This window comes from Pseudophryne corroboree, chromosome 10 (genome assembly GCF_028390025.1).
Source record: "Pseudophryne corroboree isolate aPseCor3 chromosome 10, aPseCor3.hap2, whole genome shotgun sequence".
NCBI classification, from domain to species: Eukaryota; Metazoa; Chordata; class Amphibia; order Anura; family Myobatrachidae; genus Pseudophryne; species Pseudophryne corroboree.
In genome coordinates, this window is record NC_086453.1 from 109,083,034 (window position 1) to 109,371,391 (window position 288,358).

At 46.2% G+C, this 288,358-nt stretch overlaps 1 protein-coding gene across 3 annotated transcripts; it reads left to right on the forward strand.

Moving 5' to 3' along the window:
• The first annotated feature begins 563 nt into the window (after positions 1-563).
• On the forward strand, positions 564-199,755 carry RASIP1 (Ras interacting protein 1). Of its 3 annotated transcripts, none has more exons than XM_063942723.1 (12): positions 564-1,113; positions 5,908-6,059; positions 13,143-13,741; positions 50,279-50,658; positions 50,863-51,501; positions 91,318-91,355; positions 139,504-139,655; positions 156,905-157,020; positions 162,282-162,522; positions 168,306-168,478; positions 170,881-171,028; positions 199,141-199,755. In XM_063942723.1, the coding sequence occupies exons 2-12, from the start codon at positions 5,926-5,928 to the stop codon at positions 199,335-199,337; spliced, it is 2,817 nt and encodes a 938-aa protein (XP_063798793.1). In that variant the 5' UTR covers positions 564-1,113; positions 5,908-5,925; the 3' UTR covers positions 199,338-199,755. The 3 variants fall into 3 exon arrangements, with proteins under 3 accessions (XP_063798793.1, XP_063798792.1, XP_063798794.1); XM_063942722.1 differs by having other exon boundaries at positions 566-1,113; positions 199,138-199,755; XM_063942724.1 differs by having other exon boundaries at positions 566-1,113; positions 13,143-13,732; positions 199,138-199,755.
• Positions 199,756-288,358: the final 88,603 nt, after the last annotated feature.

Consider the following 288,358-nt stretch of genomic DNA (forward strand, 5'->3'; position numbering starts at 1 on the left):
GGCTGTGCCTCCGTAGCTTTTTGGGAGGAAGTTATAGAATACTGTCCATCCACTCTGATTGTGAATTACACACCAATCAGAGTGGCCAAGCAGCATTCTGTACCTGCCTCCCAGTCTTCAGCCAGTGAATGGCTGTCAGCATGCTGACTGGTGGATGGTTGGAGCTATCCACCAATCAGAGTGCTGACAGACACTCTCTGTATGGAAGCACGTGGAGTGACAGTGCGGGACCGCAGGAGGGGTAGTTATGATTTTTATTTATTTATTCCTGTGAATGGGTGAGTAGGGGCCCTGGGTGGGTAGGGGCCCCAGTGCATTGCTTTGTCCAGGACCTACAATGCTGTTAAGAAAGCCCTGATTCAGCCTTTCCTAGTTTCTATATTGATCAACTGGTAAGCTGTGAAAATGAATAAATTGTTGCATTTGCTGCTGGTGATAATGTGCCGCTTAGCTTATAAGAATGTAGAGAAGTAATAGAGCAGGGTTGATTGAGAGTTACATGTGTATACTACAGTAAATCTCATATGCATGAAACTTTTTTCCTGATTGTCCATCGCTTTCCAGCATTGGCTTAATGTTTTCCCTGTTCCCTTGCCTAACTCGTTGAATATTGTGAGATGTGAGTTATATTCATCTTATCTGACCCCAGGAAGAGGGAGGGCTTGATATTTGTTAAAACAAAGGAAACTGGATGTCAGACAGACAGCTTTTCCAGGATTTGAACAGTAGGGAAGAGAAACTCTTATTTGAAGGTCTTGGGAACCTAGAGATTTCACTGCAACTACAAATAAAATGATCTATAACTAACTTCAGGCTAAAATCACATCTGCTTATTTCATGTACAGCAACAATTTGTTTTCCCTGCAGCTTATTTTTTATTAAGCTACCTGGACACTTGTTTTTATCTTCTTAGCTGCCAAAATGCATACCTGAGCAGTATCGTACGCCACACTTGTTTATTCTGGTACATGAGGATGTTGGTTCTGAATCTGACGTCTGCATTCTGGATCCAGGAGTAAGATGAGTAACGGGTGCTGAGGTGACATTCAGAATTGAAGAGGGAAATTCCTGCAGCAGCGCAGTCAGACAGCACATTCCCTGCACTCACACAAGGTAATATTTTTGCTGATTATAATCTTACTTCCTTTTCATTTCTTTTTTGTGTCAACAATCTTGTTCAGAAATATCCATACAAATGTAAATAGGGCTCATACAGGGGATCCGGTCTTTAGGTCGACACTATCTAGGTCGACCACTATTGGTCGACAGTAACTAGGTCGACAGGGTCTCTAGGTTGACATGTTCTAGGTCGACAGGTCGACATGAGTTTTTCATGATTTTTCCTTTTTTTTAACCTTTTCATACTTAACGATCCATGTGGACTACAATCAGGAATGGTAATCTGTGCCGAGCGCAGTGGTATCAGAGCGAGTCACCTTGCCCGAAGCAGGGCGAGCGAACACAGTGCACTAATTGGGGTTCCCGCTCACTCTACGAAGAAAATTACACAAAAAAACATTAAAAACTCATGTCGACCTTTTGACCTGTCAACCTAGACCATGTCGACCTAGAGACCCTATCGACCTAGTTACTGTCAATCAATAGTGGTCGACCTAGTTACTATCTACCTTCCATACCACACCCCTCATTCAGAGTGAGTTGTACATCGATTAGCGTAAATCGCTCTGTGCATGTCCAGAAATATGCTATGCAGAATGGTGTGATTCTGGCAGTTACGCCGGTCTCCGCATGGAAAGGTGGGATGCGGTTTTCTAATGTAGGCCTATTACAGTACAGACATATTCATGTAAGTCCAAACAGGTGTAGACCAGGAAACATATATGGGGCCAGATATACAAAGCCTTGCAGAATGGTAAAGTGGAGAGAGATAAACTACCAACCAATCAGCCCCTGTCAGTTTTTCAAACACAGCCTGTAGCATGACAGTTATGAGCTGATTGGTTGGTACTTTATCCCTTTCCACTTTATCACTATCCAAGGTTTAGTGCGTCCCCGTGTTTATTATTAGTATTAGAAGTTTTTAGCAGTATTATTAGTTTTAGAAGTATTAAAAGTAGTAGAGAAGTATTAGTTAAGCTGCTGTGCCAGACTGATAGTGGCAGCTATAATACTGGTGCCAGCCAGATAGTAGCAGCTAGACTACTGGTGCCAGCCTGATAGTAGCAGCAACACTACTGGTACCAGCCAGATAGTAGCAGCAACACTACTGGTGCCAGCCTGATAGTAGCAGCAACACTACTGGTGCCAGCCTGATAGTAGCAGCAACACTACTGGTGCCAGCCTGATAGTAGCAGCAACACTACTGGTGCCAGCCTGATAGTAGCAGCAACACTACTGGTGCCAGCCTGATAGTAGCAGCAACACTACTGGTGCCAGCCTGATAGTAGCAGCAACACTACTGGTGCCAGCCTGATAGTAGCAGCAACACTACTGGTGCCAGCCAGATAGTAGCAGCAACACTACTGGTGCCAGCCTGATAGTAGCAGCAACACTACTGGTGCCATCCTGATAGTGGCAGCTATGCTACTGGTGTCGGACAGATAGCAGCAGCAACACTACTGGTGCCAGACTGATAGTGGCAGCTATGCTACTGGTGTCGGACAGATAGCAGCAGCAACACTACTGGTGCCAGACTGATAGTGGCAGCTATGCTACTGGTGCCAGCCTGATAATGGCAGCCATACTACTAGTGCTAGCCTGATAGTGGCAGCTATACGACCGGTACCAGCCAGATAATGGCAGCTATACTACCGGTACCAGCCAGATAGTGGCAGCTATACTACTGGTGCCAGCCAGATAATGGCAGCTATACTACCGGTACCAGCCAGATAGTGGCAGCTATACTACTGGTGCCAGCCAGATAATGGCAGCTATACTACTGGTGCCAGCCAGATAGTGGCAGCTATACTACTGGTGCCAGCCAGATAATGGCAGCTATACTACCGGTACCAACCAGATAATGGCAGCTATACTACTGGTGCCAGCCAGATAGTGGCAGCTATACTACTGGTGCCAGCCAGATAATGGCAGCTATACTACTGGTGCCAGCCAGATAGTGGCAGCTATACTACTGGTGCCAGCCAGATAGTGGCAGCTTCTGTATACATGCAGTTTTGCCTATTTAAGAATAAAAATTGCACCTGTGTTTGGCAGCGGAGTTGTGGCTAACTCAGCACCAGCCTCATCATGTATTATATGCCGCTATGTTGGGTTATATTTTATCATTAACTTGTAAAAGTATATTTTAATTATGTTTTCTATAGGGTAACCTGCCTTACTGTAGATGTTGTATTGCCCTGTGCAATGAAAATTGGGCTGCATATCTTTTTACATCATATAGCAAAGATCTGTGCTCCAGCTGTGCATCACAGGTCTATCTATACCTATTATAGCATGCTGTATATGTACAGTGTATAGGGCTTGTATATTTCCTAAGCTGGTACATGCATAGAAGACCGTTTTTTCGCAGTAGATTAAACCCACCACTTTATCTGGTTAATGTAGGAAATTAAATACATTTCCAAATAATGGCCTTCATTTACAGTAAGAACATGTACTTAGCTCTGTGATTTTATTCAATCAACCCACCTAGGCACTGTTATACAGTAGGTGCTATTATTATACATTCTGCACTGGGTCTGTGAAGGTTCTACTTCCGCAAGTAATTCTTGCTTCTCCTACTCTTTTAGCTACCTGATGGTCTATGTTTTGTTCTCCAATTCAGAAATAATAATAATAATAAAGATAATAAAGACGTTTGTATTCTTCAGTAGATAAAACAGTGTATGTGCAGTATTAGTATACTGTTTTTTAGGATGGTTCATGCAAATATTTTCATTTCTGCTTGGAATTGCCTATCATTAGCTGTGCTGCATAGCCTGTGTATCCTCCCAAATGTACCTATTCTTACATTTTATTAAAAAAACAAAAACAGATTTTAATAACTTGGAACTTATGTCATATTTTTTTAATTTGCTGTTGCTGCCAGTGCAGCTGTTTTCTGAAAACATTTTCTGCTTGAGCCTGGCATGTTGGGGCTGCACACCTTGGGGATTACCACAAATACAGTATTTCCGCTTTAGTTTGTCCATTTCTATTTCAATGTATTGCTAGAAAAGCACATCAGCATACATAAAATTCCAGTAAAGTGACACTATGAATTGGGCAGGTTTGGGCAATGGGGGTCATTCCGAGTTGATCGCTAGCTGAAAATGTTCGCTGTGCAGCAATGATGCAAAAAAACTGCACTTCTGCGCATGTGTATGCGGCACAATGCGCACGCGCGACGTACTTTCACAACGGCCGATGTAGTTTTACACAAGGTCTAGCGAAGCTTTTCAGTCGCACTGCTGAACGCAGAGTGATTGACAGGAAGTGGGCGTTACTGGGTGTCAACTGACCGTTTTCAGGGAGTGTTTGAAAAAACGCAGGCGTGCCAGGAAAAATGCAGGCATGGCTGGCCGAACGCAAGGCGTGTTTGTGACGTCAAACCAGGAACTGAACAGTCTGAAGTCATCGCAAGTGCTGAGTAGGTCTGAAGCTACTCTGAAACTGCACAAAAAATGTTTGTAGTCGCTCTGCGCTCCTTTCGTTCGCACTTTTGCTATGCTAAAATACACTCCCAGTGGGAGGCGGCACAGCGTTTGCACGGCTGCTAAAAACTGCTAGCGAGCGAACAACTCGGAATGGCCCCCAATGTCATAAATAGTCACGCTGACATTGCAGCCACAAATTATTAAGTATTAAGCTCAGTGGTTTGTAGGGAAATCATAGTTTTTCTCTATCAACCGTGAAATCCAGACCTACAGCATTTGTAAAATAAAGTCACATTCAATCTAATCACTATATGAACTAAGCAGTAGGCAGCTGCCTAATGGAAGAACCTGCCCTGACTTACTTTTTGTGTCCTATACAGTGCTAATAGGTAATTAATTTACTTTACGTACTGAAGACATGGCTGTAAACTGTGCATCTGTACTTTTGCATATTACTTTTGCATTAGGAACAAATCTGGAATAATTCGGATATGATGGCAATCTGGAGTTTCTGTATTTAACTCAAACAGATGTAATATGACTTTTTATTGCACTTAAAGCCATGCTGATATACAGAATTTTCAATTCAAAGTGTAAAAATGTCTGTGTATGTATCTACTTATTTTATATTGCCATGTTGTGCTTAAGGGGTCTAGTTACTAAGCCTTGGATGGAGAAAAAATGGACGGAGATAAAGTGCAGACCAATCAGCTCCTGTCATGTCACAGGCTGGGTTTGAAAAATGACAGGAGCTGGTTGGCTGGTACTTTGGGGCAGATGTATTACCTGGAGAAGGCATAAGGAAGTGATAAACCAGTGATATGTGCAAGGTGATAAAGGAACCAGCCAATCAGCTCCAATATGTAAATTAACAGTTAGGATCTGATTGGCTGCTGCCTTTATCACCATGCACATATCACTGGTTTATCACTTCCTTATGCCTTCTCCAGGTTAATACATCTGCCTCTTTATGTCTGTCCACTTTACCTCCACCTAAGGCCTAGTAAATAGACCCCTAAATCTTTTACTAAATTTAATTTGTGGGGAAGGGGGGGTGAGTCTCTGCAAAGATAGGCGGCCATGATTTTCGGCTTTGTGCACCCTCGAGATTTACAGTGTCCAAACATCTCTGATTTTCCTATATTGCTCTATGGCGTGCAAGGAAAAACTGGTGCTGTTGGTGTCCGTGGCGGTGCCAGCGTTTTGAATGTCCTTATGGCACTGGGAATTGAATTCAAACTTTAAAACATTGAAATATGTAACTTGGAAGCAGAATATAATCAGTAAATTTTTAAGATCTGTATTACTTTCATTCACATTCATTGAAAATGTTATTGTTTCTTCTCTGCAGTTCTGAAACGGTTATACAATGTTCCACGAAGAGAAAAAGGAAGGAAGTCCCAGATTCGGGAAGCTGCACTTTCCTGTGGGCCTCTGGATTAATTCTCCAAAGAAGCACTTTGCCAAGTTAGGCAGACGCTGGCCCAGTGTTGGCTCCATCAAGTAAGCTTTCACCTCACTTCCTTGTCAATCTGTTTGATACGTGTTACATTGTAAGACATCCGTGCAGACTAACAGTTCCTGTCAGTGGCAAAGTGTGGTTAAGGTTTATGCAAATTAATTAGTAAATCAGGAGAGCCACAGATTTTATGTATACATTTAGTTTTTCTTCAACAAGCACACAAATAATTATATTTTATTGTTTTCAAAGTTACGCAAGAGGTAAATTCATTTCTCTATGTGGATTATTTGCTAAAATTCGCTTTTCCGAAATAATGATGCAAATGCCTGAAACAAGTCCACCTATGAATCAAGTTTTCCAACTTTGTGAAAAATTGGCACAAATCTTAAAAATTACTGGTGAAAATTTTAGACTTGTCAAAATTCAATTAGATTTCACTGATTCAATGACCTCAAACATGTCAGCCGTATGATTACTAACTGACCACCTATTCGAGTTTGCATTTCATGTTTGCCCATAGCAATTTGCAAGCAATGCTTGCTTTCAAGGTTCACCCTCTGTATTCAAGGTTTGAGTTTTGAAATATGCTGACCATGTTAAAATTAGTATTTTTAAATATTTTAATTTTAAACATTTTTAAAATAATTTATTTAAAATTGCATTTAAAAAAAAAAAATTGTGGGCATTTCAGTCTAAGCATTTCCTGTTCAAGATTTGCCATACTCCATGGTCGTTCCAGCTTGAACATGGTTGAACCCATTTGACTTTCTTAAATTAAAATGGATTTTTTTTTTTAATTGATCAAAAAGTCAAGATATTCCAGCAGTTTATTTTTATAGTTGCACCGATTTGACAAACTGGTTAGAAAAATGATACACAGCCAGTTTTAGCATCTCTATTAATAATTGTAGAAGAGCTAAATATATGAAATGTCGGTTTATTAGATTGATCTAGTAAATTTTCAAGAAATGTTTAACTGTTTTGTGAAATTCAAGCTAGGCTCAAAATAAGTGAGATATAGAAAAAAAAACAAAAAAACACTTGTTTTCAAGCTGTACAAGCTTTATGGATAGGCACATTCATTGTAATAGTGTTTCCATTGGTAAGCTTGGTACCTCACTGAAATGAATGTATGTGTTGAAATTAATGTTAATGATAACAGTGATATTTGGACACCATGCTGTAGGAATCACATCTATTGCAAAATTAAAATATAGGATCACTTGATATATACCTGACACCTCCAGGATGTTAGCATTTTCCTTATAGCTCATATGGCTGGTAATGAAAATTCATAGGTGAGCTTTTACTGTAACTTTCATTTCAACCTGTCAATTAATTTCAATGAAGATTTCTACATGCTAATGATTTCACTGAAATGGATGGGAATGTTGAAATCAATTGGAAAAGCTCCAAGACATTTGCTTTTGAATTAACTTTTTAAAATCAGTAGAAATCATTAAAATTTGCTTCTTTAGAGTTTGGACAAATCCTGTTTCTACCCACTTCTATTGGTTTCAATTGATTAAAAAATGTTTTATAAAAATTGCCAAATAGTAGGTCCCTTATTAGTTTGCTGATTGGTGTAGAGACGTCTCATCAACAGATGTTCAGACTCTATCTGGCCAACATGTTTACCATGCATCACTAATTCTAAAATATGATACAGCATTATAAAAAGGTGCTCCAGAATGTGTGTGTATGTGTGTGTGTATATATATATATATATATATATATATACCCATGCTTCGCACCTTAGTCTAATAATCAGTGTCCGTCTCTCTTTTTTTTTTTTTTCTGTCACAGGGACAAAGATCCAACTTTTGGGTACATAATAATACAGTAAAATGTTCCTTTACAAAAAGACGAAGATTGAGTCGTCAATCATCTCACTGATCCTCTGTAGTAAATAAGGACCACGATAATCTAGTTTAAACAACATACCTACTGACACTTTTTATTGCTTGTTGTAACCCACTAATAAAAACACACATCACATGCATTTATGTTCCTCATACATTTATACTAACTTTTTTTTTTTTGCTAAAGTTAAAAGATTATTGTGGGCATTCTTGATGGGCTTACCCATGGGGGTATGGGTCGTTGGGTTGACTCAACTTAGGTCGACAATCATTGGGTCGACCACGATAGGTTGACATGCGTTAGGTCGACATGGTAACTAGGTCAACATGGTTGTTAGGTCGACCTGTACTAGGTCTCGGCACAGGTTACCATTACAATCGTAGTACACGTGGATCATCACGTATGGAAAAATCCCCCCCCCCCCCCCCAAAAAAAATGTGAAAACTCATGTTGACCTAGTTACCCTGTCGACCTAACGCATGTCAACCTATCGTGGTCGACCCAATGATTGTCGACCTAAGTTGGGTCGGCCTAACGACCGTATCTCACCCAGGGTAACCACAGAAAATTAAAGTGACAATCTTTCTTAAAAAAAGTAGGGATATTCGGTTCTGTTTTCCAAAAATCCAAATCCACCCAAGTTTTGTGGATACGAACCGAGCCAAAACCCGGTCCAGATCTCTTGAGGAGATCTTAACTGAGTTCCAGTTCAAATCTTCCTGTGGTTTGGAATTCAGAATTTAAATCCGAATTTCTGATTTTGGATTGCAAAAAAATTGCAATTTGTAATCTATTTTTATCAGTGATTATCGATTTTCTTTTATCAATGTTTAGCAGAGCCAAAAACCGAATCCGAACCAAAACACTTGAGGGTGATTTTGCCAAAACCATAACACAATGATTTAGAACCAAAACACAGTGGTCTGCGCACATCTCTAGAAAAAATGAATGCAAAGACAATACACCTAAAAATACAGTAAAACCAATCATTTCTAGTGTCGTTTGCATGCGATAAAAACATGTGAAATGCATTGGAAATCGGCAGTTAGTTTGAGCCTATGCCCCATAATGTAAATAAATATAGTGCTTTGAGTTTACAATAAATGTGATTGCATAGGCATATAGAAAATGAAACAGATTTTAAGTCAGCCTTCATCTTCAGTGTATTAAGGATTATTAGCAATACCTTTCATGAGTGTACATGTGTGTAATATCATTCCTTAGATTGTGGCTAGGATTAGGAATCCCCCTACCCCCCCCCCCCCCTTCCCCCCCTACCAGCTCCCCCCCCCTTCCCCCCGGCTTCCTTCCTGTAGCCAGTCATATGACAGATAATGAAATGAAAGAATGGAATAAGAGGAAGTTATAGGGGTGGGGTATTGAGTTTGCGCTGTATCATTTCCGTAAGGCCTTGAAGTTGGGAACACAGGAGAAGGCTGGAGAGGGCGTCTGGCTGACATAGTGTGGTGAAATCACTATTCTACAGCAACACCGTCAAAAAGTGCAAAGGTTCAATATAAATAGAGAAGTCAGCTGTAGCATCTGAGTTTATTTGGCTTCCTTCTCACATACTTCTTATCCCAAAAGATTCATTAAAAGTTAGGCCTGATAAGGTAGGGGTTAACTTCCCAACTCAGTAAGTAAAATATAGGATATTTGCAGAATTAGTCAGTTCTATGATTTGGCCAAACCTAGACTTTTATGTGCAGCTTCAGGGTCAGAGTGTGTCCACGCTGATAGGAGGGCGTCCTTGTTTCCCTGGCTATGAAATAGCGTTTCAGCTGAAACATCTTTTGTCAGCTGGTCAGCTATAAACACAGCTATGTGCATGTAGACTGTGATAGGAAATTTACCACCAGCGAGCTAGACTATACCAGGTGTAGCAACAGGAACATTCCAAAGGACACACAATCTTCTCCCACAGAATCTCCTCAAACAAATGGCTGGGTGCAAACCAGCAGCATAATTCTGGAGGTCTACAGAAACACACAATGCAGACTATGCAGACTATGCGGGGAAATATTTCTGAGGCGTTTTAATTAGAGCGTATATAACGCCTCAAATTCCAAGGAAGGTGAGATTGTGGGTCCTTTGATATTTGTCAAATGTGTTCATTTGTTTGCCTCTGTAAAATGAGTCATAGAATAATAATAATTAGAGGTGAGCGGTAATTCTACTACAACAAACAATACTGATAAGAAAAGGTGGAGGTTAAAGCACTTACGTTGTAACCGTTATGTACAGAAAAATTGGATTCTTAAGGCCCCCCACACGGAATGATATAGCTGACGATCCGACACATTGGAGCGATAAAACAGCGATATGGTTCAGTGTGTGGGCATGATATAGTTCATTGCGCACTCCCGTGGGTGGTCCGTCGCTTCGCCTGATCTTACTGCATGTTCAAATGATCCGCAATGTGGCAGATTATCCCATGCTGTGCTATGCGCGGGGGAGGGGGACATAGCGGGCGGTCGTGCACCGGATCACCCCGTGTGTGGGGACCAACCGATATATCAGCCATCGGACCCTCAGTCGCATCGTTGGTATATATCGAACCGTGTGTGCCCAGCTTCAACCTAATAAGCACAATTAATTAAAATTATTCATTTTAAAAATTATATACACATAGAATAGACTTTACTGTACTTTCTGGCACACAGCTCTAACTTGTATATAAAAATGTCACAGACTACAGCTATTAGTCTTCATTAGATAATGTGGGATATCAATCAATGTAAATTGGTGAGCCAGGGTGAATAATGTCAGACAGAGCAGCCCAGGGCTGCAGACTGCACCGGGTGTCACAAACTGAGGGGTGACACTAAAATCCCGGGTGCTGCACTGTTACATTTTCATGCACCGCCAGGCTCCCTGTCACTGAGGAGGAGCTGGCAGTGTGGGGAGAGTCCCTGTGGGCAGCCCTGCAGCCCCGAGAGTGCTGGGTACACCCCCAGAGTGATGAAAATATGGGCTGTACATTATGGCACGCGGCTTTCAGTGAGGTCACACCCCTTTTTAAGTTTGATTGGCACACTGGGTAACACCGACCCCAATAACACCACTGATGTCAGAATAATTAGCAAAATATAGACTGCTCCATATAATGCACTGTAGGAAGTTTAAATGCCTTTTCTGTATGTCTTTATGTTGTCAGTTGAACCATAGGGGATAATTCACTTAGTAGTGGCAATGTGGTGTTGGCATTCCTCCTGTTTCTCCGCCACCTTGCAGCCATCAACATGGCAGGTTTTCCTTTCACCCAGAGGTGCGCTGGAAATTCTGCAATATTTCTGTACCGTAATGCTCAGAGATGAGCGCCTTCTGGACATCGCGAATGCTCAGCCCTGGGAATTGAATACGGAGCTTACTGTTAAAACTTGTTGAAAATATATGAGCTGACAATCTGAGGCAAATAAAGATCATAAAGTATAGTAGACATAATTGTAACGCTAAGCAACCAAGCAGATGCCTTTATGAAATATTTATTTATTTCAGATATTTTGGGAATGTGTATTTACACAGTGCACTAGTGCAAGAGTTGCAGGTGTTCTAAAGGGATAACGGGTGCTCACATTTGATGTTTACATTGTCACAATGTGAATTATCGGGATGTAGTTGCTTTACCAACGCCGGAATCCCGACCGCTTCAATGCTGGCAGCAGGAATGCCGGCAAACAGGGGCTATTCCCGCTCGTGGCTCTGTTGTGCTCGCCCCCTGGCATTCTGGCGGTTGGAATCCCCATGGTCGGGATACTGACCTCCAGGATCCCAACCGCCGGCATTACAGCCCCAACCGAATTATCATATTGCAGTCACAGAGTCATATTTAACAAGGCACTTGCTATAGAAATCACGTGTCAGCTATACAGTGGATCTGCTTTGTTATACTTTATTGTTCTATCCAGCGGGCTCCCCTTTATACAGTCCTCACATAACTTTAAGTATGTTCTCTTTCTACACCCACACAACCTATTGACCCCAGGTAAACATTGCTGTGTAACTGGATCTTGTAGTTCACCAAGAACCAAAGAATCTGTCATATGTGCTCCTAGCCATCTTCATGCCTCAAACTCCTATTTCCCTACAGATTGTAGGCTTGCGAGCAGGGCCCTATGTCTGTTATTACGCTGTCTCTTCTTATTACTTATTTTTAATCCCAGTTGTAAAGTGCAATGGAATATACAGGCTCTATATAATTAACTGTTAATAATAATAAAGTGAACTCGTATTTAAACAGATGTGTCCTCATACATCTTTGCTGCAGTCGCACCAAACAGACCCTCTTGGCGCACCAAGTCCCGTGAGACTCTGCTAGCATCTTTTTTGTGCCTTTTTGCCTATGATGCATCTTAGTCATGACTAGGATATGTCAGGAGACTTTGCTGATTAATTTGATATGCAACACTTATATCTGCGTGTGACTGAGTCTCTAAGTGGGATATGTACTAAGCAGTGAAAAGAGTGCCAGTGGAGAATTTGCCCATGGCAACCAATCAGCTGCTCTGTATAATTTTATAGCATGCAAATTATGAAGGTTACCTCAATGCTGATTGGTTGCCATGAGCTCACTTCTCAACTCTTTTCACTGCTTAGTACATCTCCCCCTAAATCTGTGTATGAAGTGCTACGATGCAGCAGCCACGTTGTGCTGTATATATAGACTCAGTCAACCACAGTGTTTCATATTAAACTACAGTAATTAGCCCATTCCCCTGGTGCGTCCTAGTCACATTGTGTTATGACTAAGATGCATTTTCTGCAAAAAAGATGCACCAACCCTAGCAGAGCTGCAGAGGTCCTGGCAGCTCACTACCGCCAGGCATCTTGCGCTGCATGGTGTACCATACTTGCATACTCTCCCGGAAGCTGCTGGAGGCTCCCGTTTTTTTGGGTAGACCCCGCACCCCCGTAAGAGTAGGAAGGTCTCCCGCATCCTGCTCGCACCCTAGTGATGCGGGCAGGATAGAGAGATACTCTCCCATATTCGTGGCCCTGCCCCCTCCCGTGGACCTGTGAATCGCAACGGTTTACTATGTGGGGTGGGGCTTGATGATGTCACAGTCCACCCCCGCCCCTGAAGTCTCCTGCAGCATCTCCTCTCCGGGCTTCTCCCGGTGAGGAGAAATTTAGAGTGGGCAAGTATGGGTGTACTGAGGCCAAATGTATGAGCATACATCTCTGTATAGAGCCTTCTTTAAACACTTTTATCTTGGCTTAACTTTCTTCTTAAACTCCTCTTCTCCTCTTGTAATTGTCAGGTCCACCTCTTCAGACACAGCCAGTCGCAGCAATGAGACCGTGGAGCTCCGTCAACCAACAAAGAACAAAAACAATCGTCACAAACGTCTATCTAACATTTTCCACCGTAGTACAATTCTTATGACTGGTAGCATTAGTGCTGGCAGTGCCGCAGGTCGCTGGGCTAGTGAGAAGAAATTGTCAGAGATCATTGATGCCGTGCCAGAGGACTTGGTGGAGCTGTCCAGCCAGAAGAATTTGCCTGGCATTCTCAAAATATTCGGAGATGACATTTCTTCTGGCACCAACTACAAGAGTGTTCTAGCTACACCGCGGTCCACAGCGCGGGAGCTGGTGAAAGAGGCACTGGAAAGGTATGCAGTGGCTGATCCGGACACAGAAGCCTTCGTTCTTTGTGATGTGGTGGGGCGTTTTGTTGGACATGAGGGAGAATGGAAGATGGAATATCTGCGCATAGTAGGGGACCATGAACGTCCCCTTGTCTTACAGGAAATGTGGAAACCTAAGGCTGGATTCTCTCGACGGTTTGAAATCAGGAGAAAGCAAGAGGTTGAGAAGATGACTACAGCGGAAGATAGCGAGACTGCAGGTGGGCATGGTGTGTAAACAAAGGTCTTCTTAATATTTTTTTGTAGTATTTATGTTTTATCTAATTGTTTTACTTTATCAAGTTAAATAAAACTAATTAGTCCCACACACTGGCAGTTCCACCGCCGAGCTGCCCGACGGTGGATACGGCGGGGAGGCAGTGACGGGGGGAGTGAAGTTGCATCTATTAGGTTGTTTTGCTAACTGAATAAGGATATGTTATATTTTCTGGAGACATTTTATTTGTTAAAAGTCATAATCTATTTATTGTCTTTAATAAGTACTGTAAGGAATAAAAACTGGGAGAGAGGGATAGGGAGCATGCCAGCAAAAAATGGGGGGAGCAGTCCGTGATCACGGCACTTCCAGCAAGTCCATGCCCCCCTACCAGCGAGGCCATGCCTCCTAATTTCAGTTGTGTGTCTGTGTCCCTTCTCCCAACATTTGAAGTTGGGAGGTATATAACTGCCATTTAGGGGTCTACTTACTAAGCCTTGGATGGAGATAAAGTAGACAGAGATAAAGTACCATTCAATTGGTTCCTAATTGCCATGCCACAGGTTGTGTTTGAAAAATGACAGTAGCCGTTTGGCTGGTACTTTATCTCCGTCCACTTTATATCCACCAAAGGCTTAGTAAATAGACCCCTTAGTGGTAGTTAGTTGCTGATACTTTGAGGTCTATTCAAGCAGTGAAAACAGTGGAAAAACAGACCAGCGCAGAAGCTGCCCATGGCAACCAATCAGCATCTCCCTTACATTTTATAGACTGTACTTGATTAAGGCTTCCTTCAAAGCAACTTCTCCACTGGTCCTTTTCTCCACTCTTTTCACTGCTTCATGAATAGACCCCTTTATCTCTCTCCACTTTATCTCTCTCCAAGGTTTAGTAAATAGACCCCTTTATTTGGTAATGGAGATGGAGAGGCAGAAGAGAGAACATTATGACAAATCAACCAATGTGTTTCATATACATTATGCAGAGTGTGTTCGGGAGTAAAGGCTTGTATAGTGTAAGGCATGCTTGCCTACTTCTGAAAAAGCATGTCAGGGAGATTGTGACAGTAACACCTATCAATGCGGACGTGCACTGCTACATCTGAGAGGCGCGTCATGAAAATGACTGACATCCAAATGTAAATGAGCTCCAAAGTTATACTTGTTGAAAAAAAGACACTGATATTTTGCAGGATTTGTTTTGTATTGTGTTTTACAAGAGGTTCCAAATACTGTAAGTGGCCATGAGAAACGTTATTTGAAATGTATGTAGACATAGGAATCATTGTGCTTTATAATTATAACCAATGCAGGGAAGTGGCACTGATGAGCCCATCTGAATGTATGTATCTCTGAATTATTCCCCCCCCCCCCAAGAATATAACAACTGCATAATGGGGATAAGGTGCAATCAGGGAGATTGATGGACTATTCAGGGAGTCAGGGATATTGCTACTATTTCAGGGAGTCTCCTGCAGAATGAGGGAGGGTAGGCAACTATGGTGTAAGGTGATACGTTTATAGTACTAGATAACATTATAATGAGGAAATTAAAGAGCCCAGTTCTCTCTGTAAATGTCGCTCCAGATTTAGCTTCCTGAAAAACTGTATTTTTATCTATGCTACTAATAGAGGAGGGGTACAGCTAGATAAGGATGTGAGAATAAATACACTTGAAAGTATTCAGATAAGTAAGGTATACTGGGGGTAATTCAGAGTTGATCGCAGCAGCAAATTTGTTAGGAGTTGGGCAAAACCATGGGGGGGGGGGGGGTGCAGATATAATATGTGCAGAGAGTTAAATTTGGATGGGTTATTTTGTTTCTGTGCAGGGTAAATACCTGCTGCTTTATTTTTACACTGCAATTTAGATTTCAGTTTGAACTCACCCCACCCAAATATAACTCTTACTGCACATGTTATATCTGAACCCCCCCCTGCAGTGCACATGTGGCCAAATTCAGATTTGATTGCAGCAGCAAATTTGAAAGCAGTTGGGCAAAACCATGTGTACTGCAGGTGGGGCAGATACAGGGCCGTAACTAGGGGGAGCCTAAGGGGGCATGCGCCTCGGGTGCAGGATTTGAGGGGGCGCCAAGGAGTTAGAGGAGCAGGTTTTTTGTTTTTTTTTAAAACCGGCAGTGCTGTGCTGCTCCAGTGAGACAGCAGACAGCTCCCAGGGCAATGTATCTGACCCACCTGTCTGCCCGCAGCTGGCTCCGACGCTGTGCGAGTAAACTCCAGTACCTGGGAACTCTCCCATGTTGGCTACTGTCTTAAACTCTCTTCTTTGCCATGCAGTGCTGTGACTAGCATACAAGCTATAGAAGCACACTGCTCCCAGTTAGCAGTATCAACTTCCGCTTTGCCTCCCAGATGGGGGGATTTGGTGTAGTTTATAGGGGGGTGATGCAGTGATGTAGTGTACCATATAGGGTATGTAGTGTAGTCATGTATTGTAGTATATTGGGACATGTAGTGCACTGATGTGGTGTAGCATATAAGGGGATGTAGTGTAGTGATGTAGAGTAGCATATAGGGTATGTAGTACAATGCATAGGGGCATTTAGTGTAGTGATGTAGTTCAGCGTGTAGGGGATGTAGTATAGTGATGCAGTGCAGTGGATAGGGGAATGTAGTGCAATGATGAAGTGTTATAATATAGGGGGTCATTCCGAGTTGATCGCTCGTTGCCGATTTTCGCAACGGAGCGATTAAGGTGAAAATGCGCATGTGCATGGTACGCAGTGCGCATGCACTAAGTATTTTAGCACAAAACTTAGTAGATTTACTCACGTCCGAACGAAGAATTTTCATCGTTGAAGTGATTGGAGTGTGATTGACAGGAAGTGGGTGTTTCTGGGCGGAAACTGACCGTTTTCTGGGAGTGTGCGGAAAAACGCAGGCGTGCCAGCATAAAACGCGGGAGTGTCTGGAGAAACGGGGGAGTGGCTGGCCGAACGCAGGGCGTGTTTGTGACGTCAAACCAGGAACGAAACGGGCTGAGCTGATCGCAGTGTTAGGAGTAAGTCTCGAGCTACTCAGAAACTGATAAGAATTTTCTATTCGCAATTCTGCTAATCTTTTGTTCGCACTTCTGCTAAGCTAAGATACACTCCCAGAGGGCGGCAGCTTAGCGTGTGCAATGCTGCTAAAATCTGCTAGCGAGCGAACAACTCGGAATGACCCCCATAGGCCCTCATTCCGAGTTGATCGCTCGCTGATGTTTTTCGCAGCGCAGCGATCAAGTGAAAAAGCAGCAAATCTGCGCATGGTACGCAGCTGCGCTAAGTACTTTCACGCAAAACTTTGTAGTTTTCCCCAAGCTCGAGCGACGTTTTTCAGTCGCTCGAGTGTTCGTAGTATGATTGACAGGAAGTGGGTGTTTCTGGCGGCAACTCGGCGTTTTCAGGGAGTGTGCTAAAAACGCAGGCGTGCCAGGCAAAAACGCAGGAGTGGCTGGAGAATGGAGGAGTGGCTGGCCGAACACAGGGCTGTTTGTGACGTCAAACCAGGAACTAAACAGACTGCAGTAATCGCAAGATAGGAGTAGGTCTGGAGCTACTCAAGAAACGGCATGACATTTTTCCTGTGCAGTTCTGCTATCCTTTCGTTCGCACTTCTGCTAAGCTAAGATACACTCCCAGAGGGCGGCGGCCTAGCGTGTGCACTGCTGCTAAAAGCAGCTAGCGAGCGATCAACTCGGAATGAGGGCCATAGTGCAATGTATGGGGGGACACAGAGGAGCATGTAATTGAACACGGGGCATGTGGGCACTCTGGCATAGGGCATTTGAGGCACATAGGGGAATATTGTCCAGTAATATCCCCTTTTTTCAAAATTTTTGATAATCTAACTATTTTAGTCTGATAGGGTTTGTTTGTTTGTCTTTGTTTTGTGTGATGATTTAATTATTATTATTATTTTTTGGGTGGGGGGGTGCCAAATTACTGCCTTGCCCCAGGTGACGAAAATCCTAGTTTCGGCCCTGGGCAGATATAACATTTGCAGAGAGAGTTATGGGCCCCATACACTACAACAATGGGGGAAATTTACTAAGCTCCCGATTTGACCGAGATGCCGTTTTTTCATCAAAGTGTCATCTCGGTAATTTACTAAGCAATAATCACGGCAGTGATGAGGGCCATTCGTAATTTTTGGCAAGTCCAAGAAAAAAATTACGAATGAATACACCATCGGTCAAAACGCGGCTGTTTAAGTATGAATCTCGGTCATTACTAAGAAGTGCAAAGCAAAAATAAAACAAACACTGCCGTGAAAAATTACAACTCGTAAAAAAGTGCTAAAAAAACAGACCTTTTTTTTTATCGTGATTGGATAGGCATGCACGGATCCATGAGATCCGTGCATGTATATCAGTGGGAAGGGGTGGGAAAGTGCTTATTTTTTCAAAAAAAATTGCGTGGGGTCCCCCTCCTAAGCATAACCAGCCTCGGGCTCTTTGAGCCGATCCTGGTTGCAGAAATATGGTGAAAAAATTGACAGGGTTCCCCCATATTTAAGCAACCAGCATCGGGCTCTGCGCCTGGTCCTGGTTCCGTATTTTTAAAAACCAGCACCGGGCTCCACTAGCTGGACAGATAATGCCACAGCCGGGGGTCACTTTGATATAGTGCCCTGCGGCCGTGGCATCAAAAATCCAACTAGTCACCCCTGGCCGGGGTACCCTGGGGGAGTGGGGACCCCTTCAATCAAGGGGTCCCCCCCCCCAGCCACCCAAGGGCCAGGGGTGAAGCCCGAGGCTGTCCCCCCCCATCCAATGGGCTGCGGATGGGGAGGCTGATAGCCTTTTGTGATAATGAAAAGATATTGTTTTTAGTAGCAGTACTACAAGTCCCAGCAAGCCTCCCCCGCATGCTGGTACTTGGAGAACCACAAGTACCAGCATGCGGCGGAAAAACGGGCCCGCTGGTACCTGTAGTACTACTACTAAAAAAATACCCAAAAAAACACAAGACACACACACCGTGAAAGTATAATTTTATTACATACATACATACATACATACATACATACATACATACTTACCTTATGTTCCCACGCAGGTCGGTCCTCTTCTCCAGTAGAATCCAAGGGGTACCTGTTGAAGAAATTATACTCACGAGATCCAGGGGTCCAGGGTCCTCGGGGAATCCAGGTGTAATCCACGTACTTGAAAAAAATAACAAAACGGACACCCGAGCCACGCACTAAAAGGGGACCCATGTTTGCACATGGATCCCCTTTTCCCGACTGCCAGAAACCCACTCTGACTGATGTCTAAGTGGGTTTCTTCAGCCAATCAGGGAGTGCCACGTTGTAGCACTCTCCTGATCGGCTGTGTGCTCCTGTACTGAGTGACAGGCGGCACACGGCAGTGTTACAATGTAGCGCCTATGCGCTCCATTGTAACCAATGCTGGGAACTTTCTGCTCAGCGGTGACGTCACTTTAGGTCAACCGCAGGGCAGAAAGTTCCCAGCATTGGTTACAATGGAGCGCATAGGCGCTACATTGTAACACTGCCGTGTGCCGCCTGTCACTCAGTACAGGAGCACACAGCCGATCAGGAGAGTGCTACAACGTGGCACTCCCTGATTGGCTGAGGAAACCCACTTAGACAGAAGTCAGAGTGGGTTTTCTGGCAGTCGGGAAAAGGGGATCCATGTGCAAACTAGTGATGAGCGCCTGAAATTTTTCGGGTTTTGTGTTTTGGTTTTGGGTTCGGTTCCGCGGCCGTGTTTTGGGTTCGACCGCGTTTTGGCAAAACCTCACCGAATTTTTTTTGTCGGATTCGGGTGTGTTTTGGATTCGGGTGTTTTTTTCAAAAAACCCTAAAAAACAGCTTAAATCATAGAATTTGGGGGTCATTTTGATCCCATATTATTATTAACCTCAAAAACCATAATTTCCACTCATTTTCAGTCTATTCTGAATACCTCACACCTCACAATATTATTTTTAGTCCTAAAATTTGCACCGAGGTCGCTGGATGACTAAGCTAAGCGACCCTAGTGGCCGACACAAACACCTGGCCCATCTAGGAGTGGCACTGCAGTGTCACGCAGGATGTCCCTTCCAAAAAACCCTCCCCAAACAGCACATGACGCAAAGAAAAAAAGAGGCGCAATGAGGTAGCTGTGTGAGTAAGATTAGCGACCCTAGTGGCCGACACAAACACCGGGCCCATTTAGGAGTGGCACTGCAGTGTCACGCAGGATGTCCCTTCCAAAAAACCCTCCCCAAACAGCACATGACGCAAAGAAAAAAAGAGGCGCAATGAGGTAGCTGTGTGAGTAAGATTAGCGACCGTAGTGGCCGACACAAACACCGGGCCCATCTAGGAGTGGCACTGCAGTGTCACGTAGGATGTCCCTTCCAAAAAACCCTCCCCAAACAGCACATGACGCAAAGAAAAAAAGAGGCGCAATGAGGTAGCTGTGTGAGTAAGATTAGCGACCGTAGTGGCCGACACAAACACCGGGCCCATTTAGGAGTGGCACTGCAGTGTCACGCAGGATGTCCCTTCCAAAAAACCCTCCCCAAACAGCACATGACGCAAAGAAAAAAAGAGGCGCAATGAGGTAGCTGTGTGAGTAAGATTAGCGACCCTAGTGGCCGACACAAACACCGGGCCCATCTAGGAGTGGCACTGCAGTGTCACGCAGGATGTCCCTTCCAAAAAACCCTCCCCAAACAGCACATGACGCAAAGAAAAAAAGAGGCGCAATGAGGTAGCTGTGTGAGTAAGATTAGCGACCGTAGTGGCCGACACAAACACCGGGCCCATTTAGGAGTGGCACTGCAGTGTCACGCAGGATGTCCCTTCCAAAAAACCCTCCCCAAACAGCACATGACGCAAAGAAAAAAAGAGGCGCAATGAGGTAGCTGTGTGAGTAAGATAAGCGACCCTAGTGGCCGACACAAACACCGGGCCCATTTAGGAGTGGCACTGCAGTGTCACGCAGGATGTCCCTTCCAAAAAACCCTCCCCAAACAGCACATGACGCAAAGAAAAATAAAAGAAAAAAGAGGTGCAAGATGGAATTGTCCTTGGGCCCTCCCACCCACCCTTATGTTGTATAAACAAAACAGGACATGCACACTTTAACCAACCCATCATTTCAGTGACAGGGTCTGCCACACGACTGTGACTGATATGACGGGTTGGTTTGGACCCCCCCCAAAAAAAGAAGCAATTAATCTCTCCTTGCACAAACTGGCTCTACAGAGGCAAGATGTCCACCTCATCATCATCCTCCGATATATCACCGTGTACATCCCCCTCCTCACAGATTATCAATTCGTCCCCACTGGAATCCACCATCTCAGCTCCCTGTGTACTTTGTGGAGGCAATTGCTGCTGGTCAATGTCTCCGCGGAGGAATTGATTATAATTCATTTTAATGAACATCATCTTCTCCACATTTTCTGGATGTAACCTCGTACGCCGATTGCTGACAAGGTGAGCGGCGGCACTAAACACTCTTTCGGAGTACACACTTGTGGGAGGGCAACTTAGGTAGAATAAAGCCAGTTTGTGCAAGGGCCTCCAAATTGCCTCTTTTTCCTGCCAGTATAAGTATGGACTGTGTGACGTGCCTACTTGGATGCGGTCACTCATATAATCCTCCACCATTCTTTCAATGGGGAGAGAATCATATGCAGTGACAGTAGACGACATGTCCGTAATGGTTGTCAGGTCCTTCAGTCCGGACCAGATGTCAGCATCAGCAGTCGCTCCAGACTGCCCTGCATCACCGCCAGCGGGTGGGCTCGGAATTCTGAGCCTTTTCCTCGCACCCCCAGTTGCGGGAGAATGTGAAGGAGGAGATGTTGACAGGTCGCGTTCCGCTTGACTTGACAATTTTCTCACCAGCAGGTCTTTCAACCCCAGCAGACTTGTGTCTGCCGGAAAGAGAGATCCAAGGTAGGCTTTAAATCTAGGATCGAGCATGGTGGCCAAAATGTAGTGCTCTGATTTCAACAGATTGACCACCCGTGAATCCTTGTTAAGCGAATTAAGGGCTCCATCCACAAGTCCCACATGCCTAGCGGAATCGCTCCGTGTTAGCTCCTCCTTCAATGTCTCCAGCTTCTTCTGCAAAAGCCTGATGAGGGGAATGACCTGACTCAGGCTGGCAGTGTCTGAACTGACTTCACGTGTGGCAAGTTCAAAGGGCAGCAGAACCTTGCACAACGTTGAAATCATTCTCCACTGCGCTTGAGACAGGTGCATTCCACCTCCTATATCGTGCTCAATTGTATAGGCTTGAATGGCCTTTTGCTGCTCCTCCAACCTCTGAAGCATATAGAGGGTTGAATTCCACCTCGTTACCACTTCTTGCTTCAGATGATGGCAGGGCAGGTTCAGTAGTTTTTGGTGGTGCTCCAGTCTTCTGTACGTGGTGCCTGTACGCCGAAAGTGTCCCGCAATTCTTCTGGCCACCGACAGCATCTCTTGCACGCCCCTGTCGTTTTTTAAATAATTCTGCACCACCAAATTCAAGGTATGTGCAAAACATGGGACGTGCTGGAATTTGCCCATATTTAATGCACACACAATATTGCTGGCGTTGTCCGATGCCACAAATCCACAGGAGAGTCCAATTGGGGTAAGCCATTCCGCGATGATCTTCCTCAGTTGCCGTAAGAGGTTTTCAGCTGTGTGCGTATTCTGGAAAGCGGTGATACAAAGCGTAGCCTGCCTAGGAAAGAGTTGGCGTTTGCGAGATGCTGCTACTGGTGCCGCCGCTGCTGTTCTTGCGGCGGGAGTCCATACATCTACCCAGTGGGCTGTCACAGTCATATAGTCCTGACCCTGCCCTGCTCCACTTGTCCACATGTCCGTGGTTAAGTGGACATTGGGTACAGCTGCATTTTTTAGGACACTGGTGACTCTTTTTCTGAGGTCTGTGTACATTTTCGGTATCGCCTGCCTAGAGAAATGGAACCTAGATGGTATTTGGTACCGGGGACACAGTACCTCCAACAAGTCTCTAGTTGGCTCTGCAGTAATGATGGATACCGGAACCACGTTTCTCACCACCCAGGATGCCAAGGCCTCAGTTATCCGCTTTGCAGTAGGATGACTGCTGTGATATTTCATCTTCCTCGCAAAGGACTGTTGGACAGTCAATTGCTTGGTGGAAGTAGTAAAAGTGGTCTTACGACTTCCCCTCTGGGATGACCATCGACTCCCAGCAGCAACAACAGCAGCGCCAGCAGCAGTAGGCGTTACACGCAAGGATGCATCGGAGGAATCCCAGGCAGGAGAGGAATCATCAGAATTGCCAGTGACATGGCCTGCAGGACTATTGGCATTCCTGGGGAAGGAGGAAATTGACACTGAGGGAGTTGGTGGGGTGGTTTGCGTGAGCTTGGTTACAAGAGGAAGGGATTTACTGGTCAGTGGACTGCTTCCGCTGTCACCCAAAGTTTTTGAACTTGTCACTGACTTATTATGAATGCGCTGCAGGTGACGTATAAGGGAGGATGTTCTGAGGTGGTTAACGTCCTTACCCCTACTTATTACAGCTTGACAAAGGGAACACACGGCTTGACACCTGTTGTCCGCATTTCTGTTGAAATACCTCCACACCGAAGAGCTGATTTTTTTTGTATTTTCACCAGGCATGTCAACGGCCATATTCCTCCCACGGACAACAGGTGTCTCCCCGGGTGCCTGACTTAAACAAACCACCTCACCATCAGAATCCTCCTGGTCAATTTCCTCCCCAGCGCCAGCAACACCCATATCCTCCTCATCCTGGTGTACTTCAACACTGACATCTTCAATCTGACTATCAGGAACTGGACTGCGGGTGCTCCTTCCAGCACTTGCAGGGGGCGTGCAAATGGTGGAAGGCGCATGCTCTTCACGTCCAGTGTTGGGAAGGTCAGGCATCGCAACCGACACAATTGGACTCTCCTTGTGGATTTGGGATTTCGAAGAACGCACAGTTCTTTGCGGTGCTACTGCTTTTGCCAGCTTGAGTCTTTTCATTTTTCTAGCGAGAGGCTGAGTGCCTCCATCCTCATGTGAAGCTGAACCACTAGCCATGAACATAGGCCAGGGCCTCAGCCGTTCCTTGCCACTCCGTGTGGTAAATGGCATATTGGCAAGTTTACGCTTCTCCTCCGACAATTTTATTTTAGGTTTTGGAGTCCTTTTTTTACTGATATTTGGTGTTTTGGATTTGACATGCTCTGTACTATGACATTGGGCATCGGCCTTGGCAGACGACGTTGCTGGCATTTCATCGTCTCGGCCATGACTAGTGGCAGCAGCTTCAGCACGAGGTGGAAGTGGATCTTGATCTTTCCCTAATTTTGGAACCTCAACATTTTTGTTCTCCATATTTTAATAGGCACAACTAAAAGGCACCTCAGGTAAACAATGGAGATGGATGGATACTAGTATACAATTATGGACGGACTGCCGAGTGCCGACACAGAGGTAGCTACAGCCGTGGACTACCGTACTGTACTGTGTCTGCTGCTAATATAGACTGGTTGATAAAGAGATGTAGTAGTATGTATGTATAAAGAAGAAAGAAAAAAAAACCACGGGTAGGTGGTATACAATTATGGACGGACTGCCGAGTGCCGACACAGAGGTAGCCACAGCCGTGAACTACCGTACTGTACTGTCTGCTGCTAATATAGACTGGTTGATAAAGAGATGTCGTAGTATGTATGTATGAAGAAGAAAGAAAAAAAAACCACGGTTAGGTGGTATACAATTATGGACGGACTGCCGAGTGCCGACACAGAGGTAGCCACAGCCGTGAACTACCGTACTGTACTGTGTCTGCTGCTAATATAGACTGGTTGATAAAGAGATGTAGTAGTATGTATGTATAAAGAAGAAAGAAAAAAAAACCTCGGGTAGGTGGTATACAATTATGGACGGACTGCCGAGTGCCGACACAGAGGTAGCTACAGCCGTGAACTACCGTACTGTACTGTGTCTGCTGCTAATATAGACTGGTTGATAAAGAGATGTAGTAGTATGTATGTATAAAGAAGAAAGAAAAAAAAACCACGGGTAGGTGGTATACAATTATGGATGGACTGCCGAGTGCCGACACAGAGGTAGCTACAGCCGTGAACTACCGTACTGTGTCTGCTGCGACTGGATGATAAATAATGATATAAAAAATATATATATATCACTACTGCAGCCGGACAGGTATATATTATATAATGACGGACCTGCTGGACACTGTCTGTCAGCAGAATGAGTTTTTTATAGAATAAAAAAAAAAACACCACACAAGTGAAGTCACACGACGAGTGTTTAACTTTTTCAGGCAATCACAATATAGTATACTACTAACTATACTGGTGGTCAGTGTGGTCAGGTCACTGGTCAGTCACACTGGCAGTGGCACTCCTGCAGCAAAAGTGTGCACTGTTTAATTTTAATATAATATGTACTCCTGGCTCCTGCTATAACTGGCACTGCAGTGCTCCCCAGTCTCCCCCACAATTATAAGCTGTGTGAGCTGAGCACAGTCAGATATATAATATATACATAGATGATGCAGCACACTGGGCTGAGCAGTGCACACAGATATGGTATGTGACTGTCTTGTACTCCTGGCTCCTGCTATAACCTATAACTGGCACTGCAGTGCTCCCCAGTCTCCCCCACAATTATAAGCTGTGTGAGCTGAGCACAGTCAGATATATAATATATACATAGATGATGCAGGCATGCAGCACACTGGGCTGAGCAGTGCACACAGATATGGTATGTGACTGAGTCACTGTGTGTACCGTTTTTTTCAGGCAGAGAACGGATATATTAAATAAAACAACTGCACTGCTGGTGGTCACTGTGGTCAGTCACTAAACTCTGCACTCTCTTCTACAGTATCAGCCTCAGGTCAATCTCTCTCTCTCTCTCCTAATCTAAATGGAGAGGACGCCAGCCACGTCCTCTCCCTATCAATCTCAATGCACGTGTGAAAATGGCGGCGACGCGCGGCTCCTTATATAGAATCCGAGTCTCGCGAGAATCCGACAGCGTCATGATGACGTTCGGGCGCGCTCGGGTTAACCGAGCAAGGCGGGAGGATCCGAGTCTGCTCGGACCCGTGAAAAAAACCATGAAGTTCGGGCGGGTTCGGATTCAGAGAAACCGAACCCGCTCATCTCTAGTGCAAACATGGGTCCCCTTTTAGTTCGTGGCTCGGGTCAGCGTTTTGTTATTTTTTTCAAGTACGTGGATTACACCTGGATTCCCCGAGGACCCTGGACCCCTGGATCTCGTGAGTATAATTTCTTCAACAGGTACCCCTTGGATTCTACTGGAGAAGAGGACCGACCTGCGTGGGAACATAAGGTAAGTATGTATGTATGTGTGTATGTATGTAATAAAATTATACTTTCACGGTGTGTGTGTCTTGTGTTTTTTGGGGTATTTTTTTAGTAGTAGTACTACAGGTACCAGCGGGCCCGTTTTTCCGCCGCATGCTGGTACTTGTGGTTCTCCAAGTACCAGCATGCGGGGGAGGCTTGCTGGGACTTGTAGTACTGCTACTAAAAACAATATCTGTTCTTTTACAACAAAGGCTATCAGCCCCCCCATCCGCAGCCCATTGGATGGGGGGGGGACAGCCTCGGGCTTCACCCCTGGCCCTTGGGTGGCTGGGGGGGGGGACCCCTTGATTGAAGGGGTCCCCACTCCCCCAGGGTACCCCGGCCAGGGGTGACTAGTTGGATTTTTGATGCCACGGCCGCAGGGCACTAGATAAAAGTGACCCCCGGCTGTGGCATTATCTGTCCAGCTAGTGGAGCCCGGTGCTGGTTTTAAAAATACGGGGGACCCCTACTCTTTTTGTCCCCCGTATTTTTGGAACCAGGACCAGGCGCAGAGCCCGATGCTGGTTGCTTAAATATGGGGGAACCCCTGTCATTTTTTTTCCCATATTTCGGCAACCAGGATCGGCTCAAAGAGCCCGAGGCTGGTTATGCTTAGGAGGGGGGACCCCACGCAATTTTTTTTTAAATATTTGACAGTGTTTAATTTAAAAAAAACAAAAAAAATGAACCCCAGCACGGATCACACAGATCCGGCCGAGATTCATTGTAAAAAAGTCGGCAGTGTTTTGCTAATCACTGCCGTAAAAATAGAAAAAAAACCACGAATGACATCGACATCGGAACAAAAGAAAAACCCGAATACGACAGCTTAGTAAATTAGTCGTAATCAATTCAAAAAGTTGCAGTTTTACACTTTCGATGTCATTCGTGATTGAACTTTGACCTGAAACGGGACAATACGAATCTTAGTAAATTTACCCCAATATGTCTGAGGCTGAAGTCAGAGGCGATTTCCCTTGAACTCTCCCTGGAGCTTCCCAGGAGTGGTTCCATAGGATTTGGTACATTTTGTATGCGATCCCAGCCATGCCTGCGGGAACCGACATATCACGAGTGCAGCACTAACGATCTAGGGGAGCCGATCCGACCCACACGGGAACGTGCATCAGATCGGAAACACCTCCAAAATGCCACCTCCAAAATGCCCGATTTCACCCGATATATCGGCCCGAATGCTCGAAATTGGTTGAAATCGGGCATTATCGTTCTAGTGTATGAGGCCCTTTAGATTTGGGTGGGTTATTTTGTTTCTGTGCAGGGTAAATACTGGCTGCTTTATTTTTACACTGGAATTTATATTCCAGTTTGAACACATCCCACCCAAATCTAACTCTCTCTGCACATGTTATATCTGCCCCCCCCCCCCCCCTCCTGCAGTGCACATGATTTTGCCCAACTGCTAACAAATTTGCTGCTGCGATCAACTCTGAATTAGGCCCCCTGGTCCACTGGGAGCTGTTTAAACATGCAGGTTGCTGTATATGGGGAGACGAAAAGTATAAAGAAATAATACACAGCTGGATATGTACAGAGATGGACGCAATACACATCACCACTTCACCTTTGTCCGTAGCAGCGTTGTGTAAATGCTAATGTTGCAGGATGGGTCTGTAGGAAAATGATGCCTTCTGCCAGCATCTGTGATCTGAGTTCTGCATCAGAAGACACAGCATCAGATCACCATCGAGACCATCGGGTGTAACGTTGGCAGAATCGATCATGATTTGAGTAAGCTGAAGCTTACTCAGAATGACCGCCGAAACCGCTCAGTTGGGGCAAAGAAATCTGCTTAGGAAGACCTCGGCGCGCCCAAAAAACAGGCACTCGCTTTCTCGCTTTCGGGAATGCTGGCCAACTACGCCCACCCGCGCCCCCATCGGGTTTGCCTTCATCTCTTAATCTGGCCCTGTTGTGTCCACCGACTAGGGTACAGTCATTGGGGAAGGGTCAGGCCGGCGCTGTTCTTATGATAAACATATTTTAAGGCTTTACCAAGCTTTAACGACTCATGCTGGGAACAAGTTCTAAGATATTCGTGAGAACACTGGAAAATCAATGTTCCTGGCAGTTAAAAGCAAAGTAATGATAAATACATTAAAACGGTAAAAGTGGTAATTAATATACAGAGTGCAGTACACTCACCTGTGGCCCTTTACACTTACAATTAAATCTTCTTTTGAGGGAGTAATTCTGATTTTAAAGCGCCTGATTCGTAATTCTGTGTGCCCTGTATAATTACAGTAACTTAATTGTGTTGGATGGCTCCAATTACCAGGAATTCATTAAATTAATGTATTCCTGGTCTGCTTCAGCATTTTATGATGTTATTCTAGTATTACTACATGGTGCAAATGAGGGAGGTGGGTGGGTTTAAGCATCAAAATTGCATGTATTTATTTACATGGTGTATTTGTGAGCTTCAATTCTTATTGAGGCATTGTGCTGGATTAATGTCTGACACTTGGATAATGATACTATATTATACTTTGTGTCACGGCTGTAGTTATTTGTGAATCTGGACTAGGACTGGACACTGGGTCTGGTCTTGAGAGTTGAGGACAGAACTGAACAGGCTTATTGTAAGATCTTCTCATGCAGACGTGGCAGTTGGCAGAGAGAAGTTGGAGTGAGAGGTGACCAGCTATATGGGTACTGGAACACTGATGGGCAGACCAACCAGTGCAATAGATAGCTGGGGTGTCACCGGTAACAGATAGTCACTGAGAAGTTGAATGTTCAGGTACTGGAATTCAGGATGCTGGGCAGAACCAGCAAGGCAGGTTTTCAGGATGCTGGATGAGTTGAACCACCAAGGCAGGTTTCCAGAATGCTGGGCGGAACCAGCGAGGCAGGTTTTCAGGATGCTGGATGAGTTGAACCAGCAAGGCAGGTTTTCAGAATGCTGGGCGGAACCAGCGAGGCAGGTTTTCAGGATGTGGGATGAGTTGAACCAGCAAGGCATGTTTTCAGAATGCTGGGCGGAACCAGTGAGGCAGGTTTTCAGGATGCTGGATGAGTTGAAACAGCAAGACAGGTTTCCAGAATGCTGGGCGGAACTATCAAGGCAGGTTTTCAGGATGCTGGATGAGTTGAACCAGCAAAGCAGGTTCTTAGAATGCTGGGCGGAACCAGCAAGGCAGATTTTCAGAAAGCTGGATGGGCTGAACCAGCAAGGCAGGTTTTCAGGATGCTGGATGGGCTGAACAATCAAGGCATGTTTTCAGGATACTGGACGGAACCAGCAAGGCAGGTTTTCAGGATGCTGGACGGAACCAGCAAGTCACTAATGCCGCAATGATATGCAGGACAGTCCCTCGAGAACACTGGGATGGCACACCAGTAAACCTGGATATGCTGTGGTGTTATTGCAGTAGTGGCCCTTTAAGATCACCCAGGAAGTCAGGTAGTGCTAGAGATGGATACTGCACTTTGTCAATACCAGAAGGAGATTCTGGAGCTCACAACAGGCTGAGAGACAACAAAGCACTGACGGCTTGCCAGTGCTGGGACTTGGAACTTATACCCCTTGCTCACTGCTGACTGGATGAGGAATTCACATGATGAAGAAGTGATTCCGGATTGGTCCTTGGAAGACCAGCTGACCAGGAACTGTCATGGCGCTGTCCTTGGAGATCACTGGTGGGAACACTGGTGTGGCGTGGCCGTGTAGAATCGCCACAGCCGCCGGTCCTGCAGACGCTGACATGGAGACCTCAGCGCAGTGGCTGACTGTGCAGGGCGCCAGGAGACAGCACAGATGACGGGCAGCGCACAGGCTTGCAGGAGAGGTAAGACAGAGCACGGCTAGGGAGTGCTGAAAGCCTCAGTTTTGTGACACTTTGTTTATGTAAATGGGGGTTAGCAGTCCTGGCCCTCATTTAGCATTAGGAGAAAATTCAGTTACAGAGGCCTCAGTTGCTCTGTGGATGGCTCTTACAATCAGAGGTTAAAGTGAGCTGGAACGGGGTGGAACTGCGTTCCATCAGTCCCATTTGGAGACGGACAGTTTCGCCTCCTCCGGCTCACCTAACCCAGGGAGATGCCCGGCGCCCGCTTAGATTGTATTACCAGCGGGCCCGCGGCTCCTTCCCCTCAGCAGCAGCCGAAAGCAGGAGCTCACTCCTGAGCTCCGGTTTCTGGCTCTGGCAGTGTGCAGCTGTGCACTATGGGAGAGAAGTTATGACATCTCTCCCATAGTTCCGAGGAGTTGGCGGCCAGGTGGAGGGCAGTGGTCCGTAAACAGGAACGAGGCTGTTTTGGGTTTTTGTGTGTGTGTAAATAGCGCTACTAGAGGGGGGAAAACCAACTGGGGGTATATCTACTGGGGCATAATTATAGGGGGTATAACTACAGCGGGCATATCTACTGGGGGTATAACTACAGTGGGCATGTCTACTGGGGGCATAAATACTGGGGGTATAACTACAGCGGGCATATCTACTGGGGGCATAACTACAGGGGGCATATCTACTGGGGACATAACTACTGGGAGCACTACTAATGAGGGCATTGCATAGGGGGCACTTAATAAGGGGCATCACTCCTGGGGACATAAGGGGCACTGTATAAGGGGCACCAATACTATGGGCTCTACATAAGGGGCACTACAACTGTGGGCACTACCACTACAGTGAGCATTGCATAAGGGGCACTACTACTGAGAACACTGTATAAGGGGCACTACTGCTGTGGGCATTATGTGTATTTGGGGTGCTACTACTGTGGGTTTTGTGTATAAGAGGCACTAATGTGTGTCATAACATGAATAACATGACACTACTATGTGGTGTAATGTGAATAAGATTGTGCTACTGTGCAGCGTAATTTAACTTGGGGATACTATTGGGTGACCACGCCCCTTTCTTTTTGAGACCATGCTCTTTTTTGCAGCGCGTGCAATCCCTTTATTGCAGAAGAGTGGGGTGTGTGTGTGTGTGTGGGGGGGGGGGGGGGGGGGTGAGTTCCACCACCTCTCTGGGACCACTTTAAGCACTGCTTACAGTTATTAGCACTGCACATATGCTCCATCGATGAGCATACACCGCTGTGAACAACTACAGTACCATCTCAGTCACATCTCCACATGCAGCCAAAGGGCATAACTCGGTGGCAATGGGGCGTTTATACGTAGGCTGAGTTGAGTGAGGGTGTGTCCTGGGTGACTTGTGGGCTATGTAGAGTTATACATACTAGAAGATCTGTATGGTTTTGGATGGATCCTCTTGTATCAGGTATAGGGCTGGTGCCAGCGTGTGCTGATAGTGATGACGTAGCAGGTGGATAGGAGCGATGCATACAGGTGAATTGAATCATTTATTTCCATGCTCTTAATATGAGTGCAATTGTGGAAGACTTGTGTGCAACCCTGGGGTGCAATCAGTAGCGGCACTTGCCACGGGCAAGCAGGCTTTTTGCCCGGGGCGCCGCTACCCTGTGGGCGCCGCCATGGCAAGAGCCGCTACAAATCCTCCCTCCCTCGCTCCCCACTCCCCGTCCCTGGCTGCAGCGAGCGCCGTGTGCGCCCGCTGCAGCCGGCGTCCCTGACTGACACTAGAGGTCAAAATTGACCCCTAGTGTCAGTGCGGCGCTGCTATAGAGAGGAGCCGGCGCCCGGAGACAGCAGCATCAGCGGTCCGGAAGCAGGAGCGAGGCTGGTAAGTATAGTTTTTTTTCTTTTAGGGTTTGAAAGCGTCACTACTACTGGGGGCACTACTACAGGGGGCACATATAGGGGGCACAGCTACAAGGGGCACAGCTACTGGGGTCAGATCTACAGGGGGCACATACTGGGGGCACTGCTACAGGGGGAACAGCTACTGGGGGCAAATTACCTGGGGGCACAACTACTGCCGGCACAGCTACTGGGGGCACAAGTACAGGGGGCACAACTACTGGTTGCACAGCTACAGGGGGCAAATCAACTGGGGGGCACAACTACTTGGGGCAAATCTGGGGGCACAGCTACTGGGGGCATAACTGTGGCCACGACCCTCCCCTATGAAGCCACGCCCCTATTTTTAGCAAACTAACTGTTTTGCCGCGGGGGCGCCAGTGGAAACGTTCAACTTTCGCACTGGGCGCCGCAAGGTGTAGAACCGGCCCTGAGTACAAGTGCATGTTGGAAAATCAGACGTATTTATGCTAGGAAATTTTATTATACTGCAGTTAAGAGTTGAGCTAAGATACAGGTTGAGTATCCCATATCCAAATATTCCGAAATACGGACTTTTTTGAGTGAGAGTGAGATAGTGAAACCTTTGTTTTTTGATGACTCAATGTACACAAACTTTGTTTAATACACAAAGTTATAAAAAATATTGTACTAAATGAACTTCAAGCTGTGTTTATAAGGTGTATATGAAACATAAATGAATTGTGTGAATGTACACACACTTTGTTTAATGTACAAAGTTATAAAAAATATTGTCTAAAATGACCTTCAGGCTGTGTGTATAAGGTGTATATGAAACATAAATGCATTCTGTGCTTAGACTTGGGTCCCATCGCCATGATATCTCAGTATGGTATGCAATTATTCCAAAATACTGAAAAATCCGATATCCAAAATACCTCTGGTCCCAAGCATTTTGGATAAGGGAGACTCAACCTGTAATATATTTAGATCTGTGTGCTCTGACTGCAATGCAATATGCCCTTGTCACCTGCTAGCTTTATTCTAAACTTTATTTGCTGTCCTCTATGTTCTGAATATTTCAAAAAGTTATAAAAATCAATCACAATAATAAAACTTGAGATTTTTGGGTTTGTTTTTTTGCAAACTAGTGCTAGAACAAATCTGATAATACAGTTAGATAACATTTATAGCCTGACGCAGGTAAAAAAAAAAAAAGCCAGGGCTGCAGTAATTGTAGCTGCTGTGTTATCGCTCTACCAGTCAGTGGCATAGCTAGAACTTTGGGGAATACACTGTGGAAACATTTTCAGGGGCTCTAATTTTTCTAGGTAAGGACACGCTCCCTTCCCCCTCACTTACCTTGTCTTATTGCCGCCCGCATCCACTCCTCCTGATGCATGCTGTTTTGCACTTCACATCCTGCCCAGAGAGAAAGGAAAGACAATGGGTCCACTGTACAATGGGTACAGATGGGTCCACATTTATCTTGACTTCTTTGCTGTGCCTAGGCACGCCATGGTTTATTAACATAAGCCTTTCATCTATTATTCTCAGCTGCAATACAATACAGAGAACAATACATCAGGTGATTAAGGGGATCATTCCAAGTTGATCGCATGTAGCAACTAGACGCTGCCTATAGGGGAGTGTATTTTAGCATAGCAGGGGTGTGATCGCTTGTGCAGCCCTGCTATGCTAAAAAAGTTTCCAGCAAACAAGACCAGGGTCAGACTTGCTTACCCTGTGCGACGGATCCAGCGACGAAGGTCCCGGAATTGACGTTAGACATCCGCCCTCCAAACGCCTGGACACGCCTGCGTTCGCCTCACCACACCTGGAAAACGGTCAGTTGACGCCCCGGAACGCCTCCCACCTGTCAGTCTTCTTGCGATCGCCGCTGCAATCACTTTGTACTCTGGCGGCGTCGCTGCTCGCCGGGCAACGATGCGCGTGTGCAATGCGTCCACCGCATATGCGCAGTTCCGACCTGTTCTCACCGCTGCAACAAACTGCAGCGTTCAAGCGGGTCGGAATGACCCCCTAAGTCATTACAGCAGGGGATTAAGTCTGACTGACCTGGCTCAATTAATCCAATTAAAGGCCAAGATAAACATGGATCCATCTGTAGTCCCAGTTTTGGAGTCTCAGAGTTCTAGCTAATACCCCTTTCACACATGTGGCAAAAATCCGTGTTTTTCCTGTGAACGCGCATCGGCCCGGGTTTTAGCTAAGTGTGAATAGAAACAAATCAGGTTGAGTCCCAGGTCCAGGGGTTTTCCCGAGAGCGCCCCGGGTCACCGGTATGTGAACGCATTTAGACCTGGGTTTTAATAAAAGTGTCTGATTGGCTGTTGGTGCAGTTTTCAACCATCTCATTACTGTAAGCCTTCAAAAAAAAGTCCCTTTTTAATGAGACACCAAATTCCAGGGCAGACCCAGGTTCAGTGTGAGCGCATCCAACCCGCGAATTTCCCAGGTGTTTAGTGTAGCATGAATGGAGGTCTCAGACTGAGACTTGGGTCGATACACATATCTGTGTATTTCTGGGGTCTTATGTGCGAAAGGGTTATTACATACACAGGACTCTGAGGCTTCATTTTCCTTTGTCAGCATTCAAATTCTACTCCTTTTACACTGCCCAAATAACCTGGGTGATTGCCGTGTCGACTCAGGATCCCCCTCAGTGTAAAAGGGTCCCTGAGGAAATCCCCAACCCGTATAGTGAGCAGGGTTGGACCCATGTAAAGTGAGCAGGACTGGACCCGTGTAACGGGGCAGTGTAAACGGGCAACACGGGTCGTACAACCCGTGTCCCATTTATAGCATGGAGAGATCAGATCTCCAAGCACCGGGAAAAGAGTTCCATTGCACATGGGAGCAGTGTGAACAGCGGGAACCCAGGAATAGCTGCGAGGTCAGGGGGATGGAGTCAGCGAGGGTGCCGGATAGAAAGCGGGGAAGCACTGAGCTTCCCTGCAGTTACCGCACCACAGTTCAGGTTACGCCATCCTGAGATGGCGAACCTGAACTCCATGGAGAAACTGAAAGCTGAACTTTCCATTCCTTCATGAATTGCAATTCAAGTGCGGAGCGGGGTTGCCGCTGAAGTCAGGGACTTCTCCACGGTAACCCACTCTTTGAATTGCAGTAACACAAAACAGGGCTTTTCTCTGCTTTATGAATAGACCCATATGCACACACAGGTTGGGTTTCCGAATACCTGGAAACCCCCCCCCCTGCCCGGTGATTTTTTTAAGACGCTCCTCAGGCTGTCTATAACGCTGCAGCAGCAGCAGCCTCCTTTTATTTAAACTGAGAGGCTGGCTGAATGAACAGTAGGGGGAGCTGGAAAGCGCAACTCCTCTAAGGCAGTCACCATCACCATGTGGCTTTGAGACAGAGAGAGCTGGCTGCTGGCCGGGTGAGCCTCTGACTGCAGCAACCATCAGGTGTGTGTCTTGCATGTCGTGGAGGGGGGGTCAGGGGAAGGGGGTTTCCGGGTGTCTTTGATAAATGACGCCCGCAAACCCTCAGCACTCACTCTCTCATTCTGTAGGTGTGTGTCTGAATTGCATGGGGGGGAGGGGCTTTTAATAATGATGGTAGCTTGTTTACTTTACTTGCTGTGAGAAATTATGCTGGTTATGTTTTATTTCAATTATTTTTTTTAATGTGAAAGAGGTGTGTGATTGCGCTATATATATATATACATATATATAGTGATACCAAGTGAAAACCCTATATTGTGCTGTACCTTAATCTTCACCACTAAGAAATACCTTCTATCAGAAAAGGTATTAAAGATAGATAGGAAATATATAGAAGATTCTCGTGGGAGCTGATTCGCCTTAAACGTCAATATATAGTATTAAAAGGTTTTTATTCACATAAAATGAACAATAAAACTTATGACATTGTTGTATTCGTCAATTGACACAATGAAAAAATATATACATCAATCTTATGTACAAATGTTGTTTTAGGTTGGTCAGAGGAATTACAATCTGGTGATTTCCGCTTGGATATTAGGGAGGATGTATCTCCAACCCGGTGATTCTGATGTAGATTCTATTAAACCTATACGAAGAAACCCAGCGCGTTTCGTCCGCTAGGACTTCATCAGGGGTTAAAATCTAGGTAGTTTCAGAAGGAGATATATAAGTTTTATAATATTCATAACACTATGGAACAAAGGGTTATCACCAAAAATTTATAAACATACATGCCAAATTTTCTTTAACAGAAAGGATTACCACTGGTTGTAATTCTCAATATCACATCCAATAGAACATTCGGTATTCAACAAATATGGTATCTGAAATGTCATTATCAGATTTTGATATCAGTTTGTAAGCTATACCAACATACATCATTTGAGAAAGGGGGAAGTTCCAATCTTGTAGCCTTTAATTGCATGCAATAAGTATCATGTTCTGCTTGGACAATCTCTAATACATATTACAGGTTGAGTATCCCATATCCATATATTCCAAAATACGGAATATTCCGAAATACGGACTTTTTTGAGTCAGAGTGAGATAGTGAAACCTTTGTTTTCTGATGGCTCAATGTACACAAACTTTGTTTAATACACACAGTTATTAAAAATATTGTATTAAATGACCTTCAGGCTGTGTGTATAAGGTGTATATGAAACATAAATGAATTGTGTGAATGTAGACACACTTTGTTCAATGCACAAAGTTATAAAAAATATTGGCTAAAATGACCTTCAGGCTGTGTGTATAAGGTGTATATGTAACATAAATGCATTCTGTGCTTAGATTTAGGTCCCATCACCATGATATCTCATTATGGTATGCAATTATTCCAAAATACGGAAAAATCCCATATCCAAAGTACCTCTGGTCCCAAGCATTTTGGATAAGGGAGACTCAACCTGTATTATGTCAAACACATAGAGGTTAATATTTCAAGGAAGGGGAAGAGGAGAGAGAGAAACATAATAAAAATATATAATAAAACTAAATAAATGGTGTGATTATTATAAGATGACCCCAGTATTATCATATATGTTTATTATGTTTCTCTCTCTCCTCTTCCCCTTCCTTGAAATATTAACCTCTATGTATTTGACATAATAATATGTATTAAAGATTGTCCAAGCAGAACATGATACTTATTGCATGTAATTTTTTTCGTGCTGTAAAGGCTAAAAGATTGGAACTTCCCCCTTTCTCTAATGATGTATGTTGGTATAGCTTACAAACTGATATAACAATCTGATAATGACATTTCAGATACCATATATGTTGAATACCAAATGTTCTATTGGATGTGATATTGAGAATTACAACCAGTGGTAATCCTTTCTGTTAAAGAAAATTTGGCATGTATGTTTATCAATTTTTGGTGATAACCCTTTGTTCCATAGTGTTATGAATATTATAAAACTTATATATCTCCTTCTGAAACTACCTAGATTTTAACCCCTGATGAAGTCCTAGCGGACGAAACGCGTTGGGTTTCTTCGTATTGGTTTAATAGAACCTACATCAGAATCATTGGGTTGGAGATACATCCTCCCTAATATCCAAGCGGAAATCACCAGATTGCAATTCCTCTGACCAACCTAAAACAACATTTGTACATAAGATTGATGTATATATTTTTTAATTGTGTAAATTGACGAATACAACAATGTCATAAGTTTTATTGTTCATTTTATGTGAATAAAAACCTTTTAATACTATATATTGACATTTAAGGCGAATCAGCTCCCACGAGAATCTTCTATATATTTTATATATATATATATATATATATATATATATATATATATATATATATATATATATAAAAACGCTATACATATAAAACGCACGGTGTTTTGAAAATATTTAAAAATGCTACGTTCAATCAACTTTAGATATCCCAAATTTTTTATGTACTTAACAAAGATATACATTATTACCACACAAATAATCAGCATGGTACTCTGTTTCGAAGTGGAGAAAAAAAAATCATGAAGTTGACGTTCAATTACTGTTGTATCGCCTACATAATTAACACAAGAAACTGTGAAATTTAAAAACTTAAACATAACTTGAGTCCATAACTTAAGTTTAGTCAACAATCACATTATCTTTCCCTTGTTTGGAACCTGCTGTAACGGTCTGTAATTTTCCTTAAAGTGTCAGCAGACGGTGCCTTCCAGTCCTTCCTTGGATATTGGGCACTTCCGTTACACAGGGGACGGGAGTAAAAGGAAACAGAACACTGAAGTCCGGGAGAACACATTTGTTGATTAGTTTTGTTTCATGAAGTGTACCATAACATTTTGTTCCTCCTCATTGCATTGAATAATGGGGGTAATTTCAAGTTAATCGTAGCAGGAATTTTGTTAACAGTTGGGCAAAACCATGTGCACTGCAGGGGAGGCAGATATAACATGTGCAGAAAGAGTTAGATTTGGGTGGGTTATTTTGTTTCTGTGCAGGGTAAATACTGGCTGCTTTATTTTTACACTGCAAATTAGATTGCAGATTGAACACACCACACCCAAAACTAACTGTCTGCACAGTTATGGCTACATGGTCATGGGTATCACTTATAACACACAGCCTCACACAGTTTAAAGTGTCACACAATAATTTTGCCTAAAAAAAACAGATGTAGTGACGCTAATCGTTGCATCGCGGCAAGTGTGTCCGCAAATGCACGCCAATGGAAGCCTATAGAGCGAATGCCGGCTGTGATCAGTCGCAGCACAGCGCATTCACACTATGCCGCGATGCGCATGCCGTGTGCACGCGTCGCAGCATAGATGAGCGTGGCTCTATCTGTACACCGCGAATGGATGAAGTGTTGCTTGGGAAGTGTCCCGGTGGAATCCTTGAATTGCATCCTGACGCACACATTAATAATTTTCTGCAAAATCTAGTAACACATAGCTTCTGTTTCTGGTCGAATGGTTTCCTTCAACTGCGTAGGTATTCAGCCTGCAACTTTGCTGTATACAGATGGGCTGCTGCGTCATCAACAGCACTACAAATAACTTCACGGAACTGTTCCACCGTACTAGTGATTGTAACCAATTTACTGTGGACTCACTGCTTATAAACGATTGTGTCCTCATCATCCATGTCACTATCATGAAAATGTTTCTCAACTATTTTCTGAAGTGCTTCCGGACCTGGACATTTATCATTTCGATGAAGCTTACAAGTTTTTGAGACTGAAGAACAAAAGAGAATTTCAGTTGGGTCTATGTAGTCCATCTTTAGTGGTAGAGCAGCAACCAGTGATTTGTTAAGTTTTGGTGAGTTTCGCAAACACACACAGAATGCATACCTCTTGCAGCAACGCTAACTAACACACCACGTAGGTCGTAAGGAACAAACCTTAGACAATCCAACTTGAATGTCTGGAAAACGGTATTTGAAAGCAAGATAAAGCTCTTTCAAGTTTACTAGGAGGAGCCTTTTCTGTTTGTGAATCCTTTTTCCTCCTGGAACTTTTACAGAAACAAACTTTCTTTCCAGGGCACATCCGAGAATGTTCATCATCTTCATAAAACTGCTCTACCTGATGAACGATTTGTACAGGAAGGTCTTTCCCTCTATATTTTGTAGGTTCTGCCAGTATGCCATGGGTTTCTTTAAGTGTTCTTGATTGTTTTACCATGTATTCTGTGACATTAAATAAGTTAGGAACTCAAGCTATGTTTAAGTTTTAAAATGTCATGGTTTCTTGTGTTAATTATGCATGCGATACAGCAGTAATTGAACGTCAACTACATGATTTTTTTTTCTCCACTATGAAACAGAGTACCATGCTGATTTTTTTGTGTGGTAATAATGTATACCTTTGTTAAGCACATACATTTTTTGGGGGGATATCTAGTGTTGATTGAATCTAGCGTTTTTAAGTCTTTTTGAAAAATGTGCGTTTTTACCGTAACTCAAAACGTAAAGCAGATAAAGTGATTTGGTTTGGATTTTTGGATTCTGGAGGAAGAGTTACCTTAGGGGTGCATATTTCATGGTGATTCCTTAATAAACACCTGTCATACTTCAAATAAACTGGATAAAGAAGCCATGATTAGTACATAATTTAATAAATTGAAAAATCAATATTTAGTCAACGAATTGTCAGACAGTCGAGATATGTGTTAGAAAAACTGTTTTTGGGGTGATTTGATGTGGAATGACCCTGTGTGTGTGTATGTATGTATATATATATATATATATATATATATATATATATAGATGTAGATACAGGCAGCACTCAGAAGACTTCATATAACTCCTTTTATTATAGGTGAACCATAACTATATATATATATATATATATATATATACAGGTTGAGTATCCCATATCCAAATATTCCGAAATACGGAATATTCCGAAATACTGACTTTTTTTAGTGAGAGTGAGACAGTGAAACCTTTGTTTTATGATGGCTCAATGTATACAAACTTTGTTTAATACACAAAGTTATTAAAAATATTGTATTAAATGACCTTCAGGCTGTGTGTATAAGGGCCCTCATTCCGAGTTGATCGGTCGCAAGGCGAATTTAGCAGAGTTACACACGCTAAGCCGCCGCCTACTGGGAGTGAATCTTAGCTTCTTAAAATTGCGACCGATGTATTCGCAATAATGCGATTACTAACTACTTAGCAGTTTCAGAGTAGCTCCAGACTTACTCTGCCTGTGCGATCATTTCAGTGCTTGTCGTTCCTGGTTGACGTCACAAACACACCCAGCGTTCGGCCAGGCACTCCCACCGTTTCTCCGGCCACTCCTGCGTTTTTCCGGAAACGGTAGCGTTTTCAGCCACACGCCCCTGAAACGCCGTGTTTCCGCCCAGTAACACCCATTTCCTGTCAATCACATTACGATCGCCGGAGCGAAGAAAAAGCCGTGAGTAAAAATACTTTCTTCATAGTAAAGTTACTTGGCGCAGTCGCAGTGCGAACATTGCGCATGCGTACTAAGCGGATTTTCACTGCGATGCGATGAAAAATACCGAGCGAACAACTCGGAATGAGGGCCAAGGTGTATTTGAAACATACATGAATTGTGTGAATGTAGACACACTTTGTTTAATGCACAAAGTTACAAAAAATATTGGCTACAATGACCTTCAGGCTGTGTGTATAAGGTGTATATGTAACATAAATGTATTCTGTGCTTAGATTTATGTCCCAACACCATGATATCTCACTATGGTATGCAATTATTCCAAAATACGGAAAAATCCCATATCCAAAATACCTCTGGTCCCAAGCATTTTGGATAAGGGATACTCAACCTGTATATATATATATATATATATATATATAAAACAGTCTTACGGCAGCACTCCCAATCTCAGATCGCAGCTGTCCGGTGCCCTCCTCGTCCCGTATGGCAGCGGGATAACAATACAGTGCAAACGGCGGCACTCCGGTCATACAATAAATGCAAATGCAGGTGTAGTATATATACTACACCTGCATTTGCATTTATTGTATGACCGGAGTGCCGCCGTTTGCACTGTATATATATATATATATATATTAAAAGGAGTTATATGAAGTCTTCTGAGTGCCGCCTCTATCTACATCTATCTTTGGACTTTCGTTCCCTAGGAGGGCACCGGAGTAATTGCTGTTTGAGTCACGTGAGTGCCGGGTGCTTCAAAAGTATATATATATATATATATATATATATATACTATATATAAATATATATAATATATATATATAAATATATATATAAGATGTGCACCGGAAATTTTTCGGGTTTTGTATTCAGTTCCGCGCCCGTGTTTTGGATTCGGACGCGTTTTGGCAAAACCTCCCTGAAAATTCTTTGTCGGATTCGGGTGTGTTTTGGATTCGGGTGTTTTTTAAAAAAAAAAACTCAAAAACAGCTTAAATCATAGAATTTGGGGGTAATTTTGATCCCATAGTATTATTAACCTCAATAACCATAATTTCCACTCATTTCCAGTCTATTCTGAACACCTCACACCTCACAATATTATTTTTAGTCCTCAAATTTGCACCAAGGTCGCTGGATGACTAAGCTAAGCGACCCAAGTGGGCGGCACAAACACCTAGCCCATCTAGGAGTGGCACTGCAGTGTCAGACAGGATGGCACTTAAAAAAATCAGCCCCAAACATCACATGATGCAAAGATAAAACAAAAAAAAGAGGTACAAGATGGAATTGTCCTTGGGCCCACCCTTATGTTGTATAAACAGGACATGCACACTTTAACAAATCCATCATTTCAGCGACAGGGTCTGCCACACGACTGTGGCTGAAATGACTGGTTGGTTTGGGCCCCCACCAAAAAGAAGTAATCAATCTCTCCTTGCACAAACTGGCTCTACAGAGGCAAGATGTCCACCTCCTCCTCATCGTACGCGGATCGCTGACAAGGTGACCGGCTGCACTAAACACTCTTTTGGAGTACACAGTGGAAGGGGGGCAACTAAGGTAAAATAAATCCAGTTTGTGCAAGGGCCTCCAAATTGCCTCTTTTTCCTGTCCGTATACGTACGGACTGTCTGACGTGCCTACTTGGATGCTGTCACTCATATAATAATCCACCATTCTTTCAATTGTGACAGAATCATATGCAGTGACAGTAGACGACATGTCAGTAATCGTTGGCAGGTCCTTCAGTCCGGACCAGATGTCAGCACTCGCTCCAGACTGCCCAGCATCACCGCCAGTGGGTGGGCTCGGAATTCTTAGCCTTTTCCACGCAGCCCCAGTTGCGGGAGAATGTGAAGGAGGAGCTGTTGATGGGTCATGTTCCGCTTGACTTGACAAGTGTCTCACCAGCAGATCTTTGAACTTCTGCAGACTTGTGTCTGCCAGAAAGAGAGCTACAACGTAGGCTTTAAACCTAGGATCGAGCATGGTGGCCAAAATGTAGTGCTCTGATTTCAACAGATTGACCACCCGTGAATCTGGTTAAGCGAATAAAGGGCTCCATCCACAAGTCCCACATGCCTAGCAGAATCGTTCCGTTTTAGCTCCTCCTTCAATCTCTTCAGCTGCTTCTTCAAAAGCCTGATGAGGTGAATGACCTGACTCAGGCTGGCAGTGTCTGAACTGACTTCACGTGTGGCAAGTTCAAAGGGTTGCAGAACCTTGCACAACGTTGAAATCATTCTCCACTGCGCTTGAGTCCCCCCCTCCTTTGCCTATATCGTAGGTAGATGTATAGGCTTGAATGGCCTTTTGCTGCTCCTCCATCCTCTGAAGCATATAGAGGGTTGAATTCCACCTCGTTACCACCTCTTGCTTCAGATGATGGCGGGGCAGGTTCAGGAGTGTTTGCTGGTGCTCCAGTCTTCGGCACGCGGTGGCTGAATGCCGAAAGTGGCCTGCAATTCTTCGGGCCACCGACAGTATCTCTTGCACGCCCCTGTTGTTTTTTAAATAATTCTGCACCACCAAATTCAATGTATGTGCAAAACATGGGACGTGCTGGAATTTGCCCACATGTAATGCACGCATAATATTGGTGGCGTCGTCCGATGTCACAAATCCCCAGGAGAGTCCAATTGGGGTAAGCCATTCTGCGATGATGTTCCTCAGTTTCCGTAAGAGGTTGTCAGCTGTGTGCCTCTTATGGAAAGTGGTGATACAAAGCGTAGCCTGCCTAGGAACGAGTTGGCGTTTGCGAGATGCTGCTACTGGTGCCGCCGCTGCTGTTCTTGCTGTGGGAGGCAATACATCTACCCAGTGGGCTGTCACAGTCATATAGTCCTGAGTCTGCCCTGCTCCACTTGTCCACATGTCCGTGGTTAAGTGAACATTGGGTACAACTGCATTTTTTAGGACACTGGTGAGTCTTTTTCTGACGTCTGTGTACATTCTCGGTGTCGCCTGCCTAGAGAAGTGGAACCTAGATGGTATTTGGTACCGGGGACACACTACCTCAAGAAATTCTCTAATTCCCTGTGAATTAACGGTGGATACCGGACACACGTTTAACACCAACACAGCTGCCAAGGCCTGAGTTATCCGCTTTGCAGCAGGATGACTGCTGTGATATTTCATCTTTCTCGCAAAGGACTGTTGGACAGTCAATTGCTTACTGGAAGTAGTACAAGTGGTCTTCCGACTTCCCTCTCTGGGATGACAATCGACTCCCAGCAGCAACAATAGCAGCGCCAGCAGCAGTAGGCGTTACACTCAAGGATCCATCGGAGGAATCCCAGTTAGGAGAGGACTCGTCAGACTTGCCAGTGACATGGCCTGCAGGACTATTGGCGTTCCTGTCTAAAGAGGAAATTGACACTGAGGGAGTTGGTGGTGTGGTTTGCAGGAGCTTGGGTACAAGAGGAAGGGATTTAGTTGTCAGTGGACTACTTCCGCTGTCACCCAAAGTTTTTGAACTTGTCAATGACTTCTGATGAATGCGCTCCAGGTGACGTATAAGGGAGGATGTTGCTAGGTGGTTAACGTCCTTACCCCTACTTATTACAGCTTGACAAAGGCAACACACGGCTTGACACCTGTTGACTATCAGGAACTGGACTGTGGGTGCTCCTTCCAGCACTTGCAGGGGGCGTGCAAATGGTGGAAGGCGCCACCTCTTCCCGTCCAGTGTTGGGAAGGTCAGGCATCGCAACCGACACAATTGGACTCTCCTTGGAGATTTGTGATTTAGAAGAACGCACAGTTCTTTGCTGTGCTTTTGCCAGCTTAAGTCTTATCATTTTTCTAGCGGGAGGATGAGTGCTTCCATCATCATGTGAAGCTGAACCACTAGTCATGAGGAACATAGGAGAGGGCCTTAGCCGTTCCTTGCCACTCCGTGTCGTAAATGGCATATTGGCAAGTTTACGCTTCTCCTCAGACGATTTTAATTTAGATTTTTGGGTCATTTTACTGAACTTTAGTTGTTTGGATTTTACATGCTCTCTACTATGACATTGGGCATCGGCCTTGGCAGACAACGTTGATGGCATTTCATCGTCTCGGCCATGACTAGTGGCAGCAGCTTCAGCACGAGGTGGAAGTGGATCTTGATCTTTCCCTATTTTACCCTCCACATTATTGTTCTCCATTTTTTAATGTGTGGAATTATATGCCAGTAATATATCAATAGCAATGGCCTACTGTACTGTCTGTACTACTACTGCTGGTCACCAAAATGCTGCACTGTCATTCTATATACTGCTCACAACAATGCAGCACAGATAGGGATACTTGAAGTGATACAGAGCTGCAAGATTCAGCAATGGCCTACTGTACTGTACTACTGTATATGTATACTGCTGGTCACCACAATGCTGCACTGTCTTACTATATACTGCTCACAACAACAATGCAGCACAGATATGGATAGTATACTTGACACAGAGCTGCAAGATACAGCAATGGCCTACTGTACTGTACTATGGGGGTAGTTCCAAGTTGATCACAGCAGGTAATTTTTTAGCAGTTGGGCAAAACCATGTGCACTGCACTGGAGGCAGATTTAACATGTGCAGAGAGAGTTAGATTTGGGTGGGGTGTGTTCAATCTGCAATCTAAATTGCAGTGTAAAAATAAAGCAGCCAGTATTTACCCTGCACAGAAACAAAATAACCCACCCAAATCTAACTCTCTCTGCAAATGTTATATCTACCCCCCCTGCAGTGCACATGGTTTTGCCCAACTGCTAAAAAAATTCCTGCTGCGATCAACTTGGAATTACCCCCTATATGTATACCGCTGGTCACCAAAATGCTGCACTGTCCTACTATATACTGCTCACAATAATGCAGCACAGAGATAGTATACTTGACACAGAGCTGCAAGATACAGCAATGGCCTACTGTACTGTACTATATGTATACTGCTGGTCACCAAAATGCTGCACTGTCCTACTATATACTGCTCAAAATAATGCAGCACAGAGATAGTATATTTGACACAGAGCTGCAAGATACAGCAATGGCCTACTGTACTGTACTACTATAATTATATACTGGTGGTCCCCACAATGCAGCACACTGAGCACAGATATTTGCAGCACACTGAGCACAGATATTTGCAGCACACTGAGCACAGATACGGAGCTTTTCAGGGAGAGAACGCAGCCACGTCCTCTCCGTTCAATCTCCAATGCACGAGTGAAAATGGCGGTGACGCGCGGCTCTTTATATAGAATATGAATCTCACGAGAATCCGACAGCGGGATGATGACGTTCCGGTTAACCGAGCAAGGCGGGAAGATCCGAGGCTGAAGCTTGGGGGGTTCGGCTCTCGACGAACCGAACCCACTCATCTCTAATATATAAATATAATATATAAATAATAATTATATATAATATATAATTAATATATAAATTAATATTAATATATATTCTAATATATATATATATATATATATATACACACACAAACACACACACACACACACACACACAGAGCAATGTTGGCACTCCTCTGCATGAATGTATATATATATATATATATATATATATATAGAAACTGGGGTAGACCTAATGAAAGCGCTAAGTATGGAGCTCAACCTCAAGGCGTACTCCCTGTTAGATGGAGTACAAAAGTGCAGATAAAACAAAAGGGGGTGTCTACAAGGGAGCATAATCAAGGTATTATCTTCCAGGATTTGACCACAGTTCACTTAAAAAACTTCAATTTATTTGTATAAAAGTGTTAGACAGGGAATCACATTGAATAACAAATAGCTGACATATTTAAAATACAGACATCAGATATAAAACAATATAATGCGGACAGTTTGTTAATCCGAAGATGCTCTCTTAATTAATACATATCCGATGCTCTCATATCCGAACCAAAACCCAACGCGTTTCGTCCAACTGGACTTCATCAGGGGCTCATTATCTATATAATAAATGAATCAATGATATAACAATGTATATAATAACCAGATCCAGCCATACTGGTCAAAAAAATGATAAAACATCAATACATACATACACATGCATATACATACCAACAAGGTCGGAAGAACATAAAAGAATGGATGACCTATATATGATCGAATTTATCCCTCAAAAAAAAAACTGAAAAAATCACAAGATATATAATATTACTGAACCCCATTGGGTATATTTTGTTAAAACATTTCAGAAATAAAATGATGAGGTAAAGGGGATATGAGTCCGTTGAATATGTTTAAACATTAGCAATGAATTATTATATTATATTATTCAATGTAGTCTATAATAATCCATACATAGACTATGAACTGGTATACATAACACTATATTAAATATAAACAGATCTTAATGGGGAAATTCCGGATGGAGGGGGTTTATATATAAACACCCCCCCCCCCCCACCCAGAAAAATCCTGCATTTGCCCCTGTGGCCCCTTACTGAGCTGAGACCCAAAGCATATGGGCCCCATAGCAATGGCACCCCCTTCACCCACTACAGCTGCACCATGCCCATAGTACTTAGAGAATGACTTATCTGAATAGAGAGCTCAGTAGCATCAGCACCTCATGCCACTCATACCTACACCCCCTTCCCTGCTCCCATACTTACCCTGGCGGCTCGAAGGTGCGACTTTTTTGCACCATGGTGGAATAGATCCGCAACTGGTGGGCATCTCAAAGGGCATCTCAGTAGATGGTTCATTGGCTGTGGCATTAGCATGATCTGTCCACTCTGAATCAGGTCCTGTCCAAATAAAGTATTTTAAGAACTATTCCTCAGAGCCTGCAGCTTGTAAGGAGATTCTCAGCTGTCATGCAGCAGGTTATTAGAGAAATCAATAAAGGCAACAGCTGTAGTGGAACCTGGTCCATGTCATCATATAGTGTAATGTTAGAAGGTGGTATAGCATGTAGTCACAGTGCCTGGAGCAAGTGTATGCTATAGCGCCCCCCTCTCGGTACTGAGGGATATAGGGAGAGGGCCATGACCAGTATTTCATTACAAGGTGCATTTTTTTTCTTTTTTTAAAGAAGTTACTTTTATTGATCCAAGTCACTGACTGAGGGTGACTATTCATTTTAAAAGCTGATTAGTGGAAACGATCAAGCCCAATATAGGATTTTGCTCCATATTTCTTATGGGCCCTACACACTGCGTGATTTTAGTGAAAGATATGAACGATCTCGTTCATTAATGAATGAGATACCGTTCATATCTTTCAGTGTGTGCGGCCCCACGCTCGTTCATCGCTGGAGCCTCGTCGCCTGTGCATGCATGCCAATATGGACGATCTCGTCCATATTTGCCTGCACTTCTATGGAGCCAGACGACGGGGGGAGTGAAGAAACGGCACTCCCCCCATCATTGCCCCCCCGCCGCCGGGTCGGCCGTACCCGCCGTCGGGCAGCTCGGCGGCGGATCGGTATGTGTGTAGGGCCCATAAGACTCACCGTTAACTTGTGTAGGGGCCTATTTAGTAAAGCGTGTCTTAAAATTGCCGCTGTTTGCAAATATAATTTTGTTGTAATTGAAAGAAATGATCTGCATGCAAGGAGCCAGACTGAGCTCATTCCAAAGTTAGTCCCAGAGTCCCACTTCCAGCCGACCACATGACGTTTGCTGCTTTAAAAAAATGTACCAGTTTGGCCAGAGTCTCGGAGCTCCGGCCGTCTTGCAACCCATTATATCCGGACCTAGGTCTTAGTACAAGGCCTGTGGTTTTAAATACCTATTAAATACTCGAGTGGACAGACTTGTTGAGTCCCACAGACAGGCAATAGTGTATCAAATTATGGATAATCTGAATCAGGGACCAACAAACCATACGCCTCACATTACATTGCATGGCTACAAAAGCAGAATACCTGTCCATACGCCATTGCTATCTGCAGCAAACAGTGCGAACGCCTCCAGTTTGCTCAGGAACACAGGAATTGGCCAGGAAATTATTGGAAATAGGCCATATGGTCAGGATGCACCATGCAGACGGTAGGTGGAGGATAGTGATACAACAGCACAAAAGCATGGATCCTTCTTGCATCGCAATGACTCTTCAAGCTGGTGGAGGCAATATTATGGACCGGGGCATGCTTTCATGGGAGTGTCTGGGCCCTTTGATTTGCAGGTACAGTTAGTAGAATAATTACCTAGAATAATTGAAGCCATACTAAAAGAGGACCCAACAATGAGTTTACCCTGTGGCAAATCTCGGTTTGGGTGTGTGTGTGTGTGTGTGTGTGTGTGTGTGTGTGTGTGTGTATATATATATCGTATCATCGCCTTAGAGGCCAGCAAGAGTGCACATAATACTGTACGCCTGAAAAGGGATGTATAATTTGCACCAATTATAGGGGCAGTTGCAAGTACATTCGGAAGAGGATGGCTTTTAGTAAACCAGGCACATTGGCTGTGATGCAGAGGTGTGTGCAGGGCTGTAACCAGGCTTGTGCAAGGACTTTGCAGGCAGCACCTTGCAGCCCCACGGTCCTTACTTCTGGATAGCAGGGTGCCAGGTATGTCAGCGATACAGGGGTCAGTATCACTGCTGCAGTGTTTCCCAAGCATCTCTTGGATGCTCCAGGCACCCTACTGTTTGTACAGCCGCTCCTCAGGATGCTTCGAGCACTACTGCACTTACAGGTGCTGGCAGCTCTGCCCCCTCTGCATGATGTCATGAAGTCATGCACTAGGGTGAGGCCTGCACAGGGCGGCATAGAGCCCTGTTACGCCGCTGGATGTGTGCGTCTGGAAAGTTCAGCATATCTATGAAAATACGCTATTTTTCTGAGCATGTTTTCTTTGAGTACTGTACGCCCGCTTTATTTCAAATTTTGCATTGTCCTCAAAGTGTTGACTAGTCACCATTATTATTGTCTCCTAGGTACATGCATCGTTCTAGTTATTAGGTTTAATAGGTATTTATTTGTCTCTACTTTTGCCTTTATCATACTAAACCACTATAGTGTATTATGCTATATACCACAGAGTAAATACAGGTATGACAATTGTTAGGCTCTCGGCAGCAGCCACTCTTCCAACTTTCAGTTCTCGTTATTAAGCAACCGTTAGGCAAAGTTGTTAAGTGTTATTGTCCATTTCATTAGGATGACATATAAATGTGGCTTTAAAGGACAGAAGGAAGTTAGAAGGAAAAGTCAAGTACTAGGTAACTTAAGGGAATGTACTGTATGTACAGGCCAATATTATACAGATGTACGCTGACCTCTTCATTCATGGTTTCCAGTTCCAGAGATTAGCTCCACATATATATGGGAAAACTACAAGGGGTATATTTACTAAAGGATGATTTTCATCGATTTTAAATAGATAGATAAAAACTGATCTAAATCGATATGATTTGCAGGTGCTATATAACACACATTCACTAACAGATTATTTTTTTATATTACTTTTTAAAAGTTAGTACCTGTGCGTTTTAACCCCCATAACACAGCATTGATTTAGATCAATTTTCAGCGATTTAAGATTGATGAAAATCGACCTAGTAAATATAGCCCCAAAACTTCAATGACACTTAAATATAAATGATTGTTTATTTCTGATAGTTATTCGTGTGCATTTAAATGTTACTAGCAACCTGAAAATTGTTTTATATCATCCATGTATAGGTATCAATGCACAAGCTCGTAGACTACAAAAGAGTCGCTCTCGTGCAGCGTCTGGGGGAAATGCCCCCTTACGGGAGAGGGAAGACAGCACCTCTCTTCGTCGGAGTATAAGCGATATCAACCTGAACAGCAAGAAGCGGAGAGAGAGGAAAAGCATAAAGAGCATGGTGGCCAATGACACAGATCCAGGTCAAGATGGAGATCAAAGTAGAAAAGATGGCGGCATGCAGAACTCGGCAGAACATAACAGCAGTGTTGACTGTGCAGATGATCCAACTGATCAGGTTGACTTAGACTTTGAACGTCTCTCTCAGTGCTTAATTCAGCCACCCTCAGAGCATCCGTACTTCCTTCTTCTACAAGGCTACAACAAAGATGTGGTAAGAACCCATTTTTACTGTATAGATGTAATGATTGTTCAACTATTACTAGATAATTGGACAATAGTTTCACCCACAACTACTTTCCTGTTAAAATTAATTTCTTAAAATTATTTCCACTATGAAATGTTTATTAAACTAAAACAAAAATTTAATTCTTTAAATAAATGTTTAATAATTTAATATTTGTTCTTTGTGGAGCAGGATTTTGTTATATATGTGATGACTCGCAAGAAGCATCTGTTTGGAAGGGCAGAGAAATCTTCAAGAGACAAAGGACCCTACGTTGACACTTTTCTATCAGCTCCAGACATTCTCCCACGCCACTGTTGTGTATGGCGCTTGGATTCCTCTACTCAAAAGAACATAGTCCGTGTAAGACCTTATCGGGGGGCTCTTGTAACCCACAATGGGGGAGTGCTCCAAAGAGAAGCTGAACTCCACACTGGGGATTTGTTGGGGCTTGGAGATCACTTTCTCTTCATGTTCAAGGACCCTAGAGTAGCCCAGACACGACCCGCTTGGCTTCCACAGTCTTGGTCCTCGTCTGGGTTGAGCGGGGCTTTTTCATGCCAGATGTGTGGTAGGTCTCTTCAGGAGCGACAAGAGGCTGTTCAAGCCTACATAGAGAGCAAAGATTTAATACTGCAATACCGCTCTCATGAAGAGGATGCTGTGCTGAAAGAGATTATCGAGAAAAATGGTAACCCGAACACTGACTTTAAGCTGGCCCCTGCTTACCTTTTTAGTCTCTGCATCGAACATTCAACACGAGCTCTTGATCCTGGACACTTTCCTAAGCTAGTTATGAAGATTGCCACCATGATAAAGGAAGTCGTTTGGGTAATGCTATTCATTCTATTTTTATTTTTTATTTTTTTATTATTCTTACTAGTTTCTTACTATATCATGTGTTTAATGGTTTTCTTACTGTTATCATATGGATCATACAATGATGCTGTTTCTCTATATTTTCCATAGCAATTCTGGCCCTTATTGTGGGTTGGGCTCGCGTGACTGGCGTTTCGGATTCCCCCGGTCACCATACTGGGATCCCACGCTTTAGATTATCATGGGGGGGAGAATGAGCGCAACAAAGTCACTTGCGGGCTCGCTGCACTCAGTACGCAGAAAGGCTTGGTGGCTCACTGCACTCGCCACAGGTTCTATTCCCACTCTATGGGTGTCGTGGACACCCACGAGTGGGAATAGTCCCTGTTAGTCGTCATGCCGACTGTCGGGATCCCGGCATCGGTATAGTGACCAACATCCCCTTATTACATAAAATGCTTAAGTAGATATACTACATATAATGCATAATAACTAAACTCATTATTAATAAACCATAATAACCCACTTGCAAAGGTATAAAAAATATCAAATACTTTTATATCAAGAAAAATTGCACACACGATATAAAGTGTATTATTAATGTCTGATCTTCAATAATAATCATTACCAATAATATAAAGTAGTGTAATTATACATGATATACAGTATTGCATCACATACAATATAGTATGTCTGTTTCATGGGGATGTAGTTACTGTCCCGGCGGTCGGGATCCCGCCAGTCAGAATACCAACACTGGGATCCCGACCGCCGAGAAAGTCAACAGCTGAACCACTCGTGGGTGTCCATGACACACATAGACTGGTAGTAGAACCTGTGGCGAGTACAGCGAGCCACTAAGCCCGAGAGTGACGAGCGCAGCGAGCCTGTAAGGGGCTTTCTAGTGCTTGCCCCGCTGCTGGCATTCTGGCGGCCGGGGTCAGTATTCTCACCTCCGGGATCCTGACCGCCGGGATTCCATACCCAACCCGTTTCATGCATACTGCATTTTTGTAAATACCTACATATCAGAGCGTGATGTGAGACGAGAGAAAGATACACAGAAACATTGGTGTATCTATAACTGGTGCAGGGTGTGCAGTGCACACAAGCCCTCGGGTTTAGGAGGGCCCACACCGTACACCCTGCATCCATATCATTATATTTACCCCTCCGCAGTCCCGCAGCAGGCGACCCTGCAGACAGTCACCAGGAAAATGGAGCAGCCGCCATATTCCAGGTGATTTGTGCATGCGCAGTAGATATGTCCCCGGGAATAAGGTGCGGACGCCATGTTCCCGGAGACTTGCGCATGCGGCGTAGACTCTAGCACAAAAGTCAGAATCTACAATAGCGCTGCGGCCACTGCCAGAGAGGAGTTTAGGCTAGAGTCCGTTGTCAGCCTCAATACAAATCAATATCTATACAGGCAGAATGAATCCACAGATATTAACTACACACATCATTACTGCTTCAATACAAGTTTTCTTAGGAAAGTGGATATGGTAGCATAAGGGTCTGCACACTGGTTTGTATAGGCCACACAGTGACTGCATCCCTAATGTTGAAAACCTCAACTTAGGGGTATAATTACTAAAGTGTGGGTTTTCAGAAGTGGAGATGTTGCCCATAGCAACCAGTTAGATTCTAGCTTTTATCTTCTAGAAGATAAGTAGGATCTGATTGATTTCTATGGGCAACATCTCCATTCTGGAAACCTGCACTTTAGTAAATATACCCCTTAGTCTGAATCAGCATTTTCCCCTTTTCCGATCTACACCCAGGGCTGCAAGTACCAGTACAAAATTGCCAGCCGGTACACAATATCGCCGGTCCGACCGCCATACTTGCAGCCGCTGCTCTGCTGTGTATGAGGGTAGGGGAGCGCCGCACGCACCTCTCCTGCCCCTCAGTGTTCAGTCCGGTTTCCAGCGGCGTGCATCTCTAATGAGGCGCTGGTTCGTTAGCCAATCAGAGCTTGCGGACTGGCAGCTGTGGCTCCTAATTGGGTGCTAAACCACAATCTTTGATTGGCTCTTGAAGCGGAGCCTGATTGGAGATACATGCCGCCGCCGGAGACCGGACTGAGCACTGAGGGGCAGGAGAGGTGCGCTCTCTTCCTCTCACACACAGCAGCCAGCGGCAGCAGCGCAGTGAGCAGCACTGGGGAGGGGGGGGGGGGGGTACCTGGCACTGTGGGGGCATATGTGTACCAGGCACTGTGGGGGCATATGTGTAACTGTCTCTGTAGGGACATATCTAGCACTGTGGGGGCATATGTGTACCTGGCACTGTGGGGGCATATGTGTACCTGGCACTGTGGGGGCATATGTGTACCAGGCACTGTGGGGGCATATGTGAATCTTTTTTCAAAGATATGTACCTCCTATTGCGCTGATTTAAGGTGGTTATAAGCAGCCTCCAATACTCAAAAAGAAGAAACACCAATCCCCTCTAAATTACATTAGAAAAAAAGAAGGCTGAGTAGAGGAATTGGCGCTAGTATCCACCGAATGTTTGCTGGTAAACTTTAAACAGGAAGTAGTACTATTTTCTGGTACCCCAAAATTTGTTTATTAAAGTGCATATGCAAAAAACACTTAGTATAAAACAAACATTTAAAATACACATTAAAATGATAAAAACAAATCCTTAAAGTGTCGGTGCTGGTTACAGTCTTTCTAGGTATCTCACCAAATTTGTGGGGTGCGGTGGGCAAAGCTTAATTTAAAGCAGAAGATGTGGGTCCCGGGCTAAAAGCACGGCACCACCGCAGATGGCATACGAACTCCCAAGGTGAGTCTTTCAGACACCACTCCACTTCTATATTCACAGCAAGTCCGTGCAACGCGTTTCGGTCTGAGTGGACCTTCCTCACGAACGGATGCTGTGTTCTGTCACTGTAAGGATATTTATACCTATATTCCGGATATTGAATTCCTCCATTTCCTCCGAAAACGGTGGCCGGAAGTGACATTTGCGTTTCACCTCCGACTTCCGTTTGCGTTCCATTAGCTCCGGGTGGAAATGACGTATAGCCCGGACGGAAGTGATATTCGCGCATCATCTCCCGCAAATCGGGAATACATTTTACATTCCCTCCAGAAACAAGAAACAATACAATTCCAAGGGGCTTCATCGTCAATTTCAAAAAGAAGAGGTTATATAAAATTTCTTCATGGAAGTAGATTTTTCTTCTTATAGGGTCACGACAGACTTATTTAAAAATCTTCCAAATAAAAGCATTCCTTCTTTTATAGTGACTTTTGTATTCATTCTCATCAAGAACAAGTATTCAGCTCCCACTCCGAAAAAACCTATTGCCGTACTTAGTATTCCCGCAAAGTCATACCCTATAACGGAGGGAGAGATTTTCCTTGTTCTATCCTGCAATATGGTCCTTGTAGTACATGAAAAAAAGGGAAAAGATAGAGAATTATAGCAAGTAGAAATCTTAAAACAACCTTAATCTAAAAACCATTTTAATTCGAAATCTACATTATGGCCCATGGGTTTAAGTGTATTTCATTCAAATATCCATCTCATTTCCCCTTGTGCCAACATTTTATCTATATTTTTATTCCTCCAATTTGATTTGACTTGTTGAATACCCAAGAAGCATTTTATGTGTTCTACTCCTGTTACATGTTTATTGCAAAAATGCTCGGAAAGCGGATGTGTTATAAATCCCTTCTTTATATTATAGATACATTTTTTCGAATGGCAAGTGCTGAAATTATTAATTTTATATTTTTTACCATTTACTTCAAATTCGGTTATTTTCTTTGCAATGTTGGTTTTAGTGATGGCTTTGCACATTGCACATGCCCCACAACGGTGGAACCCTTTCGTGCAGTTCCTCACTATGGTATTTTCAGCAAGGCTGCTTCTTACTAATTCGTCCTTCAGAGATTTCGCTTTCTTATAAAGGGGAGGGGGGGGGTCATTTAATAAATAAGATCGACTATATTAAGGAAATAGAGAGACAATTAAAAGATCAGGAAACATATAAAAAATTAAAAGGAGATCCAATCGAAAGAAAGCAAAATCTCTGAAGGACGAATTAGTAAGAAGCAGCCTTGTTGAAAATACCATAGTGAGGAACTGCACGAAAGGGTTCCACCGTTGTGGGACATGTGCAATGTGCAAAGCCACCACTAAAACCAACATTGCAAAGAAAATAACCGAATTTGAAGTAAATGGTAAAAAATATAAAATTAATAATTTCATCACTTGCCATTCGAAAAATGTATTATATATGGTGGAGTGTAAATGTGGCCAAATTTATGTAGGAAAGACCTCACGAGCATTAAAGACTTGGGCAGCGGAACATGTCTATAATATAAAGAAGGGACTTATGACACATCCGCTTTCCGAGCATTTTTGCAATAAACATGGAAAAGGAGTAGAACACATAAAACGCTTCTTGGGTATTCAACAAGTCAAATCAAATTGGAGGAATAAAAATATAGAGAAAATGTTGGCACAAGGGGAAATGAGATGGATATTTGAATGAAATACACTTAAACCCATGGGCCATAATGTAGATTTCGAATTAAAATGGTTTTTAGATTAAGGTTGTTTTAAGATTTCTACTTGCTATAATTCTCTATCTTTTCCCTTTTTTCATGTAATACAAGGACCATATTGCAGGATAGAACAAGGAAAATCTCTCCCTCTGTTATAGGGTATGACTTTGCGGGAATACTAAGTACGGCAATAGGTTTTTTCGGAGTGGGAGCTAAATACTTGTTCTTGATGAGGATGAATACAAAAGTCACTATAAAAGAAGGAAAGCTTTTATTTGGAAGATTTTGAAATAAGTCTGTCGTGACCCTATAAGAAGAAAAATCTACTTCCATGAAGAAATTTTATATAACCTCTTCTTTTTGAAATTGACGATGAAGCCCCTTGGAATTGTATTGTTTCTTGTTTCTGGAAGGAATGTAAAATATATTCCCGATTTGCGGGAGATGATGCGCGAATATCACTTCCGCCCGGGCTATACGTCCTTTCCGCCCGGAGCTAATGGGATGCAAACGGAAATCGGATGTGAAAAGCAAATGTCACTTCCGGCCACCGTTTTTGGAGGAAATGGAGGAATTCAATATCCGGAATATAGGTATAAATATCCTTACAGTGACAGAACACAGCATCCGTTCGTGAGGAAGGTCCACTCAGACCGAAACGCGTTGCACGGACTTGCTGTGAATATAGAAGTGGAGTGGTGTCTGAAAGACTCACCTTGGGAGTTCGTATGCCATCTGCGGTGGTGCCGTACCAGCAAACATTCGGTGGATACTAGCGCCTATTCCTCTACTCGGCATATGTGTATCTGGGACTGTGGGGGCATATGTGTATCTGGCACTGTGGGGGCATATGTGTATCTGGCACTATGGGAGCATATGTGTAACTGGCACTGTAGGGGCATATCTGGCACTGTGGGGGCATATGTGTATCTGGCATATGTGTATCTGGCCAGCAGCTCTCACAGCACTGTTCATGCCCCCATAATGATGAAAATGGGGGTGTGGCTTGCAATAGCGACACCTGCCACGAGGCCACACCCCTTTTTGTTAGGACACGCCCCCTAAAAATAAGGCGCGCGGTGAGGTCCCTCCGCAGATATCAAAGTTGGAAGGTATGAAGCAGCAGTTTGTGAAGTGGAAAATACCGTTTTCACTCGCTGTGCTATAGTGGCATCGCGCTCTTTTATTTAAGAAGAGCCTATGCCATGGCGAATGAATGCGGTATTTGCCGTGTCAGCGCTGATGTTTACCTTACATCAGTGCTGACGAGTGAACTGTGTCCCCAGACTGGCCTCCTACCGCGCATGCACCGGTTTATGGTTATTCCCAGCACATGCGCGGTAGTGATTTCCGGACATTTTGGTTATCCGGTCTCTATAGCAACCCGGCAGGCATGATGCCTGCCGGGATTGCTAGGGGGGGGGGGGGATGAGCCGGAGCGCAGGACGGACACCGCTGCAGCGGTGTCCATAACATCTGCCCGGAGCAGACAAAGGCATTTTAGGTAAGCGGGCGCTATTTCAGAAATAGCACTCGTTTTTAAATAGACTTTACTGTGCAGCAGTATAGGGAAAATGAAAGGCTAATAGCGCTGCTAGTTAGCAGCGCTATTAGCCTTGTTAAATCGAAATTGGACCCATTTTCCACCTAAAACGAGTTTCCAGCAAGGACAGTCGTCGATAAATGGGGGCCAAAGTAAGCTTCAAATAGTTAGAATTCTCTACCTTTCTATGCAAGGGCAGATAGCTCAGTGAATAGAGTGACTGCAATGCCACAGGCAATGGGTTTGAATCCCGGGTATGTCAGCATCTTGAAATGTAATAAAGGACAGTGTGACTGAATAACAAAGGAATCTCAAGATGAGTACATGAATGTTGTATAGGTCTTAGTGACAGAAGGGGTCAGGGTAGGATATAGCGGCGATCAGGAGATGCTGGGCTTCAAAAAGGGGGGAAGCTGCAAGTGAAAGTAATTAAAACAGATAACTGTCAAGTACCACCAACAGCGCCCCCTACCCTGCATTGCTATGTGCTGTGCACCTTCCGCACACACCTAGTTATGGCCCTGAACACCAGTTCACCTATTACATAACTATAGGCATCAGTTCACCGAACATATCTATAAACACCAGTTAACCACATGTATTTTAAAATAAGAATTTACTCACCGGTAATTCTATTTCTCGTAGTCCGTAGTGGATGCTGGGGACTCCGTAAGGACCATGGGGAATAGACGGGCTCCGCAGGAGACTGGGCACTCTATAGAAAGATTTAGGACTATCTGGTGTGCACTGACTCCTCCCCCTATGACCCTCCTCCAAGCCTCAGTTAGGAACTGTGCCCGGAAGAGCTGACACAATAAGGAAGGATTTTGAATCCCTGGTAAGACTCATACCAGCCACACCAATCACACCGTATAACTCGTGATAGGAACCCCGGTTAACAGTATGATAACAACGGAGCCTCTGAACAGATGGCTCGCAATAACAACCCGATTTGTGTAACAATAACTATTTACAAGTATTGCAGACAATCCGCACTTGGGGTGGGCGCCCAGCATCCACTACGGACTACGAGAAATAGAATTACCGGTGAGTAAATTCTTATTTTCTCTGACGTCCTAGTGGATGCTGGGGACTCCGTAAGGACCATGGGGATTATACCAAAGCTCCCAAACGGGCGGGAGAGTGCGGACGACTCTGCAACACCGAATGAGAGAACTCCAGGTCCTCCTCAGCCAGGGTATCAAATTTGTAGAATTTTGCAAACGTGTTTGCCCCTGACCAAGTAGCAGCTCGGCAAAGTTGTAAAGCCGAGACCCCTCGGGCAGCCGCCCAAGATGAGCCCACCTTCCTTGTGGAATGGGCTTTTACAGATTTAGGCTGCGGTAGTCCCACCGCAGAATGCGCCAGCTGAATAGTGCTACAAATCCAGCGCGCAATAGACTGGTTAGAAGCAGGAGCACCCAGCTTGGTGGGTGCATACAGGATAAACAGCGAGTCAGTCTTTCTGACTCCAGCCGTCCTGGAAATATAAATTTTTAGGGCCCTGACTACGTCCAGCAACTTGAAATCCTCCAAGTCCCTAGTAGCCGCAGGCACCACAATAGGTTGGTTCAAGTGAAAAGCTGAGACCACCTTTGGGAGAAACTGAGGACGAGTCCTCAATTCTGCCCTATACATATGGAAAATCAGATCAGGGCTTTTACAAGACAAAGCCGCCAATTCTGAAACCCGCCTGGCCGACGCCAGGGCCAACAGCATGACCACTTTCCACGTGAGATATTTTAAATCCACAGTCTTAAGTGGTTCGAACCAATGTGATTTCAGGAATGCCAAAACCACATTGAGATCCCAAGGTGCCACTGGGGGCACAAAAGGAGGCTGAATATGCAGTACTACTTTGACAAAAGTCTGAACTTCAGGCAGTGAAGCCAGTTCTTTTTAGAAGAAAATCGACAGAGCCGAAATCTGGACCTTTATGGACCCCAATTTGAGGCCCAACGTCACCCCTGCTTGCAGGAAGTGCAGGAATCGACCCAGTTGAAATTCCTCCGTCGGGGCCTTCATGGCCTCACACCAAGCAACATATTTTCGCCAAATGCGGTGATAATGTCTTGCGGTGACATCCTTCCTGGCTTTGATCAGGGTAGGGATGACTTCCTCCGGAATACCCTTTTCCTTCAGGATCCGGTGTTCAACCGCCATGCCGTCAAACGCAGCCGCGGTAAGTCTTGGAACAGACAGGGTCCCTGCTGCAGCAGGTCTTGTCTGAGCGGCAGAGGCCAAGGGTCCTCTGTAAGCATCTCTTGAAGTTCCGGGTACCAAGCTCTTCTTGGCCAATCCGGAACCACGAGTATGGTTTTCACTCCTCGCCTTCTTATTATTCTCAGTACCTTGGGTATGAGAGGTAGAGGAGGAAACACATAAACCGACTGGTACACCCATGGTGTCACTAGAGCGTCCACCGCTATCGCCTGAGGGTCTCTTGACCGGGCGCAATATCTTTTCAACTTCTTGTTGAGGCGGGACGCCATCATGTCTACCTGTGGTTTTTCCCACCGGTTGACCAGCATTTGGAAGACTTCTGGATGAAGTCCCCATTCTCCCGGGTGGAGGTCGTGCCTGCTGAGGAAGTCTGCTTCCCAGTTGTCCACTCCCGGAATGAACACTGCCGTCAGTGCTAACACATGATTCTCTGCCCATCTGAGAATCCTTGTGGCTTCTGCCATCGCCATCCTGCTTCTCGTGCCGCCCTGTCTGTTTACATGGGCGACCGCCATGATGTTGTCCGACTGGATCAGTACCGGCTGGTTTTGAAGCAGGGGTCATGCCTGGCTTAGGGCATTGTAAATGGCCCTTAGCTCCAGGATATTTATGTGAAGAGAAATCTCCTGATTTGACCACAGTCCTTGGAAATTTCTTCCCTTTGTGACTGCCCCCCAGCCCCGAAGGCTGGCATCCGTGGTCACCAGGACCCAGTCCTGTATTCCGAATCTGCGGCCCTCTAGTAGATGAGCCCTCTGCAGCAACCACAGCAGCGACACCCTAGTTCTGGCCGATAGGGTTATCCGCTGTTGCATCTGGAGATGGGACCCGGACCATTTGTCCAACAGGTCCCACTGGAACGTCCTTGCGTGGAACCTTCCGAATGGAATTGCTTCGTACGAAGCTACCATTTTTCCCAGGACTCGTGTGCATTGATGTACCGACACTTTTCCTGGTTTTAGGATGTCTCTGACCAGAGATGACAATTCCTCGGCTTTTTCCAGTGGAAGAAACACTCATTTCTGGTCTGTGTCCAGAATCATTCCCAGGAACAGAAGACGTGTCGTCGGGACCAGCTGTGACTTTGGAATGTTTAGAATCCAGCCGTGCTGTTGTAGCACTTCCTGAGAAAGTGCCACCCCCACTATCAACTGTTCTTTGGACCTCGCCTTTATCAGGAGATCGTCCAAGTACGGGATAATTAAAACTCCCTTCTTGCGAAGGAGTATCATCATTTCGGCCATTACCTTGGTAAAGACCCTCGGTGCCGTGGATAACCCAAACGGCAGTGTCTGGAACTGATAGTGACAGTCCTGTACCACAAATCTGAGGTACTCCTGGTGCGGAGGGTAAATGGGGACATGCAGGTACGCATCCTTGATGTCCAGGGATACCATGTAATCCCCCTCCTCCAGGCTCGCAATAACCGCCCTGAGCGATTCCATCTTGAACTTGAACCTTTTGATATAAGTGTTCAAGGCTTCTAAATTTAAGATGGGTCTCACCGAACCGTCCGGTTTCGGTACCACAAACATTGTGGAGTAGTAACCCTTTCCTTGCTGAAGGAGGGGTACCTTGACAATCACTTTCTGTGAATACAGTTTTTGAATAGCCACCAACACTGCCTCCCTGGCAGAGGGAGTTGCCGGCAAGGCAGATTTTAGGAAACGGCGGGGGGGAGACGTCTCGAATTCCAGCCTGTACCCCTGAGATACTACTTGAAGGACCCAGGGATCCACTTGTGAGAGAGCCCACTGTGTGCTGAAAAACCTGAGACGTGCCCCCACTGTTCCCGATTCTGCCTGAGCAGCCCCAGCGTCATGCTGTGGACTTACCGGACGCAGGGGAGGACTTCTGCTCCTGGGAACTAGCTGTGTGCTGCAGCTTTTTCCCCCTTCCTCTGCCCCTCGGCAGAAAGGATGAGCCTCTAGCCCGCTTGTTTTTCTGGGGCCGAAAGGACTGTACCTGATAATACGGTGCTTTCTTTTGCTGTGGGGTAGCCTGTGGCAAAAAAGTCGATTTCCCAGCAGTAGCTGTGGAATCGAGGTCTGAAAGACCTTCCCCAAAAAGTTCCACCCCTTTATAGGGTAAAACTTCCATGTGCCGTTTGGAGTCGGCATCACCTGACCATTGTCTAGTCCATAACCCCCGTCTGGCGGCAATGGACATAGCGCTTATTTTTGATGCCAGCCGGCAAATATCCCTCTGTGCATCACGCATGTATAAGACCGCGTCTTTTATATGGTCAATCGTTAGCAAAATATTGTCCCTATCCATGGTATCAATGTTTTCCGACAGGGAGTCTGACCACGCAGCAGCAGCACTGCACATCCAAGCTGATGCAATAGCGGGTCTCAATATAATGCCAGTGTGTGTGTGTATATAGCTTTTAGGGTACTTTCCTGCTTTCTATCAGCAGGTTCTTTTAGGGCGGCCGTATCCGGAGACGGTAGTGCCACCTTCTTTGATAAGCGTGTCAGCGCTTTATCTACCCTAGGGGGTGTTTCCCAGCGTGACCTATCCTCTGGCGGGAAAGGGTACGCAGCCATTAACCGTTTAGAAATGATCAATTTCTTATCTGGGGAAGTCCACGCTTCCTCACACACCTCATTTAATTCGTCAGATGCAGGAAAAACTACTGGTAGTTTTTTCTCACCAAACATAATACCCTTTTTTTGTGGTACCTGGGGTATCATCAGAAATGTGTAATACATTTTTCATAGCCTCAATCATATAACGGGTGGATCTATTGGAGGGTACACTCGTCTCATCATCGTCGACACTGGAGTCGGTATCCGTGTCGACATCTGTATCTGTCATCTGAGGTAGCGGGCGTTTTATAGCCCCTGATGACATTTGAGACGCTTGGACAGGCACAAGCTGAGTAGCCGGCTGTCCTATGTCGTCAAACCTTTTATGTAAGGAGCTGACACTGTCACGTAATTCCTTCCATAAATCCATCCACACTGGTGTCGACCCCGCAGGGGGTGACATCACATTCACAGGCATTTGCTCCGCCTCCACATCATTATCCTCATCATACATGTCGACACAGCAGTACCGACACACAGCAGACACACAGGGAATGCTCTTACAGAGGACAGGACCCCACAAAGCCCTTTGGGGAGACAGAGGGAGAGTATGCCAGCACACACCAGGGCGCTATATAACACAGGGATATCACTATAGCTGCCTATAATATATATATATACTGCGCCTAAATTGTGCCCCCCCCCCCCCCCCCCCCCTCTTTTTTACCCTTTCTGTAGTGCAGGACTGCAGGGGAGAGCCAGGGAGCTTCCTTCCAGCGGAGCTGTGAGGGAAAAATGGCGCCAGTGTGCTGAGGGAGTTGGCTCCGCCCCTTTTTCGGCTGGCTTTCTCCCGCTATTTTATCGTTTCTGGCAGGGGTTAATATACACCTATATAGCCTCTGGGGCTATATATGGTGTTAGTTTTGCCAGCCAAGGTGTTACTATTGCTGCTCAGGGCGCCCCCCCCAGCGCCCTGCACCCATCAGTGACCGCAGTGTGTGGTGTGCATGAGGAGCAATGGCGCACAGCTGCAGTGCTGTGCGCTACCTTGGAGAAGACAGAAGTCTTCAGCCGCCGATTTTCCGGACCACCTTCTTGTTTCTGGCTCTGTAAGGGGGACGGCGGCGCGGCTCCGGGACCGGACGACGAGGTCGGGTCCTGTGTTCGATCCCTCTGGAGCTAATGGTGTCCAGTAGCCTAAGAAGCCCAAGCTACCACCACTTAGGTAGGTTCGCTTCTTCTCCCCTTAGTCCCTCGTTGCAGTGAGCCTGTTGCCAGCAGGTGTCACTGAAAATAAAAAACCTAAACTATACTCTCTTCTAGGAGCTCAGGAGAGCCCCTAGTGTGCATCCAGCTCAGCCGGGCACAGAAATCTAACTGAGGCTTGGAGGAGGGTCATAGGGGGAGGAGCCAGTGCACACCAGATAGTCCTAAATCTTTCTATAGAGTGCCCAGTCTCCTGCGGAGCCCGTCTATTCCCCATGGTCCTTACGGAGTCCCCAGCATCCACTAGGACGTCAGAGAAATAAGGTTTCTCATTGCCATTTACAGTATATGGAACCTCTTGTAAAACACAATACACAAACAAATCACTTCAAAATGCAGATCTTAATAACTTTGGGGCTCATTTATATTTATTTATTGCCAGTTATTTATATAGCACACACATATTCCGCAGTGCTTTACAGAGAATATTTGCCCATTGGAGTTTACAATCTATAATCCCTATCACATGTACACACACATTCACACTAGGGTTAATATTGTTGGGAGCCAATTAACCTACCAGTATATTTTTGGATTGTGGGAGGAAACCGGAGTACCCGGAGGAAACCCACGCAAGTACGGGGAGAATATACAAACTCCGCACAGTTAGGGTCATGGTGGGAATCGAACCCATGACCTCAGTGCTGTGAGGCAGTAATGCTAACCATTACACCATCCATACTGCCCAATTTATATTTGGATATAAGTCATTTTCATGACACGCCTCTCAGATGTAGCAGTACACATCCGCGCTGATAGGTGTTACTTTTACAGTCTCCATGAAATGCTTTTTCAAAAGTAGGCAAGTATGAGTTATCAAACACGTAATATAGATGTCAGTTCAATTAACATACTGTATCTATAAGCATCAGTTCACATAACACATAGCTATACATTACATAACTATAGTCTATAAAGGGTGCAGAGGGTGCAGTGCACTCAACACTTACCTACCACGTGCTGGCAAGTGGGTCCTCCCTCTTACGTGGTGCTATCTTACCAGTGATATCTTCGGGAAGTGGGTGCCAGAGCCTTTGTTATCTTGTGCACATGTGCCATCTTCCCAAATATCCTGCATAGGACGGGGATCCACTTTCTGGAGATGGTAGGATGTGGTCCAGCAGAGGGGCCCAATGCTCACAGGGGGAGACACTGCACATGGGCCTCCTTTTGTGTTCTTAAGCTTCTGGCACATAACATTATTACACTTCACCAAATCACATCACAGAACTAAATATGTAACTAGTCTATAGCTAACACACAGTCTGTACTGTGAGACTCATGTTCCACAGCCGGACTTGTGTATGACCCCTTTAAGAGTAGAGACTCATGTTCCACAGCCGGACTTGTGTATGACCCCTTTAAGAGTAGAGCAGAGAGAAAGAAAGAACAGTAGCTTATCCCTAGAGGTGTACTGAGCTTTCTTTGAGTACTAGGTGTTTGAGGTTGAATGGCTGACCTTGTTTGTAGCGCTATCGCTGTGGGAGGAGAACTTGGACAGGATGTGGTCATTGTGTGTTTGTCTGAATCCTTGTTTAACAAAAGCCTCACTCCATGACCAGTAATGCAAATTGATATGTTAATTAACCACTTGCCTGGCATGGTCGCATCAGATGCGATCACACCAGGCAGTGTTTTATCTGACCTGGTCGCACAGGATGCGACCAGTCAGATAAACAGTGTTAGCAGCGGCAGGGAAGAGAAACTTCCCTCCGCTGCTGCTGTCAGACAATGGAAGCCGCTGGGAAAGTGTAAAACAACCCCCCCTTACCCAAGCCACCCCCAGACCCCCCCTGTGTACCTGCCAGCTGTCTTGGGGATAAAATGTAACATCGCGATGGTCGCAATTTTTTTTTAAACTAAAATCATTTTGGACAAGGCTAAATTCAAGTTCTTCACCTAATTCAGTCATAAAAAAAAAAGCGACAATTTCGGAGCTTTTTTGGGGAAAAAATCGTCGGTTAAGTGGTTAAGTTTGGCCGCTTGATTTGAAAAGCCATTCATATTGTGGTCCTGTTTCAGAGTCGCACACAGGACCTTATTCAGCTTCAGTTGCAGTTTTGCGATTGCATGCTTGGGACCGCCGAGCATGCACATGTCCAGCAGCGTTACGATTGCATTTAAATTGTGATTACAGTGCATCGCTGAATTGTGGATGCCCCCAGCTTGGATGCGAAGGCAGGCAAAGAGCAGCCATTTTTCGGGTCGCATCGGCCGCATATGACGTCACGTGTCCGCCCTGAACTCGCCCCCATTTCTGACTACATGCTACTGCAATGCCGCATCACCACTTTGAACCGCCCTGCGAATGCCTCTGCCTGTCAATCAGGCAGAGGCATTCGCATCAATGCGATGCGATCGCATTGTCCCAGCCGCGCAGGCACAGAAAGGGACCTGCGCGTGCACACTGGCCTCGGGGACGCGAGAATGCGGTCGTGGACCTGAATAAGACCCACAATTATTATTAATATTATTATCCTTTATTTATATGGTGCCACAATCCGCATTGACAGAGTTGAGCGATTACTTGCAATTGCACATGCGTTAAAATTTAAGAAAATCCTGCGGCACATTCATAATGCACAGTGTACAGTACACACAAAAGAGCTGCTGCAGTCGGGACAGACAGTGGATGTATCATGGGAGTGTTGCATGTGTGTCATTGAAAGGGTTTGCATTCCCAGACACTCGGCCGCTTACATAGGAGGCCATACTCGATGGAGAAACTGCACCTGCTATAGGGCTGGTGTAAGTTTCAATGGTGTGACCGGTATTGCAGCGTGCACAGATGGGGGTCCCAGTCTTTGGTCGCACAGATGGGAAGGAGTTTATAGGCCATTTGCATGATCTTGCAGACAGGCGTCCGCTAATACACCCTGCTTTTGTGTGTGACTCAGAATCAGACCCTCTGTGTGGCTGTTTGAATTTTAAATAGCAAATGTTTTAATTTTTAGCAGTGTAGCTTGTGAAATTAACTATTTCAGAACTGACTGTGTATTAAGATACATAATAAGAAATGGCATGCATAAATAGCATGCAAAAAAAATAAATAATAATTTTCCCACTGTGAAAATTAGATTAGATTTTAGTGTCTTTCGTTTGATGCTCTTAATTTGTAATATATATATAAAATAAATATCTAGTAGTAACTGCAACTATCTGAATCTAGCAGCAAATTATGACACAGCACTAGTTTTAAAGCATTGGCTGTTTAGGTCAGAGTGATATAAAGATGTTTCTAGGATCAGAAATGACTGGACCTGTAGTGCTCATGTACATATGCATTAATCCATAGTTGCCTACCCTCCCGCATCCTGCAGACAACTCCTGTTTCAGTGTGTAACCTCTAGGGAGGCCAATCCCGGGCCATTTTTTTCAATCCCGGGTATCGGGATTGAAAAATGGTCAATCCCGGGATTCCCGGGATACCCGGGATTGGCTTTCAACTGTTTCCGGCCATCCCCCACGCCCCTCCCCGCCTGCCCTGCAGATATTAAAAAAAGTACAAACCTGCACAGCTGGGTAGGAGGAGGCAGCGGGTGAGTGCAGGGGAGCCGGTGGTTGAGTGCAGGGAAGCCGGGAGGAGGCGGCGGGTAAGTGCAGGAGGAGCCGGCGGGTAAGTGTAGGGGGAGGCGGGAGGAGGCAGCGGGTGAATATCGTCGTACCTCCTGCTCTGCGGCTGCTGACAGCGCAGCATGACCTCACAGGCCCAGGTCACGTTACGCAGGGGGAGCCGAGAGAAGGGAGCCGGGCAGCGTCTGAGCGTCCTGAGGACGCTCAACGCTGATCCCTCAATCCCCGGGATTGGAGCTTCCAATCCCGGGATTGAATCCCAGCCGTTTTTGGGCCTAAATCCCGGGATCCCGCCGATCCCGATCCCGGGATTGGCCTCTTTAGTAACCTCCTGCTGCCCTGGATTGGAAATCAAAGTACTGTAACTGGTATTCTTTGCTACAGCTCTACTCAGCCTTCTAGGTGGCCACTAAGGAATTTTTGGGCAAGGATTCTGATTTGTTACAGTCACTATTACGGTTGTTGATACTCAGCAGCCTCTGCTGATGATTTTCATTAGCTGCTTGTTGGCCCCCAGGCAGGAGAGAACACTCCTTGCTGACACCTTGACAAAGATCCCTAGAGGATCGAAACGCGTAGGTGGGGGTACCTGTGCTACGGTGAGGACGCTATCTGGTGAGGAGAGAATTCCGGGATCGAAATAAACGGGGCCCCGTTTTGTTTCAAAGTTATCATCTTGTCCTCGGGCTATCTCCAAACCGGGTATGCTCCTTACAGTTTTTTAAAAGTTGTTTTAATAAAGTGTTTTTTAAGTGAAAGGATTGGTTCACTTACTTATCTTTTCCTGAGGACTGAGGTCTAAAAGATGAATGTGGATCAATAAGGAAAAGGATAAAGACCCACCTACCATGCATTATTACAAGTTTTAGCCTGTGAGTGTTTTGGTGGCAGGGGGTGTCCCCTGGTCCCTATATTTGGTGTTGGATCCACGTGATTGTTTGCCCTATGTGCCTGAACACAAGTTTCCATTCTGTGAGTTTTAATTTGAAGGGGCTTCCCCTGAATCTATATGGTGACGGTTTTCCTGCTAACTTTATGAGAAGCCTGTATTTCAACCTTTGATTGTGAGTGATTTGGTGCAGGGGTATGTGACCCCTAAATATATCACCATTATTGAAGTGTCAACTCACCACTGTATATAAGTGCAATCGTACCCAACAGTACTACACAAGGATTCTCTTTGTTTTCTTTGTTCCCCTCATGCTCTACATTATCCTAAGAACCAAGCGGAACACCTCCAGAATTCCACCCATCAGGGGAGTACACTCATTTCTCTCATTTTGTTATTGTATTTTCTTGGGCGCATTAGTCAGCCAGAGATAATCTGTGTTTGTATATATTATTTGGGATCCAGGGTGTGATCCTCTATCTCAGGGCTGATTGGAGCTGCCCAATTGTGCGCACAAGGATTGTATCATTTTGTCTTTTGTTTGACCCTTGTATAATGTCTGTCATTTAATTTTTATTTATAATCTTCAAACACACAAAAGGACAATACAAAAAAGAATTTTAAAATCCATTTTTATTTCTTATCGTATGTGGTAAACCAACGGCATTTAGGCAAAATATACGTTCAAAAGTAGTTGAAAAATATATATAAAAAACATACATATTCTCAGTCTACCCAGCAAGAAATACATGCTTAGGGATAAATTCACACAGGGTCAAATTGCATTTGGAATTTATCACATAGTGAGAAGAAAAGAACTATCTCAGCGAACAGTTGCTAACAAATTGCAGGCAGCAATGTTTGTATCAATACTTGCAAAATTTGCAAAAATATATTGTTACTAATTATATATAGAAATATCTTGCAACAAGTATTTAAGCGTAGATACGCCCATATGGTGAGCTAGAAACACACTTTGGGTGGAACGTGACACGCTCCCTCAATGGTGCAGCATGGCACACTTTACTACTGACTAATCTCTCTTAACCACTTTCCTGACACCGTCACATGTGATGTGACTGTAGCCTGGAGTACGTTACCTGGCCAGGTTGCATCACATGCGATGCGCTGCCCGACCTTGTCCCAGTCCTGTAGATTACGAGATCCGTTCAGCACTTATGATCTCCTCTGAATCCTTGGATCCCCCGGAGTGTTGTGGCAGTCTCTGACCACCGACATCACTTCCGGAATTGCGCCCCAGAATGCCATGCGGACGGCATTCTGGTGCGCATGCTCGGAGGAAGCCCATTGCGGGGAGGGGCACTTAGTTCCTCTCTCAGCACAATTCAGCTGATCTCTACTTGTGCAGAGATCAGCCGCAGCAGGGGGACTGATCATAAGTCCCCCCTGCCCCATAGGGATGTACGCCTATCAGGGCCGGCGACAGGGGGGGTCAAAGGGGACACCTGTACCGGGCCGCAAGACTAAGAGGGGCCCCAGGGATACACCCCTTAGTGGCCGGCAGTGATGTTAGTCATCTTGTCCAGATAGGGCAGCGACCTGTAGAGAGTGACAGGAGCCTCTCACACACAGTGACTGTGTGGCACGAGTGTGCACCCGCTCTTCCGGGTCCAGCTCAGTAATGGGACATGGCAGCTCCCCTGCCCAGGATTCCCGTGCCCTGTGCCGGCCTCTTCTGGAGGGGTGTGGGGTCTGCATGGTACCTGCTGTGCAGTGTTCGGGTCTAGGTACTGGGGAGTGCAGCGCAGGTGAGTCTTTCCTCATGTTAAGAGTGGTTTATATATAATCTGAGGGGGCCCCAGAGACAACACTGTACCGGGCCCCAAGATTTCTGTTGCCAGCCCTGATGCCTATGGGGGTTGGGTGGAATCGACATCCAATGAGAGTGGTGAGGGGGAATATCAAGCAAAAAAGATAATGATGCTAGAGGGGATGATATGCTTAATACAGAGCAAGATTAAGATAATATGAGGCCATAGGCAACATACTGTTTCTGGCCCCCTACAGTACATAAATTAGGAAAGCACTCTACACACTATATAATAAACTCAAAATACGAACATCAAATTAGATACTGGGTGCAAGTGATTCTGTATCTTTTTTATGAAACAGAGAGGAAAGATGAGACTATGGGAGTGTATTTTAGCTTAGCAGAAGTGCGAACGGTTCTATCACAGAGCGGCTACAAATTCATTTTGTGCAGTTTCAGAGTAGCTCAAAACCTATTCAGCGCTTGCGATCACTTCAGACCATTTTGTTCCGGATTTGACGTCACAAACACGCCCTGCGTTCGGCCAGCCACGCCTGCGTTTTTCCGAACACTCCCTGAAAACGGTCAGTTGCCACCCAGAAATGCCCACTTCATGTCAATCACTCTGCGGCAGCCAGTGCGACTGAAATGCATCGCTAGACCCTGTGTGAAACTACAGTTGTTGTACTCGTACGTCGCGCGTGCGCATTGCGCCGCATACGCATGCGCAGAACTGCCATTTTTTTGCATGATCGCTGCACAGCGAACAAATGCAGCTATGATCAACTCGGAATGACCCCCATAAAGTCCAGTGCATTACACCCTTTTAACATTTTTTTTCCTTTTAAACTGCTCTGTTGAGAAATTGTTGTTACTGTATATGAAAACTCAATTACCGTATATACTCGAGTATAAGCTGACTTTTTCAGAACCTTTTTTTGTGCTGAAAAAACCCCCTCGGCTTATACCCGAGTCAGTGGAAGGAGGGACACGGAGGGCACAGCGCGCGGCTCTCCTGTGTCCCTCCTGCGTCTCCGTCTCCGGCGGCGTGTGTGTGTTAAATGAACTGCCCGTTCGTGAGCTCTGATTGGCTCTCGAACCGGCACTTCATTTAGTACACACACACCGCCGGAGACGGAGACGCAGGAGGGACACAGGAGAGCCGCGCGCTGTGCCCTCCGTGTCCCTCCTTCAGAAGACAACGCGGGAGCGATGGAGGGTAAGTACCCTTCCTGGCACTGTGGGGCATATCTGGCAGCATGAGGGCACATCTGGCACAGTGGGGCATATCTGGCAGCATGAGGGCACATCTGGCACAGTGGGGCATATCTGGCATATCTGGCAGCATGAAGGCACATCTGGCACTGTGGGGCATATCTGGCAGTATGAGGGCACATCTGGCACTGGGGCATATCTGGCATGGCAGCATGAAGGCACATCTGACACTGTGGGGCATATCTGGCAGTATGAGGGCACATCTGGCACTGGGGCATATCTGGCATATCTGGCAGCATGAGGGCACATCTGGCACAGTGGGGCATATCTGGCAGCATGAGGGCACATCTGGCACTGTGGGGCATATCTGGCAGCATGACGGCACATCTGGCACTGTGGGGCATATCTGGCAGCATGACGGCACATCTGGCACTGGAGCATATCTGGCATATCTGGCAGCATGAGGGCATATCTGGCATATCTGGCACTGTGGGGCATATCTGGCAGCATAAGGGCACATCTGGCACTGGGGCATATCTGGCATATCTGGCAGCATGAGGGCATATCTGGCACTGTGGGGCATATCTGGCAGCATGAGGGCACATCTGGCACTGTGGGGCATATCTGGCAGCATGAGGGCACATCTGGCACTGGGGCATATCTGGCATATCTGGCAGCATGAGGGCATATCTGGCACTGTGGGGCATATCTGGCAGCATGAGGGCATATCTGGCACTGTGGGGCATATCTGGCAGCATGAGGGCACATCTGGCATATTTGGCAGCATGAGGGCATATCTGGCACTGTGGGGCATATCTGGCAGCATGAGGGCATATCTGGCACTGTGGGGCATATCTGGCAGCATGAGGGCATATCTGGCACTGTGGGGCATATCTGGCACTGAGGGCTGTGTACGGCTAGAGCTGCATTTCCCACCCTAGGCTTATACTCGAGTCAATGAGTTTTCCCAGGTTTTTGTGGTAAAATTAGATGCCTCGGCTTATATTCAGGTCGACTTATACTCGAGTATATACGGTACTTAGTAGCAATGCCTTACCTTATAATTTAAGACCCACTAAAATCTTGGTATTTTGGAAAATTTGAATTTGTGTAGCTGTCCCGTGCATCACGGAGAATCGCCCATATATAGAGACATACACAGAAAGGGTCACATACAGAGACACATACAGGGAGGGTCCCATAAACAGGCACACACATAGGGCCTAGGGGGTCATTCCGACCTGATCACACGCTAGCTATTTTTTGCAGTGCTGCGATCAAGTCAAAACTCGGCAAAACTGCGCATGCATATGCACCGCAATGCGCAGGCGCGTCGTACGGTTACAAAGCGGATCGGTGCTGGACGAAGAATCCATTTGCACAGCCGATCGCAAGAAGATTGACAGGAAGAAGGCGTTTATGGGTGCCAACTGACCGTTTTCAGGGAGTGGTCGGAAAACGCAGGTGTGTCCAAGCGTTTGCAGGGCAGGTGTCTGACGTCAATTCCGGGACCGGACAGGCTGAAGTGATCGCAGCGGCTGAGTAAGTGCTGAGCTACTCTGAAACTGCACAAAACTTTTTTGTAGTGCTCGGCTGCACATGCGATCGCACGCTTCCAAAGCAAACATACACTCCCCTATAGGCGGCGACTATCTGTTTGCAGCGCTGCAAAAAATAGCTAGCAAGCGATCAACTCAGAATGACCCCCCTAATTCAGACCTGATCGCAGCAGCAAAATCTTTCTCAAATGGGCTAAACCATGTGCAGTGCAGGTGGAGCAGATATAACATGTGCAGAGAGAGTTAGATTTGGGTGGGTTATTTTGTTTCTGTGCATGGTAAATACTGGCTGCTTTATTTTTGCACTGCAATTTAGATTTCAGTTTGAACACACCCCACCCATATCTAACTCTTTCTGCACATGTTATATCTGCCCCACCTGCAGTGCACATGGTTTTGCCCATTAGAGAAAAAGTTTGCTGCTGCGATCAGGTCTGAATTAGGCCCATATACAGGAATGGTCACATATTCAGTAGATACATACACATGAAAGGCTCACGTACAGAGACACACACACACAGGGAGGGTCACATATAGAGGCACACACATATACATGGAGACTCACATATAGAATCTGTGAGTTATCTGGACTCGGAACAGAACCCAAGGTCTGTATATGGCTGGAGGCCGTATGTTGAAAAACTAGGAGGCTTCACAAGGTTTCTCTTACGTCCTAGAAGATACTGGGGTCCACATTAGTACCATGGGGTATAGGCGGGTCCATTAGGAGCCTTGGGCACTTTAAGAAATCAATAGTGTGTGCTGGCTCCTCCCTCTATGCCCCTCCTACCAGACCCAGTTTAGAAAATGTGCCAGGAGGAGCCGATCACGCTTAGGGAAGCTCCTGAAGAGTTTTCTGCATTTATTTTCTGTTTGTTGGTTTCAGACAGGGCTGGTTGGCACCAGCCTGTCTGCTTCGTGGGACTTAGGGGGACGGGACGGCCCAATCTCCTATAGGGTTAATGGTCCCGTTCCCCGCTGGCAGGACACTGAGCTCCTGAGGGTTCTATTCGCAAGCCCCACCACAGCGAGCGTACAGTCCCGCAGCACGCCGCCACCCCAATCAGAGCCAGAAGTAAGAAGAGTGGTGAGTAGGTGGCTGGCGTCCTGGTTAGCGGGTCGCTGGCTGTAATGGCGGCATCAGGGTATGGAGCGCAGCACTGACATGCAGGCTGGGTCTCCAGGCTCAGTACAACAAGCTGTGTGTGTGTTTCCGCTATGAGGGGCGAGCTGAGCATTTTAACATTACCCTACACTGACAAACAGCTTACAGGGGTTCTAACCCGCTGTTAAGCTTCTTGGACACCTCAGCCAGTATAATAAAACCGGGAAAACCGCGCGCCATTACGGGGGTGGAGCTTCACTATGAGCGGATCCAGCAGCTCACCAGCGTCATTTTCCTTCTGCAGCTCACACTGACAGGACTTGCAGGGAAGCGTAGCTCCTCCACAAAGACGTTTCCTCAGCGGTACCAGGGGGTCATAGTAATGGGGGTGGGGGTGGGGTTTGAGCGGTGTTAGAATACTAAGCCCTATTGAGGAACTTAGTTTGCGACCCAGCTGAGCTTGGCTTTAGCATAAAGGGCACAATGTGGATGGCTCCATCTTCTCTGTGTCTCCCTGCGGGCTCTGTGTGGGTTAACTGTGCTTCTTTCACCTTTACTGTGTGTGAGTGTGTGTGTCCCTTCACAATACCATGTCAAGGGAGTGAGTTTCCTGCACAGCAGTGTTTGTCTTCCCCAGGGGATTCACTACAGTGTCCCCAGGATAGTATACATTCTCAGGCTAGTGGGTCTGAACCCGCATGGTTGGATTCCCTTAAAGGGATGATCCCATAATGAGAAAGAGATGCAATACTTAAGACAGTCTGTGGAGGACCTGATGACTAGAGATTGAGTTCCCATACCAGCGTCTCAGACCCCTGCCAATTGTCCACAAAAGCATACACTGGCCCAGATCCTGCAGGCTGACACTGATGATGATGTATCAGACACGGAGGAGGGTGAAGTGGACTCGTGTGGAGGGGATGCAGCCCTGACACAAGGAATACAGGCCCTCATAGAAGCTATTAGAGAAGTCCTGCACATTACTGACAAGGTGGCGGAGGTGGATGAGGAATCTTTTTTTAATGTAAAAAATAAATCCTCTGCTACTTTCCCTGCTTCAAAGGAGTTAAATTCTCTTTTTGAAGAAACTTGGGTTAATCCGGAAAAGAAGTTTCAGATCCCCAAAAGGTTACTCACATCCTTCAGAAGAAGGTATGGGGCCACAGTTAAGTTGCAAGGACATTCATAAAAATCTGGTAGATGAAAGTATATTTACAGAGGAGAAGGTCATAGCAGAACTTTCAAAACTAAAAGTGGATAAATCAATGGGGCCAGATGGGATACACCCAAGGATACTCAAAGAGCTAAAAGATGTGCTGGTTACACCTTTAACAGAATTATTTAACCAGTCTCTAAGTACAGGTGCCATTCCAGAGGACTGGAAAAGAGCAAATGTAGTTCCACTGCACAAGAGTGGAAGCAGGGAAGAAGCAGGCAACTACAGACCAGTAAGCCTTACATCAGTAGTGGGGAAAGTAATGGAAAAACTATTAAAAGAAAGAGTTATGGAATATCTTAAATCAAACAACTTACAGGATCAAAAACAGCATGGATTTACTGGTGGGAGATCATGCCAAACAAATCTTATTGACTTTTTTGACTCTGTGACGAAAATAGTAGATCAAGGGGGAGCTGTAGATGTAGCATATCTAGACTTTAGTAAGGCATTTGACACTGTCCCACATCGCAGACTGTTAAATAAACTTGAAAGCGTGGGGGTGGACTATAAAACAGTTAAATGGATAAGAAACTGGTTGCAGGATAGGAAACAGACAGTTGTAGTTAATGGAGTGCAATCTATGGAGGGAAATTTTACCAGTGGAGTACCCCAGGGATCTGTACTTGGTCCAGTTCTCTTTAATATCTTTGTTGGTGACATTGCAAATGGTATTGAAGGAAAGGTATGCCTTTTTGCAGATGATACAAAGATATGCAACAGAGTAGACACACCGGGAGGGGTAAAACAAATGATTGATGACCTAGGTAGGCTTGAGAAATGGTCAAGAACGTGGCAACTACAGTTTAATGCTAAAAAAATGCAAAATCATGCACTTGGGTCTCAAAAACCCAAAGGCTAAATATAGTATCAAGGGTACTATAATGGAAACCTCAGTAGTTTCCATTATAGTACTCTTGATACTATATTTAGCCTTTGGGTTTTTGAGGAAAGGGATTTAGGAGTCACTATTTCAAGTGACTTGAAGGCAGGAAAGCAATGCAACAAAGCAATGAGAAAGGCAAGTCAGGTGCTTGGTTGCATAGGGAGAGGAATCAGTAGCAGGAAAAAAGAAGTGATAATGCCACTGTATAGGTCATTGGTACGGCCCCATCTGGAATACTGTGTCCAGTTCTGGAGACCATATCTCCAGAAGGATATAAATACATTAGAGAGTGTACAAAGAAGGGCAACTACAATGGTGCATGGCCTACATCACAAAACTTACCCGGAAAGGCTAAAAGATCTTAACATGTATAGTTTGGAGGAGAGAAGGGAAAGGGGGGGCATGATAGAAACTTTCAAATATATCAAGGGTCTTAACAAAGTTCAGGAGGGAAACATTCTTCAAAGGAAGAGAAGTATTAAAACTCGAGGACATACACTGAGACTGGAGGGGGGGAGGTTCAGGGGAAATTTAAGGAAAAATTACTTCACAGAAAGGTTAGTGGATAAGTGGAATAGCCTCCCATCAGAGGTGGTAGAGGCTAAGACTGTAGAGCAATTTAAACATGCTTGGGATAGGCATATGAATATCCTTACAAAGAATTAAGATTCAAAAAGGGTTGAGATTGCCTAAAAGATAAAAAAAAAAAAAGGGGCATACTAGATGGGCCAAGTGGTTCTTATCTGCCGTCAAATTCTATGTTTCTGTGTTTCCTTCCCATTTCCTCAGGAGGATAGGAAAAAGTGGGAAAATACACGATTGTTGACGCATCGGTATCTAGGTTGTCACGTAAGATAGTCTTACCTGTCCCTGGGGCAGCCTCCTTAAAGGACACGGCTGACCGCAAAATTGAGACCACTCTCAAATCCCTGTACACAGCTGCTGGGGTGGCCCAGAGACCCACTATTGCTTGTGTATGGTCAGGTAAACTAATTGACGGGTTAGATTCCTTATCCAGGGGGGAGATAACTTTGCTCCTACAACATATAAAGGACTCTGCTAATTTTATGGTGGAGGCCATAAAGGAAATTGGTTTGCTTAATGCACGCACCACTGCCATGGCAGTGTCAGCACGCAGGGGCTTGTGGCTATGCCAGTGGACTGCGGATGCGGATTCCAGGAAAGGCATGGAAAGACTACCACTCACAGGTGAAGCCCTTTTTGGAGATACATGGATATCCAAGGCTACGGTGGGTAAGTCTACATACCTTCCAGCACCCCCAGCTAGGAAAACCTACTCTACTTCAACTCTGCAGTCCTTTCAGACAGCGAAATTTAAAAGTAAATCTAAAGGTTCGTCTACAGCCTTGAAAGGCAATAGAGGTAAACCCAGAAAAACTGCAACTGCAATTTCACAGGAACAGACCTCCAGTTCTGCTTCCTCAAAGCCTTCAGCAAGATGGTGGACCACACTGTCTGGAAGACAGGCAGGTGGGAGCCCGATTAAGATATTTCAGTCACATATGGGCAACATCATGCCTGGATCCCTGGGTCAAAGATCTTATTGCCCAGGGCTACAGACTGGAGTTTCAGGAACTCCCACCTCACAGATTCTTCAAATCAGGCTTACCAGCTTCTCCAGAAGCAAGCATGACTTTACAGGCAGCAATTCAAAAACTGGTACAGACTCAGATCATTGTTCCAGTTCCACTTCAACCACAAAACAAGGGTTATTATTCCAACCTGTTTGTGGTTCCGAAACCAGACAGTTAGGTAAGGCCCATTTTAAACCTCAAGTCACTGAACCCGTACTTATGGGTTTTCAAATTCAAGATGGAGTCTCTGAGAGCAGTTCTCAGATCTGGAGGAGGGGGAATTCCTGGTGTCTCTGGATATCAAAGATGCGTACCTTCATATTCCAATGTGGCCGCCTCATCAGGCTTATCTAAGATTTGCATTACAGGGCTGTCACTACTAGTTCCAGGCCCTGCCATTTGGCCTCCCCACGGCACTGAGGGTGTTCACCAAGGTAATGGCAGAGATGATGTTCTCCTCCACAAGCAAGGAGTGAACATAATACTGTACCTGGACGACTTGCTGATAAAAGCACCATCCAGAGAGAGGTTGTTAGACAACATTGCCCTCTCAACATGACTACTCCAGGATCACTGGTGGATTCTGAACCTGCCAAATCTCACCTGGAACCAACACGGAGGCATCCGTTCCTGGGGATGATACTGGATACGGAGGCACAGAAGGTATTCCTTCCATTGGAAAAGGCATTGGTAATTCAGTCGATGGTGCGGGACATTCTAAGACTGACCCGGATATCGGTGCATCTATGCATTCACCTCCTGGGGAAGATGGTAGCCTCTTACGAGACACTGTAGTATGGAAGGTTTCACGCTAGGCCCTTCCAGCTGGATCTGTTGGACAAATGGTCCGAATTGCATCTTCACATGCACAGAGGATACATCTGAGGATTTCTCTTCTGTGGTGGCTTCAGACTTTTCACCTGACCGAGGGCCGAAGGTTCCGGATTCAAAATTGGATTCTGCTAACCACAGACTCAAGCCTCAGATGTTGGGGAGCAGTCACCCAAGGGGAACAGTTCCAAGGAAAATGGTCAAGTCAGGAAACCATTCTTCCGATCAACATTCTGGAACTAAGGGCCATATACAATGCCCTTCTACAGGCATCACATCTTCTTCAGGATAACGCCATTCAGGTTCAGTCGGACAATGGCCCTCATTCCGAGTTGATCGCTCGCTGCCGTTTTTCGCAGCATAGCGATCAGGCTAAAAATCATCTGTTCTGCGCATGCGTATTGGCCGCAGGGCGCACGCGCGAAGTAATTTCACAAAAAACTATGCAATTTTACACAGGTCCGAGTGACGCTTTTCAGTCGCTCTGCTGATCGGTGAGTGATTGACAGGAAGTGGGTGTTTCTGGGCGGAAACTGACCGTTTTCCGGGAGTGTGCTAAAAGAAACGCAGGCGTGTCAGGCTAAAATGAAGGAGTGGCTGTGGAAACGGGGGAGTGGCTGGCCGAACGCAGGGCGTGTTTGTGACGTCAAACCAGGAACTAAATGGACTGAGGTGATCGCAATCTAGGAGTAGGTCTGGAGCTACTCTGAAACTGCAGGAAAAGATTTTCGAGCAATTCGGCTAATCTTTCGTTCGCACTTCTACTAAGCTAAGATACACTCCCAGAGGGCGGTGGCTTTGCGTTTGCACTGCTGCTAAAAGCAGCTAGCGAGCGAACAACTCAGAATGAGGGCCAATGTGATGGCGGTAACATAGATAAACCAACGGGGCAGAACGAAGAGCAGTGCAGCAATGTCAGAGGTAACAAGGATTCTCCTCTGGCCAGAACGGGACGCTGTGGCGTTGTTGACAGTCTTCATTCCGGGCGGTGGACAACTATGATAATGCCGATTTATTACCTTATAAAATTCAATATATATGGGTAAGAGACTCAGTACGCAATTGGCGTATGGGGTACCGTAAGGGTACGCACTTAGCGTAGCAGACGCTTAGCCTTGGTCGAGACGCACATGCGGCACGCTCGCTCACAGCTTAAAGCTTGGTGTCGAGCACGCTATAGGCGGCCGACTACCGTAATGCTACGCAAACAGCGTAGCAGACGCTCTTGACCACGAGGGGAACACGAGTGGCGCAGACGCTCACGGGATGACACTCAGTAAACCTTGTATGCAACACACTGAAAGATTGAGTTTGCACTGTAAACCTTACTACTGAAATACTGTAGCGATATAACGCTGCTTAACCTTGCTAATATAAAAGCTGCTTGAGCGATCGGGACGCTCCGATTACCCTCAGCAATGTAATAAACACACAATACCTTGCTAAGGTTCCAACACCTTTACTAACAATATTTAGCTAAGTAAAAAAGGGGAAAACAGTTAACAGTTCATACACTACAGGCTAACATAAATATCTAACAGAATAACTACACGTGAATATACAATAGCGGCACAATCGCTAACACAAATACATAGACTAAGAGTGAACGGCTAACATTACATGGGTAACAAAGTGGCCACAGAGAAACATACCATACGGGGAACACTCGCTAGCGCAACCGGATCCAGTCCTCCAATTATCAGAGATAAATGTTGATGAGAGAGAGTACTGGCCGGTCTGGGGACAATGACTCTTATATACACAATATACAGTGCACTACAAAGGGTCCTACAATCTTATTGTTCATTGGACACAGGAATGTCTCTCCGCATTAAAACAAAAGGTCATAGGTTGGTTTGAACAGGTGGGCTGTGACTATATCGAACTGCTCAGGTGGGAGGGAATCTCAGGATTCCCGCCGCATGGATAATGAACCGCAAATATAGTAAATGTCCAGAAACTACTAATAGACATAACTATACGCAGGAGCGATTAATCTTTACCTAACCAGCACCGGATTGTTTCTAATAAAATGTTCTTTAGTTAGGTACCAAACACCACTGCTCAAACCCTGTGTGACCCTTCGTATCATGCAAAGAGGAATCCCTCTGTCCAGCGACCAGTTACAATAAACAAACTTAGTTATTAAGGGGAACATTATCTATAAAACATACTATTTGGATTTATTATGTAACGATTGAGTCGCCCGCTAGACGCACACAAACTCTACCGTAAATGCACATACCACGCGCTCAAGCGCATGGCCGTGGAGGCGCCGTCACGCAACTGCGAATATGTGCACGCACGGGAGAGAATGTGCACGTGCAGCGGGCAAGCGCATGGGGTGAATATATGGCAACGTGTAGCATGATATTTTTCCGACTTTGACAACTGGGAAGCAGACTTCCTCAGCAGACACGACCTCCACCCAGAGGAGTGGGGCCTCCACCAGGAGGTGTTCGGGTGCTTGACACGTCGGTGGGGAATTCCACAGATCGACATGATGGCCTCTCGTCTCAACAAGAAGCTCAAGCGGTATTGTTCTAGGTCGAGAGACCCACAAGCAGTGGCGGTGGACGCTCTGGTGACTCCATGGGACTACCAGGTGGTGTACGTGTTTCCACCACTTCCATTGATCCCAAGAATTCTCAAAAGAATAAAAAGGGAAAAGGTTCAAGCTATTCTTATTGCTCCGGACTGGCCAAGAAGGGCCTGGCACTCGGATCTACAGGAGATGCTCCTAGAGGACCCGTGTCCTCTCCCTCTTCGCGAGGATCTTCTACAACAGGGGCTGTTCGTCTATCATGACTTACCGTGGCTACGTTTGATGGCATGGAGGATGAGCGTCAATTTCTAGCCCGGAAAGGGATCCCGGACAGGGTTATTCCAACCCTGATCCAAGCCAGAAAGGGAGTAACGTCTAAACATTACCACCGTATTTGGAAAAAATAAGTCTGTTGGTGTGAGAATAGGAAATTTCCTGCGGTGGAATTTCAACTGGGACGTTTTCTCCTTTTTCTGCAGTCAGGAGTGGATGTGGGCCTATGTTTGGGCTCCTTAATAGTCAAGATTTCGGCCTTATCCATTTTCTTCCAGAAACAATTGGCTTCTCTCCCGGAGGTTCAGACATTTTTGAAGGGTGTTCTGCACATCCAACCGCCCTTTGTGCCTCCTACGGCACCTTGGGATCTCAACGTGGTGTTGCAGTTCCTGCAATCGGAATGGTTTGAGCCGTTACAGGATGTTGACGTCAAGTTTCTTACGTGGAAGGCTGTCACACTGTTGGCCTTGGCTTCAGCAAGGCGTGTGTCAGAGCTGGGGCGTTGTCTCACAAAAGCCCCTATTTGATTTTTCATGAAGATAGAACTGAACTCAGAACTCGTCAGCAATTTCTTCCAAAGGTGGGGTCTGCATTTCATATCAACCAACCTATTGTGGTTCCGGTGGTTACCGACACCGCTGCTACTTCAAAGTCCTTGGATGTTGTGAAGATCTATTTGAAGCGGACAGCTCGTCACAGAAAATAAGACTCGTTGTTTGTTCTCTATGATCCCAATAAAATTGGGTGTTCTGCTTCAAAGCATTCTATTAGTCACTGGATCAAGCTTACTATCCAGCATGCTTATTCCACTGCAGGTTTGGCGGTTCCAAGATCTGTACAGGCCCACTCTACTAGGTTGGTGGGTTCTTCCTGGGCGGCTGCCCGGGGTGTATCGGCTGAGCAGCTACTTGGTCAGGTTCGAACACGTTTGCTAAGTTCTACAAGTTCGGTACTTTGGCCTCTGAGGACCTATTTGGTAAATCTGTTCTGCAAGAACCTCAGCACTCTCCCAACCAATTTGGGAGCTTTGGTACATCCTCATGGTAATAATGTGGACCCCAGTATCCTCTAGGACGTAAGAGAAAACAGGATTTTAATTACCTACCAGTAAATCCTTTTCTCGTAGTCCGTAGAGGATACTGGGCGCCCGCCCGGTGCTTCGTGTTTCCTGTACTGTTACTTGGTTCAGTATTGTTGTTGGTTCAGCTGTTGCTGTTCCTGTTCAAGTTTGGTTAGCATGGCTTTCCTCTTGTTGTGTGTGCTGGTTCGAATCTCACCACTGTCCTTTTAATTCCTTCTCTCAAAGTATGTCCGTCTCCTCAGGCACAGTTTCTAGACTGGGTCTGGTATGAGGGGCATAGAGGGAGGAGCCAGCGCACACTATTGATTTCTTAAAGTGCCCAAGGCTCCTAATGGACCCGTCTATACCCCATGGTACTAAAGTAATTAAAATTCTATTTTCTCCTCATAGATTTGTTATTTGTACTGGCAGAAGATAGAGATCTGAGAGGGCACAATTAACAGTCACTGATTGCTAGCAAGGACTGATACTCTGTATATTGGTTGCACAGTAGCATGTAGTATACAGGAATTTGCATAGAGTGCCAAAAGAGTGGGCATTGCTGGATACAGGAGGCTGCAGGGAGCAGATATCAGCAGTAATTGGTGCTGGGTGAATCACAGAAACACACTGGAGACTGTAGAACGTGCCCAATAGCATACTTGCCTACTCTCCCGGAATGGCCGGGAGGCTCCCGAAAATCGTGTGACCCTCCCAGCCCCCCGGAAGAGCAGGCAAGTCTCCCGATTCGCGGGGTCCCCCTGCCCGTCCGCCCACTTAGTGTGTAAAGTGGGCGGTCCGGGCAGTTGATGACGCGATTCTTGCTGAATCGCGTCATCATAGCCACGCCCGCTGCAGTGTAATGCCGGTGATAGCGGCATTACAGTGCGGGGGCGTGGCTTAAAGGCAGTGTCATCGTGACTCCTCCCCCGCTCCGCCTCCGGCCCACCCCTTCATCCACGTCACAGCCTCCCCTGCCCGCCCTCTGAGACGACCTGGCTGCTCTCTCCCGCAGAGAGCAGCCAGAATGTAGGTAAGTATGGCCCAATAGTAGTACTGGTAGGATACAGCAGAAATTGTCCTTGCAATGAATATTTGCCAGGGAGAGACTTAGGGCCTAATTTAGGGATCAGTACTAAATGCCGCCGGCCGGAATCCCGGCGGTCAAAATACCGACGCCGGAATCCCGACAGGGGTGGCGAGCGGAACGCAGCCCCTTGCGGGCTCGCTTCGCTCGCCACGCTGCGGGCACGGTGCCTCGCTACACTCGGCACACTATTATATTCTCCCTCTATGGGTGTCGTGGACACCCACGGAGGAAGAATATGTCGGGATTGTGGCTGTCGGGATTGTGGCGGTCGGGATTCCGGCGTCGGTATTTCGACCGCCGGGATTCCGGCTGGCGGCATCTTTACCGCATCCCCTAATTCAGACCTGATCGCGGCAGAAAATTTGTTAGCAAATATGCAAAACCATGTGCACTCAGGGCCGGATCTACACCTTTGGCGCCCCCCCGACAGGCAAAACAGGGTTAGTGCGCATCAAAAAAATAGGGGCATGGCATCATATGAAATGGGCATGGCCACAAAATAGTACCGATTCACATTACACCGCACAGCAGTGTCCGTCAGTCACATTACACCGCACAGCAGTGTCCGTCAGTCACATTAAACCACACAGTAGTGTCCGTCAGTCACATTACACCACCAGGTGTGTCCCCAATAGTTGTGCCCCCTGTAGATGTGCCACCTGTAGATGTGCCACCTGTAGATTTGCCCCCTGTGGATTTGCCCCAGGAGATGTGCCCCCTGTAGATTTGCCTCCTGTAGATTTGTCTCCTAGTAGCACCACCTATACACACACCCAGTAGTACACACAACCCCCCCACCCAAAAAGACACAATACTCACCAGCCTCGCTCCTGCTTCCCGACCGCTGCAACCATCCGTCTCTGGCCGCATGCTCCTCGGATCTATGGGAGAGACGTCATGACGTCTTTCCCATAGCGCCATACAGACACTAGAGGTCAATTAGGACATCTAGCGCCTGACAACGATGCCGGCTGCAGCCGGCGCCCACACAGCCCACGACGCCTGCTACAGCCGGGGGCTGCGATATGTGGGGTGCAGTTGGGCGGTGGGCACCTGCGGGGCGGCCGCGCCCACAGGCCGCAGTGCCCCGGGCAGAGGCCCAGCTTGCCTGCACCTAGAATTGCTCCTGTGTACACTGCGGGGGGGAGGGGGGGGGGGCAGCTGTAACATGTGCAGAGAGAATTAGATTTGGGTGGGTTTATATTGTTTCTGTGCAGGGTAAATACTGGCTGCTTTATATTTACACTACAATTTAGAATTCAGTTTGAACACACCCCACCCAAATCTAACTCTCTCACATTTTATATCTTCCCCACCTGCAGTGCACATGGTTTTGCCCATTTGCTAACAAATTTGTTGCTGCGATCTGGTCTGAATTAGGCCCATATACAGGGCACCCTGGCTGCAGACTGATTACTGCAGTCATGTGTAGAGAATCAGGTCTGCGATTGGTAGAGCACCAGTCAGCTGATCTCAGACAAGATGGCAGCACCCATGTCCCGACAGCACCAACACCATGTGAGGGAATCAAACAGATTTTGGTATTGGCATTACTTCCTGACAGCCTAAGAGAGAGATGTACTGCCTTACAGCGACAGCGCTAGGTACAGTACAGTGACGGGGATTTCCAGTCTGGCATGTACTAACACATACCTCCCAACATGACCCTCTCCAGGAGGGACAGAATGCTCTGCTCCTGGACTTCCCTCTTAATTTATGATTGTCATCACCTGTGCGGAAACACCTTTCTTCTCCATTAACCTGTTTAACACAGGTGCCGGCAATCATACATTAAGAGAAAAGTCCAGGAGCAGATCATTTTGTCCCTCCTGGAGAGGATCATGTTGCGAGGTATGCTAACACGTACACAGAGATGGTCATATTGAGACACACACACAAGGAGGATCACATATAGGGGTCTCTTCATGAAGTAGTGAAAGAGTGGTGAAGTGGGCCAGTAGAGAAGTTGCCCATGGCACAGGCCTCACCTTTACCTCTTCATTAATATGGTTCTCCTGAAATCGTTAGAGCCCCACTCCCCACAGGACTGGGCTTAGGCAAACATAATTGTTTTAAATATAGTGAGAACCAACAGATTGTAACCAGTGGAATACCTTTATGATGTATAACCTGGAATTTAGCTGACCCATATCCAGGTAAATCCCTGCTTATTTCAATAAACTGGAAATTATAATATGTTGTAAAGACAAGTGCTGCTCTCCTTTTTGTTCGGCTCAGATTACCAATATGGTTCTTTTAATAGCCACTGTTGAACTTTATAATAGAGGCAACTTTTATATAATTCTCATGCCTCATACACTATGTAGACAAAAGTGATTGGACACTGACAGCAAATAGATCAATGAGATTTTATTGGCATTAGTACTTTGTAGGTCCACCACGTGCAGTGATTACTACAGGCACCCTTCTTGGCAAACTGGCCACAAGTTCTTGGACAACAGCAGGCGTTATGTTTTGCCATTTTGCCTTAAGTACAGTGACCAACTGCGACACTGAATAAGGTACAGTTGGTCTAAAATGCACCCGCCGCTCCAAATTGTCCCAGAGGTTCTCAGTGGGGTTAAGATTTGGACTCTGAATTAGCCAGTCCATCTGGAATACCAAATTTTCTGTATACCACTTCAGCGTTGCCCTGGAAACATGACATTGCACAGCCTACGATGATCCCCTTTTCAAACTCAGCTCCTTCTGGAAAACCATTTCATTAGCAAATGATCTAATCAGTGCCCCTTAACACCTTCAGTGGCATACCTGGAAAATTTCCGGTGCCAGCTGAACTGCGCAGACTGGTAACCCTGGAAATTTTCCAGGGCATGCCACTGCTCCTCCTCCTTTCACTCCGCTCGGCCGGTGGACTTTGAAGAATGACGCGATCGCTAGAGCCCGCCAGCAAATGCTACCCGGGGGATGGCCATCGCTGGGTTATCCATCGAGGGTCACCATTGATGGATAACCTCGATGGTGTGAAACCATCTGGAATGGATCCATCGATGGTTTTACCCATTGATGGTCATACCTGCTTTATAGTACAAATGCGAACCAGGGGGCATGGCTTAGTGAGTGTTAGGGGGCGGAGCTAAGCTCAGTGCCCTGACACTTTGAGAAGAATAAATAAATTCGGTAGCACTGAACCATCGATGGTGGGAAACCATCTGGTTCTCCCCCATCGATGGTAAAAGTATTCAACATCGGTCATAGACCATGGATGATTTTGAATCATCGATGGTCATCCCTAGGTACCCCTAGGCAACAAGCATTCCCCGTGGCAACAAGCATGGATCCGAGCATAAAACCCCTGACAAAAAGCATGACGCAGTGCAAGAAACACATGGCAACGCGCAGGTAAAAAAATTAAAAAACCTGCCCTGGGAAGTGTGACCAATTCCAAAAAGTCACCACTGAAGGGGTCAATCCCGTTTTATACTTTCACGAACATGTGTCTGCTACAGGAACACACCATTTTGCTTATGCGGGGGGTGTCCCAATCGCTTCTGTCTACATAGTGTACTTGGGGAGTTATTCAGAATTATTAGATTACCATAAAAGTTAGCAATTGGGCAAAACCATGTTGCACTGCAGGTGGGGCAGATGTAACATGTGCAGAGAGAATTAGTTTTGGGTGGGTTACATTGTTTCTGTTCATACAGTAGTAAATACTGGCCCAGGCCCAAATGTATTAAGCCTTAAAAAGAGATAAAGTGGAGATGGATAAATGACCAGCCTCACCTTCCTAACTGCCATGTCACAGGCTGCGTTTGAAAAATGACAGCTAGGAGCTGATTGGCTGGTCATTTATCACTCTTTATCCATCTCCACTTTATCTCTTGTTGAGGCTTAATACATTTGGGCCCCTACACTGCAATTTAGATTTCATTTTGAACACACCTCACCCAATCTAACTCTCTCTGCACATGTTACATATGCCCCACCTGCAATGCAAAATGGTTTTGTCCAATTGCTAACTTTTTTGGTTTGCTAACAACTCTGAATAACCCCTTTTATTCAGCAGCCACTGATGGTTGTGCAAATTGTAGTGTACAATATCTGAGTCATATCATAGCTCTTAGGCAGTATTACATACCCTCCAACTGTACCTTTTTTATGGTCTGTATCGATTTTTGGCTCTCCAAACTTCCATAGAAAGTACAGGAAAAGGGGCGTGACCACACACCCCTTTACCCATGACCACGCCCCCTTTTCTAATTAGTACTGATTTTTATGTGTCAAATGTTGCAGGGTATGGTATTACTTTTGCTGTTGCTGATGAGAAGTTGAGATGTAAAAAACACAGCTGAGTTTTCTAGCCCGAAAGGCAGCCCATATCATAGCAGTCTCAGGCAGAGCTTTGCCAAGCAGAGATCAAACGATGACTTGTTTTTGGCAGGTTTTCCATGCTTATGCATTTCTCTGCATTGTCCAGCAGTGTCCAGCACGATTAACAAATGTGTGCAGTAATTACCCCTCCAACTAAACTACCGCACAGTCCTATTCTTGAAACTTCTAGAGTTAAGGACATACAGTAGTGCCTAATTCAGACCTGATCGCTGTTGTGCATTTTCGCACAGCAGCCGATCAGGTCTGAACTGTGCATGCGCCAGATAGCCAATGGCCATCTCAGCCCAGCGATCGCCTCTGCCTGATTGACAGGCAGAGGTGGTCACTGGGTTGGAGGGTGCGGGCCGGCGGCGTTTGGCCGCCGTTTTGGGGGCATGGTCCGAGCAACGAAGGCGTGCCCGGACCGTGCGGGAAGGGGGGGGGCGGGCTTCGGCGACTGCATGACATCACACGCAGCCGCTGCGACCCGGACAGCAACGGGTAGCTTCCTGCCAACGCGCAGAAGCTACGCAGGTAGGGAGCTACTCAAGTACAAAAGCATCTCCGCCGTGCGATGCTTTTGTAGTTGTGCAGGGGGATAGGGCCAGATATGCGGGGCGGACTAGCCCAATGCTGGGCATCCCCCTGCATGTCTGAGTAACTGATCGTAGCCATGCACGGCTACGATCAGGTCTGAATTAGGCCCATACTCTACCTTGACTAGTGCTGTAATGGACACTTCCAGTGTGTAAGGGAGAATTCTTAGTCATCTCAGAACATTGAAACTTGAAAGGCTCTGCAGCCAGCTGACTAGACAAGTCACAGTAGTTGACGGGATCACATACATGGGAAATACTGTATGTCCATTATAGGGCTGAGGGGGTGAATATCTCCTGGTCAACGTGAATAATTGAGAAAATAATTCACATTCTTAATTATTATAGATGGGATTTCTGTGTGCACAAGAAAGTCAGTCTCTCTCTTTCTATATATATATATATATATATATATATATATAACATGTCAGGGTTGCGGGGGTCATGATGCAGTGTAATATGTCATCACACACCCCACCGATCAATGCTGTAACATGCGGCACCATGCAACAAAGAACAGGAGCCCAATTCACCGCAAATCTTGTCATCAAACCCACTTCATTCCTTTAGAGTCCATTAGATTCAGCGTTATTGTGCATTAAAGGGGATGCTCTCCCAACAGTTCTAGAAGTGTTTGTGTTCGCATTCTGGCAGCTGTCTTAATATCTGATTAGTTAAATGTCAGTTCTAATAACCCGGAGACCTGACATTGGAGCTGCTGTGTCCTGGTTTTCCAAGAACAGTCCTGTTAGTTTAAGCTGAGATCTCTTTTCCAGATTTCAGAGGCTTGCTATACCTTGATAAACATGATTCCTACTAGGCTTTTCCAACTATTTTACTGCATTATGCATAGCTCCCAACATTTACATTCTTCTAAGCTGGACCTTTCTGCGCAGCGAAGTTGCACCCGCTCGAAAAGGGGGTGTAGCCTTGAGAAAAGGGGCGTGATTTAGCGGAAATGCCGCGACCACCTGCCACGTGCGCACAGTGTCTATTCACCGCGTCTATTCACATACGCATAGCGTCTATTCACCGCTGCTCTGCTATGCAGGGCAGCGTGTACAGGAGCCTCCCAAATGCCCCCCCCCCCTGCACCGCAGGACACTGCGGCCCACGGGTGGGACAGCGGGACAGTCCCAAAAAACGGGACTGTCCTACGAAAATCAGGACAGTTGGGAGGTATGCATGTCACCTGGCTTACATATATCTCACTTTCATGGTTACGCACATCAGGAGAACGTGTATTCCAAGTGAGTACTAAACACTGTCTTTGTATGTGTAACTGATGGCAAATGTTTTATTAACATACATGCTTTAATTAATCTAATCTAATTATCTTGGGGTTTATTTTTTCATTAACAAACTGAATAACCCCTTGCGCTATTTAATTAGAGGCAACATGACATGAATACACTCAATAAATAATTATAAGATAATTTTAATATCTAAAAAATCAATCATGTATAGGTTACATAGACATAATCATAAAAAATTGAGTTAATTAGTATGCGCATACAAGTAAAAAAAGCTGAATGTTAAACCTACTAATTGAGCATAAGAGGTGGATCATATAGCTACTAGTGACCACATAGGGCTAATTCAATAATCATAAGTTGACAATGTCCTTAATTTTTGTTCTCAGAATATGACAGTCCCATTAGATGTGCTCATAAATATTTCATGATTGATTATCATGTGGTGTGATAAAAATAAATATGGAGCTTTAGTTTAGGTATATACCAATATATGAGTTTAACCAATTGCTCATAAGGATGAATAGTTCTTTACATGTGGAAAAGATATCCAGAATATATGGAGGAAATTTGTATATCACCCGGGGCTTGGTGCACAGAAAGCACCTGTAGAAGAAATCTCCCGTCTTCCACAGTCCGTAAGTGGCGTCCTCCGTCTCCCACTGTGTCTGGCTCTCATACACACACCTTGGATCGCTTGGAGAGAGAGAGGGGTTGGTCCGGCTTCCGGAGCTCTGCGCACCGCAGGCGCTGATCAGTTGATTTTGCTCCCGTCTTCAAGCCGCCGCATATAGCGTCCTCCCGTCTCCCACTTGTCAATCTCGAGCAGTGCTGCACATCAATGTGGACCTATAAGCAATGTCCACTGGGTCACCTAGGGCACCTTCTCTGACGCGTTTTGCTTCTAATTGAAGCTTCCTCATAGAGTAAAAACTTTATGACAATAGAGCCCTTTTTAAATGACAGCCTCATACTCGATTGGTGTAATCATCCACCTAGAAATGTAACACCTGTCTAAGATCCACCTCCTGATCCACCTCCTTGCTCATTAGAAAGTTCACATTAACCTTTCATATGCCCGCCTGTCTAGACACACATCTTACTAAAATAAAGACGTAGTGGTAATATCTATAAATACATGAATAAATATAATATATCTACGAATGATGAAACGTCCTGTTTTTATCCAGTAATTCGTCGTAAACCATAATAATGGTAATTGCAAAACAAATATATGTAAAAATATGGTATAATCCTTTCACATCACATTAGGGTATAAAACATCCGGGAATCGAACTAATTACTCTAGCTATGGTAAACTGATACTCTACCTCAAGGCTATTTGTATTCCTGATAGACTACAATGTTTTTTAATCGAGATGGTAATAAAAAAATAATGAATATGATAAATAAATGAGAGAACCCATATATTTTTACTTTGTTCAAAAACAGTACACATCCATTATACAATCAAGGACAATCTATATGGCATAAACACTCAAAGTGCACATGCATATACATACATACACACCTAATTATATACACACATACATACCCGCGCACAATAAAGATATGTCCATCTACATAGTCCCTCTGTACATTAGATATCATTGGGTATCACCAGGACAAGATCCTGTGACCTCAAATCTAAGAGAGCATTCCTATACCTCTACTCTATACGTTCGTATCTAAGAAACGAACCCAAGATGTATTTGAGTCTATTAGGGACTAGTCTCTCTATTTATACAGTTTTTTAAAAAGTGACTCCCAGAACGGAAATCTTTCAACAGATATATATGAGCTTGTTGGTACCCTCCTACACGTGAAACCAGGGAATGGCCTTTTTCATTGTAAGATAAATTTCATTGCCTATACTTTAATATGTGTGTTTCTCACAAAATAAGTAAAATAAAATAATAATTTTCTCCTTTTTCTGTACAGGAGAAGATTAAAGACATTGGAGACAAACAACCGGAAAAGTGAGTGGTGACCATTTCCTGACGTGTATAGATTTCTTGCGGCTGACTTCAGCTAATATTTCATAATTAAGTTAAATTTCAATGATACAATTGTGTCTATTCACAGTCGGCTATGTTGTAATAAACTTGTATTCACATAATTGTAGGGGTATCTAGTGTTCATTATAGCACCCTGCACCTGTCACAACCCGTGCAGTACCTCGTTGCTCTCTGCTCTGGTGCTTCTAGCACACTATGGTCTGTGTGAGATACAGACCAGACTGTGCTAAAAGCACCAGAGCAGTGAGTAACACCACAAGCAGGAAAGAGGTACTGATACAGACCAGAGTGTGCTAGAAGCACCAGAGTAGAGATCGACACCCCAGGCAGGAAAATGGTACTGCGCGGGTTATGACAGGTGCTGTGTGCTAATATGAACACTATGGGGTATATTTACTAAAAGTCAATGTAGGGCGATGTTAATCGATTTTTGGTCAGTGTTGGGTCAATTTTTTTGATTGATTTTGTATTCCGGGGTCTAAATTCCACATTTACAAACACATCATTTTTGCATTTTTTTTAAACGCTATCAAAAATCATCTGTTGGTAATTGTGTGAATTAGATTCTTAAACACAAAATTGATCAAAAATTGTCCAAACATCAACCTAGCACCGACCAAAATTGACTTTAAGTAAATATACCTCTACGTATCTATAATGGGTACAGGATGTGCAGTGCACATAGGCTCCTGGGTCCTTGCACCTGTACATAATACATTATACTAACTTCTCTGGTGTCAGCTCCACAGATATCTCTGGAAAAAAAAACAGCCATGTATTTTTATTTCATTTGCATTTGGCCAAGTTATTCCACCTTAAAACCTAATTTTGGCAAACATCTGAAGATTATGATAGGAATTGTGCTTAATCAAAACAGGGAAACTACAGAATTATATCTGGTTTAAAATATATTCCCATAAAGATTATGTTAATTATGCATACAGACCAAATACAATTTTGACCCTTCTCTTTTGCAGTGCTTGTTTCGAACGTGATATTTGCTTGTAGTACTGTGTCCAATTAAGGGTGGGATCAGTGATGCAAGTATGCGGGTACGCTCGGGTACGGAGTACCCTTAAGAATATGACAGCGGGTACTTAGTACCACCTGCCACACACTTTACACCCGTGACCGCCATTACCACAATTATAATGCACACAAAGTAACAAGACCATGGTGCTTGTCAGCATGACAGAGCCTCCCAGTTTGTCAGGGTTACTGGGAACGCAAAGGTGATGTCATGACGCCACAACACACTTCCTCCTCTGGCGGCTGTGGCTGGCGTGAAGAGAGGAGCCTGATTGCACTTTCCTGCAGCGTCTCTTGCTGGGTGCATTAATTTCTAATATAATGTGGACACTACTATATATGTCTGTTATTGTGGGGTATTAATACATATTTCTATTGTAATGTGGACACTACTATATATTTCTATTATTCCAGGGGCACTACTATGCTATATATTCCTGTTATAATGGAGGCATTATTATATATTGTTATTACATTGGGGGCATTACTATATATATTTATTATACTGGGGGTAGTACTATATATTTCTAGCCTTGCCTCCAGAGTGCAGAGAAAAGAGGCTTTGTAGTGTCGCCACACCACTAGTGTCATGTAGCCACTCCCACTTGCAGCGTGTGGCCACACACCCTCACAACACATGACCACTCCCACTTTCGGCACTCCGTACCACTAAGAAAATATTTCTACTTGCACCACTGGGTGGGATAGTAATACATTGTTGGGCCTATAGCAGCACTCGGGGAGGGTCACACTCCACTGTAGATTCCTATGCCACTGGTCTGTTCAGCAATAACCTGAGTGGGAGACTTCTGAGCATAAGCAGTATGAGGAATGCACCCAGTGCACATACGTATGCTGCCAAGAAGAGGCTTTTTCTCTGATATCATGACGGGAGTGAGCAGAGATGGACCAGAGCTGTCTAACAGCCCTAGCATTGTATCTTGCGTGCACAAATGGGGTCATGGTGACAGCTCATGGGGGTGTGCTGCAAGTCATGGGGGCCTGGCGGCCAAGCAGAGCAGGACAAGGACATCCGCTTTTCGTACAAAAAGTGTCTAATGGAGAGCAGTAACATAGAAAGTGCCATTATCATACCTCCCAACTGTCCCGATTTTGGCGGTCTGTCCCACCCGCGCACAGTGTCCCGCGGTGGGGGGGCAGTTGGGAGATCCCCCCTGTCACTCGCTGCTCTGAGCAGAGCAGCGGTGAATAGATGTTGTGTGCATGCGCACAGTGTCTATTCCCCGACAGAAAGGGACAGGGGGCATGGCCAGCAGCTCAGTGAGCACTGTTCATGCCCCCATACTGACGGAAACTGGGGGCGTGGCCTGTGAGTGTGGCGCTTGCAGCGAAGCCACCCTTACCAACTAGGCCACACACCCATCCGATAAGCCACACCCCCTAATTTCAGGCGTGCATCAAAGATTAAATAGTGGAGAATAAATCAATCACAGTCTTACGCCCTTTACTGGGCAATATGCGGCGGGGGAGTCTGGGTCTATGCCTGTACCAAACTTTGCACACCCTATTATCATGCACGATATGGACATATCAACATATCCAGTCTAATGTTGACAGCAGATTCACTCCTTTATTTCACTTTTGTTTCAGCTACTCTCTGCACTATTAAGAGTGACCTAATTTTTTGGGATATATTAAGAGCCACACATTGTCTGGTAGTGATTATCAGGGTAGCACTTATCTACGTGCATGATAATAGGGTGTGCAAAGTTTGGTACAGGCATAGACCTAGACTACCCCGCTGTGTATTGCCCAGTGAAGGGCGTAAGATGTGATTGATTTATTCTCCACCGTTTTACCGTCCACTGCTCACATTGACTGATTTTACATTTTTTTAGTTTTTTCCTTAGGAGATTTTATTTTAAGGTAACATAGAAAAAGTTACGTTTTAACTGTACTCAGTTACATACGTTATACTATTTTGTCTAAGAGTGCGCCAAAAAAAAGAGTCTTCTTTCTTTTTTCTTGTGACATATATACACAGTATAGAACTAAGGGGGTCATTCCGCGTTGATTGCACGTAGCAACTTTTTCCTGCTTGTGCGATCAACTTGGCGCCGCCTATGGGGGAGTGTATTTTAGCATAGCAGGGCTGTGATCGCTTGTGCAACCCTGCTATGCTTCAAATGTTTCCTGCAAAACAAGACCAGCCTGCAAAACAAGACTTACCCCATGCGACGGATCTAGCGATGAAGGTCCCGGCTGTGACGTCAGACATCCGCCCCTCCAAACGCCTGGACACGCCTGCGTTCGCCTTACCACGCCCGGAAAACGGCGAGTAGACGCCCCGATCCTCCTTCCCGCTGTCAATCTTCTTGCGATCGGGCCTGCGATTGCTTTCCTCGGTCCTGGCGTCGTTGCCTGGCGACTGCCGTCGCTGGGCAACGACGCGTGTGCGCCTTGCGGGCGCCGTGCAGCCGCAGTCCCGACCCGTTCGCACCGCAGCGAAGAACCGCTGCGTGTGAACAGGTCAGAATGATCCCCCCAAGCTGCCCTTATCTTTGTGCAGTCACTAAGCTTATGGGTTATCGCCTTCTCAGTAACCGTATAGGAGCGATGTGCTGTTAGGGCCCTGTAGCTGCAGAATGAGAGAAGCAGCAGCGGCAACGCAGTAATATAGGCAGTTACCATTATGACATCACAGCATACACAGTTACCATTATGACATCACAGCATGCACAGTTACCATTATGACATCACAGCATGGCCTCACACACCCCACCAGGCTGGCCAGGACTAGTTATTTCCAGTTGAGATCCTTGTTGTCTTTTGCATGACAGACCAAGTGGGATGTGATTTTTAAAACTATTACATTCACATCAGAATATTATGTATTATGTTATATGGCAGGGATTTCTTAATCTTTGGCCATGTGAGGTTTTGAAGAAACGCAATTTTCATCACAGTTACTTTTTTTTTTAATGTTACAATGAATCCATAATCACCACAATGAAGGATAAAACACTAGTTTATGATACTGAGCTTCCCCAGAAGTATTGGGATGCTTTTACTTAAACATAATATTAGCCATAAAACTCAATACTACGTTTTCTCCCTTTCCCGTTAGAAACTACAGAGCAACTATGTAAAGCGTTGTCCAATTATTGTCAATTAGAACTTATCCTTGGAAGGCAGAAACCACAAGAGCACATTACTTAGCTAAAATCGATTAGTTCATGTTAATGTGACTGCAGTAAATAAGGGAAGATTTATCAAAGCTTGGAGAGAGATACAGTACCAACCAAATATCTCTTAACTGTCATTTTGCAAACACAGCCTGTACTTTATCTCTCTCCAAGCTTTGATAAATCTCCCCCATGGAGTAAAACACCCTGGCAAGGGTCTCTGTGTTGATATGGGCCTGGGAATATTTGTGGGATTCAGTATTCAAATATATGTACACAGTGGGGGTCATTCCGACCCGTTCACACGCAGCGGTTCTTCGCTGCGGTGCGAATGGGTCGGAACTGCGGCTGCGCGGCACCCCGCATTGCACATGCGCGTCATTGCCCAGCGACGGCAGTCACCAGGCAACGACGCCAGGTCCGAGGAGAAAGCAATCACAGGCCCGATCGCAAGAAGATTGCCAGCGGGAAGGAGGATCGGGGTGTCTACTCACCGTTTCCCGGGTGTGGTAAGGCGAGCGCTGGCGTGTCCAGGCATTTGGAGGGCGGATGTCTGACGTCACAGCCGGGATCTTCATCGCTGGATCCGTCGCATGGGGTAATTAGGTGCAGGGCTGGTCTTGTTTTGCAGAATACTTTTTTAGCATAGCAGGGCTGCACAAGTGATCGCAGCCCTGCTATGCTAAAATACACTCTCCCATAGACGGCATCAAGTTGATCGCATGAGCAGCAAAAACTTGCTACGTGCGATCAACTCGGAATGACCACCAGTTTCGGACTGGGGCATTAAGGGCCCACCAGGGAATACAGTTATAGATGTCTAAGCTTTTGGAGTGTGGCCAGCCACCATATGGACTTGGCCAACCATTAAGAGGACATGTAAAGAACTTGGCCCTTTTATCTATAGAAGGGGACAGGGTTGTGTCAGGAGTCAGGACCAACCATTTTGATTGGCAGGAGTGCTAATCTTGGTGTAGTTTCCCTAAAAACAAACCATGCATTAAAGTTCATCAATGATCCTGCTCCACCAAATTACTAACTTCTAGATGAGGGTCTGGGGCCCCCAGGCAGTGGGGGCCACCAGGGATTTCCCCTGTACACCACCCCTAGTGGCTGTATGCCATGATTCACGGGTCAGTGGTGAGGGGGCAGGGCCAATATGACATGAATCTAATAGAATCACATCATATTGGTTCCACCCCCTCCCCACCAACCTGCAAATCGCTGCATTCTGCCATGGGATTGGGGCCTAATGATAAAAAGTGCCCCAGACCCCCAACAATGACTTCCTGCAGCATCCTTTTCCCTCAGGGCAGGCTCCAGAAGTCAGTGTAAGTGTGTGTATATGTTCTGTGTAATACATTAACATGGATTATATGAATACTTTTAATAAACTATTCCTATTGCATTTGGTGGCCGATAAGATCAAATGGGTGAAACTGGGTGCTTCAAGTGAGGATTATTTCTCTTACGTCCTAGAGGATGCTGGGGGCACATTAGTACCATGGGGTATAGACGGGTCCACTAGGAGCATTGGGTACTTTAAGAAATCAATAGGGTGCACTGGCTCCTCCCTCTTTGCCCCTCCTACCAGACTTGGTTAAGAAAATGTGCCCGGAGGAGCCGGTCACTCTTAGGGAAGCTCCTGAAGAGTTTTCTGCATTTATTTTCTGTTTGTTGTTTTCAGGCAGGTCTGATTTTCACCAGACTGCCTGCTTCGTGGGACTTAGAGGGGAGACCGGCCCAACTTCCTAAAGAGTTAATGGTCCCGTTTCTCTGCTGACAGGACACTGAGCTCCTGAGGGAGTCATTCTCAAGCACCACCACAGCGAGCGTACCCTCTCGCAGCATGCCGCCACCCCTAACAGAGCCAGAAGATAGATGACTGGTGAGTACAGCACCGGCGTCCCGGTTAACGGGTCGTCAGCGGGAATGGTGGCACAAGGGTAGGAGCGCAGGCTGCTCTCCAAGGGGCTCAGAGGACATACACAGATGTGTGTCCCACTGTGAGGGGCGCGCTGAGCCACCAATGCATACCCACACTGGCTATCATACCTAAGAAGGGTTTTAACCCTCTGTTAGGCTTAAAAATTACCTCAGGCCAGTATAAAAAAGTGGGAAGCCGAGCGCCATTACGGGGGCGGGGCTTTACTATGAGCGGATCCAGCAGCTCACCAGCGCCATTTTCCCTCTGCAGATTACACTGACAGGAATCACAGGGATGCGCAGCTCCTCCACAAAGACTCCACGTCTCCTCAGTGGTATCAGGGGGTCCTAGAAGGGGGGGGAGTGTTGTAGTATACTAAGCCCTATTAAGGGACTTAGGGGGACATTTACTAAGCAGTGATAAGAGCGGAGAAGTGAGCCAGTGGAGAAATTGCCCCATCAAGAGAGATGAACTGGATAAGTAGATATCCAAGGCTACAGCGGGTAAGTCTACGTACCTTCCTTCCGCAGCACCCTCAGCTAGGAAGACCTGTTGTGCTCCAACTCTGCAGTCCTTTCACACAGCGAAATTCAAAGGCAAATCCAAAGGTTCTTCTACAGCCTTCAAAGGTAATAGAGGTAAACCCAGAAAACCAGCAGCTGCAGGTTCTCAGGAACAGACCTCCGGGTCTGCTTCCTCAAAGCCTTCAGCATGACAGTGGTCCACACTGCCTGGAAGACAGGCAGGTGGGAGCTCGGTTACATTATTTCAGTCACATTTGGGCAACATCTTGCCAGGATCCCTGGGTCACCGACCTTATCACCCAGGGATACAGACTGGAGTTTCAGGGACTCCCACTTCACAGATTCTTCAAATAAGGCTTACCAGCTTCTCCGAAAGCAAATATGACTTTACAGGCAGCAATTCAAAAACTGGTACAAACTCAGGTCATTGTTCCAGTTCCATCTCAGCTACAGAACAAAGTTTATTATTCCAACCTGTTTGTGGTACCGAAACTGGACGGGCCGGTAAGAACCATTTTAAACCTCAAGTCACTGAATCCGTATTTACGGGTGTTCAAGTTCAAGATGGAGTCTCTGGGAGCGGTGATCTCAGGTCTGGAAGAGGGGGAATTCCTGGTGTCTCTGGACATCAAGGATGCGTACCTTCATATTCCGATTTGGCCGCCTCATCAGGCTTATCTACGGGTTGCACTACAGGACTGTCACTACCAGTTTCAGGCCCTGCCATTTGGCCTCTCCACGGCACCAAGGATGTTCACCAAGGTAATGGCAGAGATGATGTTTATCCTCCGCAAACAGGGAGTGAACATAATTACGTACCTGGACGACCTGCTGATAAAAGCGCCTTCCAGGGAGAGGTTGATGGACAGCATTGCCCTCTCAACCCGACTACTTCAGGATCATGGATAGATTCTGAACCTACCAAAATCCCACCTGGAACCAACACGGAGGCTTCTGTTCCTGGGGATGATACTGGATACGGAGGAATAGAAGGTATTCCTTCCGATGGAAAAGGCATTGGTAATCCAGTCGATGGTGCAGGATGTTCTAAAACCAGCCCCGATATCGGTGCATCAATGCATTCGCCTTCTGGGGAAGATGGTCGCCTCTTACGAGGCTCTGCAGTACGGTAGTTTTCATACGAGGCCCTTCCAGCTGGATCTGCTGGCCAAATGGTCCGGATCGCATCTTCACATGCACCAGAGGATACGTCTGTCGCCAAAAGCCAGGATTTCTCTTCTGTGGTGGCTTCAGACGTCTCACCTGACTGAGGGTCGAAGGTTCGGGATTCAAAATTGGATTCTGCTAACCACAGATGCAAGCCTCAGAGGTTGGAGAGCAGTCACCTAGGGGGAACAGTTCCAAGGAAAATAGTCAAGGCAGGAAACCATTCTTCCGATCAACATGGAACAATGCCCTTCTACAGGCATCACAACTTCTTCAAGACCATGCTATTCAAGTTCAGTCGGACAATGTGACGGCAGTATCGTACATAAACCGACAAGGCGGAGCGATGAGCAGAGCAGCAATGTCAGAGGTAACAAGAATTCTCCTCTGGGCAGTGGCGCTGTCGGCAATCTTCATTCCCGGAGTAGACCACTGGGAAGCAGACTTCCTCAGCACACACGACCTCCACCCGGGAGAGCGGGGACTTCACCTGCAGGTGTTTGAGTTCTTAACACATCGGTGGGGAATTCCACAAATGGACATAATGGCCTCTTGTCTCAACAAAAAGCTAAAGCAGCATTGTTCCAGGTCGAGTGACCCGCAAGCAGTGGCGGTGGACGCTCTGGTGACTCCATGGGTCTACCAGATGGTTTATGTGTTTCCACCTCTTCCTCTGATCCCAAGAATTCTCAAAAGAATAAAAAGGGTAAAGGTTCAAGCAATTCTCATTGCTCCAGATTGGCCAAGTATGGCCTGGTACACGGATCTACTGGAGATGCTCCTCGAGGACCCGTGGCCTCTACCTCTTCGAGAGGATCTTCTACAATAGGGGCCAAGACTTACCACGGGTACGTTTGACGGTATGGAAGTTGTGCTTAAAATTTTAGCCTGGAAAGGCATTCCAGACAAGGTTATTCCAACCCTGATCCAAGCCAGGAAAGGGGTAACATCTAAACATTACCACCGTATTTGGAAAAAATATGTCTCGTGGTGTGAAAACAGGAAATTTCCTGCAGTGGAATTTCAACTGGGAAGTTTTCTCCTTTTACTACAGTCGGGTGTAGATGTGGGCCTACGTTTGAGCTCCTTGAAGGTCCAGATTTCGGCCTTATACATTTTCTTCCAGAAACAATTGGCTTCCCTCCCTGAGGTTCAGACGTTCTTGCAGGGGGTTCTGCACATCCAACCGCCCTTTGTGCCTCCCACGGCACCTTGGGATCTTAACGTGGTGTTGCAGTTCCTATAATCGGAATTGTTTGAGCCTTTACAGGAGGTTGACGTAAAGTTTCTTACGTGGAAGACTGTTACACTGTTGGCCTTAGCTTCTGCAAGGCGTGTGTCGGAACTGGGGGCGTTGTCTCACAAAAGCCCCTATTTGATTTTTCATGATGATAGAGCAGAACTCAGAACTCGTCAGCAATTTCTTCCTAAGGTGGTGTCTGCGTTTCATATCAACCAACCTATTGTGATTCTGGTGCTTACTTACACCTCTGCTACTTCAAAGTCTTTGGATGTTGTAAAGGCTTTGAAAATCTATGTGAAGCGGACAGCTTGTCACTGGAAATCTGACTCGCTGTTTGTTCTCTATGATGCCAAGAAAATTGGGTGTCCTTCTTCAAAGCAGTCTATTGCTCGCTGGATCAGGCTTACTATCCGGCATGCATATTCATCAGCAGGATTGCCGGTTCCTAAAGTACGAGCCCACTAGGTCGGTGGGTTCTTCCTGGGCGGCTGCCCGGGGTGTCTCGGCTTTACAGCTCTGCCGAGCAGCTACTTGGTCAGGTTTGAACATGTTTGCTAAGTTCTACAAGTTCGATACTTTGGCCTCTGAGGACCTTCAGTTTGGTAAATCAGTTCTTCAGGAACCTCGGCACTCTCCCACCCTGTTTGGGAGCTTTGGTACATCCCCGTGGTACAAATGTGGACCCCAGTATCCTCTAGGACGTAAGAGGAAAATAGGATTTGAATTACCTACCGGTAAATCCTTTTCTCGTAGTCCGTAGAGGATACTGGGCGCTCGCCCAGTGCTTCGTTTTTCCTGCACTGTTACTTTGTTAAGTAATGTTGTTGGTTCAGCTGTTGTTGTTCCTGTTCAAGTTTGGTTAACATGGCTTTCCTCTTGTTTGTGTGTGCTGGTTCGAATCTCACCACTGTTCTGTTGCATCCTTCCTCAAGATATGTCCGTCTCCTCGGGCACAGTTTCTAGACTGGGTCTGGTAGGAGGGGCATAGAGGGAGGAGCCAGTGCACACTATTGATTTCTTAAAGTGCCCAAGGCTCCTAGTGGACCCGTCTACACCTCATGGTACTAATGTGGACCCCAGTATCCTCTACAGACTACGAGAAAAGGATTTACCGGTAGGTAGTTAAAATCCTATTTATTATTAGTACCAGTTATACATGTAGCGCACACATATTCCGCAGCGCTTTACAGAGAAACTTTAATCAGTCCCTACCTCAGTAGAGCTTACAATCTATATTCGCATTAACATATACATGCACACACATTCACACTATGGTTCATTTTGTTTGGAGCCAATTAACCTATCAGTATAATTTTGGATATGGGAGGAAATAGGATTTTAATTACCTACCGGTAAATCCTTTTCTCGTAGTCCGTAGAGGATACTGGGGTTCCATTTAGTACCATGGGGTATAGACGGGTCCACTAAGAGCCATGGGCACTTTAAGAATTTAATAGTGTGGGCTGGCTCCTCCCTCTGTGCCCCTCCAATCAGACTCAGTCTAGGAAATTGTGCCTGACGAGACGGTTATACTTTGAGAGAAGGAAATAAAAGGATAGTGGTGAGATTCCGAACCAGCACACACAGAGGAAAGCTATGCTAACCCAACTTTAAACAGGAACAGCAACAGCTGAACAAAACAACAATACTTAACCAAGTAACAGTGCAGGAAGAACGATACACCGGGCGGGCGCCCAGTTTTCTCTATGGACTTCGAGAAAAGGATTTACCGGTAGGTAATTAAAATCCTATTTTCTCATACGTCCTAGAGGATACTAGGGATCCATTTAGTACCATGGGGATGTAACAAAGCTCCCAAACCGGGTGGGAGAGTTCTGAGGTTCCTGCAGAACTGATTGACCAAACTGAAGGTCCTCAGAGGCCAAAGTATCGAACTTGCAGAACTTCACAAACGTGTTCAAACCTGACCAAGTAGCTGCTCAGCAGAGCTGTAAAGCCGAGACACCCGGGCAGCTGCCCAAGAAGAACCCACCGATCTAGTAGAGTGGGCCTGTACAAATTTTGGACCCGGCAAGACTGCCGTGGAATAAGCATGCTGAATAGTAAGCCTGATCCAGCGTGCAATGGACTGCTTAGAAGCAGGACACCCAATTTTATTGGGATCATAAAGAACAAACAGCAAGTCGGATTTTCTGTGAAGGGCTGTTCTGTTTACATACACCTTCAAAGCCCTCACAACATCCAAAGACTTTGAAGTAGCAGAGGTGTCGGTGACAACCGGACCACAATAGGTTGGATGATGTGAAACACAGACACCACCTTAGGAAGAAATTGCTGACGAGTTCTGAGTTCAGCTCTGTCCTCATGGAAAATGAGGTAGGGGCTCTGGTGAGACAACACCCCCAGCTTCAACACACGTCTTGCTGAAACCAAGGCCAACAGTGTGATGGTCTTCCACGTAAGATATTTTACATCTACCTCCTGTAACGGTTCAAACCAGTCCGATTGGAGGAACTGCAACAACAAATTGAGATCCCAAGGTGCCGTGGGAGGCATAAACGGAGGTTGGATGAGCAGAACAACTTTCAAGAACATCTGGCCCTCAGAGAGAGAAGCCAATTGTATCTGAAAGAAAATGGATAAGGCCGAAATTTGGACTTTTATAGAGCCCAGACGGAGGCCTACATCCTCACCTGACTGCAGAAAAAGCAGGAAACATCCCAAATGAAATTCCACCGCAGAATATTTCTGCTCTTACACCAAGAGACGTACTTTTTCCAAGTACTGTAATAATGTTTAGACGTTACCCCCTTCCTGGCTTAGATCATAGTCGGGATAACTGAGTCAGGGATCCCTTTCCTGGCTGGAATCAGCCATTCAACTTCCACGCCGTCAAACGTAGCTGTGGTAAGTCTTGATAGATGAATGGGCCCTGTTGCAGAAGATCCTCATGAAGAGGCAGAGGCCACGGATCTTCAAGGAGCATCTCCAGAAGTTCCGCGTACCAGGCCCTTCTTGGCCAGTCTGGAGCAATGAGTATTGCTTGAACCTTTTCCCTTTTTATTCTTTTTAGAATCCTTGGGATCAGAGGAAGTGGAGGAAACACATACACCATCTGATAGACCCATAGAGTCGTCAGAGCATCTACCACCACTGCCTGTGGGTCTCTCGACCCGGAACAATACTGCTTTAGCTTCTTGTTGAGACGAGAGGCCATCATGTCGATTTGTGAATATCCCCACCGATGTGTCAAGCACCTGAACACTTCCGAGTGAAGGCCCCACTCCCCTGCTGCAGGTCGTGTCTGCTGAGGAAGTCCGCTTTCCAGTTGTCTACTCCAGGAATGAAGACCGCTGACAACGCCACAGCGTTTTTTTCTGCCCAGAGGAGAATTCTTGACACCTCTGACATTGCTGCCCTGATTTTTTGTTCCACCGTGTCGGTTTATGTACGTTACTGCCGTCACATTGTCCGACTGGATCTGAATTCCTTGAAACTGCACCCCCTGGGTGACTGCTCCCCAACCTCTGAGGCTTGCGTCTGTGGTTAACAGAATCCAATTTTGAATTCCGAACCTCTAACCCTCAACGAGTCTGTAGCCACCACAGAAGGGAGATCCTGGCTTTTGGCAACAGACGGATCCTCAGGTGTATGTGAAGATGTGATCCGGACCATTTGTCCAACAAATCGAGCTGGAAGGGTCTTGCATGAAACCTTCTGTATTGAAGCGCCTCGTAAGAGGCCACCATTTTCCCCAGAAGACGAATGCATAGATGCACCGATATCCGACTGGATCACCAATGCCTTTTCCAATGAAGAAACACCTTCTGCGTCTCCGTGTCCAGTATCATTCCCAGGAATGGAAGCCTCTGAGTTGGCTCTAGGTGAGATTTTGGAAGGTTCAGAATCCACCCGTGATCTTGGAGAAGTCTGGTTGAGAGACCAATGCTGTCCAGCGCCTTTATCAGAAGATCGTCCAGGTACGGAATTATGTTCACTCCCTGTTTGCGTAGTAGAAACATCATCTCTGCCATCACTTTGGTGAACACCCTCGGTGCCGTGGAGTGATCAAATGGCAGGGCCTGGAACTGGTAGTGACGGTCCTGTAGTGCAAACCATAGATAAGCCTGATGATGCGGCCAGATCGGAATGTGAAGGTAAGCATCCTTGATGTCCAGAGACACTAGGAATTCTCCCTCCTCCAGACCAGAGATCACCGCTCTCAGAGACTCCATCTTGAACTTGAACACTCTTAAGTACGGGTTCAAGGACTTGAGGTTCAGAATCGGCCTTACCGAACCATCCGGTTTCGGAACTACAAACAAGTTGGAATAGTACATCTTGTTTTGCAGATGAGGTGGAACTGGAACAATGACTTGAGTCTGTATCAGTTTTCGGATGGTGTGCTGTACAGTTATACTTGCGTCTTGTGAAACTGGTAAGCTTGATTTGAAGAATCTGTGAGGTGGGAGCTCTTGGAACTCCAGTCTGTAGCACTGGGAAATAAGATCCATGGCCCTGGGATCCCGGTACGAACTTGACCAGATGGGAATGAAGAATTTTAGTCGGGCTCCCACCTGACAGTCTCCCAGGCATCGCGGTCCACCGTCATGCTGAAGGCTTCGAGAAAGCAGAGCCTGAGCTCTGTTCCTGAGCACCTGCAGTTGCTGGTTTGTGTGGTTTACCTCTTGCGCCTCTGGAGGCTGTAGAAGAACTTTTGGACTTGCCCTTAAACTTGGCCGTCCGAAAGGACTGTAAATTTGAAGCTGAATAAGCTTTCCTGGCTGGGGGAGCTGCAGAAGGAAGATACGTTGACTTACCCACAGTAGCTGTGGAGATCCATTTGTCTAGTTCGTCTCCAAATAAGGCCTCTCCTATGAATGGTAGACCTTCCACGCTTTTCCTGGAGTCCGCATCAGCAGTCCACTGGCGTAGCCACAAGCCCCTGCGTGCTGACACTGCCATAGCGGTGGTGCGTGCATTAAGCAAGCCTATCTCTTTTATGGCTTCCACCATAAAGTTTGCAGAGTACTGTATATGCTGCAGGAGTAAAAAAACATCCCCCCTAGGTAAGGAATCTAACCCCTCAATTAGGTTACCTGACCATTTAGCAATGTTTTTTCATGATCCACGCACATGCAATAGTGGGTCTCTGGGCCACCCCAGCAGCTGTGTACAAAGATTTGAATGTAGTCTCATTTTTACGATCAGCCGTGTATTTTAGGGAGACTGCACCAGGGACAGGCAATAAAAATTTTCATGACAGCCTAGAGACTGAGGCTGTGGATTTTCCCATTTATTCCTATACTCCAGAGGAAAGGGAAAAGATGAGAGCAACCTTTTAGGGATTTGAAATTTCTTATCAGGATTTACCCACGGTTCTTCAAACAGGGTATTCAATTGCTTTAACACAGGAAAAGTGACACATTAAAAGATTCCTCACACTCCTCTGCCACCTTATCTGGAATCTGCAGAACATCTCTGATAGCCTCTATAAGAGCCTCTATTCCCCGTGACAGAGCTGCACCCCCCCCACCCCCCACCCCCCTCCAAATCCACCTCACCCTCCTCCATGTCTGACCCATCAGAGTCAGACTGCAGGATATGGGCCAGAGATCGTTTTTGTGGACAAATGGGAGGGGATTGAGACGCTGGTTTGGGGACTGAGTCCAGAGCCGGCCTTAGCTATAGGCAGGCTAGGCATTTGCCTAGGGCATCCAAGCATGTCCCTGCAGTATCTCATGCTGAGAGGGACAGTCCACAAACTAACTGTTACTTTCCAAATGTATTCAATCAGTACTTGTATACACTGCTGTTTACTAGAGATGAGCGGGTTCGGTTTCTCTGAAACCGAACCCGCACGAACTTCATGTTTTTTTTACGGGTCCGAGCAGACTCGGATCCTCCCGCCTTGCTCGGTTAACCCGAGCGCGCCCGAACGTCATCATGACGCTGTCGGATTCTCGCGAGACTCGGATTCTATATAAGGAGCCGCGCGTCGCCGCCATTTTCACACGTGCATTGAGATTGATAGGGAGAGGACGTGGCTGGCGTCCTCTCCATTAGAAATTAGATTAGAAGAGAGAGAGAGATTGTGCAGAGTCAGACAGAGTTTACCACAGTGACCAGTGCAGTTGTTGTTAGTTAACTTTTATTTATTTTAATATAATATATCCGTTCTCTGCTATATCCGTTCTCTGCCTGAAAAAAAACGATACACAGCAGCAGCCAGTCACACAGTGTGACTCAGTCTGTGTGCACTCAGCTCAGCCCAGTGTGCTGCACATCAATGTATAAAAGGCAAAGCTTATAATAATTGTGGGGGAGACTGGGGAGCACTGCAGGTTGTTATAGCAGGAGCCCCCAGGAGTACATAATATTATATTAATTTAAAATTAAACAGTGCACACTTTTGCTGCAGGAGTGCCACTGCCAGTGTGACTAGTGGTGACCAGTGCCTGACCACCAGTATAGTAGTATATTGTTGTATGTATTGTATACTATCTCTTTATCAACCAGTCTATATTAGCAGCAGACACAGTACAGTGCGGTAGTTCACGGCTGTGGCTACCTCTGTGTCGGCAGTCGGAACTCGGCAGGCAGTCCGTCCATCCATAATTGTATTACAATATATACCACCTAACCGTGGTATTTTTTTTTCTTTCTTTATACCGTCGTCATAGTGTCATACTAGTTGTTACGAGTATACTACTATCTCTTTATCAACCAGTGTACAGTGCGGTAGTTCACGGCTGTGGCTACCTCTGTGTCGGCAGTCGGCAGGCAGTCCGTCCATCCATAATTGTATTATTATTATAATATATACCACCTAACCGTGGTTTTTTTTTTCATTCTTTATACCGTCATAGTGTCATACTAGTTGTTACGAGTATACTACTATCTCTTTATCAACCAGTGTACAGTGCGGTAGTTCACGGCTGTGGCTACCTCTGTGTCGGCAGTCGGCAGGCAGTCCGTCCATCCATAATTGTATTATTATTATAATATATACCACCTAACCGTGGTTTTTTTTTCATTCTTTATACCGTCGTCATAGTGTCATACTAGTTGTTACGAGTATACTACTATCTCTTTATCAACCAGTGTACAGTGCGGTAGTTCACGGCTGTGGCTACCTCTGTGTCGGCAGTCGGCAGGCAGTCCGTCCATCCATAATTGTATTATTATTATAATATATACCACCTAACCGTGGTTTTTTTTTCATTCTTTATACCGTCGTCATAGTGTCATACTAGTTGTTACGAGTATACTACTATCTCTTTATCAACCAGTGTACAGTGCGGTAGTTCACGGCTGTGGCTACCTCTGTGTCGGCAGTCGGCAGGCAGTCCGTCCATCCATAATTGTATTATTATTATAATATATACCACCTAACTGTGGTATTTTTTTTTCTTTCTTTATACCGTCGTCATAGTGTCATACTAGTTGTTACGAGTATACTACTATCTCTTTATCAACCAGTGTACAGTGCGGTAGTTCACGGCTGTGGCTACCTCTGTGTCGGCAGTCGGCAGGCAGTCCGTCCATCCATAATTGTATTATTATTATAATATATACCACCTAACCGTGGTATTTTTTTTTCTTTCTTTATACCGTCGTCATAGTGTCATACTAGTTGTTACGAGTATACTACTATCTCTTTATCAACCAGTGTACAGTGCGGTAGTTCACGGCTGTGGCTACCTCTGTGTCGGCAGTCGGCAGGCAGTCCGTCCATCCATAATTGTATTATTATTATAATATATACCACCTAACCGTGGTTTTTTTTTCATTCTTTATACCGTCGTCATAGTGTCATACTAGTTGTTACGAGTATACTACTATCTCTTTATCAACCAGTGTACAGTGCGGTAGTTCACGGCTGTGGCTACCTCTGTGTCGGCAGTCGGCAGGCAGTCCGTCCATCCATAATTGTATTATTATTATAATATATACCACCTAACTGGTATTTTTTTTTCTTTCTTTATACCGTCGTCATAGTGTCATACTAGTTGTTACGAGTATACTACTATCTCTTTATCAACCAGTGTACAGTGCGGTAGTTCACGGCTGTGGCTACCTCTGTGTCGGCAGTCGGCAGGCAGTCCGTCCATCCATAATTGTATTATTATTATAATATATACCACCTAACCGTGGTTTTTTTTTCATTCTTTATACCGTCGTCATAGTGTCATACTAGTTGTTACGAGTATACTACTATCTCTTTATCAACCAGTGTACAGTGCGGTAGTTCACGGCTGTGGCTACCTCTGTGTCGGCAGTCGGCAGGCAGTCCGTCCATCCATAATTGTATTATTATTATAATATATACCACCTAACCGTGGTTTTTTTTTCATTCTTTATACCGTCGTCATAGTGTCATACTAGTTGTTACGAGTATACTACTATCTCTTTATCAACCAGTGTACAGTGCGGTAGTTCACGGCTGTGGCTACCTCTGTGTCGGCAGTCGGCAGGCAGTCCGTCCATCCATAATTGTATTATTATTATAATATATACCACCTAACCGTGGTTTTTTTTTCATTCTTTATACCGTCATAGTGTCATACTAGTTGTTACGAGTATACTACTATCTCTTTATCAACCAGTGTACAGTGCGGTAGTTCACGGCTGTGGCTACCTCTGTGTCGGCACTCGGCAGGCAGTCCGTCCATCCATAATTGTATTATTATTATAATATATACCACCTAACCGTGGTTTTTTTTTCATTCTTTATACCGTCGTCATAGTGTCATACTAGTTGTTACGAGTATACTACTATCTCTTTATCAACCAGTGTACAGTGCGGTAGTTCACGGCTGTGGCTACCTCTGTGTCGGCAGTCGGCAGGCAGTCCGTCCATCCATAATTGTATTATTATTATAATATATACCACCTAACCGTGGTTTTTTTATACCACCTAACCGTGGCAGTCCGTCCATAATTGTATACTAGTATCCAATCCATCCATCTCCATTGTTTACCTGAGGTGCCTTTTAGTTCTGCCTATAAAATATGGAGAACAAAAAAGTTGAGGTTCCAAAATTAGGGAAAGATCAAGATCCACTTCCACCTCGTGCTGAAGCTGCTGCCACTAGTCATGGCCGAGACGATGAAATGCCAGCAACGTCGTCTGCCAAGGCCGATGCCCAATGTCATAGTACAGAGCATGTCAAATCCAAAACACCAAATATCAGAAAAAAAAGGACTCCAAAACCTAAAATAAAATTGTCGGAGGAGAAGCGTAAACTTGCCAATATGCCATTTACCACACGGAGTGGCAAGGAACGGCTGAGGCCCTGGCCTATGTTCATGGCTAGTGGTTCAGCTTCACATGAGGATGGAAGCACTCAGCCTCTCGCTAGAAAACTGAAAAGACTCAAGCTGGCAAAAGCACCGCAAAGAACTGTGCGTTCTTTGAAATCCCAAATCCACAAGGAGAGTCCAATTGTGTCGTTTGCGATGCCTGACCTTCCCAACACTGGACGTGAAGAGCATGCGCCTTCCACTATTTGCATGCCCCCTGCAAGTGCTGGAAGGAGCACCCGCAGTCCAGTTCCTGATAGTCAGATTGAAGATGTCAGTGTTGAAGTACACCAGGATGAGGAGGATATGGGTGTTGCTGGCGCTGGGGAGGAAATTGACCAGGAGGATTCTGATGGTGAGGTGGTTTGTTTAAGTCAGGCACCCGGGGAGACACCTGTTGTCCGTGGGAGGAATATGGCCGTTGACATGCCAGGTGAAAATACCAAAAAAATCAGCTCTTCGGTGTGGAGGTATTTCACCAGAAATGCGGACAACAGGTGTCAAGCCGTGTGTTCCCTTTGTCAAGCTGTAATAAGTAGGGGTAAGGACGTTAACCACCTCGGAACATCCTCCCTTATACGTCACCTGCAGCGCATTCATAATAAGTCAGTGACAAGTTCAAAAACTTTGGGTGACAGCGGAAGCAGTCCACTGACCAGTAAATCCCTTCCTCTTGTAACCAAGCTCACGCAAACCACCCCACCAACTCCCTCAGTGTCAATTTCCTCCTTCCCCAGGAATGCCAATAGTCCTGCAGGCCATGTCACTGGCAAGTCTGACGAGTCCTCTCCTGCCTGTGATTCCTCCGATGCATCCTTGCGTGTAACGCCTACTGCTGCTGGCGCTGCTGTTGTTGCCGCTGGGAGTCGATGGTCATCCCAGAGGGGAAGTCGTAAGCCCACTTGTACTACTTCCAGTAAGCAATTGACTGTTCAACAGTCCTTTGCGAGGAAGATGAAATATCACAGCAGTCATCCTACTGCAAAGCGGATAACTGAGTCCTTGACAACTATGTTGGTGTTAGACGTGCGTCCGGTATCCGCCGTTAGTTCACAGGGAACTAGACAATTTATTGAGGCAGTGTGCCCCCGTTACCAAATACCATCTAGGTTCCACTTCTCTAGGCAGGCGATACCGAGAATGTACACGGACGTCAGAAAAAGACTCACCAGTGTCCTAAAAAATGCAGTTGTACCCAATGTCCACTTAACCACGGACATGTGGACAAGTGGAGCAGGGCAGGGTCAGGACTATATGACTGTGACAGCCCACTGGGTAGATGTATGGACTCCCGCCGCAAGAACAGCAGCGGCGGCACCAGTAGCAGCATCTCGCAAACGCCAACTCTTTCCTAGGCAGGCTACGCTTTGTATCACCGCTTTCCAGAATACGCACACAGCTGAAAACCTCTTACGGCAACTGAGGAAGATCATCGCGGAATGGCTTACCCCAATTGGACTCTCCTGTGGATTTGTGGCATCGGACAACGCCAGCAATATTGTGTGTGCATTAAATATGGGCAAATTCCAGCACGTCCCATGTTTTGCACATACCTTGAATTTGGTGGTGCAGAATTTTTTAAAAAACGACAGGGGCGTGCAAGAGATGCTGTCGGTGGCCAGAAAAATTGCGGGACACTTTCGGCGTACAGGCACCACGTACAGAAGACTGGAGCACCACCAAAAACTACTGAACCTGCCCTGCCATCATCTGAAGCAAGAAGTGGTAACGAGGTGGAATTCAACCCTCTATATGCTTCAGAGGTTGGAGGAGCAGCAAAAGGCCATTCAAGCCTATACAATTGAGCACGATATAGGAGATGGAATGCACCTGTCTCAAGTGCAGTGGAGAATGATTTCAACGTTGTGCAAGGTTCTGATGCCCTTTGAACTTGCCACACGTGAAGTCAGTTCAGACACTGCCAGCCTGAGTCAGGTCATTCCCCTCATCAGGCTTTTGCAGAAGAAGCTGGAGGCATTGAAGAAGGAGCTAACACGGAGCGATTCCGCTAGGCATGTGGGACTTGTGGATGCAGCCCTTAATTCGCTTAACAAGGATTCACGGGTGGTCAATCTGTTGAAATCAGAGCACTACATTTTGGCCACCGTGCTCGATCCTAGATTTAAAGCCTACCTTGGATCTCTCTTTCCGGCAGACACAGGTCTGCTGGGGTTGAAAGACCTGCTGGTGACAAAATTGTCAAGTCAAGCGGAACGCGACCTGTCAACATCTCCTCCTTCACATTCTCCCGCAACTGGGGGTGCGAGGAAAAGGCTCAGAATTCCGAGCCCACCCGCTGGCGGTGATGCAGGGCAGTCTGGAGCGACTGCTGATGCTGACATCTGGTCCGGACTGAAGGACCTGACAACGATTACGGACATGTCGTCTACTGTCACTGCATATGATTCTCTCAACATTGATAGAATGGTGGAGGATTATATGAGTGACCGCATCCAAGTAGGCACGTCACACAGTCCGTACTTATACTGGCAGGAAAAAGAGGCAATTTGGAGGCCCTTGCACAAACTGGCTTTATTCTACCTAAGTTGCCCTCCCACAAGTGTGTACTCCGAAAGAGTGTTTAGTGCCGCCGCTCACCTTGTCAGCAATCGGCGTACGAGGTTACATCCAGAAAATGTGGAGAAGATGATGTTCATTAAAATGAATTATAATCAATTCCTCCGCGGAGACATTGACCAGCAGCAATTGCCTCCACAAAGTACACAGGGAGCTGAGATGGTGGATTCCAGTGGGGACGAATTGATAATCTGTGAGGAGGGGGATGTACACGGTGATATATCGGAGGGTGAAGATGAGGTGGACATCTTGCCTCTGTAGAGCCAGTTTGTGCAAGGAGAGATTAATTGCTTCTTTTTTGGGGGGGGTCCAAACCAACCCGTCATATCAGTCACAGTCGTGTGGCAGACCCTGTCACTGAAATGATGGGTTGGTTAAAGTGTGCATGTTCTGTTTTGTTTATACAACATAAGGGTGGGTGGGAGGGCCCAAGGATAATTCCATCTTGCACCTCTTTTTTCTTTTCTTTTTCTTTGCATCATGTGCTGATTGGGGAGGGTTTTTTGGAAGGGACATCCTGCGTGACACTGCAGTGCCACTCCTAGATGGGCCCGGTGTTTGTGTCGGCCACTAGGGTCGCTTATCTTTCTCACACAGTCAGCTACCTCATTGCGCCTCTTTTTTTCTTTGCGTCATGTGCTGTTTGGGGAGGGTTTTTTGGAAGGGACATCCTGCGTGACACTGCAGTGCCACTCCTAGATGGGCCCGGTGTTTGTGTCGGCCACTAGGGTCGCTTATCTTACTCACACAGCGACCTCGGTGCAAATTTTAGGACTAAAAATAATATTGTGAGGTGTGATGTGTTCAGAATAGGCTGAAAATGAGTGTAAATTATGTTTTTTGAGGTTAATAATACTTTGGGATCAAAATTACCCCCAAATTCTATGATTTAAGCTGTTTTTTAGGGTTTTTTGAAAAAAACACCCGAATCCAAAACACACCCGAATCCGACAAAAAAAATTCGGTGAGGTTTTGCCAAAACGCGGTCGAACCCAAAACACGGCCGCGGAACCGAACCCAAAACCAAAACACAAAACCCGAAAAATTTCAGGCGCTCATCTCTACTGTTTACATTTGTCAAAAAAATGCACACTGTGCCTTAAACTTCCTCTGACATGCTTGAATGCCCCTGACTTGTGAGACCTCAGACAGACAGCAGAAGCCCAGTAAATGCAATTCCTGGACCTGTGACATTTTTACTGACTATATAAGGTTATTACTGGATGGCTTCTTATGATAACACATGTGTATTTTGGAAGACTTCTTCACAGAAACCTGACATCACCTATACTGCTTGTGCACATGGGGGAGGGGGACCCTGTTATCCTGTGTCCCTTATCCCTGTGCAATTCCCAGGTGTCTGCAGGGACATAACAGGGCAGTGTTCTCCCCACACTTTATTTCCTAGTCAGTCCATACCGTAAAATTCCCCTGCCATCTAGCACTGTAACGTGGTCAGTAAGTTGCGTTGTGCTATTTCTATACGAAACATCAGTGCAGCGTGACTTTTGGACACATCAGACTGGAGGGCAGAGCATTTAGCTCCCACAGTATAAAGTAAAGTGCATGCAGTTAACGGGAGTAACAGACACCAGCAAACACACTGAATAGTGAAGAGAATGGACAGTTTCTACATGTTTGATACTGATCTTTTTGTATAACCAGCAAGTGTGGCAGTATCTGTGGCAGTATATGTGTATTATGGGCATTACTAATGTGGGGCATATGTGTAAGGTGCATTACTGTGTGGCATTATGTGTATTATGGGCATTACTAATGTGGGGCATATGTGTAAGGTTCCTTTACTGTGTGGAATTATATGTATTATGGTCATTACTATGTGGCATTGTGCAGAGTTGAACTGGCCCACAGGGTAACCCCCCGGTGGGCCCCACTACCTGAGCGTTGCAGGTACAGATGCAGAACTAGCGGCGGAGCTAGGGGGCACCAGACAAAATTTTGCCTAGGGCATCAAATTGGCTAGGGCCGGCTCTGACTGAGTCTCTGTTCATAAACTCATCCACAGTTTGTCTTAAGTATTGCGTCTCTTTCTCATTGCAGGACAATTTAGTAGAAATATTGGAGATCATTCCCTTAAGAGAATTAACCCACTCTGGTTCAGCCCCGCTATTCTGGGAAGGTGCACTGCCCTGAGTACCCAGTAGTGAGCCCCCTGCTGAGGAAATACACTCACTCTTTGCCTGACATAATGTAAATGTGACAGCACACACACACAGGAAAAGGTTAAGCAAAATTAACACTCAAAGAGTTCTTCAGGGAGACACAGAGTAATTTCAAGCCAGCCCCCACCACGCCCTCATCGCTAATGCCTAGCTAAGCCGGGTCACAGACTAAGTACCCTGATAGGGGACTTAGTACACTAATAATCGCTCTCCCCCTGCTATGACCCCCTGGTACTGCTGAGGTAAACTGGAGTCACTCCAGAGGAGCTGCATGTCCCTGTCAGTCAGCGTCTGTGTTCACTGCAGAGGTAAAATAGCGCTGGTGAGCTGCTGGATCCACTCATAGTGAAGGCCCCTCAATGGCACGTGGTCTTCCCGCTTTTTTTATACTGGCTGAGGTAATCTGGTGCTTAAAATGGAGAGAAAACCATTTTAAGACTGTGTTTGCCAGTGTGTACAGTGTACAGTGTACTGAGATACAGCTGTGTACTGTGTCTGGAGATGCATTCCGCCCCGGTTAGAAGCCGTACGTCTCCGTACCCTCATGAAGCCATAATGGCCGGCACCCTGCTAATCAAGGATCTTCACTCACCATTCTTCATTCTACTGGCTGTTAGGGGTGACGGCGTGCTGCAGGAATGTACGCTCGCCATGGTGGGGCTTGCGAATAGTTCCCTCAGGAGCTCAGTGTCCTGTCAGCGGGGAACGGGTCCATTAACCCTTCAAGAGGTTGGGCCGTTCATCCCTCCTAAGTCCCACGAAGCAGGCAGGCTGGTGCCATCCATTCCTTCCTGAAAATAACAAACAGAAAAATAAATGCAGAAACCTCTTCATAAGCATGACCGGCTCCTCCGGGAACATTTTCTAAACTGAGTCTGGTAGGAGGGGCATAGAGGGAGGAGCCAGTATCCTCTAGGACAGGCCTGGCCAACCTGTGGCTCTCCAGCTGTTGTAAAACTACAAGTCCCATCATGCTTTGCCACAGTTTTGCTATTAGGGAATGCTAAAACTGTGGCAAGGCATGCTGGGATGTGTAGTTTCACAACATCTGGAGAGCCACAGGTTGGCCAGGCCTGCTCTAGGACATAAGAGAAAACCAGAGTATCCGGATGAAACAGAGAAAAAGACTCTTCCAGGAGCACTCTTAGTTTTAAATCAAATCTTACAAGCATCCCAGCCGCCGGAAATTCATACTGAACCCGATAATTACATGCAATTATAGTATTAAATAATAATATTCTGATAAAAAGGATATTGTACTATAAAATATAACTTTTAATATTTAACCTAAAAGTATTTATCAAGTTAAAAGGGGGGAAAAACAGTTGTCTATTAATCCCCCAAACAACCTCTACCGCACAGGTATGGTGTCAAACTGCAGGTATAAATTTTACCTGTTGACAAGGTGAGAATATTCAAGAGAATGCAATCATTTATAGACTCTCAAAATTAGTATTGTTACCCTAATCATTGCATGAGGGAGTCTAAATTCCACTGAGAAGCGGATCTCGGGCCTAATTCAGACCCGATCGCTGCAAGGGCAGTGATCGCAACCTAAAAGCCCTTTGACCAGTGCTTCCACGCGCCCAGTGAGATGCAAAAGCATCTCACTGGTGCGATCGCCTCTGCCTGATTGCCAGGCGGGGTAGGCGGGGGCTTGTCAATGGCATTAGAACGCCGTTGGGGGGGGGGGCGCGGTCCAGATAACGCAGGCGTGTCCGGACCATTGCTGGGGCGGGCCACAGCGGCCACGTGCCATCACACGCAGCCCATGCAACCCAACACATGGCATGTAGCTGCCAGCCATCACAGCTAGGGAGCTACTTGCCGGGTGTGAAAGCATCACTGCCGTGCAATGCCTTCGCACCTGTGCGGGGGGAGGTAGGGCCTGACATGCGGGGCGAACTATCTCTGTGCTGGGCGTCCTCCCACATGTCAGAATGTCAGAGAAACTGATCCTAGATGTGCTAATTTTAACACATCTACAATCAGGTCTGAATCACCCCCCTCAAGCCCTGTAAATTCTGCCTATAGCTATGGTGGGTACACACGAAACGATTACAGCCATGATGTGAGCGTTCCCGATCAAAGGGAACGATACATCGTGCACATCGTTTCGTGTGTATGAACAATACTGATGGTGATGCGCGTACCTGCTGGTTGCTAGCGACAGCCCCAGATCTTTTGAACATGCAAAAAGATCTGGGGCTGTCGTTAGCGATACCATGCTTCCAAATGCAGCATGGCCTCTGCCCTCCCGCCGCCGTTCGTCGCTGCCAATGCCCCCCGCCGGGCACGGTGTGTGTCGTTCAGTGTCACATCATGCCGTGTGTACCCACCTTATTTTATTTCAACCAAGTGTGAGATCTCAGTAGAGTGTGTACTACTCTTTGTAGTCTTAGTTGATGAGGATGTACTGGTGCATGTCTTCTGTGTGGTGTCAGTTGGGTTTTGAAATGCTTTACTGCAGAACTTTAAGGATAGTGGCTTACATGCGGGAAGCAAGTTTTCCAGTTTTATGCTATCTTTTATAAGGGGGCCAGGTGATAACACGTCCACCATAATAACTCAGATAATGCTGAGTCAAGAAAACAGGTTATTATTGATGAGGGCATTTCTTTAACGTCCTAGTGGATACTGGGGAATGTACTTTAGTACCGTGTGGTATAGATTGGGTCCATTGGAGCCTGACACTTTAAGGATTAATTATGGTATACTAGCTCCTCCCCTCTATGCCCCTCCTAGCAAAGTCAGTTTAGAAAATGTGCCCAAGGAGCCGGGTGCATGTCTCTGGAGCTCCAGAGCTTTTCTTCAGGTTGGAATCATTTAAACCAATGATTGCTAATATTAATACTGAGTTAGCTACAGCTAAGCATGAAAGACAGACCCTAAAACAGTCTATGGATGATTTCCTAGTCAAGGCTGCTGACCACAGACAGACTCCTCAGCCCTCTCTGGTGGTCACTCATAAACGCAGGCTTCCAGAGGAACTCCAGTCTGACTCTGAGACTGACTTACTGGAGTTGGATGAGGCAGAGCTGGAGGTAGACAAGCATAATTCTCTATGCCCTGGAGTTTAGGCTCTGATTTATGCCATTAGGGAGGTTCTCAACATACCAGATAAGGAGGCAGAGCCAGAAGAGGAATTATATTTTAATGTAAAGCCAAAATCCTCTGTCACCTTTCCTGTTTCAAAGGAGCTAAACTCCCTGTCTAAAGAGGCATGGGTGAACCCTGACAGGAACTTCATTACCCCAAAAATGGTTACTGAATTCCTTTCCCTTTCCTGCAGAGGACAGAAAAGTTTGGGGAAATCCTCTGTCAGTGGATACTTCAGTGTCCAGGCTGTCACATAAGATTGTACTGCCTGTACCTGGGGCTATACCCCTCACAGACCCAGCCGACCGTAAAATTGAGACTACTCTCAAATCAATTTATACTGCAGTGGGCGTAGCTCAATGGTCCACTATTGCTTGCTGCTGGATTTCTAGGGCCATGGTAAAATGGCCTGAAAATATAGTAAGTGGGTTGGACTCCCTGCCCAGGAGGAGATCATTACCCTACTGCAAAATATCAAGGATGCGGCTAACTTTATGAGTGAAGCCATTAAGGAATTATGCCTAATCAATGGCCGTACTACGGCTAAGGCGGTCTCAGCCCATAGGGCCTTGTGTCTGCGAGAATGGTCAGCGGATGCTGATTCTAAAAAAGGTGTAGAAAATCTTCCTCTTACAGGGGATGCCCTGTTTGGGGAGGAGCTGACCAAGTGTATCTCTCAGGCAATGGCGGGTAAATCTACCTATCTGCCATCTGCTGCACCTCCTGCTAGATGTCCCTACCCTGGGCCCTCTTTGGAGTCCTTTCGTGCGGCAAGATTCAGAGGCAGAGCCAGAGGTGCCTCCAATGCTACTAGAGGATCTCGTGGTAAGTCCTGTAAGCCAGCGGCTGCTGGATCTTTTGGACCAGGCCTCCGGATCCTCATCCACAAAGCCCTCTGTGTGATGGTTGGCCCCAGCAGCAAGCCGACTTCCAGGTAGGTGCTCGACTTCAGCAGTTTGCCCAGGTCTGGACACTGTCCTGCCAGGATCCTTGGGTGAGGGACCTAATATCCCAAGGATACTGGTTGGAGTTTCAAGAACTACCTCCTCCCAGATTCTTCAAGTTAAGATTACCAGCTTCACCCGTGGCAAGCGTTACCTTGCAAGATGCCGTTAAAAAAAAACTACTACAAACAGAGGTTGTTGTCCCAGTACCTGCTACATTACACATACAGGGGTTTTACTCCACTCTGTTTGTTGTTCCGAAACCAGACATTTCGGTTCGACCCATCTTGAACCTCAAATCTCTGAACCCATACTTACGTGTGTTCAAATTCAAGATGGAATCACTACGTGCGGTGGTTCACGGTTTGGAGGAGGAGGAATTCCTAGTATCCCTGGATGTCAAGGATGCTTACCTGCATATTCCCATATGGCCTCCTCATCAAGTCGGTTCGCTCTCCTGGACAGCCACTTCCAGTTTCAGTCTTTACCTTTCGGACTCTCCACAGCTCCGAGGGTATTCACAAAAGTCATGGCGGAGATGATGCTCCAATTGTGCAGAATGGGAGTCAACATTGTCCCCTACTTGGACGATCTCCTGATAAAGGCGATGTCCAGGGAACGTCTGCTGCACAGCATCGACCTGACTACTCACCTTACAAGTCAAGGGTGGATCCTAAATTTCCATAAATCTCACCTGGAACCCTCACAAAGATTTCAGTTCCTGGGAATGATACTGGACACAGTGTCTCAGAAGGTGTTCCTTCCATTAGACAAGGCCTTGACTATACAGGCTATGGTCCGCTCGGTGCTCAGGCCCCGCAAGGTTTCTTAAGGCTCAACAACCCAGGGAAACGCGTTTTAGTGTCCATCACCTGTTGGACACTAAATGGACACCACACACCCTCCAGCTGAAAGCTCCTAAAATATTTCCACAGTTCGAGGACACCCCTAGGACACTTCCATCTTGGGACATTTTGCCTTGTGCTCACTTATTGGGGACTGCATCTCGTCGGGCAACGCCAACCATTCATGTGCCTACAGCAGGAATCTGGAGAAGGTCCTAAGTCAATGTGGTGAATATCACATGGAGTCAGATATGCAATGTACTGTAATTTATGATACCTGCTCAAAATCTTTTTTAAACTATTATATACTAATTAAAAATATTTTTATTATATATTAACCATCTAGCATTGTCTAATAACCCATTTTTATACATTATCAGCGCTGGTTATTTCTATACTATATACCACGTACCTAGTGTACACATAGGGGCCTCACAACCCCCTTTTCTTTCCAGCTGCTTCACAAGACAGCGCACACACATTTTTTCCATTTGTAAGTGTTCTTGGTTGGGTCTGCTGTTGCTGTCCCTGTTCCATGTTGGATTAACGTTGCTATCCTTTGTTGTTGTTAGCGCTGCTTTCCTCTGTTCTGGTTAGCTCTGCTACCCGTTAATGTTGTGTGTTGGTTCGTTACCTCACCGCTATGTTATGTATATATCCTTCTCTCACAGTATGTCTGTCTCCTCTGGCACAGTTTCCTAGACTGAGTCTGCTAGGAGGGGCATAGAGGGGAGGAGCCAGCACACACTAATTAATTCTTAAAGTGCCAGGCTCCAATGTACCCGATCTATACCCCACAGTACTAAAGTACATTCCCCAGTATCCACTACGGACTACGAGAAAAGGAATTACCAGTAGGTATTAAATTCCTATTTTTTAAGAACCCAGTGGGAGTAGGAAACAAGTGTCAAGGGTCTCACTGTTCAGGACTCCATTGTATGACACGGATCTTTATATTAGACAAGTGGTTCCAGGAGTAGTCGCTATGACATTGAGCGGTAAATAACAAAATCTTCTGTAATTGCAGGGTTGGGCATTCAGGTGATAATTAAAGACATAGGTAAAGCAGTGTCCTAGGGGTCTAGAAGCCCAAGCACAATAGCATACTGTACCTCCCAACTCTTTCAAGTTAACAAACTCGGAACGTGGCCTTTGTAAAAAAAAAAAAAGGGTTGTGGCTTCGCGGGAATGCTGCATTTTTGTCAGTTAGGGGGCCTGCCCAGCGCTCTGTGAGTTGCTGGCACGTCCCCAGTCCCTCTGCCTCCTTTAATAGACGCTGTTCAGGGAGCCTCTCAACCCCCCACGTGACACTGCAGCCCGTGGGTGGGAAAGTGTAACAGTGCCCAAATAACGGGACTGTCCCATGAAAATTGGGACAGTTGGGAGGTATGCAGTAGGACCCTGATAACAAAGTGGAAAGCCAATCCCTGTAAAAGAAAGCATACTATGTGGACTATCATTTTTATGTCAATTTACATGTTTCATACATTATAGTATGTGATAAATATATATGTACAATTCTACTTTTGCGACATTTTCTTTTAAAAACTCTTGTCTATAGGACTTTTATTACTTTTGTATATACAGTAGTGGCAGCTAAGCATTTTTATCTAATCACAATTACAGTATATTCATTGCAAACTTATTATTTTGCAAATGCTAGGGGTACAAATAACACAAGTGGGCCGCAACAAGGTTCCAATGGAGAAAATAGTTTAGATCCACTGTCTTAAACCAAATGGATCACTATTATTTATAAATGTATTCAAAAACGAACCACTTCCTATAACAATAGTGATGGGATGGGTTGGACAAAGAGACCATTCTTCAGACAGAGAATATTCTCCCCACATCCAGCTTAATCCCATAAAAGCTACTGAAAGCTTCAGTGGTACCAAAACTTAGCTGTTAGTGGGACACGCAGATGCTCCGAAACTTCTGTCTGCCCATTAAAAATTATAGCGCGTCAATAGGAGGGTTATATCATATTTAGGTTTTACCCTTAAACATATGGTCTAGAAAAGCAGTTACATAGCATTTTTTATTTACTTCTGTTTTGATATGTATTGAATACATTATTGATTTGATTTGCTTTGTTAGGTTTATAATTGTGTTTTATATCGTTGTATAAATGTGTCATTTAACTTCAATAAGTAGCACATTTGGAAAATCTGATTGCTTCCTATGTTTTACAATGTTGTCTAAGATTTTGACCATAGACAGAATGTGGCACTAAAAGATGCATCATCTGTACTCGTAGTTCTATATTATAGGGAATCCCCCCTGTGATGTGGCTGTTACTTGATACATTTACAGAAGTATGCTCTTACCAAAAGACAAGTACTGTGCATTTTTCAACGCAATTTGATACAATACTGTAATACTCAGCAACCTATGTACCTATGTCCACAATGAATGCAGGAATCCCAGTTAGAACCTAGACCAGAAAATGTGAGGTTTGTTCTTTATTTATATATATAGCCTGATGTTTCCCCTTGTCCTGAATATGCATTATGTTTCAATGTTTTATTCATTGTACTTTAAACAAATTTTTAGCTGCTTAGCCCATCCTGTTTATCATTCCCCTAGTGTGTGTAAAGTTCACACCATTTTTGATCCCAAACTTTATTTATTTTTGGTTGTATTGACCTTCCTCATATTTCATTTGATCATCCATTCTGCAAAACATTTAGTACATAGTTTAAACCTTTGATATTTTTTTTTTTATATGCATTGTTCTGTACTGATTCACTGAATTAGCTTTATTCCCTCTTTGTGCGCCGGCTGGTTGGTAAAATTACTTGTAGTTTCCACTTTCTCATTGTACTTACTGCTAGGCCTAAAGCCACAACACATTTTTAGCATGAAATCAGCAATGACTATCCATACAGTATATACATTTTACATACTTTCCCTTACATACACTGTACTTTATATTCAGATATCATTTTCAAATGGGCCCATAATACAGTGTCACCCAAAGGTTTAATGATAAACATAGTATTAATTTGCATTCCATGATTAACATGGGATTTCCATTGCACTTCTTCTTCTACTCCTAAACTTCTTCTTCTACACTTCTTCTACGCTGCATCTTCTTCTTCTTCTTCTTCTTCCTCCTCCTCTACATTCTTCTTCTTTTACACTTGTTCTTGTCGTTCTTATTGTACTCTTCTTCTTCTTCTTCTCCTTCTTCTTCTTCCTCTTCTTCTTTCAGACTTTCAGTGATTGACAGACTAGTGCTGTTTGTGAGTGCAGAGGGGGCAGTGACAGCCTCCATTTCTCAAAATGGCAGCGTTGACCTTGTGGTAGTGTGTGTGCATAGGAACATTGCCTGGGCTGGCACTCATGAAGGCCAATCTGTCTCTAACTTTTGAAGAAAGCCAGACAATGGGCAACCTTGCTGCAGAGGCTCAGCTTGTACTGGACATTACAACAGATGCCCAGTGGAGGTCAGATACCTCTGCTGGGTCCAGTGAGTCTGTACCAGAGAGTTACCTTCAAATTGCTATCAGGTATATGAATGATGTAAACCCAGCAATAGCTGTGCAGCTGCTACAGCATGCCGAGCATAGGGTAGATTGGGAAGCTGAAGCTGCAGAGTACCAGGCCAAACGCGAGTACCAGCTGTAGCTGGCCAGGCTCTGTGGCCTGAATGCAGTCTGTGACCCGGGTAGGAGAAATGCCCTGGCATTAGTGGCCAACTCTGAATAGGGTCCTAAGAGAGGCCTGTATTTATCTCCTACATCCATAAACATTGATTGCAATGCCGATGCCAGAATCCCATCTGCCGGCATCCCTATCATAAAAATGCCAGGGCCGCTTAGGGTTAGGCTACAGGGTAGGGGGAGCTTAGCGGGTTAGGCAACACTGCGGAGGGTTAGGGTTAGGCTGCGGGGGTAGGAGGGTTAGGTTTAGGCAGTAGGGAGGGGGTCAGAGATAGGCTGTGGAGTAGGGATAGGCACCACCATGGAGAGTTAGCTCTAGGCTGCGGGGGGTAAGAGGGTTAGGTTTAGGCAGCGGGGATTGGGTTAGAGTTATGCTGGGGGGAAGGCTAGGGTTAGGCTGCAGGGAGGGAGGGTTAGGGTTAGGCACCCCCAGGGAGGGTTAGGGTTAGGCTGCAGGGGTGGGAGAGTGAGGTTTAGGGAGAGAGGAAGGTGTTAGAGTTAGGCTGGGGGTTAGGCACCACTGCGGAGAGTTGGGGTTAGGCTGTGGGGGGTAGGGGGCTTAGGTTTAGGCAGTGGGGAGGGGGTTAGAGTTAGGCTGGGGGGTTAGAGTTAGGCACCATTGCAGAGGGTTGGGGTTAGGCTGTGGGGGTAGGGGGCTTAGGTTTAGGCAGCGGGGAGGTGGTTAGAGTTAGGTTGGGGGTTAGGTTTAGGCACCCCCAAGGAGGGTTAGGGTTAGGCTGCGGGGGTAGGAGGCTTAGGTTTAGGCACCGTGGAAGGGGTTAGAGTTAGGCTGGGGAGAAGGCTAGGAATAGGCTGCAAGGAGGGAGGGCTAGGGTTAGGCTGCATGGTGGAAGAGTTAGATTTAGGCTTCAGGGAGGGGGGTAGGTTTAAGCAACACCAGAGAGGGTTAGGGTCAGGCTTTGGGGAGGCAAGGTTAGGGAGGTAGGAGGTTAGGTATACTTACCTATTAGGTCTCAGGATCCTGCATGTCAGAATGCCGGTGTCTGTATTATGAGCGCCAGCATCTCATGCACCAGGCTCCCCTGGAAACAGCGACTGTGGCCAGCACTAGCAAATATGTAACATACATTAGCATATCTTTATTTGGCAGGTAAATTAACAGGTAGAGTAGCAGGAAACGAGAGCAAGACAAGGGCATCTGCTCTTTGTACAAAAAGTGTCTAATGGAGAGCAGTAACATAGAGAGTGCCATTATTTCTCTACACTGAGTACAGACAGAATTCAAGCCCCTCACCCCACACACACTCCCCATTAATCTTAGCAAGCCTCTATATAATTTGAGCACACTGATAGAGCTTTAAGAGTATAACCAAAGCATAACTAACCCAGATAAGATACCCTCAAGGCAGGTCCAGAGACAGGGGGTACAAAGAGGACACTTTTACTGGGCACCAAGATTCCAAGTGGCCCTGGACCTTCAGGAATCTCAAGAGACCAGTTTGTGTGTCCCTCCTACCTGTACAATGCTGCATTTAACAGGTCACAGACAGACACAGAGGGGGCCAGCCAGCCGATACAAGGGGGGGGGGGGCACAATACGGTTTGTTTTGGGTCAATGCAACATGTGTGACATCATGACGTCGCACCTCTAGACAGCAGAAGAGCCGAGCTGCAGTGAAAATGGAGCAGTAGTATCAGCATGCAGCAGGAGGTAAGTGTGGGTTGGGTTGCGAAGACACAGTTCAGGTGGGGGTTTGGGATCTTGGAAATAAAGTGACATGGGGGGATGGGAAGCACAGGGTGATGTGCTGGAGAGAATAATATCCAAAAACTGTGACCATTTGTAAGAATTAAGTATGCCTAAATATTTACATAAATAAATAAATAAAAATCCCTGTATTGGCATTAAATAGTTTATTCATTTGCCAATAGTCATCAGATGGATCATCATTTCCTGGATGGCACCAGGAGGCAGAGTGACAGGCGGTAGCAGCTGGATGGTAGTGTGAGTGACAGGTGATAGTCTTGAAAAGTGATAAATTACACAGTGCTAAAGTACTGATTTGCTGGTACTTTATCATCGTGCAATTTATCACTTTCCTACTGCTTTCAGGCACACGCCAGGCCGCTCCCTGGTTGGTAGTTGTGCAGCACTGAACAGCCGCCGTCACTCACTGCTGCAGCCTTATTGGTTGGCAGAATGGGGGAACAGACAAGATGATGTCTGACAATGGTATCCCTCAGCTCCGCATTGTGCTTCTGTAGTATGGCATTCATCTCTCTCATGACGTTGTTCTTAGCCTTAGTGAGTTAGGCATTTACCATTATGACATCACAACATAGGCAGTTACCATTGTGAGAACACAGCATGGCCTCACACACCAGGGCCGGCCCAAGCCTAAATTTTTTGGTAAGCGAATATAGATTTTGGCGCCCCCCCATGGTTGATGGAAAATATTATACACACAAAAGCTTAAAGCGCATTAAGCGAAATATGGGTGAAATCAACTGCCTACCATAAAGTTAAAACTTAAAGGGCAAAACCATTAAATAAGTGTTTTCTAATTAATCTAACTTTTAAAAATTGGGGTCCTACCTGTCCTTTTCTGGGTCCCATTGGAATGAAGGTTTTTATTAATCTTACTAATTGTTCAAATATAAAAACAGAGACTTGATTTGGACACTACAAAAGTGTTGCGAGGGGGAGGAGGGGGGGTGACAGTGCTGCTGGGCTGTGTAGTATACAGAACACCCTGCACCGGAGCTGTAACTAGACATTTTGGTGCCCTTTGGCAGAAAGTAAATTGGTGCTCCCCCTCCATATTCGAGTACAAGGACAGTGCGCGCCGACACAAAAAATTTAGGGGCGTGGCTTCATGGGAAACGAGCATGGCCACATAATAGTACCAATTCACATTACACCACACAGGTAGAGCACGTTACACACACTGCACCAGGTAGAGCACGCTATACACATTGCACCAGGTAGAGCACGTTACACACATTGCACCAGGTAGAGCACGCTATACACATTGCACCAGGTAGAGCACGTTATACACATTGCACCAGGTAGAGCACGTTACACACATTGCGCCAGGTAGAGCACGCTATACACATATTGCACCAGGTAGAGCACGTTACACACATTGCACCAGGTAGAGCACGTTACACATATTGCGCCAGTTAGAACACCCTATACACATTGCACCAGGTAGAGCACGTTATACACAATGCACCAGTTAGAGCGCGTTATACACAATGCACCAGGTAGAACACATTATACACATTGCACCAGGTAGAGCACGTTATACACAATGCACCAGGTAGTGCACGTTATACACATTGCGCCAGTTAGAGCACGTTACACACATTGCGCCAGTTAGAGCACGTTACACACATTGCACCAGGTAGAGCACGTTATACACAATGCGCCAGTTAGAGCGCGTTATACACAATGCACCAGGTAGAACATGTTATACACATTGCACCAGGTAGAGCACGTTAAACACATTGCACCAGGTAGAGCACGTTACACACATTGCGCCAGGTAGAGCACGTTACACACATTGCGCCAGGTAGAGCACGTTACACACATTGCGCCAGGTAGAGCACGTTACACACATTGCGCCAGGTAGAGCACGTTACACACATTGCGCCAGGTAGAGCACGTTACACACATTGCACCCGGTAGAGCACATTATACACATTGCACCCGGTAGAGCACGTTACACACATTGCACCAGGTAGAGCACGTTACACACATTGCACCAGGTAGAGCACGTTACACACATTGCGCCAGGTAGAGCACGTTACACACATTGCGCCAGGTAGAGCACGTTACACACATTGCGCCAGGTAGAGCACGTTACACACATTGCGCCAGGTAGAGCACGTTACACACATTGCACCAGGTAGAGCACGTTACACACATTGCGCCAGGTAGAGCACGTTACACACATTGCGCCAGGTAGAGCACGTTACACACATTGCGCCAGGTAGAGCACGTTACACACATTGCGCCCGGTAGAGCACATTATACACATTGCACCCGGTAGAGCACGTTAAACACATTGCACCAGGTAGAGCACGTTAAACACATTGCACCAGGTAGAGCACGTTACACACATTGCGCCAGGTAGAGCACGTTACACACATTGCGCCAGGTAGAGCACGTTACACACATTGCGCCAGGTAGAGCACGTTACACACATTGCTCCAGGTAGAGCACGTTACACACATTGCGCCAGGTAGAGCACGTTACACACATTGCGCCAGGTAGAGCACGTTACACACATTGCGCCAGGTAGAGCACGTTACACACATTGCGCCAGGTAGAGCACGTTACACACATTGCGCCAGGTAGAGCACGTTACACACATTGCGCCCGGTAGAGCACGTTATACACATTGCACCCGGTAGAGCACGTTAAACACATTGCACCCGGTAGAGCACGTTAAACACATTGCACCCGGTAGAGCACGTTACACACATTGCGCCAGGTAGAGCACGTTACACACATTGCGCCAGGTAGAGCACGTTACACACATTGCGCCAGGTAGAGCACGTTACACACATTGCGCCAGGTAGAGCACGTTACACACATTGCGCCAGGTAGAGCACGTTACACACATTGCACCAGGTAGAGCACGTTACACACATTGCACCAGGTAGAGCACGTTACACACACTGCGCCAGGTAGAGCACGTTACACACATTGCGCCAGGTAGAGCACGTTACACACATTGCGCCAGGTAGAGCACGTTACACACATTGCGCCCGGTAGAGCACATTATACACATTGCGCCCGGTAGAGCACGTTAAACACATTGCACCAGGTAGAGCACGTTAAACACATTGCACCAGGTAGAGCACGTTACACACATTGCGCCAGGTAGAGCACGTTACACACATTGCACCAGGTAGAGCACGTTATACACATTGCACCAGGTAGAGCACGTTATACACAATGCACCAGGTAGAGCACGTTACACACATTGCACCAGGTAGAGCACGTTATACACATTGCACAAGGTAGAGCATGTTACACACATTGCACCAGGTAGAGCACGTTATACACATTGCACCCGGTAGAGCGCGTTATACACATTGCACCAGGTGACCATTTAGACACATTGTAGCCACCATCTCGGACCCCCAGTTGTCGTCCCAAGACACGGTGATCGCGGGTGTCAGTGGAGGGGGTGTCTACAGTGATTGTCTGTGTTAGCGGGGGAGGGTGGTGTCCACAGTGATTGCGAAGGAAGGGGGTGCCCATAGTCATCGCATGTGTAAATGAAGGAGGTGATCGCGGGTGTCAGCAAGGGAAGGGGGTGCCCACAGTCATCTCGGGTGTCATTGGGGGTGCCGAGGGGAGGAGTGATGACTGACATGTACTGCAGCAGCTCTGGTCCTCTTCCTGCTCTGGTGCTGCAGTGATGGCCACTGAGCCCAGTGTGACAGATATAGGAGCCCGCTCAAAACCCCCCACCCAGCACATATAAAGCAAACAGCTTTCCCCTCTCCCCCCGCACAACAGTCACCGGCGCTCACTCCCCCCTTCCCCGCAGCAGATAATTAGCACCAGCTCTCCCCTCTCCCCCCGCACACACACACAGTTACCGGCGCTCACTACCCCCTTCCCCGCAGCACATAATTAGCACCAGCTCTCCCCTCTCCCCCCGCACAGCGCACACGCACCACACAGTTACCGGCGCTCACTCAAAGCCGCAGCGTGCCAGACTGGCGGTCAATGAGAGCCGAGGGAGACACCGTCCGCAGGGAAGGCTATGATTCGCTGGAGACTACAGGAGGTGACTGGCTGGGGAAGCAGCCAGTCACCTCCTGTGTACAGCGGATTGGCTAGGGCACTGACAGCTCTAGTCTAGAATGAGCTGGCGGTTTACAGCAGGCAGCATGGGCTGGGAGCGTGGTCTACGTTGCCGGCGCCCTCCACAGTGCGGCGCCTTACTCTTACGCGTAATGGGCGGGCCGGCCCTGCATACACACACATGAATATATATCTATTTAATATATATTTATTAAATATATATATTCACTTGCATATATAAAATATATATATATATATATATATATATATATATATAGACAGACTATTCTATATTTATTACAGAGGGAGCAGAGAACTGCAGTCTTCTGCACATGTGTGCTGTTGCAATTTTTTCAGTGGGCAGGGGGCTCAAAACTTGCAGATGGCCCCCTCATTAATTATAATTCTACAGTGGCATTATAATAATGAAGGGGCCATCTGCAAGTTTTGAGCCCCCTGCCCACTGAAAAAAATTGCAACAGGCAACAGCACACGTGTGCAGAAGACTGCAGTGCTCTGCTCCCTCTGTAATAAATATAGAATAGTCTGTCTATATATAATATATTATATAAATATGCCACTGAATATATTTATTATATATTAATATTTAATAGGGCCGGCCCTGCACTGAGCCTGTCAGCCCAGGAATCAGCCAGGAAAGGATAACAGGTCTCTGCATTGCAAGTCTGCACGAGACTGACTTCAGTCTCTACCTCCTCAGTCAGCCGGGCAGCGGCAGCCAGCAGTGCGGCCTGTGCGCGGGAGGAACCCGCTGAAGATGTCTCCGGCGGCGGACGCGGTCAGTCAACTGTGGGAAGCAGGCAGCAGCACGCTCGCGCTCCACTATCATGACAGGCGCGGCGGCTGGCGGCGGCGGGCGTCCTGCCCAAGCGCATGTTGTAATGTGCGGCGTGACGTCATGACGTCCCTCCGCTCATTACAGATATGCACACAGGGACTTAGGGGTCTATTCATGCAGCAGAGAAAAGCCCTGTTTTGCAGTAAACAGGGCTTTTCTCTGCTTACCGCAATTCACAGAGCGGGTTACCGTGGAGAAGTCCCTGATTTCCCCAGCGGCACCCCCGCTCTGTGACTGAATCGCATCACCATACGTTTGTATGGTGACTGCAATTCATGTAGGAACGGAAAGCCCAGCTTTCCGTTACCCTTCGCAAAACCCCATCGCCATCTCAGACAGGCGATGGGGAGGCTTGTACAGGAGAAGAGCAGTGAAGACGTCCATCTCCTGCCTTCTCCCCGCCCCCTTCCGTGACAAGAGCCAATCAGAGGAGCCCAGGTCATATGCATTTGCATATGCCGGGTCACCTCCTCCTTGCTGCCCTTGCCCACTGCTGGAGGTCTCGTTTCCCCGGCGCATGCGCAGATGACACCTGGAGGCAGGGGGGACACTGCGCATGTGCAGAAGATCCCAGCCGCGGTATGAAGAGAGAAGACTGGGAAAGCTGGGATCGTGGAACAGCCGGATACCGCATCGCATCGGGGAACTGGTAAGTATTAATGAATTGCGTTAAAAATCTGAAAAAAAACCCTGAAATAAGAATGCGATGTGTAGTGATAAGTTAAACATAAACATTGCATTCTTACATGAATAGACCCCTTAGGGAGGAGGAGCCGCGTTCGCCGAGGAGGCAGCCGCAGCAGCATAGACACAGTGAGTAATACTGTGCTGTGCTGAGCGCTGCTAGCACTGCAGATTGAGTGAGCGCCCTCTATGTGCGGCGCCTTACTCGTCTGCGTAATTAGCGTAATTATAGGGCCGGCCCTGTCACACACCCTACCAGACAGGCCAGGAATGGCTATTTCTGTGTGAGACTCCTATTTTCTTTTGCATGACAGACCAAGGGGAAATGTGATTTCACTCCTTATTTAAAACTATCACATTCACATCACATGTCTGCTGTGGGAGTCTGGACTTCTGCGTGGCATAGCCGCGCCCAAGAGGGTGTGTTGCTTCAGGGAAAGTGGGCGTGGCTTTGTGTGGATTCCGTGATCACAAGCCTTGCCTCCCAATTTAGTCACTGACGGGGCATGCCCAGTGCTCTATGAGCTGCTGGCATGCCCCCAGTCCCTCTGTCTCCGTCTCTCTGCTCTGCTAGTCAGAGCAGCGACTGACAGGAGCCTCCCACAGCCCCCCCCCCCCCCCCTATCCCACCGCTGGACACTGTGGCCTGCGGGTGGACAGCGGGACAGTCCAAAAAAAATGGACTGTCCCGCGAAAACGGGACAGTTTGGAGGTATGACATCAGAATATCATGTATTACTGAATTTTGTTTGGCTTTATCCAGGTGAAGGGGGTAACACCCCGAAACGTTGATTTAAGCGTTACTGCTGTTTGCACCTGAAACAAGTCTCAGAGCGCCACTTCTTCTGCTTGCCATTTTGTATGCAGGGATTTCCAATTAATCTCTGGCTATGTGAGGCTTTGCGGAAATGCAATTTTCACCATAATTATCTTGATTTTTTAATGTTACAGTGTATCCATAATCACCCCAAATTAAAGATAAAATACTAGTTTATGAAACTGACCTCCCTCAGATGTATTGAGATAATTTTAATTAAACAGCATATTGGCCATAGATATAACGCAATACTAAATTTTTCCCTGTCCCGTTAGAAATTACAGAGCAACTATGTAAAGTGTTGTCTAACTGTCAAGTAGAACTTATCCTGGAAGGCAGAAAACACTGGAGCACATTACACAGCTAAAAATCTATTAGTTCCTCCCAGGTACACAGTTACTTTTTCTGCTTTACTCTCAAATCAAAATCAGGCCCACTGTCCTGTCATCAAAGTCATATGTTATAGTAGTCATGCCGCAGTATAGAACTAAGCTGCCCTTATCTTTGTGCAGTCACTAAGCTTATGGGTTATCGCCTTCTCAGTAACCGTATAGGAGCGATGTGCTGTTAGGGCCCTGTAGCTGCAGAATGAGAGAAGCAGCAGCGGCAACACAATGATATAGGCAAATACCATTATGACATCACAGCATACACAGTTACCATTATGACATCACAGCATGCACAGTTACCATTATGACATCACTGCATGGCCTCACACACCCCACCAGACTGGCAGGACTGGTTATTTCCTTTTGAGATCCCTGTTGTCTTTTGCATGACAGACCAAGGAGGGAAGTGATTTCACTCCTTATTTAAAGCTATTACTTACACATCAGAATATGATGTATTATGTTTTATGGCAGGGATTTCCTATTAATCTTTGGCCATGTGAGGTTTTGTAGAAACACAATTTTCACCACAGTTATGTTTTTTTTATAATGTTACAGTGTATCCATAATGGGTATAGTATGGTATGCCGGCGGCCAGGCTCCCGGCGACCATCATACCGGCGCCGGGAGCCCGACCGACGGCATACCGACAGCGTGGTAAGCGCAAATGAGCCCCTTGCGGGCTCGCTGCGCTCACCACACTGTGGGCACGGTGGCACGCTATTTATTCTCCCTCCAGGGGGGTCGTGGACCCCGACGAGGGAGATAATCTGTCAGTATGCTGGCTGTCGGGATTCCGGCGCCGGTATACTGTGCGCTGGGATCCCGACAGTCGGCAACCTGAAGACCACCCTCCATAATCACCCCAATGAAGGACAAAACACTAGTTTATGATACTGACTTCCCCCAGAAGTATTGTAATACTTTTATTTAAACATAATATTAGCCATAAAACTCAATACGTACTACGTTTTCTCTCTTTCCCGATAGAAACTACAGAGCAATTATGTAAAGCGTTGTCCAATTATTGTCAAGTAGAACTTAAGCTTGATTACTTCATGTTAATGTGACTGCAGTAGATAAGGGAAGATTTATCAAAGCTTGGAGAGAGATACAGTACCAACCAAATAGCTCCTGTCATTTTGCAAACACAGCCTGTACTTTATCTCTATCCACGCTTTGATAAATCTCCCCCCATGGAGTAAAACATCCTGGCAAGGGTCTCTTTGTTGGTATGGGCCTGGGAATATTCAGTATTCAAATAGTATATGTACACAGTGTCGGGCTGGGGTATTAAGGGCCCACCAGGGAATGCAGTGGTAGATGCCCAAGCGTTTGGCGTGTGGCCAGCCACCATATGGACTTGGCCAACCATTAAGAGGACATGCAAAGAACTGTATCTATAGGAGGGGACAAGGGTGTGTCAGGAGTGGACCAACCATTTTGATTGGCAGGAGTGCTAATCTTGGTGTAGTTTCCATAAAAACAAACCATACATTTAAATTCATCAATGACCCTGCTCCACCAAATTACTAACCTCTAGATGAGGGTCTGGGGCCCACCAGGGATTTCCCCTGTACACCGCCTTTCGTGGCTGTACGCTGTGATTCATGGGTCAGTGATGAGGGGGCAGGGCCAATATGCATGAATCTAATAGAATCACATCATATTGGCTCCACCCCCTCCCCACCAACCTGCAAATCGCTGTATTCTGCCATGTGGGTGGGGCCTAATGATAAAAAGTGCCCCATACCCCCAGCAATGACTTCCTGCGGCATCCTTTTCCCTCAGGCAGGCTCCATAAGTCAGTGTGTGTGTATATGTTCTATGTAATACATTAACATGGAACATATGAATACTCTTATTAAACTATTGCATTTGGTTGCCACAAAGATTAAATGGGTGAAACTGGGTGCTTCAAGTAAGGATTATTATTATTATTATTATCAGTTATTTATGCAGCACACACATATTCCGCAGCGCTTTACAGAGAATATTTAGCTATTCACATCAGTCTCTACCTCAGTGGAGCTTACAATCTATATTCCCTTCCACGTATACACGCACACACATTCACACTATGGTTCATTTTGTTTGGAGCCAATTAACCTATCAGTTTAATTTTGGATGTGGGAGGAATCCAGAGTATCCGGAGGAAACAGAGAAAAAGACTCTTAGTTTTAAATCAAATTTTACAAGTAGTTATCAAATTAAAAGGGGAAAAAAAAACAGGTGTCTATTAATCCCCAAAACAACCTGTACCACACAGGTATGGTGTTAAACTGCAGGTATAAATTTTACCTGTTGACAAGGTGAGAATATTCAAGAGAATGCAATCATTTATAGACTCTCAACATTAGTATTGTTATCCTAATCATTGCATGGGGGAGTCTAAATTCCACTGAGAAGCGGATCTCAAGCCCTTTAAATTCTGCCTATAGTTAGTCTATTTCAACCAAGAGTGAGATCTCAATAGAGTGTGTCCTACCCAGCGGCATATCTAGAGAGGAAGGTATCCGTGTGCAGTCTCTGTGTGTGGGCCCCCTCCTCTCCCATAGTCGGCAGCGCTGCTGTTAGCTCCCTGAACACTGAGACTATGGCATGTGCAGGACTCCGAAAAAATTGCGCGGCAGCCATTTTTTCGGAGACAGACCTGTGCATTTGCTGTAGACTCTAGCACTGTGCCAGAGTCTCAGTGTTCAAAGCGCTAACAGCAGCGGTGCCAGCTATGGGAGAGCTGGGGGCTCAGACACAGACACCTGTGGACGCCAGAAAGGTAAGTATAGAAGAAATGGGTGCAGTGTGTGCGGTGTGGGCCCCTCTCTGGACCCAGGGGCTCGTGTGCACTGCACACACTGCACCCATTATAGATACGCCACTGGTAATAGTAATAATTTGAGAACAGTAGGATCTGCTTCAGTGTTAGGCAGAGATATACTTAACGGCCCAAAGGTGTTTTGGACCACTTCTGGGTTGTTGATGAGAGTCCATTAAATAAAGTCATAAGTAGAGAAGATACAAATTAGACAATGTACTTGTGTAGAAATAGGCATGCTAACATATATACTCCAAATAAAATAAAGATGGAGTTACAGTATTAGACTGAATTTACTAGGTATTATGATAAAGAAACAACTGTATCTCCAAGGTAAACAAAGGAGCAGATCTGTATCTGTGCAAATATATCTTTCATTCCATACAGTCATGAATATTGTGCTTGAATGCAAATCTATGCGTGTGTGCAGGGACGGATTCACAATGGGGCAGGTGGAGCTGCAGCTCCAGGACCCCATTGAAAATAGGCCCACAGCCCACCACAGTGAAAGGGACGCTATCCGCCAGCATTACAATGAGTCACAGTGACTCATTGGGCGAGATTCAAATGTTATCGCCCCTATCTCACGTCAAAAGTGATGGGAGAGCGCAGGGGGCGATATCCAATTCTCCCAACAAAGCCTGAAAAGTGATAAATATCACTGTGATAAAGTACCAGCCAATTGGCTCCTAACTGTCATTTTTCAAACACAGCCTGTGACATGACAGTTAGGAGCCGATTGGCTGGTGCTTTATCACAGTGATATTTATCACTTTTCAGGCTTAGTACGTGGAATATTCCTTGGTTAGTCAATTTATTTATTTATTTATTAGCAGTTTCTTATATAGCGCAGCATATTCCATTGCGCTTTACAATTAGAACAACAGTTAAGGAACAAAACTGGGCAAAGACAGACATAAAGGTAGGAAGGCCCTGCTTGCAAGCTTACAATCTATAGGGAAATAGGCATTGATAAACAAGGATAGATGCTACCTGTTACATAATGGTTCCCCAGATTGCTAGGTTCTTAGTGGGTTGTATGATATGATCACCCAGCAATGTTGGAAGACAAAATGTGAGGTTATGGGGACTGTGCAGAGGGAATGTAACTGGATAGGGAAGCATTGAAGGTTATGTGTGTGGGTCAGGAATTTGGTAGGCTTGTCTGAAGAGATGGGTTTTCAGGGAACGTTTAAAGGTTTGGAGACTAGTGGAGAGTCTTATTGTGCATGGGAGGGCATTCCACAGAGTGGGTGAAGCCCGGGTAAAGTCCTGTAATTTTGAGTGGGAACAGGTAATACATCTGGATGAGAGACGCAGATCTTGTGCAGAGCGGAGGGGTCTGGTAGGGAGATATTTTGAGATGAGTGAGGAGATGTATGATGGTGCAGTTTGGTTAATAGCCTTGTATGTAAGTAAAAGTATTTTATATTTGACATGGTAGAATACCGGTTACCAATGGAGGGACTGACAGAGCGGATCAGCAGACGAAGAACGTCTGGCGAGGAAGATTAGCCTAGCAGCTGCATTTAAAATGGATTGAAGTGGTGAGAGCCAATGGATTGAAGTGGTGAGACCAGTAAGGAGAGAGACTATTACAATAATCAATTCGGGAGATCATGAGTGCATGGATCAGAGTTTTTGCAGTGTCTTGTGTAAGATAAGGGCGTATTTTGGATATGTTTTAAGGTGCATGTAACATGATTTAGAGACAGATTGAATGTGTGGAAGAAACGACAGTTCAGAGTCAAGGATGACACCTAGGCAGTGAGCTTGTGGGGTAGGGTGGATAGTTGCATTGTCAACAGTTATGGCAATATCAGGTTGGTAACTACCCTTAGCTGGTGGGAAAATAATTAATTCTGTTTTGGAAATGTTGAGTTTGAGGTGGCGATATGACATCCAAGATGAAATGGCAGACAGGCATCCAGTGACACGAGCCAATACAGATGGTGATAAATCTGGGGAGGATAGGTACAGTAGATTTGAGTATCATCAGCGTACAAATGATACTGAAATCCGAATGAGCTGATTAGTTTACCAAGAGAGGAGGTATAGATTGAGAAAAGCAGAGGACCTAAGACTGAGCCTTGCGGTATTCCAACTGATAGAGGTAGAGAAGAGGAGGTAGAATCAGAGAAGTAAACACTGAACGATCGATTAGATAGGTAGGATGAGAACCAAGTAAGGGCTGTGTCCTGAAGACCTAGGGACTCTAGTGTTTGTATGAGAAGAGAGTGGTCAACAGTGTCAAAAGCAGCAGAGAGATCTAGAAGAATAAGTAGTGTGTAATGGCCTTTTGATCTAGCAGTGACCAGATCATTCACTACTTTGGTCAGTGCCGTTTCCGTGGAGTGTTGGGCACGAAAGTGGGTCCAGTAAGTTGTGGGAGTTAAGAAAGTGTGTAAGGCGAGTGTAGGCAAGTCTCTCAAGTAGCTTGGAGGGACTGGGTAGCTGAGAAATGGGACGGTAGTTAGAGAGGGTGTTTGGGTCAGAATTGTGTTTTTTCAGAATGGGAGTAATCACTGCATGTTTAAACAGAGATGGAAAGATGCCAGTAGAGTCAATGGCCACAAACCATCTTTGCATACAAAAGTATAACTTTTTACCTGAATGTTTAGTTAGGTGTATTAAACGGATACTGTAGTTATTGTTATGGATGAGTACCTGGAACTCAGGGGAGTATGCGACAACTGGGAAGTTTCAGTACTCACAGGTAAAGCTGCAGCTAGAATTGATGTCTGCAGCAACTCATGCTCTACCCCTGACTCCGTTACCCTTCTTAGTGGTCGGATGGTGCCTGCGGTGCTAGTGTTCTTCTGCCCACGGCAGCCTCGTTTGAATGGGCGAATTAGGTCCGCCCATACTCTGATGCCCCCTGTCTTATTAAGTGACAAGGCACCACCCGAGACTGCGAGTAAGTAAGGGGAACCTACTGTAACTAACCCTGCAACACCAATGCATGAGTGATAATGAGAACAATGGTCTTAGATGTTATAAGCAAATAAACAGTGAGAGCAACAATGCTCAGGTATGTTAAAGATATAAATATAAACAAAGAACTGTTTGCGTGGATACTCCACGAAAACCCGAACACCGGCTGGCATGATCTGGTCAAGAATCAATCAGTCAAAGTCTCCAGGTCACAGCACAACTCAGGCAGGATCTCCAACGAGCTGACAGGTTCACACAGAAGTAAAAACTATCACCAGTGTCTTTGCAGTGACCAGGAAGACAATATAAATGCTCCTGCACCAATCACAGAAGAAACTCCGTAATTGCAGTCCTGCTGCACGTTCTTGTACATCTGGATACTTAGTTACCCAGCAACGGGGAACGCCGTTTGCATCCGGCGTCCCCGTTGCTAGGGACCCAACGGGTCTGGACAGGGACCAGAAAACCTTGCGCCCGGCGTCCGCCTGTTGCTAGGCACCGCGCGGGGGTCAGTGGGAGGTGCAGTATCCCGGCTCCACGGCAACGGCCGGGACACGCATCTCTCGGCGCTAAAAGTTATCCTATAGTTCCAGTGGGATCAGTTTTGTATCAACCAGGTGCTTTCAATGCGATTAACTTCTGTGCATTTATAATCTCACTAGTACCCATGTAATAAATATATTCAATCATATATATGCATGCTTGCCCACTCTGCTGGTACTGCCGGGAGGCTCACGAACATTGGGTGGCGTTCCTGGCACCCAAAAGAATGGGCAAGTCTCCCAGAGCCAGCCTGCCACCCAGCCGCCCACTTACAGAGGACTCACGGCTTATGATGTAATTAACACTCATTTGCATCATCGCAGCCACGCCCCCACTGTACAGTGCCGGTAATCTTAGCATTGTATAGCAGGGGCATGGCCATTATGATGTGATCTAGGCCACCAGGCTTCCCATCTGCCTCCTATACAGCGTCACAACCCCCACCACCCTCTATGCCTCTGCCCCTCCACACCGCCCCCTGCTGTGCCGACTTGGTTGCCCTGGCAGCCAGAAAGTCGGCAACTACTGTATGTATAAATGTCACACATATGCAGTAACATAGGGGGATAGTTATCAAAGCTACCAATAAAAAATAACAACCAATCAGCACATAACTGTCATTTTAAAGGCTGTGTTTGAAAAATGATAGTTAGAAGTTGATTGGTTGGTACTTTATATCTCTTCACTTTATCTCTCTCCAAGATAAATCTCTCCCATAGCTTTAATGTCCCCTCACACCTAAGCTTCATTTACCATACCTCCCAACTATCCCGTTTCCAGCGGTACAGTGTACAAATAGCAGGACTGTCCCGCTGTCGGGTCGCAGTGTCCCACGGGTGGGAAGAGGGGGGGGGGGGAAGGGGCAGTTGGGGAGGCTTCGAGCACCTGCTGCTCTGCTATGCAAAGCAACTAGTGATTGCTGAATACATGCTGTGCGCACGCACACGGCATTTATTCAATGCTTGGAGGTGAGCAGTGGCATGCCCCCACAATGAAGAAAAATGGGTCGGTGCCGCAAGACCATGCCCACCCAGTGGGGCCACACCCCTCTCATCCTAGGTCACACCCCCTTTTCAGGTCCTGATTGGCATGTTTAAAAAATTGGGAGGTATGGATTTACTATAGAATTGAGTTAGAAGTTAAATGGAAATATTTAGTCCAGAAGGGGGTGATATTAATATAGAAGTAGGATGGATGTCGCAGTAGCTTCTTTGCACTTTTTACTGTGATCATTTTCATGTGCACTACAATCCGGCAAAGGTGAGAGCTCGTCTGTTGTATGGGACAAGTTATTCTCAAGGCAAAATATGAAAATGACACATTTGTGCAAAAACAAAACAGCGCATCTGAATGTCTTGAAATAAGTATGTATCCAATTGTACCTTGATGCAGATAAGAATTCCAAACCGCACGTTTGGATGATAAGTGTTAGCAGATTTTATAATGAGCAACTTTTACCTGTTAAATTAAATGTGTCCTTCAGTGACCTGATATAAGAACAAAAGTCAACGTTTTCATGTTGCCAATGTTGTTATAAGTGTAAAGGCTTTTACAGTCTGTCGTATCTCCTGTCCTGAAAATGTTTTGTTGTTGGTAGACTTTGCATTTATTAATTAATTAGTCAAAATACTTCATAAAAACATTTCTCTTGATTATTCTAGTCAGCAGGACAAAAATTTTCCGAGCACACTAGGGATTGAAGAGGTGGCTTCTGACCTCCGACCTTTAATGTTGTGGATGGCAAACTCGATGGAGCTTCTCAACTTTGTCCAGCAAAAAATCCTAGATATGGAAAAGGAATGGGAGTCAGAAGGTAAGGCCAAAATAATTACTATTACATGCAATGCATTTTCTGTATAGCTGGAAGTAAACCCATTTTTGGGGCAGGTTAAGGGTCCCACACATCTGGCAAGTATTGGGACAATTCGCTGTTTTGCCGTTGATTGGGTTGGGGGATTAGGGAAATCCGAACGTTTTGGAAATTCCTTTATTTACAGTCCCTGATGATCATGGGTTAAGGTAGAGAAAATCCATCTGTATTTGCTCATGCACTACGTGCATGGAAATGAATGCATGTTTTCATCAGTATGATAAATTACTGTACCTCAAAATTGCAGTGACCTGCCAGCCTTCCCCACTGTGTCTCTTAATGGGGCCCGGCCCTTGTCTCTGATGTTCTTTCACTGGACATCAATGACAATCCCTAGACAAATTCCTGGTGCAATCAAGGGGCAACTGCAGCCTCTCTAGACAACTCACTGCAATTGCTGCTCATCCTTATCTGGCTCTCCAGGCATCTCACTGCAAGTATTGCTCCTCCTTACTTGGCTCCATTGACCCTCCAGTCTACTCTGATCCTCCCAGCTCTCATCCTCTTCTGACTTGTCTTGCGCTCTCCTCTCATGCAGCCTGGCTCTCTGCCTTGGCAGGCGCTCCTAAAGGGTCTCCAAAAAATATTTGAATGTGACACAATACCCAAAAGGCAGTCTCTTGACTATCAACCAGCCCCCCGCCTCCTCCCTCCTCCCCCCCTCCCCACACCACCACCTTGGGGCTTGGACCTCTGGTCACAGTTTGTAAACTCTCCTCCTTCCACCTTCCTTAATGTCATACAGGTTTTTTTTCAAAACTCCAGTACCGTTAGCTTGTGTTGATCTTGGCACTTGTGAAATGCCATCAAAAAATACTCTAGTCCAACTCACTTCCTACTAATTTCATATTGGTAAAAATATTTATAACCTCAAATTTCCCCTTGTAAAAAGTTTATCCTATTGTATAATCAACTTCTCCCCCCCCCCCCCCCCCCCCACACACACACACAATGATTTGTAATTAGATTGGACAAGCTATATGTTGATCATTTACCCGTACATACAGAAATTCTTATCAATCTAATATAAGAAAATGGCATGCTGGGTGCAGTGGTGTGCCAGCAGCTGATGTAGACTACAGGCATAGGTGTAAGAAAAGTAGGTGAAGGGGGTGCAGCTGCTACGGGGCCCAGGCCATCTGCAGGGCCCGGCCCTCCCCCTGCACAGACACTGACCTCGCCTCCTCCTGTGCCCTGTAACTTCTCTTTTGGCAGTGTGCTGCTGCTGCATACACACTGTCAGCGTCCGGGGTCTTACTGGTACGCTGGGGCCGCGGGGCTTGCTTCTCTGGCGGCGTGCGGGCAGTGGCGGAGGAGGACTGCCGCGCCGGGTCTGTGCACAGCGGGAGGCGACGGTGGGGGGTCCGCTCGTGGCGGCGGGACGCCGCTGCAGCGGATCTCTCTCGTCCTAGCGGTTGCTAGGAGACCAGGGGCAGGGAGCTGAGTGCTGATGCAGGAAGGTCTGCCTCACTGGGCGCCGCCATGTTGGAGACCAAAGTTGGAGCATATTGCAGGCTTCCTGTTTCTTCCAGCCAATCCAGGGAAAGTTCTACCTATAAAAGGGGGCTGGTTTAGGACAGGGACGCCAGTGCTTCACGTTACAACTCTGTTGTAGGTGCTTTAGCCTGTGCTCCCAGGATCCTTGGCGTGTTCTGGTTACTCCTAATTCTGCTAAGCCGTTTTCTCAGTTGCTGCTGCAGCCCTGCCGTTCCTAGCCTAGTGCCGCCGGTGGAAGCGCTCCTGGAAAACCCGGTCCAGTAAGAGCCTTAGGGCACGGACGGTCCCGGGCTTTCCGCCTCGTTCTTCAGCCATGTCTTCAAAGCCACCATCCACAGTCTCCAGTTTATCATCTACAACTTGTCTTTCAAGCCACAGTCCGCAGTTCTTCATCCTCAGCCGCGTCTTCAAAGCCACCATCCACAGTCTCCAGTTTATCATCTGCAACTTCGTCTTTCAAGCCACAATCAGCAGTTCTTTATCTTCAGCCACGTCTTTAAAACTCCATCCACAGTCTACATTTCACTACCCACAGCCTCGTCTTCCAAGTCACAGTCCGCAGTTTTTGTCTTCAAACCTCGTTTCTTAGTCATCGTTCACAAGTCACAGTTCTTTCCCTTCAGTCTCATTCTCAGGAACTATTACTCATTGACTCATAGTCCCGCCTACGTTTCCTATTTGATCCCTGTCCCATGAGAAGGAACTATATTCAGCCCCCATGCCTTCTTCATCCGCAGACAACTACTTCCCTGGGCAAGACCAAGCTACCGGATCCCCAAATCCAGCCGAGCGTGACACACACCTGCTGTCGTTGTTAGCGCTAGCTCTGTCTCTACGTTCACGCTGCTGCTGGCAGGAGGCGTGGCATTGTTTAGCCTGGATCCTCCCAGCATCAGTGGGGACGGAGTCACGGAGCTGGCCAGTACACTGACAGCAGATGTGCGGCAGTGCACTGCTAGAGGAGAGGTCACGGGCAGGGGAGGAAAGTAAGCTGTGAGGAGGGGGGATGTGATGAGGTGGGGGGTGATAGGGATAGAGTTGTGGTGCGAGGGGAGTGGGGGGCCCTAAAAAGTTTCCTATGGGGTCTCACTAAGAATAGCTACGCCCCTGACTACAGAAGCGTTTAGCTGTCAATCCTGGATTGTGTAAGTTGGAAGTGGCACTAGTAATGCCAGTGTGTCACGTGTGAGGTATTTCAGTAGAGTGACATAAAGAGTGGGCACTGGGCAAGGGGGCATTAAACAGCAATGGTGTGCCAGACACAGTACTAGCCTAGCCTGAGAATGGTGAGAAACAGGGATTGGAGAACAAACCCAAACAGAGAGCTAGACAAGTTTATAATAAATGATGGAGGGGATTCAGTTGGTTGTAAGGTAACATAGGACAAATGGAGGGACAACAATACGAAAGATCAGAAAAGCTATAAACAAAGGAGGAAAGTAAAAGGAAAAAAGACAGGAGAGAGGAAACTGGAGAGAGATTGCAGGACAGTGTAAGTACAAACCTGACACTGTGAAGGAATCAATGGCATGGAGACGGCTGAAAAGGAAAATAAACTAGAAGCTCTACAGGGAAGTTACAGGAAAATAAACTACCCGCTCTGATAGGTTATAAACTCTGCCGATTGTGAAAATATCTGAATTATAAAGCATAGAGGATTGCTGGGAAAGAGAACAGTGACATATTATATATATATACCTGGAAGTGTGCAAACAATGAGTTCAGTTAGAGGTGAACGCATACAGTATGTGCCTCTAGTATAAGGTACACTCAGGAAAATGCTTTTGTCCATGTGTAGAGTCTGGCAATGCGAACATCTAAGAGAGTAATACAGCGGATGTATGTGTTAGATAGAACTCACAGTACTCAGTAATGTGAATAGGCCCCAACAAGTGATATTGGGGGTCATTCTGAGTTGATCGCTCGCTAGCTAGTTTTAGCAGCCGTGCAAACGCTATGCCGCCGCCCACTGGGGAGTGTATTTTAGCTTAGCAGAAGTACGAACGCTTGTGCAGCCGAGCTCTGCAAAAAGAGTTTGTGCAGTTTCTGAGTAGGTTCTGAACCTACTCAGCAATTGTGATCACTTCAGCCTATTCGTGTCCAGATTTGACGTCATACACCGGCCCAGCAAACGCCCAGCCGCGCCTGCGTTTTTTCAGACACGCCTGTGTTTTTGCAAACACTCCCTAAAAACGGTCAGTTTACACCCAGAAACGCCCCCTTCCTGTCAATCTTCTTGCGGCCGCCAGTGCGAATGAAAACGTCACTAGAACCTGTGCACAACCATAACGGGCTTTGTACCTGTACGTCGCGCGTGCGCATTGCGGAGCATTCACAGAAATGCAGATTTTTAGCCTGAGCGCTGCGCTGCGAACAACGGCAGCTAGCGATCAACTCAGAATGACCCCCATAGTATAGCCACAGCTATACTGATCGAATGAGCTGGACCAGAGCCGGCCCTGTGTTCTTCCGCTGCTCTCTATCTGCGCTCAGGAGAGTGTGGCCCCTTTGGCACATCACTGTGCAGGTGTAAAAGAGACCCCACAGTGCCTGCACCTCCCTCATTTTCTTTTGTTTGCCCTGGTGCCCACAAATAACTCTCTATGGGTTATTTGTGGGCACCAGGGCAAACAAAACCTAGTCCTGAGGCCGCTTCTCCGTCCCCCTGCCTCATGCCTTGAACATCTCTGCTTTGCTTGCATACTACCATCAGGCTACCTCCTGCTTGCTTGCACCTCATGTCATCTGTCTGCCGACCCTTCCCACTAGATTGTTAGCTCTTCAGAGCAGGGCCCTCTTTCCTCTTGTTATCTAAGCCCTCTTCTCGACACATTTCACTCGCAGCTCTCCCCTACTCAGTGACCATCTTTACCGCTTTTTCTCCTCCTGGTAAAGGCTCATTTCTATCTATGGCTGCCAGCTCCTAGTAGTACGATGATCACTCCCTCACTACTTACATCCTAGCTGTATTATGGGGGTAATTTCAAGTTGATCGCAGCAGGAAAATTTTTAGCAGTTGGGCAAAACCATGTGCACTGCAGGGGGGGCAGATATAACATGTGCAGAGAGAGTTAGATTTGGGTGGGTTATTTTGTTCCTGTGCAGGGTAAATACTGGCTGCTTTATTTTTACACTGCAATTTAGATTGCAGATTGAACACACCACACCCAAATCTAACTCTCTCTGCACGTTATATCTGCCCCCCCTGCAGTGCACATGGTTTTGCACAATTGCTAACAAACTTGCTGCTGCGATCAACTCAGAATTACCCCCTATGTCTTGTGAATGTGTGGTGCTCCTTGTTACCTGTACTCTATTTTTGTTATTTATTTACTGTAATGCTAAGTTTTGTCTCCCTGTACTGTCCTTTGTATGGCGCTGCGAAACACTTGTGGCGCCTTATAAATAGAGATGAGCGGGTTCGGTTCCTCGGAATCCGAACCCGCCCGAACTTCATGTTTTTTTTCACGGGTCCGAGCGACTCGGATCTTCCCGCCTTGCTCGGTTAACCCGAGCGCGCCCGAACGTCATCATGACGCTGTCGGATTCTCGCGAGACTCGGATTCTATATAAGGAGCCGCGCGTCGCCGCCATTTTCACACGTGCATTGAGATTGATAGGGAGAGGACGTGGCTGGCGTCCTCTCCATTTAGATTAGAAGAGAGAGAGTGAGATTGATTTGAGACAGAGACACTTGATTTACTGGAGCTTAGGAGTACTGTAGAGAGTGCAGAGTTTAGTAGTGACTGACCACAGTGACCACCAGACAGTGCAGTTTTATTTAATATAATCCGTTCTCTGCCTGAAAAAAACGATACACAGTGACTCAGTCACATACCATATCTGTGTGCACTGCTCAGCCCAGTGTGCTGCATCATCTATGTATATATCTGACTGTGCTCACACAGCTTATAATTGTGAGGGAGACTGGGGAGCAGTGCCAGTTATAGGTTATAGCAGGAGCCAGGAGTACATATTATTAAAATTAAACAGTGCACACTTTTGCTGCAGGAGTGCCACTGCCAGTGTGACTGACCAGTGACCTGACCACACTGACCACCAGTATAGTTAGTAGTATACTATATTGTGATTGCCTGAAAAAGTTAAACACTCGTCGTGTGACTTGTGTGGTGTTTTTTTTTTTATTCTATAAAAAACTCATTCTGCTGACAGATAGTGTCCAGCAGATCCGTCATTATATAATATATACCTGTCCGGCTGCAGTAGTGATATATATATATGTTTTATATCATTATTTATCATCCAGTCGCAGCAGACACAGTACGGTAGTTCACGGCTGTAGCTACCTCTGTGTCGGCACTCGGCAGTCCATCCATAATTGTATACCACCTACCCGTGGTTTTTTTTTCTTTCTTCTTTATACATACATACTACATCTCTTTATCAACCAGTCTATATTAGCAGCAGACACAGTACAGTACGGTAGTCCACGGCTGTAGCTACCTCTGTGTCGGCACTCGGCAGTCCGTCCATAATTGTATACCACCTACCCGTGGTTTTTTTTTCTTTCTTCTTTATACATACATACTACATCTCTTTATCAACCAGTCTATATTAGCAGCAGACACAGTACAGTAGTCCACGGCTGTAGCTACCTCTGTGTCGGCACTCGGCAGTCCATCCATAATTGTATACCACCTACCCGTGTTTTTTTTTTCTTTCTTCTTTATACATACATACTACATCTCTTTATCAACCAGTCTATATTAGCAGCAGACACAGTACAGTACGGTAGTCCACGGCTGTAGCTACCTCTGTGTCGGCACTCGGCAGTCCGTCCATAATTGTATACCACCTACCCGTGTTTTTTCTTTCTTTCTTCTTTATACATACATACTACATCTCTTTATCAACCAGTCTATATTAGCAGCAGACACAGTACAGTAGTCCACGGCTGTAGCTACCTCTGTGTCGGCACTCGGCAGTCCATCCATAATTGTATACCACCTACCCGTGGTTTTTTTTTCTTTCTTCTTTATACATACATACTACATCTCTTTATCAACCAGTCTATATTAGCAGCAGACACAGTACAGTACGGTAGTCCACGGCTGTAGCTACCTCTGTGTCGGCACTCGGCAGTCCGTCCATAATTGTATACCACCTACCCGTGGTTTTTTTTTCTTTCTTCTTTATACATACATACTACATCTCTTTATCAACCAGTCTATATTAGCAGCAGACACAGTACAGTAGTCCACGGCTGTAGCTACCTCTGTGTCGGCACTCGGCAGTCCATCCATAATTGTAAACCACCTACCCGTGTTTTTTTTTTTTCTTTCTTCTTTATACATACTACATCTCATTATCAACCAGTCTATATTAGCAGCAGACACAGTACGGTAGTCCACGGCTGTAGCTACCTCTGTGTCGGCACTCGGCAGTCCGTCCATAATTGTATACCACCTACCCGTGTTTTTTTTTCTTTCTTCTTTATACATACTACATCTCATTATCAACCAGTCTATATTAGCAGCAGACACAGTACGGTAGTCCACGGCTGTAGCTACCTCTGTGTCGGCACTCGGCAGTCCATCCATAATTGTATACCACCTACCCGTGGTTTTTTTTTCTTTCTTCTTTATACATACTACATCTCATTATCATCCAGTCTATATTAGCAGCAGACACAGTACAGTACGGTAGTCCACGGCTGTAGCTACCTCTGTGTCGGCACTCGGCAGTCCGTCCATAATTGTATACCACCTACCCGTGGTTTTTTTTTCTTTCTTCTTTATACATACTACATCTCATTATCAACCAGTCTATATTAGCAGCAGACACAGTACGGTAGTCCACGGCTGTAGCTACCTCTGTGTCGGCACTCGGCAGACCATCCATAACTGTGTACCACCTACCCGTGGTTTTTTTTTCTTTCTTCTTTATACATACATACTACATCTCTTTATCAACCAGTCTATATTAGCAGCAGACACAGTACAGTAGTCCACGGCTGTAGCTACCTCTGTATCGGCACTCGGCAGTCCATCCATAATTGTATACCACCTACCCGTGGTTTTTTTTTCTTTCTTCTTTATACATACATACTACATCTCATTATCATCCAGTCTATATTAGCAGCAGACACAGTACAGTACAATAGTCCACGGCTGTAGCTACCTCTGTGTCGGCACTCGGCAGTCCATCCATAATTGTATACTAGTATCCATCCATCTCCATTGTTTACCTGAGGTGCCTTTTAGTTGTGCCTATTAAAATATGGAGAACAAAAATGTTGAGGTTCCAAAATTAGGGAAAGATCAAGATCCACTTCCACCTCGTGCTGAAGCTGCTGCCACTAGTCATGGCCGAGACGATGAAATGCCAGCAACGTCGTCTGCCAAGGCCGATGCCCAATGTCATAGTACAGAGCATGTCAAATCCAAAACACCAAATATCAGTAAAAAAAGGACTCCAAAACCTAAAATAAAATTGTCGGAGGAGAAGCGTAAACTTGCCAATATGCCATTTACCACACGGAGTGGCAAGGAACGGCTGAGGCCCTGGCCTATGTTCATGGCTAGTGGTTCAGCTTCACATGAGGATGGAAGCACTCAGCCTCTCGCTAGAAAACTGAAAAGACTCAAGCTGGCAAAAGCACCGCAAAGAACTGTGCGTTCTTCGAAATACCAAATCCACAAGGAGAGTCCAATTGTGTCGGTTGCGATGCCTGACCTTCCCAACACTGGACGTGAAGAGCATGCGCCTTCCACCATTTGCACGCCCCCTGCAAGTGCTGGAAGGAGCACCCGCAGTCCAGTTCCTGATAGTCAGATTGAAGATGTCAGTGTTGAAGTACACCAGGATGAGGAGGATATGGGTGTTGCTGGCGCTGGGGAGGAAATTGACCAGGAGGATTCTGATGGTGAGGTGGTTTGTTTAAGTCAGGCACCCGGGGAGACACCTGTTGTCCGTGGGAGGAATATGGCCGTTGACATGCCTGGTGAAAATACCAAAAAAATCAGCTCTTCGGTGTGGAAGTATTTCACCAGAAATGCGGACAACATTTGTCAAGCCGTGTGTTCCCTTTGTCAAGCTGTAATAAGTAGGGGTAAGGACGTAAACCACCTTGGAACATCCTCCCTTATACGTCACCTGCAGCGCATTCATAATAAGTCAGTGACAAGTTCAAAAACTTTGGGCGACAGCGGAAGCAGTCCACTGACCAGTAAATCCCTTCCTCTTGTAACCAAGCTCACGCAAACCACCCCACCAACTCCCTCAGTGTCAATTTCCTCCTTCCCCAGGAATGCCAATAGTCCTGCAGGCCATGTCACTGGCAATTCTGACGAGTCCTCTCCTGCCTGGGATTCCTCCGATGCATCCTTGCGTGTAACGCCTACTGCTGCTGGCGCTGCTGTTGTTGCTGCTGGGAGTCGATGGTCATCCCAGAGGGGAAGTCGTAAGCCCACTTGTACTACTTCCAGTAAGCAATTGACTGTCCAACAGTCCTTTGCGAGGAAGATGAAATATCACAGCAGTCATCCTGCTGCAAAGCGGATAACTGAGGCCTTGACAACTATGTTGGTGTTAGACGTGCGTCCGGTATCCGCCGTTAGTTCACAGGGAACTAGACAATTTATTGAGGCAGTGTGCCCCCGTTACCAAATACCATCTAGGTTCCACTTCTGTAGGCAGGCGATACCGAGAATGTACACGGACGTCAGAAAAAGACTCACCAGTGTCCTAAAAAATGCAGTTGTACCCAATGTCCACTTAACCACGGACATGTGGACAAGTGGAGCAGGGCAGGGTCAGGACTATATGACTGTGACAGCCCACTGGGTAGATGTATGGACTCCCGCCGCAAGAACAGCAGCGGCGGCACCAGTAGCAGCATCTCGCAAACGCCAACTCTTTCCTAGGCAGGCTACGCTTTGTATCACCACTTTCCAGAATACGCACACAGCTAAAAACCTCTTACGGCAACTGAGGAAGATCATCGCAGAATGGCTTACCCCAATTGGACTCTCCTGTGGATTTGTGGCATCGGACAACGCCAGCAATATTGTGTGTGCATTAAATATGGGCAAATTCCAGCACGTCCCATGTTTTGCACATACCTTGAATTTGGTGGTGCAGAATTTTTAAAAAAACGACAGGGGCGTGCAAGAGATGCTGTCGGTGGCCAGAAGAATTGCGGGACACTTTCGGCGTACAAGCACCACGTACAGAAGACTGGAGCACCACCAAAAACTACTGAACCTGCCCTGCCATCATCTGAAGCAAGAAGTGGTAACGAGGTGGAATTCAACCCTCTATATGCTTCAGAGGTTGGAGGAGCAGCAAAAGGCCATTCAAGCCTATACAATTGAGCACGATATAGGAGGTGGAATGCACCTGTCTCAAGTGCAGTGGAGAATGATTTCAACGTTGTGCAAGGTTCTGATGCCCTTTGAACTTGCCACACGTGAAGTCAGTTCAGACACTGCCAGCCTGAGTCAGGTCATTCCCCTCATCAGGCTTTTGCAGAAGAAGCTGGAGACATTGAAGGAGGAGCTAACACGGAGCGATTCCGCTAGGCATGTGGGACTTGTGGATGGAGCCCTTAATTCGCTTAACAAGGATTCACGGGTGGTCAATCTGTTGAAATCAGAGCACTACATTTTGGCCACCGTGCTCGATCCTAGATTTAAAACCTACCTTGGATCTCTCTTTCCGGCAGACACAAGTCTGCTGGGGTTGAAAGACCTGCTGGTGAGAAAATTGTCAAGTCAAGCGTAACGCGACCTGTCAACATCTCCTCCTTCACATTCTCCCGAAACTGGGGGTGCGAGGAAAAGGCTCAGAATTCCGAGCCCACCCGCTGGCGGTGATGCAGGGCAGTCTGGAGCGACTGCTGATGCTGACATCTGGTCCGGACTGAAGGACCTGACAACGATTACGGACATGTCGTCTACTGTCACTGCATATGATTCTCTCAACATTGAAAGAATGGTGGAGGATTATATGAGTGACCGCATCCAAGTAGGCACGTCACACAGTCCGTACTTATACTGGCAGGAAAAAGAGGCAATTTGGAGGCCCTTGCACAAACTGGCTTTATTCTACCTAAGTTGCCCTCCCACAAGTGTGTACTCCGAAAGAGTGTTTAGTGCCGCCGCTCACCTTGTCAGCAATCGGCGTACGAGGTTACATCCAGAAAATGTGGAGAAGATGATGTTCATTAAAATGAATTATAATCAATTCCTCCGCGGAGACATTGACCAGCAGCAATTGCCTCCACAAAATACACAGGGAGCTGAGATGGTGGATTCCAGTGGGGACGAATTGATAATCTGTGAGGAGGGGGATGTACACGGTGATATATCGGAGGATGATGATGAGGTGGACATCTTGCCTCTGTAGAGCCAGTTTGTGCAAGGAGAGATTAATTGCTTCTTTTTTGGGGGGGGTCCAAACCAACCCGTCATATCAGTCACAGTCGTGTGGCAGACCCTGTCACTGAAATGATGGGTTGGTTAAAGTGTGCATGTCCTGTTTATACAACATAAGGGTGGGTGGGAGGGCCCAAGGACAATTCCATCTTGCACCTCTTTTTTCTTTTATTTTTCTTTGCGTCATGTGCTGTTTGGGGAGGGTTTTTTGGAAGGGCCATCCTGCGTGACACTGCAGTGCCACTCCTAGATGGGCCCGGTGTTTGTGTCGGCCACTAGGGTCGCTTATCTTACTCACACAGTCAGCTACCTCATTGCGCCTCTTTTTTTCTTTGCATCATGTGCTGTTTGGGGAGGGTTTTTTGGAAGGGCCATCCTGCGTGACACTCCTAGATGGGCCCGGTGTTTGTGTCGGCCACTAGGGTCGCTTATCTTACTCACACAGTCAGCTACCTCATTGCGCCTCTTTTTTTCTTTGCGTCATGTGCTGTTTGGGGAGGGTTTTTTGGAAGGGCCATCCTGCGTGACACTGCAGTGCCACTCCTAGATGGGCCCGGTGTTTGTGTCGGCCACTAGGGTCGCTTATCTTACTCACACAGTCAGCTACCTCATTGCGCCTCTTTTTTTCTTTGCGTCATGTGCTGTTTGGGGAGGGTTTTTTGGAAGGGCCATCCTGCGTGACACTGCAGTGCCACTCCTAGATGGGCCCGGTGTTTGTGTCGGCCACTAGGGTCGCTTATCTTACTCACACAGTCAGCTACCTCATTGCGCCTCTTTTTTTCTTTGCGTCATGTGCTGTTTGGGGAGGGTTTTTTGGAAGGGACATCCTGCGTGACACTGCAGTGCCACTCCTAGATGGGCCCGGTGTTTGTGTCGGCCACTAGGGTCGCTTATCTTACTCACACAGCTACCTCATTGCGCCTCTTTTTTTCTTTGCGTCATGTGCTGTTTGGGGAGGGTTTTTTGGAAGGGACATCCTGCGTGACACTGCAGTGCCACTCCTAGATGGGCCCGGTGTTTGTGTCGGCCACTAGGGTCGCTTATCTTACTCACACAGCGACCTCGGTGCAAATTTTAGGACTAAAAATAATATTGTGAGGTGTGAGGTATTCAGAATAGACTGAAAATGAGTGTAAATTATGGTTTTTGAGGTTAATAATACTTTGGGATCAAAATGACCCCCAAATTCTATGATTTAAGCTGTTTTTTAGGGTTTTTTGAAAAAAACACCCGAATCCAAAACACACCCGAATCCGACAAAAAAAATTCGGTGAGGTTTTGCCAAAACGCGGTCGAACCCAAAACACGGCCGCGGAACCGAACCCAAAACCAAAACACAAAACCCGAAAAATTTCCGGCGCTCATCTCTACTTATAAATAAAATGGAGTAATAATAATAACAAGGGGCAGATTTATCAACAATTATTTTTTACTACAATAAGGTGACAAAGTGTGTTTTTGAACGCTTAAGAGATTATTTTAGTTTAACTTAAATCTATTAAAGGTCTTTTGGAGTAGTTTTTGTGAAAAACTACCCCAAAACCTTTAATTCACATTTTTTCAGTAACCAGTGTAGGTACTATATCTTCTGGGACCTCGTCATTAGTAACCGCTGGCTTTCCTCTTATGGTTCACAAACAGGGTGCCACGAGGATCTCTCCACTACTCTATGCTAATGACAGAAGTGTAATATGGATGCAGAATCAGTTGTATAGATGCACAGGCCACCACTTCCACCCCATTATGTGCCCACACAAGCGATACAGCGTTCAGTCAGCTTACAGTGAATCATGCAGTAAAAGTGACCATGCTCACCTAATGCAGCTGACCTGTTTCAACACTTGTCAGATCTTTGCCTTGGCACCCCTTACTGGGCATACTTGGCACCCCAGTACGTCCATGAGTACACTTGGCACCTCCACTCCCTTCCTGGGCACATCTGGAAAACCCCCTTCCTGGGTACACTTGGCATCCCCCACCCCCTTACTTAGCACATTTGGCACTATACTCCCTCCCAGGGCACCTTTAGAACCTTCTTTCTCTCCCTTTGCCCCCCCCCCCCCCCCTCCTATACTGGGCAGACCAAATACCACTGACCCCCTTGTTGAGTTCCTCTTACTGTCTGTCAGTCAGCCGGAAAGCCGCCATCAGATAGAGGACACATCCTCTTATGGGGTCCCGCTGCCACCTGCCAGCCATGCAGCACAGATGCCCTGGAGTATGGCTGTGTCCTGGAGTATGACTGTGTCCTTTTCAGTCACCACTACTGACTACACTTAAAATTTACACATCCGCCGCTGTCTTTGGATCCACCCCCAGCTAGAGCGAGAGCAGCCATCCAGGTGCCCCAAACCTCTGCCGGTGCTAGACTTGGACTGAACCTATGCATTCCAAATGCCCTAGGCATTTGCTTAGGTTGCCTATGCCGAGGGCCGACTGTGCACTAAGCGATATATTGGCCATTGTGGTGGCCATAGCAAGCCTAGACATCTGAGGCCTCAGATGAGTTATATTTACTTGCGTATTCCTCAAGCCCCCCTCCATGGTCCTGCAAATACATATCACTGTAAGCGACAGTAACATAAATATAGACAATACAATTTTTCGGTATTAGAGAATTACAATAAAGCTTGAAAACATTTTTGTAGCTATAGTTTTCTATGTCATCTTTGTTAATAAAAAAAAATCTAAGTAGTTTATGGGGCGTATGCAATTAGCTCAGTTTTTTCTCCTAGGTGAAAAAAACTGTGCTTTTTCGCTATTTTTAGGGCGAATGTAGATTTGCCCTATGCAATATTTTCGCCTAGGCAAAACATGTGAGAGGGGTGGAAATCACGTGGATCAGTGAATCCACGTGTTTTCTGTCAAAAATGCGGGCCATTTTCGCAGATTTTGAGGCATTTTTCGCCAATTCCTTTTCACTTAATAAAAGAAGGTAAAAAGGCCTTTGCGAAAATGCCTTCAAAACTTCCGAAAACGGCCCTAAATGAATACGAGTGGAGAAAATTCATTAGCTCCGAAATGTAATCGGAACTAATTGCATACGCCCCTATATGTTTTCTTTATGCAGATTTTGTAAATAAACTCTTTTCACTGATCCTCTCCATGTGTATTTTCTGAGATAAGAGAGAATTTGGAACTGTTCATTGTCTCTAAGGACATGAAAGAGCTGTGTGGCATTTCAGGAAGCTGTAAAATCAGACACTTTGAAATGTAGTCATCTTCCTTGTCCGTTTCCCTATACAAGCTAAAGGTGGATGTGGGGCGGGAGGATGTCTTAGAAGACAAAAGCTTTTACTGATCATGTATAATTAGGGACAATCAAAAAAGGGTCAACAAGTTCAAGTTTTCTCTAGAAATCACCCATTAAACAATAATGACTTTAGATGTTTTAGCATAATTTTGAATTGCAGCTCAGCTCTTTCAACAACTGTTGGCCAAAAGCATCAGAGGACAACCCGAATCCAGCTACTTCACAGCTGAGGGAAGAGCATCTGCATTTGCTATTATTCAGCATAAAGCGTCATGTGCGGCAGGAGGGTTTGAGGATGGATGGTTGAAGTGGAAATTAAAACTTCCCTTCCCGTGGAGCCTACAGACTACACATGCAGTTTATCATGCCAGTATGTTCTTTTGCCTCTGCAGTTTATTTTGCTGGCAGTAAACAAAGCCAAAGGGAGTGAAATAGATGTGTCTGGTATGGGGGCTTCTGTGTAGCTATCATCATTAGTTCTGCCATTAGAATAGGTAGCTGATATTCCAAGCAGAAGGACAAATTATGGCTTCCAGGAGTGCGCTGTCCTTGTCCGTTTTGCCTCATGTGATGCTGACTCTTGTGAGAGTCAATAAATGTTCTAAAGAGGTGATGGTGACTTTACCCATGGCAACAAATCAGATTCTAACTAAGAGTTTTCTGGTACATTCTATAAAATGATAGCTAGAATCAAATTGGTTGCTGTGGTCAAAATATTAACTTAATCTCTATAGAAAATGTAATACATCTCCCCCTGAAAGTGAGTGGGATGCTCTGGGGTATATACTGGGGTATATATTGACAAAGCTGCTTATAACCAGAGGGTTTGACTGATAGTTTTGACATGTCAATAGAGATAAATGCTTACCCACGCTTATTCAGCATTCATCCCTATTCCCAGTCAAAGCTGGTCGCGCTGCCAGATCCTGGGCCCTATGCAATGTAGTTGACATACACCCACATGCGACGGTACTGTACATGTGCAAAACCCCGGCTTCTATGGACTGCATTGACTGCAGCCCATAGAAGCCGGCTAGGCTTGCTGCAGTTCTGCACATAGGTATAATCCACTCCTATTGCTAATGACCACTCACTTTAAAGTACCGTGACATAGTAAGTATACCGCCTTGTCTCATTCCAGTGCCTTCCCCGCTTCTGTACCCAATCTGCCCAAGTCACTCCTGTGCAGGCACTGTTCTCTTTTCTCTGCTTTCACCGTTGTCTGGAGTAGGAGATGACATTTTTTTGGGGGTCCCCTTTTTCTGTTAATTTGCACGTTCTTCATATCTCTTATTTTTCATTAGGAAATATTTTTAGAAAAATTTATCAAACTTTAATAGAAAGAGAAGGCTTAAATAGATGCTCAGTAACTCTGCTGTAAGACAAAAGAAGACAAATAGTGAGGAAGCATCAGATTGCTAACCACTACTCAGACAAAATGGAAATAACTAAAAATAATCTAGACACCACAGTTTTTGGTTCAAAAAATAAATGATAAAAAAAGTATATCAATTAATAAAATGATTCATTGTTGTTTATTCATTCAATAATTAATCAGAGAAGAAGCCATGTACTACAATAGGAAAATGTTGAAAACATGTCATACACTTAGTGAATATACAGTGCATCCGGAAAGTATTCACAGCGCTTCACATTTTCCACATTTTGTTATGTTACAGCCTTTTTCCAAAATGGAATAAATTAATTTTTTCCCTCGAAATTCTACACACAATACCCAATAATGACAACGTGAAAACGTTTTTGGGAGGTTTTTGCAAATTTATTAAAAATAAGAAACTAAGAAATCACATGTACAAAAGTATTCACAGCCTTTGCTCAATACTTTGTTGATGCACCTTTGGCAGCGCCAGCAATTACAGCTTCAAGTCTTTTTGAATATGATGCCACAAGCTTGGCACACCTATCTTCGGGCAGTTTCGCCCATTCCTTTTTGCAACACCTCTCAAGCTCCATCATGTTGGATGCATCGGTTCACAGCCATTTTCAGATCACTCCAGAGATGTTCAATCGGATTCAAGTCTGGGCTCTGGCTGGGCCACTCAAAGACAGGGATTCCCTCCGGCCCACGTCCGCCTCTCTGAGTTGGCAAAGTTCGTACCACGTCCTTCTCCCTTTCAGCCTCGTCCACTAGGGCACCCAAGCATTCCGACCCTTCCTGGGTCTTTCTCAAGGTAAGCTCTGGTTGTGAATGCCTTTGATCTCTCCAGACATGGTTTATAAATCTCTCCCCTTAACCCTATTGGTCCCGGCACAGCTGGTCTCTATACAGCAAACTTCCTAATAGTCCATGACGCTCGTGTACCAGGAACTCCCTCATCTATGTCATCAAGTACCGGCCTCCAGTGAGTATCTCTCTCATTCATCTGGGCCGCCCTCAAGAGTGACGAACCCATCTGTCCTTTAGTGAGCAAGCCGCTCATTTGGCCGGGATTCCGATCACGTGACTTTGGCGTCATCCGTCAGTCTGGTCACGTGATGTAAACAGAGCACGTAGTAGGGGTCTCCTTCATTGTCATGGTTATCCCTTTTCAACTACCTTGTATCGATCACATGATGTTCACACCTACTGTAGCGTCATCCGTTTCTCAGGTTCACAGGTTTTTGTTGTCTATTTGTAGACCTTTATTTGAATACCGATGCTCACATAGTGACGACCTATTAGGAGGTTTTGGTGCTTCATAAATTTGGCTACCTCATATTGCCATCAATCAGTAATTTGTCAAGCCATAGTCGTAGATGGTTTTCAACACAGTATATTGAAGACTAGTTTCTAAAGATAAAACAATACAAGTTAAAAACGAGAACACATCAATAATAAAGGATAAAACTCGGGTTACAAAAAACAAAAACCATTTTGGCTACAATTGGTGCTTCGTTGCACTCGCCCATCCCCGCCGGCCATCCATCAACCAGGATCCTGGCGTCGGTATGGTGACCGGTGATCTCCCAACTGAGTTGATGGGACGTGTATTTTAATGTGAATACAATTTGTGGAAATTCTAAAATGCATTCTTTTTTTTCAGGGACCTCACAAGATGCTTTGCTTTCGAGTGACCTGGAGGCATGTGAGGAGTCCATGGCTCTCCTGGATGAGGTCATTATGTACACCTTCCAGCAGTGTGTTTATTACCTAACCAAGGTAAGGGGGCTGCTTTCCTCCATGTATCAGCTGTCCCTGTTCTGAGACTCCAACCTGCTGTTACATACTGTAGTTGTGAACTGTGTTTGATCTCCGGGGGAAGTACCAAGCCTTTAAGATGTGTCCATTGAAATGTTTTATAAGGATTTTTTTTCCTGGTTGTATTACTTATCTACTGGAAAGTTTTACTTCCTGAAAACGGGGTCACAGAAAAATGAAAGGAATTAAATAAACAGAGCAATATTGTTGATGGAAAGTGTTTGATAACTGTATAACTGTATATATAAACTTATCAACAGTCTGACGGCACTCCTAGAGACCACTCCAACCGCTCAGGTGCTCCACGATGTAGTATAAATATCCACTCCAAAAGATGCAGGCACTCGGAGACTGAATAAATGCACAAATAATCCTGTATAATCTTGTATTGTCCTGAGTACGGAGCTGAGGCTCCGAAAACGTTTGCATCTTTTGGAGTGGATATATATATATACTTCTGCTTTGCACTGTATCACTGTGTGTGTCCTGAAGACGGGGTCCCGAACTCCGAAACGTTGATAAAAGCAGTGAGCACCCGCTGGTTTCACCGCATTACTGTCTCCTGAGTGCCGCCCAAAAATATATCTCAGGTGCGCTAATACATTCACCACTTAACTGGCATGGTCAGATTTCATGCGACTGCGCCGTCCCACCCTGTCCCCCCGTTTTCAATGAGGAGATCCGTTCTGCAGATGTGCATAATATAATGTTTAAATATTTAGAAAAATACTTTTTAAACTTTATTAACTAAAATAAATTTTAAAAAACAATGGCCCTCATTCCGAGTCGTTCGCTCGGTATTTTTCATCGCATCGCAGTGAAATTCCGCTTAGTGCGCATGCGCAATATTCGCACTGCGACTGCGCCAAGTATCTTTGCTATGAAGAAAGTATTTTTACTCACGGCTTTCTCATCGCTCCGGCGAACGTAATGTGATTGACAGGAAATGGGTGTTACTGGGCGGAAACACGGCGTTTTATGGGCGTGTGGCTGAAAACGCTACCGTTTCCGGAAAAAACGCAGGAGTGGCCGGAGAAACGGGGGAGTGGTTGGGCGAACGCTGGGTGTGTTTGTGACGTCAAACCAGGAACGACAAGCACTGAACTGATCGCACAGGCAGAGTAAGTCTGGAGCTACTCTAAAACTGCTAAGTAGTTTGTGCTCGCAATATTGCGAATACATCGGTCGCAATTTTAAGATGCTAAGATACACTCCCAGTAGGCGGCGGCTTAGCGTGTGTAACTCTGCTAAATTCGCCTTGCGACCGATCAACTCGGAATGAGGGCCAATGTTATTAACAGTTTTGAAGGGAAAAATCGTCAGTTAAGTGGTTTTTAATAGGTAGTATACCTTTTTGCACATGGTCACTCAGTGTTACACAATATAAAAAAATATTCAGGAAACTGATATCAAATTAGATACCTAAAAGTTTTATTCCTGGTATAAAAACAGAGTTTGCTAAAACATCATTTTATAAAACATGATACATATAGTTGATATTAGTTCACATAGATAGTTACAATTCGACCTGTCCAATTTCGAAGGATACGATGTTAGGTTATCACCTTACTTTTACGGGTGTGAGCTCTTTAGGTGAAACTCCTTTTTAAAAGGTACAGGTGATTAGAAAAACAATCCAAGAACAATCCTACGCGTTTCATCCACATGTGACTTCATCAGAGGTATGGTTCAAAATAATCGGTTAAATACACTCTCAACGAGGATTAGTTATCTTTGAAACAGTCAAATCCACAAGTGAGCTTTAATAAGCCGAATTGGTCATCATGGGGTAATAACCATATAAAAGTGTCGTAAGGGGTCTAAATGGTAATAGCAGGACCGACCTAATTACTGTTTTTCTCCGTCTGTTCAGCAGCAATCTTGGATCATTTTTGTAATCGCCTGTACCTTTTAAAAAGGATCTTCACCGAAAGAGCTCACACCCGTAAGGGTGAGGTGATAACCTAACATCGCATCCTTCGAAATTTGACAGGCCGAATTGTGTTATATGTGAAAATATGTTTTTAGCAACCTCTGTTTTTATACCAGGAATAAAACTTTCAGGTATCTAATTTGATATCAGTTTCCTAAATATTTTATTATATTGTGTAATATTGAGTGACCATTTGCAAAAAGGTATACTACCTATTAAGAATGTATTAGCGCACCAGAGTTATATTTTTTTGTTTATTATCTATTTGGTCTCCACTAGCAGGGGACTACCTAAAAAGGTGCAGCTTGGTTTTGACGTTAGTGCGGCCAAAAGGGAATCTCTTTTTATCTATCTATCTATCTATCTATCTATCTATCTATCTATCTATCTATCTATATACACAGAAAGACAGCATAAAGGGGCACTCACCAGAATTTTGCACGTAAAAAGCATTGAATATTTTATTTATACTTATCAAAGTGATTTCACAAGGAGAATTCTTTCAACGTTTCGATCCATCAGGATCATCGTCAGGAAAATACAGCATAAGCAGCATGTACAAAAAATTGCATCCGTTCATGTACACCAGTATCTAATGGTCAATGCCTAACGGGCCAACTAAAGTACCCCCAGCACATTCAAATCAACCAATCCCAGTGGTCATGCAATCAGTGAAGCTAAATGATTCATTAGACTATTCCAGCTTACAGAGGGGAGGTACAATGTAACCGTGCTTTATCATCTGAGTGCAACTATTAGGGTTAAAGGACCAAAAAACCCCTGTATATATGGTACTTACCAGAAGCAGAGCTGGTGGTGCATTAAGGACTAATATCCTAAACAAATGTGCTGGCGTGCGTTCCAAATGTGTCCAGAGTGAGCACATTTGATTTCCTGCACAAATCGCGGGCATGAAATAAATCTATTTCATGACACCCGCTTTGTGGGGTATTTGAGGTTATGTAGTTCTAAAAAATAGATTTATATGGGTTCCTTTTTGTTATAGATTTTAATATTATATATAAGTAAGGTTTAGTGGTGTTTGTCATGCACGATTTGGTATACACATACTTTTGTGGAAACATTATGTAAACTTCCTCTAACGGGTCTCCCATTGATCTCAGCACAATCAACTTTACATGCAGTCATGATATCTTTAGTTTCTAAATGAGGCTAATAAACACCCAATAAGATTTAAACTCTATCTTTTTATATACTTTTACCAGCCATTTGGATATGGCTATGGAATATTAGATAGATAATATAATTGGTGTTCACTTTGTTTATAACAATCTTGATAAATAAAAATATGAGCCCAATTCGAGTGTTGCCATGACTACAAGTATTCTGTGGACATTCAGCGTCCAGCTGCGCTTTTTAGCCGCTTCCGGAAGTGACGCGGACGTAACAGGAAGTGCAGTGCGTTCCACACGAATTCAATGGAACGCACGGCGGTGCTTCCTGAGTGCTATGTGGGCGGGCGTGGCCGCGATGAGCCGTGCGGCTGACACTGCCCGCGATTTGTGCAGGAAATCAAATGTGCTCACTCTGGACACATTTGGAACGCACGCCAGCACATTTGTTTAGGATATTAGTCCTTAATGCACCACCAGCTCTGCTTCTGGTAAGTACCATATATACAGGGGTTTTTTGGTCCTTTAACCCTAATAGTTGCACTCAGATGATAAAGCACGGTTACATTGTACTTCCCCTCTGTAAGCTGGAATAGTCTAATGAATCATTTAGCTTCACTGATTGCATGACCACTGGGATTGGTTGATTTGAATGTGCTGGGGGTACTTTAGGAGGCCCGTTAGGCATTGACCATTAGATACTGGTGTACATGAACGGATGCAATTTTTTGTACATGCTGCTTATGCTGTATTTTCCTGACGATGATCCTGATGGATCGAAACGTTGAAAGAATTCTCCTTGTGAAATCACTTTGATAAGTATAAATAAAATATTCAATGCTTTTTACGTGCAAAATTCTGGTGAGTGCCCCTTTATGCTGTCTTTCTATACGTTGACGTCTGGACTAACACTCTGGACCTCTTGGGAGTCACCCCAGTGGATGTTATACTCCTCTGTGCGAGTGCGACCACATTTGGAATTGTATCTCTATAAACATATATATATATATATATATATATATATATATATATCATACTTACCTACCTTTAATTTATCCTCTCCGGGAGAAGCCCAGAGAGGGGACGCTGCAGGGAACTTTGCGATTCACGTCATTTTAGCCCCCCACCACCACCACACGGACCCACGAATACCAGTGAGTATCTCTTCATCCTGCACGCTTCACTAGGGTGCGGGAGATCTGCCTGCTCTTCCGGGGGTGCGGGGGGCTGCCCCAAAAATTGGGAGCCTCCCGCAACTTCCGGGAGAATAGAGAATAGGCAAGTATGATATATATATATATATATATATATACTGTATGTATGTATGTATGTATATATATATATATATATATATATATATATAGGAAAATTGGATAGGCACTCACCCACGCTGTACAATTTGCTCCGATGCCATCCGGACAGATAGATGTATAACCAGGCTAGTCTAACAAGCAACGGCACTCAGGGGATGGCTTTATCCCAAAACCTGCAAATTTATTGCATCACAAGAGCCAACGTTTCGGGGCACAACCGCCCCTTTGTTAAGGTGATGCAATAAATTTGTGCCTTTACACTTGTTTTTGGATAAGGCCGTCTCCTGAGTGCCGCTGCTTGTTAGACTAGCTTGGTTATATAGATGAGAAAGGACATACTTTCCATTCCTGCATCAGGTATTCAACTTTACGATAGTCTGCAAAGGTTCCTATTATGAAAGTGACTTTAGAATTTGAAATACTCAGAACATGAAAAGGAAATCCTCATAGAGGGAATATATCTTTATTTTGACCAATTAATTGCCTGTGAAAACGAATATCTGGAAGACGGTCATACTGATTAGATGGAACTTTGTATTGTTGTAGTGAAGAGCAGCTGAAATGCTCAGATGCATATGTACCATTTATGAATGTTAATCCCAGACAGGGTTTTAAAAATGTCTGTACCCATGGATGGCGCTGGGACCTCCATACGTGGACTTATTCAATAGATAGGTGGACATCTTTTTCACTTTTATGATTTGCATTGACTGTTACATATAACTAACGACCATGACTATTTACTATACAGAAAGTGTGTCCGTGTGTTTGAAAATAAAGTGATCGTTTGTTTATACTATACTATTATAAAATGTTTTTTTGCCCCTTTCGTTTCTTCCATAGACTTTGTATGCAGCTTTGCCATCTCTGCTAGACAGTAATCCATTCACAGATCCTAGCAATCTGTCAGATGTAGGTGAGCTAAGCAACATGCCGGAAGGCACTCGTGGCACGCTTTCCATTTACCAGGCTACTCTGGACCTGACCCGGGAATGTGAACTGCACCCAGATCTCGTGTCTCAGACGTTTGGCTACCTCTTTTTTTTCTCCAACGCTTCACTCTTCAATACTCTTATGGAAAAAGGTAAGGTTGTGTTACTAATGGGCTTTAGTGGGAAGACTACTGCTGATCTTCTTGAATAAATAGATTATTACATGGGCCCACATCGCACACCCTGCACCCAGATAGTATACTTACCTCCCCGGACTCCCGCTTCAGAGATAAATCACATAGTATATGCGCTGCTGTCCTTTAACCAGAGATTTGCACATCTGCAAATCAGAAATCACCAGGAACATGGCAGTAGGCACAGTACAGGAGGAGGGGGTTCACACGGAAGCTGCACATGACCCCTCCTCTCTTACTCAGCCTCTGTCTGTATGTTTACAGAGGCTTCCCTCAATTTAGCAAGCTATGAGATGGTGTTACCCTATACCCGTTTATGGGAGAATTGCAAAGCTGAAGAGTACTGGCATATCTTTAATGTGTGCAGTGTGTGGGGTGCGCATGGACCCCTGGGGGCCAGGGGAGCCCACACCACACACCCTACACCCATTTTTTCAATACTTACCATCCAGTGTCCCGTAGCAGTGCAGAAACCACTTGGAAAATGGTGCCGCAACCACTTTCCCGCCATTTTGTGCATACACAATTGGAAATTGTTTCCACAGCAGCCATTTTCCTGGAGACCTGCGCATGTGCACTAGACTCTGGGACAGTGCTTGGGTCTTCTAGTGCCCCTAGTGCCCAGAGTCTATTGCTCTACTGGATAGAGTGGAAGAGGCCCAGGTGGAGACTGCACACAGGCCTCCTTCTCTCTTGATGCGCCCCTGCTGGAGGCTCCAGCCACACTGCCCCCTGTCACTCTTGCTTTCTGCCCCCCATTCATTCCAGCCCCCTTGATGGTAGGGAATAGTTAAATGGCAGTGCCGCATTTATTATGGCAGTCAATGGTCCGTGTACACCCTTTCCATGGGGGTAGGGAAAGGTTGTGCAGTGCATATACTATAGATTGTAAGCTTGCGAGCAGGGCCTTCCTACCTCTATGTCTGTCTGTTTTTACCCAGTTTTGTTCTATTACTGTTGTTCTAATTGTAAAGCGCAACGGAATATGCTGCGCTATATAAGAAACTGTTAATAAATAAATAAATAATATATGCTCCTCCAGCCTCCACAGCCTCCGTGCTGCTGTGTGGCTGCAGCATGACTTTCTCTCATTCACGCTGATGCTGCATGTAGCATCGGAGATCACCCATAGGCTGTGGGCGCTCTCAGCTCTACCTCACACAGTCACCGTCGGGTGACGGCGGCACTGCAGAACTGCTGCACCGCACCAGACTTAAAAACGGGACACAGTGAGTCCCATTCAAATACGGGACAATCCTGTATAATACATGATGGAAGGCAACCCTATGTACAGCTAACCTGTGTGCAGGACATTGCTGTGAGTGTTGATTTGTTCATTTTAGCTAGAATGAAGCTTTATTCATTTTAAAATGTCAAAAAAAATAAACCCATGCCAATCCCGCTATTATCCAATGCTGAATTTCATCTTATTTGTTTGTATTTGTTTCTGTGAAATTTCTGTACATGATCTAAAAATGGGTCAGACAAGCACTTTTCCATCATACTGCTTAGAAGCATCACTGACTAATCCTCTCACTCATCTTTTCTGATGGAGGAGGGGCTGGTCCTTTGCTGCGTCCATGGGCCAGCAGTTCCTCTCATTGTCCTGGCAGGTTATCTGCAGGAAGTGGTGTGCTTCCTCCTCGCCTGGCTCTCAGGGCTGCTGGGAGCACTTTTTTCCTTCGCAGCAGGAAGCAAAAGGTCGCTTGGCCTGAAAAGAGAGGATGACGTGCTTTTCTTTTTCCATAACACCATCAGCGCTTAACCCTTTTCTTGGTCCAGGAAGACGTTACTACCATAGAATGGACCAATTAGTGATTGCGATTAAAAATTCTAACTATCAGGACTGTGGGGTGCAGGGTCACCATTACCAGTCAGCCTGAATGTATCAGACATGCCAACATTCTGACTTAAACAACTGGGAGACAATGTTGAAAGATGTATAAAATAGTGGGTGTGGCTTACCTGTTTTGTGGCTATGGTTTATCATTTTTGTGGCTAATACACAATACAGACCAGTCTAATATGGGCACATTATAAATACACATTCTTGGTGGCTAGTTTACAACAGACTTTACATTTTTTATATATAATGTGCCATACCTTCCCTCAGAATAGCATACAGTGCACCCTGCCATCCTGTGCTGGTGAAACATGCAGACTTTGGGGGTCTTAACTCTAGGTACCAGACTTGCATTTGCCACATCACTGTACTCTGCACATCTCCTATACCTCAGCAGCATCCCCGCTCTCTACAGCATGTAATGCTAACAAACTGTCCTGCTGCATGGGCGTGGCCATCTTGGATTTCCCCATTTGACTCTGTAGTCCAATCCCTGCAGAGGCGGAACTACCGGCAGTGCACTGCACTGGGGCCCGCCTCTGTCCAGGGGCCCAAGCATGTAATGAGTCAAACTGACTCATTACATGCCGCTGTGCGCTGCAGGCAACCGCTGCCCGCAGCGCACAGCCGCCCGGAGATAGGAGCTGAGCAGCGGTACAGACGGGGGAAGGAGGAGGGAGCCGGAGGACGGAGCCGCAGCAGCGCTTTGTTACTGGTGGAGGCGCTGCTGCTGCTGCTCCTCTGCTTCCCTATAGGCTGTCTTCCGAGAACAGCCTATAGGGAAGCAGAGGGGCAGCAGCGCCTCCACCAGTAACAAAGCGCTGCTGCGGCTCCGTCCTCCGGCTCCCTCCTCGTCATTCTCTACTGCCCGGGAATCGTCGTCTGACGCAGCTGCACCGAGGAGCCTGAGGGTAAGTATAATTCTTCTTTCTTTCTTTCTTTCTTTCTTTCTTTCTTTCTTTCTTTCTTTCTTTCTTTCTTTCTTTCTTTCTTTCTTTCTTTCTTTTTCTTTCCTTCTTTCTTTCTTGTGCCTGCCTGCCGCAATGTGTAAAAAGGGGGGACTACCTGCCGCACTGTGTAAAAAGGGGGGACTGCCTGCCGCAATGTGTAAAAAGGGGGGACTACCTGCCGCAATGTGTAAAAAGGGGGGACTGCCTGCCGCAATGTGTAAAAAGGGGGGACTACCTGCCGCAATGTGTAAAAAGGGGGGACTGCCTGCCGCAATGTGTAAAAAGGGGGGACTACCTGCCGCACTGTGTAAAAAGGGGGGACTGCCTGCCGCAATGTGTAAAAAGGGGGGACTACCTGCCGCAATGTGTAAAAAGGGGGGACTGCCTGCCGCAATGTGTAAAAAGGGGGGACTACCTGCCGCAATGTGTAAAAAGGGGGACTGCCTGCCGCAATGTGTAAAAAGGGGGGACTGCCTGCCGCACTGTGTAAAAAGGGGGGACTGCCTGCCGCAATGTGTAAAAAGGGGGGACTACCTGCCGCAATGTGTAAAAAGGGGGGACTGCCTGCCACTATGTGTAAAAAGGGGAATCTGCCTGCCGTAATGTGTAAAAATGGGGACGCTGTCTGCCGTAATGTGTAACAAGGGCACGCTGTCTGCCGTAATGTGTAAAAAGGGCACGCTGTCTGCCGTAATGTGTAACAAGGGCACGCGGTCTGCCGTTATGTGTAAAAAGGGGTAATCTGCCTGACGCTATGTGTAAAAATGGGGAATCTGCCTGCCGTAATGTGTAAAAAAGGGGGGCTGCCTGACGCTATGTGTAAAAATGGGGAATCTGCCTGCTGCTATGTGTAAAAAGGAGGAATCTGCCTGCCGTAATGTGTAAAAATGGGGACGCTGTCTGCCGTAATGTGTAACAAGGGCACGCTGTCTGCCGTAATGTGTAACAAGGGCACGCTGTCTACCGTAATGTGTAAAAAGGGCACGCTGTCTGCCGTAATGTGTAACAAGGGCACGCGGTCTGCCGTTATGTGTAAAAAGGGCACGCTGTCTGCCGTTATGTGTAAAAAGGGCACGCTGTCTGCTGTAATGTGTAAAAAGGAATCTGTTCGCTGTAAGGTGTAAAAGGGTCTCTACCTGGTGTAGTGGTGCTACTGTGCGGCGTAATTTGAATAATGGAGACTACTGTGTTGGTATTATTTTGTGGCCACACCCCTTCCCCACGAAGCCACGCCACTATGTATTTTTGCGCGCGCCTACGGCGCGCACTGCCCCCGGGGTGGACTTGGATGGGGGGGGGGCCCAAAGCATTTTGTCGCACCTGGGCCCACCGCTTGCTTGTTCCGCCACTGAATCCCTGTACTGCAGCCATACTTATATGAGTCTGGCAGCCTATGGACTTCCACTGTGGCCTATTTAAACCTGCTCCTAAGTACAGCACATTGCCAGAGCAATGCCTTCCTTATGGGATAGTTCCTATTATTTATTGCTGTACTGTTTGGACTCCTACAGCTGCCACCTATTGCCAGTGCTCTGCACAGTGACCATCTGCACATCTGCCTCCTCCTGCAGTTTCCTGCTCAGTCTCAGCAAGCATCGGTTCATCTGCTAGTCTGACCTGTGCTCTGCTTAGCAGTCTTCTGCATTTTTTTCTTTCTAACCTGCACACACTGGCTACCATATACTGCGGCTATCTCTACAAGTGTCTCCTGCACCTAGTTCCTCATTTGGACTTCTGTTCAGTCCCTCTAGCTTTCCCCCATAGAATAGTAATGTGGCTGGTTTCTTCTTCTTAGTATATATCCTGTGTCTCAAGGGTCTGGATCCAGGGCTGTGTGGGCGCAGTTTCCAGTTTCATATGGCTAGTTCAGTCGGGGTACAAGGTATCCAGTTCCAGGCTTGTGTGTTAGAATTTGGGTACCAGAAAGATACAACCCCTGTGGTTGGTGTCGCTGAGTTCCCCATCCCTGACACTAGTTCTGAGTTCTAAGTTTCTCGATTCCAGGATCAGCACTATACAGTTCTGAGTCTCTACAGTGGTTTTGGCCTGAGTTCCATAGAGTGGCTCCTTCTGTCTTTTTGGGTAGGGGGCTGCCACTACCCATGATAGAGAGGAGAGAGACGACCCTCTGCCTGAGCTAAAGGTTTGGCAGACATCAGCTTGAGTGCGCATATTTGCATCTGCATACAAAATGCTTTGCTACAATGGTTCCCTGGAAAACACTGTAACGTGGCATTTTGGGTGCAGATACAGCCGAAATTACACACAGAATATAGGCATGCCGCATATCATTTTAACAGCAGATATTCTTGAATATGTCTCAGACATGCAGGTAAATGTAATAGGGTCTGAGAATGCTGGAGGTCCGGCATTATGGCTGGGAATACACATATTTTTAAAGCAGCAATGATTAATAAAGCAAAACCAGGTTGGCTTTACTTTGTAAATGATTGCCACTTTAAAAATACAAGTATGCTTGAACGAAATCCTGGACCTCTAGCAAACCCGGGCCCTATCTTATACAGAGCCACCTGAGTGCAGATGTTCCCAAACTCGGTCCTCAAGGCACCCTAATGGTCCAGGTTTTAAAGCTATCCATGGTTTAGCATGGATGGTTAATTAATCCCCTGTGGCCAAGCATGAAAAGACTTCAAACCTGGACCATTAGGGCGCCCTGAGGACCAGGTTTGGAAACCACTGCCTTAGAGTATGCTGACACAACTGTAGCACAATTTATCTAATCTCAGCTTCACAATGAAAAATTATATTTATTATTCTAATTATTATTAATAGAGATAACTGTTTTATCATTATTAGAGGCAGCTAATAAACCTGACACCAATGACTCATTTTATTGATCTCTTATTATTGTATTGTGTCTGTGTGTATAGTGGATATTCCCCTAAGTAATATAATTTTGCAAGATTCCTATATAATATGTCTTTCAGGTAATGGGGAGCTATTTTACCAGTGGTCAAAGGCTGTCCAGATCCGTACAAACCTTGACCTTGTTCTGGATTGGCTTCAAGGCATAGGTCTTGGCGATATCGCAGCTGAATTCTTCCGAAAATTATCAACAACAGTAAACTTGTTGTGTATTCCTAAAACCAGTCTTTTAAAGGTAAGATGTTTCCAAATAAATGTTGTGTTTTCCTCTCAAAGCTGAATGTACACTGGGCAGTTACATAGTAACATAGTTACTGAGGTTGAAAAGAGGCAAAATGCCCATCATGTTCAACCTGTATTCTGAATCAAGTTGAGTTTATTTTACTGTACCTGCTGAAGAATGTTTTATGACTAGTTAACAACTATAAATCATGTTACACTCGGATTAACAATGTCAATATTTTAAATGTTATAACCTTGGATATCCTTTTCAATCAGAAATTCATCCAATCCTTTTTTAAATGCATTTACAGAGTCCACCATTACAACTTTCCCTGGCAAGGAATTCCAAAATCCTGATTGCCCTAACAGTGAAGAACCCTTTCCTCCGTTGCGTACGGAATTTTCTTTCCTCCAGCCTCAGCGAGTCCCCACGTGTCCTAAACAGAGTTCTTTTAATAAATAATTCCTCTGATAACTCCTTGTAGTGCCCCTTTACATATTTGAAAACATTAATAATGTCTCCTCTTAGACGCCTTTTTTCCAGTGTATACATATTCAACTTAGTAAGCCTTTCCTCGTAATAGCCCTTTAATCAGTTTAGTAGCTCGCCTTTGAACCCTTTCAAGTTCACCGATATATTTTTTATACAGTGGTGCCCAAAACTGAACACAATATTCCAGGTGCGGACGTACCAATGATTTGTACACAATATACCAGTGCTACACACTATGCATGCATTACAATGGTGACCCAGTGACAATGTTGACGTAACATAGCACACCCATGAGTTGTGTTAGTTTGCCGGCCTTTAGATGTGGGGGCGAGCGCAACGAAGCCCCTTACGGGCTCGCTACACTTCCACTCTCTCGGTGTCGTGGACTCCCATGAGTGGGAATAGTCCCTGTTGGTCGGCATGCCAACCATCGGACTGTTCACTGTTTGGGATCCTGGCATCAGTATAGTGACCGACGGTCGGGTAACCGCATCCCATTTTAGTAAACTGCGCCTCTGTCACAGCAAACATATGCATTCTATAGAAGCTATCATAGGCATCTCTGTCATTTATCACTGATGGGTTAATGGACGTTACTGGATGGCAGTGGGGCATTTGCACATACCCATGGGAATGGCACAGGCGTGAGGCCAGAGTTGCAACCTATTCTGCATATGGAGCGGGCATGACATTGTCAGTCACATCTTCTGCACATAACATGGCTGCTGTCTTTGCCAGGTGTGGATCAATGGATCGACAGTGTTAATGTCGACAGTCAATAGGTCAACACCAAATGGTCGACATGCATTGGGTTGACATGTACAAAAGGTCAACAGGTGAAAGGTGGACAGGCTCAACTATCGACATGACGATGGTCGACTTACAGGTGGTAGACAGTGACACATGTTTTTGGGCCAAATCTATTTCATGTTCTGTGACCCCCATCAGTACAAACATAGACCCTTGCGGGCTTGCTTCACTCGCCACAGGTTACTATTCCCAATCAAGCGAATGTTGAGAAACCTCAAAAAAAATAAGCGTTGACCATTTGTGTGTCGACCATCGTCATGTTGACCTTTTGAACCTGTTGACCTTAACCACTGTCGGCCTTTCATCTGTCAGCATCTTGCACCTGTCAACCTTTTGTTCCTGTTGACCTGATGCATGTTGACCATATGTGTCGACCTATTGATCGTCGACCAATATATTGTGGATCTATCATCCGGATACCGTCAATGCCTGAGGACTGCGGGTGGTATGATCACATAGTTGCTGGCATTGTAGCATAGGACATTAGATCAGTGTAGGCATCTGGAATTTTGACCACATTACATACAACTGAGAATCAGGCCCATTGTCATTATAAATTATTGCACTGTCGCATAGCTTATGTGCAGGAGGTGAGACTCTGCTCTACTGTTTCTACTGGATACGTATGCAGCCAATCTTTATATGCACAGTACTAATATGTGGGGGAGTGTAATAGGGTGTGAGGATCAGAAAGTGAGAGATTTTGTGAGAGTACTCCTGTTTTTTTAAAAAGTGCCAATCATTTACTTGGCAAAATAAACCTTGTTTTGCCATATAAATGATTTCCACCCACTTTTTATAAAACAGAACTCTCACAAAATCTCTCGCTTCTTGATTCTCACACCTTATTACACTCCCCCCATGGTGTTAATTCTAGACTTTGAGGCTATATAAAATACTGCACTGGCAATGCAACACCGCATCACATTTCCTGGTAGGATAGGAAAGGGATATTGCATTAATATTTTAAGACTGTTCTTTTGAGGTATTCATGTATGTATACTGTAGTATAATGTCTTCTTGTCAACAACCCGTTTGCTATAGTAACAGTAACATAAAGGACTAATACATGGGGACCTAAGTGAATGCTGCTTTCTGCTTCTCTCACCCAGCTATCTTGGAGCAGTCTTCGGAGTGACTACTCTGCGCTCAGCAGTGCACAGCTCAACCACTTGTTAAGAAACTATCATCTGGGAGTGGGACGATCACATCCAGCTGCTTGGGACCCTCCTGAGGAGGAAAAGGATGAGATGACAAGCAGTGAGTCCGCTGAGTGCAGTCTGACCTTGCTCTCTGCCCTGTTCTCTTTGATTCAGTTTCCTTCTAACTCCTGTAGATACTGATGTTACATTTCACACAAAGCTCATCTTGCAGATGTGATGCTGGAAACAGAACACTCACATTATTATTTCTTGAACTGAACACGTAATGTGAATATTCAGTTTGTGTCCAATACAATAAAAAGTCTAATCTTTATCACCATTGGCAGTTTTCAGGGGGCATTTCCCATTTCCATTTCCTGTGTCTTTTGACACAGTCCCTTACCCCCGATATGCCCTGCTGAAATGCTCACCTAGGCCAACCACTCTCCCATCATCACAAAGGAAGGCCTATCAGAATTACATGGATCTCCATGCAATTCCAATCTGTGTCTACCGGCGATAATCATGGGAAGCGTGAGCATTACACCTCTGAGGCATGCAATGTTATAGAACATCTGTTCACTTCTGAATCAGGCCCATGGTCCTTTTAGGGGCCGGGAGGGGAGCAGTGGAAAAAGTCATCAGGTCCCCCCCATATAGGACAGCTTGTTCCTCAGGTATTATGGCTATTAAATATTTAATAGTGTAAAGAATGGTGTGATCCTGTGGCCACAGGTTTGTATTAAGAGGTGCAGACTGTTTACAAATAATGTAACATTTTCCCCATTGAATATAATTTCTTATCGCTGCATGTTACGGCAATTAGCAATTACTTTAGTTTGGTGTTTTTCGAATGCCTCTGCATTGCACAAGCTGCAAAGAGTTAAAACTAAACTGATAGTGTACTCTGTCCCTTTTCCTCCAGATACAGACACAGCTAATTTCCTTTGTGTTGCCACCGGGACACAGGTGTGCGAGTATGGGCTTCTGGGGAGGGATCAGAAGGAACCTTCCCCAGCAAATGTGCAGAAATGGAACCCATTGGTTACAATGGGCTAACACTAGGGCCAAGCTTCAAAAAGCTAACATTTTTGAAGTTTAGTAAATTGGCCATTATTGCAGTCCCCGTAGACAACTTTGGGGGATGCTGTTGTGAGCGATAGAAGAGAGACCGCAGCAGATAACTCCAAGTTTTGCTCCCATACCCTTGTAATAAATGGCCAACCTACTTAAATAATGTGGCAGACCTCTAAATACGTCCGTTTTAGGAGAATCGACCGCAAATGTGGTTGGTAGTTGTCATGGGGTTGTATTGTGTTGTAATGCTGTTATTAAAAATATACTGTTTATGCTGTAGAACAATTGTAATCCCACGTGCACTTTTCTGGAATCAATCCTACCCCAGTGTGTTTTAAAGCTCATTTTGTTTATTCAAGTTTTCCTATTGCTTTTTAGATTATAACAACTTCTCCATCTTTAAGGCTTTGCCCATCTAAACTAAACCAGGTTTCTGCTAAAATCATTCACAATCCTCAAAAAATACATTGTATAGTAAAAGTGGTTCCAATGATCTCAGAAGTATTTCAACCACTTTCCTATGTTTGGAACCACTTCTGTTAAAATCTGTCCATTTACAAGTTCATTGACCACTATTGAAGATTTAATTACTTAAAGTGTGCAAACTGTGTCCCACTGAATAAAAGTAGAGTCTTATTACAAAACTACAATTTAATATTTATGTATATAAATCCAGTGTCGGACTGGTGCATAAAGGGCCCACTGGGGAAATGTAGTGGTAGGCTCGCCATGCTTAAGGGTGTGGCCAGACAATAGTAGAGGTGTGGCCAACCACCACAGAGGCTTGGCTAACCTTTATGACAATGTACCAGATTAATAACCGCAATGCACTGTAGAAAATACACCATAGTCCTGTGCAGTATAATGTAACATATGTATAATTAAAGTATACTAGGATAGAGTTTGGAACCTAATCCCAAGAGGAGGTGGGCCTACAGGCAGAGGAGGTGGGCCCACAGGCAATGGAGACTACCGGTGGTTCCCCTGTGGGCCAGTCCGAGCCTGTATAAATCTAATATTTATGACTTTCCAATACATGTATGTTTTAATTGCATTAAATGCATTTGTAATGCGCATAAGATATACATGTAATTAAAAAATATTTTGAAAATTTTTCATTAATATATGACATGCTGGAACACACTCAGGAAAGGGCCTTTACAAATCACAAACTGTCCACAGCATGAAGGTTGTTCAGATGTATGCATAGACCAGTATAGGTGCGGGGCTAGGTAACAAGGGTGTGGATTATTAGATCTACACAAAAAAAGGTCTACATTCAATAGGTCTACCACTAATGGTAGACATGCATTAGATCAACAGGGTCAAAAGGTCGACATAGAATATGTAGACAGTAGAAAAGATCAACAGGGTCAAATTGTCGACATGGAAATGGTCAACACAAAAAAGGTAGACACAAACTTTTTTTTTGTGTCATTTCTCTTTCGTCCTAGAAGATACTGGGAATCCATTTAGTACCATGGGTTATAGACGGGTCCACTAGGAGCCATGGGCACCCTAAGAACTTGACAGTGTGCGCTGGCTCCTCCCTCTATGCCCCTCCTACCAGACTCAGTTTAGAAAATGTGCCTGAAGGAGCCGGTCACGCTTATGGAAGCTCCTGAAGAGGTTTCTGCATTTATTTTTCTGTTTGTTATTTTCAGGCAGGACTGAATGGCACCAGCCTGCCTGCTTCCTGGGACTTAGGGGGGATGAACGGCCCAACCTCTTGAAGGGTTAATGGTCCCATTCCCCGCTGATTGGACACTGAGCTCCTGAGGGAACTATTCGCAAGCCCCACCACGTCGAGCATACATTCCCGCAGCGCACCGCCACCCCTAACAGAGCCATAAGAATGAAGAGTGGTGAGTACTAAGCCGGCGTCCTGGTTAGCGGGTCGCCGGCCATTATGGCGGCATGAGGGTACGGAGACGCACGGCTTCTAAATGGGGCGGACTGCGTCTCCAGACTCAGTACACAGTGCAGACGCATCGCTTCTGAGGGGGCGAACTGAGTCTCAGTACACTGTACACAGTACCCACACTGGCAAACAAAGACTTAACACGAATCTGACTCCATTTTAAGCACTAAATTACCTCAGCCAGTATAAAAAAAGCGGGAAGCCCGCACGCCATGGAGGGGGCGGGGCTTCACTTTGAGCTCACCAGCGCCATTTTCCCTCTGCAGTGGACACAGACGCTGACTGACAGGGACGCGCAGCTCCTCCAGAGTGACTCCAGATTACCTCAGCGGTACCAGGGGGTCATAGCGTGGGGGGGGGGGGAGCGATTATTAGTGTACTGAGTCCCCAATCTGGGTACTCAGTCTGAGACCCCGCTAAGCTTGGCATCAGTGATAAGGGCACGGTGTGCTGGCTCCATAATATCTCTGTCTCTCCCTGGAAAGGCTCTTTGTGGGTTAATTGTGCTTTTAACCTTTTCCTGTGTGTGTGCCGTCACATTTACAATATGTCAGGCAAAGAGTGTGTTTCATGTACAGCAGAGTGTTCCTTTTCCCCAGGGGGCTCACTTCCAGTGGAGTGCACCTTCCCAGGCTAGCGGGGCTGAACCAGCATGGCTGGATTCCATTAAAGGAATGATTTCTAATATTTCTACTAAAGTGTCCCGTAATGAGAAAGACACGCAATACTTAAGACAATCTGTGGATGAGTTTATAAACAGAGACTCAGTCCCCAAAATAGCGTCTCAGACCCTTACCATTTGTACGCAAAAACGTACTCTGGCCCATTTCCTGCAGTCTGACTCTGATCATGAAGAGTCAGACATGGAGGAGGGGGTGGTGGACTCAGAAGGGGGGGATGCTGCTCTGTCACAGGGAATAGAGGCGCTTATAGAGGCTATTAGAGACATTCTACAAATTCCTGATAAGGTGACAGAGGAGTGTGAGGAATCTTATTTTAATGTAAAAAATAAATCCTCAGTCACTTTTCCTGTGTCTAAGGAGCTGAATACCCTGTTTGAAGAACCGTGGGTTAATCCTGAGAAGAGATTTCAAATCCCTAAGAGGTTACTTTCATCCTTTCTTTTTCCTCCTGAGGATAGGAAAAAATGGGAAAATCTACCGATAGTGGATGCATCAGTATCCAAGCTGTCACGGAAAATAGTGTTGCCTGTCCCTGATGTAGCCTCCCTGAAAGACAGGGCTGATCGTAGAATTGAGACCACACTCAAATCTTTGTACACAGCTGCTGGGGTGGCCCAGAGACACACTATAGCATGTGCGTGGATAACAAAAGCCATTGCTAAATAGTCAGGTAACCTAATTGAGGGGTTAGATTCCTTATCTAGGGGGGGGGGGTTGTTTTACTCCTGCAACATATAAAGGACTCTGCAAACTTTATGGTGGAAGCCATAAAAGAAATAGGCTTGCTTAATGCACGCACTACGGCTATGGCAGTGTCAGCACACAGGGGCCTATGGCTACGCCAGTGGACTGCTGATGCGGACTCCAGGAAAGGCGTGGATGGCCTACCATATACAGGAGAGGCCTTATTTGGAGATGAACTGGATAAATGGATCTCCAAAGCTACTGCGGGTAAGTCCACATATCTTCCTTCCGCAGCTCCTCCTGCCAGGAAGGCCTATTCAGCTTCCAATTTGCAGTCCTTTTGGACAGCCAAGTTTAAGGACAAAACCAGAGGTTCTTCTACAGCTATCAGAGGCACTAGAGGTAAACCACGCAAACCAGCAACTGCTGGTTCTCAGGAACAGAGTTCAACCTCTGCTTCCTCAAAGCCTTCAGCATGACGTTGGACCGCAATGCCTGCAAGACTGGCGGGTGGGAGCCCGACTAAAATTCTTTAGTCACATCTGGACAAATTCGTGCCAGGATCCCTGGGTCATAGATCTTATATCCCAGGGCTACAGACTGGAATTCCAGGAGCTCCCACCTCACAGATTCTTTAAATCAGGCTTACCAGTTTCACAAAAGGCAAGTATAACTTTACAGGACGCCATTCAAAAACTGGTACATTGTTCCAGTTCTACCTCATCTGCAAAACAAGGGGTACTATTCCAACTTGTTTGTAGTACTGAAACCGGACTGTTCGGTAAGACCGATTCTGAACCTCAAGCCGCTGAACACATACTTACGAGTGTTCAAATTCAAGATGAAAGCGGTGATCTCAGGTCTAGAGAACAGAGAGTTCCTAGTGTCTCTGGATATCAAGGATGCGTACCTTCACATTCTGATCTGGCCGCCTCATCAGGCTTATCTACGGTTTGCACTGCAGGACTGTCACTACCAGTTCCAGGCCCTGCCATTTGGTCTCTCCACGGCACCGAGGGTGTGCACCAAGGTGATGCAGAGATGATGTTTCTCCTCCTCAAACAGGGAGTGAACATAATTCCGTACCTGGACGATCTTCTGATAAAGGCACCGTCCAGGGAGAGGTTGTTGGACAGCATTGCCCTCTCAACCCGACTACTCCGGGATCACGGGTGGATTCTGAACCTTATGAAGTCTCACCTAGAGCCAACATGGAGGCTTCCATTCCTGTGTATGATACTGGACACAGAGTCGCAGAAAGTGTTCCTTCCTTTGGAAAAGGCATTGGTAATTCAGTCTGTGGTTCGGGATGTCCTGAAGCCAACCCGGATATCAGTACATCTATGCATTCGCCTTCTGCGGAAAATAGAGGCCTCTTACGAGGCACTTCAGTACGGAAGGTTTCACGAAAGACCCCTCTAGCTCGATTGTTGGACAAATGGTCCGGATCGCATCTTCACATGCACCAGAGGATCCGTCTGTCGCCAAGATCCAGGATTTCTCTTCTATTGTGGCTTCAGACTTCTCACCTAATCGAGGGTTGATGGTTTGGGATTCAGAATTTGATTCTGCTAACCACAGACGCGAGCCTCAGAGGTTGGGGAGCAGTCACCCATGGGGTGCAGTTTCAGGGAAGGTGGACAAGTCAGGAAGTCGTCCTTCCAATCAACATTCTGGAACTCAGGGCCATATACAACGCCCTTCTGCAGGCCTCATATCTTCTTCAAGATCAGGCTATTCAAGTCCAGTTGGACAGTGTGACGGCGGTAATGTACATAAACCGACAGGGCGGTACGAAAAGCAGAGCAGCAATGTCAGAGGTGTCAAAAATTCTCCTCTGGCCAGAAAAAAACGCTGTGGTGCTGTCAGCGGTCTTCATTCCGGGAGTAGACAACTGGAAAGCAGACTTCCTCAGCAGGCACGACCTGCACCCGGGGGAGTGGGGCCTTCACCCACAAGTGTTCAGGTGTTTGACACGACGGTGGGGATATCCACAAATCGACATGATGGTCTCTCATCTCAACAAGAAGCTAAAGTGGTATTGTTCCAGGTCGAGAGACCCACAGGCAGTGATTGTAGGCGCTCTGATGACTCAATGGGTCTATCAGATGGTGTACGTGTTTCCTCCACTTCCTCTGATCCCAAGGATTCTAAAAAAGAATAAAAAGGGAAAAGGTTCAAGCAATACTCATTGCTCCAGATTGGCCAAGAAGGGCCTGGTACGTGGACCTTCTGGAGATGCTTCCTCTGCCTCTTCGTGAGGATCTTCTGCAACAGGGCCCGTTCGTCTATCAAGACTTCACGTGGCTACATTTGACGGCATGGAAGTTGAACAGCTGATTCTAGCCAGGAAAGGAATCCCTGGCTCAGTTATCCCGACTATGAGCGAAGCCAGGAAGGGGGCAACGTCTAAACATTACCACCATATTTGGAAAAAGTACGTCTCTTGGTGTGAGAGCAGAAATTATTCTGCGGTGGAATTTCATCTGGGACGTTTCCTGCTTTTTCTGCAGTCAGGTGTGGATGTAGGCCTCCGTCTGGGCTCTATAAAAGTCCAAATTTCGGCCTTATCCATTTTCATTCAGAAACAATTGGCTTCTCTCCCTGAGGTCCAGACGTTCTTAAATGTTGTTCTGAACATCCAACCTCCCTTTGTGCCTCCCATGGCACTTAGGGATCTCAATTTGGTGTTGCAGTTCCTCCAATTGGACTGGTTTGAACCGTTACAGGAGGTAGATGTAAAATATCTTATGTGGAAGCCCGTCACACTGTTGGCCTTGGCTCAGCAAGACGTGTGTTGGAGCTGGGGGTGTTGTCTCACAGGAGCCCCTACTTCATTTTCCATGAGGACAGAGCTGAACTCAGAACTCGTCAGCAATTTCTTCCCAAGGTGGTGTCTGCGTTTCGCATCAACCAACCTATTGTGGTTCCGGTTGTTACTGACACCTCTGCTACTTCAAAGTCTTTGGATGTTGTGAGGGCTTTAAAGGTGTATGTGAAGCGAACAGCTCGTCACAGAAAATCAGACTCGCTGTTTGTTCTTTATGATCCCAATAAGATTGGGTGTCCTGCTTTAAAGCAGTCCATTGCGCGCTGGATCAGGTTCACTATCCAGCATGCTTATTCCATGGCAGGATTGGCAGTTCCTAATTCTGTACAGGCCCACTCTACTAGGTCGGTGGGTTTTCCCTGGGCGGCTTCCCGGGGTGTCTTGGCTTTACAGCTCTGCCGATCAGCTACTTTGTCAGGTTCGAACACGTTTGATAAGTTCTACAAGTTCGATTCTTTGGCCTCTGAGGACCTTCAGTATGGTCAATCAGTTCTGTAGGAACCTCAGCACTCTCCCACCCGGTGTGGGAGCTTTGGTACATCCTCATGGCACTAAATGGGTCTCTAGTATCCTCTAGGACGCAAGAGAAAATAGGATTTTAATTACCTACCGGTAAATCCTTTTTCTCGGTGCTTCGTACTTCCTGCACTGTTACTTGGTTAAGTATTCTGGTTTGTTCAGCTGTTGCTGTTCCTGTTTCAGGTTTGGTTAGCATGGCTTTCCTCTTGTTCTATGTGTGCTGGTTCGGAATCTCACCACTATCCTTTTATATCCTTCTCTCAAAGTATGTCCGTCTCCTCGGGCACAGTTTCCTAGACTGGGTTTGGTAGGAGGGACATAGATTGAGGAGCCAGCATACACTGTCAAGTTTTTAGGGTGCCCATGGCTCCTAGTGGACCCATCTATACCCCATGGTACTAAATGGATTCCCAGTATTCTCTACGGACTACGAGAAAAGGATTTACCGGTAGGTAATTAAAATCCTACTATTTTTTCTGCCACAACCATGCCCAATTAGTGTGCCACGTACCCTCGCATGGCGAGCGAAGCCTCACGCATTGGGCACAGGTTACTATTCCTAATAGTAGTCCACGTGGATGGCAGAGTATGAAAAAGTTTGTTTTCATTTGTTTTAAAACAATAAATGTGTGTCGACCATTGTCATGTGGACCATTTGACCCTGTCAACCTTTTGAACTGTCTACCTTTTACATGTCAACCTTTTGACCCGGAAGACATTTTGACCCTGTCGACCTAATGCATTATTTATTTTATTACCAGTTTTTTATATAGCACACACATATTCCGCAGCACTTTACAGAGAGTATTTGCCCATTCACATCAGTCGCTGCCCCAATGGAGCTTACAATCTATATTCCCTATCACATGTACACACAGACACATAAACACATTGGGTAATTTTTGTTAGGAGCCAATTAACCTACCATTATATTTTTGGATTGTGGGAGGAAACCAGAGCACTCGGAGGAAACCCACGCAAGTACGGGGAGAATATACAAACTCCGCACAGTTAGGGCCATGGTGGGAATCAAACTCATGACCTCAGTCCTGTGAGGCAGTAATGCTAGCCATTACACCATCCATACTGCCCAATGCATGCCTACCATTAGTGATCGATCTATTGACTGTAGACCTTGTTAGTGTAGATCTATAGACCGGATACTGGTAAACAATGAGGCAGATGGAGCTGCATTTCTAGGTCTCTGCATAAAATATAGGTTCATCTCTTTCATCATGGCAGTATGATGACGACCAGTCGGCCAGAAATCATAAGTATTACAATTCCGTTTATAGTTTTCTCACAGAATTATGCAATTTGTGTATTTTTGTGTATTTAGGGAGACAGTGGGGCCGATAGTGAAGGGAGTGTACAGCTCCTCCCCTTCTCAGTATCGGCCTTTCGAAATTTTCAGCTCAAGACCCGTGTTGACCCTAATGCAGCCATGTATCGGTAATTAGTCAAAATTGGTAACAAATACTCAGATCAGATACACCAGCCAGTACTGTTTCTATGGATCTGGGTACCCCTGGCAGTATTTAACTAAAAAAACTTCTATTAAGCTTTGTCACAATGTTATGATGCTGTGCATGATCCACTTCTGGGCCACAACATCATAAAGACTCTGTGACTAAGCCCAGAGATAGGGGGTCAGACCAAAACACAAAGCTTGGGTAATTTATGGAGAGCGTAGTGACTAAAAACTTTGGTGGCTGAGAAAGCCTATGCCTTCCCCTTGATCGGTACCCCTGCTGAGTGCCATCTTGGCCAACTGGCTAACCGGTCTAGCAACGCTCATAGATGGCAAAAGCATAGTTATTTTTAAAAACAACACATTGTAGAGATGTAAGTTACTAGCACAATAACTGAAATAACCTTTGATTAACCCTTCCTATGCTTGCTCAAAAGGCTTTAAATCAGTTCTTTAGTCCACACACCGGAGTGTGACAGACCTTACACCTGTACAAAATATATTGCTAATGTTTAGGACTTCATCATGCATGTTGTCATTGTGAAGGACACTAGGAAATGCAGCAGCAGTCTCAACTGCAGATCCTAAATTGCTTTATGTTTCCAACAGGAAGTAAGAGAACATCTCACACAAAGGTCACAAACCATCTGTCCTCTAATTAGGAAATATCCCAGGTGGTCATCTCAAAACAAATGGTAGATTAAACTTTCTATTACTTATGTTTTCCTTATTCTGTACAATATAAGGATTACATTAAGTAGTGCTCATATTGCATTTTTAAAAGGGGAGATTTACTAAAGTGCAGTTCAGCTTTTGCCACTTTCAAAAGGGGAAAACGTTATTTAATAAAGTATTAACTCTACATCAAACTTGGGGCCAGATTCAGAGGTGGACGGATATGCAGTTTTGTCACAGCCGCTACTGTGAATTATGGTGATGCTGCAACCAATGGGCTGTCTACTGGCCCACCAGCTGCAGCTCTAATCAGCGATGGTGTGCAAATATTTGTACTGTGGTTGCTCAGAATATCCGGCGGAATTTGTCTTCAGGTGTCAGTGGTACTTTGACGCAGTCCTTGACTCGCCAACCGAGGCCAGCCCTATCTGACCAGGAACGTCTATCACAATTTCATTGATCTCCATGCAATTCTGATCTGCACCCCAAAATGAACCCCGCCTCCTGCCCCCCTCCACGGTAAACATCAGGATGTATGCACATTGCATCTCGGACACGCGCACATATAGATCATAAGACATTTGTATCCTATGTTCTACAGCCGTTCACCTCTGATTTAGGCCCTTGGTCCTTTGGGTAGGAGTAGGGAGGTGACCCAAAAAAATCATCATGCCACCACACCTAACAAGCATTGGCCCAATGAGTAACACTGATGATGAGTAACATTAGGACTCTTCTGGAACATCTTGCCAGTGGATGCAATGGCAATACTGTAAAATAAACGGTAGTAGACCCGGATTGCTGTGCGTGAGCAGTGATATAGAATGTTTCTGATTGGCTGCTTCTAGAAACAGTAATGAACTGTCAGTGAATACTGGAATTTGTCGTGCCACAAGAGATTCCACTACATTTCTATTATGTTATCCTGGTACCTGACAGCCAGAAGTACCAGAAGAGCCCAATGCTACTCAACATTGGGCCGGTCACTCTGGGTGCAGGCTCCAATCATTTTCTTGGTGGTCCAGTGCCAGTAGCAGTGTAAATTGATCTGGACCCCACAGCTAGATAATTGAGTAGGCTGGGCTCTTACAAAATGAACGTGATACAGCATCCGGTTTTAGCATGCCGATGGTGTAAATTTCATGTGGTTTTTGCAAATGGTCACACATCGCACTGCTGTTTGAAGTTTCAACCTACAAACTGACAACTGGTAATAAAGCCAATGTTTTATATATTTTGAAAGAGACATTATAAAATAACTATTACTTATTTTTAAAACCAATACAGTAATAAAGACATATTGTAGATAATTAAAACAAGAGTTCTTCCATATTAATCATACTTTCTGCTGCGGGGTACACTGGGCTCCACAAGGAAAGACATAGGGGTGTAGAGTAGGATCTTGATCCGAGGCACCAAAAGGCTCAAAAGCTTTGACTGTTCCCAAGATGCATAGCGTCGCCTCCTCTATAACCCCGCCTCCCTGCACAGTAGCTCAGTTTTGTAGTTGATGCCGCAGATAGCAGGCACATAACAGAGGGGCTGCTCTGGGCAGCCCTAAGTAGAGCTTTTTTGAGAATAAAAGTGAAGACTTCAAGGGCTGCAGCAGTGTGTACATGTCTAGTGACATTCACTGCTGCAGCTCCATCTCTCCACAGCGGCGCTGTACATTTCCGAGCCCTGGTTGCCGGGTAACTACAGCAGGAGGCTCCGGTTTTCTTCTGGTCAGGCACACGGCGGGGGCTCTCCGGGATCGCGTGGCCACGCTTCGGAAGGTGGTGAGTGGGTCCCGCTCGCGGGACCCGTACTTTATCGCGGGTCGGTGGGAGGCGGGCCGCGCGCGCTGGCGGTGGACACTGTGGCAGTACAGGCGATCCCACTAGATCACTAGGGCATGGGTGCAGGTCAGGTTTTCTCTTAAAACCTTTTTGTGTGTAGCCTGCAGTACCTGGTGGTTTTGCCAGCAGAGGGGATAAGGCATAGACCTGGAGCCCCTCCCCCAGCCCCAGGGCGCCATTTCCAGCAAATGTTCCCACCCTGGAGCTGAATAGCTGTCTCTCCCTCACTCCCTGTCAGTGTTTGGGCGCCATTTCTCTCAGCTACACTGTTCCTGGGACTGCTTGGGCAAATCCTCCTTTGTAAAGACGCCTGGTTGTCAGCGTTGTGACTTTACATGATACTTAAGTATTCTACATGTCAATTAGACAGTGTTAGTTAAGAAAGAGTGCATTTAGTCAGGGTTCTCTGGTACAAGTACCCTGTGATATACATCCAGTTCTTACTGTGCAGTGTTATATCTATTGACTACATAGCTGTATATATATAAGCTGGTCCAGTGTAGTATTATTGTTAGTAATAACCTCTGCATTGTATAACTGTGACTATATGTGTGTGCATTAGCTTGCTGAGTGGTTTCCATTTCGTGTCTCTCACTCAACTTGCTATCCCTATATTCTATAACCTGAGGGGGCTTGGTGAGTCAGGTTTTATAATTATATAGGATTTCTCTATCGTCCTAGTGGATGCTGGGGTTCCTGAAAGGACCATGGGGAATAGCGGCTCCGCAGGAGACAGGGCACAAAAGTAAAGCTTTCCGATCAGGTGGTGTGCACTGGCTCCTCCCCCTATGACCCTCCTCCAAGCCAGTTAGATTTTTGTGCCCGGCCGAGAAGGGTGCAATCTAGGTGGCTCTCCTAAAGAGCTGCTTAGAAAAGTTTAGCTTAGGTTTTTTATTTTACAGTGAGTCCTGCTGGCAACAGGATCACTGCAACGAGGGACTTAGGGGAGAAGAAGTGAACTCACCTGCGTGCAGGATGGATTGGCTTCTTGGCTACTGGACATCAGCTCCAGAGGGACGATCACAGGTACAGCCTGGATGGTCACCGGAGCCTTGCCTCAGTCTTCTAAAGGTAGCGCACAGCACTGCAGCTGTGCGCCATTTTCCTCTCAGCACACTTCACACGGCAGTCACTGAGGGTGCAGGGCGCTGGGAGGGGGGCGCCCTGGGAGGCAAATGAATACCTATTTTGGCTAAAAATACCTCACATATAGCCTCCGGAGGCTATATGGAGATATTTAACCCCTGCCAGAATCCGTTAAGAGCGGGAGACGAGGCCGCCGAAAAAGGGGCGGGGCCTATCTCCTCAGCACACAGCGCCATTTTCCCTCACAGAAAGGCTGGAGGGAAGGCTCCCAGGCTCTCCCCTGCACTGCACTACAGAAACAGGGTTAAAACAGAGAGGGGGGGCACTAATTTGGCGTTAGAAATATATATAAAAAAGATGCTATAAGGGAAAACACTTATATAAGGTTGTCCCTATATAATTATAGCGTTTTTGGTGTGTGCTGGTAAACTCTCCCTCTGTCTCTCCAAAGGGCTAGTGGGTCCTGTCCTCTATCAGAGCATTCCCTGTGTGTGTGCTGTGTGTCGGTACGTGTGTGTCGACATGTATGAGGACGATGTTGGTGAGGAGGCGGAGCAATTGCCTGTAATGGTGATGTCACTCTCTAGGGAGTCGACACCGGAATGGATGGCTTATTTAGGGAATTACGTGATAATGTCAACACGCTGCAAGGTCGGTTGACGACATGAGACGGCCGACAAACAATTAGTACCGGTCCAGACGTCTCAAAAACACCGTCAGGGGTTTTTAAAACGCCCGTTTACTTTAGTCGGTCGACACAGACACAGACAGGGACACTGAATCCAGTGTCGACGGTGAATAAACAAACGTATTCCTTATTAGGGCCACACGTTAAAGGCAATGAAGGAGGTGTTTCATATTTCTGATACTACAAGTACCACAAAAGAGGGTATTATGTGGGATGTTAAAAAACTACCGTAGTTTTTCCTGAATCAGATAAATTAAATAAAGTGTGTGATGATGCGTGGGTTCCCCCCGATAGAAAATTATGGGCGGTATACCCTTTCCCGCCAGAAGTTAGGGCGCGTTGGGAAACACCCCTTAGGGTGGATAAGGCGCTCACACGCTTATCAAAACAAGTGGCGGTACCGTCTATAGATAGGGCCGTCCTCAAGGACCAGCTGACAGGAGGCTGGAAAATATCATAAAAAGTATATACACACATACTGGTGTTATACTGCGACCAGCGATCGCCTCAGCCTGGATGTGCAGAGCTGGGGTGGCTTGGTCGGATTCCCTGACTAAAAATATTGATACCCTTGACAGGGACAGTATTTTATTGACTATAGAGCATTTAAAGGATGCATTTCTATATATGCGAGATGCACAGAGGGATATTTGCACTCTGGCATCAAGAGTAAATGCGATGTCCATATCTGCCAGAAGATGTTATGGACACGACAGTGGTCAGGTGATGCAGATTCCAAACGGCACAAGGGTGTATTGCCGTATAAAGGAAGAGGAGTTATTTGGGGTCGGTCCATCGGACCTGGTGGCCACGGCAACTGCTGGAAAATCCGCCGTTTTTACCCTAAGTCACATCTCTGCAGAAAAAGACACCGTCTTTTCAGCCTCAGTCCTTTCGTCCCTATAAGATCATATCTGCCCAGGGATAGAGGAAAGGGAAGAAGACTGCAGCAGGCAGCCCATTCCCAGGAACAGAAGCGTTCCACCGCTTCTGACAAGTTCTCAGCATGGCGCTGAGACCGTACAGGACCCCTGGATCCTACAAGTAGTATCCCAGGGGTACAGATTGGAATGTTGAGACGTTTCCCCTTCGCAGGCTCCTGAAGTCTGCTGTACCAAGGTCTCCCTCCGACAAGGAGGCAGTATGGGAAAAAATTCACAAGCTGTATTCCCAGCAGGTGATAATTAAATTACCCCTCCTACTACAAGAAAAGGGGTATTATTCCACACTATATTGTGGTACTGAAGCCAGAAGGCTAGGTGAGACTTATTCTAAAAAATTTTTTGAACACTTACAAAGGTTCAAATCAAGATGGAGTCACTCAGAGCAGTGATAACGAACCAGGAAGAAGGGGACTATATAGTGTCCCGGGACATCAGGGATGCTTACCTCTATGTCCCAAATTTGCCCTTCTCACTAAGGGTACCTCAGGTTCGTGGTGCAGAACTGTCACTATCAGTTTCAGACGCTGCCGTTTGGATTGTCCACGGCACCCCGGGTCTTTACCAAGGTAATGGCCGAAATGATGATTCTTCTTCGAAGAAAAGGCGTCTTAATTATCCCTTACTTGGACGATCTCCTGATAAGGCCATAGTCCAGGGAACAGTTGGAGGTCGGAGTAGCACTATCTCGGATACTGCTACAACAGCACGGGTGGATTCTAAATATTCCAAAATCGCAGCTGATCCCGACGACACGTCTGCTGTGCCTAGGGATGATTCTGGACACAGTCCAGAAAAAGGTGTTTCTCCCGGAAGAGAAAGCCAGGGAGTTATCCGAGCTAGTCAGGAACCTCCTAAAAACAGTGCATCATTGCACAAGGGTCCTGGTAAAAATGGTGGCTTCCTACGAAGCAATTCCATTCGGCAGATTTCACGCAAGAACTTTTCAGTGGGATCTGCTGGACAAATGGTCCGGATCGCATCTTCAGATGCATCAGCGGATAACCCTATATCCAAGGACAAGGGTGTCTCTCCTGTGGTGGTTATAGAGTGCTCATCTTCTAGAGGGCCGCAGATTCGGCATTCAGGATTGGATGCTGGCGACCACGGAGCCCAGCCCGAGAGGCTGGGGAGCAGTCACACAAGGAAAAAAAAAAAAAAAAAATTTCCAGGGAGTGTGATCAAGTCTGGAGACTTTTCTCCACATAAATATACTGGAGCTAAGGGTAAATTTATAATGCTCTAAGCTTAGCAAGACCTCTGCTTCAAGGTCAGCCGGTATTGATCCGGTGGGAAAAACATCACGGCAGTCGCCCACGTAAACAGACAGGGCGACACAAGAAGCAGGAGGGCAATGGCAAAAACTGCAAGGACTTTTCGCTGGGCGGAAAATCATGTGATAGCACTGTCAGCAGTGTTTCATCCCGGGAATGGAAACTGGGAAGCAGACTTCCTCAGCAGGCACGACCTCCACCCGGGAGAGTGGAAACTTCATCGGGAAGTTTTTTCCACATGATTGTAAACCGTTGGGAAATACCAAAGGTGGACATGATGGCGTCCCGTCTGAAAAAAAAAAAAAAAAACGGGACAGGTATTGCGCCAGGTCAAGAGACCCTCAGGCAATAGCTGTGGACGTTCTGGTAACACCGTGGGTGTACCAGTCGGTGTATGTGTTCCCTCCTCTGCTTCTCATACCTAAGGTGCTGAGAATTATAAGACGTAGAGGAGTAAGAACTATACTCATGGCTTCGGATTGGCCAAGAAGGACTTGGTACCCGGAACTTCAAGAGATGCTTATAGAGGTCTTATGGCCTCTGCCGCTAAGAAGGGACTTGCTTCAGCAAGTACCATGTCTGTTCCAAGACTTACCGCAGCTGCGTTTGTCGGCATGGCGGTGGAAAGCCGGATCCTAAGGGAAAAAGGCATTCCGGAAGAGGTCATTCCTACCCTGGTCAAAGCCAGAAAGGAGGTGACCGCACAACATTATCACCACATGTGGCGAAAATATGTTGCGTGGTGTGAGGCCAGGAAGGCCCCACAAAGAAATTTCAACTCGGTCGTTTCCTGCATTTCCTGCAAACAGGAGTGTCTATGGGCCTCAAATTGGGGTCCATTAAGGTTCAAATTTCGGCCCTGTCGATTTTCTTCCAGAAAGAATTGGCTTCAGTTCCTGAAGTCCAGAAGTTTGTCAAGGGAGTATTGCATATACAACCCCCTTTTTTTGTGCCTCCAGTGGCACTGTGGGATCTCAACGTAGTTCTGGGATTCCTCAAATCACATTGGTTTAAAACCAGTCAAATCTGTGGATTTGAAGCATCTCACATGAAAAGTGACCATGCTCTTGGCCCTGGCCTGGACCAGGCGAGTGTCAAATTGGTGGTTTTTTCTCAAAAAAGCCCATATCTGTTTGTCCATTCGGACAGGGCAGAGCTGCGGACTCGTCCCCAGTTCTCTCCCTAAGGTGGTGTCAGTGTTTCACCTGAACCAGCTTATTGTGGTGCCTTGCACCTACTAGGGACTTGGAGGACTCCAAGTTGCTAGATGTTGTCAGGGCCCTGAAAATATGTTCCAGGACGGCTGGAGTCAGGAAAACTGACTTGCTGTTATCCTGTATGCACCCAACAAACTGGGTGCTCTTGCTTCTAAGCAGACTATTGCTAGTTGGATGTGTAATACAATTCAGCTTGCACATTCTGTGGCAGGCCTGCCACAGCCAAAATATGTAAATGCCCATTCCACAAGGAAGGTGGGCTCATCTTGGGCGGCTGCCCGAGGGGTCTCGGCTTTACAACTTTGCCGAGCAGCTACTTGGTCAGGGGCAAACACGTTTGCTAAATTCTACAAATTTGATACCCTGGCTAAGGAGGACCTGGAGTTCTCTCATTCGGTGCTGCAGAGTCATCCGCACTCTCCCGCCCGTTTGGGAGCTTTGGTATAATCCCCATGGTCCTTTCAGGAACCCCAGCATCCACTAGGACGATAGAGAAAATAAGAATTTACTTACCGATAATTCTATTTCTCGGAGTCCGTAGTGGATGCTGGGCGCCCATCCCAAGTGCGGATTATCTGCAATACTTGTACATAGTTACAAAAATCGGGTTATTATTGTTGTGAGCCATCTTTTCAGAGGCTCCGCTGTTATCATACTGTTAACTGGGTTTAGATCACAAGTTGTACGGTGTGATTGGTGTGGCTGGTATGAGTCTTACCCGGGATTCAAAATTCCTCCCTTATTGTGTACGCTCGTCCGGGCACAGTACCTAACTGGCTTGGAGGAGGGTCATAGGGGGAGGAGCCAGTGCACACCACCTGATCGGAAAGCTTTACTTTTGTGCCCTGTCTCCTGCGGAGCCGCTATTCCCCATGGTCCTTTCAGGAACCCCAGCATCCACTACGGACTCCGAGAAATAGAATTATCGGTAAGTAAATTCTTATTTTTCACAAGATATACTTTAATACGTATTTTTCTCCGTGATTTTAGTCACCATATCTCTCCTAATTCTCTGCTTGTGCTGACTACACTGCGCAGGGGTTTGGGCAAGTGGTATTGTGCTGCTGACAATTGTACTGTGTTACCTGATACTGCAAGTTATATCATGTCTGCTTCTGAAGGTAACGGTTCTGGGGCTGAACACACTGCCGGTGTTGCTGAAGCCACAGATCCCTATGAGGAGACTATAGCAGCTGTGGGCTCTGGTTCTGGGGGCTCCTTGCCCCCCAGTGGGACTGTGGCAACGGGGGTGCATAATGACCCACCGTGGGCTACTTTCTCCACGCTTCTACATACGCTAGTTACTAAACTAACACCCCCTATGGGACCTCCTATGCCGGTGCAACCGTATGTGGTCCCTGCAGCTAACTCGCCATGGGCGGATAATTTATCTGCTCAATTGAAGAAGTTGAACCAGTCCTTGACTACTAAAAAGTCTGACCCTCGCTCACCTAAGACCAAGGGGTCCTCTAAGCGAGCTCTTATCTCCTCACAATCCACTGCTGTCACTGACACCTCGTCTGATGAAGATGGCGCTTAACTGACCCCACAGATTCTGACACAGATACTGCTGAGGGGGAGGGTAGTTCACATGTGGATGTTCCTGATCTTTTGGATTGGGAAACGCCTCCTCCAGTAGACTCACATGTGGCTAGGATGGTGGTTTCCTCAGCTCTACCTGTCACTACCGTCACGTCTCTAAAAGAGCCTACGGATAAACGTGTGGAGGATTGTCTGAAAGCGATTTACATCCTCACGGGTGCTCCACAAAGGCCCACTATTGCAGCAACATGGGCTGCAGAGGCTATTGAAGCATGGGCCCTAGAGTTAGAAGCTGAAATCTCTTCTGACCATGCTAGACAATGCTTGTCATATATTGTCACAGCTTCTCACTATGTTAAAGAGGCGGTTTCTGATGCCGGTATTCTAGCAGCCAAGGCCTCTACTACATCAGTCCTGGCTCGCCGGATATTGTGGCTGAGATCCTGGTCTGTGGATCTGGACTCTAGAAAAACCCTGGAGGTACTCCCTTTCAAGGGAGATACTCTGTTTGGGGAGGACTTAAATAAGATAGTGGCTGACTTGGCTACTGCCAAAACTGCCTGTCTGCCAAGTACCGCTCCTTCTGTGTCGAAGGCTAAAGGTGCTTCCTTTCGCCTCTTTCGTCCTTCAGGTAAAGCAAAAGGTCAGGCGCACAACAAGCAGGCCCACACTTCCAAACCTGGTAAGCCGAAGCCCAAAAGAGCCTGGGCTGCCCGTCAGCCAGCTTCCAAGAACGATAAGCCTGCCGCATGACGGGGCGGGCACCCCCTTGGGGGATCCCAGGGTGGGGGGCCGGCTTCTAAGGTATACCCAGGAATGGTTGAAGACCACTTCAGATGCCTGGGTACGGGAAGTCGTCACTCGAGGTTACGCCATAGCCTTCAAAAACCGTCCCCCTCATCGATTTTGCCTGACAGACATCCTGTTGGACCAGACAAAGGCAAATACTCTACATTCGGTGGTACAGACCCTCCTGGATACAGGAGTCGTAGTACAGATGCCTCTTGCTCAGAGGGACCGGGGGTACTATTCTCCGCTGTTTCTGGTACCGAAACCGAATGGGTCCTCCCGGGCCATTCTCACCCTCAAGTCATTGAACAGGTTTGTGAAAGTTTCCAAGTTCCGTATGGAAACCCTTCGCTCTAAAGTTCTGGCCTTGGAACCTGGGGACTACATGGTCTCCCTGGACATAGAGGATGCTTACCTGCATATTCCTATAGCAGTGTCACATCAGCAATACCTGAGGTTTGCGATTGGCAACCTACATTACCAGTTTTGGGCGTTACCTTTTGGTTTAACTACGGCTCCGCGAGTCTTCACCAAAGTTATGGCGGTGATGACGGTGGTCAGGATACTGCCGTATCTGGACGACTTGTTAATCCTGGCAAATTCCCCAGAACTTCTCCTACGTCATCTGGATGTGACTGTCCAGTTTCTACAAGCCCACGGGTGGCTCATCAACTGGAAGAAATCCTCCCTGGTCCCTGCTCAGAGCATGGTGCACCTGGGAGCGCTATTGGACACTCACAACCATCGGTTGTTCTTGTCTCAGGAGAAAGTCCTGAAGCTTCAGGACAGGATTCGTTGCTTCCTTTCTTGTCCGCAAGTGTCGATACATTCGGCGATGCAGGTGCTGGGCCTCATGGTGTCAGCATTCGACATGGTGGAGTATGCTCAATTCCATTCTCGCCCCCTCCAGAGGCTGATTCTAGCCAAGTGGGATGGCCTACCTCACCGGATCAGGTCTCACATGATCTCATTGACTCCGGAGGGCCGTCTGTCGCTGCACTGGTGGCTCCTGGGCCAACGATTGTGCAGGGTCCGTCCCTTCTGGATATCCGACTGGGTCCTGTTGATGACAGATGCCAGTCTAAGAGGTTGGGGAGCGGTACTGGAGCAACACTTCCTTCAGGGTCGGTGGACCAAGGAGGAATCTCTCCTCTCGATCAACATTCTGGAATTGCGGGCAGTCTTCAATGCGTTGAACCTGGCCCAGCATTTAATTCAGAACCGTCCTGTTCAAGTACAGCCGGACAACGCCACCACAGTGGCTTACATAAATCATCAAGGCGGCACTCGAAGCAGTTTGGCAATGAAGGAAGTCTCACTGATTCTACATTGGGCGGATAGCCATCTACCGGCCATTTCGGCAATATTCATTCCGGGGGTACTGAATTGGGAAGCGGACTTTCTCAGTCGTCAGGACGTACACGCAGGAGAGTGGGGCCTCCATCCAGAAGTGTTTCAACTCCTAGTGGAAAAGTGGGGCCTTCCTGACGTAGATCTGATGGCGTCTCGACACAATCACAAGGTTCCGGTCTTCGGAGCAAGGTCAAGGGATCCTCAAGCAGCATTCGTGGATGCGCTAGCGGTGCCGTGGAGGTTTCAGCTGCCGTACGTGTTCCCTCCGGTGTCACTCCTGCCCAGGGTAATTCGGAAGTTCAAGCAAGAAAGAGGAATTCTGCTTCTCATAGCTTCGGCGTGGCCCAGACGGCACTGGTTCTCAGACCTACAGGGCCTATCGTCAGAGCGTCCAATTCTACTTCCACAATGCCCAGACCTCCTCGTTCAGGGCCCATGTGTCTACCAGGACCTAGCCCGGCTGTCTTTGACGGCGTGGCTCTTGAAGTTTCCGTCTTAAGGGCTAAAGATTTTTCTGAGGCGGTCATTCAAACTATGGCCCTCATTCCGAGTTGTTCGCTCGCAAGCTGCTTTTAGCAGATTTACTCACGCTAAGCCGCCGCCTACTGGGAGTGAATCTTAGCTTCTTAAAATTGCGAACGACGTATTCGCAATATTGCGATTACACCTCTCTTAGCAGTTTCTGAGTTGCTCCAGACTTACTCGGCATCTGCGATCAGTTCAGTGCTTGTCGTTCCTGGTTTGACGTCACAAACACACCCAGCGTTCGCCCAGACACTCCCCCGTTTCTCTAGCCACTCCCGCGTTTTTCCCAGAAACTGTAGCGTTTTTTCACACACACCCATAAAACGGCGAGTTTCCTCCCAGAAACACCCACTTCCTGTCAATCACACTACGATCAACAGAACGATGAAAAAGCCGTGAGTAAAATTCCTAACTGCATAGCAAATTTACTTGGCGCAGTCGCACTGCGGACATTGCGCATGCGCACTAAGCGGAAAATCGCTGCGATGCGAAAAAATTTACCGAGCGAACAACTCGGAATGACGCCCTATGTTGCGGGCCCTGAAACCGGCTTCTGCTCGGATTTACTATAGGGTCTGGCATTCTTACTTTGTTTGGTGCGCATCTAACAATTATGATGCTTCCAAGTTTAGTATAGCCAAGTTGTTGGCCTTTCTTCAGCAGGGCCTGGACTTAGGCCTGCGTCTGGCCTCCCTCAAGGTTCATATTTCTGCCTTGTCGGTGTGGTTTCAGAGAAAGATTGCGACCTTACCTGATATGTCCCGCCTGTGGCTCCTTGGGACTTGTTGGTGGTTTTGGAGGCGTTACAAGAGTCTCCGTTTGAACCTCTTGGTTCAGCTGATCTTAAGTGGCTTTCCCTTAAGGTGGTGTTTCTGCTGGTTATTGCTTCAGCTAGAAGAGTTTCGGTTTTGGGTGCCTTGTCATGTAGTTCCCTTTCACTGTGACCAGGCGGTTCTTAGGACTCGTCCCGGTTATTTGCCTAAGGTGGTTTCCTCGTTCCACCTTAATCAGGAGATTGTGGTACCGGCCTTTGTCTCTCCCGATCTGTCTCCCAAAGAGCGGTCTTTGGATGTCGTACGGGCTCTCCGTATCTATGTGAAGAGAACTGCTTCTGTTAGGAAATCTGATTCTCTCTTTATTTTGTTTGGGTTTCACAGACGGGGCTGGCCTGCTCCCAAGCGGACTTTTAGCCAGATGGATTAGAATGGTGATTGCACATGCTTATGTGAGGGCTGGTCTGTCGGCTCCTGCTCACATTACGGCCCATTCTACTCGGTCTGTTGGACCTTCTTGGGCGGCCCGCCGTGGTGCGACCCTTGAACAATTGTGCAAGGCGGCTACGTGGTCCTCTTTGAACACGTTCATAAGGTTCTATGCCTTCGATACTGCCGCTTCCCAGGATGCTTCCTTTGGACGCTGGGTTCTTGTGCCCGCTACAGTGCGTCCCCTCCCATAAGGAACTGTTTTAGGACATCCCCTATGTCTTTCCTTGTGGAGCCCAGTGTACCCCGCTACCCCGCAGCAGAAAATTAGTTTTATGGTAAGAACTTACCTTTGTTAAAACTCTTTCTGCGAGGTACACTGGGCTCCACAAGGCGCCCACCCTGACACACTTAGCTTCTTTGGGTTGGTATGGCATTAGCCGCTAACACTTCTCCTGTCGTGAGAGCGTGGTGTATGTGGCTACTAACAGTTGTCGTCTCTTTTCCTGCTACTGCATTGGGATGGTTAACTAAAAACTGAGCTCCTGTGCAGGGAGGCGGGGTTATAGAGGAGGGGGGCTTTGCATCTTGGGAACAGTCAAAGCTTTTCAGCCTGTTGGTGCCTCGGATCAAGATCCTACTCTACACCCCTATGTCTTTCCTTGTGGAGCCCAGTGTACCTCGCAGAAAGAGTTTTAACAAAGGTAAGTACTTACCATAAAACTCGTTTTATTTATTATACTGTACTTTATAAGTTTCTCCTATTGCCATTAAAGCAGTCCGCCAAATTTCCGTAAAAATTTTACTATACTGTACTGTAGGTTGCACAATCTAATTTTAGTCAATAAATGGAAAAGTAAATCCTAATAACTTATACTGCACTGTCTGGGGTCATTCAGATGCGGTTGGATTTGCTATCACTGCTGCTTTCTTGGACGGCCTCAGGCTGTCAATCAACAATGACAGACTGATGCCGATCTGCATCCAGTGCTGCTTGATCCATTCGCGCACACGCAGAACGAGTCCTGCGAATGCTCAAAGTACTGAAAATTGCTACTTTGTGCTGATGGTCTCAGGTGTAACCGCACCTGAATGACCCCCCCTCTATATGCCAAATTTCTGCTAGATACATATTGAAAATGTTGAAAAAGTCTCGCATGCAGTTATGTTCTTCTTATATTTTATTACAGATTTAGAAAAAATAAATACATTTTGCTCTGTACATTAACCCCTTAAAATCAAGTGGGCATATATACATGTCTGTGAACAAAGGGCACCAGTCAAGGGCATAGCTACCGTAGGCGCATGGAGTGCAGCTGCTATGGGGCCCGGAGCTGAGAGGGGCCCACCTTCCCTGTCACTGTTACATGTGTTATATACATTTTCCTCATTTGGGTGATCTATAAGGGCACTTACAGACTTTTGCCTTGGGTTGTACAATATCAGGGGTGTATCTAGGGGGCATTGCACTCTGTAAAACTCAGATCTCTCCAGCTTTCTCATCTTCACTCAGATCTCCCCAGCTTTCTCCCCCTCACTCAGATTCCCACAGCTTTCTCCCCCTCACTCAGATCCCCACAGCTTCCTCTTCTTCACTCAGATCTCCCCAGCTTTCTCTCCCTCACTCAGATCCCCACAGCTTTCTCATCTTCACTCAGATCTCCCCAGCTTTCTCCCCCTCACTCAGATTCCCACAGCTTTCTCCCCCTCACTCAGATCCCCACAGCTTCCTCTTCTTCACTCAGATCTCCCCAGCTTTCTCTCCCTCACTCAGATCCCCACAGCTTTCTTCCCCTCACTCAGATCCCCACAGCTTTCTCTTTTTCACTCAGATCCCCACAGCTTTCTCTTTTTCACTCAGATCCCCACAGCTTTCTCTTCTTCACTCAGATCATCACAGCTTTCTCTTCTTCACTCAGATCCTCACGGCTTTTCTTCTTCACTCAGATCTCCCCAGCTTTCTTTCCCTCACTCAGATTGCCACAGCTTTCTCTTCTTCACTCAGATCCCCACAGCTTTCTCTTCTTCACTTAGATCCCCACAGCTTTCTGTTCTTCACTCAGATCCCCACAGCTTTCTCTTCTTCACTCAGATCTCCCCAGCTTTCTCTCCCTCACTCAGATCCCCACAGCTTTCTTCCCCTCACTCAGATCCCCACAGCTTTCTCTTTTTCACTCAGATCCCCACAACTTTCTCTTCTTCACTCAGATCCTCACAGCTTTCTCTTCTTCACTCAGATCCCCACAGCTTTCTCTCCTTCACTCATAACTCCCCAGCTTTTTCCCCCTCACCCAGATCCCCACAGCTTTCTCCCCCTCACTCAGATCCCCACAGATTTCTCTTCTTCACTCAGATCCCCACAGCTTTCTCTTCTTCACTCAGATCCTCTCAGCTTTCTCTTCTTCACTCAGATCCCCACAGCTTTCTCTTCTTCACTCAGATCTGCCCACAGCTTTCACTTCTTCACTCAGATCTCCCCAACTTTCTCCCCCTCACTCAGATCTCCCCAGCTTTCTCTCCCTCACTCAGATCCCCACAGCTTTCTTCCCCTCACTCAGATCCCCACAGCTTTCTCTTTTTCACTCAGATCCCCACAACTTTCTCTTCTTCACTCAGATCCTCACAGCTTTCTCTTCTTCACTCAGATCCCCACAGCTTTCACTCCTTCACTCAGACCCCCACAGCTTTCTCTTCTTCACTCAGATCTCCCCACAGCTCTCTCTTCTTCACTCAGACCCCCACAGCTTTCTCTTCTTCACTCATAACTCCCCAGCTTTTTCCCCCTCACTCAGATCCCCACAGCTTTCTCCCCCTCACTCAGATCCCCACAGATTTCTCTTCTTCACTCAGATCCCCACAGCTTTCTCTTCTTCACTCAGATCCTCTCAGCTTTCTCTTCTTCACTCAGATCCCCACAGCTTTCTCTTCTTCACTCAGATCTCCCCACAGCTTTCTCTTCTTCACTCAGATCTCCCCAACTTTCTCCCCCTCACTCAGATCTCCCCAGCTTTCTCTCCCTCACTCAGATCCCCACAGCTTTCTTCCTTTCACTCAGATCCCCACAGCTTTCTCTTTTTCACTCAGATCTCCCCACAGCTTTCTCTTCTTCACTCAGATCCTCTCAGCTTTCTCTTCTTCACTCAGATCCCCACAGCTTTCTCTTCTTCACTCAGATCTCCCCACAGCTTTCTCTTCTTCACTCAGATCTCCCCAACTTTCTCCCCCTCACTCAGATCTCCCCAGCTTTCTCTCCCTCACTCAGATCCCCACAGCTTTCTTCCTTTCACTCAGATCCCCACAGCTTTCTCTTTTTCACTCAGATCCCCACAGCTTTCTCCTCTTCACTCAGATCCTCACAGCTTTCTCTTCTTCACTCAGAGCCTCACGGCTTTTCTTCTTCACTCAGATCTCCCCAGCTTTCTTTCCCTCACTCAGATCCCCACAGCTTTCTGTTCTTCACTCAGATCCCCACAGCTTTCTGTTCTTCACTCAGATCCTCACAGCTTTCTCTTCTTCACTCAGATCCTCGCAGCTTTCTCTTCTTCACTCAGATCCTCACAGCTTTCTCTTCTTCACTCAGATCCCCACAGCTTTCTCTCCTTCACTCAGACCCCCACAGCTTTCTCTTCTTCACTCAGATCTCCCCACAGCTTTCTCTTCTTCACTCAGACCCCCACAGCTTTCTCTTCTTCACTCATAACTCCCCAGCTTTTTCCCCCTCACTCAGATCCCCACAGCTTTCTCCCCCTCACTCAGATCCCCAGATTTCTCTTCTTCACTCAGATCCCCACAGCTTTCTCTTCTTCACTCAGATCCTCTCAGCTTTCTCTTCTTCACTCAGATCCCCACAGCTTTCTCTTCTTCACTCAGATCTCCCCACAGCTTTCACTTCTTCACTCAGATCTCCCCAACTTTCTCCACCTCACTCAGATCTCCCCAGCTTTCTCTCCCTCACTCAGATCCCCACAGCTTTCTTCCTTTCACTCAGATCTCCACAGCTTTCTCTTCTTCACTCAGATCCTCACAGCTTTCTCTTCTTCACTCAGATCCTCACGGCTTTTCTTCTTCACTCAGATCTCCTCAGCTTTCTTTCCCTCACTCAGATCCCCACAGCTTTCTGTTCTTCACTCAGATCCCCACAGCTTTCTGTTCTTCACTCAGATCCCCACAGCTTTCTGTTCTTCACTCAGATCCCCACAGCTTTCTCCTCTTCACTCAGATCATCACAGCTTTCTCTTCTTCACTCAGATCCCCACAGCTTTCTCTTCTTCACTCAGAACTCCCCAGCTTTTTCCCCCTCACTCAGACCCCCACAGCTTTCTTCCCCTCACTCAGATCCCCACAGCTTTCTCCCCCTCACTCAGATCCCCACAGCTTTCTCTTCTTCACTCAGATCTCCCCACAGCTTTCTCCCCCTCACTCAGATACCCACAGATTTCTCTTCTTCACTCAGATCCTCTCAGCTTTCTCTTCTTCACTCAGATCCCCACAGCTTTCTCTTCTTCACTCAGAACTCCCCAGCTTTTTCCCCCTCACTCAGATCCCCACAGCTTTCTTCCCCTCACTCAGATCCCCACAGCTTTCTCCCCCTCACTCAGATCCTCTCAGCTTTCTCTTCTTCACTCAGATCCTCTCAGCTTTCTCTTCTTCACTCAGATCCCCACAGCTTTCTCCCCCTCACTCAGATCCCCACAGATTTCTCTTCTTCACTCAGATCCCCACAGCTTTCTCTTCTTCACTCAGACCCCCACAGCTTTCTCCTCTTCACTCAGATCCTCTCAGCTTTCTCTTCTTCACTCAGATCCCCACAGATTTCTCTTCTTCACTCAGATCTCCCCAACTTTCTCCCCCTCACTCAGATCCCCAAAGCTTTCTCTTCTTCACTCAGATCCTCACAGCTTTCTCTTCTTCACTCAAATCTCTCCACCTTTCTTCCCCTTACTCAGATCCCCACAGCTTTCTTCCCCTTTCTCAGATCCCCACAGCTTTCTTCCCCTCATTCAGATCCTCACAGCTTTCTTCCACTCATTCAGATCTCCACACTTCCCCCCTCCTCACCCAGACCCGCCCAGACATGGCCACTACATTTTCAACACATTTCATATTCTGTGCATCTCACGTGCTCCTCAGTCGCACTTACAACTCTGATATTACAGAATCTGGACAGATGCGCAGTGTGACATATAGATATCTCTCAACATCGTGAGATTGGGAAGCGGGACTTCGCAGCCGAAAGGCACATGGCCCCATTTTCTGTCACTATGGGGGCATGGCCAGCACTCTTTGAGCTGCTGGCATGCCCCCAGATCCTCTGTCTCCCGTGAATATACGCTGTGTCTATTCACTGCTGCTCTGCTAGGCAGAGCAGTGACTGACAGGAGCCTACCAACTGTCCCCCCACCGCGGGACACTGCGGCCCGCATGTGTAGAAGGAATGAAATTGGTTCACTGCGTCCAAGATTGTCAGTTGTGCGACTCTTAGTGAAAGGCTAAAGCATTCTCACAAACAGCACAACACCCACACAGTTAATAAACAACAGACTAACCAAATACTAAATATGTGAACTGCCATGACAAAACATTAGCAGGAAATAATATTTATAAGTCTAAACCGAGGGCCTGATTCAGAGATATACAATATTGCTCAGCTGCAGGGATGTGGGATGCAACACCATACAACTAATACGGAGAACTTGTACTGCACATACCACAGATTGGGTCCTGGGCATGTGCAGACCAACAAACATAAATCATCGGATTTACGTACATCGCTGAATCAGGCCAAGACAATAATAAAAACTGGCGGTCTTCTAACAGCATTGCTTAACTCTTTTGTTGCCAGAACAGTGTGTAAATCTTTTTAAATGTAATTATTAAATGTAATTATTAATCTCCTCACTGTTTGTTCACAGCAGATATTTTCGAGAGCTTCACCGATCATCCTCCGTTGATTCTGCCTTGCGACAACTTCCGCTTGCAGCTGTCCCCGCCCATGACTAATGACGCCTTTCACAAACAGCTGTGCCAGCTGCGACGCTTTGTATGGGACCTTGAGCAGAAGTCACTGCCTGCTAACCAGAGAGCTTTGTACAGGGTAGAGAACAGCCAATAAGAGCACAGTGACTAAAATGCCACTCATAGATAAGAACAGAATTCTGTATAGCCCCCTCTGTGACTCAGCTGCCTGACTGGTGTTTCTATGTGTCAGTAATAAGCAGGTATACAACCTCCTTACTGTCATTTCCTTCTAGTAATACTGGCCATGTATTGGACTTGAATGGACACTGGGTATCAGGAGTCTAATGACGTGTGATAATACTCAGCACATCCTGTTTTGGATATCTGTCTAGCCACCTCATTATCTTGCAGGATATCTGTTCGGATAAACACAGCACCTACTGTATTACATTTAAGTATTTAATGCTAGAGGTATTCCCTTTTAATTTATAGCTTTGGAGGTTCTTGTAGATATGCCACACTGCTTGCTATGTAATGTACTGTAACGCTTATTCTAAATACCCTTTTGATCAGCATCCGAGAAAAGTGTGTAATGTATGGGGTAGAATCCAATTAATTACACCACATCTGATGGGAAATCCGAGAAGATAGGTGTATGTACAGTATTATATTCTCCATATTACTAAACAACTTGCACCATTTATTATTTAGCAAACACGTTTGTAGCATTCATCTTTATTTTAAAATATTTTTTTTTCCACTGAGTATCTGGTAAATAGTAGATTTCCTTTAAGTTTTGAGAACACGTCATAGTGACAAGTATTTTATTGACCGATAATTACAATTTTCTTGCATACAGTGGTAGTTTTTTATTTAGTCCATGTTAGGTCGACCCTTTAATAGTAGTATACATAAACCACATTGAAGGCATGATATAAGTGGTGCTTAGTTTCCAATAAAGCATCAGCGCTGTTAAATCAAATTATATAATCTGTGTCAATTTGAATTTATATAAATATGGGGGGGGAGATGTACTAAGCCTGAAAAGTGATAAATATCACTGTGATAAAGCACCAGCCAATCAGCTCCTAACTGCCATGTCACAGGCTGTGTTTGAAAAATGACAGGAGCCGATTGGATGGTACTTTATCACAGTGATATTTATCACTTTTCAAGCTTAGTACATCTGGCCCATGGTCTTGCCATATATGAAAAACTTGTGGGTCTTAAGTGTGCAAATTGCTGAGATTGTTTTATAAACAATTACAGGCCTGTAAAGAGTGGGGGCGTGCCTAGGTACTGGAGGGTAGCCATGGCCAAATCCTGGAGGTGTGGCCACACCCCCACCCACAACAAAATACTATGCGTGGTGCCGCAAGCTGCATGAGGGGGCACTGTCCCTCTCAGCAACTGAGCTGGGCCTCTAACAAGCTAGGGCCCGGGTAATTAGTACCTGCTCCCCCCTCCCCTTGGCGCTCCTGATTATATTGTATATATGTCTTTGAATTCAAAATACTGTACCTAATTCATGTCATCAATTTTATTAGGCTTTTAATGTTATAAATTATTGCCAGTGCTTATGAATATATAGAGGCGTTTAAAACAAAATAATAACTTACAGTAATGTACGATTGAAATACTAATTGCCATCCATAGGCACCATTGAAACCCCAACAGCCTGGGGCTAGGAGCTAGAAAAGCACTAATCTTATGTAAGGTTCCAACAATCTACTTATGTAAAGTAGGTGTTCCTATTGTCCAGGCCACACCAGAAGTCACCTCTCTTGGCAAAATCTTCTCAATTATCAAATGTATCTTTCTCTAACGTCCTAGTGGATGCTGGGGACTCCGTCAGGACCATGGGGAATAGCGGCTCCGCAGGAGACAGGGCACAAAAGCAAGCTTTTAGGATCACATGGTGTGTACTGGCTCCTCCCCCTATGACCCTCCTCCAAGCCTCAGTTAGGTTTTTGTGCCCGTCCGAGAAGGGTGCAATCTAGGTGGCTCTCTTAAAGAGTTGCTTAGAAAAAGTTTTTAGGTTCTTTATTTTCAGTGAGTCCTGCTGGCAACAGGCTCACTGCATCGAGGGACTTAGGGGAGAGAATTTCAACTCACCTGCGTGCAGGATGGATTGGATTCTTAGGCTACTGGACACCATTAGCTTCAGAGGGAGTCGGAACACAGGTCTCGCCCTGGGGTTCGTCCCGGAGCCGCGCCGCCGACCCCCTTGCAGATGCTGAAGATTGAAGAGGTCCGGAACCAGGCGGCAGAAGACTTTTCAGTCTTCCTCAGGTAGCGCACAGCACTGCAGCTGTGCGCCATTGTCTGTCAGCACACTTCCCACAGCGATCACGGAGGGTGCAGGGCGCGGGGGGGGGCGCCCTGGCAGCAATGTAGAATACCTGTATGGCGAAAAATACATCACATATAGCCCTTGAGGCTATATGGATGTATTTAACCCCTGCCAGACTTCACAATCTCCGGCGAAAGAGGCCCGCCGAAAAGGGGGCGGGGCCTATTCTCCTCAGCACACAGCGCCATTTTCCCTCACAGAAAGGCTGAGGGGAAGGCTCCCAGGCTCTCCCCTGCACTGCACTACAGAAACAGGGTTAAAACAGAGAGGGGGGGGCACTGATTTGGCGATATACATATATATTAAATGCTATATGGGAGGAACACTTATATAATGGTTGTCCCTGTATAATTATAGCATTTTGGTGTGTGCTGGCAAACTCTCCCTCTGTCTCCCCAAAGGGCTAGTGGGTCCTGTCCTCTATCAGAGCATTCCCTATGTGTGTGCTGTATGTCGGTACGTGTGTGTCGACATGTATGAGGAAAATGTTGGTGAGGAGGCGGAGCAAATTGCCTGTAATGGTGATGTCACTCTCTAGGGAGTCGACACCGGAATGGATGGCTTACTTATGGAATTACGTGATAATGTCAACACGCTGCAAGTGGGTTGACGACATGAGACGGCCGGCGAACAAATTAGTACCGGTCCAGGCGTCTCAGACACCGTCAGGGGCTTGTAAAAACGCCCATTTACCTCAGTTGGTCGACATAGACCCAGACACGGACACTGATTTCAGTGTCGACGGTGAAGAAACAAACGTATTTTCCTTTAGGGCCACACGTTAAGGGCAATGAAGGAGGTGTTACATATTTCTGATACTCCAAGTACCACAAAGAAGGGTATTATGTGTGAGGTGAAAAAACTACCTGTAGTTTTTCCTGAATCAGATAAATTAAATGAAGTGTGTGATGATGCGTGGGTTTCCCCCGATAGAAAATTATTGGCGGTATACCCTTTCCCGCCAGAAGTTAAGGCGCATTGGGAAACACCCCTCAGGGTGGATAAGGCGCTCACATGCTTATCAGAAAAATATCCTAAAAAGTATACACACACATGCTGGTGTTATACTGTGACCAGCGATCGCCTCAGCCTGGATGTGCAGAGCTGAGGTGGCTTGGTCGGATTCCCTGACTAAAAATATTGATACCCTTGACAGGGACAGTATTTTATTGACTATAGAGCATTTAAAGGATGCATTTCTATATATACGAGATGCGCAGAGGGATATTTGCACTCTGGCATCAAGAGTAAATGCGATGTCCATATCTGCCAGAAGATGTTTATGGACACGACAGTGGTCAGGGGATGCAGATTCCAAACGGCACAAAGATGTATTGCCGTATAAAAGGGGAGGAGTTATTTGGGGTCGGTCCATGGGACCTGGTGGCCACGGCAACTGCTGGAAGATCCACCGTTTTTTACCCTAAGTCACATCTCTGCAGAAAAAGACACCGTCTTTTCAGCCTCAGTCTTTTCGTCCCTATAAGATATCTGCCCAGGGATAGAGGAAAGGGAAGAAGACTGCAGCAGGCAGCCCATTCCCAGTAACAGAAGCCCTCCACCGCTTCTACTAAGTTCTCAGCATGACGCTGGGACCGTACAGGACCCCTGGATCCTACAAGTAGTATCAAAGGGGCACAGATTGGAATGTCGAGGCGTTTCCCCCCTCGCAGGTTCCTGTAGTCTGCTGTACCAATGTCCCCCTCCGACAGGGAGGCAGTATTGAAAACAATTCACAAGCTGTATTCCCAGCAGGTGATAATAAAATTACCCCTCCTACAACAAGGAAAGGGGTATTGTTCCACACTATAGGGTGGTACTGAAGCCAGAAGGCTAGGTGAGACCGATTCTAAATCTGAAAAATTTGAACACTTACAAGGGTTCAAATCCAGATGGAGTCACTCAAAGCAGTGATAGGGGACTATATGGTGTCCCGGGACATCAGGGATGCTTACCTCCATGTCCCAAAATTTGCTTTTCTCACCAAGGGTACCTCAGGTTCGTGGTACAGAACTGTCACTATCAGTTTCAGACGATGCCGTTGGAGTGTCCAAGGCACCCCGGGTCTTTACCAAGGTAATGACCGAAATGAGGATTCGTCTTCAAAGAAAATGGACGACCTCCTGATAAGAACAAGGTCCAGAAGGTCGGAGTAGCACTATCTCAAGTAGTTCTACGACAGCACGGGTGGATTCTAAATATTCCAAAACCGCAGTTGTTCCGACGACACGTCTGCTGGTCCTAGGGATGATTCTGGACACAGTCCAGGAAAAGGGTGTTTCTCCCAGAGGAGAAAGCCAGGGAGTTATCCGAGCTAATCGGGATCCTCCTAAAACCAGGAAAAGTGTCAGTGCATCATTGCACAAGAGTCCTGGTAAAAAAAAATGGTGGCTTATTACGAAGCGCTTCCATTCGGCAGATTTCACGCAAGAACTCTTCAGTGGGATCTGCTGGACAAATGGTCCGGATCGCATCTTCAGATGCATCAGCGGATAACCCTATATCCAAGGACAAGGGTGTCTCTCCTGTGGTGATTACAGAGTGCTCATCTTCTAGAGGGCCGCAGATTCGGCATTCAGGATTGGATGCTGGTAACCACGGAGGCCAGCCTGAGAGGCTGGGGAGCAGTCACACAGGGAAAAAATTTCCAGGGAGTGTGATCAAGTCTGGAGAATTCTCTCCACATAAATATACTGGAGCTAAGAGCAAATTTGTAATGCTATAAGCTTAGCAAGGCCTCTGCTTCAAGGTCAGCCGGTATTGATCCAGTGGGATAACATCACGGCAGTCGCCCACGTGAACAGATAGGGCGGCATAAGAAGCAGGAGGGTAGTGGTCAAAACTGCAAGGATTTTTCGCTAGACGGAAAATCATGTGATAGCACTGTCAGCAGTGTTCATTCCGGGAGTGGACGACTGGGAAGCAGACTTCCTCAGCAGGCACGACCTCCACCCGGGAGAGTCTGAACTTCATCGGGAAGTTTTCCGCATGATTGTGAACCGTTGGGAAAGACCAAAGGTGGAAATGATGGCGTCCCGCCCGAACAAAAAACGGGACAGGTATTGCGCCAGGTCACGAGACCTTCAGGCGATAGCTGTGGACGTCCTGGTAACACCGTGGGTGTAACAGTCGGTGTATGTGTTCCCTCTTCTGCTTCTCATAACCAAGGTATTGAGAATTATAAGACGTAGAGGAGTAAGAACTATACTCGTGGCTCCGGATTGGCCAAGAGGGACTTGGTACCCGGAACTTCAAGAGATGCTCACAGAGGACTAATGGCCTCGGGAGCTAAGATGGGATTTGCTTTCAGCAAGAATCATGTCTGTTCCAAGAGGAACCGTGGCATCTGCCTCTAAGAAAGGACCTGCTCCAGCGGGGACCTTGTCTGTTCCAAGACTTACCGCGACTGCGTTTGATGGCATGGCGGTTGAACGCCGGATCCTAAGGGAAAAGGCATTCCGGAAGAGGTCATACCTACCCTGGTCAAAGCCAGGAAGGAGGTGACCGCACAACGTTATCACCACATGTGGTGAAAATATGTTGCGTGGGTGAGGCCAGGAAGGCCCCACGAAAAAAATTTCAACTAGGTCGATTTCTGCACTTCCTGAAAACAGGAGTGTCTATGAGCCTCAAATTGGGGTCCATTAAGGTTCAAGTTTCGGCCCTGTAGATTTTCTTCCAGAAAAAATTGGCTTCAATTCCTGAAGTCCAGACGTTTGTCAAGGGAGTATTGCATATACAGCCCCTTGTGTGCCTCCAGTGGCACCGTGGGATCTCAACGTAGTGTTGGGATTCCTCAAATCATATTGGTTTGAACCGATCAAATCTGTGGATTTGAAATATCTCACATGGAAAGGGACCATGTTGTGGCCCTGGCCTCGGCCAGGCGATTGTCAGAATTGGGGGCTTTGTCTTAAAAAAAAAAAAAAAAAAAAGCTCATATTTGTTTTTCCATTCGGACAGGGCAGAACTGCGGACTCGTCCCCAGTTTCTTCCTAAGGTGGTGTCAGCGTTTCGCCTGAAACAACATATTGTGGTGCCTGCGGCTACTAGGGACTTGGAGGACTCCAAGTTGCTAGACGTTGTCGGGGCCCTAAAAATAGATATATATATATATATATATATATATTTCCAGGACGGCTGGAGTCAGAAAGTCTGACTTGCTGTTTATATTGTATGCACCCCAAAAGATGGGTGCTCCTGCTTCTAAGCAGACTATTGCTCGTTGGATTTGTAGTACAATTCAGCTTGCACAGTCTGTGGCAGGCCTGCCACAGCCAAAATCTGTCAATGCCCATTCCACAAGGAAGGTGGGCTCATCTTGGGCGGATGCCCGAGGGGGTCTCGGCTTTAAAATTTTGCCGAGCAGCTACGTGGTCAGGGGGGAACACGTTTGTAAAATTCTACAAATTTGATACCCTGGCTGAGGAGGACCTGGAGTTCTCTCATTCGGTGCTGCAGAGTCACCCGCACTCTCCCGCCCGTTTGGGAGCTTTGGTATAATCCCCATGGTCCTGACGGAGTCCCCAGCATCCACTAGGACGTTAGAGAAAATAAGATTTTACTTACCGATAAATCTATTTCTCGTAGTCCGTAGTGGATGCTGGGCGCCCATCCCAAGTGCGGATTGTCTGCATTACTTGTACATAGTTATTGTTACAAAAATCGGGTTATTATTGTTGTGAGCCATCTTTTTTAGAGGCTACTTCATTGTTATCATACTGTTAACTGGGTTCAGATCACAAGTTGTACGGTGTGATTGGTGTGGCTGGTTTGGGTCTTACCCGGGATTCAAGATCCTTCCTTATTGTGTACGCTCGTCCGGGCACAGTACCTAACTGAGGCTTGGAGGAGGGTCATAGGGGGAGGAGCCAGTACACACCATGTGATCCTAAAAGCTTGCTTTTGTGCCCTGTCTCCTGCGGAGCCGCTATTCCCCATGGTCCTGACGGAGTCCCCAGCATCCACTACGGACTACGAGAAATAGATTTATCGGTAAGTAAAATCTTATTTTTCCGCAATTGCAACAGAATAGGTAAAACACTATATAAAACATACATTATAGTGGAAAGCATAAGACAAAAGTGTCTATGTATGTAACAAAGGAAAAAATAGCCCAGAACAGCGGGCACACATAGGTTAATATTGAGCAGAAGTTGATACAGTAACAGGACAACCAACTAGATATCAATAAAGACAAATGACCAGGGTAACAAGGCTATGGTGTCAACAAAGCCCAGTGCAGAAGCACAGTAGAGAATAAATCTATAGATGGAGAAAATATAAGAGTAAATAAAGGGAGGATAGGGTGGGAGCGGGGGACTGAACTTAAGTAGGAAGGGACTTGAGACTTAGGACTTAGCGTGAGAGCGGAGAGTCTTAGGACTGAAAGCTGAGTAGCGGAGGAGCTAAAACAGAACTAGGTGGTTGTAGATCCAGGAAATAAAAGGTAACTAGTAGGCAGATGTATCAAACTTTGGAGAGTGATAAAGTGGAGACGCACAGGCTGTGTTTGAAAAATGGCATTTAAAAGCTGATTGGTTGGTACTTTTTCTCTCGCCAAACATTGCTAAATCTCCCCATAGAGGACAAAAAAAGAAAAAGTGCTTACAGTGGGGGCCTAGTGAAGTCAGATTTCAAAGATGTAGACTCCTTAAAGTCAAGCCAGTGAAACCAAGTTTGAAGAGAAGACAGAAGTTGCTCACCAGAATACAAGTTTATCTCTTTCATCTGGAGATGCTTATATTTTATTAATAACTTGCAGTGCTACAGAGAGGTCCTGGTAGATTTGCAGTCTATAGCCATTAAATACCACACCTTCCAGATTGTAAACACTATAATGGATCTTCTCCTTTTGTGTGAAGTACTAGAGCATTCACTGCGATCACATCATGGGGCTCGTTCCCTGCTGGGACTGTCGGTCACAGGCCCCTTTTGTTGAGAGCATTGAGAAGACTAAGCATGAGGAACTCTATGGCGTGGTCTCATATCCTAATGGTGTGCTGACCCCTGTTGTCCAGATCAATTTTTAATTGCATTACCCTCATTTCCATGGCCCATTGTGATACTGCATCACAGAGTTGCAGAAGGTCATCAGAAGCATCTTTAGCTTCCTCAAAGGTGTTGAGTCCTGAGCCTCAAGTGTACAACATCTGCCTGATCATGAGTTATGAGTCTGTAAAGAATCTTGCAGTCTGGATGCAAGCACCTGCATGTCTCATTTTAGAGAATAAGTGTAGCGAGATTCTCTCCAATTTCAGTTCACAGTTGGATGAACTGTATGGTCGCCAAATTGAGGGAATTGGGCCACTGAATGGGAGGAGGCCCGGCCGGCCACTGGAAAGTCTTGTGTATCATTATAGTGTGACATTTTTAAATTGTCCTCTCCTACTGGGGAGCCAAAGCAAGATAATCTGCTTGAGTATAAGCATAACTATCATTTGTGTTAACAAAGGTGACATTCTCCCCTCATAGTGAGGTCAGAACAACTCTATGGTTACATAAATTTCAGGTTTGCCCAGATTGTTAATGGGATGCAGGGAGAAAGTTAGATGGATGAAGGGAGATACGCAGGCTTTGTGATGTGGAGCTCCAGCTGCACGCGTCAGCACCAAATGGCAGCCAAGCCTCACCCCATACAAACATTTGAACTTATAATGTCGATGCACACTCTCAGCCTATAACATGTGACCACATTACTCTAGCACAGTGGTTCTCAAACTCGGTCCTCAGGACCCCACATGGTTCAAATTTTCCATGTCAGCTAGCAGCTGCACTGTGTATCACCAACTGTCACATTTTAAAAATCTACAGGTGACCTGCAAAACATGAACGGTGTGGGGTCCTGAGGATCGAGTTTGAGAACCTGTGCTCTAGCATGCTGTCATATGCCAGTACAGAAGTATACAGGATTAGTGGTTTCAGAGATAACATTTTAAGTTAGCATTTGTTAAAAAATTAGCAATATGTTATCAAACAGTATACGATACATGGTGACAGTTTTACATTATTAAAAGTAAAACCATTGATCATTAAAGATCTAAAATGTACAGTTAACTCTGTTGTAATTGTATGCAATCCGCAAGTAACCAAAGGGTAGGTTAGTAGGGATATAAAATTATTTACTAACTAGAAATAGTATTTTTCACTATAGATCACTTTGCGAACGAAAAGCACATTTCTAAATCAATGGACATCTGCCTCACAGACACAAAACGTAACCTTATTTTTAGAAATTTGAGATCAATTGTTTACTTAGAAACATATTGATGGTATGTGTAAAAAGAATGCATTTAAAGTTTGACACAAATGCTGCAAGTTCCTAAAAGTATATACAGTAAATACTAAGCACAAAGGCTGAATAAACAAAGATAGTTTATCTTGGTGTGTTCCAAAGATACAGTAGCTAGTGATGTCTGTGTGGTCTAGAGAAAATGGGACAGCATCCCTTGCATTCCATTGCTCGTGATGCCATAGTGTTGATTTGGAGAGCTTTACACAATTACCGCACACTATAAATATTTCTCCAAACACTTCCACTTTAATACTTAGGATTATCCATTATACAGCACATTGCAGACACATGCGTCCCCTTATTGTAACAGGTATGGAATAGTCATTTTTTAATTTACAAATGGAAATGGGCCTATAAATCAATATAGTGATATAGGCATGTCAACAATAAAAACAAGTTTGTATGATCTTTGTTGTATACAGTATGTCACCCAGCCATGCCAATTTTGATGGGACAGTCTGGATATGAAGAGTATGCATGACAGAAGGACAATATGGAATAAAGGGGGAGATTTCTCAAAGCTTGGCGAGCAGCGCTTAAGCGGGTGGAACTCCCCCCCGCTCCCCCCCCAGCGCCCATGTAATAAAAAAAAGATTGCGCATGCCGTAGGCATGGTCGCGTGGTCTCAAAAATAAAGGGACATGGTCTCAAAAAGAAAGGGGCGTGGCCACGCAATAGTATCCCCAATTAAAATTATGCCACACAGTAGCACAATCTTATTCACATTACACCACATAGTAGTGTCCCTTATTCATGTTATGACATACATTAGTGCCCCTTATACACTAAGCCCACAGTAGTAGCACCCGATATACAATGCCCTCATTAGTAGTGCCCCCAGTAGTAATGCCCTTGGTGGTAATGCCCCTGTGTAGTATTGCCCCCAATAGTAATGCCCCCCCTTGTTTAGCCCCAGTGGTAATGTCCCCTGTAGTTATGTCCCCTGTAGTAATGCCCCCAGTAGTAATGCCCCCAGTGGTTATGCCCCCAGTAGTTTAGCCCCCCTGTAGTTTAGTTGCTGTTGTTATAGCCTCTGTAGTTTAGCCCCCCCCCCCCAGTGGTAATGCTCCCTGTAGTTATGCCCCCAGTAGTTTAGCCCCATGTAGTTTGCCCCCAGAAGTTAGCCCCCATGTAGTTTGTCCCCAGAAGTTAGCCCCCATGTAGTTTGCCCCCAGTAGAAGCGCCGCTTACACTCGCCCATATGAAAACAATAAACACAATACTCACCAAGCACCGCTCCCATGTCCAACCACTGTGGTCCTTCTGGCGTCCGCTCCTCGGAACTATGGGAGAGACATCATGACATGTCTCCCATAGCGAACACTAACAGAGCCGGAAGCCTCGGCATCCGCTGTGGAGAGGGAGCCGGGTGCCCGCTGGTAACACAATCTCAGCGGGAGCCCGGCATCTCCCTGCATGAATATGATAAAAAAGTAAACCATAAGCAGTATCAAGTGCACTTTTAATGTTGCTGTTACCATGTGTATCACCTTCCTGGGGCCTAATTCAGACCTGATCGCAAAAGCAAAATCTTTCTCTAATGGGCAAAACCATGTGCACTGCAGGTGGCAAAGATGTAACATTTGCAGAGAGAGTTAGATTTGGGTGGGTTATTTTGTTTCTGTGCAGGGTAAATGGGTAAATACTGGCTGCTTTATTTTTACACTGCAATTTAGATTTCAGTTTGCATACACCCCACCCAAATCTAACTTTCTGCACATGTTATATCTGCCCCCCCCCCCCCCCCCCTGCAGTGCACATGGTTTTGCCCATTAGAGAGAATTTTTACTGTTGGCGATCAGGTCTGAATAAGGCCCCTGGTCCTCAATCTACAGTACATAATGACATGAAAATCTATTATCTAAACTCTAAATACAATTGGAAAGGCAATTTGCAAATGTGAAAAATAAAAGATTTGTTTAGGTAATATATTTTTTTAGGGAATATAACACAACCTATATCTTGGAATTATACATTGGAAAGAAACTGATAATTACATCCAGACTTCAGAGTAAGAAAATTAATACTGAGAGACACTGCAATTATCTATAGTAGACTCTCTCACTCTCCTCTCATTCACAGTGGTCAAACTATAATAATCTTGATCTATTGTAATATGAGGTCATTTTATTATCCTCTCTTTTTTGTAATGGAATTGTACTGAATGTATTGAATTTTGCCATTTGTATATTGTGTACACAGTTTTTTTTAAGGGAATAAGGGAATTTCTAGTGTAGAGTAACCCTTCCCTTACATGCACCTGTGATGGACCAATAAATTGATTTGAGCAAAAACCATTCTGTTTGTCACTGTTCTGAGAGTCATGGATGGGATAAGTAGTTGGATGGTATGCTGATCCTTGTAGTGCCATATTGGAGGATCCTGGGGTGCCTTAATGTGAGTTGGCTCTCAATTTACAAATACATAAATGTGTTACCCAAAGTAGGTGCTATTATCATGTAATGTGGAACCACCAGAGCAGAGGTGCCTTGCCGTTGGCTGGTGGCTTACCACATATCTGCAAATGTATGTGACTGAGATCTCTGCATTTTTATTATCATGTCGAATGCAAATATATTTTGCTAATTTATTCCAGTGTGCTGGGGGAACTTGTTTTTTCTAGTCTAGATAAACCTGCATCTGTAATGGGCCAATAAAATTATTTGAGCAGCTGCCATTCTGTGTATCACAGTTTTTTTGTGGGGCTAATATTAGGCAAAGAGGTGCAGTGAGGTCTAGCTACGTTATTTATCCATAAATGTAGATTGAGGACAGACAGCCAGCATACAGAACAAGAAATGTGCAGCTGTCTATACTCATATAATAACAAAATATACTGGGATCTTCAAACACATAGCATATTTATTATTATTATTATTATTAATAATAATAATAATAATGTTATTTATATAGCACTTTTCTCCCAATAAGAGTCAAAGTGCACCACATTTAAATTTATAACACAAAATACAAAACAAGCTTAACAAGGGACATTAGTGAAACAGTCTTGAGTCTGTTTTTTAAGGATTCCAAAGTTTAGACGTCTTACACTATGCTGCAGTGAGTTCCAAAGAGATAAAGCTGCAAAAGCAGAAAGCTTGACCCCCCAGATGAATTCAGGGATATTCTACAGTAAGTACTGATAATAGTTCTTTATTTACAGATCGCAATAGTTCTTTATTTACAGATCGCAGTAATCGAGCGAGACAGTAAGGAATCAGAAGCTGCTTCAAGTACGTTGGACATTGGTTATGTAGGGCTTTGATAGTCAGTAATCCAATCTTGAAAACAATCTGCCATCTTACAGGCATCCAGTGAAAGGAGTAAAGAATGGATGATACTGTATGTGGTTGGAACAGGGCCGGCATTGAAAACCCACCTGTTCATCAAAGTGTACCCTTCCATCACATAACATAGGCACCAGGTAGCTCACCCCACCCTCCTGCCTCAGGCATCTCCACCTCGCTAACTTCCTATCCCCAAGTCCCCATTGACTTACTCTCGCCTCATGTCATCTGTCTGTCTCCCCACTCCCCTATATTGTAAGTCCTCCTTCCTCCTCTTCTCACAGTCCTCTTCTCTAGCACATCAATTACATCCGTCACCTACACAGCGGCCGTTTACTGTAGTCCGGAATTCCCCTCGCTCATAGCTATTCACCTCTCCCAGCGGCTCTACTTCTACTAACTATGTAATCACTATTGGAGGAAGGTTCCAACCTTTGCCGATTACTTCCTCACACACCTTGCTTCCCAGCTGTATTGTGTACTGAGGTCTGTGGTGCTGATTGTTACTTGTGCTCTGTTTATATTTTGCCTACTGTAATGTTCTGCTTTACGATGTACTTCCTTACTGTTTGCTTTATGTATGGCACTGAGAACCACTTGTAGTGCCATAAAATAAATTGTAATAATAATAACAATAATAATAATGATACACATGCATGTATGACTTTAGGTAAGTCTTCTGGGGAAAGTACTTGCTTGATTCTGGCTATGGGGGTCATTCCGAACCGTTCGCACACAGCGGTTCATCTCTGCGGTGCGAACGGGTCGGAACTGCGCATGCACGGCGGCCGCATTGAACACGCGCGTAGTTGCCCGCAGCGGCCAGAATAAAGAAGAGAGTGATCGCTAGCGCGATCGCAAGAAGATTGACAGCGGGGAGGCGTTCCGGGGCGTCTTCTCACTTTTTTCCGGGCATGGAGATCCGAACGCAGGCGTGTCCAGGTGTTTGGAGGGCAAATCCAGGACCTTAATCGCTGGATCGATCGCACAGGGTAAGTAACTGCAGGGCTGGTCTACTTCTGCACAAAACTTTTTTAGCATAGCAGGGCTGCACAAGCGATCGCAGCCCTGCTATGCTAAAATACACTGCCCCATAGGCTGCGTCTAGTTGATCGCACGAGCAGCAAAAAGTTGCTACATGCGATCAACTCGGAATGACCCCCTATATTCCTTAGATGAAAGAATGAGGAATTGATTGTGGCTGATAACCTGGGGTTGACTGGCCCACAGCCGTACAGGCGAAACCCCTGGAAGGCCCCACTGCCTTGGGCCCCACCTCCTGTGCACTTGAATGATACATTATACCTAAAGTATGTGACCTTTTACTGCACATGACTATGGTGTATTTTCTACTGTGCGTTGCTACTAATAATATGGTACATTATTTATTATGCATTCACTAACAGTATTTACTATATATTTATCAAGGGGTCAAGCCCTTGCATTTTCTGATGGTTAGGAATACCAATGTGGCAGCGGGCACAACCCTTCTGGATACTGTCCACACCCCTAGAGGGGTTGGTCACAGGGGGTGAGTACCTGTGGGCCCCCTTTTTTCAAGGGGCCCCACAGCTGGAGTTGCTCCATCCAACCCAGCCTCCTGCTGACAGAAACAGCATCGCTGGGCGGCAGGTCAGTTGAGGAAGTGGACATTATTAGTTCCCCTTGCAGCACTGCGTCCTTGGCTCACACATCCAGCCTTCCTCCACTTCCTCACAGATCGCACTATTGCCGCAACCAGGGCAGAGGAGGAAGTGGAAGGTGGAAGCTGGAGCCAGAGGAAGGGAGAGGCAGGTCAAGTCAGGAGACCTGTGGAGGCCCCAGCGCTGCTGCTGAGAGAGCAGAGGAGTGACTTATGAGCAGTCAGAGTCATCCTGCATACAGTGTTTACTAGCGTGCTGAGGAGCAGAAAGAGGTGCACAGACATACTGTACTTCTATGCTTTCTGTGTGCACTACATGCTACATGTAAATATCTGGTGAGATGAGGATGAGGTGGGGACGGACACAGGAGGGGGCATGAGACAGACACAAGGTGGCAGGGCAGTGAGGGCATGAGACATGGGGTGGGGGTTTGATAGACAAAGGGAATGGTGCAGAGAGATGCAGGGGGGAGACGAGGCTCTGAGACAGTTTCCAGGCCCTTGTCGGCTCTCGAGGGCCCTGCGTTGCTGCCAAATGGAGGTACAGGGAGAGGAAGCACAAAAAACAGCTGGCATAGCCAAGGGGAGCAGGCTTGACAAGAGGGGAGGCCCGCTCCTGTCTTAAGCTCCCTAGGTCCCCCTAAGGCTTAATCTGGCTCTGCCTACCATTGCATTCCCTTGGTGGGCCCTTGATGACCTAGCCCAACACTGCTGACACCTGATGTTTAAGTATCAAGCCACTATCCAGGACAATACCAAGATTCCATACATGTGCACTGTTTTATAATTCTGAACCCCCCAAGCGTAAATCCTGTTGGTTGGCTTTTGCTGCAGAAGGTATATTGCGCCCAGAATTTTTCCTCCAAAGCTTTGTTAATTCATGGGCCGATGTAGAGTTGACCATAAATCAGCCGTAACTACTCCTTCATTACTTGCTCAGAATAATGGCCCTCATTCCGAGTTGTTCGCTCGCTAGCTGCCTTTAGCAGCATTGCACACGCTAGGCCGCCGCCCTCTGGGAGTGTATCTTAGCTTAGCAGAATAGTGAACGAAAGATTAGCAGAATTGCTACTAAATAATTCCTTGCAGTTTCTGAGTAGCTCCAGACCTACTCACAGATTGCGATCAGCTCAGTCCGTTTAGTTCCTGGTTTGACGTCACAAACACGCCCTGCGTTCGGCCAGCCACTCCCCCGTTTCTCCAGACACTCCCGCGTTTTTTCCCTGACACGCCTGCGTTTTTTAGCGCACTCCTTGAAAACGCTCAGTTACCACCTAGAAACGCCCCTTTCCTGTCAATCATTCACCGATCAGCAGTGCGACTGAAAAGCGCTGCAGGATCCACAGCAAAACTGCTAAGTTTTTTGTTAAACAACTAAGCGCATGCGCCCTGCGTGCCTTGCGCATGCGCAATTAGCAACAAATCGCAGCATAGCGAAAATCGGCAACGAGCGAACAACTCGGAATGACCCCCAATATGCAGTTGTACATCACTATGTGGCCGGACTGCCGCCTCTCCACTCACTTGATTTGATATTGATAATCACTCTACATATTTACCAGATATACTGTATCCTTTGTGTAAAAGATTAACCTGAAATCAGACATAATTACACGTATGCCGGTGGTGGACGTGAGGCACATGCCTAGGGGTGCCATTTGTTGAGTGCAGCACAGGAGATTTGGCTCAAGAGCAAGATGCATCGCAAAAGCCCTCCGCATTAGACCATCTAATCTATAGTGTACATTTTATGAAAAAAGTCACTATCCTGCTGGCATTCAATATTACACTCTCCCCAAAATGGTTGTAAATTACAAACATTAAGCCACACTTAAGTTAATGGTATCCCTTAAATAAAAACTCAGGGGGAAGGTTAAGGGGAAACGTAATAGCCTTGTCTTGCAGGCATCGGGAAGTTTCGGCGAGTCTGCCTGATGCTTTAAAAAGGCAATCATTTAAAAAGTAAATCCAAACTGGTTTTGCCTTTGAAATGATTGTCCCTTTAAAACATTGGACAAACTCACCAGGAACTCACCGATGTCTGCATGTTGCAGGCTTACATTTACTATACCTCCCAACTTTTAAGATTGCAGACCCGGGACTCTTATGCGCGGTGATTTCGCACCCGCCCGAAAAGGTTTGACACATCTCCCCCCATTGCTATATCATGAGGTCATATACATCCAGTGTCGGACTGGGGCATGAAGGGCCCACCGGGGAATGCAGTGGCATGGGCCCATGTTTAGGGGTGGGGTCAGTCTCCAGAGGGGGTGTGGTCAGCCGCTACATTGGATTGCCTAACCATTAGTGAGTGCATGGGCTGGGCCCCTTGACAAATATATAAATACTGCTAGTGTATGCATGATAATGTACCAGATAAATATTGGCAATGCACTGTAGAGAATACATCATAGTCCTGTGCAGTATAAGGTAACGTATGTATAATGTATAATTCAAGAACACAGTCTGGAACCTGATCACTAGAGGAGGAGGAGGGCCCCCAGGCAGTGGGGCCCACCGGTGGTTTCCCCTGTACCCCTGTGGGCCAGTCCGACCCTGTATACATCTGTGGGAATCACAGCATGCTGAAAGGTGTGAGCTCAGCCTTAAGGTCCCTGCTCATGTACTTTGGGACATGCTGACTAGAAATGATGGCTTCTGTTGGGAATGGTCTAACATTGGTGGTCATTCCGAGTTGTTCACTAGCTGTTTTCGGTCGCTGCGCCGCAATCAGGGAAAAAATGGCACTTCTGCGCATGCGTATGCGGCGCAATGTGCACGCACGACGTACTTTCACAACAGCAGAAATAGTTTCACACAAGGTCTAGCAACGCTTTTCAGTCGCACTGCTCGCCGCAGAGTAGCTGGGAGGTAGCTGGCCGTTTTCGGGGAGTGTGTGGAAAAACGCAGACGTGTCAGATACAAACGCAGTTGTGCCGGGGGAAACGCAGGCGTGGCTGGCTGAACGCAGGGCGTGTTCGTGACGTCAAAACAGGAACTAAACAGGAACTAAACAGTGATCGCAAGCTAGGAGTAGGTCTGGAGCTGCTCAGAAACTGCACAATCTTTTTTTTGTAGCCACGCTGCGATCCTTTCGTTCGCACTTCTGCTAAGCTAAGATATACTCCCAGAGGGCGGCGGCTTAGCGTTTGCACTGCTGCTAAAAGCAGCTAGCGAGCGAACAACTCGGAATGAGGGCCTTTGTGTCGAGGACTGCGGGCCTAATTCAGACCTGATCGTAGATGTGCTAAAATAATGCACATCTACAATCAAAATCTTTGGCATGCGGGGGGGCGCCCAGCAGGCCCACCATCAAGGGGGGGCGGTGGGGACTCCAGTCCCGGGCCCTGGCTGAGAGGGTACCCGGTGGCAGCAATGAGGATCGCGGGTACAGGCCAGCTGCCTGCGCGGTGCGCACCGGCAGGGCAGGCAGCCACGGAGGCACACAGAGCAGCAGTGTGTATTCTTTCTATTCAACCGGCCGTGAGCCAATCGGAGCTCACGGACCGGCAGCCAATCAGGAGCTGCCAGCACCTGATTGGCTGCCGGTCCGTGAGCTCCGATTGGCTACCCACCATGTTTTTTGTCCACAGCGGCTGCGTGTGATGTCACTTAGCCGCCGCGACCCGTCCCAGTAACCCCCCATCGCCACCGCAACAATGCTGACACGCCCCCGACCGCCCCGTGACTGCCTCTGCCTGCATCTCACTGTGTGCGCACAGCGCAGCTGCTGTGCGTGTGCACACTTCACTGGGCTTCAGCCTGCGTACGCTGCCACTGCAGCAACCAGGTCTGAATTAAGCCCGGCATCTTTTAGCCTCTGCAGGCTCTGCCACTTTGTGTACTGAGTAAAAGCAGTAGGATATCGCGCTTTGTCCTTACCTTGCTAGCAGAGGAGTGAAACGTGTGGCTCGGACCAGGACATCAGGGAACAATTTTTAGATACGTGTTCAGGAGAGTGATTGGGCAATACTTTTGACGTTTTTCTCAGCAGGACTGTGTCACAGCAATAACACCTAAGATTTGTGCAGTATTACTAAGTGCATTAAGGCCAGACACATTTTCACAGCAGGAGAAGAGCAACATGGTCTGATCACAGATTGGGTAGGATATCTGATTTGGAAATGTGTCCAATTGGGTGTTAATATTATGTCTAGTTATGCTTAGTCAGCTTATCCAGGGATGCCAAGAGTGGGGCTAAGCATAGGTATGCCCCAGTTCATAGCTGGCCCTAACCAATATGATGCCCTAGGCAAGATTTTGGCTGGTGTCCCCTAGCACCACCTAAGTTCCGCCTCTGACCATACACCCCTTTCCCAGCACCATCATCCCTCACCCATAGCAGTCCTCATTTTGGTGCTCATACCCCCTATATTTGAAATAGGAACAGAGTGCACATTCGGCGCATAGCCCAAAAAGGGGCATGTGTTTGCTGGGAAGGGGCATGGCCACACAATAGTACCCCCAATTCAAATTACTCCACACAGTAGTGCAACTTTATTCTCATTATGTCATGCGATAGTGTCCCTTATTCACGTTACATCACACAGTAGTACTACTTTACCTTATATACATTACTAATCACTTTAGTGCCCTTTATTCACAATTACATCACACTGAATTACTCCTTATACCACACCATTTTGCTCATTATTCACATTAGACCACACAGTAGTGCCCTTTCTATACGTAATGTATACACAGTAGAGCACCTTATACACATAACGCCACACAATAATAGTGTCTTTATACACCTAAAACCACATAGTAATGCCTTTACACATATGACACAATTTATTAATGTCCTCATAAACATAATGCACCTTACACATTATGCCAACCTTTATTAATGCCCTTATAGCCATAACGGCCCTTGCACATATGCCGCACATTATTAATGCCCTTATACACACAATGACACGCATAATGCCCCTTACACAAACGCTGAACACTATTGCACAACCAACCCACCTGTACACAGCACTCACAAAGCCCCTAATACTGTGACATCTGCTTAGATACAGATGTGTCATTTAGAGATGTGCACCGGAAATTTTTCGGGTTTTGGATTCGGTTCGCGCCCGTGTTTTGGATTCGGACGCGTTTTGGCAAAACCTCCCTGAATTTTTTTTGTCGGATTCAGGTGTGTTTTGGATTCGGGTGTTTTTTTTCCAAAAACCCCTCAAAAACCGATTAAATCATAGAATTTGGGGGTAATTTTGATCCTATAGTATTATTAACCTCAATAACCATAATTTTCACTCATGTCTAGTCTATTCTGAACACCTCACACCTCACAATACTATTTTTAGTCCTAAAATTTGCACCGAGGTCGCTGGATGACTAAGCTAAGCGACCCAAGAGGGCGGCACAAACACCGGGCACTTTCTAGGAGTGGCACTGCAGTGTCAGACAGGATGGCACTTCAAAAAACAGCACGATGCAAAGAAAAGAGAAAAAGAGGTGCACTGTGGTCGCTGGATGGCTAAGCTAAGTGACACACACACCTCAATATCACAGGAATTATTCGTTTTAATCAATGGTATTATTGGTCCAAATCACTGGAAGAAAATGACAAAATCACAGGAATTATTCGTTCTAATCAATGGTATTATTGGTCCAAATCACTGGAAGAAAATGACAAAATCACAGGAATTATTCATTCTAATCAATGGTATTATTGGTCCAAATCACTGGAAGAAAATGACAAAATCACAGGAATTATTTGTTCTAATCAATGGTATTATTGGTCCAAATCACTGGAAGAAAATGACAAAATCACTGCAATCATTTGGCAAGATCACTGTAATTAATAATTAATTATAAATCACTGATATTAATTGGTAAAATCTCGCTATCGCCTGCCTAGTGAAGTGGAATCTAGATGGGATTTTGTACTGGGGACACAATAACTTCATCAATTGTCTAAATCCCAATGCACTAATGGCGGAAAACGGGCACACGTCTAACAGCGCACTGATTATACTAAGAACTGATTATATTGATCAATCACTGATTATACTGAGCACTGATTATACTGAGCACTGATGATACTACGGAGAACTGACACTAAGCAGCGAGAACAGCACTGGACTATTGTACTGTAGTATACTGGTCACCACAATGCTGCACTGTACTACTATATACTGCTCACAACAATGCAGCACAGATATGGATACTTGAAGTGACACCGCGGAGCTGCAAGATACAGCAATGGCCTACTGTACTGTACAACTATATACTGTTGGTCACCAAAATGCTGTACTGTACTACTATATATGCTGCTCACAAAAATGCAGCACAGATATGGAATGGATACTTGCAGTGACACAGAGCTGCAAGATACAGCAATGGCCTACTGTACTGTACAACTATATACTGTTGGTCACCAAAATGCTGCACTGTAATACTATATATACTGCTCACAAAAATGCAGCACAGATATGGAATGGATACTTGCAGTGCCACAGAGCTGCAAGATACAGCAATGGCCTACTGTACTGTACAACTATATACTGTTGGTCACCAAAATGCTGCACTGTACTACTATATATACTGCTCACAAAAATGCAGCACAGATATGGAATGGATACTTGCAGTGACACAGAGCCTACTGTACTGTACAACTATACTGTTGGTCACCAAAATGCAGCACACTGAGCACAGATATTTGCAGCACACTGAGCACAGATATGGAGCTTTTCAGGCAGAGAACATAGATATTTGCAGCACACTAAGCACAGATATTTGCAGCACACTGAGCACAGATATTTGCAGCACACTGAGCACAGATATGGAGCTTTTCAGGCAGAGAACATAGATATTTGCAGCACACTGAGCACAGATATTTGCAGCACACTGAGCACAGATATGGAGCTTTTCAGGCAGAGAACGTAGCCACGTCCTCTCCGTTCAATCTCCAATGCAAAAGTGAAAATGTCGGCGACGTGCGGCTCTTTATATAGAATACAAATCTCGCGAGAATCCGACAGCGGGATGATGACGTTCGGCCGCGTTCGGGTTAACCGAGCAAGGCGGGAAGATCCGAGGCTGCCTCGGAACCGTGTAAAATAGGTGAAGTTCGAGGGGGTTCGGATCTCGACGAACCGAACCCGCTCATCTCTAGTCATCATACATCTTGCCTCAATACACCTTGTAGCAGGAGATGCCTGGCGTGAGTCAGCTGGCAGGTCCCAGCCAGCTCTGCTAATGTTGGACACATATATTCTGTGTGCGACTGTGGCTGTATCTGCATACAAAATGATATGTTAAAGTGAATTCCAGGAATACACCATAACGTAGCATTTCCTATGCAGATACAGAAGCGGTCACACACAGAATATAGGCATGCCGCATATCATTTTAATCAGCAGAAGATGCTTGTGCCCCATGGCATTCCAAATGCCTCAGGCATTTGCCTAGTTTGCCTTTGCCTAGGGCCGGCTCTGCCCCTGTTGGGAATGATGTGTATGCAGGTGTTACTGTTACAGAGTTAAGCTGGGCATAAACTATACAATTATCTGGCAGATCACCTGCCAGATCTGGCTGGTTGGAATGAAAATCTGGTAATGGATAAAAGCAAATGCTAATTGATCATTTGTTCCCAAAACCTGGAAAACGGACAGGAACTGACATTCATACAAATTGGTTAAATCTGTGACTTAACCAATTTGTCTTTACAACAGGTTTTGTCCATTTTCCAGTGTTTGAGAGCAAATGGTCAATTGGCTCTCATCCATTACCAGATTTTCATTCCAACCAGCCAGTTCTGGCAGGTGATATGCCAGATAATTGTATAGTGTATGCCCAGCTTTATATAGGCACACACCAGCGGATGAACTATGAACAGCCCAGGGTTACTTTATTATATTTCCCCATTGGCTGCTAATGTCTGCAAGCACAGGATGAGGGTGGGTGAGGTGATGTGCAGCACAGCAGGCACTGGGGGAGGGAACCAGGGAGCAGCAGCTGCTGGAAGCACAGTGGACTTTCTGACAGGTCACACCTAATACGACCATGTCAGGGAAAGCCCCACCTAGTCTGGTCACATCTAATGCGACCACGCCAAGCAAGTAGTTAATGCTAGTTGCACTGGATCTGTGAGGTCAGATGCTGTATAGGGCAGACCTACTTGCTGCTTTTTGCTAGTTCATATGTCAGTGATTATCTGGAGGTGGCTTGAAAGTGAAGCTAACGTTATTATACAGCCAAATAAATCAAACTCTTTCAAGCACCATCAAGTAAATGTAAATCCATACTTTGTTCATGCAAATCTGGGTAGGAGGAGTGAAGGTTTTATTTTATTTTTATTTTATTTTTTTGGGGGGAGGGAGTTACCACATTCTCATATGCAGAGGTGTAGCTAGGTGCCATGGTGCCCGGAGCAAGGGTATGTTTCGGCACCCCCTGTCCTGTACTGAATTGTGGAGATGTTACATTTGAAAAGAAAAAATATTTAAAAATCCTAAATTGGTGACAAGGTCAGTTCTAGACCTTGTGGACCTCAGGGCAAAGGTTTCCCCCATGTTTAAAATAGGGACAGTACGCACCTAACGTGCGCAACAAAAATATAGGGGCCTGACTTCATGGGAAATGGGTGTGGCCACAGAATAGTTCCAATTCAGATTGCAACTTACAATATTGTCCGTTATTCACATTACACCAAAATAGTGTCCGTTAGTCACTTTATGCCATACAGTAAAGCCCCTTATACACGTTACACATCACAGTAAAGCCCCTTATACACATTACACCACACAGTAGAGCCGCTTATACATGTTACTCTGCAGCTTCTAATGCAGAGAGAGGTGCTGCAGCAGCAGCAGCTGGGACAGAGAAAGGTGCTGCAGCAGCCGGGCCGAAGAAAGAAGTGCTGCAGCAGCAGGGGCAGAGAGTAGTGTAGAAGAACAGAAATAACCCTGCTACACAGCTACAAGCACACATTGAGACATATAAAGAGGGCGGCAGAGCTCCGGCATGTGCTGGCTGTCAGTGTCTCTTGCTGTCGTCTATGGCCTGCTTCCCTACATACCGTAGTCTCCGAGTCCGAGTCAGTGTGCGCCATTCTGCTTCTCCTCCTGCTCTGCAGCTGCCTGTACAGCGGCCCGAGGTATAGCGGACAGAGGGAGGAGGGCAGGCGGCTGCACGCCCTCTAACTTTTACAGCACCCGGAGCTCGCGCTCCACCGGAGCCACCCTCGCTACACCCCTGCCCATATGCACTAAGGGGGTTATTCAGGTTTGTTAGCAAATCAAAAAAGTAAGCAATTGGGCAAAACCATGTTGCAAGTGGGGCAGATGTAACATGTGCAGAGAGAGTTAGATTTGGGTGGGTTATATTGTTTCTGTGCAGGGTAAATACTGGCGGCTTTATTTTTACAATGCAAGTTAGATTTCAGTTTGAACACACCCCACTCTCCTCCTCCAGGGATCAGGTTCCACACTGTGCACTTGAATTATACTGTACATAAGTTATCTTATACTGCACAGGACCTTGGTGTATTTTCTACAGTGCATTGCTATTATTAATCTGGTACATTGTCATAAATGGACCAGCAGTATTTACTATATACTGTATATTTATCAAGGCCAGCCCATGCATTCTCTAATAGTTAGGCAAACCAATGTGAAGAGTAGCCACACCCCTAAACATGAGCCCCACCAACTGCATTCCCCCGGTGGGCCTTTCATGTCCCAGTTCAACACTACTCACTATAGTATAACTTGCTGCACATTAATGCAAAGACAAACACACCTTTCTAAGTATTAATTCCACTGTACTTACTGCTCAGCATTATTTCTGTGAAAATTAAATATTTATGTGGATAAATGTAATCCTACTGGGTGTCTTTACTGGAGTAAAGCATATTATTGGGCATATTATTGCTGAACACATTATATCTTGTGCTTATTATTAGCACACTGCAGTAAATCCTGCTGGACATTTTTACTAGCCAAACAGTATTATTCCCAGATTTTGCAAAAGCTTTTGGCACTGTGGGTCACACTACATTGCTGAGCAATGTTCTACTCAGAATGTTTGCTAAAGTGGTTTCACTCCTATTAATCAAGATTCCAATTTGCATCAATCTAGATCTAGCTTTGGTGTCCTAGATCCCGCAAGGCTCTGTTTTGGGGCCACTGCATGTTTTCATAATTAGAATTAACATTAACTTGTATGAACACTGTATAACCTTCTCAGTGGCGTCTTAAGTGAAGAGTGGGCCCGTGTGCAGACTCCGGGTGGGCCCCCTCCTCTCCACGGCGCTGTAGGCTCCGACACTGTGACAGAGCCAACTGCGCATGCGCAGGTCTCCAGAAACATGGCACCCTCCAAGTTCCGGAGACAAAATTCAAACTGCGCATGCGCGGCGGCCATTTTGGAAGGGATTTTTACGCGACAACTGCAGCTGCACCGCCCGATGCAGGACTCCGAAGAGGTGAGTACTAAAATATGGGTGCAATGTGTGCGGTGTGGGCCCCCCTGGACCGTGTGCACCGCACACATTGCACCCATGATAGAAACACCAATGAACCTTCTTTGATCTAATGTTCTGCAATCTAATTTCCACTTGTTGGAAGTAAGATAACTCAGACCAGGGCTAGTAACAGAATTCTGGGGGCTTGGTACAATGATATCAATATCTGGGAGCCCTTGGGCAACCGAAAACCCCCCTCTCCCTGCGTTTGCCTATGTAGTGTACTCTAATGGCCTTCACAGTCACTGGATCTCAATCCAACAGAGCATCTTTAGGATGTGATGGGACAGGAGTTTTCCCATAATGCTACAGTGTTATCATGGACCAGAAACTCTAAGAAATGCTTCTATCCAGGGCTGTAAGGAGGGAGGAACTTCTAGTACCATCGCACAGTAAGGAGTGCATCCACACTGCCTCTGCATCTAGCTAGCAGGGTTACAATAAGCACCCTGCAGCCAGTTTCATTGCTGCAGTGCAGAGCAGCGTGTCCTTTGGACATTCCGGCTACTCACCCTGCAGGGTGTACAGCCGCCCCGAGTGTCCTAAGGTGCAGTAGTGTCCCGGTTATGGTAGTAACCCCCACCCACCCCAGCAGGAGCAGCCTTATGAGGGTATGCGCTCAGGGGTGATGGGCGGTGGCTGCACAGGGCTCGCTGCTACCCAGTAGGGACGTGCGGCGAGGCAAACAGCTCAGGAGGCACTGGCTAGTGTGGAGATGATGAGCCCTGTATAGCAGGGCATATCGAGGCAGCAGCGGTGGGTGTCCAGTGCAGGGACTGTGTATTAGTTCCCTGCACCAGACATGAAGCGGCGACGGACAGCGGCGTGGGAGTGGCGCTTCAAATTTGGTGCAGATTCGGCAGCCAACAAGAAGCGCTGCCCGCAGCCTTTCAAAACCGGTGCCCTCCATGAGCCAATCGCGGCTTGCAGAGCTGCAGACAATGGGAAGCACCCGGCCCTGGCGAGTGACGGCAGATGCCACCGGGACCAGGAGAGATGCGGCCGCGTGGAAGAGTGGCGAAGAGCTCCGGTGGCCGCTGAAGAGGCCGGAAGCCGTCCAGAACAAGAAGATGTCCAGCGACAGCTGGATGCAGAGAAGAGGCGGCGGCGCTGCTGGCCAGGATGGGCCAGTGGCAGAGGAGTGCGGCTGAGGACCTGGAGAGGCAACCATGTGAGGAATGAAAAAGAGCTAACGAAGCTCCCCCCTGGTGCCTCTCCCAACAGACAGGTAGGTCCTCAGTGAGGGCACCTGTCACCCCCCCTCCTCCCTAGACCACTGGGTCCCTAGGCACTAGGCCTGTTGGCACAAACAGGCAATAGGCCTGAGGGTCAGTTAGGAGTACTGGGGGCCCAGTTCTTATAGTAATCTTGGCGCTAGGCCAAGATCACTTGTGGTGCAAAGTATGCAGGCATTAGGCCATTGGGCAAAATTCAGGCTTATAGCCTGTGGCATATTAGAGGGCCCTAGGCCCTAATAGTTTGTGTCCCCCCATTAGGTATATCAGGTGACTCTGTCCATTAGACCCAGATCACCCAACCGTCCCCATGCTAGGCCCGTGGGATAAAGTCAGCCTCTGACCTGTGTACAGTTAGGGGGGCACTAGGCCTAGTATAAATAGAGTGCGCCTCATTTAGGCAGGCAATAGCCTGAGGCCTTGCAAGGTTCTGGGCAGTAGGCCCAATTAAGCAAAAAGGGGAAGTGGTCAGATTGTGCGGCGACCACAAACAGGCAATAGGTGGGCAGGTTGTGCAGCACAAACAGGCAATAGGCCTGAGGGTCAGTTAGGAGTACTGGGGGCCCAGTTCTTATAGTAATCTTGGCACTAGGCCAAGATCACTTGTGGTGCAAAGTAAGCGGGCATCAGGCCCGTGGGCAAAATTCAGGCTTATAGCCTGTGGCATATTAGAGGGCACTAGGCCCTAATAGTTTGTGTCCCCCCATTAGGTATATCAGGTGACTCTGGGCATTAGGCCCAGATCACCCAACCATCCTCATGCTAGGCGGGCGCTAGGTCCGTGGGATAAAGTCAGGCCTCTGGCCCAGTATGAAGCTAGTGTAGCGGACACACACTAGGTAACCTTTTGGCCCTGCACAGCTGTTGTTTCTTTTTGCCTCCTTACAAGGACCTGTAAGTGGAAAAGATCAGAGTACAAGTTTGGCAACGGTGAGCATCATCTGTATCAGTCTGTCCCTGTGTCCATCTGTCCCCTGAGCGCCGGTTCAGTGGACCTTGCTTGGCCGTGCAAGGTCCAGCTACACCTCAGCTCGTGAGTGCTGCATAGGTAAGAGTTGGGTGGCTGAGACTGTGCCAATGATGATTTTCACCTAACCGGTGAAGGTCGCCGCCACCCCTGGAGTATCCTCTCTTTTCCTTTGGAAGAAGAGTTGATACTCCTTCATTGGTTTGCTTGCCTTACTAGTTCGGCCGTCGTCTGCTTCTGGAAGGGGATCGCCGTGTCCGGGTCCAAGTAAAGGTTGCAGGTCCGTTGAAGGTTCCGTGACCTGAAGGCGAGAGTGCGACGCAAGACCAAACCTGCACGGCAGCAGGCACTGCACCCACACCCCTCTCACATTAGTACCAGATTTACAGACAATATATCAGCCCAAGGGTTCATGTGGGCATTATACACAGGTGTAGCAGTACATACTGCTGGGAATTTGGTGAGTTTTGATCAGAGATGTGCAGAAAAGATAGGCAGGGGATGCACTGCATCACCTGTCAAAGACATTTTACTCCAGAGTTTTGACTAAAAAAATTAGAATAATAAAATAAAAAAGAAGATATTTCTAATATACAGTATTCTTTGTATTTTTTATTCACTTCATATAATCAAACTCTGTTAGTATGACAGGAAAGGCTCTGTCTCACCTGCCTCACCTCACCGCACGTCACAACTACCCAGAGACGGGGCTGCTTCTAGAACCCTGTTCAATCCATACTACAGTATGATAAATTCAGTGCTGTTTTGGGACAAGGGAGATCCTACCCTGCACTGGAAAGATGTACCCAATAAAGGGGGTGATTCAGACCTGATCGCTGCTGTTTTGCACAGCTGGCGTACCGGTCATAACTGCGCATGCATATGCACGTGCGTCAGAAAACAACAAAGGGCATTGCCGGTCAGCGACAGGATGGTGCGAAAGTTCAGACTGCACGGGCATTCGCAAGGTGATTGACAGGAAGAAGCGGTTTGTTGGTGGCAACTGACTGTTTACTGGGAGTCTCCGGAAAAAAGCAGGCGTACCCAAGCGTTTTCAGTGAGTGTGTCTGACGTCAGCTACGGCCCCGATCAGCCTCTTCTCATGGAGTCATCGCACTGGAAGAGTAAGTTCTTGGCTGCGCAGAGACTGCACAAAGTGGATTTTTGCAGCTATGCGTACACATGGAATTGCACACTTGCACGACGAATTCAAACTCTCCCTGGAGATAGGACATTCTGAACTAGAGATGAGCGCCTGAAATTTTTCGGGTTTTGTGTTTTGGTTTTGGGTTCGGTTCCGCGGCCGTGTTTTGGGTTCGAACGCGTTTTGGCAAAACCTCACCGAATTTTTTTTGTCGGATTCGGGTGTGTTTTGGATTCGGGTGTTTTTTTCAAAAAACACTAAAAAACAGCTTAAATCATAGAATTTGGGGGTCATTTTGATCCCAAAGTATTATTAACCTCAAAAACCATAATTTACACTCATTTTCAGTCTATTCTGAATACCTCACACCTCACAATATTATTTTTAGTCCTAAAATTTGCACCGAGGTCGCTGTGTGAGTAAGATAAGCGACCCTAGTGGCCGACACAAACACCGGGCCCATCTAGGAGTGGCACTGCAGTGTCACGCAGGATGTCCCTTCCAAAAAACCCTCCCCAAACAGCACATGACGCAAAGAAAAAAAGAGGCGCAATGAGGTAGCTGTGTGAGTAAGATTAGCGACCCTAGTGGCCGACACAAACACCGGGCCCATCTAGGAGTGGCACTGCAGTGTCACGCAGGATGTCCCTTCCAAAAAACCCTCCCCAAACAGCACATGACGCAAAGAAAAAAAGAGGCGCAATGAGGTAGCTGACTGTGTGAGTAAGATTAGCGACCCTTGTGGCCGACACAAACACCGGGCCCATCTAGGAGTGGCACTGCAGTGTCACGCAGGATGTCCCTTCCAAAAAACCCTCCCCAAACAGCACATGACGCAAAGAAAAAAAGAGGCGCAATGAGGTAGCTGTGTGAGTAAGATTAGCGACCCTAGTGGCCGACACAAACACCGGGCCCATCTAGGAGTGGCACTGCAGTGTCACGCAGGATGTCCCTTCCAAAAAACCCTCCCCAAACAGCACATGACGCAAAGAAAAAAAGAGGCGCAATGAGGTAGCTGACTGTGTGAGTAAGATTAGCGACCCTAGTGGCCGACACAAACACCGGGCCCATCTAGGAGTGGCACTGCAGTGTCACGCAGGATGTCCCTTCCAAAAAACCCTCCCCAATCAGCACATGATGCAAAGAAAAAGAAAAGAAAAAAGAGGTGCAAGATGGAATTGTCCTTGGGCCCTCCCACCCACCCTTATGTTGTATAAACAAAACAGGACATGCACACTTTAACCAACCCATCATTTCAGTGACAGGGTCTGCCACACGACTGTGACTGATATGACGGGTTGGTTTGGACCCCCCCCAAAAAAGAAGCAATTAATCTCTCCTTGCACAAACTGGCTCTACAGAGGCAAGATGTCCACCTCATCTTCACCCTCCGATATATCACCGTGTACATCCCCCTCCTCACAGATTATCAATTCGTCCCCACTGGAATCCACCATCTCAGCTCCCTGTGTACTTTGTGGAGGCAATTGCTGCTGGTCAATGTCTCCGCGGAGGAATTGATTATAATTCATTTTAATGAACATCATCTTCTCCACATTTTCTGGATGTAACCTCGTACGCCGATTGCTGACAAGGTGAGCGGCGGCACTAAACACTCTTTCGGAGTACACACTTGTGGGAGGGCAACTTAGGTAGAATAAAGCCAGTTTGTGCAAGGGCCTCCAAATTGCCTCTTTTTCCTGCCAGTATAAGTACGGACTGTGTGACGTGCCTACTTGGATGCGGTCATTCATATAATCCTCCACCATTCTATCAATGTTGAGAGAATCATATGCAGTGACAGTAGACGACATGTCCGTAATGGTTGTCAGGTCCTTCAGTCCAGACCAGATGTCAGCATCAGCAGTCGCTCCAGACTGCCCTGCATCACCGCCAGCGGGTGGGCTCGGAATTCTGAGCCTTTTCCTCGCACCCCCAGTTGCGGGAGAATGTGAAGGAGGAGATGTTGACAGGTCGCGTTCCGCTTGACTTGACAATTTTGTCACCAGCAGGTCTTTCAACCCCAGCAGACCTGTGTCTGCCGGAAAGAGAGATCCAAGGTAGGCTTTAAATCTAGGATCGAGCACGGTGGCCAAAATGTAGTGCTCTGATTTCAACAGATTGACCACCCGTGAATCCTCGTTAAGCGAATTAAGGGCTGCATCCACAAGTCCCACATGCCTAGCGGAATCGCTCCCTTTTAGCTCCTTCTTCAATGCCTCCAGCTTCTTCTGCAAAAGCCTGATGAGGGGAATGACCTGACTCAGGCTGGCAGTGTCTGAACTGACTTCACGTGTGGCAAGTTCAAAGGGCATCAGAACCTTGCACAACGTTGAAATCATTCTCCACTGCACTTGAGACAGGTGCATTCCACCTACTATATCGTGCTCAATTGTATAGGCTTGAATGGCCTTTTGCTGCTCCTCCAACCTCTGAAGCATATAGAGGGTTGAATTCCACCTCGTTACCACTTCTTGCTTCAGATGATGGCAGGGCAGGTTCAGTAGTTTTTGGTGGTGCTCCAGTCTTCTGTACGTGGTGCCTGTACGCCGAAAGTGTCCCGCAATTTTTCTGGCCACCGACAGCATCTCTTGCACGCCCCTGTCGTTTTTTAAAAAATTCTGCACCACCAAATTCAAGGTATGTGCAAAACATGGGACGTGCTGGAATTTGCCCATATTTAATGCACACACAATATTGCTGGCGTTGTCCGATGCCACAAATCCACAGGAGAGTCCAATTGGGGTAAGCCATTCCGCGATGATCTTCCTCAGTTGCCGTAAGAGGTTTTCAGCTGTGTGCGTATTCTGGAAAGCGGTGATACAAAGCGTAGCCTGCCTAGGAAAGAGTTGGCGTTTGCGAGATGCTGCTACTGGTGCCGCCGCTGCTGTTCTTGCGGCGGGAGTCCATACATCTACCCAGTGGGCTGTCACAGTCATATAGTCCTGACCCTGCCCTGCTCCACTTGTCCACATGTCCGTGGTTAAGTGGACATTGGGTACAACTGCATTTTTTAGGACACTGGTGAGTCTTTTTCTGACGTCCGTGTACATTCTCGGTATCGCCTGCCTAGAGAAGTGGAACCTAGATGGTATTTGGTAACGGGGGCACACTGCCTCAATAAATTGTCTAGTTCCCTGTGAACTAACGGCGGATACCGGACGCACGTCTAACACCAACATAGTTGTCAAGGACTCCGTTATCCGCTTTGCAGTAGGATGACTGCTGTGATATTTCATCTTCCTCGCAAAAGACTGTTGAACAGTCAATTGCTTACTGGAAGTAGTACAAGTGGGCTTACGACTTCCCCTCTGGGATGACCATCGACTCCCAGCGGCAACAACAGCAGCGCCAGCAGCAGTAGGCGTTACACGCAAGGATGCATCGGAGGAATCCCAGGCAGGAGAGGACTCGTCAGAATTGCCAGTGACATGGCCTGCAGGACTATTGGCATTCCTGGGGAAGGAGGAAATTGACACTGAGGGAGTTGGTGGGGTGGTTTGCGTGAGCTTGGTTACAAGAGGAAGGGATTTACTGGTCAGTGGACTGCTTCCGCTGTCACCCAAAGTTTTTGAACTTGTCACTGACTTATTATGAATGCGCTGCAGGTGACGTATAAGGGAGGATGTTCCGAGGTGGTTAACGTCCTTACCCCTACTTATTACAGCTTGACAAAGGGAACACACGGCTTGACACCTGTTGTCCGCATTTCTGGTGAAATACCTCCACACCGAAGAGCTGATTTTTTTGGTATTTTCACCTGGCATGTCAACGGCCATATTCCTCCCACGGACAACAGGTGTCTCCCCGGGTGCCTGACTTAAACAAACCACCTCACCATCAGAATCCTCCTGGTCAATTTCCTCCCCAGCGCCAGCAACACCCATATCCTCCTCATCCTGGTGTACTTCAACACTGACATCTTCAATCTGACTATCAGGAACTGGACTGCGGGTGCTCCTTCCAGCACTTGCAGGGGGCGTGCAAATGGTGGAAGGCGCATGCTCTTCACGTCCAGTGTTGGGAAGGTCAGGCATCGCAACCGACACAATTGGACTCTCCTTGTGGATTTGGGATTTCAAAGAACGCACAGTTCTTTGCGGTGCTTTTGCCAGCTTGAGTCTTTTCAGTTTTCTAGCGAGAGGCTGAGTGCTTCCATCCTCATGTGAAGCTGAACCACTAGCCATGAACATAGGCCAGGGCCTCAGCCGTTCCTTGCCACTCCGTGTGGTAAATGGCATATTGGCAAGTTTACGCTTCTCCTCCGACAATTTTATTTTAGGTTTTGGAGTCCTTTTTTTACTGATATTTGGTGTTTTGGTTTTGACATGCTCTGTACTATGCCATTGGGCATCGGCCTTGGCAGACGACGTTGCTGGCATTTCATCGTCTCGGCCATGACTAGTGGCAGCAGCTTCAGCACGAGGTGGAAGTGGATCTTGATCTTTCCCTAATTTTGGAACCTCAACATTTTTGTTCTCCATATTTTAATAGGCACAACTAAAAGGCACCTCAGGTAAACAATGGAGATGGATGGATTGGATACTAGTATACAATTATGGACGGGCTGCCGAGTGCCGACACAGAGGTAGCCACAGCCGTGAACTACCGCACTGTACTGTGTCTGCTGCTAATATATAGACTGGTTGATAAAGAGATAGTATACTCGTAACTAGTATGTATGTATAAAGAAAGAAAAAAAAACCACGGTTAGGTGGTATATACAATTATGGACGGGCTGCCGAGTGCCGACACAGAGGTAGCCACAGCCGTGAACTACCGCACTGTACTGTGTCTGCTGCTAATATATAGACTGGTTGATAAAGAGATAGTATACTCGTAACTAGTATGTATGTATAAAGAAAGAAAAAAAAACCACGGTTAGGTGGTATATACAATTATGGACGGGCTGCCGAGTGCCGACACAGAGGTAGCCACAGCCGTGAACTACCGCACTGTACTGTGTCTGCTGCTAATATATAGACTGGTTGATAAAGAGATAGTATACTCGTAACTAGTATGTATGTATAAAGAAAGAAAAAAAAACCACGGTTAGGTGGTATATACAATTATGGACGGGCTGCCGAGTGCCGACACAGAGGTAGCCACAGCCGTGAACTACCGCACTGTACTGTGTCTGCTGCTAATATATAGACTGGTTGATAAAGAGATAGTATACTCGTAACTAGTATGTATGTATAAAGAAAGAAAAAAAAACCACGGTTAGGTGGTATATACAATTATGGACGGGCTGCCGAGTGCCGACACAGAGGTAGCCACAGCCGTGAACTACCGCACTGTACTGTGTCTGCTGCTAATATATAGACTGGTTGATAAAGAGATAGTATACTCGTAACTAGTATGTATGTATAAAGAAAGAAAAAAAAAACCACGGTTAGGTGGTATATACAATTATGGACGGGCTGCCGAGTGCCGACACAGAGGTAGCCACAGCCGTGAACTACCGCACTGTACTGTGTCTGCTGCTAATATATAGACTGGTTGATAAAGAGATAGTATACTCGTAACTAGTATGTATGTATAAAGAAAGAAAAAAAAACCACGGTTAGGTGGTATATACAATTATGGACGGGCTGCCGAGTGCCGACACAGAGGTAGCCACAGCCGTGAACTACCGCACTGTACTGTGTCTGCTGCTAATATATAGACTGGTTGATAAAGAGATAGTATACTCGTAACTAGTATGTATGTATAAAGAAAGAAAAAAAAACCACGGTTAGGTGGTATATACAATTATGGACGGGCTGCCGAGTGCCGACACAGAGGTAGCCACAGCCGTGAACTACCGCACTGTACTGTGTCTGCTGCTAATATATAGACTGGTTGATAAAGAGATAGTATACTCGTAACTAGTATGTATGTATAAAGAAAGAAAAAAAAACCACGGTTAGGTGGTATATACAATTATGGACGGGCTGCCGAGTGCCGACACAGAGGTAGCCACAGCCGTGAACTACCGCACTGTACTGTGTCTGCTGCTAATATATAGACTGGTTGATAAAGAGATAGTATACTCGTAACTAGTATGTATGTATAAAGAAAGAAAAAAAAACCACGGTTAGGTGGTATATACAATTATGGACGGGCTGCCGAAGTGCCGACACAGAGGTAGCCACAGCCGTGAACTACCGCACTGTACTGTGTCTGCTGCTAATATATAGACTGGTTGATAAAGAGATAGTATACTCGTAACTAGTATGTATGTATAAAGAAAGAAAAAAAAACCATGGTTAGGTGGTATATACAATTATGGACGGGCTGCCGAGTGCCGACACAGAGGTAGCCACAGCCGGTGAACTACCGCACTGTACTGTGTCTGCTGCTAATATATAGACTGGTTGATAAAGAGATAGTATACTCGTAACTAGTATGTATGTATAAAGAAAGAAAAAAAAACCACGGTTAGGTGGTATATACAATTATGGACGGGCTGCTGAGTGCCGACACAGAGGTAGCCACAGCCGTGAACTACCGCACTGTACTGTGTCTGCTGCTAATATATAGACTGGTTGATAAAGAGATAGTATACTCGTAACTAGTATGTATGTATAAAGAAAGAAAAAAAAAACACGGTTAGGTGGTATATACAATTATGGACGGGCTGCCGAAGTGCCGACACAGAGGTAGCCACAGCCATGAACTACCGCACTGTACTGTGTCTGCTGCTAATATATAGACTGGTTGATAAAGAGATAGTATACTCGTAACTAGTATGTATGTATAAAGAAAGAAAAAAAAAACCACGGTTAGGTGGTATATACAATTATGGACGGGCTGCCGAGTGCCGACACAGAGGTAGCCACAGCCGTGAACTACCGCACTGTACTGTGTCTGCTGCTAATATATAGACTGGTTGATAAAGAGATAGTATACTCGTAACTAGTATGTATGTATAAAGAAAGAAAAAAAAAAACACGGTTAGGTGGTATATACAATTATGGACGGGCTGCCGAGTGCCGACACAGAGGTAGCCACAGCCGTGAACTACCGCACTGTACTGTGTCTGCTGCTAATATATAGACTGGTTGATAAAGAGATAGTATACTCGTAACTAGTATGTATGTATAAAGAAAGAAAAAAAAAACCACGGTTAGGTGGTATATACAATTATGGACGGGCTGCCGAGTGCCGACACAGAGGTAGCCACAGCCGTGAACTACCGCACTGTACTGTGTCTGCTGCTAATATAGACTGGTTGATAAAGAGATAGTATACTACTAATATTATATATACTGGTGGTCAGGTCACTGGTCACTAGTCACACTGGCAGTGGCACTCCTGCAGCAAAAGTGTGCACTGTTTTAATATAATATTATGTACTCCTGGCTCCTGCTATAACCTATAACTGGCACTGCAGTAGTGCTCCCCAGTCTCCCCCACAATTATAAAGCTGTGTGAGCTGAGCAGTCAGACAGATATATAATATATATAGATGATGCAGCACACTGGCCTGAGCCTGAGCAGTGCACACAGATATGGTATGTGACTGACTGAGTCACTGTGTGTATCGCTTTTTTCAGGCAGAGAACGGATATATTAAATAAACTGCACTGTGTGTCTGGTGGTCACTCACTATATAATATATTATGTACTCCTGGCTCCTGCTATAACCTATAACTGGCACTGCAGTAGTGCTCCCCAGTCTCCCCCACAATTATAAGCTGTGTGAGCTGAGCAGTCAGACAGATAATCAGATATATATAATATTATATATAGATAATAGATGATGCAGCACACTGGCCTGAGCCTGAGCAGTGCACACAGATATGGTATGTGACTGAGTCACTGTGTGCTGTGTATCGCTTTTTTCAGGCAGAGAACGGATTATAAATAAAACTGGTGGTCACTTATCAGCAAAACTCTGCACTGTACTGAGTACTCCTAATGCTCCCCAAAATTAGTAAATCAAGTGTCTCTCTAATCTATTCTAAACGGAGAGGACGCCAGCCACGTCCTCTCCCTATCAATCTCAATGCACGTGTGAAAATGGCGGCGACGCGCGGCTCCTTATATAGAATCCGAGTCTCGCGATAGAATCCGAGCCTCGCGAGAATCCGACAGCGTCATGATGACGTTCGGGCGCGCTCGGGTTAACCGAGCAAGGCGGGAAGATCCGAGTCGCTCGGAGCCGTGAAAAAAAACATGAAGTTCGTGCGGGTTCGGATTCAGAGAAACCGAACCCGCTCATCTCTATTCTGAACGCTGGACAAGGTCTGAATCACCCCCAAAGATGCCACTGACTGTGTTTTAATAGTGAAAAACAAATTTCCTAAGACTTTCATGATCCTGTACAGTAGATCTATTGGGGCAGATGTATTAACCTGGAGATGGTATAAGGAAGTGATAAAGCAGTGATAAGTGCAAGGTGATAACGCACCAGCCAATCAGCTCCTAACAGTTAATTTACATATTGGAGCTGATTGGATGGTGCGTTTATCACCTTGCACTTATCACTGGTTTATCACTTCCTTATGCTGTCTCCAGGTTAATATACATCTGCCCCAATAATCCTTTTCGTGTACAAATGAAAGTGGAAAAAAGTCTTTCAGCTTCTGAGGTGAATTCCCAATCAGCCAATTAGAATCAGCTAGCTAGTGCAGGTGGCTGATATCATCATCATCATCAGCAAGAAACTGCCCCAGCTCTCAGACACCCACACTTTGTACAAATACTGAAAAGGCATATTTGTGTCTCCATGCAAGCCTGCCTTTGTTACATACAATTACAGGATGTTCTTACTATACGTGACTTGTGCTAGACAGCCCCATCTCTCCCCCATTCTGCCTCTCTAGTTGCTAGCAGGTGAAAGTTCAGGCCAGTACACACGGGTAGAGATGTGTGCTGAGCGATCTAGCACACACCACTCGGCACACATCTCTCCCCCGTTCAGCACACATCTTTAGTCCTGTCTAGTGTTGATACAGCAGTGCACTACTGCACATACTCCAGTCTTCCTGTGTTTTCCAGGGAGGCTTCATGCGCTATCACAAGATGACCACCTAGATCTCTACTGAGCATGTGCAGTAGATGTGCATCATCTTGTGATACTGTACTCCATGAGAACCAGTGTGTAACAGTGAGTATGGCTATACCTGCTATCTATCAATAAACCAACACCACTGGTTAAGTAACTGGGCTGATTATAGTTTGAATCATCATCCACTGGTATGTGCCTATAAAACTCTACAATTTCAACTCCTGTCCAACATCTAGAAGCTCCTGTTGGCTTATGATACATTAGAGGAGGACATACCATCAACATCTGTTTTATTGTGGGCTTCCTGACTTTGTCTAGTTCACGTCTGAAACAGTTCAACTCAGCTTTTAAGGCATCACATTTTTATCTAGATTTTGGGTAGAGATGTGCGCCGGACCATTTTTGCTGGATTTGGCTCTGGTTCGTCGCCCGGCTTTAGATTTGGAGTTGCCAAACTGCAGTGACTGGTTTTGGATTTGCATTTTCCCCCCCATAAATTGACAAAAAAACAAACAAAACTAAAATCACATAATATGGGCCTTATTAACTTAAATAACATTAATTTCCATCTCACAGCTCACAATACAATACACAATACAGCAGAGTACAGCGCAGCACACAGCAGCGTGTTCCCTATATACACAGTCAATATGCTGCACAGCCACTTAATCTGGAGTCTATAGACACATCACAGCCAAAACAGCAGAGTACAGCGCAGCATACAGCAGCGTGCCCCTATAAACACAGTCACTATACTGCACAGCCACTTAGTCTGGAGTCTCAGGACACAGCACAACCAAAACAGCAGAGTATAGTGCAGCAAACAGCAGCGTGCATCAGTGAAAAGGCGCAGAGTCCCAGCCACAGCTCCTTATATGGAATTCAAGTCCCGCGAGAATCCAATGCTAGGAAGATGTAGTTCTGCCTCAATGTGGGATTCTTGTCTGGCTGGAACAGTTGTAGTTGAGGCCTTCAATATTAAAGCATTTGAGTAAGTTTAATTTTAGTGCAGCTTTGGATGGGAGCTTCAGATGTATATGTCCATGACACAACCCTTTCGCTTGTTGTCAGGTACAATTTGTACTATTATGAAGGATAGCTTTCTATTAGGAGACAGGACAAGCTTCATTCCGTACATGCTGCTCCATATGGGGATTAAGGAAGTTTGTCTTGTCAGATAAATGAATTACATAAATATTCATCAAGAGAGACATCAGTGGGTGCTATAGCTAACTGGCAATACAGATAGACAAAGGAATTTGTTCAATAAAAGTGGAAAATGCAGAAATACATTAAGTTATTGTACCCTGATTAAGAAAGGAAGGGGCCAGCGTGCAGCCTCCGTGCGGGCCCCTTCCTCTCTCCATGGTGAAGTTGTAAGTAGATGATGGCATTGTGCCTGAGTCTGTGCTGGCACATGTGTGGGTCTCGGGTAACATGGCGCCAACGCCATGTGTTCCTGGGGATTTCTGTACTGCTGTATCCAGTCTATAGATCTAGTCAATAGGTCGACCACTAATGGTCGACATGCATTAGGTCGACAGGGTCAAAAGGTTGACAGTTAAAAGGTCGACAGGCAAAAGGTCGACAAGGTCAAAAAGTCGACAGGGTCAAAATGTTGATACATTTTTCAGTTATTTTTACAACTTTTGCTGCATTTACTATCCATGTCACAAACTATTACCTTTAGTAACCTTGTGAACAACGAAGCAGGCCCACGAGGGGACGCATTTCATCAAATTGGGGTAAAAAAATTGAAAACATCAAACACCTTAAAATTTTATTTTTGTGTGTCAACCTTTTGACCCTGTAGACCTTTTGACCGTCGACCTTTTGACTGTCGACCTTTTACTGTAGACCTAATGACTGTCTACCTTTATAATGTCTATCTTCTGTATCGGGACCCTGTACTGCACATGCATATATCTCTCGGAAAAATAAGAATTTACTTACCGATAATTCTATTTCTCGTAGTCCGTAGTGGATGCTGGGAACTCCGTAAGGACCATAGGGAATAGCGGCTCCGCAGGAGACTGGGCACAAAAGTAAAGCTTTAGGACTACCTGGTGTGCACTGGCTCCTCCCCCTATGACCCTCCTCCAAGCCTCAGTTAGGATACTGTGCCCGGACGAGCGTACACAATAAGGAAGGATTTTGAATCCCGGGTAAGACTCATACCAGCCACACCAATCACACCGTACAACTTGTGATCTGAACCCAGTTAACAGCATGATAACAGAGGAGCCTCTGAAAAGATGGCTCACTACAGCAATAACCCGATTTTTGTAACAATAACTATGTACAAGTATTGCAGACAATCCGCACTTGGGATGGGCGCCCAGCATCCACTACGGACTACGAGAAATAGAATTATCGGTAAGTAAATTCTTATTTTCTCTGACGTCCTAGTGGATGCTGGGAACTCCGTAAGGACCATGGGGATTATACCAAAGCTCCCAAACGAGCGGGAGAGTGCGGATGACTCTGCAGCACCGAATGAGAGAACTCCAGGTCCTCCTCAGCCAGGGTATCAAATTTGTAGAATTTAGCAAACGTGTTTGCCCCTGACCAAGTAGCTGCTCGGCAAAGTTGTAAAGCCGAGACCCCTCGGGCAGCCGCCCAAGATGAGCCCACCTTCCTTGTGGAATGGGCTTTTACAGATTTTGGCTGTGGCAGGCCTGCCACAGAATGTGCAAGCTGAATTGTACTACAAATCCAACGAGCAATAGTCTGCTTAGAAGCAGGAGCACCCAGCTTGTTGGGTGCATACAGGATAAACAGCGAGTCAGATTTTCTGACTCCAGCCGTCCTGGAAACATATATTTTCAGGGCCCTGACTACGTCCAGCAACTTGGAGTCCTCCAAGTCCCTAGTAGCCGCAGGTACCACAATAGGCTGGTTCAAGTGAAACGCTGAAACCACCTTAGGGAGAAATTGAGGACGAGTCCTCAATTCTGCCCTGTCCGTATGAAAAATTAGGTAAGGGCTTTTATAGGATAAAGCCGCCAATTCTGAGACACGCCTGGCTGAAGCCAGGGCCAACAGCATTACCACTTTCCATGTGAGATATTTTAAGTCCACAGTGGTGAGTGGTTCAAACCAATGTGATTTTAGGAACCCCAAAACTACATTGAGATCCCAAGGTGCCACTGGAGGCACAAAAGGAGGCTGTATATGCAGTACCCCCCTTGACAAACGTCTGAACTTCAGGAACTGAAGCCAGTTCTTTCTGGAAGAAAATCGACAGGGCCGAAATTTGAACCTTAATGGACCCTAATTTTAGGCCCATAGACAGTCCTGTTTGCAGGAAATGCAGGAAACGACCCAGTTGAAATTCCTCTGTAGGGGCCTTCCTGGCCTCGCACCACGCAACATATTTACGCCAAATACGGTGATAATAATGCTGTACGGTTACATCCTTCCTGGCTTTGATCAGGGTAGGGATGACTTCATCCGGAATGCCTTTTTCCTTCAGGATCCGGCGTTCAACCGCCATGCCGTCAAACGCAGCCGCGGTAAGTCTTGGAACAGACAGGGTCCCTGCTGGAGCAGGTCCTTTCTTAGAGGTAGAGGCCACGGGTCCTCTGTGAGCATCTCTTGAAGTGCCGGGTACCAAGTCCTTCTTGGCCAATCCGGAGCCACGAGTATAGTCCTTACTCCTCTACTTCTTATGATTCTCAGTACCTTGGGTATGAGAGGCAGAGGAGGGAACACATACACTGACTGGTACACCCACGGTGTTACCAGAGCGTCCACAGCTATTGCCTGAGGGTCCCTTGACCTGGCGCAATACCTGTCTAGTTTTTTGTTGAGGCGGGACGCCATCATGTCCACCTTTGGTTTTTCCCCAACGGTTCACAATCATGTGGAAGACTTCTGGGTGAAGTCCCCACTCTCCCGGGTGGAGGTCATGTCTGCTGAGGAAGTCTGCTTCCCAGTTGTCTACTCCCAGAATGAACACTGCTGACAGTGCTATCACATGATTTTCCGCCCAGCGAAGAATCCTTGCAACTTCTGCCATTGCCCTCCTGCTTCTTGTGCCGCCCTGTCTGTTTACGTGGGCGACTGCCGTGATGTTGTCTGACTGGATCAGCACCGGCTGACCTTGAAGCAGAGGTCTTGCTAGGCTTAGAGCATTGTAGATGGCCCTTAGCTCCAGGATATTTATGTGAAGTGATGTCTCCAGGCTTGACCACAAGCCCTGGAAATTTCTTCCCTGTGTGACTGCTCCCCAGCCTCTCAGGCTGGCATCCGTGGTCACCAGGACCCAGTCCTGAATGCCGAATCTGCGGCCCTCTAGAAGATGAGCACTCTGCAACCACCACAGGAGAGACACCCTTGTCCTTGGTGACAAGATTATCCGCTGATGCATCTGAAGATGCGACCCGGACCATTTGTCTAGCAGATCCCACTGGAAGGTTCTTGCGTGGAATCTGCCGAATGGGATTGCTTCGTAAGAAGCCACCATCTTTCCCAGGACCCTTGTGCATTGATGCACTGAGACTTGGCCTGGTTTTAGGAGATTTCTGACTAGTTCAGATAACTCCCTGGCTTTCTCCTCCGGGAGAAACACCTTTTTCTGGACTGTGTCCAGGATCATCCCTAGGAACAGAAGTCGTGTCGTCGGGATCAGCTGCGATTTTGGAATATTGAGAATCCAACCGTGCTGGCGCAGCACTATCTGAGATAGTGCTACTCCGACTTCCAACTGTTCCCTGGATCTTGCCCTTATCAGGAGATCGTCCAAGTAAGGGATAACTAAAACTCCCTTCCTTCGAAGGAGTATCATCATTTCGGCCATTACCTTGGTAAAGACCCGGGGTGCCGTGGACAATCCAAACGGCAGCGTCTGAAACTGATAGTGACAGTTCTGTACCACAAACCTGAGGTACCCTTGGTGAGAAGGGTAAATTGGGACATGTAGGTAAGCATCTTTGATGTCCAGAGACACCATATAGTCCCCTTCTTCCAGGTTTGCAATCACTGCCCTGAGTGACTCCATCTTGAATTTGAACCTTTGTATGTAAGTGTTCAAGGATTTTAGGTTTAAAATTGGTCTCACCGAGCCGTCCGGCTTCGGTACCACAAATAGTGTGGAATAGTACCCCTTTCCCTGTTGTAGGAGGGGTACCTTGATTATCACCTGCTGGGAATATAGCTTGTGAATGGCTTCCAATACTGCCTCCCTGTCTGAGGGAGACGTCGGTAAAGCAGACTTTAGAAAACGGCGAGGGGGAGACGTCTCGAATTCCAATTTGTACCCCTGAGATACCACCTGAAGGATCCAGGGGTCCACTTGCGAGTGGGCCCACTGCGCACTAAACTTCTTGAGACGGGCCCCCACCGTGCCTGAGTCCGCTTGTAAAGCCCCAGCGTCATGCTGAGGACTTTGCGGAGGCGGGAGAGGGCTTTTGTTCCTGGGAACTGGCTGTTTGTTGCAGCCTTTTTCCTCTCCCTCTGCCACGGGGCAGAAATGAGGCGCCTTTTGCCCGCTTGCCCTTATGGGGCCGAAAGGACTGCGCCTGATAATACGGCGTCTTCTTAGGTTGAGAAGCTACCTGGGGTAAAAATGTGGATTTTCCAGCAGTTGCCGTGGCTACCAGGTCTGATAGACCTACCCCAAATAACTCCTCCCCCTTATAAGGCAATACTTCCATGTGCCTTTTAGAATCCGCATCACCTGACCACTGCCGCGTCCATAAACCTCTTCTTGCAGAAATGGACAGCGCGCTAACTCTTGATGCCAGTCGGCAAATATCCCTCTGTGCATCACGCATATATAGAAATGCATCCTTCAAATGCTCTATAGTCAGTAATATACTGTCCCTATCTAGGGTATCAATATTTTCAGTCAGGGAATCCGACCACGCCAGGCCCGCACTGCACATCCAGGCTGAGGCGATTGCTGGTCGCAGTATAAAACCCGTGTGAGTGTATATACATTTTAGGATATTCTCCAGCTTTCTATCGGCAGGTTCCTTTAAGGCGGCCGTATCAGGAGAGGGTAGTGCTACCTGTTTAGACAAGCGTGTGAGCGCTTTATCCACCCTAGGGGGTGTTTCCCAACGTGCCCTATCCTCTGGCGGGAAAGGGTACGATGCCAATAACCTTTTAGGAATTATCAGTTTTTTATCGGGGGAAACCCACGCCTCATCACACACTTCATTTAATTCCTCGGATACAGGAAAAACTACAGGCAGTTTTTTCTCACCAAACATAATACCCTTTTTAGTGGTACTTGTATTATCAGAGATATGCAATACATTTTTCATTGCTTCAATCATGTAACGTGTGGCCCTAGTGGAAGTCACGTTTGTCTCCTCATCATCGACACTGGAGTCAGTATCCGTGTCTGTGTCTGCCATTTGAGGTAACGGGCGTTTTAAAGCCCCTGATGGCGTTTGAGACCCCTGGACAGGCACAAGCTGAGTAGCCGGCTGTCTCATGTCGTCAACTGTCTGTCGTAAAGAGCTGACACTGTCACGCAATTCCTTCCATAAGCTCATCCACTCAGGTGTCGACTCCCTAGGGGGTGACAACTCTATAATAGGCAATTGCTCCGCCTCCATCTCATTTTCCTCCTCAAACATGTCGACACAATCGTACCGACACACCGCACACACACAGGGAATGCTCTGATAGAGGACAGGACCCCACTAGCCCTTTGGGGAGACAGAGGGAGAGTATGCCAGCACACACCAGAGCGCTATATATAGACAGGAATACCACTATAAAATGTGCTTTTCCCTTTATAGCTGCTGTTAGTATTAAAACTGCGCCAAATTAGTGCCCCCCTCTCTTTTTTACCCTTTTCTGTAGTGCAGGACTGCAGGGGAGAGTCAGGGAGACGTCCTTCCAGCGGAGCTGTGATGGAAAATGGCGCCCGTGTGCTGAGGAGATAGGCTCCGCCCCCTTCTGGGCGGCCTTTTCTCCCGCTTTTTGGTGAGTTCTGGCAGGGGTTAAAATACATCCATATAGCCCTGGGGGTTATATGTGGTGTATTTATGCCAGCCAAGGTGTTTACATTGCTGCTCAGTGCGCCCCCCCCTAGCGCCCTGCACCCTCAGTGACCGAAGTGTGAAGTGTGCCTGAGTAACAATGGCGCACAGCTGCAGTGCTGTGCGCTACCTTGTTGAAGACTGATGTCTTCTGCCGCCGATTTTTCCGGACCTCTTCTTGCTTCTAGCTCTGTAAGGGGGCCGGCGGCGCGGCTCTGGGACCGAGCTCCGAGGCTGGGCCTGTGTTCGGGCCCTCTGGAGCTAATGGTGTCCAGTAGCCTAAGAAGCCCAAGCTGGCTGCAAGCAGGCAGGTTCGCTTCTTCTCCCCTTAGTCCCTCGATGCAGTGAGCCTGTTGCCAGCAGGTCTCACTGAAAATAAAAAACCTAAAACTAAACTTTCACTAAGAAGCTCAGGAGAGCCCCTAGTGTGCACCCTTCTCGGCCGGGCACAAAAATCTAACTGAGGCTTGGAGGAGGGTCATAGGGGGAGGAGCCAGTGCACACCAGGTAGTCCTAAAGCTTTACTTTTGTGCCCAGTCTCCTGCGGAGCCGCTATTCCCTATGGTCCTTACGGAGTTCCCAGCATCCACTAGGACGTCAGAGAAATGGTGGCTGGTGCATTTACCCAGTGATTTGTGAAGCGCCAATGCAGGACTCTGAAGAGGTGAGTATACTAAATGGCTGCACCCATTACAGTTACATTGCTGAGTCTGCTTGTGTTTGTGTCACAGTTTTCCTGGACACTGCTTGATCCATTTCATTATATTCAACACACGTGAGAGCAATTGAAAATGTCCAGTCATCAATATGGATAGGAGTGCATTGTACATATACCATTTAATACTTAACAAGAACAGTTATACCATAGTTGCGATCTTTTTACCATTCATTTGTGTCTGTCTGCTATATACTGTATAAAAACAGTGAAATTAATTGCCCATTGATATGAATGAGCCATTGAAATGACTGGAGCTTCACAGTATTGTTGATTTTTGTTCCCCAAATTACTACCATTGTGTGAACAAAGCAGAGAGTCCCCTAGACTTCCCTCACCTCCAGCCAATCACAAACCAGTAGGGAAAATTATTTGTCATTGGCTGGAAGGGTGGAGCAGAGACCCAGATCATATAGCCAGGTTCTTTTTTTTTTATGCATTTTTTTCTCCCTTTATTGCATTATATTGGATTAAGTCAAAATACACTGTTTAAAAAAATAAAGGGAACACTAAAACAACACATCCTAGATCTGAATGAATGAATTATTCTTATTAAATACTTTGTTCTTTACATAGTTGAATGTGCTGACAACAAAATCACACAAAAACTATCAATGGAAATCAAATTTATTAACCCATGGAGGTCTGGATTTGGAGTCACACTCAAAATTAAAGTGGAAAAACACACTACAGGCTGATCCAAATTTGATGTAATGTCCTTAAAACAAGTCAAAATGAGGCTCAGTAGTGTGTGTGGCGTCCACATGCCTGTATGACCTCCCTACAACGCCTGGGCATGCTCCTGATGAGGTGGCGGATGGTCTCCTGAGGGATCTCCTCCCAGACCTGGACTAAAGCATCCGCCAACTCCTGGACAGTCTGTGGTGCAACGTGGCGTTGGTGGATGGAGCGAGACATGATGTCCCAGATGTGCTCAATTGGATTCAGGTCTGGGGAACGGGCGGGCCAGTCCATAGCATCAATGCCTTCGTCTTGCAGGAACTGCTGACACACTCCAGCCACATGAGGTCTAGCATTGTCTTGCATTAGGAGGTACCCAGGGCCAACCACACCAGCATATGGTCTTACAAGGGGTCTGAGGATCTCATCTCGGTACCTAATGGCAGTCAGGCTACCTCTGGCGAGCACATGGAGGGCTGTACGGCCCCCCAAAGAAATGCCACCCCACACCATTAATGACCCACTGCCAAACCTGTCATGCTGGAGCAGAACATTCTCCTTGGCGTCTCCAGACTCTGTCACGTCTGTCACATGTGCTCAGTGAGAACCTGCTTTCATCTGTGAAGAGCACAGGGCGCCAGTGGCGAATTTGCCAATCTTGGTGTTCTCTGGCAAATGCCAAACGTCCTGCATGGTGTTGGGCTGTAAGCACAACCCCCACCTGTGGACGTCGGGCCCTCATACCATCCTCATGGAGTCTGTTTCTGATCGTTTGAGTAGACACATGCACATTTGTGGCTTGTTGGAGGTCATTTTGCAGGGCTCTGGCAGTAAATTATTGTAAAACAAAGCGCTTGAAAATAAGAACAATATGTGTGAGTGGTAACCTGCTAAAAGAAAAAATAAGTAGTGCAATACCTGAAAGGAAAAAAGGGTTAGATTAATGTTTACAGCCCTTTTAGAATGTGCTGCGGATTCCAATTATATTCCTGAGGTTCCAAATGTGCCGTTTAAATGAAGCTGGATATAGGTGAAGTCGGTACCTAACTTTCCCTATACTAACAACCTTGATGAGTTGGTGCAGTCCATCTGCTTCTGTGCTCCTACGGCTGGTTCCCCCGCTCCGTCTTCCTGCTCTCTCCGGCCGCCCGACTCGTGCGCTGTGCAGCGCTTAGTGACTGATCGCTGTCCCGGTCTGTGTGGCGGCTTGTGAAGAGAAAGTCCAGCAGCGTGCTGGTGAAGAGACAAAGCAGTTTTTTGTTTTGAAGTGGAGTCCGTGAATGTTAGCGCTTCCTCCGACGCGTTTCAGGCTGCAAGCCCTTAATCATGGATGGCGCAGGTTTAGCCGTCTTGATTTTTTATAGGAAAACATTCCCTTTTTTTGTGAAAAAACTTTATTAGTAAAAGACATTCCCAGGTCTAATTGCCAGGAAATACCAAGTAAAAAGGCGGCATGCACATGGCAAAAACTTTGTTTAAAACCTATAGGTATTGCACTCTATATGTGTATGTGAAAACAAGTAAACATATCAAAATGTTCTGTGATTAAATTATTAAAATTATATGTGTGTGTTTGTTTTTATTATTTATTTCAAGAAAACATTTAATTCGATGTCCACATTTAAACCAAAAGGTTGAAGGGTTTGTAAGGCAAAGATCCATTCTGTTTCTTTTTTCTTCAGTAAGTCTGAGACATTTCCTCCTCTCCAATGCTGTTGTATTTTTTGAATTCCTATGAATTTTAGACCATTCGGATTCTTGCCATGATGGTCCAAGAAATGTTTCGACACACTGTGTGTTGTTAGTCCTTTTTTTATATTATATATGTGCTCCATTACTCGTATTCTTAATTTTCTTTTTGTCTGACCAATATATTGTTTGTGACAGGGACACTCCAGTAAGTAGATTACCCCCTCTGTATTACAGGTGACAGTGTCTTTGATATTATAGACCCTCTTTGAAATTTGTGACATGAAATCATTAATTGGTGTGGTTGAAAGGATACCTGCATTTTTACAAGCATTACAATTCAGACAAAAATGATGTCCCTTGTTCTTACTTCGTATTCCTTTTGGTTCCTCCTGCGGTAGAAAGCTTCTTGTGAGCTCCTGTTTTAAATTTTTTGCTCGCTTGTATATGATCTTGGGTTTCTCAGGGATCAATTCTTTTAACTGTGTGTCTAAACGAAGAATATGCCAATGTTTCTGAAGAATGGACTCAAAATGGCTATGCTGACTGTTATATTGAGTGATAAATGCCATTTGGAAATTTGATGTTTCTTGTTTTTGTTTATATTGAATTAATTCACTCCTATCCGTGTTTGAAAGTTTTTCTATTTCCTGGTTTAAAGCTGTTTCTTTGTAACCTTTTTCAAGAAATTGTATTTTGAGCTGGTTTGTTTGTGTTATGAAATTATGTTGTTGAGAACAATTTCTTTTAATCCTTCTGAATTGACTTCCGGGTATGTTTTTTGTCCAGTTCACGTGATGGTTACTGCTAGTTGGTAGCATACTGTTACTACTAACAGTTTTGGTGTGTGTCCTTGTGTGCAGCATATTTTCTGAAATATATATCTCCAAATCAAGGTAGATGACCATTTCTCTACTGCTGTCACAAATTTCAAAGAGGGTCTATAATATCAAAGACACTGTCACCTGTAATACAGAGGGGGTAATCTACTTACTGGAGTGTCCCTGTCACAAACAATATATTGGTCAGACAAAAAGAAAATTAAGAATACGAGTAATGGAGCACATATATAATATAAAAAAAGGACTAACAACTAGAGATGAGCGGGTTCGGTTTCTCTGAAACCGAACCCGCACGAACTTCATGTTTTTTTTCACGGGTCCGAGCAGACTCGGATCCTCCCGCCTTGCTCGGTTAACCCGAGCGCGCCCGAACGTCATCATGACGCTGTCGGATTCTCGCGAGACTCGGATTCTATATAAGGAGCCGCGCGTCGCCGCCATTTTCACACGTGCATTGAGATTGATAGGGAGAGGACGTGGCTGGCGTCCTCTCCATTAGAAATTAGATTAGAAGAGAGAGAGATTGTGCAGAGTCAGACAGAGTTTACCACAGTGACCAGTGCAGTTGTTGTTAGTTAACTTTTATTTATTTTAATATAATATATCCGTTCTCTGCTATATCCGTTCTCTGCCTGAAAAAAAACGATACACAGCAGCAGCCAGTCACACAGTGTGACTCAGTCTGTGTGCACTCAGCTCAGCCCAGTGTGCTGCACATCAATGTATAAAAGGCAAAGCTTATAATAATTGTGGGGGAGACTGGGGAGCACTGCAGGTTGTTATAGCAGGAGCCCCCAGGAGTACATAATATTATATTAATTTAAAATTAAACAGTGCACACTTTTGCTGCAGGAGTGCCACTGCCAGTGTGACTAGTGGTGACCAGTGCCTGACCACCAGTATAGTAGTATATTGTTGTATGTATTGTATACTATCTCTTTATCAACCAGTCTATATTAGCAGCAGACACAGTACAGTGCGGTAGTTCACGGCTGTGGCTACCTCTGTGTCGGCAGTCGGAACTCGGCAGGCAGTCCGTCCATCCATAATTGTATTACAATATATACCACCTAACCGTGGTATTTTTTTTTCTTTCTTTATACCGTCGTCATAGTGTCATACTAGTTGTTACGAGTATACTACTATCTCTTTATCAACCAGTGTACAGTGCGGTAGTTCACGGCTGTGGCTACCTCTGTGTCGGCAGTCGGCAGGCAGTCCGTCCATCCATAATTGTATTATTATTATAATATATACCACCTAACCGTGGTTTTTTTTTCATTCTTTATACCGTCATAGTGTCATACTAGTTGTTACGAGTATACTACTATCTCTTTATCAACCAGTGTACAGTGCGGTAGTTCACGGCTGTGGCTACCTCTGTGTCGGCAGTCGGCAGGCAGTCCGTCCATCCATAATTGTATTATTATTATAATATATACCACCTAACCGTGGTTTTTTTTTCATTCTTTATACCGTCGTCATAGTGTCATACTAGTTGTTACGAGTATACTACTATCTCTTTATCAACCAGTGTACAGTGCGGTAGTTCACGGCTGTGGCTACCTCTGTGTCGGCAGTCGGCAGGCAGTCCGTCCATCCATAATTGTATTATTATTATAATATATACCACCTAACCGTGGTTTTTTTTTCATTCTTTATACCGTCGTCATAGTGTCATACTAGTTGTTACGAGTATACTACTATCTCTTTATCAACCAGTGTACAGTGCGGTAGTTCACGGCTGTGGCTACCTCTGTGTCGGCAGTCGGCAGGCAGTCCGTCCATCCATAATTGTATTATTATTATAATATATACCACCTAACCGTGGTTTTTTTTTCATTCTTTATACCGTCGTCATAGTGTCATACTAGTTGTTACGAGTATACTACTATCTCTTTATCAACCAGTGTACAGTGCGGTAGTTCACGGCTGTGGCTACCTCTGTGTCGGCAGTCGGCAGGCAGTCCGTCCATCCATAATTGTATTATTATTATAATATATACCACCTAACCGTGGTTTTTTTTTCATTCTTTATACCGTCGTCATAGTGTCATACTAGTTGTTACGAGTATACTACTATCTCTTTATCAACCAGTGTACAGTGCGGTAGTTCACGGCTGTGGCTACCTCTGTGTCGGCAGTCGGCAGGCAGTCCGTCCATCCATAATTGTATTATTATTATAATATATACCACCTAACCGTGGTTTTTTTTTCATTCTTTATACCGTCGTCATAGTGTCATACTAGTTGTTACGAGTATACTACTATCTCTTTATCAACCAGTGTACAGTGCGGTAGTTCACGGCTGTGGCTACCTCTGTGTCGGCAGTCGGCAGGCAGTCCGTCCATCCATAATTGTATTATTATTATAATATATACCACCTAACTGTGGTATTTTTTTTTCTTTCTTTATACCGTCGTCATAGTGTCATACTAGTTGTTACGAGTATACTACTATCTCTTTATCAACCAGTGTACAGTGCGGTAGTTCACGGCTGTGGCTACCTCTGTGTCGGCAGTCGGCAGGCAGTCCGTCCATCCATAATTGTATTATTATTATAATATATACCACCTAACCGTGGTTTTTTTTTCATTCTTTATACCGTCGTCATAGTGTCATACTAGTTGTTACGAGTATACTACTATCTCTTTATCAACCAGTGTACAGTGCGGTAGTTCACGGCTGTGGCTACCTCTGTGTCGGCAGTCGGCAGGCAGTCCGTCCATCCATAATTGTATTATTATTATAATATATACCACCTAACCGTGGTATTTTTTTTTCTTTCTTTATACCGTCGTCATAGTGTCATACTAGTTGTTACGAGTATACTACTATCTCTTTATCAACCAGTGTACAGTGCGGTAGTTCACGGCTGTGGCTACCTCTGTGTCGGCAGTCGGCAGGCAGTCCGTCCATCCATAATTGTATTATTATTATAATATATACCACCTAACCGTGGTTTTTTTTTCATTCTTTATACCGTCGTCATAGTGTCATACTAGTTGTTACGAGTATACTACTATCTCTTTATCAACCAGTGTACAGTGCGGTAGTTCACGGCTGTGGCTACCTCTGTGTCGGCAGTCGGCAGGCAGTCCGTCCATCCATAATTGTATTATTATTATAATATATACCACCTAACTGTGGTATTTTTTTTTCTTTCTTTATACCGTCGTCATAGTGTCATACTAGTTGTTACGAGTATACTACTATCTCTTTATCAACCAGTGTACAGTGCGGTAGTTCACGGCTGTGGCTACCTCTGTGTCGGCAGTCGGCAGGCAGTCCGTCCATCCATAATTGTATTATTATTATAATATATACCACCTAACCGTGGTTTTTTTATACCACCTAACCGTGGCAGTCCGTCCATAATTGTATACTAGTATCCAATCCATCCATCTCCATTGTTTACCTGAGGTGCCTTTTAGTTCTGCCTATAAAATATGGAGAACAAAAAAGTTGAGGTTCCAAAATTAGGGAAAGATCAAGATCCACTTCCACCTCGTGCTGAAGCTGCTGCCACTAGTCATGGCCGAGACGATGAAATGCCAGCAACGTCGTCTGCCAAGGCCGATGCCCAATGTCATAGTACAGAGCATGTCAAATCCAAAACACCAAATATCAGAAAAAAAAGGACTCCAAAACCTAAACTAAAATTGTCGGAGGAGAAGCGTAAACTTGCCAATATGCCATTTACCACACGGAGTGGCAAGGAACGGCTGAGGCCCTGGCCTATGTTCATGGCTAGTGGTTCAGCTTCACATGAGGATGGAAGCACTCAGCCTCTCGCTAGAAAAATGAAACGACTCAAGCTGGCAAAAGCACAGCAAAGAACTGTGCGTTCTTCGAAATCCCAAATCCACAAGGAGAGTCCAATTGTGTCGGTTGCGATGCCTGACCTTCCCAACACTGGATGTGAAGAGCATGCGCCTTCCACCATTTGCACGCCCCCTGCAAGTGCTGGAAGGAGCACCCGCAGTCCAGTTCCTGATAGTGAGATTGAAGATGTCAGTGTTGAAGTCCACCAGGATGAGGAGGATATGGGTGTTGCTGGCGCTGGGGAGGAAATTGACAAGGAGGATTCTGATGGTGAGGTGGTTTGTTTAAGTCAGGCACCCGGGGAGACACCTGTTGTCCGTGGGACGAATATGGCCGTTGACATGCCAGGTGAAAAAAATACCAAAAAAATCAGCTCTTCGGTGTGGAGGTATTTCACCAGAAATGCGGACAACAGGTGTCAAGCCGTGTGTTCCCTTTGTCAAGCTGTAATAAGTAGGGGTAAGGACGTTAACCACCTCGGAACATCCTCCCTTATACGTCACCTGCAGCGCATTCATAATAAGTCAGTGACAAGTTCAAAAACTTTGGGTGACAGCGGAAGCACTCCACTGACCAGTAAATCCCTTCCTCTTGTAACCAAGCTCACGCAAACCACCCCACCAACTCCCTCAGTGTCAATTTCCTCCTTCCCCAGGAATGCCAATAGTCCTGCAGGCCATGTCACTGGCAATTCTGACGATTCCTCTCCTGCCTGGGATTCCTCCGATGCATCCTTGCGTGTAACGCCTACTGCTGCTGGCGCTGCTGTTGTTGCTGCTGGGAGTCGATGGTCATCCCAGAGAGGAAGTCGTAAGACCACTTTTACTACTTCCACCAAGCAATTGACTGTCCAACAGTCATTTGCGAGGAAGATTAAATATCACAGCAGTCATCCTACTGCAAAGCGGATAACTGAGGCCTTGACATCCTGGGTGGTGAGAAACGTGGTTCCGGTATCCATCATTACTGCAGAGCCAACTAAAGACTTGTTGGAGGTACTGTGTCCCCGGTACCAAATACCATCTAGGTTCCATTTCTCTAGGGTTGCGATACCGAAAATGTACACAGACCTCAGAAAAAGAGTCACCAGTGTCCTAAAAAATGCAGCTGTACCCAATGTCCACTTAACCACGGACATGTGGACAAGTGGAGCAGGGCAGGGTCAGGACTATATGACTGTGACAGCCCACTGGGTAGATGTATGGACTCCCGCCGCAAGAACAGCAGCGGCGGCACCAGTAGCAGCATCTCGCAAACGCCAACTCGTTCCTAGGCAGGCTACGCTTTGTATCACCGGTTTCTAGAATACGCACACAGCTGAAAACCTCTTACGGCAACTGAGGAAGATCATCGCGGAATGGCTTACCCCAATTGGACTCTCCTGTGGATTTGTGGCATCGGACAACGCCAGCAATATTGTGCGTGCATTACATCTGGGCAAATTCCAGCACGTCCCATGTTTTGCACATACCTTGAATTTGGTGGTGCAGAATTTTTTAAAAAACGACAGGGGAGTGCAAGAGATGCTGTCGGTGGCCAGAAAAATTGCGGGACACTTTCGGCGTACAGGCAGCACGTACAGAAGACTGGAGCACCACCAAAAACGCCTGAACCTGCCCTGCCATCATCTGAAGCAGGAGGTGGTAACGAGGTGGAATTCAACCCTCTATATGCTTCAGAGGTTGGAGGAGCAGCAAAAGGCCATTCAAGCCTATACAACTGACCACGATATAGGAGGTGGAATGCACCTGTCTCAAGCGCAGTGGAGAATGATTTCAACGTTGTGCAAGGTTCTGCAACCTTTTGAACTTGCCACACGTGAAGTCAGTTCAGACACTGCCAGCCTGAGTCAGGTCATTCCCCTCATCAGGCTTTTGCAGAAGAAGCTGGAGACATTGAAGGAGGAGCTAAGACAGAGCGATTCCGCTAGGCATGTGGGACTTGTGGATGGAGCCCTTAATTCGCTTAACAAGGATTCACGGGTGGTCAATCTGTTGAAATCAGAGCACTACATTTTGGCCACCGTGCTCGATCCTAGATTTAAAACCTACCTTGGATCTCTCTTTCCGGCGCACACAAGTCTGCTGGGTTTCAAAGACCTGCTGGTGAGAAAATTGTCAAGTCAAGCGGAACGCGACCTGTCAACATCTCCTCCTTCACATTCTCCCGCAACTGGGGGTGCGAGGAAAAGGCTCAGAATTCCGAGCCCACCCGCTGGCGGTGATGCAGGGCAGTCTGGAGCGACTGCTGATGCTGACATCTGGTCCGGACTGAAGGACCTGACAACCATTACGGACATGTCGTCTACTGTCACTGCATATGATTCTATCACCATTGATAGAATGGTGGAGGATTATATGAGTGACCGCATCCAAGTAGGCACGTCACACAGTCCGTACTTATACTGGCAGGAAAAAGAGGCAATTTGGAGGCCCTTGCACAAACTGGCTTTATTCTACCTAAGTTGCCCTCCCACAAGTGTGTACTCCGAAAGAGTGTTTAGTGCCGCCGCTCACCTTGTCAGCAATCGGCGTACGAGGTTACATCCAGAAAATGTGGAGAAGATGATGTTCATTAAAATGAATTATAATCAATTCCTCCGCGGAGACATTGACCAGCAGCAATTGCCTCCACAAAGTACACAGGGAGCTGACATGGTGGATTCCAGTGGGGACGAATTGATAATCTGTGAGGAGGGGGATGTACACGGTGATATATCGGAGGATGATGATGAGGTGGACATCTTGCCTCTGTAGAGCCAGTTTGTGCAAGGAGAGATTAATTGCTTCTTTTTTGGTGGGGGTCCAAACCAACCCGTCATTTCAGTCACAGTCGTGTGGCAGACCCTGTCACTGAAATGATGGGTTGGTTAAAGTGTGCATGTCCTGTTTTGTTTATACAACATAAGGGTGGGTGGGAAGGGCCCAAGGACAATTCCATCTTGCACCTCTTTTTTCTTTTATTTTTCTTTGCGTCATGTGCTGTTTGGGGAGGGTTTTTTGGAAGGGACATCCTGCGTGACACTGCAGTGCCACTCCTAGATGGGCCCGGTGTTTGTGTCGGCCACTAGGGTCGCTTATCTTTCTCACACAGCTACCTCATTGCGCCTCTTTTTTTCTTTGCGTCATGTGCTGTTTGGGGAGGGTTTTTTGGAAGGGACATCCTGCGTGACACTGCAGTGCCACTCCTAGATGGGCCCGGTGTTTGTGTCGGCCACTAGGGTCGCTTATCTTTCTCACACAGTCAGCTACCTCATTGCGCCTCTTTTTTTCTTTGCGTCATGTGCTGTTTGGGGAGGGTTTTTTGGAAGGGACATCCTGCGTGACACTGCAGTGCCACTCCTAGATGGGCCCGGTGTTTGTGTCGGCCACTAGGGTCGCTTATCTTTCTCACACAGTCAGCTACCTCATTGCGCCTCTTTTTTTCTTTGCGTCATGTGCTGTTTGGGGAGGGTTTTTTGGAAGGGACATCCTGCGTGACACTGCAGTGCCACTCCTAGATGGGCCCGGTGTTTGTGTCGGCCACTAGGGTCGCTTATCTTTCTCACACAGTCAGCTACCTCATTGCGCCTCTTTTTTTCTTTGCGTCATGTGCTGTTTGGGGAGGGTTTTTTGGAAGGGACATCCTGCGTGACACTGCAGTGCCACTCCTAGATGGGCCCGGTGTTTGTGTCGGCCACTAGGGTCGCTAATCTTACTCACACAGCTACCTCATTGCGCCTCTTTTTTTCTTTGCGTCATGTGCTGTTTGGGGAGGGTTTTTTGGAAGGGACATCCTGCGTGACACTGCAGTGCCACTCCTAGATGGGCCCGGTGTTTGTGTCGGCCACTAGGGTCGCTTATCTTACTCACACAGCGACCTCGGTGCAAATTTTAGGACTAAAAATAATATTGTGAGGTGTGATGTGTTCAGAATAGGCTGAAAATGAGTGTAAATTATGTTTTTTGAGGTTAATAATACTTTGGGATCAAAATTACCCCCAAATTCTATGATTTAAGCTGTTTTTTAGGGTTTTTTGAAAAAAACACCCGAATCCAAAACACACCCGAATCCGACAAAAAAAATTCGGTGAGGTTTTGCCAAAACGCGGTCGAACCCAAAACACGGCCGCGGAACCGAACCCAAAACCAAAACACAAAACCCGAAAAATTTCCGGCGCTCATCTCTACTAACAACACACTGTGTCGAAACATTTCTTGGACCATCATGGCAAGAATCCGAATGGTCTAAAATTCATAGGAATTCAAAAAATACAACAGCATTGGAGAGGAGGAAATGTCTCAGACTTACTGAAGAAAAAAGAAACAGAATGGATCTTTGCCTTACAAACCCTTCAACCTTTTGGTTTAAATGTGGACAACGAATTAAATGTTTTCTTGAAATAAATAATAAAAACAAACACACACATATAATTTTAATAATTTAATCACAGAACATTTTGATATGTTTACTTGTTTTCACATACACATATAGAGTGCAATACCTATAGGTTTTAAACAAAGTTTTTGCCATGTGCATGCCGCCTTTTTACTTGGTATTTCCTGGCAATTAGACCTGGGAATGTCTTTTACTAATAAAGTTTTTTCACAAAAAAAGGGAATGTTTTCCTATAAAAAATCAAGATGGCTAAACCTGCGCCATCCATGATTAAGGGCTTGCAGCCTGAAACGCGTCGGAGGAAGCGCTAACATTCACGGACTCCACTTCAAAACAAAAAACTGCTTTGTCTCTTCACCAGCACGCTGCTGGACTTTCTCTTCACAAGCCGCCACACAGACCGGGACAGCGATCAGTCACTAAGCGCTGCACAGCGCACGAGTCGGGCGGCCGGAGAGAGCAGGAAGACGGAGCGGGGGAACCAGCCGTAGGAGCACAGAAGCAGATGGACTGCACCAACTCATCAAGGTTGGTAGTATAGGGAAAGTTAGGTACCGACTTCACCTATATCCAGCTTCATTTAAACGGCACATTTGGAACCTCAGGAATATAATTGGAATCCGCAGCACATTCTAAAAGGGCTGTAAACATTAATCTAACCCTTTTTTCCTTTCAGGTATTGCACTACTTATTTTTTCTTTTAGCAGGTTACCACTCACACATATTGTTCTTATTTTCAAGCGCTTTGTTTTACAATAATTTACTAATCATTTTTTATACAAAGCTGCTAAAGCACTCAAATCCCAGTCACAGCGCGGTTATTTTATTTATTTATCAGGGCTCTGGCAGTGCTCCTCCTGTTCCTCCTTGCACAAAGGCGGAGGTAGCAGTCCTGCTGCTGGGTTGTTGCCCTTCTACGGCCTCCTCCATGTCTCCTGATGTACTGGCCTGTCTCCTGGTAGCGCCTCCAAGCTCTGGACACTACGCTGACAGACACAGCAAACCTTCTTGCCACAGCTCGCATTGATGTGCCATCCTGGATGAGCTGCACTACCTGAGCCACTTGTGTGGGTTGTAGACTCCGTCTCATGCTACCAGTAGAGTGAAAGCACCGCCAGCTTTCAAAAGTGACCAAAACATCAGCCAGAAAGCATAGGAGCTGAGAAGTGGTCTGTGGTCACCACCTGCAGAACAACTCCTTTATTGGGGGTGTCTTGCTAATTGCCTATAATTTCCACCTGTTGTCTATTCCATTTGCACAACAGCATGTGAAATTCATTGTCAATCAGTGTTGCTTCCTAAGTGGACAGTTTGATTTCACAGACGTGTGATTGACTTGGAGTTACATTGTGTTGTTTAAGTGTTCCCTTTATTTTTTTGAGCAGTGTATATATTTTTTTCCCCACAACTAACCCTTAGCATGAAGAAATCGATTTTTATTTTAGTTTCCATAACATGGTACATATGAGTGTGAATAATGTTTTAATTTTTATTTATTTATTTCTGTGTTTATTTTCTATTGCACACTATTATAGTATAATGGATATAATGGATAATGGTCTATAAGGGAGATGTACTAAGCAGTGAAAAGAGTGGAGAAGTGAGCCAGTGGAGAAGTTGCCCAAGACAACCAATCAGCAGCTCTGTATAATTTAACAGTATGAAAATTATAAATGTTACTACAGTGCTGATTGGTTGCAATGGGCAACTTCTCCAATGGGTCACTTCTCCACTGTTTTCACTGCTTAGTACATCTACCCCTTGGTCCATTATACGTGGATCACTAAGTTTAAAAATTCACCAATCAAGGAGTTTCATGTGTCCTAGTTCAGACTGGCCAGCGGGTACATGAAGAACCACAGCATTCTCTAAGAAGGGCCATCCTGTTTTGCAAAATTGAAGATATGCCCATTTGCGGAGCGTACGTTGTGTGTTTTTGCACTGCGCATGCTCCAGAATTAAGAGCGTGTATAGACAATGTAGAGTAGACTACTATGCAATCGCATCTTCCCTTGAGATTGAGGATTTGTAACCGTGCTGCAAGGGTGGTGTATGCAGTGTAGAACATCAGCTGAAATGTTTTTTTTTTTTTCCAGGCATATCATGTGCGCCGAGTCTAAGCTGGTGCAAGTCCTCACTGATGGTGGCGAGTAGCAATACATAAACTTTATTCATTCATATACATTGTTTCCATGATTTTTTTGTATTTGCTGCTCATGCATCACTTCTGTTCATTATGGAGATGAGAAATTTAGCTGTACTGTATGTACTGTCCATCACTAATGTTATTGTTTCTCCCATCTGGTGTTTCATACAGAACATCATTTTGGCTAAAAAAAATACATGAAAAATGGCATTGTGCCAAGTATCAACAGGTTTTTTTTTCATGGCGTTACGCACCCATAGAGGTCGGGTTTAGCCACGTAAAGTAGCTAAACCGGACTAAAGTGCTGGGCACGAAAAGTGCCATTTGGGTGCCCAAACGGGTCACTTTTTGTGCATTTCGGCCCGCCACCCCAGGGGGTGCAAGCTTAAATGAATTGCTCCATTGGGCACCATCTAGTGGCTGCCGGCATGCGCCAGACTTGAATACTGCCCATATTATCACAATGATGTGTCTCGTTAAAGTCCTACGGCCAAAGAATTAAGTGGTCTATTCAGAGGCGTCACTTACCTAGGTGACAACCAGTGCGGTGGCGCGAGAAAGGGGCTGGGAGTGCTGTGGCTGCAGTGCCGGCTCCTAAACTGTAACATAATGTTACAGTGCAGCACCCAGCTGCTATCACTGAACAGGAGCTGGCATTTGGGTGTAACCCCTCGGCGGGTGACTCCCCCCTCCACCCCCCTTCTGATACCACTGGTTCAGCATGATTGCAATTGGTACAGTCACACTTCTGCTGCCCTCCAAAGTTCTGATTACACATGGACTACTTTACATGGTGTCAGAAGTCTGGCTGTGATGGCACGAGGTCTTCAATGCATAGATCCAGGTACTGGGGAGAAGGACATGGCCAATGCAGGCGGGTATGGCCAGCCCCCTCCCTAAGGAATCTGAAAATAGTTTCTATGCGTCCACAATGGGTAGGTGGGGATGGCGCCGCCACGGAGTAAGTGGAGCAGGTGCGATCGCTCACGCCAAACACATCACGCATGGAGAGTGAGGACACTGCTTCTGCAGCTGCCTCTCTCTCCCAGTGCTCTTTCTCCCCGCACCCAAGTGGCCACCATGGGGAAGGGGGGCAGCGGGACCAAGGGCAACCATGCCCATCCAACAGGCCCGGGTAAAAAGTAGCCCCCCGTGCCACTGCATAGATCCACTGGATCTCAGTGACGCCATTGTGGACACATGGCTCATTTTCAAAAAGGAATGGCGCAAATACTGCTGTGCTAGGCTCTCACACAAAAAAAAATACAGGCATATACCTTACTCACCCTAGGTGGGGTTGAGGCTGTTGACAAAGCAGACCATGGGGTAAATTTACTAAGATGGGAGTTCTATTTAAGATGGGATGTTGCCCATAGCAACCAATCAGATTCCAGGTATTATCTTCTAGAAGGTGCTAGATAAATGAGAAGTAGAATCTGATTGGTTCCTATGGGCAACATCCCATCTTAAATAGAACTCCCATCTTAGTAAATTTACCCCCATTTGTCTATTCAGAGGGGGAAGATGAGGAGGATACAGACACACACAAAAGTGTGTAAACCTGATGAAGTTGGAAAATGAAATGCATTGGGTAGTGACCAGGAAGTGACTAGTATGGGGTCTATGTACTAAGCCTTGGAGAGAGATTAAGTGGATGGAGATAAAGTATCAACAAATGTCTGTTATTTTTCAAACACAGCCTGTGGCATGGCATTTAAGAGCTGATTGCCTGGTACTTTATCTTTACCCACTTTACCTCTCAACAAGGTTTAGTACATACACCCCATGGGAATATATGCATCAATGCTTGGAGAGAGATAAAGTGTAAAGAGATAAAGTACCAACCAATCAGCTCCTAGCTGTCATTTTCAAACACAGCCTGTGACATGGCAGTTAGGGAGCTGATTGGCTGGTACTTTATCTTCATCCACTTTATCTCTCTTCAAGGCTACACAGACCCCTTAGTTCAGGCATGTCCAAACTGCGGCCCTCCAGCTGTTGTGAAACTACATATCCCAGCATGCCCTGACCCAGTTTTGCTGTCAGAGAATGCTAAAGCTGTGTCAGGGCATGCTGGGATGTGTAGTTTCTCAACAGCTGGAGGGCCGCAGTTTGGACATGCCTGCCTTAGTTACTTAATTTCCCATATATTTTTTCAATTTATTTTTGTTCTTTTGTTGCACACTGTCCAAACACCTGTCACATTGTGCTAGACCCACAGACCCCTACACACCAGTGTTTACAGCTGTTTGTTGAAAAAATAAGATTTTACTCACCGGTAAATCTATTTCTCGTAGACCGTAGTGGATGCTGGGGACTCCGTAAGGACCATGGGGAATAGACGGGCTCCGCAGGAGACAGGGCACTTCAAGAAAGAATTAAGAATACTGGTGTGCACTGGCTCCTCCCTCTATGTCCCTCCTCCAGACCTCAGTTAAGGAAACTGTGCCCGGAAGAGCTGACAGTACAAGGAAAGGATTTTGGAATCCAGGGTAAGACTCATACCAGCCACATCAATCACACCGTATAACTCGTGATAACCTTACCCAGTTAACAGTATGAAAAACAACAGAGCATCAGATAAACCTGATGCAACCATAAAATAACCCTTATTTAAGCAATAACTATATACAAGTATTGCAGAAGAAGTCCGCACTTGGGACAGGCGCCCAGCATCCACTACGGACTACGAGAAATAGATTTACCGGTAAGTAAAATCTTATTTTCTCTAACGTCCTAGTGGATGCTGGGGACTCCGTAAGGACCATGGGGATTATACCAAAGCACTCAAACGGGCGGGAGAGTGCGGATGACTCTGCAGCACCGAATGAGCAAACTCAAGGTCCTCCTCAGCCAGGGTATCAAACTTGTAGAACTTTGCAAAGATGTTTGAACCCGACCAAGTAGCCGCTCGGCAAAGCTGTAATGCCGAGACCCCTCGGGCAGCCGCCCAAGAAGAGCCCACCTTCCTTGTGGAATGGGCTTTTACTGATTTTGGAGGCGGCAAGCCAGCCGCAGAATGAGCTTGCTGAATCGTGTTACAGATCCAGCGAGCAATAGTTTGCTTTGAAGCAGGAGCACCCAGCTTGTTGGATGCATACAGGATAAACAGCGACTCAGTTTTCCTGACTCTAGCCGTTCTGGCTACATAAACCTTCAAAGCCCTGACTACGTCCAGTAACTCGGAATCCTCCAAGTCACAAGTAGCCACAGGCACCACAATAGGTTGGTTCATATGAAAAGATGACACCACTTTTGGCAGAAATTGCGGACGAGTCCGCAATTCTGCCCTATCCATATGGAAAACCAGATAGGGGCTTTTATGTGACAAAGCCGCCAATTCTGACACACGCCTCGCCGAAGCCAAGGCTAATAGCATGACCACCTTCCACGTGAGATATTTTAACTCCACGGTTTTAAGTGGCTCAAACCAGTTTGATTTCAGGAAACTCAACACCACGTTAAGATCCCAAGGTGCCATTGGAGGCACAAACGGGGGCTGAATATGCAGCACTCCCTTTACAAACGTCTGAACTTCAGGCAGAGAAGCCAGTTCTTTTTGAAAGAAAATTGATAGGGCCGAAACCTGGACCTTAATGGACCCCAATTTTAGGCCCAAAGTCACTCCCGACTGTAGGAAGTGAAGGAAACGGCCCAGCTGGAATTCCTCTGTAGGGGCATTCCTGGCCTCACACCAAGCAACATATTTTCGCCATATACGGTGATAATGTTTAGCTGTCACGTCTTTCCTAGCCTTTATTAGCATAGGAATAACCTCATCCGGAATTCCTTTTTCTGCTAGGATCCGGCGTTCAACCGCCATGCCGTCAAACGCAGCCGCGGTAAGTCTTGGAACAGACAGGGCCCCTGCTGCAACAGATCCTGCCTTAGAGGCAGTGGCCATGGGTCCTCTGTGAGCATTTCTTGCAGCTCTGGATACCAAGTCCTTCTTGGCCAATCCGGAACAATTAGTATTGTTCTCACTCCTCTTTTTCTTATGATTCTCAGTACCTTGGGTATGAGAGGAAGAGGAGGAAAAACATAAACCGACTGGAACACCCACGGTGTCACTAGTGCGTCTACAGCTATCGCCTGAGGGTCTCTTGACCTGGCGCAATACCTCTGTAGTTTTTTGTTGAGGCGGGATGCCATCATGTCCACCTGTGGCAGCTCCCACCGACTGGCAATCTGCGCGAAGACTTCTTGATGAAGTCCCCACTCTCCCGGGTGGAGGTCGTGCCTGCTGAGGAAGTCTGCTTCCCAGTTGTCCACTCCCGGAATGAACACTGCTGACAGTGCTCTCACGTGATTCTCTGCCCAGCGAAGAATTCTGGTGGCTTCCGCCATCGCCACCCTGCTCCTTGTGCCGCCTTGGCGGTTTACATGAGCCACTGCGGTGATGTCTGATTGAATCAGCACAGATTGGTCGCGAAGCAGGGTCTCCGCTTGACTTAGAGCGTTGTATATGGCCCTTAGTTCCAGGATATTGATGTGACTTGACCACAGACCCTGGAAATTTCTTCCCAGTGTGACTGCCCCCCACCCTCGGAGGCTTGCATCTATGGCAAAAAATTTGACTTCCCAGCCGTAGCTGTGGAAACTAGGTCCGAGAGACCGTCCCCAAACAATTCCTCACCCTTATAAGGTAAAACCTCCATGTGCCGTTTTGAGTCGGCATCACCTGTCCATTGCCGAGTCCACAGGACCCTTCTGGCCGAAATCGACATTGCATTTATTCTAGAGCCCAGTAGGGTAATATCTCTCTGGGCATCTCTCATATACAGGACAGCGTCTTTTATATGCCCCAGGGTCAGTAATATAGTATCCTTGTCCAAGGTATCAAGTTCCTCAGATAAAGTATCTGTCCATGCTGCGACAGCACTACACATCCAGGCCGACGCAATTGCCGGCCTTAGCAGAGTACCTGAATGTGTATAAATGGACTTCAGGATCCCTTCCTGCTTTCTATCCGCAGGATCCTTTAGGGTGGCCGTATCCTGTGACGGCAGGGCTACCTTCTTAGATAAGCGTGTCAAAGCTTTGTCTACCCTAGGGGAGGATTCCCAGCGTAACCTGTCCGTTGGCGGGAAAGGATACGCCATAAGCAACCATTTGGAAATCTGCACTTTCCTATCTGGAGATTCCCAAGCTTTTTCACATAACTCATTTAATTCATGTGAAGGGGGAAAAGTCACCTCATGCCTTTTTTCCCCAAACATATAAACCCTCTTGTCAGGGACTGGGTTTTCCTCTGAGATGTGTAATACATCCTTCATTGCTATAATCATGTAGCGGATGGCTTTAGCCATTTTAGGCTGCAACTTTGCATCATCGCCATCGACACTGGAGTCAGAATCCGTGTCGATATCTGTGTCAACTATTTGGGATAGTGGACGCTTCTGAGACCCTGACGGCCTCTGCGTTGTAGGGTCAGGCATGTGTTGAGACCCTGACTGTCCCAAGGCTTCAGCTTTATCCAACCTTTTATGCAAGGAATTAACATTATCATTTAAAACCTTCCACATATCCATCCAATCGGGTGTCGGCGCCGTCGGCGGCGATACCACATTCATCTGCCCCTGCTCTGCTTCCACATAGCCTTCCTCGTCAAACATGTCGACACAAGCGTACCGACACACCACACACACAGGGGATGCTCTATTTGAGGACAGAACCCCCACAAGGCCCTTTGGAGAGACAGAGAGAGAGTATGCCAGCACACACCCCAGCGCTATATGACCCAGGAATTACACAGTAACTTAGTGTTTACCCAGTAGCTGCTGTATACACTGATTTTGCGCTAAATTTATGTGCCCCCCCTCTCTTTTTACCCTCTTTCTACCGTGATTCTGCAGGGGAGAGCCTGGGGAGCTTCCTCTCAGAGGAGCTGTGGAGAGAAAATGGCGCTGGTGAGTGCTGAGGAAGAAGCCCCGCCCCTTCAGCGGCGGGCTTCTGTCCCGCGATTTGTGTAAAATAATGGCGGGGGCTCATGCATATATACAGTGCCCAACTGTATATATGCTCTTTTATGCCAAGAGGTACTTAATTGCTGCCCAGGGCGCCCCCCCCCCCTGCGCCCTGCACCCTACAGTGACTGGAGTGTGCGGGTGTAATGTGGGAGCAATGGCGCACAGCTGCAGTGCTGTGCACTACCTCATATGAAGACTGAAGTCTTCTGCCGCCGCTTTCGAAGTCTTCTTGCTTCTCACGCTGGCTTCTGGCTCTGCGTGGGGGACGGCGGCGCGGCTCTGGGATCGGACGACCAAGGGTGCGTTCCTGTGTTCGATCCCTCTGGAGCTAATGGTGTCCAGTAGCCTAAGAAGCAGGACCTAGCTTCAGAGAGTAGGGCTGCTTCTCTCCCCTCAGTCCCACGTAGCAGAGAGTCTGTTGCCAGCAGATCTCTCTGAAAATAAAAAAATCTAACAAAATACTTTCTATTCAACAAGCTCAGGAGAGCTCACTAAAGTGCACCCAGCTCGTCCGTTCACAGATTCAAACTGAGGTCTGGAGGAGGGACATAGAGGGAGGAGCCAGTGCACACCAGTATTCCTAATTCTTTCTTGAAGTGCCCTGTCTCCTGCGGAGCCCGTCTATTCCCCATGGTCCTTACAGAGTCCCCAGCATCCACTAGGACGTTAGAGAAAGGGGGATGTAGATGTATGCTGTATGTGGATTATATTATTGCTATCCATTTGTCATACAGGAAGTGTTTGTTATACAGGATGTACCGCTGCAGCCAATTTTCATGACTGCAGGTCGTAGGCTAAAGTCCATTTAAGTGCTGGGGCGTGATGCTATAACTGCACCCAGTAACACTGCAACTATCCCCGGGGCAGTAATCATGAGTTTACAGAGCAGGCAATTAAATGGCTCCAGCCACTCTGCCTGGGCCGAGAGCTACATCCCCTTGCATCTAATTGAATTCCCCCCATGTTATATCATGTTGAATGTCTAACAGTGCTTATATATTTTAAACCACCAGAGGGAGGACTGTACTAACCTGCCTTTATGCAAAAAGCATGTACATTGCTGCTCTATGACATAGCAACAACAATCTGTACATCAAGAATATGTATGCTATCCAATCAGTTACTGATACTAAAGGTAGGCTGACCATATTATACCTTTAACCTGGGACACTCATGAATTACACAGGTTCTGTGGCTGGCTGACTACAAGCCTGCATGTCACCTGGTTTTAAGCAGCCGCAGAACCTGTGTAATCCATGAGCGTCCCAGGTTAAAGGTATAATATGGTCAGCCTACTAAAGGCCAATTGTCATCTATTACATATTGATGAAAATCAATCTAAATTGATGTTGTGTTTCAGGGCCTAAAACACGCATTTACTAACAGATAATTTTTTAGATTCATTTTTAAATGTTCGTAAATGTGTGTTTTAGCCCTGGAAACACAACATCGATTTAGAACGATTTCCATCAATTTGATTATGTATGTTAAAAATCGTCGAACATTGACCTTTGGTAAATACAATGAGCTAGAACTCAGCGACTGTGGAAGATCTGGACACACACTTATCAGGAGATACATCATGATGATCAGCTGCACAAGTTAGCTCTCCCTGACTGCATATTTACTCCTCTACAGAGACTTGCAGCAGGTGCATAAGTTCATACCAAGCAACTGGAGGCAAAATAGACATTGCTGATCCCCCCTTCAACGCAGTAGCACAGCTGAGGGAACAATGGAGTAAGTAATGTGCCAATAATCCTGCCACTTTTCACTCAGTTCTTTCCAGCCTCATTCACCCAAGTTTCTGCAGCTCCAGTTCCTCAGTGTCTCTCCAGCCATCCCCTTTCTGTCTCACCAGCCAGCCCTCTTCTGTCTCACCAGCCAGCCCTCTTCTGTCTCACCAGCCAGCCCTCTTCTGTCTCACCAGCCAGCCCTCTTCTGTCTCACCAGCCAGCCCTCTTCTGTCTCACCAACCAGTCCCCTTCTGTCTCACCAGCTAGCCCCCTTTCTGATTCACCAGCCAGTCCCCCTTCTGTCTCACCAGCCAGCCCTCTTCTGTCTCACCAGCCATCCAGTCCCCCTTCTGTCTCACCAGCCAGCCCTCTTCTGTCTCACCAGCCAGCCATCCCCTTTCTGTCTCACCAGCCAGTCCCCTTCTGTCTCTCCAGCCATCCAGACAGTCCCTCTTCTGTCTCACCAGCCAGCCCTCTTCTGTCTCACCAGCCAGCCATCATCTGTCTCACCAGCCAGTCTCCTTCTGTCTCTTCAGCCATCCAGACAGCCCCCCTTCTGTCTCACCAAACAGCTAACCTTCTGTCTCATCAGCAGTATCGCCATCTCCTCCCTAGCAGCCCACAGACACTTACCTTCTCCTGTGTTTTCTGGCTGCTCCTCTTCACACTGTGCACTCTGTCTTGGTGTGGTGCTCATGACATTAAGACACCACATGTGCCTATCTCAATTAAAAAAAAACTAACCTTTATTGTACCAGTCAGCCGCCGGTAAGCGACAACCAGGGCTTAAAGTGAGCCAGAATGGGGCGGAACAGTGGGTGCCCTGCTCCCTCCCCACAGCGGCAGATGGAAGGAGGAGCTCACTACCGAGCACCAGTTTTTGTTACCAGTGGGTGCCCGGCTCCCTCCCCACAGCGGCAGATGGAAGCAGGAGCTCACTACTGAGCACCAGCTTCCGGCTCCCAAGTCTCACAGTGTGCACTATGGGAGATACGTCATAATGGCTGGCTGGTAAGACAGAAGAGGGCTGGCTGGTGAGACAGAAGGGTCTGGCTGGTGATAGTTCCGAGGAGTGGGTGGCCAGAGCAGATGGACAGCAGCGGTCGGAGGCAGGAACGGGGTTTAGGTAAGTATTGTTTTTTTTCTGGTGTGTGTGTGTGTGTGCAAGGGGCATTTCTAGGGGCACTTCCGAAGGGGCAATACTACAGGTGGCATTACTAGGGGCACTACCAAAGGGGAAACACTGCAGGGGCACTACTACAGGGGGCACTACAAAAGGGGCAATACTACAGGGGGCATTACTAGAGGCATTACTACACGGGGCACTACCAAAGGGGCAATACTACAGGGGGCATTACTAGGGGCACTACTACAGGGGGCACTACCAAAGGGGCATTAGTACTGGGACAATACTACAGAGGGCATTACTAGGGGCACTACTACAGGGGGAATTACCAAAGGGGCATTAATACTGGGGGCACTACTACAGGGGACATTACCAAAGGGGCATTAATACTGGTGGCACTACTATAGGGGGGCATTACTAGAGGCATTCATACTAAGGGCACTACTAATGGGGGCAATACTACAGGGAGCATTACCACTGGGGGCACTAGTACAGAGGGCATTACTACTGAAGCACTACTACTACGCTCCTTTCTTTTTGAGACTACACCCTTTTTTTGCTTTCCCTTTATTTACTAGGCGCCAGGGAGGGGAGGAAGTGAGTTCTACCGCCTCTCTAGGTCCACTTTAAGCACTGGCGACAACCCACCCGATAGTTCCATCTATAATCACTGCCTGCACCACTGCAGTGATCAGCAGGATGCAGGCAGTGGTTATAGATGGATATATCTGTGCCCCTTGTGCCCCCCTGACAGCTGGCATCCGGAGGCCCATGCTTCCATGGCCTCTGGAAGTTCTGCCACTGACTTACAGTACTTAGTCAGTCATTAGTACTTACCAGTGCCGTGACTAGACATTTTAGTGCTGTGTGCAAGAAACAGCATCTCCCCCCCAAAAAAAAAATATCTAAAACAGGGCCAATGCGCGCCAAAAATATATAGCTGTGTCTTCATGTGGAAAGGGGTGTGGCCACATAGCTCCCCTGTTACACATTAGGCAGGTGGAGTCCTCCTTTTACACATTAAGGCAGCAGAGTCCCCCCTTTTTACACATTAAGGCAGCAGAGTTCCCCCTTTTTACACAGTACAGCACAGAGTCCCCCTTTTACACAGTACGGCAGGCAGAGTCCCCATTTTACACAGTACGGCAGGCAGAGTCCCCATTTTACAAAGTACGGCAGGTAGAGTCCCCTTTTACACATTAGGCAGGTAGAGTCCCCCTTTTACACATTAAGGCAGCAGAGTCCCCCCTTTTTACACATTAGGCAGCAGAGTCCCCCTTTATTATATAATACAGCAACAGAGCGCCCTTTTTCACATTAGGCAGGAAGAATGTGTTTGTATGTCACATTAGGCAGGGAGAGTGTGTGTGTGTCACACATTAGGCGTGGAGAGTGTGTGTCACATCAGGCAGGGAGAGTGTGTTTGTATGTCACATTAGGCGGGGAGAGTGTGTGTGTGTCACATTAGGCGTGGAGAGTGTGTGTGTGTGTGTGTGTGTGTGTGTCACATTAGGTGGGGAGAGTGTGTGTTTGTGTGTCACATTAGGTGGGGAGACTGTGTGTGTGTGTCACATTAGGCGTGGAGAGTGTGTGTGTGTGTGTCACATTAGGCGTGGAGAGAGTGTGTGTGTGTCAGTGTGTGTCACATTAGGCAGGGAGAGTGTGTGTAAGTGTGTGTGTGTTGTCACCTATGGGGGCGATCCAGCAACCTGACAGGCGCAGACACTGTTCTACAGGCGCTCCCACTCCTACTCCATTGCTGATGCGGTGGTGGGTCTAACAAGCGTCATCAGTAGAGTTGGGTCAAACTGCAGCAGGGCCTGCAAGCGGCTTCAGTAGCACTCCCTCTCCTCCTCCTTTTCAGCGGCGGCGGGTCTCACAGGAGGAATTAGCTGAGGCAGCGGCAGCTCATATTAGTCTGCAGCAGCTAATATATGGCAGCAGGCGGCTTCAGTAGTGCTCCCTCTCCTCCTCCTTCTCCTTTGCAGCGGCGGCGGGTCTGACAGGATGAATTAGCTGAGGCAGCGGCGGCTCGTATACGGCAGCAGGCGGCTTCAGTAGCGCTCCCTCTCATTTGCAGCGGCGGCGGGTCTCACAGGAGGAGTTACCACACCGGGCACTGTGCTATGTAACACCAAATGGCACCTGTGCCACCGCTCACTATCCCTTACAGAGGCGGCGGCGGGACACAGGCGCCGATGGACAGCGTAATTTAAATGCTCGTTGCACGTACATGGGGGTGTTCTGCCTGAAGGTGCGCCTTCAGTGCAGTTGCACTGTGGGCAAGGCACCATCGCGCTTGCACTGAGATTTTTATTGCAGAGTGATTGACAGGAAGGGACCATTTGGGGGAGGTAACGGGGAGTGGCAGTAAAAAACGGAGGTGTGTCAATGTCGTTTCTGGGGCGTGCATATGCTGCCAGCTGATATCATGTATGTCCAAAAACATAGCACCTGTGTCATTACTGCCTACCCTAGCATTTGATGTTCCTCTTTACTGCGTATAGTCTGTGTATGTGTACGCAGTTCCATATGAGTTTGTGATGGCTCCAGTGGGAGTCTATCTTCTTTTCTGGGTGGCAACCATAAGGTAGGTAACTAGGGCTGTACCCTTGGGGCACCAATATTTAGGCCGTCTAATATACTGGAGCAGTGACATAATTCCCCTGTGGCACCCTCACACCTCTGCAAGGAAATGCAGCCAGTGACATCTTTACTAGAGATGAGCGGGTTCGGTTCCTCGGAATCCGAACCCCCCCGAACTTCAGCCTTTTTACACGGGTCCGAGGCAGACTCGGATCTTCCCGCCTTGCTCGGTTAACCCGAGCGCGCCCGAACGTCATCATCCCGCTGTCGGATTCTCGCGAGGCTCGTATTCTATCGCGAGACTCGGATTCTATATAAGGAGCCGCGCGTCGCCGCCATTTTCACACGTGCATTGAGATTGATAGGGAGAGGACGTGGCTGGCGTCCTCTCCGTTAGAATAGATAGAGACACTTGAGTTGATTTACTACTAACTTAGTAATTTTGGGGAGCATTAGGAGTACTCAGAGTGCAGAGTTTTGCTGATAGTTACTAGTGACCACCACCAGTTTTATTTATTATTTAATATAATCCGTTCTCTGCCTGAAAAAAAACGATACACAGTCACATACCATATCTGTGCTCAGCCTTAGTGTGCTGCATGATAATATCATCTATGTATATCTGACTGTGCTGAGTGCTCACTGCTCACACAGCTGAATTGTGGGGGAGACTGGGGTGCAGTTATAGCAGGAGTACAGTGCACACTTTTGCTGCCAGTGTGACTGACCAGTGACCACCAGTATATTGTCTGCCTGAAAAAGTTAAACACTCCTGTGGTGTTTTTTTTTTTTTATTCTATAAACGCATTCTGCTGACAGTGTCCAGCAGGTCCGTCATTCATTATATTATATAAATATTTACCTGCAGTAGTGTTATATTTTTTTTGTTCATCTCTATCATCTTTATCATCTCTATATTAGCAGACGCAGTACGGTAGTCCACGGCTGTGGCTACCTCTGTGTCGTCAGTGCTCGTCCATAATTGTATACCTACCTGTGGTGGGTTTTTTTTCCCTATCTTCTTCATACTAGTAGTTTAGGAGTCTGCTGACAGTGTCCAGCAGGTCCGTCATTATATTATATATACCTGCAGTAGTGATATATATATATTTTTTTTATATCATTATCATCTCTATACTAGCAGACGCAGTACAGTAGTCCACGGCTGTAGCTACCTCTGTGTCGTCAGTGCTCGTCCATAATTGTATACCTACCTGTGGTGGGGTTTTTTTTTCTATCTTCTTCATACTAGTAGTTTAGGAGTCTGCTGACAGTGTCCAGCAGGTCCGTCATTATATTATATATACCTGCAGTAGTGATATATATATATATTTTTTATATCATTATCATCTCTATACTAGCAGACGCAGTATGGTAGTCCACGGCTGTAGCTACCTCTGTGTCGTCAGTGCTCGTCCATAATTGTATACCTACCTGTGGTGGGTTTTTTTTTCTATCTTCTTCATACTAGTAGTTTAGGAGTCTGCTGACAGTGTCCAGCAGGTCCGTCATTATATTATATATACCTGCAGTAGTGATATATATATATATTTTATATCATTATCATCTCTATACTAGCAGATGCAGTATGGTAGTCCACGGCTGTAGCTACCTCTGTGTCGTCAGTGCTCGTCCATAATTGTATACCTACCTGTGGTGGTTTTTTTTTTTCTATCTTCTTCATACTAGTAGTTTAGGAGTCTGCTGACAGTGTCCAGCAGGTCCGTCATTATATTATATATACCTGCAGTAGTGATATATATATTTTTTTTATATCATTATCATCTCTATACTAGCAGACGCAGTACGGTAGTCCACGGCTGTAGCTACCTCTGTGTCGTCAGTGCTCGTCCATAATTGTATACCTACCTGTGGTGGGTTTTTTTTTTCTATCTTCTTCATACTAGTAGTTTAGGAGTCTGCTGACAGTGTCCAGCAGGTCCGTCATTATATTATATATACCTGCAGTAGTGATATATATATATTTTTTATATCATTATCATCTCTATACTAGCAGACGCAGTACGGTAGTCCACGGCTGTAGCTACCTCTGTGTCGTCAGTGCTCGTCCATAATTGTGTACCTACCTGTGGTGGGGTTTTTTTTTCTATCTTCTTCATACTAGTAGTTTAGGAGTCTGCTGACAGTGTCCAGCAGGTCCGTCATTATATAATATATACCTGTCCTGCAGTAGTGATATATATATATATTTTTTATATCATTATCATCCAGTCTATACTAGCAGACGCAGTACGGTAGTCCACGGCTGTAGCTACCTCTGTGTCGGCAGTCACTCGTCATCCATAAGTATACTAGTATCCATCCATCTCCATTGTTTACCTGAGGTGCCTTTTAGTTGTGCCTATTAAAATATGGAGAACAAAAATGTTGAGGTTCCAAAAATAGGGAAAGATCAAGATCGACTTCCACCTCGTGCTGAAGCTGCTGCCACTAGTCATGGCCGAGACGATGAAATGCCATCAACGTCGTGTGCCAAGGCCGATGCCCAATTGTTAGGCGCCGGGGTCCGCTCGTCGGTGCGGCCCGGCGCCTAGCAACCAGGGACGCCGTACGCGGACAGCCGCCGGCTCCCTGGCAACGCTGGACGCCGGGCGCGCTGAGCCGCACGGACCCTAGCAACGGGGACGCCACTGGCGGACCGTGTTCCCCGTTGCTAGGTTTTAAGAGTTAATGTATTCTCCTGCTCCCTGGCCATGCAGCAAGGCAGCTGCACGGCATTTATTCTAATCAGCCTTTTGGCAGCTGATTGGAGGACTCCTTGTTAAATACACTCCCAGGGCTTCTCACAGACGCCGGTAATAGCTTCCTGCATGCTGTTTCTGTTTGCTGAGAGTCTGTTCCAGTCTTGCTGTATCCGGTCATTCCAGTATTCGGAAGTCCTGAACTCGGAAGTTTGTCATCTTATTCCTGGAGTCCTGACTAATCACCATATAACATCCAGTTATGTTCGTGAGTCGCGGCCTTGCCGTGTGTTGCGGCTTGTCCGCTTTATTATTTATTATTTGTGTTTTGGAGCATTCTGCGGAGGGTTCCGCTTCCACAGGTCCACTCTGGTATCCGGCGATGCTGGGTAGGAGTATTGGACAAGTGGATTTTGGTTGTCCTTTTCCCTGGCGGGTTTCCGCACATACTTCTGTTTTTGTTAGTTAGCTTGTTGCCCCTGGCCTGTTGTCAGTCAGAGGTCCTCTTGTTATCATCCTGCCTCGGATTTCCCTTTGTCTTTCACTAAGACCGGGGGGCACCGGAGTTGGGCAGACATAATCCGCCCTTCAAACGTGGCTGCCAGGGGCTCAAGAAACCATAGTCTCGCAGGGGATTTCCGATAGCACGGGTGAGACAATAGAGTTAGGGCGCCAGGGGCAACTAGTCTTCCCTGCTCCCGTTACCTGCATTCCATTCCAGCGCTCTGGTCCTTGTCATAAAATCTCCTCCGGTCAGGAGTGCTGGAATCATAACATTATTACCGGCCATACCAAAACTTAAAATTAAAACGGAGTTTAATTTTTATTCAGTTTTTTTGTAAGAAATTGTCGGCCTCATGAATCCAACAGGGTTAGGACCAAATCCTGGTCAGCTCTTAGTCAGTCAGATTCAAGAACTTACTCAGATGGTTCAGGATCTTTCCCTTCGGGTGAAGTCGCAGGAAGATCTTTTACGAACTTCCCCGAGGGTAGTTCCTGAACCAAAAATGCATTTGCCTGACCGTTTTTCTGGGGATAGAAAAGAGTTTTTTAATTTTAAAGAATCCTGTAAACTTTATTTTCGTTTAAGACCGATCTCCTCGGGTACTGAATCTCAGCGGGTCGGGATTATTATTTCTTTGCTCCAGGGGGATCCCCAGACTTGGGCATTTGGTTTAAAAGCAGATGATCCGGTGTTGCTGTCAGTAGACGCTTTTTTTGGGTCTTTAGGACTGTTATATGACGACCCTGATAGAGAGGCATCCGCTGAAGGTCAGTTGCGCGCTCTCAGACAGAGTAGGAATCCCGCAGAGGTTTATTGTACGGAGTTTCGCCGGTGGTCGAACGACTGTGGCTGGAATGACCCAGCCCTGCGCAGTCAGTTTCGCCTCGGCTTATCAGAATCAATTAAAGACAGTCTCCTCCAGTATCCCGCTCCTGAGACTCTCGATAAACTCATGGAGCTTTCTATTAAGATTGATCGTCGTCTCAGAGAGCGGAAGGCTGAAAAAGGAGCGTCGGTCAGGTCATCTCCGTGTGTATATTCCATCCCTGAGGACATAGAGGAGCCCATGCAGATGGGTCTCTCCCGGTTGTCTCCTGAAGAGAGAGCCAGAAGACAAAACTCTGGTCTTTGTTTGTACTGTGGGGGTAAGGGACATTTTGCTCGTAATTGTCCGAATAAGTCGGGAAACGCCTTGACGAGGTGAATTGTGAGGGGGTTCACCTAGGTCTGCAGCTTATCTCCTCGCATAACTCCCTTTTAGTCCCAGCTAAGGTTTCCTTTGGCAGCCTCAGTTCCTCAGTGTCGGCTTTTGTCGACAGTGGAGCCGCAGGAAACTTTATGGATTTAACTTGGGCCAAGGCCTTAGGCATTCCTCAGTTATCTTTGGGTAGGAGTGTCACCATGCATGGTCTAGATGGGAGTCCACTGTCCAATGGGGTTATTTCCCTCTGTACACCCCCTGTACTACTTACGGTAGGAGCTCTTCATTCTGAAAAGATCGAGTTCTTCCTTACCCATTGCCCAGCAGTTCCAGTGGTTCTGGGTCACCCTTGGCTGGCCTTTCACAATCCCACCATTGATTGGCGGTCAGGGGAGATTTCTCAATGGGGTGCCTTCTGTGATAAGGAATGTATTTCGTTTCCAGTCAGAATAGCTGCTGCAATTCCTGAACTCATTCCCGTGGAGTACCAGGAATTTGCTGATGTGTTCTCCAAGGGCAATGCAGACCTTCTGCCTCCCCATCGGCCTTATGATTGCGCCATTGAGCTAATTCCTGGTGCCGCATTGCCAAAGGGAAGGTTATATGCTTTATCCGGGCCAGAAACTGCGGCCATGAATGACTATGTTAAAGAGAGCCTAGGGAAAGGATTTATTAGGTCATCTAAATCTCCTTTAAGTGCAGGCTTCTTCTTTGTGGAGTAAAAGGATGGCTCACTCAGACCTTGCATTGACTATAGAGCCTTAAATAAAATCTCAGTTAAAAATACTTATCCTCTGCCGCTGATTTCTGTCCTCTTTGATCAGCTGCGTTCGGCTGTGATTTTCTCCAAAATCGATCTAAGAGGAGCGTATAACCTCATCCGAATCAGGTCCGGAGATGAGTGGAAGACAGCCTTCAGTACTCAGTCGGGTCACTACGAGTACCTAGTGATGCCGTTCGGCTTGTCTAACGCTCCAGCAGTTTTCCAGGACCTCATTAACGATGTGCTCCGTGACTTCCTAGGGAAATTCGTGGTCGTTTACTTAGACGACATCCTGATTTATTCTGACTCTATTGAACAACATGTTACCCAGGTGCGTCAGGTTCTTCAAAAGTTACGTGAGAATCATCTATATGCCAAACTGGAGAAATGCGAGTTTCATGTCACGGAGGTATCTTTTTTAGGATACATTATTTCCCCTCGGGGATTTTTCATGGAACCAAAGAAGCTTCAGGCCATCCTTAGTTGGGCGCAACCCACCAATTTAAAAGCAATTCAGCGCTTTTTAGGGTTTGCAAATTATTACAGGAGGTTCATTCATTCCTTCTCCGACCTGGTTGCTCCCATTGTGGCCCTGACAAAGAAAGGAGCGGATCCTACCAACTGGTCGCGTGAAGCGGAGTTGTCCTTTCGGGCCTTGAAACAAGCTTTTGTCTCGGCTCCAGTCCTTAGACATCCCAATCCAGGATTGCCCTTCGTGGTGGAGGTTGATGCCTCGGAGGTTGGAGTAGGGGCTATACTATCTCAAAAGGATCCAGAGTCTCAGGAACTACATCCTTGTGCCTTTATGTCTAGGAAATTCTCCTCCGCTGAATCCAACTATGACGTTGGTAACCGGGAACTACTGGCAATAAAATGGGCTTTCGAGGAGTGGAGGCATTGGCTGGAGGGAGCAACACATACCATTTCAGTATTGACTGACCATAAGAATCTGCAATACATCGAATCAGCTAAGCGGCTGAATGCCCGGCAGGCTCGTTGGGCTTTGTTCTTTACTCGTTTCAAGTTTATTATAACTTTCAGGCCAGGTTCCAAGAATACCAAGGCAGATGCTCTGTCACGCAGTTTTCTTCCGGTTCATGATAACAGTCCTGTTACTCCCATACTTCCATCTTCAGTCATTTGGGCAGGCCTCACACAAGATTTATTTACCCAGTTAAAACAGCTTCAACACCAAGCTCCTGGAAATTCTCCTGCTGGTCGTCTTTACGTTCCTGAGTTCCTGAGAGCTAATGTTTTGACTGAGTTCCATGATAACAAAGTTTCCGGGCATCCAGGGATCTCTAAGACATTGGAGTTAGTCTCCCGCTCAGTATGGTGGCCTGGTCTTTCTAAAGACGTTAAGGAGTTTGTTTCTTCATGTCAGGTTTGTGCACAGCATAAGGTTCCCCGTTCCTTGCCTATCGGGCAACTTATGCCCTTGAATGTCCCTCTCAGGCCATGGTCTCATATTTCCATGGATTTTGTGGTGGACCTTCCCCTTTCAGCTGGATGCAGAGTCATTTGGGTGGTAGTAGACCGTTTTAGCAAGATGGCTCATTTCATTGCCCTTCCCCGACTGCCATCTGCCCAAGGATTGGCAGTGTTGTTTCTCCGCCATATTTTCAGACTTCATGGGTTGCCCACTGATATTGTTTCTGATCGGGGTCCACAATTCGTTGCACAATTCTGGAAGTGTTTTTGTGCTTCATTAAAGATGAGATTGTCATTAACATCTGGTTACCACCCACAGTCCAACGGGCAAACCGAGCGAGTTAACCAATCATTGAAACAGTATTTGCGTTTGTACTCAGCCAAACTCCAGAATGATTGGTCCGAGTTTCTTCCATTAGCGGAGTTTGCTTACAATAATTCTTGTCATTCCTCCACCAACGTGTCTCCATTCTTTTCAGTTTTTGGTTGTCACCCCAGAGCTAATTCTTTTTTTCAACATTCCTCAGTTTCCTCGCTAACCTTAACCTCCCATCTCAGAGCCATTTGGAAAAAAGTGCACCTTGCTCTCAGAAAAGCGGCCTTTCGTGAGAAAAATTTTTCTGACCGGCTCCGACGTCCTTGCAATTTTAAGGTGGGAGATAGGGTATGGTTGTCGACTCGTAACATTAGACTTCGACAATCTTCAGCTAGGTTGGGACCCAAATTTATTGGACCATTTCATATCATTAAAAAAGTTAACCCAGTTGCTTTCCGGTTACGTTTACCAAAATCTCTTCGGATTGGTAATACGTTTCATTGCTCCCTGTTGAAGCCATACATTTCTTCCAATAAATTTCCTCGGAAGATCTCTCAGGGAAGATCTCCAGTGGATGTACAGGGACAACAGGAGTTCCTGGTGGAGAAGGTTCTCGATTCCAAGTTGTCCAGGGGCCGGCTTTATTTTCTGGTTCACTGGAAAGGTTATGGTCCAGAGGAAAGGTCCTGGGTCCTGGATAAGGATCTTCATGCCCCAAGGCTCAAGAGGGCATTTTTTCGGGAGTTTCCTTGGAAGCCTGGCTTTAGGGGTTCCTTGACCCCTCCTCAAGGGGGGGGTACTGTTAGGCGCCGGGGTCCGCTCGTCGGTGCGGCCCGGCGCCTAGCAACCAGGGACGCCGTACGCGGACAGCCACCGGCTCCCTGGCAACGCTGGACGCCGGGCGCGCTGAGCCGCACGGACCCTAGCAACGGGGACGCCACTGGCGGACCGTGTTCCCCGTTGCTAGGTTTTAAGAGTTAATGTATTCTCCTGCTCTCTGGCCATGCAGCAAGGCAGCTGCACGGCATTTATTCTAATCAGCCTTTTGGTAGCTGATTGGAGGACTCCTTGTTAAATACACTCCCAGGGCTTCTCACAGACGCCGGTAATAGCTTCCTGCATGCTGTTTCTGTTTGCTGAGAGTCTGTTCCAGTCTTGCTGTATCCGGTCATTCCAGTATTCGGAAGTCCTGAACTCGGAAGTTTGTCATCTTATTCCTGGAGTCCTGACTAATCACCATATAACATCCAGTGGTGTTCGTGAGTCGCGGCCTTGCCATGTGTTGCGGCTTGTCCGCTTTATTATTTATTATTTGTGTTTTGGAGCATTCTGCGGAGGGTTCCGCTTCCACAGGTCCACTCTGGTATCCGGCGGTGCTGGGTAGGAGTATTGGACAAGTGGATTTTGGTTGTCCTTTTCCCTGGCGGGTTTTCGCACATACTTCTGTTTTTGTTAGCTTGTTGCCCCTGGCCTGTTGTCAGTCAGAGGTCCTCTTGTTATCATCCTGCCTCGGATTTCCCTTTGTCTCTCACTAAGACCGGGGGGCACCGGAGTTGGGCAGACATAATCCGCCCTTCAAACGTGGCTGCCAGGGGCTCAAGAAACCATAGTCTCGCAGGGGATTTCCGATAGCACGGGTAAGACAATAGAGTTAGGGCGCCAGGGGCAACTAGTCTTCCCTGCTCCCGTTACCTGCATTCCATTCCAGCGCTCTGGTCCTTGTCATAAAATCTCCTCCGGTCAGGAGTGCTGGAATCATAACACCAATGTCATAGTACAGAGCATGTAAAATCCAAAACACCAAATATCAGTAAAAAAAGGACTCAAAAATCTAAAATAAAATCGTCGGAGGAGAAGCGTAAATTGCCAATATGCCATTTACCACACGGAGTGGCAAGGAACGGCTGAGGCCCTGGCCTATGTTCATGGCTAGTGGTTCAGCTTCACATGAGGATGGAAGCACTCAGCCTCTCGCTAGAAAAATGAAAAGACTTAAGCTGGCAAAAGCACAGCAAAGAACTGTGCGTTCTTCGAAATCACAAATCCACAAGGAGAGTCCAATTGTGTCGGTTGCGATGCCTGACCTTCCCAACACTGGACGTGAAGAGCATGCGCCTTCCACCATTTGCACGCCCCCTGCAAGTGCTGGAAGGAGCACCCGCAGTCCAGTTCCTGATAGTCAGATTGAAGATGTCAGTGTTGAAGTACACCAGGATGAGGAGGATATGGGTGTTGCTGGCGCTGGGGAGGAAATTGACCAGGAGGATTCTGATGGTGAGGTGGTTTGTTTAAGTCAGGCACCCGGGGAGACACCTGTTGTCCGTGGGAGGAATATGGCCATTGACATGCCTGGTGAAAATACCAAAAAAATCAGCTCTTCGGTGTGGAAGTATTTCAACAGAAATGCGGACAACATTTGTCAAGCCGTGTGTTGCCTTTGTAAAGCTGTAATAAGTAGGGGCAAGGACGTTAACCACCTCGGAACATCCTCCCTTATACGTCACCTGCAGCGCATTCATCATAAGTCAGTGACAAGTTCAAAAACTTTGGGCGACAGCGGAAGCAGTCCACTGACCAGTAAATCCCTTCCTCTTGTAACCAAGCTCACGCAAACCACCCCACCAACTCCCTCAGTGTCAATTTCCTCCTTCCCCAGGAATGCCAATAGTCCTGCAGGCCATGTCACTGGCAATTCTGACGAGTCCTCTCCTGCCTGGGATTCCTCCGATGCATCCTTGCGTGTAACGCCTACTGCTGCTGGCGCTGCTGTTGTTGCTGCTGGGAGTCGATGGTCATCCCAGAGGGGAAGTCGTAAGACCACTTTTACTACTTCCACCAAGCAATTGACTGTCCAACAGTCCTTTGCGAGGAAGATGAAATATCACAGCAGTCATCCTGCTGCAAAGCAGATACCTGAGGCCTTGACATCCTGGGCGGTGAGAAACGTGGTTCCGGTATCCATCATTACTGCAGAGCCAACTATAGACTTGTTTGAGGTACTGTGTCCCCGGTACCAAATACCATCTAGGTTCCATTTCTCTAGGCAGGCGATACCGAAAATGTACACAGACCTCAGAAAAAGACTCACCAGTGTCCTAAAAAATGCAGTTGTACCCAATGTCCACTTAGCCACGGAGATGTGGACAAGTGGAGCAGGGCAGACTCAGGACTATATGACTGTGACAGCCCACTGGGTAGATGTATGGACTCCCGCCGCAAGAACAGCAGCGGCGGCACCAGTAGCAGCATCTCGCAAACGCCAACTCTTTCCTAGGCAGGCTACGCTTTGTATCACCGCTTTCCAGAATACGCACACAGCTAAAAACCTCTTACGGCAACTGAGGAAGATCATCGCAGAATGGCTTACCCCAATTGGACTCTCCTGTGGATTTGTGGCATCGGACAACGCCAGCAATATTGTGTGTGCATTAAATATGGGCAAATTCCAGCACGTCCCATGTTTTGCACATACCTTGAATTTGGTGGTGCAGAATTATTTAAAAAAACGAGAGGGGCGTGCAAGAGATGCTGTCGGTGGCCAGAAGAATTGCGGCACACTTTCGGCGTACAGGCACCACGTACAGAAGACTGGAGCACCACCAAAAACGCCTGAACCTGCCCTGCCATCATCTGAAGCAAGAAGTGGTAACGAGGTGGAATTCAACCCTCTATATGCTTCAGAGGTTGGAGGAGCAGCAAAAGGCCATTCAAGCCTATACAACTGAGCACGATATAGGAGGTGGAATGCACCTGTCTCAAGCGCAGTGGAGAATGATTTCAACGTTGTGCAAGGTTCTGCTACCTTTTGAACTTGCCACACGTGAAGTCAGTTCAGACACTGCCAGCCTGAGTCAGGTCATTCCCCTCATCATGCTTTTGCAGAAGAAGCTGGAGACATTGAAGGAGGAGCTAACACAGAGCGATTCCGCTAGGCATGTGGGACTTGTGGATGGAGCCCTTAATTCGCTTAACAAGGATTCACGGGTGGTCAATCTGTTGAAATCAGAGCACTACATTTTGGCCACCGTGCTCGATCCTAGATTTAAAACCTACCTTGGATCTCTCTTTCCAGCAGACACAAGTCTGCAGGGGTTCAAAGAACTGCTGGTGAGAAAATTGTCAAGTCAAGCGGAACGCGACCTGTCAACATCTCCTCCTTCACATTCTCCCGCAACTGGGGGTGCGAGGAAAAGGCTCAGAATTCCGAGCCCACCCGCTGGCGGTGATGCAGGGCAGTCTGGAGCGACTGCTGATGCTGACATCTGGTCCGGACTGAAGGACCTCACAACGATTACGGACATGTCGTCTACTGTCACTGCATATGATTCTCTCCCCATTGAAAGAATGGTGGAGGATTATATGAGTGACCGCATCCAAGTAGGCACGTCAGACAGTCCGTACTTATACTGGCAGGAAAAAGAGGCAATTTGGAGGCCCTTGCACAAACTGGCTTTATTCTACCTAAGTTGCCCTCCCACAAGTGTGTACTCCGAAAGAGTGTTTAGTGCCGCCGCTCACCTTGTCAGCAATCGGCGTACGAGGTAACATCCAGAAAATGTGGAGAAGATGATGTTCATTAAAATTAATTATAATCAATTCCTCCGTGGAGACATTCACCAGCAGCAATTGCCTCCACAAAGTACACAGGGAGCTGAGATGGTGGATTCCAGTGGGGACGAATTGATAATCTGTGAGGAGGGGGATGTACACGGTGATATATCGGAGGATGATGATGAGGTGGACATCTTTCCTCTGTAGAGCCAGTTTGTGCAAGGAGAGATTATTTGCTTCTTTTTTGGTGGGGGTCCAAACCAACCCGTCATTTCAGTCACAGTCGTGTGGCAGACCCTGTCACTGAAATGATGGGTTGGTTAAAGTGTGCATGTCCTGTTTATACAACATAAGGGTGGGTGGGAGGGCCCAAGGACAATTCCATCTTGCACCTCTTTTTTCTTTCATTTTTCTTTGCGTCATGTGCTGTTTGGGGAGTGTTTTTTGGAAGGGCCAGCCTGCGTGACACTGCAGTGCCACTCCTAGATGGGCCAGGTGTTTGTGTCGGCCACTTGGGTCGCTGAGCTTAGTCACACAGCTACCTCATTGCGCCTCTTTTTTTCTTTGCGTCATGTGCTGTTTGGGGAGTGTTTTTTGGAAGGGCCATCCTGCGTGATACTGCAGTGCCACTCCTAGATGGGCCAGGTGTTTGTGTCGGCCACTTGGGTCGCTGAGCTTAGTTATCCAGCGACCTCGGTGCAAATTTTAGGACTAAAAATAATATTGTGAGGTGTGAGGTGTTCAGAATAGACTGAAAATGAGTGGAAATTATGGTTATTGAGGTTAATAATACTTTGGGATCAAAATGACCCCCAAATTCTATGATTTAAGCTGTTTTTTAGGGTTTTTTGAAAAAAACACCCGAATCCAAAACACACCCGAATCCGACAAAAAAAATTCGGTGAGGTTTTGCCAAAACGCGTTCGAACCCAAAACACGGCCGCGGAACCGAACCCAAAACCAAAACACAAAACCCGAAAAATTTCCGGTGCACATCACTATCTATAGTGGTGTACAATCCAGCAAAGTAGTGCACAAGGTGTTTTCACTGTGAGGTACAGAATAATCCCCCCTGTGTGTGTGTATTACGCACAAGTATAAATCTGTGGCTGCAAGTACATGCCACCGTACTTTGGGGCATTTGTTGTCAATGCTACACAGCAAATGGATATTTGTGTATGGAATGATAGATGCTGTAAACACACAATTGCTATGTTTATTTCACATTTTTTAGCATTAAATATTATACATTTCTAGTATGATGATTATGTTTAATTTTGTTAGGTCTAAACAACAGCAGTTCTTGCTGGATTTGTTTTCTGCTGCTTGGACAAACCAAGGGCTTGCAGCTGCTTTTCCACGTAGCCAGGGCCGGATTATCGACAAGATGTTACAGGCACCCATTTAGGGCACCGAGCGACCTGGGTGCCTGTCTGCCATCGCCACATTTAAAATCCATTCTTTTTAGATATTCCTGGATTTGGGCGGTTAGCATACCGACCACGGGATCCCAGCGGCGGAATGCCAGCGGGGGGAGCGAGCGCAACAAGCCCCTTGCAGGCTCGCTGCGCTCACCACAGGTTCTATTCCCACTCTATGGGTGTCGTGGACACCCTTAAGAGGGAATAGTCCCTGCTAGTCGGCATGCCGACTGTTGGGATTTAGAGGAGGGCGGGATGTAGCCGGCGGTAATGTGACCGGCGGTCTCCTGACCGCCGGTCACATAACTACATCCCCGTGCAGGAAGGAGCACTAGGGAGACCTAGAGAAGCATTGGCAGCATGTGCGCTTCTACCCTGCACAGATCAGGTGTAAAGGTGCAAGGAGCTTGACCTCAAACTCACTCCTGTGTTAGGTCCTAATCACAGGTGGTAGATTAGAAAAATTATTTCTAGCTATTATATTCAGCAGAGATAATTGGAAGATGGGGATTTGAAAAGAAGAGATAACTTTAGTTTACAAAACACCTGGTCGATCATTCATAAAACCTCATTGGACCAATATATATTGGTGCAACGTTCATAGTGAGCACTAGTATTCATGAATTTCAAGTTGATAATCAAACTCCATACCCTACTTTTAAATTTGGCACCACATAACCTTTATTATCTCCAAACAAAATTGTATTGTTTAGAGGATTTCTTGAGATTTTTATTGATTTAAGCCCAGTGGTGGCTCCAGAGGTTGGGATGCAGCCCAGTTCAAAGTTCACTGCCAGTAAGTCCTGGCTGGCAATGTTTGGCAGCGTTTGGGGTGACAGTTGGTGTGACTCCCCTGTTTGAACTTTGGACTGCGCTGCAGCCCCACCGCTGGAGCTACCACTGCTTAAACCCACCTGTATGAAAAGTTCAGATGTAAATAATCTACTGTACTGTGGCACCTCGGATTGGGGCTGAGAAGGAAAGTTGGGTAGAAGAGTATGAACTAATACATGATGATGGAGGCTGTGGACGAGAAAGACTTGTGAATATACTTCTGCCCAAGCTACACTCTGAAGAAGGCCACATAATACCAATTGTTGGAACAAGAACACTACTGCCAACATCTGTCACTTCAACACTACAGGCCCACAGCAGCCAACCCCATCTTTTAATAGAGGATCCAGGGCAGCTCCCAGCCTACAGCACCACCACGTATGAGAATAGATGCTTACAAACATTTCTTCTTGCTGAGCTTTAGAGGGGATGCGGTCATGTGACTATACCGACATCGGGATCCCAAATGGTGAGCAGTCCGACAGTCGGCATGCCAGCCAACACGGACTATTCCCCAGCACAGTGAGCCCACAAGGGGCTTTGTTGCGCTCACAACCCCCCATCCTCCCCGTCGGTCATCTAAAATCCAGGATCCCGTTGTTGGTATGGTGACCAGCGGTCTCTCAAACCACCGGTCACACAAACCCAACCCCTTTAGATACATGTCATTACTATACCATTGCACAAAGGAATAACATCACAACTCCAGATGGCACATAAGGCTTACTCCAGGGATGTTGCACTGTTTGACTTGTATTTCGACACCAGTACAGATATGTTACCCCACTTCTCACTGACAATTGACCATATCAATATGGTGCCCATACCAGACTGCATCCACTTATCGATTACATCCTGAGGCTAGCAAAGCCTAGCTCAGGCTCTGTGACTCCACACAAGGGTGCTCCTATCAGTGCACACCTTTCACAGAATTGTGACTCTGCTTATTTATTTCAATACACATTGTATATCTACCAGGTATAACTCATCACCTTTTACTCCTATCCATAGCACCTTCTACACAATACAGCAGCTGTCTCCATTACTGACACTTTCCACCTATGAGTGCTATTACACCAATCAGACCTCCCCCCATCCCCACACATTTTGAAGAAATATACCCAGTTGCCTTGGTTGGAAGATACTCAGGGCTATATTTACTAAAGGTCAATTATGGTTGACCTCTAGTAAATATACCCCTTAGATTCTAGTGTCTCCGCATTCAGATTCACATGCTACATCGGTCCATTGAGTATGGTAGACTGAGAAGTTAAGACAAATATGTAAAACCTTTTATAAAGATTTTTAGAAATTGAAGAAAAATGTAATGCACAATCCAAAGCAATTTCCTGAGGACATCTGTGAAGGTGGAAAATCTGTGTTCTATATCTTTCTGCATTGAGTATTGGTGATGAAGTCCATAGGCATATGTGTCCATGGTCTCAACAATGGACAACGAATGTAAGGCACCAGGAGGTACATGACGGGAAAAATTGTGTTGGACACAAACCGAATAGGCTGCAGCAAAATCTTTAACATCCTGATGGAGATAAGACCACCAGAGATTAGCTCCAAAGTTGTTTGCACGGTATCCGGGTGATAAGTTGGCATTGTCTAAGTTGATCTTTTGTCCATGTTGACCTAATGTATGTCGTACCATTTGAGGTTGACCTAATATATGTCGTACCATTTGAGGTTGACCTAATGACTGTCTACCTGTCTACCTAAACACTGTAGATCTTATATACCACACCCGTTTGCACACCATCAAACCCAAAGGTAGTCACAAGGGTTTTCCTGTATGGAAGGGGTAACAGAAAAGAAAGTCAGTCGCAAGGTAGAATTTCTTATCTACTCTAGTATGAAAGAATTTACTAGAGAAGCAAAATTTTAAGTGACTTCTATTCAATGGGAAAATTAATTTTTTTACTACCAGGTCTTAAAGTTATATGCAGATACAAGTGTGGTAAGAACAAAATACGCCTGGCTTGGTGTTGAGCCATCTGGAAATACAATAGATGTTTATGATCAGTGTACACATGTCACTGGGAAACAAGACCGCTCTAGTAAAATTGTTCCTCAACAGAATTTTGTGGCAAAGACTTCCTTATCGTTAATGGTATTATTTGCAGAAAAAAATTAACCAAAAGGATATAATTTCCCAGTGGAGGATTACTGAGAGAGCATAGCTTCACCCCTACAGAAGAACCAACTACTTTGAGAAAGAATGCTTGAAATAATTCAGGTGGCTTCAGTACAGAAGCTGGTGAAAAAGCCTGCATTAAGGCCCAAAAAGTTCCGGGGGCTTCTGATGTCATGACAGAAAGGCATGAAGTAAAAGTATATCATGATCATGGGAGCAGGAAAGCAGAAGCTGGATACCAAGTAGAAAGAATAACTGAAAGAAGAGCCGAATGGCAAGGAACAGCAGCAGCCAACAGTAAGAGGCTTAAATGTCCTGCTCACTGATGGAGAGGCGGAATCTTGGATGGCTAGGTCATGTGATTGAGGGGCATATATATCAAATCTTGGAGAGAGATAAAGTACCAACCAGTGTCGGCTACCTAGTGCTGGGAAGGGGGGGGGGGGGACGCTAAGCACATATTAACATACATGTGCAGATGTATATAATATATGTGCTGGCAGTGTATCTGGGATTGGCAGCGGCGCTGTATATCACAGCTGCCATGGTGTACTCAGGACTCAGCATTAGGCTTCACTCTTCACTCACCTAAACCCGCCCCCAGACTCCTGTGAAACTAGACAAAAAAAGTCTGGAGACGGGCTTAGGAAACCTAATGCCGAGTCGCAGGTTCTGCACAACTGTGATATACAGCGCTGCTGACGATCCCAGATACACTGCCAGCACATATATAACATAACTCTTCATATGTATGTTTATATGTGTTTAGCGCCCATCACCCCTGCTCTAGGTAGTCTGAGCTGTAGCCACCACTTACAGGCTGTGTTTGAAAAATTACAGTTAGGAGCTGATTGGTTAGCACTTTATCTCCATACACTTTATCTCTCTCCAAGGCTTAATACATAATAATAATAATCATTTTATTTATATAGCGCTCTTTCTCTAATAGGACTCAAGACGCTTAACAGATACATAGCATAATATAGTACAGAAAATAATGAAGTACAGAACAGCTTTTCATAAAATACAGAAGCATGAAGATACTAAAAGGACAATTATGGGAATGCTTGACTAAAAAGAAAAGTCTTCAGTCTACTTTTGAAGGATTCTATAGTTGGGGCCTCTCGCACTGTGCGGGGAAGTGAGTTCCATAGAGTCGGAGCCGCATGACTAAAAGCTCGACCCCCAGATGAATTCCTGGAGATTCTAGCTACTGCCAAAAGTCCTTCATCTACAGATTGCAGTAATCGAGTGGGGCAGTATGGGGTCAGTAGCTGCTTCAGGTACCTTGGGCCCTGGTCATGTAGTGCTTTGAAACTCAGTAAGCCAATCTTGAAGATGATTCACCATCTTACAGGCAGCCAGTGAAGGGAGTAGAGTATGGGTGTTATGTTGCTAGAACGGGGCTGGTCGGTTAACAGCCTGGCAGCTGTGTTTTGTACCAGCTGTAAGCGGTGCAATTATTTTGCTGGGAGACCAAGGTAGAGGGCATTACAGTAGTCTAATCGAGATGATACAAATGCATGGATGACTTTTGGCAGATCATCTGAGGGAATTAAGTGCTTGATTCTGGCTATGTTCCTCAGGTGAAAGAATGAGGATTTGATTGTGGCTGATATCTGATATTTAAGTGTCTAGCCACCATCCAGGACAACGCCAAGATTCAGCACACGATCAGTGGTTTGTAATTCTGAAACCCGAGTTTAAGTCCAGTTGGTTGGCTATGCTGCAATCTTGTCCATTGATGTTGCGGTCCTATCATAAGGACCTCTGTTTTATCCGGGTTCAGTTGCAGCCAACTAGCACTCATCCACTCCTGGAGTTCAGCTAGAAAGCCATTTAGGGTTGCTATTGAGTTATCAGTGCCCGGAGCAAGGGACAAGTACAGTTGTGTTTTATCTGCATAGCAGTGGTAGACCAGGTCATGGCGCCTAATTATTTCACCCAGCGGGATCGTGTATACTTCAAAAAGCATGGGGGATAGTATAGAACCTTGTGGGACACCACATGACAATGGCACTGGTGGTGATGAGTATAATCCAGACGATACTCTCTGTGACCTGCCTGTGAGAAATGATTTGAACCAGCTTAGGACTGTGCCATCCAGTCCACAAAAATGTATCAGTCGCTCAATCAGAAGCCCATGGTCCACGGTATCAAATGCTGCAGAGAGATCCAGAAGGATTAATATTGAACAGTCACCTCTGTCTCTTGCCATAAGAAGATCATTTAAGACACACACCAGGGCCAGTATTTACTAAAAATCCGAGTTTTGCCGATTTGTGTTTTTTTTTCTAAGTCCCAATCCGGGAATTCACTAAGCAGAAAACTCAGTCTGGTCTATTTGTAATGGTTTGATTGGCAAAGTTCTGAAATACGAATTAATAGACCATCGGTCAAACGCGGCTGTTATTTCATACAATACGGGTATTCACTATTCATTCGTATTTGGGTGTTAGTCTCTGAGTGCTCAAGTGCGGGTCTATTTTTTTCCGAATCGTTAAAAAAAGCAGGAAAATAATAGACCTGCTTTTTCCAGTCGAGTTTGGGTAACCATGCACGGATCAGTGAGATCTGTGCATGGTTATCTATGGGAAAGGGTGTGTTTAGTGTCAAAAGTGAAAAAAAAATTGCGTGGGGTCCCCACTCCTAAGCACAACCAGCCTCGGGCTCTTTGAGCCGGTCCTGGTTAACAAAATATGGGGAAAAAAATGACAGGGGTTCCCCCATATTTGATCAACCAGCACCGGGCTCTGCGCCTGGTCCTGGTTCCAAAAATACAGGGGACAAAAAGCATATGGGCCCCCGTATTTTTAAAACCAGCACCGGGCTCCACTAGCCAGGTACATAATGCCACAGCCAGGGGACACTTTTATAGTGGTCCCTGCGGACCTGGCATTACATACCCAACTAGTCACCCCTGGCCGGGGTACCCTGGAGGAGTGGGAACCTCTTAAATCAAGGGGTCCCCCCCTCCAGCCACCCAAGGGCCAGGGGTGAAGCCTGAGGCTGTCCCCCCCATCCAAGGGCGGCGGATGGGGGGCTGATAGCCAAGTGTAAAAATAAGATTTTAAACCTACCGGTAAATCTTTTTCTCGTAGTCCGTAGAGGATGCTGGGGACTCCGTAAGGACCATGGGGATAGACGGGCTCCGCAGGAGACATGGGCACTTTAAGAAAGACTTTAGATCTGGGTGTGCACTGGCTCCTCTCTCTATGCC

What these genes read in the sequence shown, in the direction of transcription:
- RASIP1 (XM_063942722.1), top strand. Translation starts at nt 5,926, where the DNA reads ATGTTCCACGAAGAGAAAAAGGAAGGAAGTCCCAGATTCGGGAAGCTG. An exon ending in CCCAGTGTTGGCTCCATCAA is followed by an intron (nt 6,060 to 13,142) that starts GTAAGCTTTCAC and finishes TGTAATTGTCAG; the next exon opens with GTCCACCTCTTCAGACACAG. An exon ending in AAAGGATGAGATGACAAGCA is followed by an intron (nt 171,029 to 199,137) that starts GTGAGTCCGCTG and finishes GTTTGTTCACAG; the next exon opens with CAGATATTTTCGAGAGCTTC.